The 288358-nt window shown below is 40.9% G+C and overlaps 1 protein-coding gene across 2 annotated transcripts; it reads right to left on the reverse strand.

Moving 5' to 3' along the window:
* Window positions 1-56630: 56630 nt before the first annotated feature.
* Window positions 56631-221638, reverse strand: CADM2 (cell adhesion molecule 2). Of its 2 annotated transcripts, XM_065415862.1 has the most exons (8): window positions 221599-221638; window positions 218896-219033; window positions 212086-212256; window positions 190424-190514; window positions 138625-138803; window positions 107351-107470; window positions 58332-58457; window positions 56631-56749 (listed from the first exon to the last, which is right to left on the reverse strand). In XM_065415862.1, exons 1-8 carry the CDS (start codon window positions 221636-221638, stop codon window positions 56631-56633), a joined length of 984 nt encoding a protein of 327 aa, XP_065271934.1. The 2 variants fall into 2 exon arrangements, with proteins under 2 accessions (XP_065271934.1, XP_065271942.1); XM_065415870.1 differs by lacking the exon at window positions 107351-107470.
* Window positions 221639-288358: the final 66720 nt, after the last annotated feature.

The raw sequence follows: 288358 nt of genomic DNA on the forward strand, positions 1-288358 counted from the left end.
CCAAAAATAAATCTAATCCTTTGAAGTTCATCCACAATTGAGAAAAGACATTTTTCTCCCCCCCAGTAGAGTTTAATGTTCCATATATAGCACAAGCCTCCTCATGTATAGAGAAGGGATGGGGACCCTCAACCTGAACCCCAGAGCTGAACAGCTCAGACACTAGGATAAATTCGTATCCAGAAATGAACTTCACGGGCTGCCCCTATCTCTACAGTGAACTGAAGCCCTCTATCCCCACCCCAAATCACAGGTCTACCACAGGCTGGAGAAGTCACATATGGTTTATTCCAGATGACTGTAGACAAGAGGGTCCAATGTAGTGCTTCCTTATTAGCAGACAGGAGCCATCTCTACTCTGCCCCAGGAACAATGCTGGGAACATTCCAAAAGTTGCGAGCAGGGACTGTTGATGATGGAAAGTATCCGACATGTCTCCCCTAAAGGTTGCAAAGTTCTTAATACCAGAGAGCCATACTGCGTTTTCCAATGTCAAGTGGCAAGGCTGAGCATAAATGATTTTTGTTAACCAACATTGTAAAAAGAAAAAGGAAAATCTCAGATTCCTTGCCTCATCCCTTGGCATTTTGTAGAAACAAAAGCAAATGCATTCAAAGTCTGATCTGGCTTTCACTGAAGTCCATGTAAAAACTCCCATTGATCAGGCCCTTGATGTTAAGTGTGTATTAGAGATTTGCTATCAAAGAATAACCTAGCGTTGTACCTTCAGCTGTGCACAAGATAATCTCCAAACCTGTTCACTGACATTTCTTGGGAAGTGATTTAAAGTGGTGTCTTGTATGTCCAGTTTCTTCATTCAGTATCAGTTCCACAAAGCTGAATTCATTTCTGTAATAAAAATCAGCTGCTGTTTTGCTAATATAACTGAATTCTTTCATACTCTTACCCCAGTCACAATGCCATCATGTTTTGAGGCCACTCTGCATCTCATCACAGCAGCAAGTGGTGTCTGATGAACTGACCCTGTAGGAAGTGCCACAGTGCATCTGTATACAACCAAGAGCAAAAACATGTATGCACATTCTTTTCGGCAGAGGATCAACTAGGCAAGATATCCAGCTTACCCAAGCAATATATACTAGTGCTACATGCTTGAAAGTATTTACATGATTATGAACGTCTTTGGCCCATTGACTGTGTTTTTGCAACTGAACAATTAGTTTCTCCTCTATAAATTTTAATAAGCATAGGGCAAACCATCTACTCTGTGGTTGTTAGCTTTCTCTTTATCTCATTGTTAGAGAAAAATCCATTTGGCATTTGTCAGCTTTCTCTGTATATCTTCAGAAGAAAGATGTTCACTCAGTATTCATTAGCGTTTTTATACATCTTCATAAACAAAACACCCATTCACTGCTCCTTAGCTTTCTCTGTATGGCCTGAGTAGAGAAAGTTTTGTTTGGCAATTATCTTGTTTTCTGGGTATTTTTCATAAGCAAATCACTTGCTTGGCATTCATCAGTTTTATGTTTGTTTCCTCAGAAGGAAGATGTCTGCTAAGTGTTCATTGAATACAGAACACAGTCTCATCACAAAGCAATTTAATATGCATAAGTCAAATATCAAATTAGCATTATGCGGGGGGCAGGTCTGCTGTAATGTGAATTATTTGTGCACATGGTTAGGAGAAACTTCCCCATGTCCAGTAATGTTTGTGGATAATTAACAGACATTTGTCCATTATTAACTCACCCACCTTGTCTCTCTCTGTGGATAATTAAGTCTATTAATCTTGTTGATCTTCAGCATTGATTCACAATGACCTATTTAAGAGAAGAGACCCATAATCTACTGGACCGGGGTTATACCCCTGTCTTAATCTAGAGGTGCCTTTTGGCAAGAACTGCTTGTGGGTGGAAAGATCATTCTGTGTAATCCATGCAGACCATTCATATACATGAAAAAGAAACAGTTTTAGAGCTTGATTCTGCGCCAACTGAAGTCAGTGGAGAGTGTCCCATTGATTTTAGTGGACTTTCGGTCAGACCCTTAAAGTAGGTAGTAAATCATGCTAGTGATTGCACAAGGTGCACTCTTAAACCCACTGATTATAAATGCTTGTCCTGTATGTATTGAATTTGATTATTTATCCACCAAAATCTCTCACTGGTTTGCTGTTCTTTTCATCTCATTGTCAGGCTGTCTGGAGTGGCTCATGTCCGTGGGTGCCAACCTCTGGGCAGACTGTTAAGAAGCAGAGCACAAACCCCAAATTGGTTGTGTGCTTTGCAATTAGATTTCACCAACCATGTATCAAGTGTGACCTCCTCAAGTACCACAACAGCCTTAACATGGAGTCACAGACAGTCACCAAAAGGTAGTAGAAGCTGCTGTAATGTGCAAGTTCTATGTCTTTTGCCGCTAACCCAAGCTAAGCATCTTGGGGATCCCTTGCTTATGCTTAGAAATATTTCTCTGTCCAAACTCCAAGCAGCACAATGATAAAGTTCCTTCTGGCCAGCGATTTTTATCTCCTTCTCTCAGAGCTCAAGCTGTGATGGGACGAGCCTTTGTGCAGTCCCCTCTTCATGGGTGTAGGGAAAACAATCTACCAAGTCTTTTGTCCGCTGATGTCTATAGACCTTCTTTTGTTGGGCAGGAGATGATACCTCTCCTCTGTTGCTGCTGTACTTGTTGGAAGGGTGAGAGAGAAAAGGCACATATACCTGTGTACATATATACACAGGGCATTTTAATATTTGTCATTATTTATACTTACTCTCCTGTAGATGTGCTGGTTGCTTTTCAGGCAAAAACAAGGTCCCTGTCCTGAAGCGCTTACCATCTAAATAACATGTTTTAAATATTCTGAAATCAAACCACAAAGACTGTCAGGCTATCCAATTTACCTTCTAAGATGTTATACATTTGTGCGTAGGCACCCTTTAAAAAGACCATATTTGATCCAGTGGCCCATAATGGCTTCTTCACAGCAGGTTTTAGTCTATCACCCAGGTCCTGTTTAGTTCACAGATCATTGACACAATAGATTTTAACAGCTGCTTAGGAGCCATTGCAGTCTTTCATGTGAATCCAGCTGTCAGGGAGGTACACAAAGTGCCAAAAATCTTCTAAGAATCATATTATTTTTATTAATACTTACTGACTATACAGCTTGTAAATCTCAATATCTTGGCTGTTTCTCCTAAGGGTGAAATTAAATACCCAGAGCAATTAGAATGTTCTGGGCAAATTGCTCACCACATTACACATCAGATCTCTTTTTAAACTATAGAAGCATAATAGCATTTTTACTCAATACACTCCTTTGTTGTTGTTTTACTCCTATGAACTGGCCAAAATTTCTTTAAAATAGTTGAGGATAAGGATATTAAATCAGGAAAATGTCTGCTTCCTCCGACAATTTGGTGGTTGTTCTAACTTTATTCCTACATACAAAAGATTCTCTTCTGTCCAAAAGTATCAGGGTGGAAAGTAGAGCATTTTCTGGAAGAGGGTGGCAATGGAAATGAATGAGTAACTTCAGTATTAATAACTCATAAGAAAAAAAAAATAAAAGTAATTGAAAATGGATAAATGCTAGTATGCATTTCCCATATGGAAGAGAGATTTCAGTGAGGGGATCAGGTGATAACAAGTCAGAAGAATCTAAAAAGGTTATGGGCCTCTACAAGGGGAAAACCCATGTAGAGATCGGAAAACTTCCATAACTCTCAACTCACCCTGATTATTCTTTTGGAGATGTGGTTTTGGACCCCATATTCTGCACAGAATGAACCGGGTGGATAATTCTCATTATTGCCTGATGCCCAGGATCTGTAAATCTAGTTTCATCTCAGGGAATCCGTGGAGGAGAGGGTGATTTGGGCCAGTACCTCCATGCTATTCCCTTATTGTCTGTGAGAAATTAAATGCAGCTAAACAAGGTGGCAGATGGGAATCTGCTTTTGTTAGATTATTTGTGATTCTTAGTTTTTGATTAGTGCCTAGACTCCAGAAAGACTGGGTGTTTTATAAATACAAGATAGCAGCAAATCTGCAATTTGAGCTGTGATGCTTTGGCCTCACTACTTGCTACAGGGGTAGGGTTACCATATGTTTGGGTTTTCCTGGAGGTTGCCTGTTTTTTGGGGCTCCGTCCTCTGTCCAGTAGGATTTTTCAAATAACAGAAAACATCCGGGATTTTTACAGAGCAGACATTGCAGCTCAGAAAGAGCCCTGAATGGTCCATTTCCCGATTGGTCCTTCCTCTGCATCTGCAGCTCATTAGTCTATTTTGCTGCAGCTACAGCTGCCAGATCCCGCCTGCCCTGGCTCCCAGCCCTGGGGAGGGGGTCCCACAGGGAGGCGCTGACTGACTGCTGTTGCCGCATCCTGGGCTTGCGCCTGCCATGTGACAGGGAGTGACCCCACTGCAGGTACCACCTCCAGCACCTCCAACTGTACCCCCCTTTCAGCTCCCCCTCCTCCCTCCCTCTAGTCCCCCCCCCCTTCTGGCATGTCCTCTTTTTGGGAAACTGAAATATGGGAACCCTCAACAGGGGTCCACCCACCCACACAGAGTTCATTGCAGGATTGGAGCGTAAGAGACTGAAAATGAGGAGCACCTAGTCTGCTCAGAACTGGTTCTTAAAAGGAGAGTAAGTGTTTGGAATAAGTTACCCATGGAAGCAAAGACCTAGATGGAAGCAAATTTGTTGTGACTATGTGTACATTTGTTTTTGGAGTAGTGGAGGGCATAATGAAAAATCAGGAAGGTATGATTATGATAAACCAGATGTATTGAGCTAGATGGTCTTTTAATGTATTTAAAATGCTGTGCAGTTTGTTGTTTTGTTGAAAGTTTGGCAACATACGGTACACACAAGTGAGAGGGAGTTTTTAGTGATTCTGCTCAATAGGATAATAAGGGAATCAGTTTTAAATTGATTCCTAATTCTGATTTAATAAGGTGAGCACATAATTTGCTGTATTAATTCTCATCATTTGCTAATGGATTTTAAGTTTTAAAAGGTCCATTAGATACTTTCCTACATTTGCTAGATGTCTATAATTAAAGCAAAGCACAGTATTATTACTGTCTGTACAACCCATGGTAAGTGTTAGAAAGTGCTCTACATATTTCAAGTGGGTTGAATTACGTTTCTCAGGTCAGCCAAAACGACTCAGATTCACTCTGCATCCTCTAGCTCGGTGATACTCAGACCTCAGTGGTTCAGGAGCCAAATTATATATATATTCTCACAGCAAAATGACTGACCAAGTATTCTACAATTAGCTGATATATAGTAAAAGCATCCTGATTTGTTAATAACTTAGATTGGTTAATAATTAAATCACACAGTGTTTTAATATCACATGCTGCAAAGAACCCCAGGAGACATATTAAAGAGCCACCTGCGGCTCCCGAGCCTCAGTCTGAGTATCACTCATCTAGCTCAGTACCAGCTGCTCAGGAGGAACCTTTTAAATCAAAAAGAGATACCTCTGTGTGCCCTATGCTTTAAGAATAAAATGAAGTTACGCTCTGAAAAGAGACGTCTTAAAAATCGTCTCACAGGATTCTGTGTTCCTCTTTCAAGGTTTCCCAAATCAAATATGCCAGACTTACAAATTCACTGTAGTTTGTTTCTAGTTATGCATCATTGCTGGTAGCTCAACTGTGGATTATCAGAGTTGTAGTTACGGTGTAAATGAGGAATACCTTTTGAGGTAAAGATTCTGGAAGTGGCATTAAATTAACAACAGTGTTGATTAAAAGAGCCAGAAGTGTCCAGTGTGATGCTGGGAGACCAGGTGCCAGCTCTTGCCAAGGCTTTAAGCGATAGCTGAGCACTGACAGTTTCATTGCTGGAAACTAGTCCAGCTCACCTGTGTGATACTATGATTAAGATGGGTATGGGACTTATAACAATGCATTTAGTGTTTAGACTTTGTGAAATGCTTGTAAATTGCTACATGTATTAATCCTACTTATAATGTCTGTATCCCATGATATAAGGTAGTACTTAAGTGTATACTATATAGCTATAAAATATTTGTTCTGAACTATGTAACTCAACAAACAGGAAAAAAAATACCTTTACCTAGTGCAAAATGCTAAATGAAAGGTGTTGTCTCAGGAAGGGCTGTCAAAACTAAATGGTCCATTGTGGGACATCACAATGCAAAAACTTTATTAATTGCCCCTTCATACCCATGAAGATGCTACATGCAAAGGGGCTCATCCCATCAGCTTGAATTCTGGAAGAAGGAAATAAAGAGAGGGAACAAGAAAATTTGTCATCTCTTTGCTATTTAGACTCTCAAAGGACACAGCTATGAAATGGAAGAAGAGATACCCAGGGTCAACCTGAGTTAGCCCTTCAAGACATTCAGACCTGACAGACTTCTATAACTGTCACCTTTTAAAACCATAGACTGTAACTCACTTGTGTATATAACAGGGGTGGCCACACTGTGGCTCATGAGCCACATTTGGCTCTTTTACTGTTAAAGTGTGGCTTGTGCAGCTTCTCTCCCCCATTCTCTGCCTGCCAGATTTGCGGGGGGGTGGAGCTCAGGACCTCTGTCTTGCAGCGGGTGGTGGAGTAGGGGTTTCTGACCAGTGGGGAGGGGAGTCTTGGGGCTTCAGCCCTACGGGGCTCACCTGCCAGGGCTCATGGCTTCTGCAGGAGCAGGGCTGAAACCGCAAGCCCCAGCAGACGCCGCCCACGGGGCTGAAGCCACGAGCCCCGGCAGACGCCGCCCATGGGTCTGAAGCCACGAGCCCCGGCAGACACCTCCCACCTGGGGCTGAAGCCCTGAGCTGCAGCAGGCACACCCTGGCTCTCGAACTTCTGAAGATTGTCATACGCGAGGGTCAGTAAGTTTGGCCACCTCTGCTATATAAATTTGCTTGCTTTAACCTTGTAATAATGCTTTCATTTCTTATCTTAGTTAATAAATCTTTAGTCAGTTTATTATAGGATTGGCTACAAGCATTGTCTTTGGTGTGAGATCTAAGATACAAATTGATCAGGGGTAAGAGACTGGCCTGTTGGGACTGAAAGCAACCTAAATCATTTGTGATCTTTGGTGTATAACAACCAACTATCACTAAGTCCAACTTACCTGGGTGACAAGACGCACTGGAATGACCAAGGGGACTGTCTGTGACTCCGTGGTAAGACTGTTACCGTGCTTCAGGAATTCATATTTGGGTTGGTAAAATTATAGAACATACAACTAGTTTGGGGTCTCTTCCCCACTTCTTGACATTCTGCTCTGAGGTTGGCACTCACGGTCATGAACCATTCCAGACAGATAGACATCCAGCTCCCTCTCTCATTACTTTGTTGGCTCTGCAGTGCTAACAAAAGTGAAAAAGAGTAAAAATTGTTATAGTCAATAAGTTCTCACTTTATGGCTCTGAGTCACAAAAGAACTTAAGTACATTTTTAGCTTTAAGCATGTGAATATTCTCGTTGGTAGCAATTATAAGAACATAACATAAGAATGGCCATACTAGGTCAGACCAAAGGTCCATCCAGCCCAGTATCCTGTCTACCGACAGTGATCAATGCCAGGTGTCCCAGAGGGAGTGAACCTAACAGGTAATGGTCAAGTGATCTCTCTCCTGCCATCCATCTCCACCCTCTGACAAACAGAAGCTAGGGACACCATTCCTTACCCAACCTGGCTAATAGCCAGTGGTGAGCTGGAGCTGGTTCCCACCGGTTCGCAGGAACCGGTTGTTAAATTTAGAAGCCCTTTTAGAACCGGTTGTCCTGCGTGGGGCAACTGGTTCTAAAAGGGCTTTTAAATTTAACATCTGGTAAAGCTCCGGCAGCTGTCTGCCCCGCCCCCGGCCCCAGCTCACCTTCCCCTCCTCCCCTGAACGCTCCGCCCCCACTTCTCCTCCCTCTCCCCTGCTTCCCGCGAATCAGATGTTCGCGCAGGAAGCCTGGAAACAAGCAGCGGCAGGTAAGCTGGGGCGGGGGGGGCGCGAGGAGGGCTCCAGGGAGGCGCGGCGCGGCCCAGTCCGTTCCTGGCCGAGCGGCTCCCTCCGGTCCGGCCCGCAGCTCCGGCTGCAGTTCTGGCCCAGCCCCGGCCAAGCGCCCTGGCCCGGTCAAGCGCCCCGGCCCCGGCCCGGTCCTGGCTGAGCGGCTCCGGCCTGGCCCCGGCCCCAACTCTGGACGGGCGGCGAAGCTCCGGCCCAGGCCTGGCCCCGATTCTGGCCGGGCGGCACGGCTCTGGCCCGGGCCCCGGCGGGGGTAAGCGGCATGGTAAGAGGCTGGGGCCGGGGGGGGGTTGGATAAGGCAGGGGCAGGGAGTCCCGGAGACAGGGAGTGGGTTGGATTGGGCAGAGATTCGGGGGGGGGGGCGGTCAGGGGATGGGGAGGGGGGTTGGGTAGGTGTGGGAGTTCCAGGGGTCTGTCGGGGTGGTGGATGGGGTTGGGGCAGTCAGGGGACAGGGAGCAGGGCAAGTTGGGTGGGGGTGGGGTCCTGGGGGGCAGTTAGGGTGGGGGGTCTTGGAAAGGAGTGGTCAGGGGACAAGGAGCAGGGGGGGTTGATGGGTTGCGGCTTCTGAGGGGGGAAGTTGGGGGAAGGACATGGATGGGGGGTGGATGTACTCATCGGGCGGTTCCCTACCGGGTCTTCGGCAGTGGATCCTTCCTCAGATTTTGGCAGCTCATCACTGCTAATAGCCATTAATGGACTTAACCTCCATGAATTTATCTAGTTCTCTTTTAAACCCTGTTATAGTCCTAGCCTTCACAACCTCCTCAGGCAAGGAGTTCCACAGGTTGACTGTGCGCTGTGTGAAGAAGAACTTCCTTATATTTGTTTTAAACCAGGTGCCCATTAATTTCAATTGGTGGCCCCCAGTTCTTATATTATGGGAACGAGACAATAACTTTTCCTTATTCACTTTCTCCACACCGCTCATGATTTTATATACCTCTATCATATCCCCCCTTAGCCTCCTCTTTTCCAAGCTGAAAAGTCCTAGCCTCTTTAATCTTTCCTCATATGGGACCCGTTCCAAACCCCTAATCATTTTAGTTGCCCTTCTCTGAACCTTTTCTAATGCCAGTATATCTTTTTTGAGATGAGGAGACCACATCTGTATGCAGTATTCAAGATGTGGGCGTAACCTGGATTTATACAAGGGCAATAAGATATTCTCCGTCTTATTCTCTATCCCTTTTTTAATGATTCCTAATATCCTGTTTGCTTTTTTGACTGCCACTGCACACTGCATGGACGTCTTCAGAGAACTATCCATGATGACTCCAAGAGTTCTTTCCTGATTAGTTGTAGCTAAATTAGCTCCATCATATTGTATGTGTAGTTGGGGTTATGTTTCCCAATGTGCGTTACTTTACATTTATGCACATTACATTTCATTTGCCATTTTGTTGCCCAATCACTTAGTTTTGTGAGATCTTTTTGAAGTTCTTCACGGTCTGCTTTGGTCTTATCTATCTTGAGCAGTTTAGTATCACCTGCAAACTTTGCCACCTCACTTTTTACCCTTTCTCCAGATCATTTATGAATAAGTTGAATAGGATTGGTCCTAGGACTGACCCTTGGGGAATACCACTAGTCACCCCTCTCCATTCTGAAAATTTACCATTTATTCCTACCCTTTGTTCCCTGTCTTTTAACCAATTCTCAATCCATGAAAGGATCTTCCCTCTTATCCCATGACAACATAATTTCTGTAAGAGCCTTTGGTGAGGGAACTTGTCAAAGGTTTTCTGGAAATCTAAGTACACTATGTCCACTGGATCCCCCTTGTCCACATGTTTGTTGACCCCTTCAAAGAACTCTAGTAGATTAGTAAGACATGATTTCCCTTTACAGAAGCCATGTTGACTTTTGCCCAACAATTTATGTTCTTCTATGTGTCTGACAATTTTATTCTTTACTATTGTTTCAACTAATTTCCCCGGTACCGACGTTAGTCTGTAATTGCTGGGATCACCTATAGAGCCCTTTTTAAATATTGGCGTTACATTAGCTGTCTTCCAGTCATTGGGTACAGAAGCTGATTTAAAGGACAGGTTACAAACCATAGTTAATAGTTCTGCAATTTCACATTTGAGTTCTTTCAGAAGGGTTGGGTGAATGCCATCTGGCCCCAGTGACTTGTTATTGTTAAGTTTATCAATTAATTCCAAAACCTCCTCTAGTGACACTTCAGTCTGTGACAATTCCTCAGATTTGTCACCTACAAAGGACAGTTCAGGTTTGGGAATCTCCCTAACATCCTCAGCTGTGAAGACTGAAGCAAAGAATTCATATAGTTTCTCCGCAATGACTTTATCTTCTTTAAGGGCTCCTTTTGTATCTCGATCATCCAGGGGCCCCACTGGTTGTTTAGCAGGCTTCCTGCTTCTGATGTATTTAAAAAAACATTTTGTTATTACCTTTTGAGGTTTTGGCTAGTTGTTCTTCAAACTCCTTTTTGGCTTTTCTTATTCTATTTTTACACTTAATTTGGCAGTGTTTATGCTCCTTTCTATTTACCTCACTAGGATTTGACTTCCACTTTTTAAAAGATGCCTTTTTATCTGTCACTGATTCTTTTACATGGTTGTTAAGCCACGGTGTCTCTTTTTTAGTTCTTTTACTGTGTTTTTAAATTTGGGATATACATTTAAGTTGGGCCTCTATTATGGTGTCTTTGAAAAGTGTCCATGCAGCTTGCAGGGATTTCACTCTAGTCACTGTACCTTTTAATTTCTGTTTAACTAACCTCCTCATTTTTGCATAGTTCCCCTTTCTGAAATTAAATGCCACAGTGTTGGGCTGTTGAGGAATGTTAAATGTTATTGTATTATGGTCACTATTTCCAAGCCGTCCTGTTATAGTTACCTCTTGGACTAGATCCTGCGCTCCACTCAGGACTAAATCGAGAATTGCCTCTCCCCTTGTGGGTTCCTGTACCAGCTGCTCCAAGAAGCAGTCATTTAAAGTATTGAGAAATTTTGTCTCTGCATTTCGTCCTGAGGTGATGTACCCAGTCAATATGGGGATAATTGAAATCCTGCACTATTATTGAGTTCTTTATTTTGATAGCCTCTCTAATCTCCCTTAGCATTTCATCGTCACTATCACTGTCCTGGCCAGATGGTTGATAATAGATCTCTACTGTTATATTCTTATCAGAGCATGGAATTACTATCCATAGGGATTCTGTGGAACATGTGCATTCATTTAAGATTTTTACTTCATTTGTTTCTACATTTTCTTTCATATATAGTACCACTCCCCCCATACAACCTGTTCTGTCCTTCCAATATATTTTGTACCCTGGAATGATTGTGTCCCATTGATTGTTCCCACTCCACCAGGTTTCCGTGATGCCTATTATATCAATATCCTCCTTTAACATGAGGCACTCTAGTTCAGTGGTTCTCAAAGCTGGTCCGCCGCTTGTTCAGGGAAAGCCCCTGGCGGGCCGGGCTGGTTTCTTTACCTGCCGCATCCTCAGGTTTGGCTGATCACGGCTCCCACTGGCCATGGTTTGCCACTCCAGGCCAATGGGGGCTGCAGGAAGCGGCGGCCAGCACATCCCTCAGCCCGCGCCGCTTCCCGCAGCCCCCATTGGCCTGGAGTGGCGAACCATGGCCAGTGGGAGCCGCGATCGGCCGAACCTGCAGACGCGGCAGGTAAAGAAACCAGCCCGGCCCGCCAGGGGCTTTCCCTGAACAAGCGGCGGACAGGCTTTGAGAACCACTACTCTAGTTCACCCATCTTATTATTTAGACTTCTAGCATTTGTGTACAAGCACTTTAAAAACTTGTCACTGTTTATTTGTCTGCCCTTTTCTGATGTGTCAGATTCTTTTTTATGTGAATGTTTCTCTTCTGATCTGGCCCTTACTTTATCCTCTTCCATCCTCTCCTCCTGACTAAAACCTAGAGACTCTCTATCAATAGACTCTCTTCTAAGAGAAGTCTCTGTCCGATCCTTGTGCTCCTCTGCAGCAGTCGGCTTTCCCCCATCTCTTAGTTTAAAAACTGCTCTGCAGCCTTTTTAATGTTTAGTGCCAGCAGTCTGGTTCCACTTTGGTTTAGGTGGAGCCCATCTCTCCTGTATAGGCTCCCCCATCCCAAAAGTTTCCCCAGTTCCTAATAAATCTAAACCCATCCACTCTACACCATCGTCTCATCCACGCATTGAGACTCTGAAGCTCTGCCTGCCTACCTGGCCCTGCGTGTGGAACTGGGAGCATTTCTGAGAATGTTACTATGGAGGTCCTGAAATTCAGTCTCTTTCCTAGCAGCCTAAATTTGGCCTCCAGGACGTCTCTCCTACCCTTCCCTATGTCATTGGTACCTACATGTACCACGATCACCGGCTCCTCCCCAGCACTACACATAAGACTATCTAGATGCCTCGAGAGATCCGCAACCTTCACACCAGGAAGGCAAGTCACCATACGGTTCTCCTGGTCATCACAAACCCAGCTATCTATGTTTCTAATGATCAAATCTCCCATTACTAATACCTGTCTCTTCCTAATAACTGGAGTTCCCTCCCCCGGAGAAGTATCCTCAGTGCGAGAGGATACCACAACATCATCTGGGAGGAGGGTCCCAACTATGGGAAGGTTTCCCTCTGCTTCCATTGACTGCTCTCCTTCCCTGAGCCTTTCATACTCCTTAACAGCGCAGGGGCTGTCTGACTAGAAGTGGGACAAACCTAGAGTGTCCCGGAAAGCCTCATCAACATACCCCTCTGTCTCCCTTAGCTCCTCCAGTTCCATCACTCTGGCCTCCAAAGCCCTCCGAGGGCCAGGAGCTCCTTTCACCGAATGCACACATACGCCACCCACCCACAGGGCAGGTAATCATACATGCTACACTGAGTGCAATAAACAGGATAGCTCCCACTCTGCTGCTGGGCTTCTGCCTGCATTCTCTCCTACAGCTACCTAGGTTGATAGGGTTTTTGTTTAAATCAAGAAGTTTTTATTATAGTTTAGTTTAAAGGTTTTAAAGAATGGCAAGTGTACCTCACCCCCTTCCAAACTCCTTCTCAAAACTCCCTGTTAGCGGCCCCTGTTTGCCTGCTACACCCCAACTTAAATTAGGCATTTGCTGAAGTACCTTGGCTGAATTCTGATCCAAAACCTGCTCTCAGTTGGTTCAAGAATTGGAATTTGAAATTACCACAAGATGCCTCTGTGTTTTTCTGTTGTTTTTATTTTAAAAGAAAGAAGAGTATTAGCAATTATTTAAACAAAACATATTTGAATGAGTTCAGAAGATAGATATTTCCGTATAAGTTACTCTGGGAGTAAATGTTCAAACCAGAGCACTGGGTTTTAGAAATTGATAACCATGGGAGAGAACTGTAGAGCCTCTATGCAACATTTTAAAAAAAGTTTCCTTGTGTGACGTATGTCATTAGGCTCATTATTTCATTGAAACAGCAAAGTAGGGACACCTTTCTGGTAGGAAAATGTACTAACATCAACATAAACCTTCCCTCCATTCTATTTCCTTTTTTCTTTTCTTACTTTCAGCTTTGTATCCTCTTGTTATGCTACAGTAAAACCTGTGATTTATGAACAACTCGGAAATTGAGGTTGTTTTTAACTCTGAACAAAACATTATGGTGGTCCTTTCAAAAGTTTACAACTGAGCGTTGACTTAATACAGCTTTAAAACTTTACTGTGCAGAAGAAAAATGCTGCTTTTAACCATCTCAATTAAAATGAAACAAGCACAGAAAGAGTTCTCTTACATTGTCAAATCTTTTTTTTAAACTTTCCCTTTATTTTTTAGTAGTTACATTTAACACGGTAATGTACTGTATTTGCATCTTTTCTTTTCTTTTCTTTTCTTTTCGTGTTTTGGTCTCTACTGTTGCCTGATTGCATACTTCCAGTTCCAAACGAGTTGTGTGGTTGACTGGTCAGTTCGTAACTCTGAGGTTCTACTGTACTTTCTTAGGCCTTGTCTACACTACAGAGTTTTGTCCATGCAAGTTAAGCTGACAACCAAAAACCAGTATAATTACATTGCTTGTAATGTAATAAAGAAGCCAGTATAATTACACCGCTCCTTCTGTCAACAAAGTACGTCCACAGTTGGTGCTCTAGCATTGACAGTGAGAACAGTGCACTGCGGGTAGCTATCCCACTGTGCTACTCGCCACTTTCTACAGCTAGGAGTTGTGGGAAGGCAGAGTGGATTACAGTGCACTATAGGTGTGGGCTCAATGTCCCATGATGCAGTTTTTTTCCGTCCCAGCATTCCATGGGCTTCTGACGGCATTTAGCGGCATTTTTCAACGACCCCTGTTTACTGTGCACCCACCATCTCTGTCTGAAAGGATGAATCCCACACTGCTATCTACTGTTGTGGTCACTGTTATGAACACATTGCAGATGGCCATGCAGTGTACCATGAGCTCTGAATCTGAACAGGAATCAGAGTTGCCTGACCTGCTGTGTGCCATGGAAAGAAACAACACTGATTATTTTTGGCATTCATGGAGCAGCTGAACACAGTGAACCATCGCTTTTGGCCTTGGGAAACAAGCGCTGAGTGGTGGGATTGCATCGTTATGCAGGCTCAGGATGATGAGCAGTGACTGCAGAACTTTGAGATGCAGAAAGCCGCATTCCAGGAACTGTGTGCGGAGCTCGCCCCAGCACTGTGGCGCAGGGACACCAAAATGAGAGCTGCCCTCTCTGTGAAGAAGCGCATGGCGATTGCTGTGTGGAAGCTGACAACTCCAGACTGCTACCAGTCGGTCGTGAAACAATTTGGAATCAGGAAGTCGACCACTGGGGCTGCGATGATGCAAGTGTGCAGGGCCATTAATCACATCCTTCTATGAAGGACTCCAATGTGCATGAAATTTTGGATGGCTTTGCAGCAATGGGATTCCCTAACTGCAGCGGGACGATAGATGGCATGCATATCCCAATTTTGGCCTGGGACCATCTTGCAACAGAATACATTAATAGAAAGGGGTACTGCTCTGTGGTATTGCTGGTGTTTATGGATCACTGTGGGTGTTTCACTGACATCAACGCGAGATGGTCCAGGAAGGTGCATGACACATGCATCTTGAGGAACACTGACTACAAATTGAAAGCTGCAAGCAGGGACTTTCTTTACAGACCAGAAGATTCCAGTAGGGGATGTTGAAATTCCCATAGTGATCCTTGGAGACCTAGCAATACCCCTTACTCCCATGGCTCATGAAGCCTTACACGAGAAACCTAGACATCAGCAAGAAGCACTTCAATAATAGGCTGAGCAGGTGCAAAATGACAGTAGAATGTGCCTTTGGCAGATTAAAAGAATGCTGGTGCTGCCTTCATGGCAGATCAGGTCTAAATGAAGAAAATATTTCTGTGGTCATAGCAGCCTGCTGCATGCTCCATAATATTTGTGAGGCCAAGGATGAAGATTTTCCCCCAGGGTGGAGTGCAGAGGCGGATCACCTGGCTGCTGAATTTTGGCAGCCAGATACCAGGGCTATTAGAGGAGCACAATGAAGGGCTATTCGAATCAGGGAGGCTTTGAGGCAACATTTTGACAATGAGCACCGGTAATGTGTCTTTCTCTACAGCACAATTTGTAGTCAGCAAATGATCAAACTGACACCATGTATTACTAACAGCAGCAATCACCACATGTAGGAGACAAATTAAGATTGGTTATCTTTCAGAGAGTTTGTTTTTATTAAATAGCAAATAACAACACACACGAAAGGCTTGGTGGGGTGGGAGATAAGAGTGCAGGTCAGTGCAGGTTCTCATAGCTGTGTGTAAGTCCAGTTATCATTTTGGAAGCTGTCTGAAGTGGGGGAGTGAATGGGGTACTGAGACGTTCTGGGAAGTTGCAAGGAATGTGTGGGAGGAGTTTGGGGAGGGATGGAAAAGAGTTCTGTATTGGCAAGGGGGGTGAGCACACATGTTCTGCCTGGAGCATAATTAGGGACCTCAACATCTCTGTTTGCTCCTCCATCACTTTTATCATCCGCTCCTGGACCTTTACAATGTGTTCCTCACTCTCCTTTCTGTCCTGGTTTATATATTAAATTTTTCCTTCGGGGTCTCTCTCCACTCCCTGTGTTCTCTTTTTTCGGCCTCTGAGGATTGGAGCACCTCTCATAACATGTCGTCCTTGCTCCTCCTTGGTCACCTCCTTATCTGGTGGAGGCACTCTGCTGGTTTGTAGAAGGTTCCCCTGAACGCCATATCTGCAGAAGCACCAGAAACAATACACAGAAGCATAATTGTTAGTTCACGCAGAACATTGAATGATTATAATAAAATACACCTCTCTTAACATATGAATCATTTTCTCACTGTCCCTTGGCAAGCACGCATCTCAATGAACACCCCAAACATGGTAAGTTCGGCTCGGGGGGGAAGGGGGTTGGGTATTCAAGATGGGGCAAAGGGTCTAGGAGGTTTTTTAAGGGGATCACTGCAGGCGACTAAGGACAATATTGTAAATTTTGCCATAATTTTCCACCGGTGGGGGGGTCATTGAAATCGATATCTCACTCCTGAGGGTAAGCAAAGTTGCAAGGGTGCATCTCTTGTATGCATGCGGTTTCCGACCTGGTCCCTATACTGCTCACCTGTGTGCCACTTTGGTCCCTGCACAAGTGATTTCCAAGTGGCGCAGGAAAGTTTCCTACAATGGGGAAAAGAACAAAGCAGCTCTGCTAAGGAACCTTCAACAGAGGATTAGCGAGTACTGCTAGGAGATCTCTAGTTCTGGAGATCTCTCTGGAGGATTCCCGTGAAATCTTGGTGTGCATTAACAGACTGTTCCGCCACACTGCTTAGATGCACAAGGGAATGTGGAGCACACTCAAACAGAGCTAGTTTTGTACATTTCTATCCCTTCACCCACTTCTACAGTATACAGAGCAAAGGACAGCTCTACCTCATATAATCAAGCAGCATCAACTCAAAAAGATCACTTAGCACTCTCCTCTCCTGCATCATGTGTGCCAGAGACGTACTGCTGGGATTGGCTAGGCCCCTCTGGAGTGGAAAAGGGGTCCTGACTCGCTGTGCCACCGGATGACATTGCTGTGTGCTCCACATTGTCTTCCAACTCTACCTCCTCGTCCAAAACTTTGTCCTTGGGGTTGAGTCCACTGCTTGCTGCCTCCAGCCCCGCCAAAGTATCAGTGGGGCTCTTGGCGGTGGAGGTGGTGTAGCCACCAAGGATGGCATCCAGCTCCTTATAGAAGTGGCAGGTCTTCGGCACAGCACCAGAGCGCCAGTTTGCTTCCCTTGCCTTCTGGTATGCCTGCCTCCACACCTTTATCTTCGCACGGCACTGATGTGTGTCCAGTTCGTAGCCCTTATCCAACACGTCATGAGAAACCTGACCATAGGTATCGAAGCTCCTTTGGCTGGAGCGGAGCTGGAACTAGTACATCCAACAACTCCTCAGTTCTGGGCTGACCAAATTATTCCCCAGCACAAGTTATAGTAGGCATGAGACTGCTCTAACTTATGGTGGCTAGGAAGGTAGCCCAGGGACATCTTCCACCAGCTGGAGATCAGTGGAACACAAGCACTCCAGCCCCACTGGACCATATCACCTCCCCCTAATTGGGGAGGAAGAAAGGGCTGGCATAAAGTTGGCTACACAGCATTACATCAGGTGAGGATGCCCCCTTGCTGGTGAATTCATTAATTGTTGTCTCTTTGGGGCAGTTTTGGTCCCTTTGTGCCACCTCAGTTGTACAAAGCAACCTTAGCAGGGCTGAGGGTCTGGCCCCATTTTAAAAAAGTTTTCTGTAAAGTGGCACTCTGAAAAAAAGAACAACAACAATGACTTACACTTGTACTTGTAAGTAACCCATTTACTATGTGTCTGTCAAGTTTAAGAAATATCTTGACAGTTACAATAAACAGAAAGTGAAAAGCCCAACAACCAAAGGATGCACATGTCTAGGTGAGTGAACTGTTCACTTTCTAAGATCAGGTTTTTCCATATATTGATATTTTTTCCTATCTTAACAGTAAAGAGATTCAAATTTCTATCTAAGGTACTTAGATTGCACCCATTACCATAGTATCTGAGCAACTCACATATTCTCATAAAACCCTTATGAGGTAGGGAAGTGCTATTATCCCCATTTTACCATTAGCGATCTGAGGCACAGAGATCAAAGTCCACCCAGATCCTCAAAGGCATTTAGGCACCTGACTGATTTCAGGGGGATTTAGGTGCCTAAATACCTTTGAGGATCTGGGCCTAAGTGACTTGTCTCAGGTCACACAGGAAGTCTGTTCCCAAACTCTTGTTCCCAAGGTCCCAGGCTAATTGTCTATCCACTAATCAATCTTTTGTCTTTGTACATGATTTGTACAAATTGCATTGTAATAAATAAAGGGTGCACTTGAACTTTATAACAAAGAGATGTGGGGAAGAATTAACATTTAACTCTCCAAACGTGACATATAGAAGAGTTCTTGAGACGTTGAACAAAAAAGACAGTCAAATCTTGGTGTTTAATGCAATAAAAAAAATTAAGCTTTTTACTAATTTTTTTTTCCTTTCTGCTAATTATAATTATAATGTTATTGCAACTTCTTCCTGTCAGATCTTAAGTCTAACTCTCCCCAGGAGTTCTGGCTAGCTCAAATATACATCATTCTATGCTGCTTTTGAAGTATCAGAATATTCTAATAATATCTTTTTAATTGCCAGTTTTTAAAAAAAAACTAAAACTTCTTTATAAACATATAAAATGCATCATGTTAAATCCTGAAGATTTTTCAGTGAAACGTTTATAAGCTATTCTGATAGGAAGTATACATTACATTTAGGAGACCTTGAATTAAAAAGTAGCTCTAAATCTAAGATAAACAATTTAAATCCTTTTTTATTAAAAAAAAAGAGAAATAGTTAATTGATTTCTTATTGGATTATGGTTTCAGTAATTTAGGGATCACATACATAATTAAGGGTTCAATCTGCACCTGCAGCTGATGTCTGCTTGGTGTAGCTGAGGAGAGGAGGAAGTAAAAGCGACTGTAAACCATGTTGCAGCTCCCTAATCTTCGTGTTTTCTGGGGGTTGGTTCAGCTCAGAGTGAAAAATAGAGCAGTCTTGGGGTTGTTCTAGGATGCAACAGCCGCATGGCCCCAAGTGGCATTAGCTTAGCCAAAGACTACAAAAAGTGGAGTGGTGTACCAGCTACTCCTCCTTTCCCTGGCCACACCACAGTGACTGTGGTGGGGAGCGGTGTAGGTGGCTGTGTCTCCCTTGGATATTCTTCCACACTAGGGGAATCTTGAGCTGACTGGTTAAGTGAGCTTTATGGCCTCTTACAATGCTGGAGTGGCACAGAAAGGACAGAATGGGGTACCAGAATCTGCCCATACAGTTTTCTCAAAATGGCATAATTTCAATACAGTCCTCGGATCATACCAAATTGGCCTTTTTGTTTTAGAATAATTCAATTTTTCTGTCTCCCTTTTGTGCCTTTTCCCTTTAACATTTGTTATAATAGGTTACTGTAACATCTTACATAAACTTTTACAAACTTTTTACAGTTGAGCTTATAATTTGGGTAAACGTGTGGACCCAGTTGTCATAACAGACTCCCCAGCTCTGGGGAAGAAGGCTAGAAAGGAGACCCCTTGGGGTGCTCTGGAGTCTTCACTGCTCCTGGACATCCAAGTTCATCAGCAGTCAGAAACAAATGCCATTTATCATATCCAGTTTGCCAAGAGGCTGCACCCCTTTCCAGATCTGGCTGCAGCGATCCATGTATTCAGAGTGATCTAGGTGCAAGTACTACAGTACACTATGTTTGGAATTGAGAGTAGCTGCCTCAGAGAAATTCAAGATGGTACAACATGCAGGAGCTCTTCTTGTGAGTAGCACTAGGAACACATACACCTCCTTGCCCACTGTTGCCCAGCTCATACCACTGGCTACATGTACAGTACCAGTACCAGATCATGTTTAAGGCCCTGATCCTTAAGGCTTGTAATGGTCTGAACCCCAGCTTTCTCTGTAACCATGATCTACCGTGGCAGCGGAGTTCATCTGGCATGCTGCAGCTGTTCATACCTAGGGTAAACCTCACAAGTGCAAGGGATTGGGATTTCCCTGGAACTGGTCCATGGCCACAAAACTTCTTTCCACCAAATACCTGGTCTCATCATCACCATCCCACAGCACCTGATACCCAGAGGGATGCTTTCTGAAGCTTCTAAATCAGGGGGTCTCAAAGGGTTATGAGGTTATTATGCCCTTGCTTCACCTCCAGCATTTATAATAGTGTTAAATATAAAAAAATATTTTTAGTTCGTAAGTGGGGTCGCACTCAGAGGCTTGCTGTGTGAAAAGGGTCACCAATACAAAAATTTGAGACCCACTGTTCTAAATAATAGATAATATTAGAAACAAACCATGGACTGATAACTGGCCTGCCTTCCTGTACTCGTCCACCTAGTGTCAGGTACTCTAGGGAAAACTCTGTTTCTACAATGGAAGCTTCATCTCTTCAGTTTATTTGAGAATTGCGATTTTGTAAAGCAATTTTAATAGAAATACTGTAGCATAGCACAGAGGTAAGAACAAGTTAATCATCACTCCATCTGAGATGAGAAGTTACTGATCCTAAAAGAGGGAGAGAATCAAGTAAGTTATGGCTTAAAATTCTCTTTGATTTGTGTATGACTTTACTATTTAATTTGCTTAAGGTTGAACAAGGTGGACAAGGTAGAGAAGGTTTCATGAGAGAAACAGTTTCATAGCAATTCAACTTCATTTGAGACTTCTGGCAAGCATTAGTGTGCATATTGTAAATCTGTTTCTTTATTAGATTTCTCTCTCTTATCAGATACAATTTTGTAGCCATCTATGGCACTGGCTCATGTTGGAGTAGAGAAGAAAATTGTTTATTAGACTGACCCCTTAACAGTTTAGGTTATCATATTATGCGGTGTGTGTTAAGCTTTAAATTACTGACAGAGAAAAAATATTCATTCTCTTTAAGTTGAGATTGTTAGTTAAACATTAAATTTGAAAATATTACAGTTAAATAACAAGTGTTTAAAAACTGCATGGAAGTGAACAATTAAGGGATGGGAGATAAATACTCTGATATCTTCATAGTTCATGCAAACTCTTAAATACATGTACTCATGTAAAACATTATTACCTATTCCAAAAACAATCTTAATTCTGTCCCAGTGTTAGTCACTTGTCACCCAACTGGAATATGTTTATATCATGACAATTGGATTTTAATGGTATTTAACTCTATACAAAGTTTGGAGTGTTACAGTCTAACAATTTTTTAGTTGAAGATACCCACAAAAGTTGGATACTGAACATATTTTTAAAGATGCAGTTTTTAAACCGCTGTGGACAAGATTTTCCAGTGTGAATCAACTTGCTCAGTAGAATTTTGAAGTGGGCTAATCCAAACATGGCTTTAAGCAACCTTTGCATTTCCCCCATCCTGGGGCCACGAAGTGTTGGCCCATGCGTGGGCAAACAGAGTAACATAAAGGCTGTGCTAGCTTGTGCCAATTGCCAACAATACTCAGGCTATTTCAGCAACTGAGTAATCAGCAGGTATCCTAGTTTTCCATGATAAAAAAGCCAAAGTTCTCTGATTTAAAAAAAATAAAAATTAAAATCCATGTTTTTCCACGATTAAAATTAAATGCTGAACTTTAGTTTCCTTAGTCACAATATACATAGGAATCAGTTGAAAACAATATTTTATTGATATATTTACAATTTTAAAGCAAGTTTGAAGCCTACCAGTGACAGCGGTGAGGGCTTGGGCCGTCAGCGCATTCAAAAATCAACCACACGAGGGGGAGGTTGCACACATTGAATAAGTGACACTAGTCCTTTCAGTTAAATTTAGTTAATGTATGTTTTTATTTGTTCACAAAATGTAAACACTAAAAATTCTCTGTAAAAACGCAAATTCCATGTTTTTCTGCATTTTTATGTGGCAAATAGAGTTCTAGGATCCCTGGTAATAAGCTACGTGCAGGGCCGGCTCCAGGCACCAGCGAACGAAGCAGGTGCTTGGGGTGGCCAATGGGAAGGGGCGGCACATCTGGGTCTTCAGCGGCAATTCGGCGTGGGTCCCTCAGTCCTTCTCAGAGCAAAGGATCCTCCTCCGAATTTCCGCCGAGGAATGAAGCGGCACGGTTGAGCTGCCGCTGAAGTGCTGCCGATCACAGGGCGTTTTTTGTTTTTTCCCCCTTCGCCGCTTGGGGCGGCAAAAAAGCCTGAGCCAGCCCTGGCTACGTGCACAATGTGACCCTGTTCAAAAGCTCACCTTACTCTCTGTTGTGTTTCCCCCTCTCCCACCCAACATCTGTAGAATGATTCTACTTCTACTCTCACTCAAGATCATGGGCTGTTGCCATCACAAATGCAGTTTGAGAATCATGGAGGTATAACTTGCTCCCTAAAGGTCCTCCCTTGACCCTGGGCTGAGCATATCTTGGATAGTAGCTGGGGCAGTAACTTTTTTAATGATCCGTAACAAAGGCTTGGCCAGTTTTCTTCAAACTTGACAGAAAAAAAAAATCTCCTTAGCCTTGAAAGTAAACCTGACAATTTTCAAGCTAAGCAAGTTTGATAGCCAAAGAACCAATGTAAAAATGGGACGGCAAATAGGTCTTTTAATGGAACCTGGTTAGTCTTAACTATGGAGCCATAACTTTTTTTGTTTGTTTGTTTGTTTTTTGTTTAGAGTTATTTTCCATTGATTAGTTATTTCTCTGTAATGCTGTTTTCTGGTTAGGGTTTGTCACAAGAGACAGCATTAAGGTTCACAAAAAAATCATAAACCCAGCTTGGATTACTCAGGAATCCCTGGAATGACAGGTTCAAATTCTGGCAGGGTTGATTCAGTCCTTCATCCTTCCAGGTAAATAGAATTTATTGTGTGAAGATTTTTTCAGATGAGGTCCCATGTACACTTTAATTTTCCCATGGCACTTAGTGTAAAATGAGACTACAGATTTGCTTTAGTCTATTGGACAAAATTTCTCTTCCTAATGCTGTGTGCTATTCACCTGCCAGCTGTTCTTCTCCTAGGAAAGGGAACTGCAATTTTTTGTTGTTGTTGCAGACTACTATCCCTAAGCTATTAATACAAGGACATATGGGTACCTCATTGATTAGAAACATGTGGATCTGCCAGACACAAATTGGTTATGAAAATGAATCTTCCAAGGATAAGGTTCCAGCATCCAGCAGCACAGCCGCTGAAATACTGCCCTGACATCTCCTCAGTACACTGATAATATTCTCATAGAAATCTTTGTAAGGGAGAACTCTTTGATGTCTGGCTGAAACATTTGTATTTTTAGAAGTCTTCACAACCATACTCTGACATCCCCTAAGGTAACTGACTAACAATTGAACATCCTGTACAGCTACATTCTACCTACTTTCCAAGGTACACAAATCCATAAACCCTCACTGACCTGTGGTGTCAATGTGTTCCTGCCTGCAGCCCTTATTTCTGCTTTGTTAGAAAGCTTGATGAGACTGCTTATTGAATTTCGTCCTTTCAACATCAAAGACACTAGCCATGGTCTCCAATTATTAAATTGATTCTGCTACAGTGGATATCACTGATTCATTTTCACATGAGACATCCAGTCATTGTAAAGAGCAGTTACCTATAATAAGAGCCTAGCAGTTGTCCACCACTCTTTTAACAAACACACAATCTAGTCATTATCCAGACAGGCAATGATCTGATATTGATGATAATTTTACCAAAATGTCAGTGTAGTTGCTGTATGGATCAGGATTTTCTGACCTCACCCGCATTGTTTTGCTTGTATTTTGCTTTAGCTCTGCATATTTTTTAATCTCACAGATTGACTTTTTAAGAGTCAATCTTTCTGAAAGGCAGCATAGTCTAGAGGAACGGGGTTGGTTTGACAAAATGTACCCATATAGCCACACCCTACACACAGTTGTAATAAACTTTGTACACCGTATATCTGTGAGATGTCATTTAAAAACTCATAATTTGCTGATCAATAACATCATGGCAAAATGCACATAGCAGCATTATATGTGAAGTTATAAATGTAAGCTGAGATCATGACTAAAAGTATGTTTTCCAGAGAAGTCTGGGGAGTGGCCAAACCAGTTCTCCAGAGACAAAGAGCAAGCTGATGCCTCAGCCAGGTGTAAACAAGGCTGATGGACCATTACCTGCTGAGTGGCCATTCTTTGGCCGGAAAGGGGGCAGGGACAAAAAATCTACTTCTTAGCAAAGAAACAGCACAGAGTTCCCTTCCACACAGACTGCCTATGCCTTGCTCCCAGCTGGCTTCTATAAGGGAGGATAGGACTATAAAAAGAAGGGGCATATGTCCCAAGTTACCCCTCCCCTCTCTCTCCATCGATTCACTGCATGAGAAGGGACTAAGGAAACAGTCATTGAACTGGAGAAGGGGTCCTGACCTAAGAAGTTTGGTCAGTAAGACTGCTGAAAGCATGTGGTGAGAAAACCTGGCTTTGAATTAGGGCTGTAAGCGATTAAAAACATGAATCGTGATTAATCGCAGTTTTAATCACACTGTTAAATAATAATAGAATACAAATTATTTAAATATTTTCGATGTTTTTTACATTTTCAAATATATTGATTACAGTTATAACACAGAATACCAAGTGTACAGTGCTCACTTTATATTATTTTTATTACAAATATTTGAACTGTAAAAAGGATAAAACAAAAGAAAGTATTCAATTCATCTCATATAAGTCCTGTAGTGCAATCTCTTTATCGTGAAAGTGCAATTTACAAATGTAGATTTTTTTTTTTTACATCACTGCACTCTAAAATAAAACGGTAAAACTTTTAGAGGGGTGTTTCTCAAACTTTTTGTGCAGGTGCTTCCATTAGGACTTAAAAAAAAAAGGTGACCTCCACCCTGGAAAACTTTGTTATCCCCTACCTTCAATCCTGTGGGGTTTGGGACTTCAGCCCCCCTCGGGCACAGAGCTCCAGCCCCTCCCGCTCCCCCCCCACTGCTTCTGGATTATGATTAACATGTTAAAATATTAATGTATTAATCATTTGTGAATTAATCCTTAATTGACAGCCCTAGTGCAAAGTGAAAGATCATGGGGACTTATCAGTTGGAAGTGACAGAGGAGGAGTAAGACCTGGTTTGATTTGGTTGATGACTACGAATTGCCAATCTGATGCAGCTGTGAAAAAGGCTATTCAATCCCTAGGATGCATCAGGTGAGGTATTTCCAGTAGAGCCAGGGGAGTGTTACCACCATTGTAAAAAAATTTAGTTGCAATTAATCTCAGTTTTGATCGCACTGAATAAAAAGACGGTTATATGTAGCTATTGCAAGGCTAAGTACCAATACCATTGAAGTGCCAAGTCTGCAGTACCACTTACACGCTAAACATGCTTTCGCCTCCAGTTCTTGTGCTACAGATAACCCACCAACAGCAAATGAATCCCGCCAACCGTGACAGAATACGCTTACAGAGTTTCAGGATTGCTACAAGCCCATGGATCAAAGTACAACAGCTTAACCAATGCTGTTGCAAAGTGGATATAGCTATGGACTACAGAACACTCAACATTGTAAACGACAGAGGCTAAGAGATGTTATTCAAATTGCATCTTCCAATCAGTCATATACCTTGACCTCCCGAGGAACCATTGCATCACAAATACATGACCTATATCACAACAAGAAGACTACAGAGTTGGAGCTTCTGAAAAATGCACTAGCTGTTGCTTTGACTGGTGATCACTGGGCATCCTGGAGCAATCACAGCTATCGTGGAGTCAGGGCGCACCTGATTTGATGCTGCTTGGACGCTGCAGCGGTTTGTTTTAACAGCAATGCATACTGAAGAGAGAGATTATACTGAAACAAGTATAGAGCATTTCTTGAATGTTGCGAAAGAATGGAATGTTCAAGAAAAGGTAACAACAATTAGTACTAACAGTGCGATCAAAACTGCGATTAATCCCAATTAATTTTTAATTGCTATTAATTTGGTTTGAGTTAATTGCTGAGTTAACTGCAATAATTGACAGCTCTACTTTGAATTTAACATAGTTTGTTAAGCACCAGTTGCATTTTACCTTTATTTTTCTTGTAACCATTTCTGACTTTTCTGCCCATTACTTGTACTCAAATAAAATCTCTCTCTTTGTAGTTAATAAACTTGTTTTATTGTTTTATCAAATACAGTATGTTTGAATCGAAGCGTCTGCAAAACTCCATTTGGGTAACAAGATGTGTGCACATAATTTCTTTTAATGTCATGATGGATTTTATATAAGCTTGTATTGTCCGGGAGAGGGCTGGGCAGTACAGGACATGCATTTCTGGGGGACAATCTAGGACTGGGGGCGTGTTGGGGTCACCCTGCAATATAGCCCAGGCTTATCATAGCCAAGGTGTGTCTGGCTGGCTACAGCACACATACAGACATAGCTGGGAGTGACTTGCTTGCTAGAAGCTGTTTGTGAGCAGTCCAGACTGAAGGTTACAGCAGCAAAGGAGGGTAAAGGGCACCCTGGGTTAGAGGGCAGGGGTGACACAACTAATCATTAGTCTGGATTGAACCCAGGCTATGTCACAGTTGGGAATTGGAACATCCTAATTTCTAATACCATCTCCGCCACTATGAGAGCTTGGGAAAGTCATTCTGCCTTTCTGCCTCAGTTTCCCCCTCTGTAAAATGCAGAGGATAATACTTAACCACCCATCTCACAAAGGGGGTTGAGGATTAATTAGTTAATGGGTATATAGTGCTTTAACCATGTAATGTTCTATAAAATGTTAAGTATTATTATCTTTATTATTAGTAGAAAGGCGCTCTCTCTTTTTTTTAGGCCTGCAAACCACAGATTCACTTCATAGATGTCCTAGAACTATGATGTCTCTGTGGGCCATTCCCTAGGGCTGTGTTCTTCAACCTTTTCAGGTAGGCCAGCCCATATTTGAAATTTTCATGATCTCCTTACACTTACTATAAAATAAGAATAAAAATATATTAATATAACCCTATATAATTTATTTGTGTGTATGATTCAAGAGGTAGACAGAGAATACTTGAACTTGGAGGATAAAGGTGTGCGGTGGGGAGGGAGAGAGATTTTTTTTTATTTTAGATTACAATAAAATGTTTAATGCCTAATGACCTCCTTGTCCCCAGCTGCCTTTCTTGACAAACCCCCTCCTTCCCCTCCGTCCCTCCCTCCCTCCTCCCCACCCCCCACTGGAGTTACAACAACCCACAAGTTGAAAAACACTTCACTAAAGTTTCACATCCTTGAGCAGGTCTTATGTTGCAGCCAGTAGAGAGCAGTGGTACACATATACATATAGTGTATACATGTAGTTTCATATATACATATAGTTTCTGTTCATTTTGTGTACATCTTATTTGCCAAATGCACACTGTGTTACCTACAATATAAACCTTCCTCTCACTGAGTTATACATGCCAGTTATTTTTTACATCCTTGCCCTCATCTCACCTGGCCATTCAAAATTCCAGTTGACTGGCTAGATTGTTTCTTAGGCCCATTGCCTTCCCTTTCTGCATAAGCAGCGGTGGAAGTTGAGGACTCACCAGGGAAGATCCATTGTATCCAGTGTCTTGACTGTAGCAGGGCTATGGCCTGTGCAGTGTTAGTAGAGGTTCGGTGGGATTACCAGCTGAAAAAATCCTCAACATTTCAGGTCATGTGGACCCTATGCCCCTAACTCTGCAGTCCTTTCAGCGCAGGCAGTGTAGCTGGCCTGCTTTCTACGTTGCCTTTGACTGCTCTACTGCTACCTGTGCACATGTGTCTCTTCTGGTTAGGTCCCCATGAGGCACAAGGTTAGATGCTGTCGCTCAGGGACGCAACAAATCAAACATCTTACCCAGTGTTATTGACACTGTTTTTCAGTTTGTGAGTATTATTCATGGAAGCATGTTTCCCATTCTTCCTTAGTCACATGCCCTTTTTCTCTATGGGTACTATGGAGTTCAAATGAAGCAGTTACTGGCAGCTGTAAAGTGAAGCTGGGGTGGGAATCATGGGCTCTCTAGCACCTGTTCTGTTCACTCACACCCTTTTCCTCCAGGCCATGTAGCAGTGGGGAGCATGGGGGACTTAATTAACACATCAGATGAAGTCTATTTTTTCCTAGGATTCAAAACATCTCTATAAACAGTTTCGTTGTTGTAATTTTAGATTAATTTCACTTTCGGTGCATCTGTTTCCTCCTCTTCGTTTTCCTGGCAATACATGATGTTTCTCTTCCCGCTAAGGTTAAAGATGTATGGACACTTGGTTGCCAATATTTCCACACAGACATTTAAAAACAGGTATTTTCTATCAGCATTTTGATTTGTAAAGGTTCTATGACAGATTTGGAAATTGAAGCTCTTCACTTATCGACAAACTGGAAACCAGAGAGAGGCAAGGATAATGTGAGCCTTAAAAGTGAAATTACAAACATGTCCATTACCTCATTTAATTTGCTCTTGGTTCTGTGAAGTTCCCTCAAACAACCCAAAAATCAATTATCTTTTTACAATCAAAAACTTTTTTTCAGCTATTTTTCACCAATATTATTTGAGGCTATTACTAACTGAGTTGGGGTGAACTGAGAGTAAACCATTAGACTAGATGCAGACAAAAAAGTTTCATTTCAAGACCAGTGTTTTACGCTTGTATGGCTCATGAGAGAAAACAGTTTGGTAGGTGACTCACTTTAATCTTTAGTTCAGATCACCAAACCTCTGTAAAATTTGGCACATTGAAACCATGCTTGACAGACTCTATTTAAGATGTTCAGGTTGGGAGCAGCTGGGGTTGTTGCAGAATTGGGGTGAGATGTATTTGAAGAGCTGTGGTGCAAATCCTGTGCTCCAGGCACTTCTGCTAGCTCTGATTTTCCATGTGCACTATATTCACACAGAGACATTAAAAGAATCGTGTTACTTTTTATTGCCATGAGAGAAGGCTATGTCATGTGATGAGAAAGGCTTGAAGCAGGGTATACATGTTTATATAATGTATACCCCTCCCATGAGCCAGTCCCTGGGCTGATGTTAGCATTAGTGGTAACCCAAATCTACTGATGCCAAATTCAAAATTGTAGCTATCTCAGCCGAGGGTGTAAAAACTCCATTTTTCAGAATACTGTTGCGCTTTCTTCAAGAGAAGAAATTATGGCTACCACTAAGCTTTTCACCAATAGGACCAACTGTTGCCAAGAAATAATGTTTTTTTTGGTCCAGGGCGGTACGGCACTGGACTGGGACTCAGGACTTCAGGGATCAGTTCCTAGTTCTGCCACGGGCTCATTTTGTGACCTTGGGCAAGTCACTTAATTTCTTTGTGCTTTGATTTCCCATCTGTGAAATGGCGATGATACTTCCCTGTATCATAGGGCTCTTGTGAATATGAATCCATTAATGTGTGAGGAGATCCGGATACTACACTGAGGAGAACCATATACATATCCAAGCATATTGCATCGCTGCACAGCCCCATCTGCATGTCTCTCAGGTAGGGAGTGCCAATATGCAGAGGGTTGGGGCTCAGACAAAGGCCCGTTTGTCAGGGAAGAAGTGTAATGGTAGCTAAAGATACTGTATAGAGATAGTCGGAAGGCAATGCGGATAGGGGACTGAGAGTGGGGCAAGGAGAGGGGAAACAATTCATGTGGTAGGATTCCAGCATAGTGTAGGATATGGGTGGAGCTTGGAGTGAACCACCATTCTTTTTTTCTCAATTAGTGAGGACTTATAAAGGGTCCATTGTCTACATTATCTGCGGTCAATAATAGAGGTCTAGAACATTAGCCAATGATTGTATAGGTAAATGAATGCATCTTCACTCACCGCTGCTGAATTGAGCAATCTGACATCTATATGTGTGTATGTATGTATATAAATATCCAAATCTATGACTCTTGATTGCATCATGAGAGGAAAATAATAGTGTTTTCTGGACCTGTAACTTACCTTTCCTCTTTAGAATGTTATTATTTGTTCTTAGAATGCTATTATTTGGGAGCTGTATGGCCACAGTGGAAAGATTTCCTGGTGTATTTGAGGAGAGTCTGTTAGTGGTCACAGATTGTCTGAAGTCACATTCCAATTAGCCAACTGGGCAATTTTAGTGATGTTTTTACATTAGATAATTAGGGTCGGAATGTTTCTTACACTTGAGATTCATCTTTCTGATAATTTATAGATTTGGTTCATAACTTGACACTAACAATTTAGACTAGTTGCCATAAGTTATTGTTATGTCTTTGAATTTATGACATATATACACTGCTCTGTACCACTCTTGCATGCTAACTATGTGTTGTAATTTCACTACAAACAATATATTTATACATTTTTTGGAACTGGAAATATATTGCATTGTAAAGCAGTTCTTTAGATTACTTGGGAATTGGTAGGTTCAAATATATTATTATGAAGCCTCCATTTTGGATAGAGATCTTGTCAGTTATTTACTTTGGAAATATATAAGAGTAACTATATAAATGTGCTTTCACTATCTGATCCTTACATGGAATCTTTATCCATTTAAATATATGGTGCGTGATTCTTCTCTAACTTACACTGGTTTAATTCAGAAGCGTGGTAGAATCACTCTGGTATAAGTGTAAGGAGAATCATGTGTACAATAAGGGAAGACTACTTAATATGGGGCTTGTGTACTGTAACTTCAAGCATTGCTGAAATTAGTTATTGTGATTGACAGGCTACCTTACTACTCATTTTTTAAGTTTAAGGGTATCTAATGAAATTAATCATAGCCTGAAGGAGATGGTTCAAAACCTGCTAAGAATTACATTTGTCGGTGCAGGTTTTACAGCTCACTTGGACTGATTTGCTACTGGCAAATATATCACTGTCAGGCAGTTCTGTAAACTTTGCATTTGCAATCTTTTGAACTATCAATACAAACCCCAGCATCAGCGTGAAAGGCTAAGTGACTAATGGAAATGTTGATGCTAGATTTTCATCTCAGCAGTACTTCTAATAAGGATGTATTGTTATGCCTCTGTTTTATCTAATAATAGTTGTTTAGTCCACCTCAAGAACTCAGGCAGAAAGAGAGAAAAAATATTTTACTCCTTCTGAATAAAACAAGAAGTCTCTAAGGCTAGAAATTGGGAGGAACTGAAACATGTACAGGATTTCATAGAGTCTGCACCCAGATTCCACGCGATCATTAGTGAACCAGTTATCAGAGCGTGTATTAGCTTAATCATAAATTTTGCTTGGTTGGACAATGAAGGTGCATCAGGGCCCATGCCACCCATTCAGTACCTTAAAAACATAAAAATAAGAAGTTCAGGGGAAAATCTGCAGCATTCCTTGACATTTTCACATTACATACAGTGCTATCAATAACACACTACAGCACTCCTTAAGACATTGACTTCCATCTGCAACAGATACCAAAAGGCAATACATACATCAATTTCTTGAAACTCATGCTGTAATAGAAAACCTTAATAGCAACCTCTTAAACAAGTGACCTTGTGTCAACATATTGACACATCTGACCATCACACATCCCATTTTATTTACAAAATTATTCTGCCTTAACATTGCTGAGGTAGCTGTTAATATTTTGTATTAGAGCATGAGATTCATGAAGTTTGGGTGTGTATTCTTTTTTAGTATTTGTATCCAATACCTGTGCATTTCCAAACTGGGAGTTGTAACTCCACATTTATAGTATAAATGTAGTTTTTGATGTTAACTTCCTGCTGAAGTCAGCTTCTTGGTATATCAGAAATTGCCACAGAACCCCCCACTCTGTCATACATAGTAGTAGAAGTAATACTAATAATAGTATTTACAGACTAGTTTTCATCAGAGGGTCTCAAAGTGTTTTACAAAAGTGCATAAATTGTTATCCTCCTTTTACGTATGGAAACCGAGACTGAGGCAGACCAGTGACTTATGCTAATTCAGAGAAGTCAATGGCAGTGCTAGGCATCTAACCCAGGAGTCTTGACTCCCAATCATCTGCTCTCACTCAAAGCACTTTTTAAAAATTGAGACATAGAATTGTGGCTCCAACTTCCTAAGCAGTCTTGGGGATTTGGACACATTTTTGAAGTTAATGGAAGATATGTGTCTATATCCCCTAGGCTACCTTGAAAATCTCAATCCGTGTGGCTAGTTTTTGGTTAACACTAGGCAATGTGGTTGTCTAGGCAAGTGTAATGAACCCTGGCCTTATTCAAAGGAGCTGAAGTTCCCTCTGGGAGGGTATTTCACAGTGGTAGTGTCTATGTGTATACATGGCTATGGTTCATTACCCAAGGATTTCGATAAGTACTAAGGAGCCCAAACACTTTCCAAAAATTACTTTCCTTAAAAAAAATAAAAATAAAAACATTTTCAAGGCCACTTTAAAACTTCCCTTCTCCCAAAGCTTGGCATACATATTGAAAATCAAAACAGTCCCAACAGAATACCGTTCCCAGTGCACATCATATTAAACAAAACAAAACAACCCCCCCCACAGGCTCTGAAATGATTTCAGTAATAAAGGCTTTAAAATTACTAACTGGTACGTTTTGGTTATAGGGCCTTTTCCACAGGAGTCATATAGAGAAATTTCTACCTTCAGTGTAAATACTGGTGATCCGGTGGGAAAGCATTGCTATAATTCTCCACCAAGCAGCTGGTCAGATCAATCTCATCACACCAGGGTTTTCTGCTTTCTGGCAGTACATTGATGCCATCTGAGATGGATTTAGTTCTTCACAACAAATCCAGCATTACAGCAGTCAGTTGAATGGGAAAATAGGGAGGAATGCAGTTCAGTCACAGGATGTCAGACTCCATGTTCTCTATGAAAGTATTATTTGCATTTCTTAACCTTCAGTACAGTTACTGAAGGCATATATACTCATGCAGTTTCCCCCTTCAGCTACTTAATTCTCAAACAATCATACAAAACTTTCCTGTTCTATGTACTCCTCACTCTAAGGGATTTATCCTAGCCTTCCTCCCTAATCCCCTTCCTTCATAAATGCCAACTCATGGTCTTCCCCTCCCACATCTGTCGAACTCTCCCGCAATCTGCCCCACAGAAGTGATTCACTCTTCCTTATTTGCTGGTGGAGGCATGGGCACAGTGAAAAGCTTGAAGTTTCTCACTGATTTTCCCACAGAAAGTGTCTATTCCCTGACCCTGCCCTTCGCTGTAAAATACATTCAATATTCCACTAACAGGAAATGATGACAACCGCCTTACCTTCCCAACACACCCATTTTCCAGTTGTCATGGAAATTAGGTAGCGCTGTAAATCAGAAAATGTCACTGCGTTGGGATGCTTATTAGACTTGATTCTTTGGAGTCCATATTAGATGAGGAGAAGTATCCATGACATTTGGGATCTTCAAACCTTCTTGGCAGTTTTCATGAGAACTTAGATTCCTCCAAGTTTGCATCACCCGATGCAAACTTTGACAGCAGTATTAATTCAAAATAGAAGATGCTCCTCTCCAAATCAAATGCTTCCTCCTTTCTTGTCCAAAAGGGACATAAAGTGTAGTTCATCAGTGAAATGATGAATGGGAATATAAGATCTACAAAGAGAAAATTCAAACTCAGAGCAGGGATTCTCCTATGACGTACACTAGTGAGAATGGAGTTACACTAGTTTAAAAACTGGTATATGTGATAGGAGAATCCGGGTCAGATTCTCTGATTCAGCATTGTCTTTGCACTTTTTATTCTGGATGAAAAAAACTTATTAGTGCTCTGTAAAAACTGAATAAAATAATAATTAGTCTCATGCAGTGGTAGGGAGGTGTATTTGAAAGGCATGTGGAGCCTTCCCTTTTTGAAAATATTATACGTAGTGATCCTGACTTCCAGTGACTGCTTTATTACCATCCATGAGGAATTTTCATGGCTTGTACAAAAACTGTGGGGTACATGAAATCCTTTCTGTGATCTCCACTCATTTCCGTTAGTTACTTATGTTGAGTTCAGGTGTCTAACTCTCATTACAGAGGAGGTGTTTCTGCACAGGGAATTCCTGCTTGAGTGCCTGAGTGTGAGATTTCCAAGCTTCATCTCTTGAGTCTGTCAAAGGACCAGCAAGATTTATCCTCTTTCTCTATGAAATTAAGAGAGGGCATTAAAAGTTCAGTTTAGTTAGTAAAGAAGTATGAATGTTTATGCCATTGTCAAAAAGCCACAGTCTTTTATTCACTGTAGCAAACTTGTCATTAACTGGGACTATCGAGTGACAAAAAGTGCAGAATCCCTTACTGAGTCTCTCTCACTTTCCATTAGTTGGAAGCAAGGGTTCTCTCTTCTTCCTGGGTATCATCTATATTCTTGTAGAACCCTCAGAATTGACATACATCTGTTCCCGCTTTACCATCTGCTGCAAGATTTATGTTGTAGAGCTGCTCTTATGGACTCCTTCCTTCAGAACCTATTGATGCTACTCTGTAATCAGTTGGAAGGCCTGTTTTTGAATGAGAATTTAACTCCCTTCCTCTCAGGATCTGGATGCACAGCATCTGCAGGATTCCCAGCCACTGTCAGTTTGAAGAATGAGAAATTGGTTTCAAATACTAAACCCAAGAACTGGCGCTTTCTTCTCTTCTGGACTCCTTTTCATCATTCTGCCTGTCCTTTGCATTTTTTATTTCATTTCCTCCCCACACCCACAATGCTTTTTCTTCCTTCCCTGATTTTTCAGCTACTTCCTACTGTCTGAATTTGTGAACAACACCAGGCATTGAGACCTGCGAGATTGATTTTTAACATTGTTCCCCTCGCTCCACTATTTTCTTTATTTTGTTGTTTCTTTCACTCCTTGCCTTCCCCCATGCCTCATAGTTTTCTATCTCCTATTTTTCCTTCTCTGCAGAAAAATGTATTTCTTTACTCTCTACATTAATGGTAACTATAGTGTCATTTTTATCTCTCTGCGATCAAGGCAATGTATTTGCCACTTCATGCAGCCCAGAGCTTGGCTGGCTTTTGCCTAACACCTTTTTTTCTCAACCTAGGGTGGGAGTAAGGGGTGGGTTGTGGGAGGGGAAGGATTAGCTGGCTCAGGGAACAAGCAATAAATTACATCTCCCTGTCTACCCTGGGTGAATTTGGCCCTTGGTTATGTAGTGTTCAGCGATATAAACAAAAAACAAAATCTCTCTTTTAGTAGGGGCTCCTATGCAGATCGTGAAAACATCTGTGACATACTCTAGCCAGTACCTTACTTTCTGGTGACAGCTTTCATCCCACATTACTAATCAGGGGACTAAACGTACAGTCTCATCACCTTAGATGGATAGTCGGTGTCAGGTAGATGAGTGTAAAATGAACATGAAAGAACAAAGAGAATGATTTACTCAAAGAGACTGTAAGAGAAATGAAATCATGGACACAAGAGTAGAAAGCCTTGGAAGGAAATCGGAGATATCTATTGTGGGGAGAGTGGGAAGTATGAGGCCTAATAAAGAATCTCTGTTTCTTTTGTCAATCCAGCTGATGATAAAATTGGTAGTGATTAAAAGATATTGGCACATTTCAAGCAGCAGTGACAACCTAAACAGAACCTTTAAAGCCCCCTGCTAATTTCATGGAGAATCAGGATAAGACGCCGTGATCTTTTGATACACTGAGATATGAAACGAGAACAGAAATCTTACACTCTTGGGCCTGGTCTACACTAACCCCCCCACTTCGGACTAAGGTACGCAAATTCAGCTACGTTAATAACGTAGCTGAATTCGAAGTACCTTAGTCCGAAGTTACCGCGGTCCAGACGCGGCAGGAAGGCTCCCCCGTCGATGCTGCGTACTCCGCTCGCCGAGCTGGAGTACCAGCGTCGAAGGCGAGCACTTCCGGGATCGATCCGGGGCACTTCCGGGATCGATCCGGGATCGATTTATCGCGTCTTAACCAGACGCGATAAATCGAACTCAGAAAGCCGATTGCTTACATCCGGACCCGGATGTAAGTGAAGACGTACCCTTGGGCACTATAAAAGGAGGAGTTTACCATGTATCAGTGAAACTCTTTATAACAACATGCTTAAGGTTAATGACATACATCCCTTCTACTCAAGAAAACACTTAGAGTTTGAGGATAGGATTTCATGTACCACTTAGGAATTGCCATACTAGGGTAACGCACTAAAATGGTTTGAGTCCTGCTTGGAGTGACACACTAATGAGCAGTGATGGGAAACTGCACTTCCACTACTAGACCCCTCAGTGGTGTAGTCTGACAAAAATCAGTTTTCTCTCCAGTCATATTCTACAACTATATGCATCCACTAGGTGAACTGGTCAGATACCATGTACTTAAGACCAGCAATGTGCAGAGGATTTCTAGATTCACAGATTTTAAGGCCAGAAGGTACCACTGTGATCATATAGTCTGCCCTCCATCCATGATATACAGCTCTAGCTATGCTTCACCACATACACCATACCACTACCGCCAAGGTGGCCCAGTGTTTGAAAGAGATCAGGTCACAGATAAAGAACAGCAGAATGAACCTGAGCAAAGCAGGTGATGCTGGTGGGTAGAAGAGAGCATTTTGAAAAGTTTACAGTGATAGTACAGTCTCCTTTGGTAGGAGATATTCCCCCACAACTGGTCAATTCAGTCTGTAGTTTAGGAGTACTCTTGTATTTCTCATTGACACTAAGTTCTCACATAGCAGCATCTGCAAGTAATGCTTTCTACCATTTTTGATTGACTAGAAGACTCTGTCCAAGCCTGGTGGATGATATCCTGGCCTCAGTTATTCACACCGTCATTGCCTCTTGACTGGATTAAGGTATTATGATATGTCTGGGCATAAAACCTCTAGCACTTGGGAAACTAAAATCTGCAGCACCTCTCCTCAGCAACAGAGACTACCATGAGCACTGCAAACTCCTCTGCTCTCTGCACTGGCTTTCTATAGAATTATTAATCAAATTCAAGTTCTGATATTTTCAAGGCACTTCAGGGCCTGGCCCCAAGATATCTAAAAGATCATATAAAGCTTGAGGATGAGGAAGCTTTGGGATGAAGACTGTGGTTGACAACTTCACTTCTATGGCACAATGGAACTTTCTACAATAAGGGTAAAGCTAATCTGTGTAAGAGACAAACCTTTCTAGGGGCTGGCTCAAGACTGTAGAATTAATTCCTACAAGAACTGAGGACCCTAACAGACCTCACCACTTTCTGATTGAGGTGCAAGGTCCATTTTTTGACCAGGCCTTCTCTATCATAAACATGTAGCTGTGTGTGATTTTAAAAAAAAACAACAACAAAAAACAGAAAAAACCCAGCACAATCCACTACACACTTCTCCCTGGTGAGAGAATGAGATAACAAAGATGAGGAGGTTACTTACTGTACCTGGAGGTTCTTCGAGATGTATGGTCCCTATTTGGATTCCAGCAGTGGGTGTTCATGCGCACCATGCACCGGGGCTGGAACTGTTTGTAGTAGTGTCCGTTGATACACACGTGTGTTGTGCGTCGTCCGCGTGTTGCAACCGAGGCTATAAGAGGCTGTGCGGGTCGATGCCATGCCAGTATCCCTCTTACTAGCAAGCAAGGTAGTCCTCAGCAGAGGGGATGGAGGGCGGGTATTGGAATCCAAATAGGGATCACAATCTCAAAGAACCTCCCATTAAAGTAAGTAATGTATCTTCTTCTTCAAGCGATGGTCCCTATATGGATTCCAGACATCACCCATGTCACCAGGGAGAAGTGTGTAGTGGATTGTGCGCTGCTTTGCTTGCTTCGGTCATGTTGTTGGATAGCAGTTGAATGTGCTGTGATGATATGAGGGGGGAGGAATGCCTGACAGGCAAGGTGGGCTGCTCGTAATTCCAGGATGTTGATGTGCATCCTCGCCTCTCTCTGTGTTTTGATGCCCTGGGCTGTATGACCATCCAAATGAGAGCCATACCCAGTGAGGGAGGCGTCCGTGGTGAGAATGGTGTGGGGAGTGAGAGGGGTGAACAGGGTGCTGACCAAGACTTTGGATGGATTGGTCCATTATTTGAGGGAAGCCAGGACAAAGGCAGATGTTGAAAGTTGGATTGGTAGGTGGCACGGTGACGGGGGCGAAAACATGACCTCTGCTGCCTGCGGGTCAGAGCCGGGGTCTAAATACCAAGTGACTGCAGAGTGGCACAGGAATCCTTGAGAGACTGGGAAGAATCATCTGTTGTGTTGCTAAGAAGTTTTTTATTGTCAAAGGGAAGGTCTTTGAGAGTGGTCTGGACCTCTTTAAGCAAGCCAGAGGATTGGAGCCAAGAGTCTCGACGGAGCACCACGCCAGTAGCTAGGGAGCAGCAGCATTGACCATTGCTTTGAGGATCACCTTGGCGATCAGTTTTCCCTTGTCCAGCAGTACCTGGAAATCCTGCTGTTTCTTCAGTGGGAGAAAGGCCTGAAACTGCAAGTTTTGAGTATGACAGGAAAGCCTCGTAACTGGCAATATGGAACTGAAGTCCCATGGATGAATAGACCTTTCTCCCCAAAAGATCCAGTTTCTTTGCCACCTGCTCTGGCGGGGTGGCCTTGAGGTGCTGCTGCTGAGCACGTTTGGTTCCTGCATGGACCAGGAGCAAGTTGGGAGGCAGGTGGGTAAACAGAAAGTCCAAACCCTTAGATGGGATGAAGCGTCATCGCTCAGTGCCCTTTGGAGTATGGGCACAGGAGGTTGGTGTGCGCCAGACCAACTGAGCTGGTTGAAGGATGTCCTTGTGAATATGGAGGGAAGTCCAAGAAGGCCTAGGGGGTTGCAGAATATTCAGGAGGTGGTTTTGCAGGTCCTGGACTTCTTCCACCATGAGGTTGAGAGCCGCAGCCATGCAAAGCAGGTCATGCTACTGGCTATGGTCGTACAGAGTGGGAAGAGAAGGTGGAATAATTGCTTTGTCCAGGGACGACGAGGGTCCAGTTAGGAGTGGTGGTACCTGTGGTATGGTGACTTCCTCCATTTCATCATAAACAGAGGGGGGACGCAGTGCAGGCAGGGGACGGCCGGTAAGGTGGCATCGGCAGTACCCCGTGGTCCTAGTTAGGGGTTCAGTGAGGCTAATAGGGCCAAGCAGATGAGTCTCCAGGCATTGGCAGGCCTGGGGGTAGTGGAACCACGGTTTGGCAGAAGGGTCATATGTGGGTGGATAGTGCAGTTGGTGCTGAGGATCAGGACTGTAAAAGCGTACAGGTGAGAATGAGGGGTCTGGCTTGGAAAACCACTCAGACCCCATCAGTGTGAGGCAGATCAGATCAGTGTTTCACTCCGGGAGCAGGAGAGGTTCACCCACTGGAGAGGGAAGCAGCGAGGTCTCTGAGGGACCAGAGCTACGAGGGGACCCAGCATATGGCAGAATCAGCTCAATTGTGGACCTCAGCGTTGTCCGGAACTTGGCGCAGCAGACTGGAGGGGTCCAGTGGCAGTGACGAAGACGGTGGAACGGTGACCGTGACTGAAGGCGGTGTTTGCAGCAGTGTTTCGTCTTATGCTCTGTCTGGGGCTTCTTGGGAGCTGGAGCAGCTGGGTCAACACATGACTTCTTACCCGACCTGGTTCGTCTCAGGGAGGCAGTGCTGTGTTTAGGGACGGACCCCATCGGGGAGCTGCCCTTATGCCTATGTTCATGGCGGGGCTTCTGCAGTTGCGGCAGTACCAGGGGCATTGGTGCACAGGAGGAAGATGGGGGCGCTCACCATTGAAGATGGGTGCCACTCTGGCAGATCCACTGGTCCCATGTCCACATGTGCTCATTGCCTCCTCCATAAGATACTTGCGGAAGTGAAGTTCTCTAGCTACCCGAGTCCAAGGTGGGAATGAGCAGCAGATGGAGCGGCAGGCGAGACAACATTAGTGCTCATCACTCACAGAAAAGAAGCCCGGGCACAAAATGCAGCTTTTGAAGCCAGCTTGCCGGGGCATAATCCCCAGGAGGGTTGGCAGGTGAAATCTCCCCACCAGGGGAAAAAGTCCGATGGAAGAGCCTAACTAACTAAAAACGTAGCAAAGCCAACTATATACAATTAAAGCATGAGAAAACTATCTACAATAAGTAGGAACGGACGAGTTCTCTTAGCAAGCTAAGAGCACCGAGGAAGAGGGGTTCTGACGCTGCCATGTGACAGTAAGAGGGAACTGGAGTGCGTCGAGCACACAGTCTCTTATAGCCTCGGACGCAACACATGGATGATGCACGTGTGGGTCAGTGGACATTAATACAAACAGTTGTGGCTCCAGCACATGGCATGCATGCGCACTCGTGTCTGGACTCCTTAGAGGGACCATCACTTGAAGAAGATGTGACAGATGTTAGTCACATTGCATAATGCACTACCAAAAGGTACTCAGATACCCCAGTTATGAGCATGGTATAAGAACCTATACAAGAACAGAATAGACAGTTCAGACTGATGGTCCATCTAGTCCAGTATCCTGTCTCTGACAGTGACCAAGTACCAGAAGTTTCAGCTGAATGTACGAGAAATCTCATAATGGACAATTGTGGAATAACCTGGTCATGTGGACAATTTTGTCTGATCCACAGGCACTGGGGTGGATTTATGCACTAAAGCAAGGGTTATAGCCCTTACAATGTTCTACAGTCCTTTTTAACTTAACTAGAGAGATTCAGAACCCAGCCCCAGGTGCCCATGTATTTTGGACTTTACAGAGTTAAGTTCAGTTGGAGTCCAGTGTGTGTATTGACCTCATAGGCATCTGTGTTAGGAGACAGGTTTCAGAGTGGTAGCCGAGTTAGTCTGTATTAGTTTCCACCCTCACCCGTTAATGTAATTTTTTCCCCTCATTCTTTTTGGACTCAGCTCCACTTCATTTCATACCAGCTCAGACCAGTAGTCTGTGTATACTAGAATCCCGTCTCTGACAGTGACCAACTACCCCATGCTTCAGAGGAACATACAGGAAATCCCATAATGGATATTTGTAGAATACCCTGCCCTTACTGGATGTTTTGCATATTGTTGTTTTCCCCTATCAGGGCAGCTTAGCACAGTGCTACTTAGAAAAGGGTTTATAAGTTATCTTTTCATTTATGTGCCTGAATGTGGCAACCATTAAAGAAGGCTAAATGCCACCCTCATTTATGTCAATGTATATCCAGAGTGACTCCAGATTAACACTGAGGGCAGGATTTGGCCCAAGTCCACATCCAGTACAAACACAGGCACTTTTAACAACTGTTAAAAAGCAGCCGTTTGTTGTGTTCTTCATATTTTTGCTTTCCTCCTAAGGCCCCAGCCAGTGCTTCCTAATGCACAGTCAGAGGCGAAATGAACTGGCTCTCCTTCCACATTTGTAGAAACTATCTGTTTCATATGTGCAAATATGGTAGAGACCTACTGCCTTTGTGGCTGTACATTACCTGGACCACTTACAGATGCACAATTCTTATTGGTTTTGATATTGGCCCACAGCAAATGGAGTGATGGACAGCTGTGGAAGAGATGGATCATTTAATGACCTCTAATTAGAGATGAGACATTACTTTTCCTAGGATCTCTTCTACACACTTGCCCTTGATTTCTATGCAGTAGCCTGGCCCCAGGGAGATGTGAGCTGGCTAGGAATTTATTTTGGAATTAGGAAGCATGACAGTCATGAGTATTGCTTTAGTCCTATCTTAACCAGTGAGCTGCCTGGAAGTGTTTTAGGCCTACGCTCCTGTGCAGTCACTTAATGGCCATGCTGGGTCAGACCAATGGCCCATCTAGCCCAGTAACCTGTCTTCTGACAGTGGCCGGTGCCAGATGCTTCAAAGGAAATGAACAAAGGGCAATTATCAAGTGATACATCTCCTTGTCCAATCCCAGCTTCTGGCAGTCAGAGGTTTAGGAACGCTCAGAGCATGGGGTTGCATCCCTGTCCAGCCTGTTGATGGACCTATCCTCCATGAACTTATCTAATTCTTTTTGACCCTGTTATACTTTTGTCCTTCACCACATCTCCTAGCAACAAGTTCAACAGGTGGACTGAGCATTGTGTGCAGAAGCGCTTCCTTATGATTATTTTAAACCTACTGTCTATTAATTTCATCAGGTGACCCCCCCCCAGCTCTTAAGTTATGTGAAGGGGTAAATAACATGTCCCTAGTCACTTTCTCCACACCACTCATGATTGTAAAGACCTCTATCACATCCCCTATTAGTCATCTCTTTTCTAAGCTGAACAGTCCCAATTTTTGTAATCTCTCCTCCTATAAAAGTTGTTCCATACCCCTAATCATTTTTGTTGTCCTTCTCTGCTACTTTTCCAATTCTAACATCCGATATTCTAATATTCCTATCCTGTGCTTTATTTCCTATCTTTTAATCAGTTATCGATCCATGAGAGGACCTTCCCTCCCTAAAGACGCAGATAGGTGCCTAGTGGAATTTTCAGACGCACCTAGGTGCATCTAAAGATCTCAATTGGCACCTATCTTCATCGTTAGATGCCTAACTACCTTTAAAAAATCTGGCTCAGGTCTCACAGGGCCATAGGCACCCAGTCTGCCTTTTCTCCATCTGCATTCTTTAGTATCCAGTTCCTTCCATCCTCCTGTCACAGATGATAGCACCAAAATTCCTAGCCTCCTCAGTTGTTCTCTCTGTGTTGTGGCTACTGCACTGGTCATTTGTATGATTAACTGGGGTGAGCATAAAGACTTTTAATACATAGAAGCTATCCAAAATGCCTTCAATTTAGGGGAAGATAAGGAAGGCAGATAGGAGCAAATTAGCTAGAACTAGTAGAAGCTATTCAGCTTTTTTTTTTAAAAACCAACTGCCTTTCTTCTCTCAAGGTGACATTTTCTTTCTGTTTATATAGGAGGTGAATATGCCCACTAATGGAATGGACTGACGGGGCAAATATTTTGTGCATTCTTTGAAAATTAGATCATTTATAATGTTCCTCCTGAGCAATCTCAGCAAATCCCTTAGTTATTTTCTTTTCTCACTATGTTTAAGAGAATAAGGTCAAAGCATGTAGTGTAACCATTATCCACCATTCAGCAGGAATTCAAATTTGGTTGCAAAGGTCTTTCTTATGGTGCTGATGGTAGGAACTTTTACCCTGAGAGACTGGTAGAAGAGAGATGAGAGACTGAGAAATAGCCCTTACTTCTAGTAAAAGAATATGCATGTGAGATTGTTCTTCGTTCCTTCTTTATGCCAATTCATCTGGGAGATGAGAGTGTAACTAGCCAGCTCCAAAGGAGATTCAGATCCAGGTTTCACTACAGTCTGAAACTCTTGTATCAAGCTACTTATCCTCTCTGCTTACTGGTCTTGGAGGCTGCCCTGGATAGGTAGCATTCAGGGCACTGCCAACATAGTGAAAGGCATACAGAAGGTCAAGAGACCTTGAAGGTTAAGGACTATCTTTCACTACCTGAGAGTATTTCTGGGTAATCCTTTTCCATCAACTGACTTTCTGAATCTCTGCATGCTGATGTGAAAATAGTCTAATTTCTCATGGTGAGTAATGATAGAATTGTTAAGAATCACTATGAAAATTATTCCAGCACTAAAAGTTAATGGTAATAAAAACTCTTTACTTTCTAATACTCTGCTATACGTTCCTCTAGATTAAGCAGCCAATGTTTTGGCTCAAGGCTTTGGATTTCCTGAAAATTTGTACTTGTGGGACCATTTGCAAAGTATCAGGAGAGACTAAGGGAGGAGGATTTTTAATAAAATTAAAGCAATAGCCCTTTTTAATAATTTTCTGTCAAAATTGATCCAATGGTACAGAGAGCTAGCCTGGAAGATAATTAAAGACAACTTCAGTAGGGATTGTTGAGGAGGGGGAGATATGGGTTCTGCCACCTTTGATTGACCTACAGCTAAAAATGTACATTTTAGAGAAGTTACGGGAATGAGCGTGCTTGGCTGTGTTACCATGAAAACAACTCCCAGCTGTTACTCTCACTGGAAGCCTTTGAATTGTTGTTTCTGGCAATGTTTACCATTGGTAGGTCCTCCAAGCATCTTAGGAGTAAACAGAGGGGGAAAAAATCTAGAATCTTATACTACATGTCTGAGTCCAAACTGGACACATCTAGTCCTGAGTCCTACAAAGTTCTGTCTATGCTGGCATCATTTGTCCCTTTGAGGCCATACAGATGTAATTTCAGCTCATTTTGAACAAGAGCCAGGACACTTTGTTTTGGCAGTACAGGAAAATTATTGATACTTGTTACAAACAGAAAATATGGAATCTGTAAAGCCTTGCAGTCTTTTATAAAAAAGGCTAGTCTGTGCACTAAGAAAAGATAACTGGTGCCATCTTTCAAAAAATCCTCTGGAAGAAGAACCATTTCTCAGTAGAGGAAAGGCCTATTGCAACAAAAGCAAAAGGCGCATTATCTTTTGTAAAGTTTAAGTATTTGTGCAGTAAAAATAAAAGGTACTGTAAAGTAACCATCACTGAAAAGTTCAGAGCCCATTCTTGAAGGTCCTCCAAGATAGAAATTAAGGCCCTAATCCTGCAAAGACTTCCACTCTTGCATAACTTTACTCCTGGGGGACTTCTGCACCACTGAGCACGCTCAGATTTTTTCCCCCTCCTCCCTGCAGAAAATAGATTTTGCCAAAGAGGCTCTTCAGGTACATTTTTTGCCCACCAGGGGCTGCTGTGGCACCAGAAGAGAGGGCAGCAGACTCAGGCCCAGAGCAACCAGCCACAGAGAGGCAGGAGGAGAGGCTGTTTTTTTCACAGCACCTTGCCCGCAGGGCCAGGTGATGAAGCATGGGATATGGGGGGGATGGACAGCATGGGGCATACGGGGCTTCTAGGGGGTCACATAGACTGGGGTTTAGAAGGGCTAGTGGGGGGGGAGAGACTGGGTGGGGGGTACAGGAGCAATTGGGGTGACAGCATTGAGCCAGGGGCTGAATGGGTGTGGGCAGGGACACATGAGGACGGGGGAGGGGGACGCAGAGTCACACTGGGACAGGGACAGATGTGCCTGACTGAATGGGAGAGGCTAGGGGTCAGCCCGGGTGTGAATGGGGGAGGTACCCCAACTCCCTAACAATCCTTCCCCCCCCAAAGAAAACCTGTTCCATACTTTTCCCACCCATACCCAACAACCCTCCAGGTTCCTGCCCAGCAATTACTTCCCTTGCCCTCAGCTCCTCTGTTACCCTTGACTCCCCTAAGCCTTTGCCCTGTTTCTGAGGGGTGCGGGGAATACATTTCTGCATTGTAGTTTAAATGAATTACTCCTCAAAGGTCTGTATTAACATACCTAGTAAGGAATCTATTTGTCAAAAAAACATTTCCTGAATCTTTTTTTGTTGTCTGTATTGTTACAGACATTCTTGCTGACAGGTATTTTGAAATAAGTTAACAAAATAATTGTAACTGGCGTGATTGTATTGTGTTATTTTGACAAATAAGATTTGCAGAATTTTAAAATATTGTGCACAGAATTTTTTAGGTGCAGAATTCCCCCAGGAATATAACTTCAAGCACCTGTGTAAGACTTTTTGAATTGTGACTGATTTTCTTGGGACACATTCTTGAGGTACATGCAGATATGGATGGCAGAGCAGTGTAGCATGACATATAAATGTTGTGACACACTGAAATCTTACTTAATTTCACTGGCTTCTGGGTCCCCACATTTCTCAAGACCTCCAACATAATAAATCCCATGAAGAAGACTATACATGAGTCAAGAAAAAAATAGTTGTATAAAGTAAATGAAAAATAAGAACTTTAACAGCAAATACGTTTTCACAAAATGTAATTTAAGTTCTACTTAATTACATATGTTGTACTGCTTCCTAACCATGCAGAGGTTTTTTTGTTTGTTTTCTAACATATGTATACAAAATTTGAGGAGTTAGAATTAAGGGCTCTTTGTTTGACAGCAAACATTGATGGCAAATTTCCAGGTTTAGTTGCTCAGTGTACAGGTTATATTTTATATTTTAAGAAAAGACTGTCTGCAGTTATGCTATGGGCAACTTTGGGTTCATAAATCATGAATGGAAAAATACAGAGCGATATAAGAATTATTGTCTGGAAGACGGAAGTAGAAAAACAATGCAATTTGTGAAATATTGTTGTATTGCATAATATTCCAATATCCAATCTACACTATAGATTTTCAGCTCATATTTTGGTCATTACTTTTGGGCATATATGGCCAGAATGTCACTTGGAATACCATGCAATGATTGGTTTATTCTAGTTTTATATCGTATTTGCATATTTCCCATGACTTAAGGTAAATTAGTTTTGTTTTATAAACAGAAATAGTAAAATAAGCCAGAATTCTGTTTGCCAGAAGCTGGGAATGAGCGACAAGGAATGGATCACTTGATGATTGCCTGTTCTGTTCATTCCCTCTGGGGCACCTGGCATTGGCCACTGTCAGAAGACAGGATACTGGGCTAGATGGACCTTTGGTCTGACCTAGTATGGCTGGTCTTCTGTTCTTAAATTCTTAAAAAATGAACTACAGTAGATGATGGTGTAAACACCCAATTTACTCCAAAATACAACTTTGGGCAGAAAAAAAAAGACCCAACATTCCTATAAGTACCAATTTGTCAATGCAGCAATTATATATACTGCACCACAATGTTATGAGTTTCATCTTACTCAGATGAAATGACCATTGACTTCAGTGGAATTTGAGGCTGCAATCTGTGCTGGGGTTTGGCCAGCAGAGTCATGGATGGATTCTGTCATCAGGGGATGTTTAATGGCACAGAGATTTCCTGAGTGAAGAGGGCACAATGTTATCTGTGTCCCCTCTCTGGAGCTGTGACTTGTGCCTTCCATAAATATGGATCCTGTGGTCTCTCCTCTGGCCTGGTTGCATTGCTGACCAATATGCTGGGGCACCATGGAGACTCCTATATGGCTTCCCTGCCGTGTTCTCTTCCAGTTTTGGGTATATGTGGTGTGGAGGGCTTTGCATGAGTCCTATCACTTTTTTGCAGAGGGCCAGCACAAGGCCTATACACCACTTAAACCCTACAAAAGGCTATTTTTGAAGGCTCATATGCTTCTTAAATGCTGCATGCACTTTCTGCTGGACCTCTAACCAGGGATGAATATCACCTAGTGGGAGGATAATATCCAAAAGTTATTCTCCTTCTGTGGTTAGTGAAAAGGATCTGGATAATGTGTATTAATACATAAGAACGGCCATACCGGGTCAGACCAAAGGTCCATCTAGCCCAGTATCCTGTCTACCAACAGTGGCCAATGCCAGGTGCCCCAGAGGGAGTGAACCTAACAGGTAATGATCAAGTGATCTCTCTCCTGCCATCCATCTCCACCCTCTGACAGAGGCTAGGGACACCATTCCTTACCCATCCTGGCTAATAGCCATTAATGGACTTAACCTCCATGAATTTATCCAGTTCTCTTTTAAACCCTGTTATAGTCCTGGCCTTCACAACCTCCTCAGGTAAAGAGTTCCACAAGTTGACTGTGTGCTGTGTGAAGAAGAACTTCCTTTTATTTGTTTTAAACCTTCTGTCTATTAATTTCATTTGGTGACCCCTAGTTCTTGTATTATGGGAATAAGTAAATAACTTTTCCTTATCTACTTTCTCCACATCACTCATGATTTTATATACCTCTATCATATCCCCCCTTAGTCTCCTCTTTTCCAAGCTGAAAAGTCCTAGCCTCCTTAATCTCTCCTCATATGGGACCCGTTCCAACCCCCCAATCATTTTAGTTGCCCTTCTCTGAACCTTTTCTAGTGCCAGTATATCTTTTTTGACATGAGGAGACCACATCTGTACGCAGTATTCAAGATGTGGGCGTACCATTGATTTACATAAGGGCAATAATATATTCTCCCTCTTATTCTCTATCCCCCTTTTAATGATTCCTACCATCCTGTTTGCTTTTTTGACTGCCTCTGCACACTGCGTGGATGTCTTCAGAAAACTATCCACGATGACTCCAAGAATCCACGATGACTCTATTCATGGTATATAGACTATAAAAGGTTATACACAATTATGGGATTTTTTTGTCCTGATTGATAATGTGTACAATACTAGTGTGTCACTGAGTTTTTCTTAAAATAATTGTTCTGTGATATCAGCAATGGTATTTTGATGTATAGTATAGTAAATTCAGTAGTTCTCTGCTTAAAAAAGGGAAAAAAACCAAACAGGTCTGTGAACAGTCTGTCTGAACAGCTACCTAAGTCAATTTCACTGCCAAATTGGCAAGCATCAGAAAATGTATTAAAAGAATAGACAATTCAGTAATGTCCAACAGATAACTAAAATTGAAATTTTATTTTTTTCAATAATATTCATCAGACATTTTTCTGACAAGACTTTACTGAAAGATGAAGTGCAAATGGGAACCCTGTAAGAATGTTTATAAGAATTGTACATGACATTTCTTAAGCGCCACTAAGTACACATTGAATACTCTGTAAGTATATAGGCATAGCAACATGCAAGTGTCATGTACCTAACATTACAATATGCATTTTGTTCACTTACAATTGTTGAGAAAATTAAATGCAGTAACTGAATTTCCATCATCAGTGCAATATGCTTAATTCCATTGGATTTTACTTACAGCATGATGTTTATATTTATTCTTAAAAAAATTATCCTTCCAAATGCAGCAAATTGCAAGTCTAATAGCATAACACATTGTAGTTCCTATGAGATTACTGTTATATAGTATATCAATGGAAATAGTTGATATCTTTTCCCAAATTTTTCCTTTTGTACTCTAGCAAACTTCCTGCAATACTGAATGTGGTTTGTTGTTATAAAATATCTATGCTAAAAGTAAAGGATGTGCAGGGAATGGAGTTGGAGCCCTTAAAAAAGAAGTTAAGATCAGCTCAAACATTTAGATTAAGGACTTGAGCCAAATCCTGTTGAACTCAATAGAAATGGTGCATTAAGAATTTTGAGAGTGAGTTATGTATGAAACCAGTAGTCTGTGAGGCCAAATCTCAAACACTTTCATAGATTCATAGATTCTAGGACTGGAAGGGACCTCGAGAGGTCATCGAGTCCAGTCCCCTGCCCGCATGGCAGGACCAAATACTGTCTAGACCATCCCTGATAGACATTTATCTAACCTACTCTTAAATATCTCCAGAGATGGAGGTTCCACAACCTCCCTAGGCAATTTATTCCAGTGTTTACCCACCCTGACAGTTAGGAACTTTTTCCTAATGTCCAACCTAGACCTCCCTTGCTGCAGTTTAAGCCCATGTTAAAGTTTAAGCCCTTTGTTCACTGTTTAGCTGTAATCAGTACTTAAAAGCAGATGCTTTTATGGCTGCCTGTGTGTGTGTGTGTGTGTGTGTGTATTATATATATAAACTACATAGGGATATGGGAAAATCTAGTTACACTTAAATGAGGAATTAATATTCTCACTTGCTTTAATATTATCCAATATACTGCAGAAAGGAAGGGGGAAAGGAACAATAGTTCATTCCAAATACCATACATTTTTCTCCTCTTTTGAGCCACATAAATATTTATAAAGCAGAACTTACCTTAAAAATGGGGGGATGCATTTAGTATGAAAACCCTCTAATAATTTTCATGTAAAACAAGAAGAAAAAGAAAAGAAAAGCTAGTAATGTAGAAGAAAACAAAATCAGCAATTTTCAGCACCGTGCATAAGGACAGGATAAGACTGTAAGTAGTTTATGCTGAGATGAGAGGCCAGTGCTTATATAGGAAACACAGCTGGCTTGACCCTGGATACAGGGAAAGTGCTTAAGTGCTGACCCTTGGCAGGCTTAGCTTTTGCACCTGAAATCTTTAAAAAATTCTTTCACTTTTCTTTGTAATAACATAAAGCATTCATTGGAAAGGAGAGTCTTTCTTCCACCTCAGCAATTGCTCCTTTTAACACAGCAGAGCCTTAAGTCACTTACACACAAAAGATGGGGGGAAGGACAGATCCTTGGCAACACACAGAAGCGATAAAGCTGGTTTAACCAGCTACTTGAGGGCTTTTCATTGTGTTAGGGAATCCCCAGGTGCTCTAGAGCCATATCAGCTCCTACGCCGTTTCCCTTTTTGACCCCGGTGCAAAGGGCTTTGCTCAGAAACATGGGCATGGCTGGCCGCTCGCAATTCCTAACTAATGGGAACAGCCCCCTTGGAGGCCCAATGGCAGTAGGGGTAGGTTAGAAGGGCCATGGATTGGAATGGCATAAAACCAGGTTTGCGCACACCTCTTCCCCCTGCCCCCCCACCCCCGGCCCCATCATCCTTCTGAGTTGCTCCAAATGCAGTATGTTGGTGTGATACTTGAATAGCATTGTGGGTCTGAGCTAACTTCCCTTATAGTCTGTCAGATGATTCCCTTTGACTTTATTGGTAGTTAGATCAGGCCCTCCTAGAACAATCATGTAGGAAATCCTGGTGTTGAAAAGTTTCAGAAATAATCTCTGCCATATTGATACATTTCTTTGATTTTTTTTTAAGCACTAGATGCTACTGTAATCCCTGGATTGAATATTTGTATTGTAAATGTACACTGGAGATATTAAGTTTAAATAAATGACAAATTAGAATATCTTGATAGCATGCATATTACTGATGTAATGCGAAAACTTGCATATATGGTTTTAGAATTGACATTACAAACCTACGTTCTTTGTTAGTGAAAGTAATTGTGTTACAGTTGAATTGTATAATGTTCTTCTCCATATTTAATAGATATTGGTATGGTATAACAGTGTGTTTTTAAACATTATGGGATGCATCTTCAGCCAATGTAAATCAGCCTATACTAAAAGAAATAGCGCTAAGCTGAGATATAGCAGCTGAGGATGTGGCCCAGTATCTACAGCAGGGGTCTCAAAGTCCCTGCCTGAGAACCTTCCCACTGCGGCCCGTGGAGGAGAGACGCATGCAGCCATGCTGCCAGCAATGTCTGCTGCAGGCGCCGCCCCCCGCAGCTCCCATTGGCTGGGGGAGAGGGACAGAGATACCATCACTAGTCGCCGGGCAGAGTCAGCCATGGAGGCAGCATCGTTAGTTGCCGGGCAGAGTCAGCCATGGAGGCAGCATCATTAGTTGCCGGGCAGAGTCAGCCATGGAGGCAGCATCACTTTTTTCCACAATGAATATAAACAAGTCAAAATACCGAACACAACTATCTGATGCACACCTTGCTGCAATCCTGAAGGTTTCAACTGCTCAGTTACTGAGGCCAAACATCAACAAACTGACAGAACTGAAGCGTTGCCAAGTGTCTGGCAAACACTAAAAACTCTCTGGCAGGCGAAGAATTGTATACAGTTGTATGACAGTTTTATTATTTCTAAGAAATTCGAAATAAAAAATACAATATAAACATTTTCTTTTCTGAACACCATCTTCAGTGATGTTATTGGCCCGCTGGGAGGATTTGAGAACTGGCACTGGCCATAAGGTAAATTGAGTTTGAGACCCCTGATCTACAGTATTACCCAGTGGGACTACCTACAACAGAAGATAGTAAAAATTGGGGTTGTGGGATAGAGGAAATTAGATAAAGAGCCATGAATGCAGCCAAGTTGTTTTCAGTGTCAACAGAAAAACTTACAGTTATCCCTTTTAGAGGCTAAATCTAAGACTTTGTAATATTTATAAAATGTATATAGACACTTCATAGTCAATATTTAACATGAGAGATAGCTTAACAGTTTAACCCCATGTTTTCAATTTCTACATTTCATCTAACTGGAGTTTTTAAATGTCTATAATCATATTATAATATGCAAGCATGGCGTGATATAGGAAATGGCACTCACTTAAGTTTTACAATATTACATGTAACGTTCATTTTCTTCTTTTTCTATTTCATGTTCTCTCACTACTTTCAGTGAATTACTTTTTGGAAGGGTGTGACAGAAAACAACAAGAAGAAAAAGGTCAGTGATATAAAATTTCATGTTTAGAAAAAGTTAACTTTATCACTAAAGGCTTCCTCTGTACTTTGACAGAAGCAGTTTGTACTCACAATGTAAGATTACCTGACAGTACTGTATTGTGAAAGAAATTGTGAAAATTCCAGGTGAGGTGGTTCAACAAAATAGAGGTCAGGATAATGCAGTTCTCCATTTCTTCCTCTCTGCTGTTCAAGCTTAAAAAAAAGCAGGGCATATGGCAATACATTTCAGTATCTTAGTTTGCTAGACTCCCCCAAGAAGGAAAAAAAGAACAACGTTGTTCTGTTGAGTCAAAAAGAGATTACTGAGCAGGGTTGCCAAACTTGCAGTATGCTGGTAATGAAGCCATTAGCAGAGTTGAATTCTTACTTTGTCCTAAAAGTGTTTCAATGGAGTCTAATGGGACCTAAATAGTACTAGAGGGGAGACAGAGCTAGTGGGGTGGGAGGACAGCGATGCATTATTATAAATTAAATATCATTGCAAGTAGAGGAATTAAGCATATTGCATTAAGCATGACTATTGCATGTGTGTACTTTAAAGTTAATTATTTTCACTGCTTCCCCTCTTTTAAAATAATCAAAATGCATATTATAATTACATGGGTTTCCAATATCCATACACAGAAAGTACAAGATACTTACATGTAAGTACACTGTAGTTACCTATATTTTTGCATAGTTTTTAGTGTGTACTTTGTGCCACTTAATAAAAAGCATTACTCAGTTGTTTCTATTAGCAGCTGATTCAATTGAAGTAGCTGAATTTTTTTTGGTATGTTCATCACAGATTACCATTTCCTAAGAGTGAGAAAATTGGACACTTGTAGTAATCTAGTTAGGTGGTGGGAAAAGCTGTGGGGTGAACATGAAGTTTTACATCACCTCCTTATTAAAGAAATGGAATGTCAGATTCATGGTGTTAATTTAATATATTTACCATTAGTTTGAACAGATTAGTAAAGGTAAGAGTTCCATTTTCCTTTTGGTAACACTTTACAGTAAGTGGCACTAAATTACACTATAACTGCTGTGTTACATGGAAGTACATGTAACTACACTGTAACTGTCAAAATAGCTACTGTACATGTGCGTACATGGTAACTTCAGTGCTGTTTACAATCAGTTGAATTACATAATTACAGATGATCCTGTCCTTTCTCTTCATTGAGATAGTTATATATATATTATGCTATAATGAAACTACACATTAACTTCCATGTATTATTTAGAAAAGTTGGTTTTCTTCATGTATTCTTTATAGAGGAAGTCTCAGTGCAAGAAATGTGAAGACATTTTTAAGTGTTCCAGATTAAATTCTTAGCCTCAACTTAAATATCAGGTTCCTTAAACTGCTTCTTGGATTCTCTGATGACACTAAACAGAATGGAAAGATGCACCCTTTTGCCTGTGATGCCACATGCCTGTTTAATGATTATGTTCTCAAAGCATAAAAAAATTAACATTGTTCTACATTTGAAAGTTAAAAATAATCAATGGACATTGTAAACTGGCAGTAATTAGCTACCTTGTCTTGAGTAAATTACATTGCATGTATTTGTAGGTGTGGATGTTATACTAACATTCTAACTAACATGGTTCCCATTCGGAGCTTTCATTTTACACATTTATCAGATTTCTTGAGACTGTAATGGACTCAATATTTCTGAATGGGATCTTTTTGTATAAAGGAGACAATGTGTTTTTACCTGTTGAATACTATACTTAGTTCTGCGTGAGCCATGATGTTGCTTACAAAGGGCCTGGCACTGTATTTATTACCTTACACCCAGTGAAGTCATTTGAACATGTGGATGTAGATGGATGTAAAGAACTACCCAATCAGAATTCTCAATTCATTTATACTGGTTGTAGTGTTTTTACAGCCACTTCGCACAAATGTAAATGAAATCACAAGATGCAAGACAGTGGAAAATCAGAAATCTATTGAAAATGAGCACACATTAAGAGTTTTAACTAAAAACCAACCAATGTAATTTAACAGTCCAATTTATTTCTGGTTTTGCAGTGTTTCAATGCTGGTTTTACACTACACGGACAAGTTGGCTTTGAGTGGTTACGTCTAAAGATGCTCTAACATTTGAAGGTCTCACTTGACATCATGGTAAGTAATGATTTAAGCAACAATTCTACAATTCAAGCAAAGTGCAGTTTAGATAGAATGTATAAAGATGTAAAAGCAGCATTGATGAACAGTTCCACTTCAGTAAATAAGGCCCTGATCCAGCAAAAAAAACCAAAACTTACTTTTTAAGCATATGAGTAGTTCCATTGAATTAGGTGGAACGTCTCACATGCTTAAGTGATTTGTTGGCTCAAGCCCTAAATCCTTAATCAGACTGAGATATACAGTATTGTAATGCTGTTAATGCAACTTACTGTTGTGACAAGAACCTTTCTGTTCTGGTACTAAACTAAATGATTTCCTTTGCCAACCTTTTAAAAGTGTATGCTTTGAAAGACATGAATATCTTGAAAACCTATACTAGCTTCAATGTGTCTAGTAGCACCTACCTGGTTCTCTCAAACTACCATACTATATTAACATATTATTGCATTTTTCCACAGATGGTATGGAGTGAACTGTAAAAAACAAGCATGCAATCACATCAATGCAGACTTATTTCTTTAAAATGTCATACTGTATATGATTTATTATGTTAACACTCAACCACATCATATTATTTATGTTCTATATATTTTGAAAAAGTGCTGCTTGATCAACATCGCCCTCTTTTTCTTAGAAATTAACAAGATAAATGTTTCAACAAAAAGAAAGAAAGAAAACAAAACAAAAAATAATACTATAATATTCTCCTTAGGCTTATACTCTTCTGATAAATAATCTGACACAGCACCTTTGTCTTCCATTTTATCTTAATACATGATGATGTATTCAGATTCTCCCTCCCCCGCCCCCGCAAAAAATAAATCCCAAGAGATAATCCTTTACAATAAGCCATCATGCTTTTAGACTTCACAAGTATAGCAACCGTATAGAAATATTATTTTTCAAAGGTGCAACACTTGGGAGAGGGAGATGAACTCCAAATGATACAGATTTTCATTCTCCAGCATGGAATCACTACCAAGAGTTGATCTGGCACCATTTTTATTTCAGTGGAAGAGGAAATAAGCCATTGGGCTTATAGTGTTTTGTTGTCATATTTAAGAACATGAGACTTTAAGAGAGACTTTCACCATAGAGCTAAAAGCATTGGCAAAAATTCTCTATCATTCACTGTGACATAAGTTTGTACCCCACAAAATGCATAGACAGGAATTTAATATAAAGAATTAGTCCATTTACCGTATACACAAAACATATATCATTTAACTCTTTTTTTTCTTTTTTTTTCTTGTGGTTTTTTTTTTGTTTTTTTGTTTTTTGGCAACCCAACATAGATAAGCAGCTGTGGAACTGCCGAATTAAAAATTGAGAATTTAGCAACATAACAGTATTTTTTAAGGATATTAATCAAATGTGGTTGTAATTCAAAACCTGAGGCTGTGCACTGGTTGTTAGCTTAAAACTACCTTTCCATATAACATTGTGCTTCCATTGTATAACAAAGAAAAATTAACAAGAACTAGAAAAGTTTGCTGCTGAACAGTGCTAGGACATACAGACAAAAAATACTAATACATGTTATCTATTCAGAATATTGATTTAAGTCATATCTAAAGGGATATAATGGACATTAGAAAATGCTTACTTGTGACTGACTTAGCTATAGCCAAAAAAGTTAAATATGTATCAAATAATGTTTAATTGGATTTATTATATGCACTATATACAGATAGGAAAATGCTTTGTAATTGTGCCCCATGAACACTACAAATCTGAATAGGCAGGTGAGTCCATATGAAGCAAATAAATTATTAAAACCGAAATTACAGAAACATATCTAATCTTGTGATCCCAAAAAGCAGTAAAAGGGCTGAATAAATTTGTTTTAGAATGAAGCTACCATTATCTAACTCTGCATAATCTGTATAGATAATACAGTGTGATGTAATTACCACCCAAGCATGGAATTAGTATCAAGGTACCATTTTTAACAATGTATTGATACTCCTTTTCCACCAAATCCAAGCATACAAGAAACTATACTATAATGTTTTCAGTTTGTGGTTCCTAGGGCATATGTTTCAAAAACAGGTTGCCTTTGAATTATAGACATGTATAAAACATTCTTTGTAAACCTCTAATCTTAGATTTAATGTTTTATGTAAGTACATTATGTCCTTATCGAATAGTATTTGTTATGAAAATCATCCAATGACATACTGATAGGGACCATGGTAAAAGAAAACTGGAAAAGAAGAAAGCTATATAACATTTAAAAATGTAGAAAACTCAATAGCATGATTTAAGATGAAGATTAACATTGTTAAGGCTGTATATTCAAGCACTGTATGTTAAGAGAGCAATGGATATGAATGTTAGGCAATAAGAAATGTCCTGCATTGTGGATGGTACTGTAAAGAAAGAATGATGCTGTCAACAACTGATTGTTGGCATAAACTGGCTATTTATAGCAGTATGTAAGTTAATAAAGTTTGCAGAAGATGACAGAAATGAATTCTGAAAGATGATAGCCAGTTTTCTCCAGCAGTCAGCCTGATAAGTAAAACTCAGAGAATCTAGGTCTGCATCTAAATGAAATACTCCTTTTTCTCCTCTGCATTGACTTGGCTGCCTTCTGCATTGATAATGGCTGTGTCAGCATCAGGTGCATCTTCAGCTCCTTTAGCTTCATTTGTTAAATATGTTCCTATGGGAATCAGTACAATAAAAAAAAATAGTTATTTTACTTTAGATCGTTGTATGTACTGTAGATCTGTAACAAAGATCTAACTGGTTTAATGAATGGAGTGATGCAGAACAGAACTTGATGCACTGTTTTAGCACTAACTATACTGGTACACATAATATTCTAATTTGGGCAAGAAGTAATTATGATTCATAACACTTGTCCCATATGCACATATATTAGCACATATCTGTGGCAAAAAAAAAAGGTACAGCACGTTCAAAACCATATTTTTTCTATCTCCAGTGGCATGAAGCATACAAATATTTTAACATACAATAGTTTAAATTATATCACTGTGTATTATATGGTATATCTAGATGGGTAAGAAAATTAACTTTGAATGGCTTAGATTTCATTAAACACATGTTTTTGAAAAATGGCTTCTAATTAGTTTTGTACTCTCACATTGATGTAGGCCATTTTTTATCTGCTCTTTAATTCCACAGACTAGGATAATTAAGATTCTCTAGAAGTGCAAAACTGAAATAGCTGCATAAGTTAACCCAGTCACTTCACATTGCCACTGACATTGCTTTGCTAAAGTATAAGAGCAGGATATTAATAGAGCTGTATGCAACAGGCAATTTTCACTTTGTGAAAAGTCATATTTACATTGGCTTGGGACTCATTTGTTTTCAGCCAGGAAGTAGAGCAAAGGTGCCACATTTTCACCAGAGTAATTAGAAATTTGTCATCTTTCACACAGTTCTACTGAAATTTAAAAAAAATATATTTCTCAATTTGTATTTACTAACTGCATGACTACCCTATGTAGAATTAGATTTAATAATAGTAATACTTTTTGGGGAGGAAGGTAAACTAAGGTTAACAACTACACTGCAAGCCATTCAGACATTAAGCCTTCAAAAATGTTTTTCTTTTTTTAACAATCACCTGGGTCAAATTCTAAAATTTGTCCTCTGTTTTACTCAGACCCTTCTCTCCATTGACTTTAATGGGAGTTTTTCCCTCAGTAAGCGTAATGTAAAAATTGAGTCAGGACTTCAGAATTTTGCTCCTGGAGTGAAATCCTGGCTACATTGGAGGCAATAGCAAAACTTATGCTGATTTCAGTGGGACAAGGATTTTACCCCTTGTTTTTAACGCAACTTATTGAATGTGTATTTAAAGTTTTATCATGATTTCTGATAGTTAAAGCCTCATTCAATAACCATATATATTCTGCTGATTTAATATAACAGTTAAAATTATGAGGACATGTAACAGAGTGCTTACAGCAAAGGGCTAGAATCTAGGAGCATTCGTCCTTCTAAATCTCCCTTAGCCACTGACTCACTACATGACCTTGGGCAGGTTGCTCAACATCCTTTTGCTTCAGTTAATCCAACTGTAAAATTGGGTAAAAAATCAGGACCTCACTGAAAACCAGATGCTTCTTCTGAGCCTGAGCTTTCCCAGGCAGCTAAATTCCAAAGGGGAGGGTGGGGGCAGAGAGGGCACGAGAGTGTTTGAGGGTGAAAGTAATCATGAGAAAGTATTGCTGCAAAAGGTGATTGCAGTTTGATTAAATCTGTCCTACCTTTATGTCTTGCCAGATATCGTCCAAGCAGAATTATAGAACATAATGTGACAAAGACAACTACAGCCACTATTCCTCCTATGAGAGCATGGTCAGGTCCAGTCTGTCCAGCCAAAGCATTTGGGTCTAGGGGGGGGAAAAAACAAAAGTTGTCCTGATCAGATAAGAACTGATATGAAAATGCACAGCAGCAAGTTTATACTGATCATTCTGAAAATAGGGCATTTCCCTCTTAAATATTCAGGGTGGTTATTCCCCCTCTTTTACTACCAGTATCTTATCAACAGCATAGCATTGCATGTATTCCCAGACTGTTAAAGCCCTGAGGACATCACAGTTATGAAAAATGTTACCTTATTCTTCCTTGGCAGAGGTTATTAAATGGGAAAGGTTTCTGGTTTTGTCCTAGTTGTATTACAACTGAAAATCTGCAATAGCTATTTATAGAAGCAAAAACAAGGAATTGAGAATTGGGGATCAGATAGCATCAGCAGAATACTGTCTGCATAATACATAATTTATATGACTGAGTCTCAGTGGGGATCCCTTATATAGTCTCTGCTTGTCGTTCTTTTCCAATTGCACGAGAAATAAAAAAGGAGATAAAGTGCAGACTTTCCAAGTTCTGCAGATGGCTGAGTCTGCAGGAATTTGGTCAGATAAATGTATCATGTATCCTTAAAGATCCTTGTTCACTCTCAAATGTTGATTTGTGAATTTACTACAGTTATCCGATTAACACTAACGTTAGTAAACTCTAATAGATTTTAACAATACATTAGCAGTTTCATTTCATTCACTGTGCACAAAACATTAGGATTATTGTCAGATTTAAGCTTTTTATGCTGGTCATTTATCTATTAGTGAGCCTGGTGCATTACAGAAGGCTCCAAAGAAGCAATCATGGAAAATGACACTGTTTAGGGGTCAGTAATTCCCCAGAGCTTTTGAAGAATGAACTGGTAACCTTCAAGTCTTGCTTCATATGCTGGGGGGGAGGGGGGGAAGAGTCAATCCTACAGTAGCATTGTAAGATTTCTCTTCTTTTTTTAAATGAAAAATGCCTCAGTCTCAAACGAATAGTAATTCTCCCAAGATTGAGGGTTGTGTATTAGCTTGCTCACTCTATAGTAATCAGTCTGCACACACTGCTTCAAGGACATTTCCCTTTTAGGCGTTGTTTATATTCTACAAACAGTTTGCAAATAGCTGTCTTGCAATGGCGGAAGATGGAAATACCATTAACACAGAAAAGAGGACAAATCAGTAAAATCTGACTGGGAAAAGCTGCTGACAATGTATGGGAAGTGTAACACTCTTGTTTGGCTTTTTTGTGATTTTTTAATTAATTTTCATAAGGACACAATCACAAATACAGAAAGATAAAAGATGTACAACTTGTATATGTTACCAAATTCTGCATATTTCACAGGTAGCCAATAAAATTATGCAATTACACAGTTACAGCTTGTCAAAGCTGCAAGACCAGATCATACAAATCAGACAAATTATACAGACATAAAATGTTAGGGTGAGGGTAAAAATAATAGTAATGATAATAATAATAATGCCATATACAAATAGGCAAAAAAAGGGGAAGGGAGCAGGAAGCTGGAGGGAAAAAGCAAAGAGGTGAGGTGGAATGGAAGTCTGGCATCCATTTGAGCTATCTCAGCATTCTTTATCCAAATGTATCAAGAACCAGGATCCAAATTTCTTCAAATTCATATAATTGCTCTCTGCAGCAATAAGATATTCTTCTTCAAGTGCTTGCTCATGTCGATTCCAGTCTAGGTGTGTGCATGCCCAGTGCGCAGTTGTCAGAGATTTTTGCCTTATCAGAATCTGTAGGATTGGCAGTGGCGCTCCCTTGAGTGCCATGCTCATGCATTGGTATATCAGGCACCACCGGCCCTACACCCTCTCAGTTCCTTCTTACCGCCTGTGGTGGTTAGTCTAGCGGTTTCGTCTCTTCTGCCTTCGAGCCTTAGGGCCTTGTAAATAGTTTGTTTATAGTAGTTAGTGTTAAGTTAAGTTAAAAGGAGTTGTAGTTAGAAGTTAGAGTCCCAGCGGGGACTTCACCCTAGGTAGGGCATGCCCTGGTCTCCTGGGTTTAAGCCCTGCGTGGACTGTAACAGGTCTATGCCTTTAAGTGACCCCTATAGCAGCTCCCTCAAGTGCTTGGGGGAATCACTGCTCAGTGCTCCTTCCAAATAGCATGGGACACAGCTGACTCGGTGGCTAGGCTGGTGACATCAGAGGCGGTTATGAGTGGCACTCCTGGCTTCAGACCGCTGGCCTCTCCCAAAAGATGCAGACCTTGATCCAAGACCTCCCATTTGATGGGATTGGTCTTTTTTCAGAGCAGACGGATGTGAGGCTGCATGGGTTAAAAAACACTCGGGCTACCCTTCGCTCGTTGGGCATGCATTCTCCACAGTCTGCAAGAAAGCAGTTACGGGCGCCTGTGCTGCCAAGGCCTTGGCAGTCTCTTCCGGGGTCTGCAAGGAGAAGGAACAGGGATGTTAGTTTCAGCTGCCATCGCCCTTCCTCCTCCTGCTCACCTGCGTGGCCTAGCAAAGCACCCTGGGGGCCAGAAGCGCTGGTTTTGAGGGTGCAGTCGAGAGCAATGTCCCCTCCCAGGATCCACCCCACTCTTTCCTCAACCGTCTTCATCCCTACTGTTTGGCCTGGTCACAGGTGGAGGAGGTCCCTTGAGACATGACAGGAAAGGGATTCTACTCCCATTATTTCCTAATCCCGAAAGCAAAGCGGGCCTCAAACCCATTCTGGACCTGCAATGCCTCAACAAGTCTCTCAAGGTCTCCCTGGCCTCCATCATCCCCTTCCTGGATCAGGGAGACTGGTATGCTTCCCTTGACTTGAAGGAAGCTTATTTCCATATTTCAAGGTCACAGACATTTCCTCCGTTTCATAGTGGGTGGCCGTCATTTCCAATTCATGGTGCAGCCCTTTGGCTTCTCATTGGCCCCAAGGGTCTTCACAAAAGGTATGGTGCCAGTAGCCACTTACCTGAGATGTTGAGGGGTCCAGGTCTTCCCGTATCTCAACGACTGGCTCATCAAGGGCAGGTCTTGGGAACAAGTACAGAGGAGCCTGGATCTGGTGCTTTCCACCTGCTGCAACCTGGGTCTGTTGATAAACGAGCAAAAATCCATCTTAAGGCAGTCCAAATAATAGAGTTCATCGGGGTGGTTCTCGACTCCACATGAGTCGGAGCCTTCCTTTCGGAGGCTTGTTTTCAGGCCATGCCGGACCTGATCTCCCATGTGAAGAACCACCCACTCACCATGGCTCACACCTGCCTGTGATTGTTGGGCCACATGGCCACTTGGGCCACATTCATGGTCAGTCATGTCCAGCTCCGGCCTCTGCAAGCTTAGCTAGCGTCTGTTTACATCCCTAACAGACATGACCTACACTGGGAAGTCAGGGTGCCGGATCACATTCTGTCATCCCTGGAGTGGTGATTGAACCCTGGGTCAGTGTTGGAGGGAGTTCCCTTCCTGGCTCTGGCCCCAGCCCCGTTGCTGACCCGAGTCTCAGATGCTTCGGACCTGGGCTGGGGAGCCCATCTGGGTGAGTTCAGCACACAAGGCTGCTGGCTGCAGGGCAAGCTGGCCCTTCATACCAATGTCAGGGAGCTAAAACCAGTTTAGCCTGCCAGGCTTTTTTGCCCCACCTGAAGCGCACAATGGTACAGGTCCTCACAAACAATACTGCCACGATACCACCACACAACAGGCAGGGTGGAGCCAGGTCGTCGGCCCTTTGCCAAGAAGCTCTCAGCCTTTGGGACTTCTGTGTGTGGCATGCCATCCATCTGATGGCCAGGCATCTGCTTGGGACCCTAATGTGTTAGCAAATTGCCTCAGCAGGACCTTCTCATCTCGCTACAAGTGGTCGCTCCACTCAGAGGTGATCAGTATGATCTTCCGAAAGTGGGGAACTCCCCAGGCGCCCCGTCAGAACAGGAAATGCCATATGTTCTGTTCACTCTAAGGGATGGACAGGGGTTCCTTGTCAGATGCTTTTCTGCTCCCATGGTCGGGGTCCTGATGTACGCCTTCCTGCCAGTACCGTTGATCCACAGAGTCCTCATGAAGATCAAACAGGACAAGGACATGATTATCCTGATAGCCCCCGAGGGGCCTCGCCAGCATTGGTTCGGCACACTGCTAAACCTTTCAGTAGCCTCCCCGGTGTGGCTACTTCTCTGGACGGACCTGATGTCCCAGGACCACGGCAGTCTTCTGCACCCGAACCTGGAGGCATTGCACTTGTCAGCATGGCTACTGCATGTATGAATGCGGAAGAGCGGGACTGCTTGGCCTGGATTTAACCGGTCTTGCTGGGTAGTAGAAAGCCCTCCACCAGAGCAACTTATCTGGCCAAGTAGAAAAGGTTTACATCTTAGGCTTTGGAACGATGTGTCTGGGCGGAGCAGGCCTCGCTGCAGGTGACCCTGGATTACTTTCTGCACCTCAAACTTCAGGGCTTGGTCCTGTCATTGATCAGGGTCCACCTGGCCGCTATTTTGGCTTTCCACCCTCCCTTCCAAGGCAGGTCAGTCTTCACTCACGACATGATGGCCCAGTTCTTGAAAGGTCTGGAGAATCTTTACCCTCACATTCAGGACCCCGTCCCTCCCTGGGATTTGAATCTCATGCTGTCGAGGCTCATGGGGCCTCCCTTCAAACCTCTGGCTTCCTGCTCCCTTCTCCTTCTCTCCTGGAAGGTTTCGTTCCTGGTTGCAGTTATATCTGCCTGCAGGGTATCTGAGATCAGGATGCTTACTTCAGAACCTCCCTGTATGGTAGTCTACAAAGATAAGGTCCAGTTGCGGCCGCACCTGGTGTTCCTGCCCAAGGTAGTTTCCCAGTTTCATATCATCCATACTTACCAGTCTTCTTCCCGAAACCCCATAAATCCGAAGAGGAACGCAGGTTGCACACCTTGGATATCAGGAGGGTGCTGGCCTTCTATATTGACAGGACAAAGCCATTTCACAAGTCAACGCAGCTGTTCGTTGCGGTGGCAGATAGGATGAAAGGTTGCCCAGTGTCTGCTCAAAGGATTTCGTCCTGGATCACAGCCTGCATTCCATACTGCTATGATCTGGCAAACGTGCCTCCACCGGCGATAGTCAAGGCGTACTCAACTAGAGCGCAAACGTCATCAGCGGCCTTCTTGGCTCAGGTGCCGTCCAAGAGGTTTGTAGAGCTGCTACCTGGTCAACTGTCCACATGTTTACGTCCCATTATGTACTTACCCAGCAGGCCTGGGATGATGCTGGCTTCAGCAAAGCACTGCTGCAAGCTGCAAGACTGTGAACTCCGAGTTCATCTCCATGGGCACTGCTTGTGAATCACCTAGAATGGAATCGAAATAAGCAAGCACTTGAAGAAAAAACTGTTACCTACCTTTTCATAATTGTTGTTCTTCAAGATGTGTTGCTCATGTCCATTCCATTACCTACCCTTCTGCCCCTCTGTTGGAGTTGCCATCAAGATGGAAATGAGAGGGCGTAGGGCCAGTGGCGCCTGATATACTGACGCATGAGCGCGGAACTCAAGGGGGCACAACTGCCGACCCTACGGATACCGCTAAGGCAAAAATCTCCAATGACCGCACACGTAGGAATGGACATGAGCAACACATCTCAAAGAATAACAGTTTCGAAAAGGTAGGTAACCGTTTTTTCTTTCTTTTGCTACTAACAAGGACAGGTCCAAATACCAGTGCTCTATTATGGGCATAAGCCTACTCCTCCATTATTTATAAATTCATGGTAATCATTGCTACCTTCAGCAATCAAAGTCGTTGTGGTGGAGTTAGCATAGCAGATACTAGAATAAAATTTTCTGCTGAGGTTTGGTTGCAGAAACCAAGCTTTGTTTTTCACTCATATCCACCTCTTTTCACAGCTACTTGAATGTGAGGTAGTCCCATTTCAGATGCATCAGGAGTTCCTTTTTCTTTGTTACAGCACCAACAAAATCAGAAGACAACATCCCCATCTTGTACAACTTCTGTGGTGTCCTCTACGTTTTGAATAGAATCTTTTGCTGGATGAGGCATGACCTGAGATCCACAGAAGCATTTTTAACATTCTATAATATGCTCTGCCACTGGGGTTCTTTTGAGTACTGTGATTACGTCCCTTCTCATGCTTTCACAAAGAACTCCAGACGGACTCTATTATATGATAATGGAATAAACGTGAGACTTACATGCAGACCAGGATTGATTCTCTGCTCTTGAATAGAGTTATTCGCCTAAAAGATGGGTTGTTTTAGAGTAGAACCCTGTTTTCCTGTGTTTCTGTAAATAGCTAAGGGGTATAGTTTCTTGTAGTTTCACGAGGAGTTAGGAAGATGCTTCCTCTAAAAGCAGGTAATTCTTTCATTGCCACGTCTGTAGTTTCTTGCACCTTCCTCGGAAGTTTCTGGTAGTAGCCACATTAAAGACAGGGTATTTGGCTAGATGGTCCACTGACCAGCTTGGAAGTTCCTAGATTCCTTTGGATTACTGTGGATTAATGAGGTTCTACTGTTTCTCTATGCTGACTCTTCTGAGTTTTGAGAGTCATTTTAACCATTTATTTTACCTTTCTCTGGGTGTTTAATTTTTAACATGCTGAATGATAATTATTGACACATCAAAGCAAGACTACATCTCAGAACCTGTGAGTACTGTTCTTCGTAAACTGTACCCAATAACCAATACATTACATTAACCATTTAGACTGTATCGCCAATATTATAACAAAACTTCTGATAACACAAGAAAGTTGCCCACAAACATGTCTTTTGGGGGGAGCATAGTTTCCCTGATCCCAGATAACAATCCATAAAATAATGCTGCAAATTGATAAGCCCTCTATAAATTAGGAAAGAATGCTGTTTAACATTTTTAAAAGTTATATATTATACTTACAGGGTAATGCACTGTCCTTTTGCAGTTCATGACATGAGCAGATTCCCTTGAGTGAATTACAGCCTTGCATTCACGTTGGGGCTATCCATTATCTTATATGTAATTACTACTGTAGCCAAAATGCTTCAGGAACTGCTTCTACTGCACAGAAACACTGGGGCATATTCACATCTCCATGTATTGTGAAGATTTATATTTTTAACTTCCATTAAAATTAGTGGATGTGATGTGTGTAAATCTGGGTAGTGAGCTAAGGATATACTCCAAAATCTGCCTTTGTCGCCCCCCCCCCCCAAAAAAAAACCTAACTAAAAATTAACAGTGTTCAGGGGATCTTCAGATTTTCCATTAAAATTATTAATGATATTGTCCTGTTGAAATATATATGCCAAAGGAGATGAAGATGGAATTAGAATTATCCAGTAATTTCTTGTGGATACTGCAAATAGATAATTACATTCAAAATTATGCTCACAAACGTTCCAGAGTAGTTTGTCCCCTATTAAAATATCTAGAGGATTTTGATGAGTTAACACAAAACAGCTGAACATGAGTCATATGCTGTGATATTCAAATTCAGGACTTCTGAATCAGAGCCGATCTTGTTCCTTTAAGGACCAGCTTCTCATCTTTTTTCTTTACACTTTGATGGGATTAAACAATAATCTTAACACCAAATTGCTTAAAACAATAAATTCTGAATTCACTGGATTCCTTTGATTCCTCCTCCTTATGAGGCCTGTTCAACATAATCATTCTTGATGCTACAAAATCACATCTGTCCAGCTTTTGAGGATGCTCCCCTTATTGGCATCATGCATCCCATGTCATTGGTCCCAACCTCCACACATAAGATGCCTACATGAGAGAAAAACTGGATCACTCATAAAGAAGCAAGATGAGGGTGAGACATGACAATATCACAGATCTGTGTACAAATAAAGGTGTACTTTATGTTCTGAGGCCAATCTTATAGGAGTGCAATTTATTAAAACATACCGTAGGTCCCTAGTATTGGTATTCACACAAATTGCTAAGTAGTTTTTCATGAGTTGGTGTAAATTATATGTTAGTTATTCAGCTAATTTCATTTTCTCCTTGCACAACCTTATTCATGCATAGTTAATTTCTCTGAGCTAGATGAGGGAGAGGGTCAGATAACCCAAACGATTAGTAATGTGAGAAGCAATTGCTAAAAAGGGGCACATGTTTATGGGTGATAGTCATGTATTCCCCTTTTCACTCAGGATGAGCTTGAAAAGCTTCAGAGCTTGTCTGAAGAACCTACTGTGGAGCCCACCACTGGAAAAGGCATTCCCTCTTCCCACCAGCCCAGACTTCTCAACTACTATTGTATGCTTCCTGTGAAACTTATGGGGGTTGGGTAGCAGGGTTTTCACATGGCCGGCAGGTCCATTCCTCATCATTTGACTTCAGAGACAGCCTAGTGGGTCTTCTGCCTCCTTAATACAGTAACCTCTGCTGATATCTGTGGCAGCTCTTCTGTTTTGGAGCACTAACACCCAGTAATTCAATACCCTGGGCAGTCCAGAAGGCAACACTATTATTGGCTTTTTAGGAGGCACATCTCCTAAGGAGGTTGCTAAGAGGGTAGAAAAACTAAGGGCTGGGAGCAGGTCTCAAGAGTTTGTGTCACAGTTCTTAGCTGTCTGGAGCCATCCTCTGGCCACGTGGAGAGGTGTGTGCCTAGATCTGGCATAGTAGCTGCAGCTCAGGGCTACAACACTTGGTCCAGTGGCAGGTGAAAGTGAGGGAAAGAGGACTGCTCCTCTCCATAAACCAATCAGGATGCTTCTTGGTACTGGCTCTAGTGGAGAAGCTGAGATGCACTCAATGGGTGCATTTGTTCAGGGTTCCTATAGTTAAACAGGCAGAAGCTGAAGTAGGGAAGTGGTGCAGTTGGAATGGGGAAGATACTTGTGGTCAGTTGACAAGGGATAAAGTATGTATGTTGGTGGGGCAATGAGGGATCTGCAGGACAACCAGATATCAGGCCAAGTTCTATTCTTGGGGCCAATAAGTGTCTATCTCTTCACTCAATGACACAGAATGGCAGCAGTACAGACTTGTTCCAGATTTCTGTTGAATAGCTCTGATTCATTTGGAGTCCATCTGGTTTACTTGGGGTTCTATCCATCTGGGACCATGAAGGAGAGAATCCATACCTCCACCACCCATAGTGCCAAGACCACCTGAGGTTCCCAAGGAACAAAAGTCTCCCACAAACAGCTCTTCACCTTTTGGATTTTTGGAAGCATTCATAGTGGTTTTGAAATAGGAAATGTTTTCTTCAAAGCACACGTGATGGAAATCAAAAGCCCATTATGAAGATAAATTAGCTCAGGGCAGCACATGGCCAAACTTGTCTTCAGAACATGAAGAAGAACTAGCTATGAATGCCCTTTTATCCCATGATTCAGTAGTCTACAGCCAGTGGTCTCCTGGTCCCCTCATAACCAGAATCAGGGAACACTAGGAAAAAGCACGTTAGGGAATCCAGCAGGAGACCTGCGATTTTGACAACTGCACATTGATGCACAAATGCAACAACTGCAGGTGCCCATTTTTACCTTGTTGGTGGGCATCCCTGACCCGGATGTACACACTATGGTATGCTGACATTCCAGGTGTACAGTATAGCAGGTGTACAGGAAAGCAGTATAGCGGTTGTAAATTAGTCTTAAAATATTTCTGTTTCCACTCAGTGGGGTTTAGTTCCAGGTCTTTCCCGTCATGCCCCAAAGTGTGGATACTGCATTGTGTACTGTGCCATTAGACTGGAAGATTTGAGTAGTAAGCAAAGGATTCAGCCAGAACTGGAATTAAGTACCCTTTTGGTTACACAAGAATGCGTAAATGGAACCAACTGATGCATTCACAACAGAAAGTCAGTGGCCCCAAACAGCACCAATCCTGAACCAGCTGTGATAGGTTGTCATGCTCAGGGTGCAGTCTGGGAGCTGTGGGAATCACTGTGCGTGGGAATCACAAATTTTCACACTGCTTGGTTGGAGACATAGCCAGCCTTGCCAGGCCCCGTTATCACCCAACATGACAGCAGGTGATGCCATTGACTCAAACTGAGCTACCTGAGTGCAAACAGCACACACCAGCCAATTGCCCAGCTCCCCAGGTATGCATGCACTGCTGGAGTATAAACTCAAAATTATACCGTCTTGTACTGCACAGGGATCTGTACAATGTAAGCTCATAAATAGTTTGCCCTCCCCTCGATGTGGGAAAGCTATGCAACAAGCCTGTGTTTACCAAGCTGAGATTTTTCCCCAGACACTTCACTCAAAGACACACTGGTATAGATAAAGCAAAAAACAAGTTTATAACTACAAAAGATAGATTTTAAATTCTTATAAGTGATAGCAAACAGATCAAAGCAGATTACCTAGCAAATAAATAAAACCGCAAACTAAGCCTAACATGCTACAAAGATTGGATATGAGTTAGCAATTTCTCACCCTGACTGATGATACAAGCACTCTGCCAGGTTTCCATACACAGGCTGGGACCAGCTCTTTCCCCAGTCCAGTCTTTGTTTCTCAGGTGTTTCCAGGAATGTCCTTGTGTGGGGAGTGAGGCCCTAGATGATGTCACACGCCACCTTATATAGCTTTACCATATGGCAGGAACCCTTTGTTCAAAACTCAATTTCCAGCCTAGTTTGTGGAAAAATACAGGTACCCGAAATGGAGTTCAGTACCATGTGGTGTGGTTATATGCTCATGAGTCATAGCAGCCATTTCTTTCAGGCTGGCTGAAACATTTACAGGAAGGCTAAGCTTTTCCACAGCCCATTGTCTTTGTTGATGAGTCATTAGCACTGTCCAGCTTCATCATTGTTGTACCTGAAAGACTAGTAGTGGGTGTTTTCCAGAGTAAACACATTTGAAATACAGATCCATTGTCAATATTCATAACTTCAGATACAAAAATGATACATGCATACAAATAGGATAATCATATTCAGCAAATCATACCTTCTCCAGTGACTCCTTACATGACTCATTTGGTACAAATTGCATCATAATTATGTCATAATCATAACATAATCATACAACTATGAAGAATATAGGGTGCAGTGTCATACCAGTTAGGAGGAAAATTTGATGACAGAAACTTGGTGCAGTTACTGACCAAGGTTAGGAGGAATTTGACTGATCTGAGACACATTGCCTGGCATATGCCTTGTATGTCTGACTTCTTATGGTAGCTGTGGTGGGGAGCCATCTAGGGTGACCAGATGAGGGAAAGAAAAAATCGGGACACATGCTGGCGGAGCAAAAAAAAAAAAGAGCGCTGCCGGTGGATATCGGGACCAAAGATCGGTTGGGACACAGGACACACCCCGAAATATTGGGACGATCCCGATTTTATCAGGACGTCTGGTCACCCTAGAGCCATCAGACTAATTACAATCAATCAGGCAAAGAAGTGTATTAAGAGAAAATTAACCTGGGATTATTGTGATGATTACTGAGAGACATTTGAGTTGTTATATCTATACTGCCCTCATTTGTTCCAGCCAGAAGCGGTACAGATTTCTGACATGAAAGTTGACTGACTTATTAGGTATGTGGAAGATGCCAACTAAAGTTGTGTCTAGCAGCATCTACCAACAGTCCTTGCAAGACGATAGCTAGTTTGTATGGTTATAAGGCATCAGAATGGGTGAGGATTTATCTCCCAATCTAAATGTGATGAATAAGCAGGGATATCAAATAATCCCTGATGCAGGAACCAGGGTTGCTCATAAATATGTACTGGAGTCAAGGTTGGACTGGTGACTTAAAAGGGATCCAGTTTAGTGGAACCAGGTACTAGCACGTGGTGCAGATGCTATTGAGGGGAAAGGGAAAGCTTCTCCATCATTTAACTTGCAAGGGCAATCTCAAAGGGGCCCAGTTTTGGAATTCAATAAAGCTGCGCTCTGTTATCATCTGACTTTGAACTTAAAATGTTCAAAGACAAACAAAAAAGTGTAGTATACAGCCTATATCCACTCTATTGTAACAGTTCATCATCAAATATAGATAAGTCAGGTAGAAAAGAGCTTACTTTTAAATCTCAAAAAAAAACCCACCAACCCTAAATAATCTAAAGCCTTTTTTTTCTTATTACTGTAGCAGCATATTTAGCCTCTAAATATTTTTTTCATATCACTTTACACACACACACACACACACACACACACACACACACTGATAAAAAGAATCCATACTGTAGCAGAATAAAGGACAAATGTTAAGGGTACAATGTGACTCCTTTTGCAAGTTCTTTGTGTTGCATTGGTAAATAATATGACTGAAGAAAAAATAGTTTTCTTCGGATGTGTAACCATTAATATATGGTTTTTGCCAGAGGTAAATAAAAAATATCCAAGTCTATCTTTCTGAAGTTTTATTACTTTCATTTTATTTTTTGTTCTGTGATTCTATGAGAAGGGCCTGCTCTCCTAAAAGCCATCTCTTTGTGAAGGAGATGGCAGAATTTAGAGTCTAATACAAATTCCAAAGACCCTTACATGCTGACTCCAGATTCTATGCCCACTGACTCATTTTATTCAAATGACACAAAGATTCCTATATAGAGATCGATACAGATATTTTTGATATGGTTCTCTAAAATATCCAGTTTCCTGAAGGGAACAGTTTTCACTAATTAGGGCACATGACATAGCTTTCCTATTAATAATACTGGATTTGAACCCTTCAACAGAGCCACTTACTGTTTGAGACTTTGGTTGGAAGAAAAATGACTGAAATCTGCAGAGTGAAATTATTAATTTTTGCCTCCATCCTGTTTTCAATAGAGGTTGCAGTCAATTGCAGTCAATTTAGACTGTAAAGATATATTTGTAGCTTGTCCAGATATAACTGCTGGCTACCTAGAAGACTGTACAAGGATGGGGAAAGGGTGCATAGCTGACTCAAGAACTCCACTATTAACAGCTGGTTCTCCCAATGAGATACCATGGTCTGCAGAAAAATAGGCAAATGACCCCTTATCACTGCTTCCAGAATTTTAATAGACTTTAATTTTTCTTCTCTTTCTGGAGAGCCAAGGTATCATGCACTGGATTCTGTTATGTACGAAAAAGTAAGGCTGATGAATTAAACTTTCTTTTAGCAAATGGTATTTTCTCCTGAGTGCCTGTTCCCTTCCATCCCCAGTGATGAGTTTAGTGGGAGGAATCCTGCTCTTCATTTTCCCTTCCCAGCAGGAAATGATGGGAAGGATAGAAGCAGTAGCTGGAGTTGGTATAGTCAACCTAATAACAACTGGCTCTTTCTTCCATCCATTTGTGTGTGTGTAACTCTTTTCACTGTCCATGGCAGTTAAATGTCTATGCACCTGATGAACTGAGCTCTAAGTTACATAGGTGTAGAAAGAACAGTGCCATGCAAGAAGCAACAAATTAAACCCTGACTTATATATCATGAACAGCAATAAGGTTGCTGTGAAAGTAAAACTGTAAAGAGGTCATTTAAAACATTTCAGAAAGTTGCACTGGTAACCTTGAGCAAATCCCAATAAGTGTACTGGAAAAGCTGTGTAAATGCTTCAATAAAACTTCTTTTTATAGTCTCTTTCACACACACTGCATCCCAGAATGCTTCCCAGAGTTAATTAGTACAACTGCAGGGCTAAAATAATAAATACTAGCTGAGGTAGAAAAAGTTCAGAAAGTGTAGGCAAGGAGACAGATGTTTTCAGCTGAGCAATGAAGTGGGAGAGTTCCATGAAGTGGAGATATACAGACTGGCTGTTACCAGTGGCAGGAGCTGCAGAGGAAAATGCTTTAACCTAAACAGTGCAGAGACAAGGCCAGGGAAGCATGAAGGGAGTAGAAAAGCAAGTTCCATGATGTACGATGCTGCTACTGTTACCTCATTGGTCTCATATAGTGCTTTTCATCAGTGAATCTCAAAATGCTTTACAAAGTAGGTCAGTAACATTTTACAGATGGGGAAACTGGGACACTGGGAGGTGAAGTTACTTGCCCCAGAAGGCTAGTGGCAATAGGTTGAACGTGTTCATGAAGGGTTTTAAAAAACAGAACTACTGTGCAAATTAATTGTGTGACTTCCATATAATTTTTCACTAAAATAACTATGAGTCAATAAAAATGTTAAAACACCCTTGATGAAGTCAGCCACTTAGCATCAGAATATGATACCCCTAACTCATGCTTAACTGCAATTTTATCTGTTATTTGCTTCAATGGACCTACTCTTGGAGTAAGGTACTACTCAGAATGAGTTAGGGCAAAAAAGTATGACCTTTAACCTTTTGGCAGCTAATGGTGTTTTTCATCTGCCAATCTGTGTGCATCTAAGAGATTGACAAAACACTGTTGTTGGTGCTGGTGACCACTCCAGTGGAGGTCCACCATTACCTCACTAACTGAGATGAGAGATATTAAAAGTAGAATTAGTGGAGGTCATTTTGGTGTAATGCAAAAATGAACAGGAAAAAAAGAGTGATATTATTGTTAGGAGGAGAAGTATCCCAATTAACATTTTAAGTTCTTTTTATAGCCATTTTAATTAGGGCATAAAATCCTATGTAAATTTGTTGGGACACAGCAATATCCATTAATAGAGTTTCTGTCCATGCAATAAAACTACCTTGAATTAATTTAACATCGTGTTTGTGGTTTAATTTAATACAACCCATTCTTTATGCCATATCTGTGCTAATGAAAACAATAATATTTTCCTCACTTAATAATGATATGCTTGATGGAATTCTCCTCTGGGAACTTTAAGGTTTTGTTGTTTTCAGTTGCCTTAAAGTTAAATACCATCCAGTTATTAGAAGAGGGCTGTGTTTGCTTTTAATACCGTTGATTGGTCATGGGTTGCTAGGAATGAGATTGATCTTTGGTTTTCTAAAAGCTTTCTGTGTATTCATAAAATAATAAAAGCTGTATATAGTCCAGGCTTTATTTATTTATTTATTTTTAACCTGTCAGAGTGCATTCACTTTCAGCAGTACTGATGATCTCTGTGTCAACACTCATAGTTGTAATATATCCAAATTCTACCAAGAGGGCCACATCTAAACAAGTTTGCAACTGACAGATTCATTTCCTACCTTCTCTGGAGACAGCAATAAGGGCTCCAATCAAAGGTCCAGTGTAATTACTATGTATATTTCAGATTAAATAAATGTGATAAAAGCTTCCATCTGGCTGTTGATCAAACGTGCAAAGGGAAGCTGATTTCCAGTGACATATTACAATATGTCTCTTGTAACAGTCCCTAACGCCATCCTGTAAATTACTTACATCTGGGATTACTTGACTAAGACAGATAGAAATATTACTCACTTTTTAAGTGCTGCCCATTGGGAGAATCTGAGATGTGGTCTAATCTTAAAGTTGTTAAGCAAGGCATTAAGAAATAATGGAGTCATGTTTATTTTACTAAATGACAGTTGTGCTCAAACTATTTGAAGAAGGCAGACTCAATTTCATAGCAGCCTGAGCTGTATTCCTGGTGACAAAGCTGTACCAAGTCTACAGGGAAGGGGAATTAAGACACAACAACATTAAGGCATATTGTACTGTACGAAAACTTTTAAAACTTAGTGAGAAAATGTCTGTTCAAATACTTAAATATTTTCAATAAAAGTCTATCCTCATACACAGTTGGGGCCCAGTCCTCTGGAAGTGCAGGTGCCAGAGCATTTCTCACAATCAGGGCCTAGCCTTTCTTTTAAAAAAACGTTCAGAGGGAAAACTGCTGACATTTCTAATTATCCTCCAAATAGTATATACCTAATTCTTGCAATAGTGGACTGGACCACAAGGGGATCTCTGCCTCATTATTTCAGTGATCTTTCAACCAACTCATTTTCAAAAGAAAGATGAAGGGGATGTTCAAAGAGTGGCTATATGGGACTGAAAGGGCTTTTCTTTCCTATGATTTATAACTGATATGGGGTTATTCTAGAATGGCTCTGAGATGAACATGGATCTTAAAATAGCCAAATCTGTCTTAAAGAAGAAAAATTCTCCCCCTCTATCTGCACCGTGAATTTCTCTTGCATATAAGGTGATGTCTATTGCATATTCAGCACTCATTCCACACACAGAGAAAATGAAGAATATATTATTCAGATCTGCAGTGCAGGTCAGGGAGTTTCAGAAGTTTGACCCTTAGACTTCTTGTTGTCAAGCCTGATAGAATTTTTTGGACCCTACTGCCCTTAATGGGGCTGCACATTCGTGATCCAGTTGTTAAAACTAGTTTCTCTCTAACTATTGGTACAGGACAAATGGATAGGGAGAGTTTACAGGTCTAGTAAGCATGTGTAGTGGTGTTTCTGGCTCTGACAATATTCTGCTTTTGTCTCTTTTTTGCTCACGGCACCTTCATTTCCACTCCCACTCATTGTTTGTATTGTGCCTTCTCTTCTATTGTTCCCATACCTAGAATCGTCTCTTTATCCTAAAACACCATGTATTCATCCTCTCCTCCCTAAAGTGCTTCCTTAAAACACAATTCTTTCAAAAAGGCCTGTAAAATAATTTAGTCCTGTCTACAGGGAAGAATTAACAAAATAGATCCCCCCCCCCCCAAAGCAAACTCCAGACAAAAAATGGAATTAACAAGTTCTTTTTTTATTTCAATGCTCAGTAACTTGCCTTCTATTCCATTCCCCCTACCCTTTCTTCATCTGTTTGTTGTCTGTTTATATTGCACTCTCTTAAGGGCAGCATATTTGTCTGTAAAGTAACTTGTACATTTTTAATTGCTATACAATAATTTTTTAAAAAAAAGATACTAGCTGTGGAAAACCAGATTGTTTTACATGACATTATGTTTGATTTGTGACATTTCAGTGTCAATAAAATTTTGGCTACAGACATCTCACAAAAAATATCTATAACACTCTAATCAACAATTTGTATAACCTCAGTTAGAGGTTAATGTTTAAAGGTTTATGCCATTTAAAACTAGAAAGCGGATATTTCAAGCTTGCAAATAATATAGCCCCCAATTCAGCAAAACACTTAAGCAAATAGTTTAAGCAACTTAAACACGTGTTTTTGTTGAATCAGAGCCATAGTGTGGGATTCTAGTTTCAGCTGTTTACAAGATACTAGTTGCCAAAATCTATGTTCGAATTGAAATGGTGGAAAAATAAGATAGTAATCAGAATGACATGATAAGATATTTTGAATACATTATAAACATTACATATACATTTAAAAGGTGGGAACCCTGTTTTTCCCAGCATTTGTTTATAGTATAGGCAGGACATGAAATGTCACACTCATATTGCCAAGGTTTGTTTGTCTATCATTCCTTTTGTTTGTTTACATCAAGATCTAGGCCTTGAACCTGTGCAATTTTCAATCCAATGCTCCAATAAAAATGGTGTCACTGTGATTGGATGATCATATCATAGAGAAGAAGTATGATCCAGAGCAGGGGTCGGCAATGTTTGGCACGCGGCTCGCCAGGGTAAGCACCCTGGCGGGCCGGGCCAGTTTTATTTACCTGCTGACACGGCAGGTTCGGCCGATCGCGGCCCCCACTGGCCGCGGTTCGCCGTCCCGGGCCAATGGGGGCGGCGAGAAGCGGCGCGGGCAAGCGATGTGCTGGTTCAATAAAAATAAATAAGTAACAACTGCTGTATTTAATTGGAAAAAAGTTGAAAAGTAGGTTTATTTTGTTATTAGAACTGCTGATAAGATGAGATCGGTAAATCAATACAAGGAGGGGATTAATCTTTTAAAGAATGATTGAGTATATTCTGCTTGCTTCAGTTTTTTCTCCCCTTTTTCCAAAAATAGCCTTCTTTCTCACGTGTACAGAGCTAATGATTTATGTTTTACAGTTAAAACATAAAATGGTAATTAAGACATCTTGAAATTTAGTTACACCAATTTCCTAAAATCTCACAGGAGCATTTAAATGATTCCTTCTTTAACCACTAAATTAATGAAAAGCAAAAATACAACTTAGAAATGTAAAATTCAATAGACCAGGTAATCCAGAATCCAGTTGCTGAGGATTCAATGAATAATCCTACCAGCCAATTCCATTTTTATATTCCACACAATCTAGCAAGAAAAATAGTCACAACTAATATAAACAAACCACAAAGGGCCACATTTTCAAAATTGCCCATGTACATAATTACCTAGGCAGTTGTGGTAATTTTTTATGCAAATTTCAGTAATTGTGTATGCAAACAGTCTGTTAGATATCTAAAGGGTCATTTGCATCTTCAATACTGCAGTTTCACACATGGTGTAAATTTTCAACTGGCATAAATTTGTATATTACCAATGAAGTCACCAACTTACACCAACCAAAAATCTGAACCATAACTCTGAAAATATGGACCACAGTGTGTAATATAATTAACTTATGTAAAACAAATTCCACATGAAAAATAAAAGAGCACCAAATTCAACCCTGGTAACTTCAGTGGAGTTACACTGGAGATGAATTTGGTGCTCTTTCATCCAGAATCATGAACTGAAGTTGCCAAAGTCTCAAATGTGGGACACAATGTGTAAGAAAGACCAAAAATGAGGTGACTAAAAAAATTATTCTTGCAGGGAAGCTAGCATGCTGCGAGATTAATTCCTTTAGTGTAAATCACTGTTTCTGCAACCTCAGTTCTGGAATTTTTTTTATTTCTAATATCAACACTTTTCAACATATAAAGCATGGAACTTAGTTAATTTGGGGTGTAAAATGAGTGATATGCCTCAAAAATGAGACATAGTTGAGAAGAACGGAGTTAAGATCTGGGCTGAATTTAGTCCATTAACTTCTGTTACCTGGAGACACTATTTCAGGGCTTGTATACCTGGTCTTATTTTTAGTGGGACTCAGAAATAAAACTCCAGTTTTTTGGTACTTCTGTTTCCCCTCTCAATAAATAATCAGTCAATCTCATTGCACATACTCCAGATCTTTATTATTGTGCCACACACATTGCTGAGTTTTATGGAATAAACAAAATGAAAAATCACTGATGGGGTTACTATTTTCAACACAAATTCCTGAATATGTGGTATTTGGTCTTTTGAATTTAGTATTTGAAAGTTTATTTGCCTATATAACCCAAGTGGTAACTAAACTGAGATGCAAATATATGAATCGTCCAGCACTAAGGGCTACATTCTGCTGTGTGAGAAAGCAGTGGGTAGGCTTTCTCCCTTGTTTATGGATTTCTGTGAATAAGTAGGATGGTGGAAACCATCTGATTATCCCTCCCCCGCCCAGGTGGATTTGTGTGTTGAAAATATGATTGCGGTGGGGTTTCAAGATCTTCACAGCTCAAAACTGGGTTGATATTAAATCAACTGCCTGTCTCATGTCTGGAACAAGACTCAGCATTTAATTGAGAAAAGATCACCAGATGATCTAGTGTTACTTCCTGTACATCACAGGCCACTAAACATCACCCATCCACGCCTTAGCCAAGCCCAACAACCACCATTATTACAGTAAGCAGGAGACTAAACTATTGTGTGCTATAGGCAGAGAAAGGAGGGACCAATGTACACCAGTGTCTGAGGCCCCTGAAATGGATTTAAGCACACGTTATTCAAATGTCAGAGGGGTAGCCGTGTTAGTCTGGATCTGTAAAAAGCAACAGAGAGTCCTGCAGCACCTTTAAGACTAACCGATGTATTGGAGCATAAGCTTTCGTGGGTGAATACCCACTTCGTCAGACGCATGTGACGTCAGACATGCGTCTGATGAAGTGGGTATTCACCCACGAAAACTTACGCTCCAATACCTCTGTTAGTCTTAAAGGTGCCGCAGAACTCTCTGTTGTTATTCAAATGATGCATCTGAAGAAGTGAGGTTTTTTACCCACGAAAGCTTATGCCCAAATAAATCTGTTAGTTTTTCCGGTGCTACCGGACTCCTTGTTATTTGTGGATACAGACTAACACGGCTACCCCCTGATACTTGATGTTATTCATAGTGCCCTGTATTGTCTGTTTTCTTACAATCGTATCATTACTGTAGGGTTCAGGCTGCCAAGTATACAACAATCCTCAGTTATTCTCCAACTTGAATTAATACCAAACACTAGCCTAAGAGGGACTCATCTGAAAGCACTAGAAATGATATTGCAGGCAATGATTGTACCTTGGTAGCATTTTGTGGCATGTACAGTACGTTCATCTTTTAAGATTTCAGTTTGATAGCTGGCTTGGCCAATCTGGAAAATTCCTATTTCCTCAAATGTAGCTGAGTTTACCCCACAGCGTAGGTCAACTAATTTCAAATCAGTTTCTGTACTCATTAGAGAAAATTGTATACAGGTAAAATTTCTGACCAGAGCTGTTTCTATGCAATGCCAAGGGGTAAGAATCACTAACCAAAGAAATTGCTTTTCTGCTTGTCATACTTGGTAGTCAATCCACAAAACATTGCATAGATAAAAAAACACTGTAGTTTATCTCCATGTAATAACAGCTGAACATGAATCTTTGAAAGTATAATGCAGGTTCCAAACATTGCAGAGATTCTGATAGGGAGGAGATACTCCAGGGAATGGATTTTTTTAGGCTAGGCTTTATGGAGCATATTTTTTTGGATGCTTTGGACTTGTTGGGCTAAATATTGTTGGAGCTGGGAGCACACCAAATTTTATGCTAGTTGGTTTTTGGTTTTAATTATGGTTTTAATTAGTTTTTGCAAGGTATTTTGCGTGTGGAGGGCCAATTCAAAGCACAGTTTAAACATATATTACATTGCCTACTAGATGTTTAAAGTCTGTCCCAGCCATAATACAGCTGTCCTCTGAAACAACATGTGCTTTTCAAACCTTATTTACCTGCCTGGTAATAGTTAGATAAATACTGTAAGCCTCATTCATCAGAAAAGGTCTTGTCCTTTCATGTTATAGAAACAGAAAAAATGGCTAATCTGCCCACACCCATTTGGAACTATGCTGCAGAAAACTCAACCAAGCAACGGAAACATTTTGGCCAGCTCCATTATGTCCATGAAGAGCCACATCAGTCAAGACCAAGATAACTGTTCTCTTGAGCATGTGAATTATTAATTACATGTTTGACCCCATCTGGGAGAACTATTCAAAATGTGTGCGTGTTTGATATGTTTCAGTATGTGGGGCTGTGCTCCTCTTCTCCCTCTGACCATGTGCCTATTTCAAATATGTAAAACAGCTTTAAAAAAAGATCCTATTAAGAGTCTCTGTATTTTGGGAAGATATTCTTTCCCCATTTTACCATCTGCGACCTTTCACTTAGTCAGTGGAGTCCACCTAACATGACTGAAGATGCATGCAGCTCTTCCATATATAGACCCAGTTTGGAAAGCACTTAAGCAAGTGCTTAACTTTAACGAAATATATATGTTCCTTTTTAACTTTAGTGTGCTTAAAGTTAGAATGTACATACTAAGGAGGCTTTCCTGAATCAAGGTCATAAACCTTTAATGGAACTCATCCATGCTAGTGCAGTGTAGAGCTGAATGCTAGAGGCAGTGTTCTCTAGCCCAGCCATGAAGATCTACCTTCATTCCTAACACCTATGGAACTGCAATGCCCAAGTATAGGAATCCTTAGGTAGAATCATTTCCATTTATAACTTATTTTACATAATGAATTTTAATGGACTAATGACCCTTTAGCGATCAGACAAGTTTTATAATGAGCTGTTATTAAAGTCCCCGTTTAAACTGCCTGTGGATAAAATATGTAAAAACAAAACATGAAGAAATAAACTCTATTCTACATTCACCCACCCACCCCGTCCTTTTGGACATAAATTCTTAGCAATCATTTTGGGCCACATTCTAACATCCTTATCCACACAGAGTAATACCATACTCCTCAAATAGTTCAATGGGATTACACTGCTTTACAGCCAAAATGCTTCTGAAATAAATGTAGTCAAACGTTACTAATTCTGGGTCACTGAGAACGAAAATGATGCTTAAAATTGTTGATTGGCTCTAGTTTTCAAGATATGCTATAGGGTCAGTATATACGACCCTTGACTTGGGAATGGCGGAGGATAAGTGAGTTATAAAGGGAAGGGATCTCAATTTAAACCAGAAATGACTAAAATACATCTTTGACTGGATCTATGAATAAATCTATGACTGGGTTTGGACAGTACTTGCTTTTTAGGCAAAACAATGAATGATGCAATCTGAAGCTGGTATTGCGTCATACATGATATGAATTGCATCATGTTATTCCTAGAAGTCATGGATGATGCAATCCTAACGAAGCTTACATCACTCTGCTGAACAAATTGCCCTGTATCAGCTCTAGAAATCATACAGTGTCGTGCTCTCTTATTTGTCAGTGTTTGATTTTGCAAAGGGACACATTTCTGTTTAGCCAAAGTGAGCAGAGATGCCTCATACTTGTGTGAACAGTGCAGATAACTTCTGCTATGTTTGTGGTGAAGTGACTTTTGCATCACAAAAGCGCAGTATAACCACTCTGGTTAAGAAAGCCTGTCACCTTTATTTTGGCTGCAAAATTGGAGATCAGGACAAGAGGTGGGCCCCACACATATGCTGCAACACTTGTGCAACAAATCTTCGCCAGTGGTTGAACAGGAAAAGGAAATCTATGCCTTTTGCAGTGCCAATGATTTGGAGAGAGCCAACAGATCATACCAGCAATTGTTACTTCTGCATGGTGCCTCCAGTTGGGAAAGGTGTGTCAAAGAAGAAAAAGTGGACTGTGCATTATCCAAACATTCCATCAGCTATACGCCCAGTACCCCACGGAGAAGGACTGCCGGTTCCTGATGCACCAGAATCATTCTCACTTGAGTCAGACGAGGAAGAGGAAGAGGATGAAACTTCTGGTCCTGAACCATCAATGTCACAGGACCCACATTTTCTCCCATCCTCCTCCTCTGAACCACACCTCATAACACAAGGTGAACTGAATGACCTTGTCAGGGATTTGGAACTACCCAAGAGTAAGGCAGAGCTGTTGGGCTCCAGACTACAGCAGTGGAATCTCCTGGCAGGTGATGTTAGGGTTTCCATGTTCTCTGACCGTCAAAAGGATCTTGTCCCATTCTTCTTCATGGAAGGTGATCTTGTAGCCTGCAACAACATGGATGGTGTGATGGCAGCCCTCAACATCGTTCATGATCCAGATGAGTGGAGAGTGTTCATTGATTCATCGAAGACGAGTCTTAAAGCTGTCTTACTGCATAATGGCAATGTTTTGCCATCAATTCCAGTTGGTCATGCAGTCCATATGAAGGAAACCTATGACAACATGAAACAACTTTTGAGGTGCATAAACTATGACCAACATCAGTGGCAGCTTTGTGGCGATTTGAAGGTTGTTGCTCTCTTGCTTGGTCTGCAGACTGGATACACAAAGTACTGCTGTTTTCTCTGCGAATGGGATAGTCGTGCAAGAGATTCCCACTACATCAAGCAAGATTGGCCACTCCGACAGTCATTGGAGCCTGGGAGGAAAAGTGTTCAGCATCCACCACTTGTTGAATCAAGGAAGATTTTGTTACCACACTTACACATCAAGCTGGGTCTGATGAAGAACTTTGTCAAGGCTATTGACAAAACATAAGCAACTTTCAAGTACCTCCGTGGAAAATTTCCAAGGTTAAGTGAAGCTAAGATAAAGGAAGGTGTCTTTGTTGGTCCTCAGATTTGTGAACTTCTTCGAGATGATGCATTTGACCATGCACTGCGTGGCAAGGAAAGGACGGCATGGAAAGACTTCCAGTTAGTGGCAATAAATTTTCTCGGAAACAACAAGGCAGACAACTACAGGTTGTTGGTGGAAAACCTCCTCAAGGCATACAAAAGCCTGGGTTGCAACATGTCACTAAAGATACATTTTTTGCACTCTCATCTAGATTTTTTTCCACCGAACTGCGGAGCAGTGAGCGACGAGCATGGCGAGCGATTTCACCAGGACATTGCAACAATGGAGAAACGCTATCAGGGCAAATGGAGCCCATCAATGCTTGCAGACGATTGCTGGACAGTGACAAGAGATGCTCCATTTAATGAATACAAGAGACAAGCCAAGAAGCGCCGAGTAGACACTGAATAGGACTAAACTATGTACAGAATAGTTTTTTGCCTTTTGTTTCATAATAAATTTTATTTATATAACCCTTTTGCTGATTTTTAAAGTGTTACATAAACAGGACAGGTGAAATATTATCATGTAAAGCAACCATAAACACATGAAAAGACCTAGGTTTACAATTTATGATTAAAACTCTACTCTCTACACAATATACATAGACATAAAATGTAAAAACTTAAATATCTTAGAAACAGTAGCCAATCAGTTGTTTTAATTGTCATATTTGAATTCAGCACATCAAAATACATAATAAATAGCACATTTTATCTCTGAAGCAGACGACTTCTCAAAAATTGTAGACCAGTGTTATCTAAGGAGTAAGTTACTACTCAGTGTGAGTAAGGATATCAGAATCTGACTCCCTTTAAAGTTTCAGCAACATACAAAGGAGCCGTGGCATATACAGAGAGACATTTTTCTTAGTGCTGCTTAAAGAAGAAATATTTAAATGCATATTATGCACAGCGTTGTGAAGCACTTCTGTAAAATCATTTGAGATGTCTAGCATGCTCTTTCTAAAGGCTTTGTGAAAATATAAAAAATGGCGGCTGTAGTTTCTTTTCATAGCCAGCAACAACACTGAAATCACAAATTCCTTTACGAGTTACAGGAGCAGCATCAGCGTGAAATAAGCAGCTGTGCTTCAAAAACAAAATATCCTTCCAAAGAGCTTCAAGAAAGACCTAAGACATAAAAGGGCTGATAATTACTGCAGCGCTAATATAATGAGCTCTGAGTGAATTTGATGATCAGTAGAACTGTTCTTTTAAATCAAAAAATCAAACTCCATTTTCAACATGTTTAGGGATAGTTATTTTAGTGCTAATATTTTAATAGCAGTTTTTATACCTAAATTGTACAGGAACCTGTTATCCCCAGGACACTCCTGAAAACAAGATGACTCATTTCAATAGGTTACGCCTCGTGAAACATTTTAAATAAACTTGAAAATCAATTATAATGAAATAGATGTGCTGGTGGTGGAAGTACTAGTAAAAGCAAAGCCACATTACCCATTATAGCATCCTCATCTCATTAACAACTTTGATACATAGATAATATAAATAAAATTATCTAAAAACATTTTGAAAGAATTGCACAGATTAGAGAGAGGGAAGAGGGGAAAAAGCAATAAAAGCAAGCCTCATTCTTTCCATTTTTCTTTTCCTGCATTTTTGTGCATAAACATTAAACCATGGAATCACTTCCATGTTCTCTGATTTATGGCATTCACTGCATGAGAGAACCCTCTAAATGCAGCAGAGAGATTCATTGTGCATAGATGTCTGTGGAACAAACCAACTAAATCGAGAAAAGGCGCTGCGTATGTTTATTCTTTCTATGTAAAGATGAGGAGAAGAGAAGAACATTTGCAGATGTTTCTTAAATAACTAATCAATTAAAATGAATGATGCTTATTTTTATTAGGAAAGTTTGTATTTCTTCCCATCTTCGGGTAAATCAGTGAGAATGCATGTTGGAGTTTTAATCTGATTGGGGACTTATTTCCCCCCCGAATGCTGCTGCTTTCCCCTAACAGGCGGTTAAAAAGAAGCTATCAGAGATGCTTTCAGCAGGATCATAGAATCATAGAAATATAGGCCTCTAAGGGACCTTGAGAGTCATCTAGTCCAGTCTCCGGCACTTATGGCAGGACTAAGTATTATCTAGACTATCCCTGACAGGTGTTCGTCTAACCTACGTTTAAAAATCTCCAATGATGGAGATTCCACAACCTCCTGGGCAATTTATTCTAGTGCTTAACCACCCTGACAGTTAGAAAGTTTTTCCTAATGTCCAATTTAAACTGCCCTTGCTGCAGTTTAATCCCATTGCTTCTTGTCCTATCCTCAGATGTTAAGGAGAACCATCACTAAATTAACACAATTTTTTCAATCTTCCCTCATAGATCATGTTTTCTAGACCTTTAATCATTTTTGTTGCTCTTCTCTGGACTTTCTCCAATTTGTCCACATCTTTCCTGAAATGTGGAGGAAGGATGAAGGTGCCAGAGCTAAAATTCCCCACCAGTGCATACCCTGCATATTGTGATACTCAGAATTCTATTTCAGAACCCAAATGTTAGGCATAGTAAGGTTCCACATTATATGGGTTTTGCCAACTGATGGCCCAAACGCTCCCAATTGTTCCTGTTTAGGACAATTACCAGTCCCTTGTGCTTGCTGGAATCCTCACATTCTCCCCGAGGATTCTCCACCTACCTGTGTATCCCCCCTGATCTCCCACAACTCCCAACCTAATTTCCAGGTGCAATAACCCTCATGATCCTGACACTCAAGACATGCATTCTTTTGACTACAAGCCTTGACCAAGCCACCCATATAACAGCTTCCAGTATAACTCCTGGTAGATAAAACTCACCCAGTCTCGCATCAAAAACCACATTAGAAGCTGACCTGTCCTCCAATTTCTAGAGCCTTCTTGTTCTCATCAAGCCCTGGATACAATGTCTGGATACAAGACCGGACCAAGGACAGTCCTTGCTCAAACTTATTCAGAAATATTTTATAAGAATCTCAAGTTAAAATCCCTGCTTGTATTATGCCTGACAGCTTCCCTTTAAAGAGCAACAAAGTAATTTGGAGGAATATTACCTCATAAGCCTCCACACAAAGGATTTTGTGACATGCTTGCTTGTGCTGCCTTCAAAATCTTTTGGGAAGTGTGAGCAGGATCACTATAATGCCTTCTGCTTTCATTGGAAACACTGGTTTGCTCCACTTCATGCTCATTTTCAGATTGGATACTTGCTGTCAGTTGGACGGTGCCTTTAAGGTTTATACTTGCTTTTGGGGTGATGTGGAGCTACATTATCCTAGTGAGAACTCTAGGCCCTGGTCTACACTACGAGTTTAGGTCGAATTTAGCAGCGTTAGATCGATTTAACCCTGCACCCGTCCACACGACGAAGCCATTGTCGACTTAAAGGGCTCTTAAAATCGATTTCTGTACTCCTTCCCGATGAGGGGATTAGCGCTGAAATCTACCCTGCTGGGTCGAATTTGGGGTAATGTGGACGCAATTCGACAATATTGGCCTCCGGGAGCTATCCCAGAGTGCTCCATTGTGACCGCTCTGGACAGCACTCTCAACTCAGATGCACTGGCCAGGTAGACAGGAAAAGCCCCACGAACTTTTGAATTTCATTTCCTGTTTGGCCACCATGGTGAGCTGATCAGCACAGGTGACCATGCAGAGCTCATCAGCACAGGTGACCATGGAGTCCCAGAATCGCAAAAGAGCTCCAGCATGGATCGAATGGGAAGTACTGGATCTGATCGCTGTATGGGGAGACGCATCCGTGCTATCAGAACTCTGTTCTAAAAGACTAAATGATTAAGCACAGCCAGACACCAGGGCAGTTAGAAGAGAGCAGCAGGGCGCGCTGCGCATCAGAGAAGCTTTGAAAACTAGTTTCATGACTGGCCAGGCTACAGTGTGAAAGTTCTGTTTGTTTCTCCTTGATGAAAACCCACCCCCTTGGTTCATTCTACTTCCCTGTAAGCCAACTGCCCTCCCCTCCCCATTTTGATCTCTGCTTGCAGAGGCAATAAAGTCATTGTTGTTTCAAATTCATGCATTCTTTATTAATTCGTCACAGAAATGGGGGGATAACTGCCAAGGTAGCCCAGGAGGGGTGGGGGGAGGAGGGAAGCACAGGGGTGGGGTAGTTGTAGGGGCACCCCCTAGAATGGCATGCAGCTCATCATAGAAGCAAGATGTCTGGGGCTCTGACCCGGAGTGGCCATTTGCCTCTCTGGTTCTTTGGTAGGCTTACCTGATATTCCAGGCAGGACTGAATCTCCATTAGACGAAACTTAAAGAAGGGAATGACCTGGAGTCACTCCCATTTATGTCCAGGCGCCCCTGACCGATCTCACCAAGGCCGGCCAGGAGCACCCATGTCTGCCCAAAAGCCCCCGACCGACCTCACCAAGGCCGGCCAGGAGGAACCAGGAGACAGCAGCAGATGGTACAATACGGCTGCTAACCATCTTTGCTAACTTGCAAAGGCAAGGAGCTCTGCTATGTAGCACTGCAGTACCGCATCTGCCAGCAGCACCCAGGAGACATACGGTGACAGTGAGATGAGCAGGCTCCATGCTTGCCGTGATATGTTGTCTGCACGGGTAACCCAGGAAAAAAGGCGAGAAACAATTTTTTGCCGTTGCTTTCATGGAGGGAGGGGGGGGCGGGCTGACGACATGTACCCAGAACCACCCGCGACAATGTTTTTGCCCCATCAGGCATTGGGAGCTCAACCCAGAATTCCAATGGGCGACGGAGACTGCGGGAACTGTGGGATAGCTACCCACAGTGCAACGCTCCGAAAGTCGATGCTAGCCTCGGTACTGTGGATGCTTTCCGCTGACTTAATGGTCTTAAGTGGGGACACACACAATTGACTGTATCAAATTGATTTCTAAAAAATCGACATATTAAATCAACCTAATTTCGTAGTGTAGACATACCCTAGGAGATACTGTGTCTTAGGAAGCAAAACCCATTTCCCTATTGGGCATAAGGCACACAGAGGCTTCACTATTTCTGTAGGACGGTGCAGCCTACTCCCCTCTCTAGGTCCAGCTAACTCCAGAAGTTCCCTCCTCAAGGGGCACACCGAGGCAACAGCTTCCAAACTCGCACAAGTGCAGTGACTGCTATCATTCTTGTACCTGACCCTTGCCAGTAGAGGCTACTTGCTCCTTCCCCTAGACCCAAAGAAAGGCCAGGGACAGGCTGTCCCATAGAAAGTGACAGCAGGACTCCAATTTACCATCCAGAGTATTTCTTTCACGGTAGATCACAATAATTTGCTTTATACCATGTTACAGTGTGTTGTATCAAGAGACAGATCCAAACTAAAACGCAGGATCTGAACACCCCCAATTTTGATATCAACTTTTATCTTCAGTCCATCTGTAACAAATAAAAATAATAATTCCACCATGCTCTTCTACAGCACTTTTCAAAGCATTCCCTCAATTTTATAGAAAGAGAAATGGAGACCCCGAGAGGTGAAATTACTTGCCCAAGTTCAGCTGTCAGGCCAATGACAGAGCCAGGAACAGATCCTGTGATGAATTCCTGACCCCATTCAAATCAATGGGAAAACTGCAATTGACATCAGTAGGGCCAGAATTTCATGTCAGGTCTTCTGAATTCCAGTCCAGTGCCCTAGCCACTGGGACACAGCTATATTTATAACTCTGGAAGGTATAATATCCAGTTCTTAATAAGTTATTCATAGATTAGCTAGCAAAAATCTGAAGAGCCTAAACAACATGTGCTTTACTTAAAGCAAAACAGATCGTTTTCTATCCACTGAAGCAAAACTGAGGAAAAAGAAGTGAGAAAATGATGGGGCAAGTGGGCAGGTAAAATCCTTATAAATCCCACTCTGAACTGCTTAATATTCTGAATCCCTACTTCAGGGAGATGAAAACCCTCTTGGCATAGTTGAGTGGCGCTGATGTCTGAGGGGGAGAGCCTACTGTATATTTGGATGCTTGAATCATTGGTGCAAAAAAGAAAAGAGAAAAGGAATTAAATTTCCTGTTATGTTGTGTGATTTCATACAACATGATGTCTCACTGCTAAACAAAGCACAAACAAATGAAACATAGAAGCATTTGAAGTGGTCACAAACTGGCAAAAGTCTCCAGGTTAATCAGTATTCAAGTTACCAGTGAACCATCCAGTTCATTTCAACTCATTATAAATCATTACATGAGAAACGGAAAAATATCAAAACTGCTAATGATTAAGACTGCCATTATGCAGATTTGTATAGGCATCAGCCCCTTTTAAGTTGTTGGAACAAAGCCAGTATTCCAATTTCTGCCTAAAGCAGGCTGGAGCTGTTGCTGAAAGGACAGAAAGTTTAACCTCTCTATTGCAAACAAAAATGTGCCTTGTGACAATATCTACAATCCAATTGGCTCAATATACAATTAGGGGCAGATCCTCTCCTGCATTATCTAATGGGAGTTGGCACATATGCTCTTGGATTTATCATATTATAAGAAGAGGTGTTATATATTCCTTGATCAAGTTAGAACTTCAGAATCTTTTATGTTATTGCATGCATGGAATTATATGAAGGGGGAGGCATCATGTAACCTACAGACAGGGACATAGTTAAGTCATTTTTAATAGATGGGCCTGGTGTTGGTTTGATGATGCCAAAATAAATAATTTCCCCCCATGAAATACATACAATATTTTAAACAGAGACATTATTTTATGTATCTAGGAACAGATCCTCAGCTAGTGTAATCTGGCATAATTCCATTGACTTCAGTGATTTACACTAACTCAGGATCTGGCCAATAGTATGCAAAAACAAAGAATTCCAATTAAAATTCCGAAGTGGGTAACTAAATTCCGCCTGACTGTATTCCCTGTGAAGTTTCAAATGTTTCTCCACTCCCTGTTATAAACTGCAGAATATAGACATGGGCCAAACAATCCACCCCCTTTAAATTTTGGGGGAAGGAAGTTAGTTACCATCCCTGGGTATGAATCTTCTCCTAAAATCATTATTCCAAGTTGGACAAATAACTAAAAGGGGCCTGTTTTCAACTTTGGCAGTAAAAGTCAGGTGTTTGCCATTCAAGAAGGCAGAAATTCTACATGAGTAGCTGATCTCATGAGATTTCCATCTTAATGGTCAAACACATCTCAAGAGATCTTGGCAGCATTAAATCCAAACTATCATTCAGGTTCACACACAGAGATGGGTGAGAAATGGTTTTCCTATGTTGTGAAAACTTTTGAGATTTCAATTTTTTCCCCTTTCTGCATTAGGATAAACCTGAGACCTTTCAACGTCCCCCCCCCCCCCCCGTCAAAAACCAGAGTGATCGAGAGGAGCAACCTCCCCCCCCCCCCAAAAAGAGCCTGTAGTCCTGTGGTTAGGGTGCTCATCTGGGATGTACGAGACCAGGTTGAACTCCCTGGGCAGAATCAAGCTGAATCAACTCCCAGCTGTGTTTGATTCAGTCCAGGGAGATTAACCTGGGTCTTCCACATCCCAGGTGGGTGCCTTGCTTATTCAGGGATAGGGTCTTTCTCCCTCAATTCTGTCCTGGAGCTAAGAAAGCTTTCCTGACAAAAGTTTCACTGAAACTGTTAAGTTCCCATGAAAAGTTTCACTGATGAGAAAAAACATTTTGTCAGAAAATTCCCAACCAGCTCTACTTACACGTGTGTCTGAAACTAATGCTATATAGCTCTGAACAAAGCCATCTCTGCCCATCTCTAATTGCATAATGTTACTGTGAGCTGTATTTTACCTAGAGGTAGCCGAATTTCAGCCATATACTATTAAAGTGCAATTTTACTCTGAAAATGGTTTTGTGAAAGTGTCATAGTGGAGTGTAATATTTATAGTCTATTCTACGTCAAATTTGCCCATGTTACAGGTAAAGAGAGGTTTTTTCTCATTGCCATGGGTGTGAATAACTTGGAATCTGCAAGTCAAACTGGGTGCTTTTTCTAGCTCATGTATCATCACCAGTTATAATGCATTGGTAAAGTAAGTGACAAATCTGTGTGAACCAGAACAGAATACAGCTCAATTTCCCAAAGCAATTAGTTCTTGGAGACTAAGAGGAGTGAAAAATTGTAGGAACTCATTTCTGTCACTGAAGCAAGACGATAGGACTGAATACCCAGAGAGAATGGGAAGATCTACTGAGCAAGTTGTTATCGTTTTTACAGGCTCACTTTTCTTGATGTAACTGAACTTTAAATTTGTAGAATGGTTTGGGACTTTTGGGGATAAAGGTGCTATACAAATCTAAGATTATTTGCTTGCTGAATATTCATGGAATCAGTTACAACTTTGTTGTTTTTTGAAAACTAGAATCTCATTGTTTAGACACTGTATATAAAAATCACAGAAAACTTAACCCTTCAAGGTAACTTTTTGTCCATTTATACTCATGCACACACTATATATGTAATGGTGCACCATGTGTGTAAAGAAACAAAACATTACTTTGAAGTATATTGTATTTATTTTTCAGAATTTGGCAGTCAGAATTTTGAGGGGCAAATTTATTTTCACTGACACCCTCCTCTAGACCTCAAAATTCTCACAGCCAAATTCAAACCTGATATAAGTGAATACTAGTCCATCAACTTCACGCTATACAATGAAAATAAACCTTGCATTCTAACGCCCCTCCAAGCCATACAGCCTTGCTCTGTGGGAGCTTCCTGTGCGCTACTGGACAATGGTTCTTTGGTGTTGCATCAGGGAAGGAGTGAGGTGCTATGCTGTGGAACTGCTTTAGCACAGGAGGTTCAGGAACACTGGGAGTTTCTGCCACCTCATGGCCTGCAGTAGGGGCCATAACACAAGTCATTAGCTGTTCTGTGGCCTGTGGAGGAAGGAGAACCCCAACGCATAGCTTGGCTGCTTGAGCTGTATGCTGATTTCCAGTATTTACTCTTCAGTGAGGACAAAATATCAAAGCTCTGTCAATGCATCTCAGGTTTGAACTGCATCACCTCTGCTGTCTGAGTCTTTCATTGAATAGAAACTGTGATATACAATAGTTTTGTTATATGATCTTCCTAGGGATGTTCCTGAACTTGAAATCAAAGCTTGAATTTTACCCAATTCTCCAAAGATAAAAGACTAGTGAATAAACAATAACTATGTCCACCTCCCAAAAAAGTATCATTTAATTATTGCCTTTTCCCTTTGTATAAGTTTCCTTAATAAAATAAAATATATTTTTTTAAAAGTTAAGATTCATAAGGCACTTGCTGTTCATATAAATCAGTTAATGTTTGTACTGCACTTTGAAAATGTAAATCACCATAGATGCAGTAAATACTGTACTATTATTATAATATGTGATCTTTAGGCTTTCATTACTGTCTGTCAAATTATAACCTGTCATCGCTGCTAGTGTAATCTTGTATCATCGACACCGTACTTCCAATAGTTAGCATTCTCTCTCAGTCATATATTAAGATGCAACCTTATATAATACACAATACATTTGCATTACTTCAGTGCTAATTTCACCATTAAACTTAAACAGTATAAGGCCACAGAGAAGCCTAGATTTTCCTTTATACTATCAAGGGTCAAATGTGTGGCCATTTAGCGTGGTACAGTATCTTTTTATGAATTTATGTAAAATAGCAAGTGGGGTGATTAAATGCCTCTTTCATTTTACATCTTACTGGAGAACCTCCAATATATTGTGTATCTACTGACAAAGGGGGTTGAAGAGAAGCAAGAATCTAACTTGCCTTTTATGTCTTTATAATTATTAAAACTTTGGGAGTTAGCAGTGCAAAGTTAGCCTAATTTTGTATTTCATTTTGTTAGAATCTGTCACTTTCATTGTTATTTACAACAATTAGGAAACTACTCCTTGCTCTCAAGTGCCCCTTTCTTTTTCCTCTGATGGCTGTTAGGCCACTATTTGGCTTACTTACAAATAAAATCCTCCATCTAGGGAAAAACACAGAAATAGAAGATTATTTAACAGCAGAAGAAAATCTACTCCATTGCAAGCTATCTTTCAAACAAGTTTAAAGTAATTTTATCATTGTGTGGCTGCTAATATGAGTAAAGTTATACCAATGCATAACTGTTTACAGGATTGGGCCCAAATTCAAAGAGTGCAACACATTGGCCCTTTGAAAAACTGAGGATTTACAAAAATCTTTCCTAGGGTAAATAACTTCAGAATCTTTGTTTTCCAGGCCAGTAGACTAAACTAGTTTAGATACATTTTCATCTTTAGTTTTCAATTCTATATCTGTGGATAAATTTAATCCCTAAATAAACTTTTAAAAATATTTCCGGATTATTTACACATTTCTAGCATTACTACTGTACTTCTCCCTGATTCTAACCCTCTGTCTCAAACTCAATCATTGAGTCTTCTTTAGGTTATAAGAGATTAAGGTCAGTGGTTTAGAGATCCAAATAAAAGATTCATTACTATCATAAATATATATTTCCAGTTATAACTAGACCTACTTGGGCTAGAATGAAAAAATATTTTATATTGCATGAAGAAGGTTCTATGGTAGGCTTTGCTGTTTCACTTCTCCTTCCTATTATATTTCACCTTGTCAAGGATGTTAAGAAATATCATTTCTAAGATTATGACAACGGCAGGGAAAACTCTGAATAGTCAATTTAGGGGAAAATGAGGGTTAAATTAGCATGTTGATGAAATGTTGGGTGATTCAGAAAATCAGTCACTTATTTTTTATTTCACCAGAATTTGAATGAAATAATTTTTACTAAAACTTAGTTTTTTTTAGTTTGAAACTCTGTGATATAGAAACTAGTATATTTGCATTTGCCTACCAACACATATTTTTTATAAATGTTGTTGTTGAATAATCTGGTTTAATAGGAATAGGATTAGGATTGAAGTAGAAGACAATTTTGATTTAGTCTTCTAGTGATCTTTTGTATTTAAATTTTGTGATCTCAGAATTAATATGTTTCTGTTTATTTATTATCACACTGCAACAACAAGAGGCTAGTTGTTCTGGGATTTCCTACTGAATAATCTAACAATATAGAAAACAGTTTTGATATAACTTCTAATTTTTAACAATTTAAACTGTGATCCAAAGGGTAACATGTTTGTATTCACTCACCATCTTAAAATGAGACCAATTTTAATCATATAATATTTTCCATATTGAATAACTAGGTGTAAATTAACTGTAATTTGATAGGCCCTGATTCAATACCGTATTTAAGGACATACTTAACACCATCCCTTTTCAGGATAGCTCTTAAATATGTGCTTAATGTTAAGTTATTTGCCAATGCAGCTATAGTTATTGATTAATCAATGTGTTTTGAGAACTCAGTGATACTTATATGTATTCTGCATGATATCATTGCCTCAACAATGTCTGCAATGTGCTTGCCAGTTTTTTCCAATAGTTCATTTATTGATCTAAAAAACTGAAATTATGATTTAAAAAAATATTCATTTTGGTTCTGACAGTCCAATACACAGGTGTTTCTTTTGGTTTTGCTCTGCCCCCTCCCCTCCTGTGTGAGTGGAAGGCGGGGCCTCAGGGGGAAGCACCTGAGCAGGGTCAAAGGACGGAATGGTGGGTGGGGTCTCAGGGGGTGGGGACCCACAAAAGATTAATCTGGCCCTGCGGGTGCTGAAGGTTCCTGAGCCCTGGATCACCCATGGAACTGGCGCTTATGGTCCAACACATACAAAATACTATATATATTTTGTGGAATGAATTCATCCAGCCTAGCTGTCAGTACAAGATAGGAAACATGGGGGATGGCCAAGATGCCTTTCCAGCCACAGGATTTTGATCTTCACTGGCACTGGTCCCAGGCAAAAAGTTATAGCAGCCAAAAAACTGTTTTTATTGTATGTTGGCTACCCATGGCTCCTAAGGAACTTCTCTGCAATCCACCAGGGATGCCCTAGACACATCCCCTTTGCTTCAGCTCCAGCCGATACACTAGGGCTTGAAGGCAGATGGCACAGGAGGCTGTTTTGGCAACTCTGTGCTAGCAGAGGATTTCCCTCTGCAGGGGGAATCCTCAGTGGTCAATTAAACTAGCTTTAAAACTATTTTGTGCTATGAGAGTGGGACCAAGGATCTGGCCCTGTAATATTTGTAACAGTTGCAGATAACAGGTGAACGACCTTCAGAACAGGTAAATTCTCCCAATTTTACAGGGTGTCTTACATGTGGCTCAGTAAAACTGGCACTATCTTCTTAATATGTGGAGGACGTACATTCATAACCTCTGCTAGTGGCGGAGGAAGTTACATGCATAAATGACCATGTGCTGAAAGAATAGAGCCTTCAGTTTGGAAAGCTAGATGTGTGCCCACAAGATGTATAGCGTAGCCCTCTCCCCCAGTTTTCTGTTTAGCCCACCTCAGCCCCCCACTGGGAAGAGGTTAGCACCACCCCTGGTATCAGTAATATTCTAACATGATGCATTTTGGATAATCGAGAAGTGCTGCAGGCTTAAAGGCAAGTAAAAATGAATACATGCATTTGAAGTCCCCTCCCTCTTTCCTCCTATCCACAAGCTAGTTCAGGGGGCATTTAATACAGATATTTTATCTTATCTCAAAATTTACATTTAAGCAAAGCTGCTTGCTCTATGAAGTATTTTACTAAGCAATAGAATGCCTTGCAAGTGTAATAGTCACACCATTAATAATTATTCTTATTTAGTTAACAGTAGTACTCACTGTGTACTAAGTGCTTTCTAAACACTGACTTGGCCCCTTCTCCGAGATGCTCATGGTCTAAAGAATAACCTACAATACATTCCCAGGGTTTAACCAGATGATAGCTAAATAATAAAGTAAAAAAGAGTCAGTTGAAAGTATATTTGGCCCTAGTAACTCAGCAAAAATTCACACTGTGGTATCTGGTCTGGTCAGTGTCTGGATAGTTTAATATATACTAAGAATCTGATTTTGATAAATGAAGTTCAGAGAGCAGGATTTAGACCTCACTTACCCACATACTTAATTTTACTCACTATTAACAGCAACATTGCTGTCGGGGGACCATTCATAGTGCATAAAGTTAAGCATGCATGTGCAAGTCTTTGCAGGATCAGGATCATATCTGCACACCTGGGCACTACCATTTCCTCAGCAGAAAAGAAATCTGCAAGGTTGGGCTCTAGGGAGACACCTGCCATGGTGCAACCATTACTGACATACTGTGTGATTATGTAGCCAGATTAATACAATTAATGTGAAGCTGTAATGTAAATGAACTGTAATGTAAAATTAATGCAACTGAAAAGCTGAAATTTTCTCACAAGTAAGATGATGTGACTGACACAGGGAGATTTATAAAATTTAGTTTTAATAAAAGGTTCACTACCTTTGGAAAAAGAAGTGTTTTAATTCTAATTCTTGCTACTTCAAACATTAGAGTAAATTGATGGTCAGGCTACCATGAGAAACAAGTGCTTTTGCCCTACTCATGTATGTAGGTGATGCTTCCAATGCAGCACAGCTCTATTGCTGAACCATCATTTTCTTTCTGATTGCTGCAAGAATGGATAGAATACAGTACTAGTCTGCATTTGTGAATCTAGTAGGGATCAGCCCCACACTTCTTTATACTGCACACACTGCCAAACAATCTCAGAACAGCTGTGACAGCTGCACATACGTAGGCAATTTTGTAAAGATTAGTAGGCAATATAGTGTAGTATAGTAGTATTTCAGAGGGCAGGACTGAGACTTTTTAAATAACAACAAATTGATGAACTGAGGCAATGTTTGCTAATCTACAGGCATTATGTGTAACTGCAAACTGAAAAACTCAGTCACAAGCAAATTTAAAAGGGGTCAACTTTTAGTTGAGCTGGGACCCGTGAGCTTCTCAGGGCTTTTAACTATCAAATGATGTGGACTTAATTTGATCAAATTCAAAACAAAGAAAAAACTGGAGAATTTCAAAGGGAAAGGAAAAGCAATAGTTCTCTAGATGTTCTATTTCAGAAATCATCAAATACATCAGACAGCTCTTTACATTCACTATAAGAAAGCATCACTGACAATTATCATTCTTGACCAAGATTCCAAATTAGAGATTAGTTCTTTGCTGACTTTCCAGGTGACTCTACCAATGCTAGACTATCTTGTACTCCTCAGTTGACCATGTTTAAGCATTTGAAGTTATTATTTGCCTGCCATTTTATTCTCTCTCTCTCTCTGGAAGACATTGATTTACTATACTGAAAATACTGCAAAATGACTGAAATAATTAATGATTTTCTAAAGATAATCTTTTGCATATGACACAGACGATCACATTACAACACTTTCAGATAGAAGATCTTTGCATGCTACAAAATTAAAAAGAATATCAAAGTACATAAAATAGACTTCTTATTGTCATGTTTTCCTAAAAGCATTAGATAATCTCAAACTGAAGAAATGATATAGCAGGTGGGGAAACCCAAGATAGTCACAGTTCAAAAAAGTAATTTCTTATCTGACTATATCCTTTACCCCCAAACTTTCACCACTAGTAATCTTAGATTGTAATTTCTTTGAGGCAGGGCTATATCTTCATATGCAATTTTATAGACTCGCTATTTCAAACTAGGAGGCCACTCCCTTCCATTTCTCCAGAATGTGTCACCTGTTGCCTAATAATCATCTAGTTGACCAATAAGGGTAAAGATGGTGAATTTTAGATACAATGAATTGATTCAAATATTCGAAGTTCTTTTTGGGTTCTTTGTGTGGGTTCACACAAACTGAAGTTCCTAGGAGTGGGAAGGATTAGCATTACCACACTGCAGTCATCAAGTTAAAAGCTACAGAGAGATTAGCATATTGCAGCTAAATGCAGGCACTAGAGACTCTAATTATATGAGAGTCAATGGAATGAAGATGGGATTTTATATAAAACCAAGGCATCAATTCAGAAAAGCATCCCTTGTCACAGTTTCAGGGTCAACTGCACCTTTGACCCATCCCCAGTCTTCCTCCAGGGCACCCGCTTAAGCTTTCAGGCTCCCAGCTATTACCTCTTTCAGGCAGAGCCCTGCATCTCTCTGCAGACCAGGGGTTCAGGCTTGCAGTCCCTCTGCACCTCACTGTGATTTCCCCAGGACTAACCTGTGGTTAATCCTCTCCAGAGGCTACTACAGTACATAACAGGTACCAACCAGCCTTCACAAAGCAAAATACATTTATTCTTAGGGGAAAAGAAAATATCTAAAAAACAATAGAAGTTCCTATACACATGCTAAAAGCTTACCAGAGGTAAGCCAAAGTCCTTCCAACCCTTCAACAAGGATCAGGACCCTGCCTTGGACAGAGGGGCCTGTCCATTTGCTGAATCAAAAGAAGGACCTATTATCAGTTCAAGCTCAGCTTTTTATACCCAAAGACATGTCTTTGTCTGTTGGTGTCTGAAAACCCACTTTGAACCACTATATGCAAGTCTCTCGGGGCATTTACAAGCTGAGTGGTTCATCTTAATCACAGTCCCCTACTGTTTTTGGTTCCCAGAGGAGCTGTGGTAACCCTCCCACTTGGAGCTGCATTCAGTCCCTGGCTCACAGTGATACATAAACCGCTCATAAACTTATTATAACATGGGCCCCAACGATATTGCACAGAGTTGTAATATTTGTCTTATCCCTATTCATGGCAGCACTTAAACAGGTGCTTAAAGTTAAACACATCCGTTAGTGCTTTCCTGAATCAGGGCCCAAATTAAGAGGTTGTCTTTATTATTCAATATTTATTCTGCTTGCACCCATAAATGCAAGGCACTGTTCACACAAACAGAAAGACAGAGTCCCTGCTCTGAACTGTCAAGAGATTCTTAATTTGTACATACAAGAAGAAGTTCCCCACCTTGTGCAGTAACTGGAGTTCTCTGAGATGTATGTTCCTATGGATCTAATGGGAAGTGGAGCACCCATAGGGACACTATTTGAAGAAGAACTGAATAGTACACCAACAGCAGAAGGTACAACCCCAGTTGATTGGGGTGCTTACAACCAATCAATTTTATTATAGTAATGAGGGAAACTAGACAGCTTCTGTTGTGAGTTAAGAAGGTGCTACTAATATACTTTAAGTTGTTGTAAATTCAGTGAATGGTCTAGAATTACACGTGAATGCAACTGTTCTCTTACTAAAAGTCCTACTATTTCATAATAAATCTGGAAAAGTTCATTCTGTGTCCAAAGTCAAGGCTAGAATCCCTGATTTTCACAGTGGAGTCAGAGAATTTAGCATAGAAAGCATTTGGTCAGAATGAGGGGGCATTGCCCTAATGTGCCAGGAAGTAAGGATGTGTGTGTCACAGTCACACAAAGACAATTAGCAAATTGGTTTCCTATGGCCTTGTTGCCAGCATTCCCAATAGCCACACTAAGCTACAAGGGACTTATTATAGAAAAGAGAGTCCCAAAGGGACTGGAAGCCTATAATAGCTCTCAGAAAGTACTTGGCACGATATCGTGTGGTGGAGGAGAGCCAACCTGATGGTAATAAAGGACTCATTTCTTCTTAGCTTTATTAACTCTGGAAATATTGGAAACAGATGCTTCAAAGAATGACATGGGGCTACAGGGCACCAAAATTCAGCAGCCTTTGGAAACTCAGGGTCGTTTTAAAGCATAAACAACTTAGAGTTGCTTATCACCCTGAAAGGACACAAACAATTTCAAAATTACAGGAGGGTCCTAAGTGCAGGTCTTGACACACAACAGCACCATAAAACTTTACCTGAGTTGTGTGGAATTGGTTGTGCAAGGTCAAAATGGAGGACAACGCTAATGTTAAATAATCTAAAGCTGTGTCTATGATAACCACGTGCATTCCAACAACAGGGACAATATTTAAATCACACTCTCGATCCCCAAACATTAAAAACTGTCTTTGTTCAGTACTGAAAACTGCATCAATAGAAGAGCCTGTAAATGTTATATTTTTAACTCTTTCCTGGTGTTCACTTCCTATATCAGTGTTAATATTGTCACAAACAGCTGATTCTCTATCTATTGTGTCTATGCATGTGGTTAAAAAAAAATCAGTGTTGACTGACAGAGAGTTTTAATTTCATGAACACAAGTTGCCTCATTTCTAGACAGTTCAGAACATAATATTTCACCTGATCTGTCCTGTGGAGACCTATTAGCAAAAGAAGTTTTTATTGTCTTAAAATAAATAGAATGGTTTCTTAAAATCTTGTCTATCTGTCATTTCTAACTGTCCATAACATATTCCCATAGTGATTTATATGCTGGCCTTTGTTGTCCAGAATCCTCATCTCTTACCCTTTATCAGCTGGAAAGGGAAATTGCATATTAAGGTAAATTGCCACTCCTGATACTTTTTTCCCTCAGCTGGTAGTTTTCTGTTACAGACTGGCAAGAATTCAGACCTAGAAAGAAACCCAAGCATCCTTGATTTAAGGGATTTGATTCACTCTTTCTGAATTCATGCTATCTAAATCACAGCAGGATGACTTGTAATCAAAGTTTTTCAAAAAGAACATAAATTTGGGGAAAAGGAAAAGGCCATTCAGCCCATTGCAAGTCATCTTGGTTAACACAGTTCCTCCAGAATAGCATCTCGCTTCTTCTTTAATGACCTCAGTACCTTCAATTCCAAACTTGGCTCAATAGGCTATTGAAAAATTGTATTTCTCTTTGAGTGAAAAGTACTTCCTTGTGTCGGTTCTGAATTTCATTTTTTTCCACTCTCTTCCATTTATACTTTTCCATTCAGTCTTTTATTCTCAGACAGTGAGTCAAGTGTTATTGAATAAGGTTTTTCCACTCTGTATTCCTGAGAGTAGATGAGTTTGTAATTTTTTTTAAGATGAAAAAAATAACTGGGCCAAGATTAGATATAACCATTTAGGATATTGTACACTTCAAACCAGATTCCCCTCATGCATCTATGTCTTTCACCTACACTGTGTTGAGGGATGTGTTTTAAGATTCCTGTAACAATGAATCGCTGGGATTAAGTTTCTTGCTTTTTTTCCCCTTTAATATTGTTGGCTCTGTTTCCCCTCCACCCTGATATGATAGACATATTGCAGCATAACATTAGCCGTGAAAGATTTTTGTGTTTTAAACTAGTGAACCTGTTGCAATATTCTCATTGCTTTTTCTAACTGTTTCTTATTTAAGAAGGAGATACATTTTTAATCCACTTTGTTAGAAGCCCAGGCATCTTTTGTGTTAATCTGTTTGAATAGCACAATGATGTTTTATTTTCTGGACGAAGCCAAATTATAATCAGTATAGAAGTGTATCTGGTGATAATTTAAAAATCAGGTAAATCATCAAATACAGTAGGTCTATATATACAGCTATATTTTGAAATTAAGACAGCCTAAGTATATTACTTTAATGTTATATGAATGTGAACATTAATAGGTCAGTTTAGATCCATCTCCAAGGTCATGCTTTGCAGATTTGGTATTATTTTATTGTTATTGGGGATACTGTAAGCTTCAGGTTTTCCCAAGGTCATCTTTATTCCAAAACATTAGTATAATTAGTATCAATTCAGTGTTTCATGAAGTTCATGCTGGAAGTTATTAACTGTGTTTCAAGTATCAGAGAAGGCAAGGACAGATTCAGTAATCTTTTCAACTTCAGAGGCACAGCTGATTACTCTAGTTTTCTGGTTAGTGAGACAGACATGTACATTTCTTGTTAAAGGTGTTGCTAATAAATTTGAAACGTATAAAGCATTTTTTTCTCTCCTACTGTTCCTTTCCTCATTTTTAGACCCTGTTTTGGATATTAACACTTCACATCGTAATGCGAACATACAGTTAACTTATTTGTCACATGTTTTTAACGATAGTGATACTAAATTATATACTTTGTCTTTTTTGAATAGTAGAGAAAACGTGTCAAAATTCTGCAATATAGAGTACATTTAGAAAAATTCTTCTCCGTTTTTACAGGGCACTATTAAAGTCCACAAAAATCTCCCCAAAAGAAAAAAAATAGAAATGTATATATATACCATTGGATCTCATTTAAATTAAGCACAGCAACAAAGCATCAAGCTCAACAGACACTACTGGCATATTTTCCCTGACTGTTAAATAGAAGCTTGCTGTATTTCCTTTAAAAAGCCTGCACCCTTGATACTGTATCTCCCCCCACAAAATGCATACCAAAACCATAGCAAGATCTTAATAAGAGTCAGACACTTGTGGATTCAGCCCACCCAAGTGAAATACAATTGATAATTCTAGGTCAGATTCTGATGTTTTTTGCCATCTAAGTATGATGTAAATATGAAATTAATCATTTTTTGGCAATGAAGAGTGGGGAAGAATCTGTAGACAATCATTTAGGGTATGTCTACACTGCAATAAAACACCTACAGCTGGCCTGTGTCAGCTGACATGGGCTGTGGGGCTATCAGATTGCAGCCTAAACCTGGGCATTTATACTTCAGTTTGATAGCCGGAGAGCCCGAGCCCGTTGAGCCTGCATAAGCTGCCACGGGCCACCTGCGGGTGTTTTATTGCAGTGTAGGCATACCCTTCACACACAAAAATTAACAGGTAAAAAGGAAATTTTTCTGTCTTGTTTCTTATATATTCCATTTATTCTTCATTATCAAAAATCTCTAGTCATGAATAAAATGTAGGAACTATTATGACCCATGTCAGCACTCTAGAGATTAGATAAAAATGGCCATTACGATGATATCCTTTCCCTTTTAGGCTCGTTGATGGCTGGCTTTATACAGAGATTGATAACTTCAGTATTAAAGGTTATAAGACACTGAAGGCATCAAGGTCTTTTTATATATATCTTAGAAGGCCTGTGTAGGTGTAAACATATGCCACGCTTTTTTGCCTGTTGTACATGGAATCTGAGCAGAAGGAAGGTAACATTTTATCCTTTTACAATCTTTGAGATGAATTCTCTGTGGGTGATTTTCAGAGAATCCCATTTTCTTTGTGGAAAATGTAAGGGTTTCTCTCAACACATAGGACCCTCAAATCGGAAATTCTCCTAAGTGTAGGGCTGTAGCATCTTGGAGCTTTTGTGCAGTCAGGAAAAGCATGCAGCATGCTGAGAAAGAGGCAGAGCTGGTAACATTCCTATGTCTTTGCTTAAGTGAAGACAAAACTGTTTTGGAACCTCTGTATAAACAGCTGGTGCCTCCTGAAGCTGCTGTGTAGGTGGATTAGATTTTTTTTTAAACAGTCCTAAATTCCCCAAGATTCCATAAAAGTCCATTTGGACTTTTTCTGGACTGAGCCTCCGTGCTAGTATTATGTTTTAGAACTAGGAAAGAAGTTCTGTAGTTTGATCTTGGAGTCAGGGTTAACCTTGTTCTTGAAGTTCAGATGTCTTGCTCTCTGTTTCTTTCTGTTTCCAGGGATATGCTGAGACCTCCAATTTTAAGACTCTATCTCAGAAGTCTGGATGCAGCTTGGAGACTCAGTGCATTCTTGAAACAGAGCAAAGGAGATTGGGAAAGAAAAGAGCATAAAATAATCATCAAGTCATTACAGGGTGGGAATCAATTCTCATAGTGTAGATGCTAATGCATTTGACAGGATCTCTGGAGAAAAAAAAATCATAGCGTACAGAGTAGTCCATATTCTGGACTTAGGCTGCATATGTTTAGGTCTGTAGGAAAATCCTGAGGTTGGTAAACTGGTGGGAGCTGATTAAAACTGGGGAAGAGAGAGAGGAAAAGAGTTGTAATTTCCTTATCTGGTTTGAGTGAAAGCAGACACAAATTTGTTTGTAAGTTACAGCCACACAGTTATAAAGTAGTCTATAAAACAACTAGCTGTTTAAAATGCTGTCAGACAAAACTGCTTTTAAGATTACACACTGATAGCTCTATTTATTATTATGGTGAATGTGAGTAAACATACAGTAGCTATCTTTGAGATATAACTCTTTCCTTATCTCAGTCACTGTTTAACAGTGCTGGGCCTCTTTGCCCCTGCATATTCTATGACTTCTCTGTTGCTTTGTGGTTTATCTCTCTGTCAATATCTCAAAGTACTGAGGTACGTTAATGAGATCATGTGGAAGAAAAATGAAGGCACAAGCAAAGAACAGATAATGCTGAATATTCTTTTGATATCAAAGGAGCCGGGGAATGGAAGCACTGCCCAGGTAATTCTTACAGTTTAACTTGCTTTACTAAAACAGACGCTCTAGTCAATTTTTTATTCCCATACCGACACCAAGATAAAAAGGAAAGGGGAGAGAAAAAATGAGAGTAATCTAACAGTTCAGACTGTTGAAATTCTGTGTGATTAAATAAAAATAGTCATATTTAATTTAAACTAAACTATAATGATCAAACACTTAGTACCTCCCTTAATTTACTGTAAACCCATTTTTATATTTAGTTCCACAGATGTCATTTATACCTCTTTATACCAGAGCCGTAATGAAAAAAGAAGTTAAGTGGGCATGGATGCGCAGTGAAATGTTTTACACAAATGCTTGAAGTTCCCAGTGCAGCTGCCAGGAAGCAGCACTGTATCCTGTATTATGCGCAATGACTTTTGGAGAGGTTTTGAGGCATTGCTCTAGAAAGCTTTGAACATTTTGGCACAATCATTTCACAAGTGAGTCAGTCACCCACATATGAGCAATATAATTGAATGTATTAAATAATGCATTTGTTTTCTTTTGCTATCTGACTGTTCACACATTATTATACTCATACCTGTATAATATTTTTTATAGTTCTTTAACAGTTTAAGCCACGGCTATCAAGGCTTACAAGATCTGTGTCTGTTTTCCTGACAGTCAGGAAAGGGATTTAACTACAGAAAGAACAGTGAAGGGAAAAAAGACTGGTGAAATAATGTCTGGGAGGGAGAAGGGGCTTCCAATTTGGAGGGCTGTGAGTGTGGCACAGAGCCAGGCATACTAGCTCGGGGGATTCCTTAGCTGTCCACTTGGGTCCCTTTGTGCTGTTCTGGCAGGGCAAAGGGACATAAAACCTGGTAAAAAGGAAACTCTTCATATACAATGTACTTGTCCTTTCTTCCGTTCTCTAGATTTCTTTCTTCTGCACAGTTTGGTCTCATTTTGTTATGCTTTCCTCAACGTGGCAGTTAAGGCTTAAGACCTGCCAGACAAATTTATAAAGGAGTCCCCTCTTTCCCAGCATCAAATTGCACTCCGATTTTCCAAGTTGAAGTGTAATACACAAGCAAAGGGATGTCACTTAATATTTACAGGATTCAGCATAAGTTCAAGTATGAATGTGGGTGTGCATGTGAGCGAGTGAAAAGTTTGACTACGGAGGCCTTTTGTAAAATATAATGTTAGTTATTGAAGGAGACACAGGAACTTCTCCTTATTGCTTGCTGATCTTTAGGCAAACAAAGACAACACCTGGCTCACAAAACTTTAGAATTAACTGTCAGTTTTACTTCATTTGTGGAATAAGTAGAATATATCATAGGCACAGTGAGATATGGAATTACTGTAACATAAAATGATTTGATGTTCCAGGCACACTCTTAAGTATAGGAGCTACATGTCCTATGTTATAACCATAGGCATAGTTTTACTTCTAGATTTGGGGAGGCAGCTCCTGTCAGGCCAACAGGGCTCGCACGGGGGTGGGAGGGAAGGAATTCTGCGCCTGCCCGAGGTTTGCAGTTTGTGGGGTCGGGGCAATGCCTCCTTGGCCCATCCAAACTACACCCATGTTATAACTCTTCAAAAGGCATCTCATAGGAGTGATATAACCTAAGGGGTGACATTTTAAAACACCTCCTGAAAGGTATTATTTACTGTAAGTAATAATAAAACAGATTGAGGGATCATACGTGCATCTTGAAGCATAAATATAGAGTTATAATGTTAGTAAAATATCAGAAATACACCAAACAAAACACAAAGGAGATTGTCTAGCTGTTAAGACACCATTAGAAACCAATTCAAACACACTTTATCGACAGACACAAAATCTGGAGCAAACTTCCACTAATTTAGATTAAGGGATGGATGAACAAGTTGAGATAAAATAAGAACCAACAGAACCTTCAACCCACACTCAAACAGGAGCCAAAACTAACAATGTTGTAGGTTTGAAACTATTTGAATAACTTCTCAATTTTATGAGCCCCTTCACGTCCTAATTCCTGCTGGGATAATAAACAGCAATGCCTCAGAAAGGTTTGTTCCTGTGGTAATTCCTTCATGGCCTGAAACTAGCAATACTGGAAATCACCTGAATAACATCAGAAAATTTGGATCAGGTTCAGTCAAGCATTCGGACTTTTGACTGCTTGTCTGAACCCATCCTAATGGTCATTCCAATGTCAGATTAAACATATTCTAATATACAGGAGGACTGAAGCTTACAAGTGAAACACTTCTTTACCAGCCTCCATTCCATAATGCAGAACACCCAAATGATCAAAATTAGCACTTAAGAAGCCAGGGAGTGAGATCCTATGCAAAGAAGCAACACTGCATGATGCAGAAAGATACAGTTTTGACATCAGCAGTTTAGTGTATCTCAGTGATTATAGCAACATACAGCAACCAAAAAAATGTCTATTTCAGAACACTGGACTCCAGCCTGAAAAACCTAGAAATGTCTTTCATCCACATCTCTGGCCCTCAACAATGTGGGAATTCAGCCAGTACCTCCAAATACTTTCCTGTGTAAAGGCATAGTCCTAAAGAAACTCCACAGGGTAGAATCATCCTTTTATAGGAAACGTCCCCCTTTTCTAATAGCCAGCGTTTTAATTTAAGAAAGACAAGCCACTATAGCCCTAAAGTGGCCATTTGCTGCCTAGCTGCTATTTACAACATCTCCCTTCCTTCCTTACAGTTGGTAGATATTTCTGTAATGTTTTCCGCTTTCTCTTATCATTAAGAAGGTCACGCATTTTCACACTGTGGACATTGTATGAGGATTAATAAAATAAAAAATGTATTTTGAGATTGTAGGTCAGTTTAATTTCATGCAGAGGTCACAGTACTAAAATATTAATGCACTATTAGTGAAATAACTGTGGATATCATTGCCAGGATTGCCTAATCTTTTTACACTGGTTTTAGACAGGTTCAGGAAAAATCCTACCATTCCAAATAATAATAATACCAAGTTCTTATATAGCACTTTTTCATCCATAGGTCTCCAGGATCTTTACAAAGGCAAAGTCATTATCTCAATTTTACAAATGGGGAAACTGAGGCAAAGGGAGGGGAAAGTGACTTGCCCAAGGTCACCCAGCAGGCCAATGGCAGAGCCAGGAATAAAATCCAGGTCTCCTGTTTCCCAGTCCAGTGCTTCAGCTGCTAGGTCATAAACTTAAAAACAGTTTTAATGTGTTTATCATGAAAATGCTTCTAGAGAGAAAGGTTTTCAGAACATAAGTAGTCCTAGCTTTCCCAAGAGATTTACACCTCATTATAGAAATATGTCTTGACAGTATTTAAATGAATTTCTCTCTCTCTCTTTAATTCATTGGTGCCTTCAATGGATGACGGAAGATCCTCCTCCCACTTTTTACTTCAAGCCTAATTCAGAGGTTACACTACCTTTTTTTTTTTTTTTTTTTAAGACTACATGAAAACTGCTCCTTAATCAGAGAGGGGAGATGTTAGTTTATGAAGCAAGGCACACAATCCTTTAATGCCAAGCACCCTTCGCAACACTCCCAGTATGTGCAGGGCCTGTGAATAAGCGAGTAAGCCTAGGAACTGAATCTAGATTCTGTCCCAAGGCAGGGCAGGACACTACCAGAAACATCATCTTAAAATAGAGATCTAGGGAAAAGAAAATTCATTTGATATACTGTAGCTCAGGTAAGATAAAGACATTCCCTTAAATTAAAAGCTTCTTAAAATTTAAGACTAACAAGCATGAGAAAGATCTCCATTGTATTACAAGCAGGATTAAGTCTATAGAAATTCCAAATCCAAGATATTTATCTTGTATTTCACATTAGCACCAGGAAGCAAAATAATTAATTACTAGTAATTAATAATTAATAAAAATACTAACACTATGAATGCTACTAATAATAACCAGTTTAAAAAGTAATGATTATTTTAAAATATCATATTTTCATTTTACATAAGAGTTAAATTTGCTAACCTTAAAAAATGAAGTGCAAACGTAAATAAATAATTAAGTCACCCTATAAAAGTTTACACATTCATTGCTGGAGTGGTAAGAATGTTTTATTAAACCTTCTTAACTACTGTCATATGTATTTATTACTTTATATAAACACATATTTAGGCAAAATGTTTAAATTCCCTCCTGAGCATTTTCTATCCCCTTTAAAATTCCCTGTAATTTCCTATTTATAATGGGTTTTTCAGGCCATAACAAAGAAGAATACTGTACCTCTGGTGCTGATGGCTGTTGCCGATGTGGCTGTGCTGGTTGTTAAGGCTACAGTGGTTGTGACTGTTGCAGTGGTAAGTGAGGGGATGACAGTGGTGGGAAGCAAAGTGTTGGAAACATCTGGTGAGTGGAAAAAAAATATAAAATAAAATCATATCATGCAAACAAAGGAGAAGCATAATAATGGTTCAATTTGTAAATACAAGTATGTAGTAAAATGTACAAATTAAAACATGCTTAACACAGATTATTACAGGTACAGTAGGGTACCTTGAAATTCTTGACATATCACTCTCTAGTTTTATATTCAAACATCAAGGGGAAAGAATTTAAAACACTGTTAAAACGATCAAGTTTCCACAGATCTGGAGAGTGAATATTTAAGTGACAAGAATCCATTTCTTCACTGAGCCATTTTAAAGGTCTCATACAGTAGAAACCAAATATAGATGAAACATGCTGTGTCAGAGTGGGAGATGAAAAAAACAACACCATCATGCTAAATAAACACACACATGTTAACGAGAAATGGCAGTATGTTAAAACACCTACTTTCAGACAGACTCAATGGAAAGAAAAAGGGGAAATTGCTACTAACTATAAAAGCTGCTTTTTTTCGGTTTGCTTGTCTTCTTCCCACAAATTTGTTTAAGACACAGTTGTCTGCTGAGATCCAGAGCAGAGTACATTTCAAACTCCTTACCCTTACTAACAGGCAAAATAGTTTTACAATCATCCTGAACATGGGATACTTAACATATAGCAGTATTTTAATAACCCCTAAGAAATTTCATTTGAAACCCAACATCCAGAAAGATTCATGGTAATTTTATTACTATGGGTGTGTGTAGAAGTGGGAAAAGGTGCAAGTCTTCAACAACTGCATCCTACAAAATCCTCTCCATCTCTTGGTCATACTCTGAATTGAGTAAATGCAGATCTGCTAAGCTAAAGGCATTGCTTTTGGTCAGATCACAATCAAAATTCCTTATAGTAAAACATGATTTAAATATATAGGAAACAATCATACATACAGAAACACAATACTTAGATCTGCACTGCCAAGAGCAATAAAGATCAATGTTCCCTTTGCCTAGGAAGGGACTGTAAATAAGAAAAGATGAAAGGAAATAGAGGAAAACACTTCAATAAGGAAGATAAAAGCATCTGCACAGATTTCCCAGGCCTCAGTTTTAAAGGCAAAGGGCCAGATTCTGAACTCCTTATGGTGAATACCATTCTTACTCCATACATAGCCCCATTGGCTTGAGTGGGGAGTAAGTAAGTAACTTCAGAAGCAAGGTGCTACCCACATGCCCCGGGATCACAATCTGGCCCATAATTTCAGTCTTGCCTTGCTACAGAAAGATGTCATTTACTAAGGGCCCGATAATGTAGCTCCTTGAGCACCATCAGCTCCCAGTGAATTCAGTGGTAGTCAAGGATGCTCAGCACTTCACAGGATTGGGCCCTGAGGGAGACAGTTCAGGAATGGGGTCCTTGAGTTCAGCATGGACTAATTACTTCCCTTGGCTTTTGATTTCACATATTTGCATTATTTTCAGGCTGGATGACAGATTATTTTGCCATTTTAAAAAAGTTTCCCTGTCATTCCCTCAGTTATTTTGCCTTTGATAAATAACATCATTATTTGTTCTAGACTCTATACCTGCACAATTTTCCACTTTGGAAAATATATTTTTTTATATATATTTTTTTAAAAAATATTTTTTTTTCTGATATATATCAGAGAGCTGCATTAGATCACTCTTTCACCTTTAGTATGCTGACGTTTACACCTGTTCTTCAGTAGGAAATATTCCCAGGCCAGCAAAATTAAGAAAACAAGCTTTTTAAATAATGAATGTAGACACATTAATCACTAGGACAAACTGTAATATTGTCTGGAGTGTGACTGCCATTATAATTAAATAGAACTGACTTTAACGAGCATTATAAATTAATTAACATTTTATAAAAATATGTTATATGCACTGATGTATACAATTATTTCCCATAATGTGAAACTCCTTCTTAGATGGATATCTGATAAAATTTGCACTACATAGAAGGAAAAAAATGTGTACCTGATGTTCAATGCAAAACCTGATATATTTTAAAAAAAGGCAGCTATATATCAGTTTTATACACAGAACATAGTGAACAAGCCTTACATTTGTTTTAGGTGACTTCCCTAAATGTGCAATTGAACCATTGTAAACTTCCTACTTCTGTCATTTGCATTTATGCTTAATAACAATCTTTTTCATCATTCTACTGAGTTTGTCACATACTGACTTGAACGGGTTGCCAGTGGACTTCGGAATTATTTATTTGCTGATTCTTTGGAAGTTTTCCTCACAAGGTTTCAGATTTAAAATTACATCCCTCACCTCTTACACCTTTACAGAGTGAGGGGGACTTGTTAATGGGCACTAGGAGATGATAGTAATATTGGCTGAACAGGAATAATCTTTTCTTATCTCAGAGAAAAAATGAAACTAACTATCCAGAAATTAGCATCCAGATCAAGGCGTGACACCAAATGCCCAATGGACAGCTTGCCCTCTGCCTCAAGAATTAAACTAATTTACATATAATTTGCTCTGTGTTAAAATCAAAATAAATGCACACATAATAGTGGCATGTTCATGTAACTTTTTTAATAGAAGGAATATAAATTTATTGTAAAATGCCTGTGGTTCGGCAGCTTTGTTTATACTCTAAAGTTACTAGAAGAGGGCAACTGTCGAGCTGAGTTAGCAAGCAGGAGTCAGCTTGGTTGGAGAGAAGATCCATCTGCACTCCGAGTTAAGTCTGAGTCTGCTCAGGGCCATAGAAACATCTCGCTCACATTGGTTATGTTCAGTAGAGTCACTCCTATAGTAACATCACATCTCATTTGGCACACTCACTCATATTAGTAACTACATACCTATCCTTACAGCAACTACAAACCACAAATTTTAGAACTCCGTGGACTGCATTTCATCCTTAAATCACACTTTGGCCAACCTAACTGTAGATGTTGGGTGATAGTTTTCAAAAGCACCTGAGTGACCAGGGCCGGCTCCAGGGTTTTGGCCGCCCCAAGCAGCCAAACAAACAAACAAACAAAAAAGCCACAATCGCGATCTGCGGCAGCAATTCGGCGGGAGGTCCGCCAAGCAGGAGTGAGGGACTGTCCGCCGAATTGCCGCCGAACAGCTGGACGTGCCGCCCCCCTCGGGAGTGGCCGCCCCAAGCACCTGCTTGGTAAGTTGGTGCCTGGAGCCGGCCCTGTGAGTGACTTAGGAGCCAAAGTCCCATATTTATGAGATTTAGCCACTTGGGACCCTAATTCCCATTGATTGTTTCTGAGATGGAATCACAGAAATGTAGAGCTGGAAGTGACCTCAAGAAGTTATCAAGTTCAACCTCTGCACTGAGGGAGAACCAAGTAAACCTAGAGCCGTGAATGGTGTTTTTTCAACCCGTTCTTAAAAACCTCCAATGATGGGGATTCCACAACCTCCCTTGGAAGCCTATTCCAGAATTTAACTACCCTTATATTTTATGTTAACGTAACCTCCCCTTGCTGCAAATTAAGCCCATTACTTCTTCCCCGTGGCCACCAAGATTAGGACAATTGACCACAGTCCTCTTTGTAACAGCCCTTAACATATCTGAAACTGTTATCAGGTCTCCCCCCCCCCCCACACCCTCAGTCTCCTTTTCTCAAAACTAAACAGGCTCCGTTTTTTTAATCTTTCCTCATAAATCAGGTAGGCTCCTAAATCATTTTGGTACTTTTGAACAATTTACTGGTTGTCTCCTCGAAAGTGATTTTGCATAACAGCAAGCAAAACATTTTTGATTGTCTTACAATGAGAAAAACATTTGCAGCACACTCTATGCTTTCATTGTTTGCTGACATGGAGTGAGATATGGGTGATATATAGTGGGTCTTGAAACCTAGAAGGATGTTTCCTGCAAATCAGCCAGGTGGCAACATGTTCTAATATTCAACAAAGTACAGTAGAAGCTGCTGTTTAGGGCACAGAAATCACTATTGGTGTATTTTTAAAGCTGTGTTCTTGTTCAACTGGTGATATATCAAATTTGTATTAATCTCATGCCTCTAAACACTCAGGACCATTATGGTCAGAACAGCTTGAAGATTTCTGGAACTTTTGCATTTAAATGCCTATGTCCCATTGATATAACATCTCATTGCCTCACCCATATTAAAGTATTCATCCTAATCTTCCTTGTAAAGCAGGAAATATTATTCCCATTTTGTAGATGTGGAACTGAGGCAGATAGTAAATGATTTGTCTAGAGTTCTACAAACTCAGTGGCAAAAATAGGAGTTGAACCCAGAACTTTTAAGACCTAATCAAAAGCATTAGCTACAAGACCATTCCTTCTGCTCTGTACTACTGGACATTAAATATAAACTTCATACAAAAAAATCCAGTAATTCTCTTTGTTCCCAACCTTCTGTTTTCCTCCCCACATGCACTTTGAAAATATTCTATCTGTTCATTTGTTGAATTTATGACACGTATACATTTGGTTCTCTTGTATTTGCTGGATTAATGTGGATGGATATAGCCATGTACTGTACTTGTTTTTTTCTTTTATAAAAATGAATACATTCAGCTTTAATGGTATAGCAACTTTACCTACTTTAACTGCCTTTTTCACAGATACAGTGCAACAAAGGAGAGTAAAAAAAACCCTAGCTTTTAATTCAGAAGTGCTGTTTTTCTCCCTACTAGAGGCTTAAAATATGCATAAACCATAAAATGGGGCCATATTCAGGTAAAATGCTGTATTCTTTTCTGAGACATAGTTTCAGTTCCTAAAAACTGTTATAGATGATACAAGACACTAAATAAATCACTAAAATAAAAATACAGCTACCCTAATAAAAGATTTTAGTTACATATATCTAAGAACAGAGGTCTTTAAACTTTACAGAAAAGGCAAGTAATCAAATAAGATTATTCATAGTCAGCATTAATTTCAACTCTAGCTACTAAAACAGATGATTACTTGTTGACAAGTAATTAGGTTAATATTAATTGAAACAATGTACTGACCGTAATATCTCCTTTATTACCTATCATGATACCCATGCTACCACTGGAATTCAGCCTATTTAAAGACACCATTCAAAAGCACTGTGATAATACAGTTTTATGGAAAACAAATGTGTTAGGTGTCAGATACTGCGGCTAATTCTAGTTGTTGGACATCTAGTTGTGCCCATACTTTATAATGCCCAAAAATAAACATAGTGGGCCAAATTTTAAAGGGAACTTCTTTGTATCTCTCTGATGACGCAGAGGGCCATAACCTAAGTGCAAATGCTTAGCAGAGAATTCCCCTGTCAGCGGGGAACTCCTTATTGGTGCTTTTGTGCCATAACCAGGTGGAGAGAAGGGTGGGGCAGCTGCACTCCATCAAGTCAGCCCTCCATTGGTTTAAAGATTGTCCACTAAGGACCCAATACCAGTTGCAGAATGTAGAGATGTGCAGGAGCAGTTCTAAGCACCCTCAGGGCTAGCATGGTCCTGAGGATGAGGAAGCCCGAACCAGCTCCCTGATACTCTCCCCTCTTTCCTGCACCAAATACAGCAGCGCCCCAGAAGGCAGAAGTCATTCATCCTTTAAGTTAATGGAGCTATATCAATTTACATCCACTGAGATCTAGCCCTACACCAGGGGCTCTCAAACTTTATTACTGGTGACCACTTTCACATAGCAAGTCTCTGAATGCGCCCCCCCCCTTATAAATAAAAAACACTTTTTTATATATTTAACGCTATTATAAATGCTGGAGGCAAAGCGGGGTTTGGGGTGGAAGTTGACAGTTCGCGACCCCCCATGTAATAACCTCGTGACCCCCTGAGGGGTCCCGACCCCCAGTTTGAGAACCCCTGCCCTACGCATTCTGTTCTTATGTTCCCATGAAATAAGAGATGGCACTGCTGTAAAATAATTGAGTGCAATTTCAAATAACAATGGCTGCAATGCCAAAAAATATATATAAAAGCTTTTGTTTCAAGCTTGACAAAGGCTGACAGAAAAATTAAAAGACAAAGTGATAATGATAGATGGACTCTGTGGTATTCTGGCTGAGAATGAAAGAGATTGTAAGTGTTAACTGAACTGAGTGATGACCTACCTGGAAAACAATCCCACTACTCTGTGCAAAATTTAATCAGAGACTGTAATATGTATTACTGAATTATTTAGCAAGATTTTAAATCCAAAGGGAGCGGTATTGGCTGTTGTTCCCAGAAACTGAGACTGAACAAAGAGACTGTGGCTTGAATGTCATGTGACGATAGCTCCTTAGCTGTGAAACTGAAAGATCATAAAGCTTTGTGGACATGAGATCACTATTTATACTTTTACTAATTGATTCAGATTTATGAAGCTCTGAAATGGCAATTTATGTTTAATTTGTTTTTTGATTTTTTTGCTAGCAGACTGTAGTTTTTTTTTTTTTTTTTTAAAAAGCATTTCAATAAACAGATTATGTAGATCTGAGTCTTAGTTAAAACAATAAAAGTCAGGACTAACTTCCGATTAGTTCATAATGCAAGGCATATGGCTAAAATAACTAGTCAGTTTGGAAGGAGAATAAAATAGATTCACATAGTTTCATGATTCTAAGACGTTTAATGAATCTCTAGACAATACTAAAAATAGGAAGACACTTTAATGGTAAGATGTGGGAGCACATTAAGGTTTTATTAAACACTGTTTGGTAGGGTGGGAAACAGAAAAAAAGTCAAGGCATTGAGACACAAGGATCTTGGTTTCTACTGCTTCCTCCTTATAAGCTTGGAATTAAAAGAATTGTATCTCTCTCCCCTCTTGTTAAAAGTTTACAGATCTTTTTCTCATCTTGAAAGCAGCAGATTTCAGTAACAGATGGAAGATAAAGCAACACAAAATTTAAAAACCAAAAAACCTGTTTTTCTCTTCTTTTTTAGTTAAGCTAAAAGTTGGTGTCAACACAGTATATATACACACACAAGGCCCAGATTCTGCCCTCACGTTACATTTATGCAATTACTACTGGGAGTTGGTACACAACACTGCAGAATTTGTCTCAGTGAATTTAAATAATAATATTTCTTGCTTACACTGGTATAGCACCCAAAAGCCCCATTCATGATCAGGGCCCCATTGTACTAGGTGTTCTACAAACACAGATGTAGATACCATTTCTGTCCAGAAGAGTTTACAATCTAATCTGAAACAAAAGTAACAAGAGTTTGTAAGCATGACAAACAAAGGAGGGAGGAGTGGGGAAGGAGGGAGAAAAATAAGTCCACATGCTTACACAGGTAGCTATTGCACAACTTGGGGATTTTTGATGGTTCCACACCTTTTGACAATTTAAAATAAAAAAAAACGTAGTCAGCTGACTCTGATTGCCTTACAACTCTGCCATTATCAGATGGCTGATTTCTTTTAAGCATCCCTGCAGAAGAGGGTATTGTGAAGACTTTACTAGGAGGAGGAGGTAGTGTCCCTATTGATAAGGTCAGCAAAGGCATGAAGACAGAACTGCACAGAAGTTTGTAGTAGAAATGGACACATGGTATCGCTGATGGAGCAAAGGGGTTAGGGGTGAGTTGAGGAGAATAGAGTGAAGACAGCAGACAAGTAGGGTGAAGTAGAATTGTGAAGAACCTAGAAGGGGATGACAAGTTTTTTTTTAAATTAGCTATGGAAAAGGAAAACCAGGGGAGAGTTTCAATTTTGTCACTCCACCTGCTCAACTTCTTAGAAAAGTTAATAAGGAAGTATGGGCTGAAGAGTACTTAGCATGCTCATGGTATTCAGATATACATTTCCTTATATCACAAATAGCTGGTAGCAGGAACAAATAACCCAATGTCTTTATAAAAAATAGAGACTGAAAAAGGGTGAACTGGCTGAAGATTAATTCAGAACAAACTGAAATAATAGAGGTGAGATAGAAGAAGCAGCCACAAGATCTGGCTGAAATTCAGAGAAAGCAGCCACCACATGTGAGCAGATTGGCAATCTTGGAATTTTATTATAACCAGGGCTGACTGTGGCAGATCACATAGTAGTGGTAGTCAAAAAGGCATTTTCAATTTATATCTGGCTAAAAGAGTGCAGCCTTTTCTTTCCAGTGCTACCACTGTCACTAATATGCCTTTGTCACCTTGAGACTGGGCTGCTGTGATGCACTCTACACAAGGCTATGTGACGTTGCACACAGAGCATTTGAAAATTGAATCAAGTGCAGAATATGGCCACCTGCTTGCTGAGCAGGGTGGTTCACAGGGAGCATATAACATCAGTGTTCCAATACCTGCACTAGCTGCTGATAAGTTTCTAGGCAGAGTTCCAAGATGCTGGTTTTGACCTCTAAAGCCCTCAATGCTTACTTGAGGGACTACCTCTTTCTCCATGCCATTCTGCCACATTTGACATTAACAGAGAAACTGCAGCAGGAGCTTCCTAGATGCAAACAAGAGAGCTGTTGGCAGCAAGGATTCCTTGGTTCTGGAGCACACTTCTCTCTTTATCCAAAAGAGCTCACATCTGTTAACATTACAGGCACACTGCAAAGTCTGTCATTTTTTGCAAGCATTTTGCCAGGAACTCAGAGTCCATATGTGGAGGGGCCAGAGATTAAAGGAAGATTTAGGTGGGATTTTATATGATTGGGTATGGGTCTTTAGTTTTTCTGTAGGATACATTATTAATTGGGAAATATTATTACTGGAGAAGCTGATGAACTAAAATGCTGTATGGAAATATTTTATTTTTTAAAATTGTGTTTTACATTTTAGGAGATGCCAGAGACACACAATTAAGAATTTGATATTTTCTTAAAATTATCCCTAAACATACTAATTATTGCAAACTATTATGCATTTCGAGGAAATCAGTCTAATTTTGTATTTAGAATATTTTTAATAATCTAAATTGAAGATTTTTGTTTAAGTTTGACATTATCAGTGATTAATATCGGCATAAAATGCAACTGCCAGCGCCAAACCAAAACTTGTATTCAACGGATGGATTAACCTTTGATGAATTGTTTCCTTGTGCCAAGAGTCTTACAGTACTTAATTTAGATTTCTACAAATGTGTGCTCTGAGGTTGAATTTTTTTCAAAGCCACCTTAAATATTTCCAACATCGTTTTTTTTTTAAACTGTTTTCCACTGTCAATACGTTACATCTCTAAATCAGTTCACTATCTTGAATAAAACTGAAGTGCCCTTTTCTTCATTTTCTAATTGAAGTACTTATTAAAAAAATACACTGCACTTTGTCATTGAAGCTTATTAGAGCACATCAAATTTTGTATAAACGTGTCAGGATGAAATTAGGTAAAACTTACACAATAAGCCATTGACTGCAGTCTTCCTATATGAAGGGTTAAAAATCCATGTGCATTTTATATAACAACCTGGTATATGGATTGTGCCAGCTTTTTTCCAGACCCAAAGTCCAGAGTTTGGTTAAGAGACCAGAGGCCTAGCAAATAGTGATCAGCTAAGAGAAAGCTGGGGTAAACAAGATAACATTGCCTTTGCTAAGATATGCTTGGTCAATAGAAATGCCAGATGTTGAAGCAATAACTGAATAATTATGTTTCAGATTGAACAAAGGATCGCTGTTCCTATTGTGTCAGTCTCTTCTGTAGGGAACGTTCTTCCCACAGTTTATGAAAATTGGCACATGTCAGTATAAAGATATGGCATCCTTCCACCTCCCTTCCAAGGGACCAATGCCCTGCCTTAAGACATAAAGAAGACAATCTGTATTGTCATGTACTTTCACTGTTTCTTTGCTTTAACCCCTAGGAATGTACCTGTTGGACAATCAAAGGAGTTGCTCCATTCCTATGGACCCCAAATCAGAATTCAATATATATATTTTATACTAATAACATTTTATCAAAGTCTTAATTAAATGTTAACTTGCTAACTTAAGACCATGGGCGGAGACATTATGTAACCTGTTAACCATTGGCTAATGTGCTATCTTGTCTTGCTGCCTATCCCGGGGTGTGGAACTGCCTACCCCGTCACTTTCCCCCGCCCATGGAAAATCTATATATTCTATTGTAATCAATTGATTGACAGTGTCTCTGAGCCTAATAAGCCAGGTGACACTCCGCCAGCGCTGTGTGTAATAAACCCCTATGCACTGACCTCTACACGGTGTGGATTTATGTCCTTCACTATATTTATTTATTTATTGCAAACCAAAGCTTCAGTTTTAAGGTGTTACGTGAGTCTCAGTATGGCATTATATAGTAATTTCAAACATGTTCTATTGATTCATATGTTGAGGTAGCTTTATTCATAAACATGTGGTATTTATTTGAATTACATACAGTAATGCCTAAAGCCTGCAATTGTGAACTCTATTGTGGTAGGCAGTGGACAAACACATGGTAAGGGACAATCCCTGCCCTGAAAAACTGACCATTTAAGTAGACAAGACAAAGGTTGGGAGAAAGGAAATAGGATCATCCCCATTTACACATGGGGAACTGAAGCACAGGATTAAGTGACCTGCCTAACATCACACAAGAACTCTGTGGTTGAGCTGTGGCTGGAGCCCAAATCTCCTGAGTCCCAGTCTGGTGCCCCACCCACAAAAGCACCCTCTCTGATGAACATAATCGAAATTCACACAATATCTTCAAAAATTCAAATGTGTTTATACCTCAAGTGCCCATTTAACTAAAAGAAAATTGGTACCATGAAAGTGGCTAAACTAATTGCCCGAGTATGGTCACCAGGACTTATCCCCAAGCCTAGTATACTGTGCCTAGTATTCTGTGCCATTTGTTGTTGGCTGATCATATCAAATTTGTGATTTTCATTATTTTTTTCTTAACGTACAGGACAAGTGACACTGTCTTTTAAGTGTCCCCAAACTAATTAAAGTTAAAATGTCAAAAAGAGTCTGTAGCAGCAGAAGACCTTTAGAGATCTTCATGTAAGAAAAACTGGCATCTGATACAAATTAGACACCAAACCAGCCGTGAACCAACTTGGCACGCTTTTTCAGAACAACTGCACATGGCTCTTTCTGTGAAGAAAATTCCAAAACGCTCAGTCAGTTTCATAGCTGGAGGATGAAAGAGGCAAGGAAGGGAAGAGATGGGAGTAGGGTTGCCAGCTCTGACTGAAGCTATTCCGGGTTTTTTTTCCCCAACATTAAGTAATGTCATTTTCTTAAAATAGCCTATTAAAATCTTCTGGATTGCTTTCAATAGTCACCAGCAGATTGATGCCGATTCCAGGAGAGTCCAGGCCACTCCTAGAGGCTTGGCAACCCTAGATGGGAGTGATTCTTTCATATTATTTTCTCTCTTACTGAGATACAAGTTAAAACTAAAGTGGAGTGCTGATCTCTTTTCTCCATGATGTTGCTTTCATTCTCTCCAAGACACTCAGGACAAGACATGGGAGTAGTTTACACAACTTGAGATTTACTACAATAATTATAAAGTTAATAAAAAAAAGATGGTAAAGAATTTTTAAAGTAAAACTGGATAGGGCTGAGCCTAACCCAAAGTGCTTCAACAGAGTGTGATACACAGTGTGTTTTGCTGAAATGTTGGCAATTTTTTTTTGGCAGTTTTGCAAGCTGAAGTATAGTGCATTTGGTTGCTTAATAGTTGACACTGTATTCGATGAACATACTTAATTCTCACAAAAATACCATTGCATAATCCAACATGCCACCAGATAAAAAAAACAATGTCCATCTTTTTAATAGTCAAATTTTCAAGATGTGTTTTTTTTCTGTTCTAAATAATTTCAGTTGTGCAAATTAAAATGCATTAGAAATTGCAGTTTACATGAAAACCTCATGTTCCTTTTACCATGCGGGTCACATACAACATGCTCTTGTATATTGCAAGCTCAAACATGGTACAGATGATTTGGAACTGAAAACAGAGGCCACAACTTTATTAAATGGAAATGGCACACTACTAGGAAGATAATCCTTAGATATTTTTAGCCAGTAAAGCATTGCAATACCATGGTTTGACCACAGAATACTGCAACACATGCTGGAAGAGAAATTCGGTCCTAACTGCTAATTTCTTTTATACAAAATAGCATATCAGGCAACCCTCCACAAAGGTTGCGGTTCCTGCTGATCAGAAGTGAAAGCAGTACAGAACTGGCAGTCAGGCAGCAGACCAACTCGCAAATGCCTATCCCTTACAATGGCTCCCCAGAATAATACAATGAAAGCTCCAGAAAGCCTAACTAGAAAGAAAGAAACAGAAGCCACAAAAGGGGGCAGGGAGGCCCACCAGAGCAATAATCCACAGCAGTGATAGACTGAGGCCTTGTCTACACTACGAGAGTACTTCGATTTTAGTTAATTCGACTATGTGGAATCGATATTACTAAGTCGAACGTGTGTGTCCACACTAAGGACAGTAATTCGACTTTGTGAGACTTTGTGAGTCCACACTAACGGGGCAAGCGTCGACATTGGAAGCGGTGCACTGTGGGCAGCTATCCCACAGTTCCCGCAGTCCCCGCTGCCCATTGGAATTCTGGGTCGAGCCCCAAATGCCTTCTGGGTAAAAAAATGTGTCGAGGGTGCTTTTGGGCGCCTGTCGTCATCCGTCCGTCACTCACGCCCTCCCTCCCTCCCTCCCTGAAAGCGCCGGTGGGAAATCAGTTCGCGCGCTTTTCTGATTACTGACAGCGCGGACGCCACAGCAGTGCGAGCATGGATCCCGCTGCGACCATCGCTGCAGTTGTGGCAGTTCTCAACGCCTCGCAGCTTCTCCTCCACCTGTACCAGAGGCAGCTGCAGATCAATCATGAGAGGAGGCTACGGCACCACCGTGACGGCATGAAGTCGGACACTAGCTCCGACCTCTCTGAGAACATGAGACCCAGCGCCCAGGACATCTCGCTGTCACTGGGTCTTGTTGATACTGTTGAACGGCGATTCTGGGCCCGTGAAACAAGCACAGAATGGTGGGACCACATAGTGCTGCAGGTCTGGGATGAATCCCAGTGGCTGCGCAACTTTCGCATGCGGAAGGGGACTTTCCTCGAACTGTGTGAGTTGCTGTCCCCTGCCCTGAAGCGAAAGGACACCCGGATGCGGGCAGCCCTGACTGTCCAGAAGCGAGTGGCCATAGCCCTCTGGAAGCTCGCAACGCCAGACAGCTACCGGTCCGTCGCTAACCACTTTGGTGTGGGCAAGTCTACCGTGGGGGTTGCTGTTATGCAAGTAGCCAGGGCAATCGTCAAGCTACTGCTATCTAAGGTAGTGACCCTGGGAAACGTGGAGCTCATCAGAGATGGCTTTGCCGAGATGGGATTCCCAAACTGCGGTGGGGCTATAGATGGGACTCACATCCCTATCCTGGCACCGGACCAACAGGCCAGCCAGTACATCAACAGAAAGGGGTACTTTTCCATGGTGCTGCAAGCACTGGTGGACCATCGGGGACGTTTTACCAATATCTACGTTGGATGGCCTGGCAAGGTTCATGACGCTAGGGTGTTCAGGAACTCTGGTCTGTATAGACGGCTGCAGGAAGGTCTTTACTTCCCGGACCACAAAGTAACTGTTGGGGATGTGGAGATGCCTACAGTCATCCTCGGGGACCCTGCATACCCGCTAATGCCCTGGCTCATGAAGCCCTACACTGGCGCACTGGACTCAGGGAAAGAACTATTCAACTACCGGCTCAGCAAGTGCAGAATGGTGGTGGAGTGTGCTTTTGGCCGTCTCAAGGGGAGATGGAGAAGCCTACTCACTCGCTGTGATCTCAGCGAGACCAATATCCCCATTGTGATAGCTGCTTGCTGTGTGCTCCACAATTTGTGTGAGAGCAAGGGGGAGACCTTTATGGCGGGGTGGGAGCTTGAGGCAAATAGCCTGGCTTCTGATTACGTCCAGCCAGACAGCCGGGCGATTAGAAGATCCCAGCGGGACGCGCTGTGCATCAGGGAGGCTTTGAAAGCCAGGTTCCTGACTGAGCAGGGTCTCCAGTGACTGTTCACTTTGTGGACACAGATACTGAACCTGCCCCCGTTTCTTTACCCAGTTACTGTTGACTATCCTTCCAAGTTACATACCCCCTTCCCCACCTTCCCAACAAATAAAATCTGTTCCGTTTTGTTACTGAACAAGGTTCTCTTTCTTACTGTTTTCGCGGGAATGTTTTAAACCGGGGACGCAGACTGTGGCGGGGGGCTGGTTTATTGTTTTGATGCAAATGATGCTTCTAAACTCCGGGAATGACAGGCTCCGCAGTGCTGGATTGGTTGTTTCAACGCAGCCTGCCAGCAGTCCTGGGCGGGACTGCATGTATGTGTCGGCCAAGTGACTTTCTGGCAGGGGGCGGAGGGTAACAGATCCCCTGCTGCGTGGCTCTGTGATCCAGGATAAGGACCGCGGCAGAAGATCTGTAACTGCCCTCCCCCGCCACAAAGTCACAGATCAACCCCCTCGCACCCCAGAACATGAAAACCGCCTCCCAGACTGACCAGGGTAACTGGTGACTGTACTGTGTATGTGTCCTGATGCTGGACCTGCCCCCGCCTCTGTAGCCTGCTACAGGTGACTGTCCTGTCCAAGTAACAAACCCCTTCCCCCCCTTCAGACAGAATCCCCTCTAAAAGACACTCTCGGAAACAGTACTTAACAGAAACAGATGTTTTATTATGAACCGCACATGAAAAGGGGGGGAGGAAACTTGGACGTGGGCTATTGTGAGATGGGTAGGAAAGGGCTTTTCAAACTTTGGAACGAGAGCCTTCCATTGCTGCAGCAGTGTGCAGGGGCCGACTGAAAGTTTTAACGGCCCTTGCCGCCCCTCCTTCTTTGGACTTTTGGTGAGGGGGGTGTGGGACTTGGTGGCGGGGGAGGGCGGTTAGAGATAGACAGCAGCAGGGCTCTGTCCTCCTGCCTCCGGTCTTGCAGAACATCCACTAGGCGCCGGAGCGTCTCCGTTTGCTCCCTCATTAGTCCAAGCAGGGTTCGAGTAGCCTGCTGGTCCTCCTGGCGCCACCTCTCCTCCCGTTCCATGACTGCTCTGTGCATTTGTGACAAGTTCTCCCTCCACTGTGTCGTCTGGGCTGCCTGCTCTCGTGAGCACTCCATAAGTTCATAAAACATGTCTTCACGCGTCTTTCTCTTCCTTCTCCTAATCTGCGCTAGCCTCTGGGAGTGTGATGCCAGGCTGGGTTGGGAGACAGTCGCAGATGTGTCTGTGGGAATGGGAAAAAGGGAGTAAATTCCTGAGACAGATAAATGAAGTTGCTAACAAAGAACATAGTCTTTCTCTGTGAACAACACCATGCACTGGACCTTTCACATGCGCACACAGGACAAGGTCGAATTTTCGGCCCTCGCCTTCAGTGCCTGGGGTCTTGCAGTTGCGATCAGAGAAGCGTGGCAGGACACCTCTACTTTTGTTGCAGGAAAACATGGTAAGCCGTAGACTTGTGGCAGCTTAAAAATGTAATAGTAGCACTGGGCTCCTTTCGCACTGAATGCAAGGCCACTCTCTGCTGGCAGCAATCAGGGAAGCATGAGCTCTGCCCCTGTCCCACCACCTCGCGGCTGTCCCCGGGAAAGATCACTGTATGCTGCCCCTCTGCCGCCTCCACCGCGTGGCTGTAAAGCAGTCCCAATACTAACATTCCCCTCCCTAATTTAAAGCAGGGCGTCATGTGCGATATAACTCTAATGAGGATCTCGGAGAGCGAGAGGGGAAGAATGCTTCGGGAGACCATGCAGAGGCCAGGGCCGTATGCCGCCATGCTGTGCCGTGCCATGATCCCAGACTACTTACTGGACTCATGGCGTGGGAACGTGTGTTACCACGGTGGACCAGTTATGTTAAAATTACATGTTTAGATGTTTAAAGCACTCACTGCTTGATCCTTCCCCTGATTCGGTGTCCGGGGTAACGGCTGTGGATGGTTGGTAGGGGATCTCGGTAAGGGTGATGAAGAGCTCCTGGCTGTCGGGGAAATCAGTGGTGCAAGCGCTGTCGACTGCCTCGTCCTCCTCATCTCCTTCCTCATCTTCCCCGTCCGCTAACATTTCCGACGAGGAACCGGCCGTGGACAGTATCCCATCCTCTGAGTCCACGGTCACTGGTGGGGTAGTGGTGGCGGCCGCACCTAGGATGGAATGCAGTGCCTCGTAGAAACGTGATGTGTGGGGCTGGGATCCGGAGCGTCGGTTTGCCTCTTTGGTTTTTTGGTAGCCTTGTCTCAGCTCCTTGATTTTCACGCGGCACTGCGTTGCATCCCGGCTGTATCCTCTCTCTGCCATGGCTTTAGAGATCTTCTCGTAGATCTTTGCATTCCTTCTTTTGGAGCGCAGCTCTGAAAGCACGGACTCATCGCCCCACACAGCGATGAGATCCAAGACTTCCCGATCAGTCCATGCTGGGGCCCTCTTTCTATTAGATTGCACGGCCATCTCTGCTGGAGAGCTCTGCATCGTTGCCAGTGCTGCTGAGCTCTCCACGCTGTCCAAACAGAAAATGAGATTCAAACTGCCCAGACAGGAAAAGGAATTCAAATTTTCCCGGGGCTTTTCCTGTGTGGCTGGTCAGAGCATCCGAGCTCGAAGTGCTGTCCAGAGCGTCAACAGAGTGGTGCACTGTGGGATAGCTCCCGGAGCTATTACCGTCGATTTCCATCCACACCTAGCCTAATTCGATATTGCCATTTCGAATTTAGCGCTACTCCTCTCGTTTTCGAGGAGTACAGAAGTCGAATTTAAGACAGCTCTATGTCGAATTAAATAGCTTCGTGGTGTGGACGGGTGCGGGGTTAATTCGATGTAACGGCGCTAAATTCGATATAAACTCCTAGTGTAGACCAGGCCTGAGACTTGCAAGCCACAAGCAGCTCCTTAATGCATCTCCTGCGGTTCTTTGCGGCCCATGATATGAAAACACTGAGATTTAATTATTAACCAGTCTAAGTTATTAACCAATCAGGATGCTTTTGTTATGTATTAATCAATTGTATTTGATAAAATAATAATACTTGGTCAGTCATTTTGCTGTTAGAATATATATATTATACACACACATACAGTAAATGAAACAATGAATTCACACTCTGAATAAAAACTATAAAGGGATTATGATAATTACGCCGTAATCTTGGCTCTTTTGGGTAATGTTGATCATTAATTTGGCTCCTGAACCACTGAGGTCTGAGTATCACTGGTCCGCAGCAAAGAGCTGAAGAAACTAGTCTATTTCCTACTAGGATTTTCCTTGCAGACCCTTTCTTTCCCCTCTCCACGCCCTTCCTATTTCTTCCTCGCTCCACCCAAAATGAGAAAAAGTGGATGGGGTTGTCAGATGTAATGTCTTGTAGAAAAGAAAATAGTATGTAAAACCAATTTCTCTTTGAATATATTTGGCAAGTAAACAGCAGCGAAGATTGTCAGCACAGGGAAAGTAAAGAAAAAATAGATATGAATATGAATCCTCCACTGAAGCCTTTTAAGAGAAGACAAATCACTACTGGCCTACAACAGCTTTGAGCATCCTTCTCAGAACTGATGCATCTCCCAAGACCACCAGATTTATCTTGTCATGCTTGGTAAAGGTATGAAGACTAGTCTATATACCTGCCTTGCAGATTTTCTCAGGAGTGACTGAAGCTTCTTTGTGCCCAGGAGGTAGGCATAGATCTTTTGTAATGGGCTTGGGAGCTAGACTTTTGGACCTGTATGCCTTCAAAAAGCACTGTTTTACACACCAATGTTATCTTTAGCTGCTTCATGCTCTCAACCATATGGGCAATACATTTCCTCTTTGCAACCTAATTTTCTGCTATGAGCTGTTCATCTGATATATACCTTCACTGTACTACTCACACTGTGCTTATGCCATCTCTTCTCCTTTCCATATGAAAGATTTGAAAGGAGGAGGAGAAGGCACTCCTGCAACCTGTGAAAGTTGGCATGCCTCTCTGGGACAGAGTCAGGGCAGTTGGAAGTACCACTGTGTCTTTGTGTAACACACAACATTGTAGAAGAGGCACTGGTTCAGAAACTCTGTGGCAATTAAGAAAGTGACTTTAATAGAAAGGAAGTTGAAACACGTTTTGCTGATTAGTCCAAGGGTTCATCTTTGAAAATCTGGAGAAAGATATTACAATTCCAAGTTAGAATTCTTTCCGGGGTAGGAGGTCATGTTCTCTTCATAGCTGTGAGGAACCTGGTTATGGGTTCAATCATGAACACCTCTGCGAGCCTGCGTAGGGGAGTAAGGCAATGTAAAAAGTTCTCTTGTTCCCATGCAAGGGCTACCCACATAATCAAAGCCTGAGTGAGGGGAGAACAGAGGCAGCAGGCTGCTATTCCCCTTCCTGCACTGGTGGGCAGGGAGTGGGTAGAGCCTTCCCCATCCTGGAGCAAAGAGGAAGCAAGAACCAGAGTGTGACTCTGGCTAGGGCTTCACTGTGAGCTAAGTGTGTGATTTCTGCATACTCACGGTAGCTCTCAGCTGAGCTAGCACACCAGTATATCTGTGGTAGCACAGGCAGCAGCTGCATAGGCTAGCCGTGCTGAGTACAAACCCACCGGGAACCCCGTGGGTACATATTCAGCATGGTGAGCCCCTGCTGCCGCTGCCCATGCTATTGCAGCTACACAATTATTTTTAGCATCCTAGCTCAGAAGAGAGCTAGTGTGAGTATGTATATGTGAGCTAGGAGTCATACGCCAGTTCATAGTGTAATCGAATCCTCTGAGTCACAGTCTGTTTACTTCCGTGTTCCTAGAGCAGCATGGCTACACATTGCACCTTACTTGGGTGGGATTATAATTTTACAATCCAGCTCTTTGCAAGAATGATCTGCCAACCTGCAATTGGATTTAAAATACATTAAATTGTTTAAAAACAATACCTACACTCAGTGCCCAGAAACAGGGTTCTGTTTCCTGTACTGCTTGAAGATACCTTGTGCAACATCTTAGTTACCCCATCTGTAACGTGGAGGTAAAATGTCCTGCTCAATACTAAGGGCTGTGAAGTGTGCAGAATTATCAATACCATCAAGCTCTAGAGCTGAGACTCATGATGTTCTCCAGGCTGTTATACTGTTTCTGTGTCCCATTTGGAGAAGCCTGGAGCATGCGTAGTGCACATGAAAACTCAGTGGGACTGAGAGCATGCTTAGTTCAGATGGAATATTCATAGATTTTAGCAGGACATCTCTAATAAATTATACTAAGTGTGTGTAAATGGAAATTTTCAGAGGTTAAAACTTCACCAAATCTGAGTCAATTTTCAAATGGAGAACAAAAGATACCTCTCGGACACCAGCATTATCTTCCTGCCAAATTTCAAGTTCCTGTCCCAAATGATGGAGCTGCTACTGCTCTTCAAAAATTGGTTGGATATTTTTTTAAACATAGACATAACTACATATTTTTTCCCAAACTTGTTCTTGGAAATGGCTAAGCCATTTTTGCTGAAACTTAAGAACCAAAACAATAGCTTGAAACACAGACCAAGTATGAAAAATCCAGCCCAAATTAAAGTTTGCAAAATTCTAAGCAACTGAAAATACGGGATTAGAACAGAAAGAGTTAAACAACCGTAGTCATAGACATCAGTATCAGCTTCACTTATAATATATGGTAGGTTTTAAATCACATTGGTCCAAAAAGTTAATAATACTGCATAAATGTAGTACTCTGTTATTTTCAAAAATAAATTGTTTTTTGCTAAGTTACAAATTATGGTTTTGGATGCCTTCTGCCATGTTCTATACTAAAACTGTCCTACATTTTAAGATTTCAAATTCTATCTGAAGAGTAAAAATGAATTATTAATTATGAAGAGTTATAATCAACTTTATGAAGAATTAATGGGAATTACCACTAGTAAACTAGGATCCACCATGTCCCCCCTGAAAAAAAGCCAGCAACACACACACACAAAGTAAAATAAAAGTATACAATATAAATACATGTAAATAAAAGATATGTCAAATGAACTTAAAATATTCAAAGCAGGCTGTGACAAAATTCTGGCTTTTTTTTTTTTAAGAAGTATCATATGAAACATTACCGTCTACATTTTTGATCAGTTCTCCTTATATTTATTACATCCAGAGAAAACCAAATGAAGACATTTTAGATGATATTTTTGGCTTTACATCATATACAAAATTATAGCTGTATATCTGACTAAGCTAGACATGACAAAAACTAACAGTTAGTAATACTAGCACTAAAAAGCCTAATAACTACAACTAACCTTCATTACCACCACATTACCAATACAAGAAATAGTAATGGATGGCCACAAGCCAATCCCAAATGTGTGTATTTCACTCTTGTTGCCCTTTTCCCTTCTGTTGTCATCTTGACTCCTAGGAGAGGGACCCTAGATCACATATCTGTTGTTTTTTTATAGCTGTCAGTCAGAGATGCATTACAAGTTTTGCAGAAGTTATGCTCACTCCCCTTTACTCAAATTATAATACCTTACCTCTATAGAGTTATGATATTAGCTCAGTGATTCAGACACTGGGTTTGCGTCTGGAGCCAGACGGGAGTGTCTGGTTCAGCAAGACAGGGTGCTGGAGTCCTGAGCTGGCAGGGAAAACAGAAGCAGGGGTAGTCTTTGCACATCGGGTGGCAGCTCCCAAGGGGGTTTCTGTGATCCAACCCGTCACAGTGCCACCCGATGTGCAAAGACTACCCCTGCTTCTGTTTTCCCTGCCAGCTCAGGACTCCAGCACCCTGTCTTGCTGAACCAGACACTCCCGTCTGGCTCCAGACACAAACCCAGGGTCTGAATCACTTGCCCCAAAGCTGCAAGTTTACCTGAAAACAGCTCATAGAAGTTTGCTTGTCTTTAGCACTCAGATGCCCAACTCCCAATGGGGTCTAAACCCAGATAAATCCGTTTTACCCTGCATAAAGCTTATGCAGGGCAAACTCATAAATTGTTCGCCCTCTATAACACTGATAGAGAGATATGCACAGTTGTTTGCTCCCCCAGGTATTAATACATACTCTGAGTAAATTACTAAATAAAAAGTGATTTTATTAAATACAGACAGTAGGATTTAAGTGGTTCAAAGTAGTAACAGACAGAACAAAGTAAGTCACCAAGTAAAATAAAATAAAATGCGCAAATCTATGTCTAATCAAACTAAGTACAGATAATCTCACCCTCAGAGCTGCTTCAGTAAGTTTTTCGCAGACTGGACACCTTCCAGGCCTGGGCACAATTCTTTCCCCTGGTACAGCTCTTGTTCCAGCTCAGGTGATAGCTAGGGGATTCTTCATGATGGCTCCTCTCCCCCTCTGTTCTCTTCCACCCCTTTATATATCTTTTGCATAAGGCGGGAACCCTTTGTCCCTCTGGGTTTCCACCCCCCCTCACTGGAAAAGCACCAGGTTAAAGATGGATTCCAGTTCAGGTGACATGATCACATGTCACTGCAAGCCTTCATTACTCACTTGCCAGCACACACACATATACAGGAAGACTCACAGGTAAACACAGTCATCTGCAGACAATGGTCCTTGTTAATGGGAGTCATCAAGATTCCAAACCATCATTAATGGCCCACACTTTACATAATTACAATAGGCCCTCAGAGTTATGTTTTATATTTCTAGTTTTAGATACAAGCGTGGTACATTTCTACAAATAGCATGATCACACTCAGTAGATTATGAGCTTTGTAATGATACCTTACAAGAGACCTTTTGCACAAAGCATACCCCAGTTGCATTATATTCACTTATTGTCAAATTTTTATAAAATATCCCAGTTACATTATATTCACTTATTATCATGTTTTTATAAAACCATATAGACTGCACAACGTCACAGGCATGTCATATTATTAACACTATTTTTCAAAACTCCAGATCTGCATAAATAAATGCATGACTATCTCATACACACCTCTACCCCACTATAACGTGACCTGATATAACACAAATTCGGTTATAACGTGGTAAAGCAGTGCTCCGGGGGGGGGGGGGGGACTGTGCACTCTGGCGGATCAAAGCAAGCTCGATATAATGCGGTTTCACCTATAACGTGGTAAGATTTTTTGGCTCCCGAGGACAGCGTTATATTGAGGTAGAGGTGTATTAAGATAGAAATGGGTTGTAATGTCATTCCTTTGTATGTAACATGTCAGAATTTGCAAATGTCCATAGTTGAAGACTGGCAACTGACCGTTCACCAACTGCTGGACAGTTCACACACAAAATTAAATCAACAGTTTCATCATAACTGTCTTAAAAATGGCCAGCCAAACACGGATTTCCTTAGCCAAAGTGCTGAAACAACATTATGCAATGCAAACGTGACACAAAGGCTGTTGTGGAAGTGCAACCTCAGCCCTGGATTTCCTGGGTTTATTGCTTTTTTGAATATTGATGTTCTTGAAAAGTAATAAACATTTAAAACATTATGATGCACCTGCGACATTTACTATGATTTACAAGAAAGTGTATGTAACTTTGCTTCATTTTTATAAGTCCTAATGGGGCTAGGAAAATGTTCCCCACACCTAGGGTTGCCAACTGTCTAATCGCACAAACCCAAACACCCTTGTCCCACCCCTTTCCCAAGGCCATGCCCCTGCCCTGCCCCTTCTCAGATGCTCTGACCCCCGCTCACTCCATCCCCCCTCCCTCCGTTGCTCGTTCTCCCCCACCCTCACCAGGCTGGAGCAGGGGGTTGGGGTGCAGGAGGGTGTGCAACATGCAGGCTTTGGGAGGGAGCTCACAGCTGGGACAGGGGGTGGGGTGGGAGGAGTGAGGGGTGCAGGCTCCAGGAGGGAGTTTGGGTATGGGGGGGGGGGTGTTCTGGGAGAGAGTTTGGGTGCAGGCTCTGGGCTGGGGCAGGGTTGGTGTGCAGGAGGAGGTTTGGGATGCAGGCTCTGGGAGGGAGTTTGGGTGCAGGATGGGGTGAGTGGTGCAAGCTCCGGGAGTGAGTTTGGGTGCAAGAGGGGGGGTGGGTTCTGGGAGGGAGTTTGGGTGCTGGCTCCGGGCTGGGGAAGGGGGTTGGGGTGCGGGAGAAGGTTTGGGATGTGGGCTTTGGCCGGGTGGCACTTACCTCAGGCAGCTCCTGGACAGCGGCACAGCGGGGCGGGAGCAGGGCTCTCCGTGCACTGCCCATACCCGCAGGCACCACCCCCATAGCTCCCATTGGCCGCAGTTCCTGGCCAATGGGAGCTGCAGAGTCTGCGCTTGGGGCGGCGCACAGAGGCCCCCCTCCTCCCCAGGGGTTGCAGGGATGTGCCTGCCACTTCTGTGAGCAGCACGGGGCCAGGGCACACAGGGAGTCTGCCTTAACCCCGCTGCACCGCCAGACTTTTAGCAGCCTAAAATCTCCTGGTTTGGCTTCAGTAGCCTCCGGGAGATAGAGCCCGATTCCAGAAGACTCCCGGTGAAACCGTGAGGGTTAGCAACCCTACCCACACCTTCCTTGTGGCTGCATTTCTTGATATCTTCAGGAGTAGACCCCCCACTCTTGTATACCTCTTAGAATCTGCAGGAAGGTAAACCCACTCCTGAAGATGTTGGAGTTTGTGCAGAAGAAGAAACCCCTTCCTGTAGATTTTATGAAGTCTGTGTCTATGTTTGGGGGAGGGAGGGAATGAAAGACATTGTAATGGAGCAATACATAATAGGGCAGAATCTTTTCTTCCATTATTTTTCTGGTTCTCCTAAGGACAACAAGCCAGGATCCCCTTTAGTCTGCGAGAACAAATCTTAATTTTTTTTCATATGAAAGCATGAGTGCCCAGCCTATTTAAACCTTATCAGGGTTGATGAACCATTATATTTAAAATCGTAATAATTGAGAGTATAATCAACACTTTTTTGGGGGGGTGGCAGGTACCAAGTAGCAACAAAACAGACTTTTTGAACATTGGTGAATTCCTCTGTTTTTAGGGAGACAAAATTGAGGAACACCTTGTCGACTTCAATTCAAATTTGGATGGAGATATATATATACATACACACCTCAGCCCCAGACATACGCTATCTTTTGAGGTGGATATCTATTTATGTGTGATTTATAAGTGCAGGGGGCCCAGTTAGGTTTATAATAAAAAACTCAGTTTCAAACTTTTAATTATGGAGAGGTTACTACCACTCCATAATACCAATGCCCAATTCTACTTCTCTTTTCAGAAGCCCAAGCATGTGTTCAATGAAAGGGGAAGGCAGTGCAGCTCCCTCCAGCTGGTCATGTCTGTAAATTAAATGATTTATTCCCATAACTAGTAGGCCGTTTTAGAGTTTGACCAACTAGCTCAACGTCTGGAAGCGCACAGAGAGATGTGAACACCAATTGTAGGGATACTTCATTATAATGAGACCTGCTGCTCCATATTGCTGTCTCTCTTTCTCTTCTTTTTCTCTTGCAGTGGATATTTTGTCTGTTTATCTTTGAGAGACGTTTGCAAAGAAAAGATGCTCAAAAGCAGTGCACGAGATTAATTAGAGTGCTGGAGTGAAAATACTTGCAGAGCAGTAGGTCTACTTCCCATTTGATAAGACCAATTATAGTATGCAATTTTACCTCTTCTTAAAGCATTCTCCCGCTTTTTAACCTTATTTTAAATTGTTCCAATAATCATTGGAGCACTGTAGGTGTGCTTAGTGCTTTTACAAAAGTGTGAAAAGGCAGAGGTCCTTCTAAAAGGATTTTAGAATGGAGATTAAATATGATACAATGAGGGATGACAACAGGGGATGACAGACAAAAAAGGAGGTTACAACAAATAAAGATAATGCAGCTTGGTTGTGTATGTCTCTGGTTAGTTCAGAATTTTAAATTATTTAAAGATAAAGTTGAGCATGTGAGAAAGAATGGATGGCACTGGAATGGAGCTTGGCAGCAGAAGGTGAACCAGCGTGAGTTTTGAGGACAAATTTGAAGAGTGAAGATGCTTGGTGCACTTCAATAATGTGAGTGCTCTGGCTGAATAAAATGACCAGAGCTCCAGGCATGAAAGAGAGAGAATGGGTGCGTGCAAGGGCTGAGATACAGGCAAAGGCAGAATTGTGCACTCTCACAGGTGAGGGTGAACAGTTTAAATAGGATATGAAATGAGACAAAGAACTGATGAAAGGCTTTGAGGAAATGGATGATGCGGTCAGAGCAATATCGGAATTGGCGTATGGCTACACAGCATTCTGAAGCCTGTGGGCAGGGAGCCTCCCAGTCCTGGTTGACATGCTCATCTTAGCACTCTAAAAATAGCTCTGTGGACAGGGCTTTCAAGTTGCAGTTTGGACTAGAGCAACTTCAAAGTGCTATCTACAGAGTTATTTTTAGAGAGTTAGAGTGAGTCCCGCTAACCCAAATCTCTCGACCTGGACTGGAAGGCTTACTCCCATGGGCTCCAAAATGCTATGTGGACATACCCTAAATATCTAACTGCAGTGTGCTGGATGGACTGGAGATAGGAGAAACAAAGTAGAGAGGCTGGAGAGGAAGAGGTTACAGTAGTACTAAAGCAAGAAATAATTGTGTGTGAACTACAGCACGTTGAAAATTTTCTGAAGGTACTTTACACTTTTCTGTTTGAAAATGCTCATCTAAGAGGATGGAAATGTTCTGTGGGGATGTGTTAATTCTAAGAAAACTTTCGATAGAAAGCAGGCAGGCAGGCATGCCAGCCACCCTAGTTTTCTGCCAACCTGGGCACCAGGGCAACTACATTCTGGGGCACTCAGCTCCCGTATAGCAGCTGCCCAGGAAGTCAGGGAACTGACTTCCTGAACAGCTGCCTCCCTGTGCTACCTGACTCCATAAGGTGGGTTAGGCAGCTGGGAGGAAGCTGACAAATCATTTCAGTTCTCCCCAAATGGAATTTTACCTCCTGTGAAATATTTTGAAGTTTTGACTTTTTCCTCCCAATTCAGATTTGCTTTTTAATAAATCTAAATTTGTTGCAGGAGAGAAATAACATTTCCCAGACAGTTCTAGTGTGAACCAAATTTTTAGCAATGGGGACAGAGAAATGGGCCACATTTGCAAGAGGTGTGACGGGTTGGCAAAAGCCCAGATGAGAAGGAAGCATGGATGACAGTCAAATTGTCAACAGTGATGGCAAAAGGAGGGAGGGGAGATGATGGAGGTTGGAAAATTGAGGTGTTAAATTTGAAATGTTAATGAGAGGATGTGGCTCACATTGATTTGATTGCTCTTTCTAGCATCAAGTGTTGTCTACTCCAGAAGAAGCGTAGAAAAAATGGGATGCTCAAGTTAATCCAAGCTAACTGCCCAGGAGAAAGCCTTCATATCACCAGGATAGCTCTTTCCACTACTTATATTGTATTTGCTGATGAAAGGAACTGTCCATGACCAGTAGTGACTCAAGGTAACTTCCACATTACCTTGCAACATCATAAGATATGTGATGTACAGTAACTCCACTTGTCTCAGTGAATCTAATGTATAGATACAGTGAATCTAATGTATCACATGGTATCTTGTGATATTAAGCAAAAACCAATGATAATTTGTAAGTTACTTCAACGCATTGCTCTACAAGGGACCTCTGTTGAAATATAATGGAATTGTTTACCGATGATGATTTTTCATTACTAACTGACCTAGTGGAGCTTCTATTTCAGCTTTCCAGAGAGAAAAGATGTGTTTGGAGATTATGATCTTGAGTGTGGTATACAGTAAATCCTCCAAAAAGTGTAGAGATGCCATACTTTCTGGACATTCAGTCTTTGGTTACTGGTGACACACATCCTACTGGGGTAGAAACAAGAAACCCAGGACAGGGCAGTCCCAGGCTGCAACTACACAGAGTAGTGGAAAGTTTTTACCTTATTCTGTTCATAATTCCTGTTCCTAATAAAGAGTTTATCTTGACATTTGTCTGTTTGTCAGTAAGATACTACATTAAACTCAGGCCTCATATCTCATTTTCATTTTATTGTTCATATTGGTGGATACTCCATCACTAATTTGAATTTCTGTCGTCCCTGATATTATGTTCTGAACCAAGTCTTTAGTGATTGATTTGTCCATATGTAACAACCGTGTCTTTAGCTTGATTATGACAGACTTGTTCAGTTCTCATCTCCAGCTAAATTAATGGAGCTTTTTACTTTAGCTTGCCAAGTAGAAAATATGTTTTTGAGTTGAATGTCATGATTTCGGTAGTTTGTTCTGTATACTGGTGATTAATAGCAAGTATTTGATCATAGGTAACCAAAAATTCTCAATAAAGTCAAGGAGAGAGAAAGCACAGATTCTGCTGTCTATAGTCCGTCACTATAGATGGGGTATAATATATCTTACCAGAATGTGAACTTCTACTACACCAAAATAATATATTAGAATACAGAAATGACAACAGCTACAGGTATTAGGATTTGGCTTTCATTACTGCAGGAGACAAATGTTTGAGTGAAAAACGTATCTTCCCTTTGCACTGCTGTCTATAAACTCTCATTTTGTGTACACCTTCCAGTTTGAGTGTTTTCCTGACAAAAGAAAAATGAAAGTAGCAGCTGTATTTCTTCAGCAAAGCAGCACAGACCCATTTCATAGTTAAATATGTTCACTATTTCTAAAACAAGATTCCTTTACTTATAGTGAAAAAATGAAACAAAAAGACTTGTTAGTAGATACTAACTGTAACAAACTGCCATTAACCTGCGTATAGCTATATTTATTTAAACTACCATCAGCCAACATCATAATACTATTACCTCATGTTCATCTGCAATGGGAAGAAGTGATCACTCTTCTATATAATTTTATGTCTAAGTTGGCCCAATTAAAGGCATCATATGCTCCTTGCTTTGTTTGTATAATTAATATGTATATACACTTTGATTATCCTTAATCTCTAATTATGATAAACTACACATTTTCATTTTTAGGCAAGCTTCTGCTCTAAGCTTTCTAAATCTCTTCTGAGTTATGAAGATAACTTTGGAAAATTGAGGGAATTAGTGGATAGGGTCCCACTGAGAGACGTGTTAATAATAAAAAAGAAAACAGGGAGGGTGAGCAAGTCTGAGAAATTTGATAAAAAAGCAGAAAGACAAATTCTGTTAAAAGAGAAAAAAGAAGACAAACAAGGAGGAAAAAATCGTATATGGGTAAAAATTAAATACAAAAACTATTGTGAGCGAGATCGTGCTTCCCTTTCCACTGCTCTGTGCATGAAGGAGAACTTCCACACACAGAAGAGGGCCTCAACTGCCTTAGTGGCATCATTTCTCCATTTTGATCTGGTGGCATAGACTGAGAGAGTCAGGGGAGAAGTGGGAAGGTTGAGAGTTGGGATGCCCACTGTTCTCTATCCAGCCCCACAGCGCTTACCTGGAAAAGTTAATACAGCCCTCATAGTTGTATTATCTTTTACACATAACCAACAATCTCACCCTGCGGTCCTAGACGCTTCTATGACAAAGTCACTTGTAGCTTGGCTTCAATGAAGTTGCATTGCCAATGGGGTGCTGCTGGTGGCTAGCAGGGTATCTGCATGATTGCTTGTGGGTTTGCTAGATTCCCCTTTTCTGGAATGTTGCCTCCCTGACCAGACAATATAGGGGAATTTCTGTGAGGGCTTCCTTGTGGAAACTCCCTTCCCATGTGGCTTTAGTCCATGCCATATTAAATTTGGCACTGTATGTATAAGAAATCAAAGATGGGTACGTCAGAATGCATGACTATATAATAGTATGTAAGCCATAATAAAGGGAAGGGGTACATATTTTGATGTCACCACCTTAGCTACAGGAGAAGGTGTGAAGAGAAGTCAGAGAGTGCTACAAATCTATTTAGTAAAATAAAGTTACGAGGAAAATATGTCCTCTATTCAATAAGACACCTGGCTGCAGGATACCAAAACTGCTTTTCATCAGTTTTCAAACAGAAAAGAAAGGAAGTTCCTGTTTCATTAAATCTGGATGAGCTGATCAGTCTGAGGCAATGATAAAAAGAGGGGACAAGTGGTTGCCCAAATTGATCTGTATAAACTAATTACACTATCCCTATAATTAAATAATTAATCCCAACCTCTCATTCACAGCAGAGGCTTTATAACTCCAGTATGGAACAGGTTATTAATAGCAAGCATCATTGCATCCTCGGTCATACAACTTCCAATGTTACTGAGTTCTAGGAAGCCAAATTACCTTCTGTAGTTCTAATGCTAGATTTGCTTGAATGCAATTAGGGAAAGCTCCAGTATCCATAACAGACATTGTCAGCAATGTTAAAGTTAAATGAGATAAAATGCATAATGTGCTGTCACACACAGCAGAATGGCATCTTGATAATGAATGATTTTAGAGACTGCCATCAAGTTGTAATCAGATCAATAGGGTGCATGCAACTGATTGGAAGTGAAAGACACAAGGCAGCCGATCATCAAATATTCTTCCTTATACACCTCTACCCCGATATAACACTGTCCCCGGGAGCCAAAAAATCTTACCGCATTATAGGTGAAACCGCGTTATATTGAACTTGCTTTGATCCGCTGGAGCGCGCAGCCCCCCCCCGGAGCACTGCTTTACCGCGTTATATCCAAATTCGTGTTATATCGGGTCGCGTTATATCGGGGTAGAGGTGTAGGTATATTAAATGGCCATAGCTAATGTAAAAGTAACCATGATGTAAGAGATAAAAAGGGTCAATTTCTCCCAAATTATCACTTTAATACCTCTCACAAAATACAGAGACCACTCAGATTTCAACAGTTGGTGGGTTTTGGAAAACTGTCAGTCCACCAAAGAGAGACATTAACACTTTGTGTATGCAGCCAACAACTAATAAACCATTACCTACAGGATTTAAAAGGGGAAATATTTTGTGGTAATCAACATAAGTGGAGGTTTGAGGGTGGTTGTTTTTGTTTGTTTTGTTGTTTTTTAAACATAGTAATCCTCAGCAGTGGAGCCTCAGTGGTCTAAAGAGCCCATCATTACTAGGTAAACTAATGATGAACTTCAGCAGCATGAACAGTATTAATCCAGGGGGTGTTTTGATAAGTTATAGTTCAATAATGGAGACAGAAAATGACTAATTACAAAATGCTTAGAGAAATATTTATTATAAATATGTTAACTGCCAAACTTACCTAAAGGTAATTTGGCACTTCAAGTGAATCATGCTGTTGGCTAGCTTGCAAACACCAGAGTAACATCTATATTTGTTCCATTTGAATGACTTATAAGGAGGAAATAGACTTCATATTTCTCATGTCAATGACTCTTTTACAGTCTGAGACTCACCTTAAAAAGTGTTTCCTTTTATTTTGCGGTGGTTCTTAAAAAGTTGCCCATGTATAAAAGCTAGGGGGGAAAAAGGATTGCAACAGGTGTTGCAATGGAGTTAATGAACTCATCTCACCTCTGAGATCTGGGTTCACATCCAGACTGTAGGAGTCACCATTTTCCAGCAGTTACCACACAGGATTGTCTGAAGTAACAGATTTAAATGGTGGAGATCTGTGGTAATGGTGTGGTAACAGCTGCCAAATGCTGACTCTTGTAATGGCTTCTACTGTACTTTTGTTGCATCAAGCTATTTCACACTTAATATTAAGGCCTTTATTCTTTTGACATGAAGCATCAAGACAAATCAGGCAAAACAAAACAACCATAACTAAGTGAGAACCAGGCCATTTTATTAAATAAGTATTATGCACTTGTGATACTAGACAATTTGGGGGGTGATTTTTAACATAGGGCCTGACTCTCTGGGGTGATGCAAGACCTTCAGCTTACATTGGGAGTTGAGAGTGCTCTGCACTAGGCTATAATTTATTTTTTGTATTCTGTCTTGAATGGTTTATAAAATAAATAGCAATTGCCTTGTACTTCTTGGTTTTTGTTTATATGTGACCTAGCCACTCATAGACAGTTATATCTAAACACCATGTTTTATGGATGCAATTATGTATAAAACAGTTCCCAGTATACTCTCAAAGACATTTTTGCCTGTTGCTTAATTAGCAAGGGGTTCGCCACACATATTTGAAAGATATACGGTGTACAAAATTTATTAGACTCCTACTAATAAAAGGAAGTCAGCCTGTTGCTTACTAGTAGATGGCGCTCCGAAAAGAATAATTGCACTTTTAATTTTTTCTTGTCATTCTTTCATGTGTTCTTAATCACTTGCTTATAGTTGGTTGAAACAAAAATTTCTAATATTAATCAAGGTACTCTCCCTTACTGAATTTAAAGAGATGTACTCACCATGTACAATCAGGACATACTCTGTGCTGTTTTGGCCAATAGGGTTTGTTGCTTCACATCGATATGTACCATTGTCCGTTTTGTTTAGGAAACTAATTCTTAGGTCCCTACCATTGACAACCATTCTCTCTGGATCTGGTAGTTCGCCGCCATCCTTTGTCCACAATACTGGTTCCGGCCTATTGGATCCAAATCAACAAACTGTATCAGTTATATGTAACATATAGTGTAGCATATAAAACACTCAGACAACAGCATTAGAGATAGATGAGCAGTGGGATGCACCATTTATCAGCTACCAAGGAATATCCCTCAATTACTTGAATTTTTGGTACTACATGTATATTGGACACCAAACACTGTGTTCTATATTACTTTGGAAGTGACACCGTCATGTCAGCCAATCCATGTGTTCAAACGAGATGCCACACTTGTAATATTACTATGCAAAGGGTAGTCTGTGTAGTTAAGTGTACCCCTCATAAGCTGGTACTACACCCACATGTTCAAAAATATAACCATAGGTGGTTATGATACACTAATCATAAAAAGACCAATATGTTTGTCTTTCCCTATGGCTAAGTGGCCCAGCAGCTCTTCCTAAAGGGTACCATTGGAAAAGAAGGTAAGCCCCTGTGAGAATATGAAGGGTTGTCAGGACATTATGAGGCGTCATCAGATGAAGGAATGAGAAACCACAAATAATGTGAGGAGGGCATTTGGACATTCAAGAGAGTTTTGACAAAATGATTCTGCAAGAAAACCTTAAGTTTTGGGAAGTGGCTGGATGTTCAAATTGCTTGGACAACACACATTAATCCCAAGTGGACTTTACTGAACCAGGCATAACCAACTCTAATTGGCCTGTTTTAATCTAAATTTGGTTTTGTAGATAAGTTTTGCCAGAAGCCAAAATAACCTCCACCCCCACTCATCTGTTAAAAGCATGACACTTCCATCATCACAAGACATTGGTAGTGTAGGAACAATGGTCCTGCTTCTTGGAAACAAGGGGTCATCATTAGCAAAGTTAGCAGAAATAAATGTTTCCTTAATGTTTTATTAGCAAGGTTAGGAAATTATCTTCACAAAGAGGCTGAGAAATCCAAATAGAGCAAAAGAGATTAAGATAATGTGGTCCTGTTAATGTTTTTTCTTTAATTGCCACCATAGTACATCATGAGAGTTGTAGTCCAGCTAGGGACCTCATCACACAGAGAAAGGGGACATGAGGTGCCTGAAATACAGCTGACATAAGGCACTGTGGTGGCATTTCCTAATTAACAATTTCAGTTTTCAGCTGAAAACTTTCTGTTTTTGATTCCATCCTAAGAAGCTGAAATTTCCCACAGGGGGAAAAGAAAAATGACCGATTTTCAGCCTAAAATCACCTGCGTGGAATTGCAAACGAGGAGTCATAAATATCTCTGTGATGGGCAAGGAATGAGAAGTTTGCTTGCTGAATACTGAACAGCTAGAGACCAGATTTACCTGAGGATCTGAGATGCTAATCAATAAAGCAAGATGTACCTCAGAGACCATCCAACATGTTGAACATGCATCTGATTATATGAACCAAGTCTAAGGAAACAGACAAACCTGAGCAATGATTACCATCCCAGCCAAGATGAGAACAAAGTGGAAAGGAGAAACTGCAGCCTTGCATTCATTCCTAGCGACTTTCATGTTGCCATTTGATACCTGACTCTCCACTAGAGAGTATCCAGGCTGCCTACAGTCAGTGAGACATCCCTAATGGTGAAGGTGTTTACATATGCAGAGTCAGTTTCCACTTCTTCATGAATATCTCTCTGTGCAACATCATAGCGGTTTCCAAATCAATGAATTACGGCTGTGCTGATGATATCCAGTAGGTTTGTATGTTATAGGCCAGTGGTTCTCAAACTTTTGTACTGGTGACCCCTTTCACATAGCAAGCCTCTGAGTGTGACCCCTCTTATAAATTAAAAACACTTTTTTATATATTTAACACCATTATAAATGCTGGAGGCAAAGCAGGGTTTAGGGTGGAGGCTGACAGCTTGTGACCCCCCATATAATAACCTCGCGACCCCCTGAGGGGTCCCGACTCCCAGTTTGAGAACCCCTGTTATAGGCCAAAGTAGACACTCATTCACTCAGGTGAATACCTAGAGTGAACCCAATTAATCAAGAATCATTCCAAACTCATTATACTCCCTGTATAATGGCCTTTATATGTAAGTGACCAGCCTATCCCAATATGTAAAGGGAAAGTATGGAAATCTGATTTGTTATAATTTGCTAACAAAGGCTGATCAGTACAATTTTTTATCACACTCCTCATTGTATTTCATTTACAAATTTACGGAGAGGTTACATTCCCAAGAGCAGCAACTCTGAAGTGTTTCTGCCAGAATGTACATCATAAAATGCATTTTTAAGCAGCTTCTTTACAACAATAATTTACAGAAGTAAAAATCTTCATTTAAATTAGATGGAAAACCCCTAGGACCACAAATAGCCATCAAGTGAATGCTTGGCTATATTTACGTCCAGGGGCCTTGTTATGTCTTAATCAATAGTGTTTATACAATTCATTAGAGAGCCAAGAGTGAATTATTATAATCTTGTATTGACGAGGTGGCTATATTTTTTTTATGTTGGATGATGTTCCAAGCGGAGGGACTCTCTTTCCCACTAAACATTTTGTGAGGGGGAAATATCCCCAATTTGAGGACACATCTTTAATATTCCATAGTATCAGACAAACGTATGCACCCAATACTGTGCATATATATAAGAAAATATATAGGGTACACTACATAATTTTAGCATGTTTGAACACGTTTGGGAATATATGAATTAGCTGACGTGATGCTGACTATGGCAACGTGGTTATTGTAGACTAGGACAAATGGTGTTCATCACTATGCCAGCTACTTGTGATTACTTGCACTTAATGGTTTAATCACAATTAACTGATATGATGCTGAGAACAATTTGTCCTAGTGAACAATAGTCAAATACGTGGGGGTAAATATCACGTCAGCTAACCCAGTGCTTCAGGCCACATTCTAACACAGTGGTCCCCAAACTTTTCAGGGTAATGTCCCACCTTACCCTTCCTGAGGCTGGGAGTGGGGCTGCGGTTCCGGGGGTGGGGGACGCAGACAGAGGTAACAGGGCCACAGCTGGGACTGCAGCTGTGGGCAGGCCAGGGCCAGGTGCAGAGCTGCGGTCAGGAGCCAAGGCCCTGGGTGTGGGGGCTCGGGGCAGAGCCGGAGCAGAGCGGGGCTGGGTGGCACTCCCTAGGAGGGCAGGCCCCACAGTTTGGAGACCTCTGTTCTAACATTTTGTCATGTAGACAAACCGGTAGGTGGTCCAAGGAATACTACACTTCTGCCATCTTTCAGCTCAAGCTGCTCTTTCAAGGTTTACAACATCTGCAGAGACTGAAAGCTTTGCATTCAACAGTTACCTCATAAATGAATTCAACAGAAGACACCTCATTTGTTATACATAGAGTAGATTCAATTAATATGACTGTATAAAAAAGGATTTGGTATAAAGCAAAACCAGGTGTATTTGCAACAAAATAACTAAGATATGATAAAGTATTAGAAAATAGATAAAGGAATATCATGGTCTAGGCTAAGTGCTGCTTTTACTAATTGTGCTTTGCATACAGACTTCCAAAGTAGACTATTAGCACTACAGTTCACAGCAAGAAACTAAGGTTACTAATCACGAATAAATTAAAATAGTCTACACATTACCAATCAATACAAAAAAGCCCAAGCTCTGTGATATCACTAAACAACTGCTAAATGGGCTTAGATTTTTATATAATTTGAATTTAGAACTAATAAAAAAAAGTCCATAGGCTTTCATTAATTGACATCCAGACAGAATCTGATTTCTTGGTGTAAATGAAGAATAGTCTTCTCTAAGTCAGGCTCAAAAGTTGATTTAAATAGCAAGAGATACTGCAGTTCCTTTCTGCAAACTTAAATGGAACAGCAGTGAGTACATCAAGTCTGATATGAGGTTCCACAGAGAACATGAGTATTGTCGTGTGAAATAACAGTGAGTAACTTAACATAGAATGGTATAAGAAGGAGAAATCCTTTTCTGACTATGAAGCTCACAAACCAAAAAGAAGAGATAACTTTAAGGATGAAGTGAAATACATTCAAAATAATAATTAAAAAGTATTTTGACTGTACTGGTAATACATGGGTAGACTAAGGCCGTGATTCAGAAAAGAAATTAAGCATGTTTAAGTTCTATTGAAATCAATGGGATGTAAGCAATCATTTTAATCCTCTCTCATTTGGAAAGCTTCTATGCTTTTAATCATTTTTGTTGCCTTTTTTGTATCTTCTGCATAAAACAAGGTCTTATTTGAACTGCATTTCTGTTATCTTAGTCCTTTGCTGAACTGGGGCCTTAAAAATTACAAAACATCTTAAAATCAAGATATTTGATTTCTTGGTTCCTTACCCACTTGAACCTGAGGTCAAAGCACTGGGTTTTTAATGCTTGGTTTGGGGGTAATTACAACATCTCTAATTTAACTTAAACCCTAAATTACTGATGTATACTCTCAACCTTACCTCCACTGAACATAGTCGTTGGGCGTGTTTACACAGCAAAAAAACCAAAACAAACAAAAAAACCCCACAGCAGTGCATCTCAGAGCCTGGGTCAATTGACTTGGGCGCGTGCTGCAGGGCTAAAAACAGCAGTGTAGATATGCAGGGCCAGGGATGGAGCCCAGGCTCTGAGATCCTCCCTCTCACCGGATCTCAGAGCCCAAGCTCCAGCTAAAGCCCAAACTCCAACAGCTACACACTGCAGTGCGAGCCCCACTAGCCCGAGTCAGTTGGACTGTATCGGAGACTTGCTGCCGTGGTGGGCGCAGGGGGCGGTGGGGAGGGGAAGGGGGGGAGAGCAGGAGGGCAGAGCGTGCTGTGTAAATGTACCCAGTATTTAGGAATAGTACATAGGTTTATCCTGTCGCCTCTAATTTATCTTCCCTCTGAACTGAGTAGACACAATCATTTTAATCCTCTCTCATATAGAAGGCCTTCTTTGCTTTTCATCACTTTCGTTACCTTTTTCTGGACTTCTGTGTAAAGGGAGGTCACTCTGTGACTGTATTTCTATCACCTTAGAGCACAATCCAGCAATCATTGTAATCTTGACTACCATGAGTAGTGCTTTTCATTTCAATGAGACAATTTATTGCAGCACGTGTGTAGTAATAAATGTTTGCTGGAACAGTCCCTTAGGATGTTACCACTCATCCCAATCTGGATATCCTAAAATCCTGTCAAGATTGCTTAGTCAGTGTGGATAAGAATAAGGAGGATATAAAAAGGATTTGCACAATGTTAACAAACCAAGTAAATTAGTTCCCAAATATTTTGTCTATTCTTCCCTGGGATTATGACTAAATCCTTCAAATAGCAGTGCACTTGTATTCTATGAAGTCCTTAATATAGATCTCCAGTCAGAATTCTTTGATGAACAAGGTAAAGAGCTCTACTATGCTTACCATATCACTTTCGGTTGAAGTTCCAGTATAACCTTTGCAATCATTTTAGCAGAATGATTGCTTCCACTCGTCATTAATTTTACCTCTATCAACCATATCCTGAGTCTGGCTTTTCTGGTTCTTCAATTCACCACCACCAAAACTTACTGCCTGAGGGAATTTCCTGTGTTGTAGATATTTTGACCAGTCTGGTGAGCTGTGTTGCCAGTTTGGGGGCATTTAATCTGGCAGAAAACGTCAACAGCCACATGCTCCATACTTTTGTGAAAAGCTGGGGAATATTGCACATTTTGGAAAGAGACGGATAATATTTCAGACCTGGAGAGACCATTGTAGGATTTATATTCCCCCCAAACTTAGTCAAGAACAAACTAAATTCTCTGCTTTTTGGAACGTTCTCTGCATATTACCACTCAGGGGTTGCACTGGCCGGTGCAGCCTGGACCTTGGAATCTTCTCCCAAGGGTGACTGTTACACTGCTCACACGCCTTCTGCTTCTCCCCTCAGTTTTGTTGAACATTATGAGGGTGAGCATATAAAAGGGAGCATGGGACCTCAGTCCCTGCCAACTGCACCATCACCTGGAAGTGCACTTCTCTTGGATCCAGAGCCTTACTACTTTTAAGTGCCAGTAGATAATTATTAGTTATTAAAGTTGGGTGTTTGTTAGTTAGTGATAGTTAGTTAATTAGAGTTAGCATGATAATCTCTGTGCCATCAAAATTCTGATGGTGAATGTGAAGAAGAGAAGATCAGACTTAAAAAGATGTGCTTGCTGTCCAGTGGTATTTCCAGTGACAGATGCCCATGTAAGGGGCATGTCTAGGTGAGGGACCCTCTACATCCACAGATTCATAGATTCCAAGGCCAGAAGGGACCATTATGATAATCTAGTCTGACCCCCTGTATAACACAAGCCATAGAACTTCCCCAAATTAATTCCCAGACCATCCAATTTTGATTTAAACATTTTAATCGATGGAGAATCCACCATGACCCTGGTAAATTGTTCCAGATGCTCTGTCTGCTGTAAGTTCACTTCAAGAGCGCAGTAGCCCACAGAGCTAGCTTTAGCATTTTATTTTACTCAGCAAAAACACAAAGGAATCTACAGGCCTGTATCCTGTAAGACATTAGCTAAGCAGTTAGCATAAAGCACACAAAACTTTGGCACACAAAAATGGCCCAACAGTCACTCTGAGTTTTGGAGAACTAGGAAAGGTGTTTAAGGCAGAAATTTATGCCAGGTAACCACATGAACATTGAACTGATACTAGCAGGGGTACTGGAACAATTTATATAGAGGGGGTGCAGAGAGCCATTGAACCAAACTATAAACCCTGTATTAATGGGCAGCAAGTTTAAAACAAATAAAAGGAAGTTCTTCTTCACACAGCGCACAGTCAACTTGTGGAACTCCTTGCCTGAGGAGGTTGTGAAGGCTAGGACTATAACAGCCTTTAAAAGAGAACTGGATACATTCATGGAGGTTAAGTTCATTAATGGCTATTAGCCAGGATGGGTAAGGAATGGTGTCCCTAGCCTCTGTTTGTCAGACGGTGGTGATGGACAACAGGAGAGAGATCACTTGATCATTACCTGTTAGGTTCACTCCCTCTGGGGCACCTTGGCATTGGCCACTGTCAGTAGACAGGATACTGGGCTGGATGGACCTTTGGTCTGACCCAGTACGGCCATTCTTATGTTCTGTATGAGTTGGAATGTCAGACACTTCAAGCCAGGGTGTGCGGCAGAATCCCCAGCACCCATAGTTCCAGCACCTATGGATACTAGGCTTGAATATTTTAGGATAAAATGTTGGGAAATGTTTAAGCATGAACTTGTCTTGGCAATTAATTGATGTATTTGATAATTAGTTGAAATCATTAATATAATAACCCAAACATCATTAGGGTGAGGAGGTTAGATATGGACAAGGGAGGCTAAGCATTTGAATTAATATTCATGACAGCCCCTAGGCCATATAATAGGACAGACCATCATTGGGCATGCCAGAAACAGGGCTCCACCATAGTCTCTTACCCCCAGATCCCCAAGGAAGGGTGTGAGTATATGAGCACATGTATGAGGAATGTTACAAAATATCACCTTAACTCTGTATCTGTGCTGTCTTTTTATGTGGTTTGGTGCTTTCCTGTCTTTACTAATTGTGCTAATAAAAGTGGTTAAATCTTTGCTTTGCCCTCAGTGAGTGTCACCATTGTGCATACTAAGGTTCCCAACCAGATATTAAACTTAATAACCTTGATTCTGTTGTGCTGGACTAAAATCCTACTATCCCCCAGCTCTTTAAATTAGAATTAATTGGAAATCAATAATAATCAATAACAACTAAATAATCAGGCAACCGTGTACATGGACAAACAGAGATTACAGGTATTCTTACTTCAGGAGGCATTCGCAGTAAAGCCTGTTGGATCCAACATGTGCAGACAACAAAGCCCAGGGCTTTGTGATCTGAGGTCGGCATCTGCTATAACCAAGGTGCCAATGAAGACCCTGAAATTGGCATCAGATCTAACTCCAGTGCCTGTGTATAATCAGGACACAGGGCATCAGATCTGTTGAAACAAAAAGCCTATTAGGTTCTGTCAGCACTGGCACCAGATTCAAGGGCACAGCCACATGAGAGGCCATCTGATTTGTCTGTTGCAGCAATGAAGATGATGGCTAAGGAAAGGATGGCCACTGTTGTTAGGTCCAGAATCCAGAGGGATCCCAGACTAAAAGTAAAAGCAATCTACTGGGAGAAATCTAAACAAAATACTATACCACCAGTTTCAAAGACAATGACAAGAATGCTTCCTGGTTCTGGTAGTATCTCTAACCACATTAATTACAGATCCGAGGTTGGATCCTCATTCAGAGGCAAAGCAAAATAGACCTAAACAACCCAGAGGCACTGACTCCAAAGATGAGATATATTCCTGGATATGGAGTCCTTATCCTGGTTATGAAATGGCACCAGAGAGTGTACACTGGCAAGAGTTCCTTCTTGGGCTGCATGACCCTACTGGGAATTTACGGAGTCTCCTATGTGTAGTATTGAACCTCCCCCCCACCTTAGTTAGGATCAATGTTGCTTTCAAACAACAGATCTGAGCTTCCCAGACCAGTCTCCCTCTCCTGCCTTCAGGGATTATTCTCCCACAGTGGTCCCGATACTCAATCCGAAGAGGAAAAAAGAGTTAGCGGTACAGAGGGTTACCAGCAACTAGAGACAGACTCATCTCCTAATGAAAATGTCAGAATAACTTCTGCTTCCTCTCCCTCAGAGTATGCTCTGCAATTTCATGAAATGGTAGTGACTTCACAACTGCCCTCTGTGGCAATGAAAGAATCCTCCTATCCAGTTTTTTGACATTTTTGGGGCCCCTTCCAGGAATAAAGTTTCTTTGCCCATATTGAATGGATTGTTGCAACCTGCCAAATCTTTTTAGTATACCCCAGCTTCTTGTTAGTCCATTTCCAAAAAGGCTGATATATACCTCTTCCCTTATGAGGCTTTTTCTTATTTTTATATGCATCCAAGCCCTAACTCTTTAATTGTAGCAGCTGCTATCAAGAAGACATAGAAATGAACAAGCACATTCCACTCCACATGACACGGAGGATAAAAAAGGGGATGCAATAGGAAGAAAAGTGTTTTCTCTGTCTTCCCTTGGTATTAGGGTAGCAAACTACCAGGTGGTTCACCTATAGGAAAAGATGGCCTAGTACTAGCTGAAGATCAACATAAAGGATAACGCCATTTTAACAGAGGTCCAGAACATAGCAAAACATTGTCTTAGGGCTTCATTTGATGCTTCAGTTCTTTGGCCAGAGCAGTAGTATATGCTATTACTTTAAGAAGACATGCCTGAGGTTGAGTTCATCTTCCTTTCTAAAGAAACTAAATTTAAAGTAGAGGACCTCTCCATTGAAGGGAATGATTTGTTTAGTAATAAAACAGACAAGCTTTGGAGAAGCTAAAAAATATGAGGTCTAATGCAAAATCCCTTGCTTAATTCCTTCTGGTAGGAGAAGAAATTCTGCCTTTGCATTCAGTTACCATAGGTAATTTTACTCTCCATTGTCTTCCTCGGACTATTTTCCTCAGAAGCAACAGTTAAGCCAGCGGGAAGTCTTTTTTGTCCACACACAAAAGGAAACAAACTTTATCTTCCTCATCTTCTGGGAACCTTAGGCTTCAATTCTGAAGTGAGTGTTGGGAGCTGCAAACCAATTTATATGAATCCCCCCCACCCTTTAATGGGGAACAAGCTGCCTCACTTTATCAACAAATGTAAAGTGGAAGTTTTAGAAAAAGGGTATACATTCAATTCAACCCTGTCTTCATCCAACCTTCCCTATTCAGGGATCCCTCTCAGGAGAGCATGACAGAGGTGCAGTCCTTCTACTCCCAGGAACTATAGAGATAGTTTTGAGAGAATTCTGGGATTGGGGTTTTTTATTCAAGACACTTCCTCATACTAAAGAGCAACAGTGGACTTTGTCCAATTCTAGATTTAAGAAAGCTCAACACCTTTATCAGAAGATTCTAATGCCACTTGTTGAAACTAGTGTCCATTATTGTCTTCCTCTCTTCCCTAGATTGATTAGCAGCTCTTGATCACAAGAATGATTATTTTCATATTGCTATAAGACCAAGCCATCGGAAATACCTCCATTTTATGGTGGGTCAGAGACATTTACAATACAGTGAGCCCAGAGTCTTTACAAAGTACCTCTCAGCTGTAGCAGGGCTTGTTCGTCTACTTATATTGAGGTGGCCAGCTGCTAAAACTGACAAGGGACATTCAATATATAACACCCCTCTTCAAAGACCTGGGTCTTAATAAATGTAAAGTAGTCATGTTTATGTCCCACTCAGAGGGTCCTATTCATAGGAGCAATCTAAGACTCATATCTGCCAGAAAAGCTCTGCCCTGCAGACAGATTTCCAAGACTTCACACAACAATAGGAATACTGCATCAACAGTATAATGAGTAGGCAGTGATTTTTTTTTCTAGAGCTTATGGAGCTACTGGCATCAGCAGTGTATATTACACCTTACACTCAGAATGAGAATTCTATAGCACTGGTTGGCAGTAAACAACAGATCCAATATAGCGAGAGTGCAGAAAACTATACTAGAAAATGTACTGAATTCCTTGTCATGGTGGACTCAGAGAGCAAATATTCTTTCTAAGGGGGAAATTATTCAATTCTCCAGCTACATCCATGACAATCACTTTGGAAGCATCCAACAGTGGCTGGGGAGGTCATTTAAACTCTCTGTAAGTTTGAGGACATTGGAACTCTCAGGAGAAGATATTTCCTATAAATTTACTAGAGCTGAGGGAGGTTTATCTGGCTCTCAGATCTTTTCTTCTTCGTATCAAAGGAAAGGTAGTTCACATGGCAATGGACAATACAATTGACATGTACTATGTCAACAAGTCGGGAGGGGCTCACTTGTCCCAGTTATATAGTGAAGCAATCAAGTTATGGAATTGGTGCATCATGCATAACATTTATGCCATCCTTTCTTGACAGGTACAGGACTACAATGACTTAGCGGATCAACTGAACAGAGATATGACACAGGTGCACGAATGATCAATAAAGAAGTGATATGCAAGATCTTCAACATCTGACATCTTGCAGATATAGACCTACACGTTGTGACTGCTTGCAAGAAGTGTTGCCTATCATGTTTAAAGGCAGGAAAAGACATGAATTCCATATTGGCTATCTTTCTGCTGAATTGGGGAAGGGTCTGCTGTACACTTTTCCCCTCATTGAAACACAAGGTAGTAAGGAAAATCAGACAGGACAGATTGAGAATTCCTGTAATTGCTTCAGCTTGGCTGAAGCCACAGTGGTACATGGACCCACTTCATTTGTTGAAGGACATTTACAGGGTGCTCCCAATATTACTGTACTTATTGTTGAGCAACACGGCAAGATTTTACATCCAGATCCTCTGTCTCTGTATTTAATAGTGTGGACTACAGGATATTAGTGAACCCTGAAAAATCTTTTTCTGTGGATGTTCAGCAAGTGCTAGCTAATGCTAGAAAACAATCAATCAGCAAATGTTACCTTCCTAAGTGGTTGAGGTTTGTGAACTGGATTGCACAACAAAACAGATCATCCAGAACAGACTTCAATTCAATGTATTCTGTAATACTTACTCTGCCTTAAAGACTGAGGATCATATTCTTTACTAAAGGTCCACTTAGTGGCTAAATTGGCTTATCATGATTTGATAGATAATGTATCCGTGTTTACACATCATATAGTTAAAAAGTTCATGAAGGGACTTTCAAATCTGTACCCATTGGTATAAGACTCTGTATCAGCATGGGATCTCAGTTTAGCTTTAGCACAACTCAAAGCTGCCTTAGCAGAGAGTTGGTTATTTCATCTGTCTATTATAGTTGCCTTTATAATTGCTATAATGTCAGCCAGGAGAGATAGTGAATTACACGCCCTCTTGGTGTGCCCACCTTTCACTACTTTTCATAGAAACAAGATATTTCTAAAACCTGACCTTGGGTCTCTACCTAAAATAGTGTCAGAATTCCATGTGACTCAAAACATAAATCTACCAGTTTTCTACCCTAGACCATACGGTAACAGGAGGGACTCCACCTTACATAATTTAGATGCTAAAAGAGCCCTAGCCAATTATCTTACTAGAACTAAGAGATTTTGTAAAAAATCCACTAATTTGATTCTCTCATGCCAAAAATAATAAGGACCAGCAGTATCATCTCAAACCATTTCCAAATAGGTTGAACAGTGTATTCTGGAAAGTTATAAGATTCTACTAGGGCAATGGCTATGTCCCTAGCTTAATTCAGATATGTTCCAGTTCAGGAAATATATAGGACTGCCACATGGAATTCTGAATCATTATGCTTTAGACCCAGCGGCTAGAGCTGATGCTTAGTTTGGTAGGGTTGGTTGTACTTCTAGCACTATTTAATTAGGACACTGAGTACCTCCCCCAGGATTGGATTACTGTTTGCCAAACCATCCCTTGAGAGTACGCATGAAGAAATTGAGGTTACGTACTTGTAACTGAGTTTTTTAAGATGGACTCTGCATACTCACACTCCCCACCTAACTTCCCCTCTTCCTCAGAGTCCTAATAAGCAGGGATCCTAGAAATCTGGTTACTACGGAAAAATGCAAAATTGGTATTTTTACAGAGAATCTTTAGTTTTCACGTTTTGTGAAAAAATAAAAACATATATTAACTACATTTTACTGAAAGTATGAGTGTCACTCAATGTGCGCAACTTCCCCCTCTCGTGTTGATTTTTGAATGCACTTTAAATTTACATAGTTAAACATACTCCAATAGACTGCTTTTGGTGTATAGGGGTTTATGTTTTAATGCATGTGAAATTTCACTTCAGCCTCTAGGACTAACTCAGAAAGTGAGCAATGTTAATATAAAAGCAACTTTCACTTTATTTTTTATGCATTTAAAAAAAAACAATTTTCTAAAAATATAGACTACAGACATAGAAGTATTTGGTATATGTAAGAAATAGAAATCACAATTCTATTAATTTTATTTTATTATAATGATTGATGTCACTGGAAGGCTTTGAACTTGCTTAAAAAATTGTAAATATTTCAATAAAACGTTGTGTTCAACTAATACCTATATATGTCATGGCTAGGGAAACTAAGTTCAGTGCTTCATTTTAATTGCTGAAAAATGCAGATTTTAATCTTTTTTAGTAGAGAATTTTGTTTTAATCACAGAAAACTAGGATCCCTGCTAATAAGTAAAATCTCTGAGGCAGCGGTGGAAGGTGCTGTGGCAGCAGAGGGAGTCATACCCCTTTTACAGCTTTATCCTCAGAATGTTTCGGATTGCTGTGGGGCGGGTCAGATAAGGCACATGAGTGCTGTAATGGGCATCATTGGAGAAGGTTCCACGGTCTAGGCTGCACCGGCCAGCCCAACTCATGAATGGGAATATGCAGAGTCCAACTCCAAAAACTACAGTTACAAGTAAAAAAACCCTTCATTTTCTGATTTTTATTCAAACCTTGCTAGCCCCTCAAAAGACCTAAAACATTCAGAAAAGATTTATCACCACATACAGAAAAGTGTTCAGAACATATAAGAATTAAATTGCCTACATATATTAAAGTCTAGGTAGCAACAAAATACTTTTTTCATATCATAAAAACTTGACAAGCTCCTGCAGCCAAATAGACAATATGTGCAGAAATAAATCCTTCAGGTAAAGTAAGTTGCAATGATGCAGTCTTTAAAAAAAAAAAAAGAGCGAGAGAGAGACAGAGACTTAAAATAGGGAACTTAAAATTAGTGTGACAGTCATTGGTTTTCTTAGAAACAGTGAATAATACACTGATGGAAGCATTTTTACAGCGACAAAAAAGGAAATGAAACAAAACATACTCTATAATGAAGAAAACAGGAAGCAAAACAAATGAACAACTTATCCTTGTCACGGTTACAGGGCAAGCTGCACCTGAGACCCCTTTTGTCCCTCTCGAATGTGCCTCACAGGTGTCATGCCTGTCTCCCTGCACCTGTTTCTAGGTGGGAGCATGTGGTCCAACCACACAGACTGGATCTTTGTGCCGCAGCCTTCCCCCAAACCCTGTTAATTTGATAGATCCAACTGAGTTCTGTTTGCCTACACCTTAATCTTTCCTTGCAATTATTTTGTAAAATCTCTTCAATCCAGCTAATCCCTGTCTCTGGCTGGGAGAAGCAGACTCTCTTGCTCACAGCATGTTCTCTGTCTCTATGTCTCTCTGTCAGCAGGCTGACAACCCACTCCCCGCCCTACTTTTTGAGGCCAGCATCTTTAAGGTCTAGGATCCCCTTTGATCCCGGGCTTTCAGCCTCATGAAAACAGCTCTATAATTTTGCTGACTCCAGGTAGGTAGCTTCTTCCCAACGGATGGCCCAGCCATTGTTAACTGTATTCCTTTGAAGCTGTTGACCCTAGGTGGCTTTCTTTGCCATTGTTTCATTTCTTGTGGGCTTCCTCCTAACCATTTCCTTTGATTTAGCTCCTCGCAGTCAGGCAGGTCAATATGAAACAGATAACCTAAGGGACATATGATATTTATAAAAATACTACACATAGCTCCCTCCTTTTCCACAGTCCTACATAAAATATATAGAAACATCAAACATAATTGCCATGGATAATATTTTGCAGATTAGTTTTCTAATAGTCATGAGAGAAGTAATAGAACAGAAGTCATGAGATATCTGAAATCAGCTTGTCATTAAAAAACTTTATTGAATTTTATATTTTCTTGGTATTTCTAACATTGAATGTATTTCTCATTTCCAAAGGTGCTAGCCATTATTGACAACCACTCTGCATAAGATGAACCAACCAATAATTTTTCATTGTCTTTTGGCTATGATGGACTTCTGCTTTGAAGCAAATGAGTGAATATTACCAGTGGGATCCAGAATGCCAAGGTGGCAACTGAGAGGTGTCATGTCATGCTATCATTACATAGGTCGAACTCCAGCTGTAGTCAGTGCAAGTTCTAAGTGCATATTTATTTATATGTAACCCTTCTGCCCTTCAGATTTGGCAGCAACAAGGACCGGGTTCAATTTCTAGGGGTTCTGTTTCAATAACAAAATGCAAAACCATCTCGAGCCCCCACCCAGTGACCTGGGACAATTACATACCACCCCCCTGGGCGCCTCTAAGAGCCAATACTTCCCCTCTTGCAAGCACAGAGTCTGAGTGTAGCAAAAGCCTTTTTAATAAAGGAGAAAAACAATGTGGCACTATGTTGGGGAAGCACCACAAACAGGATTCATAACACAAACCATGAGCAGAAGACCCAACCCCAAGTAAGTTTGGCAGTATTCTTTTCATAGAATATCAGGGTTGGAAGGGACCTCCAACCCCCTGCTCAAAGCAAGACCAATTCCCAACTAAATCATCCCAGCCAAGGCTTTGTCAAGCCTGACCTTAAAAACCTCTAAGGAAGGAGATTCCACCACCTCCCTAGGTAACCCATTCCAGTGCTTCACCACCCTCCCAGTGAAAACGTTTTTTCCTAATATACAACCTAAACCTCCCCCACTGCAACTTGAGACCATTACTCCTTGTTCTGTCATCTGGTACCACTGAGAACAGTCTAGATCCATCCTCTTTGGAACCCCCTTTCAGGTAGTTGAAAGCAGCTATGAAATCCCCCCTCATTCTTCTCTTCTGCAGACTAAACAATCCCAGTTCCCTCAGCCTCTACTCATAAGTCATTTGCTCCAGCCCTCTAAAATATAAATATATATATGGAGATATACCTATCGCATAGAACTGGAAGGGACCCTGAAAGGTCATTGATTCCAGCCCCCTGCCTTCACTAGCAGGACCAAGTACTGATTTTGCCCCAGATCCCTAAATGGCCCCCTCAAGGATTGAGCTCACAACCCTGGGTTTAGCAAGCCAATGCTCAAACCACTGAGCTATCCCTCACCCGCTTGTCTCCTCAGGGTCTTAAGTCTAGCAACCCAACAGTCACCCCACCCATAGTTTCTGTCGTTGGTCAGTGCAGCTCCCAGAGTTCAGAAGTTCATCTGCAGAGTTTACCTCCCAGCCTGGGTAGAAGTGGGGGGAGGTATGAGGGCATCTTACATGCTCTGCTGCTCAGGTCGACGGCTGATTGCCACACCTCTCCATGGGGTTCTGCTGCAGTCTTCACCACTAGCCGCGCCTCTCCACCAGCCGCCCTGCTGGACACTCCTCTCCACTAGCCGCGCCTCTCCGCTATCTGCACCTCTCCACCAGCCATCCTGCTAGCCACTCCTCTCTGCCAGCTGTCCTGCTAGCCACTCCTCTCCGCCAACCGTCTTGCTAGTCACTCACCAATATGTCTTCAGCCCTCCCCCATACTTAACATAGCTCTCAGTGACTTCAGCTCTCAGTGATTTCAGCTGTTAGTAGGGGGCCCCAGTGCTGGCACACTCAGAACCACTAGCCCAAAGAAAGTCTGATGCTTAGATCTAAGTATCAGTGATTTCAGCTCTGCAGCATGTAACAAGACTCCTAATGGAGTCAAAATTAGCTCTGTTATTACACCGTGGAGAGAGGAGGGGTCATAGTGGTGTTTAGGGCCCTCAGAAGGGGCCCACACTACCTAGTATACACACCTGTCCCCAACTTCTCTCCGTTCACTGGGCTTTGGAACCCATGTCCCTTGCCTAGCGAGTGCTACTTAGTTGAGGTTGAGTCCCTCCGTCATAAAATGCCAAGTACAGTTCTACTGTCCTTGCTTCGCATAACCAGGATAACAACCCTTTATTACTCCTGCCCCAATAACAAAGAGACTGGGGATCCCACAGCAGCCAAAGTGATCCTTTGGGCAAGCAGTCCCATCATGCTAGGCGGGGTGAGTGTGCCCATGCAAACAAGATCAGCTCCTGAAGTCATTTTCCACAACTCACCACTAGATGTCAGGGTAGAGCTCATTCTGACTCTGCTTACATATATATAATAATTAACAGACACCCATCACTGTAGTATCTGAATAATACATTAATTTAGTTAATTGATTTGTTATGCACCCATTACCATAGCATGTAAAAGCACAATGCAGATTAAAAGCAATGAGACATGAAGTCAAATGGTGCACAGTTGGTTGTTCATTTCTTTTTATCACCCCAAGCACCTATAAGTAACCTGCTAATGGTCTATAGTCAAGCAAACGTGTGAACAAAATATGCATCTTTCTCAGCATTATTCCCTTACTAGTTTTCCAATTAAAATCATTTCATCATTCGAGTTGCATGTTTTATTTTTAATTTCCAATAGTTCTCCCTCTAACCTTGTTCATTTCTTTCAGTAATCTTACCTAATTCCTTATATATAATACTTTATATTTTAATCTCCAAATTCAGAATTAATTTCCTTTTTTCATATATTTTCTCCTCAGAGATATTAAATTTACCTCATAGTGAAATTATACCTGTGTGCCATAAAAACAACACATTAGTCCATGGAAGATCATTTACCTTCAAGAAATCCAAACAAGTTACTTCTCTGCCCCACTCCCGAACCTCCTTCCCTTTTTGCTAATGGATCCTGATGGAGCCTTCTATTGGCAGTCCATGTGAATGGTCATTTCAGATTAGAATACAATTTTATCCTAAGCAAGACACCCATCTGAACTGGGGAGAAATACAATCTATCCTATATTTCTGAATTTGATCCATCATATTTCCCCCTATTAAAAACCACTCCGTATGAGACTAGGCTGGATCACCAAGTGAGAAAAAAAGAAAAATCTTTCCTCTATAGATTGCCCTCTCTCCATGCATCTACTACTCCTTAGTCTGACATCAGTTTGATAATCAAACTAACAGCTGATGGAAGATATGTAGGTTTGAGATGATTAGATTATTACTGGTAAATATGGATAAATGTTGATTTCACAGTACACATAAAAAACAACACAAAAATATTTCCATTGATAATAACAGAAACACACATAGGCAAACTAAGAAAAAAAATGCTGCTTGAGAACTTATTAGAATTTGATTTAATGCTATATATCAGGGGTCGGCAACGTTTGGCACGCGGCTCGCCAGGGTAAGCACCCTGGCGGGCCGGGCCAGTTTTATTTACCTGCTGACGCGGCAGGTTCGGCCGATCGCGGCCCCCACTGGCTGCGGTTCGCCGTCCCGGGCCAATGGGGGCGGCGGGAAGCGGCGCGGGCGAGCAATGTGCTGGCCACGGCTTCCCGCCGCCCCCATTGGCCCGGGACGGCGAACCGCGGCCAGTGGGGGCCGCGATCGGCCGAACCTGCCGCGTCAGCAGGTAAATAAAACTGGCCCGGCCCGCCAGGGTGCTTACCCTGGCGAGCCGCGTGCCGAAAGTTGCCGACCCCTGCTATATATTTTATATATTTTGACATACAATGTTGACAATTTGTTTTAATGGTTATAAAGTTTTAACTTTTTTAATCTCCAAATTTACTGTCACTAAATTATTATTGCCTTTCCCTCCCATAATTCCCCACAGCTGTAAAAAAATTAAAATTGATAAAAATAAAAAAATGCTTAAAAATAAACATTGATTTTACCAGTTGAAATTGTTAAAAAAAAAAGAAAATCAAATTCTGCCAAGCCTTCAGATATGCCAGTGGATCCTGATTTATTTCTATACATTGACACACAATTAAACCCTTCTTCAGTAATCAGGGAGTTTATGCTCAGGAACTCTGAAAATAATTTTAAAGTCAGTTTCTGAATTTAATATTCGTGACATAAAATCCAACTATACTCAATTTTAACTCCTACCATGTAACATTAAGTATCTTTTTTCCCCCTAATTAAACATTTGAAAGGCATGTTCTGATAGACCAATATGGCAACCCTTATGTTTAATTTACATGAAGAATGGAAGCCTTAAATTTATAATACTTACCAACAAGGTGTATCTGTTGTAAATCTGCCAATTTTTTTTCATGAAGTCTAATTATGCTTAACTAGACAATTAATACCCCTTAATGTTTATAGTTCTCTCTCATATCAGTAATTTTAAATTATTCATCCTGTGTGGCTTTTACTATAAAATATAAACAGCTATCTAATCAGGTGATTTTTATATTCTTTTCCCACTGACTAATATAATTTAAACCACATTAATTTATATACTTGGGATACCCATTTTCTCTACAGTTTTTTTCTGTGGAGATCTTTAAGTGCAATTCTACTTTGAAAAGTGATTTCACAGAATTGACATCATGGTCTTCCATAGTCTGCTCAAAAAAATCTAGCCATGCAAACCTACTCTGAAATTCAAGCTGGGCCCTCTCCAGATCACATATAGGAAAATTCTTCCGTCAGAATTTAACAGTTATGTTGATGTGTGAGCTAGAATTAAATCCAGCATACCCTCTGCAATGGTTCTACATTACTAATGGGAGTAAAACATAGTAAAAATGTACTCAGTAAAGTCATCAGATATGACTAACTACACAAAAGCAGCAGTTCTTGAGTAAGAAGGTGCATTTTTATTTACATATTTTTCAAAGAACTGCATTTTGATAACCACTTGATGGGATTTTTTAAACTTAATTCCGTACTTCATAAAATAACTTTTAAAATATTGACTTCTTTATTTTTGTTAATATTTAACATCAAGAAATCTCCTGTATATCTCATAGATGGAATTATATATAATATAATATTCCCTGGAGCAATAGCAGCAAGAACATAAAACCTTTAATTTACACCATAATTCCTCTCTACAACTACTACATACCTATTAGTGGTAACATCATAGTAATACATAATACACCAAACGAACTCATACATAGTGTAAGCCTTATTTAAGAAACAATTAATTAAATATTCAAAGGCCAGATTCCTTTCATTTTTCTCCCCTTAGTGAAGGTTCAGTTGCACAGACATTTGTTTCAGAGTTACGTCTTACAAAATTTGTTTGACCATCATGGAGCTGAAGAAAAGTTATAAAGAATTAAGTATGTCTACCTGCATGCTGAATTCCAGGTGTTCTTCACTTTGCAACAAGGATATTGCAGCACTGATTCTAGTCTTCATTTAAGTGTCTCCAGACTGAACTAAAAATCAATCTGAATTGGGGTTTGTTTGTTTTTCGAATTGTAGTTTTAATACGTCATTATTCCTTCTTCCTCTTCACCCCTTCATTTCTTACAGGATTTTTATCAATAATTCTTAAAAAAATTAACAGTGATCACAGGGCTTGGGTGCTATCATAGGACCCCAGAGATTACTTATATCATGATTTCATTCTCTGTTTTCTGCTCTTTGTCTCTAGTGCTACTGAATACTTCCCATTCCTTCTGCTCCTTCCAGCATTCCTGTAATCCTAATATATGAGATCTGTAACTGCAATTCTTCAGTTTCCTCCAAAACAAATTTTGCTTCTTTTTTAAGATCATCAATCTTCTGATCTTCCAGGTCACTTGCACAATATACCACAGTCTTTACGTGATTTTTTTTTTTTAAATCCAACTAATTATTAATCTCTTCAGTGGAAACTCTTGAATCTCTTATCTGACTAAGTACTAGATCTTGAATCTCTAATTTCCCTCAGAGAAAGATGTCTCCAGTAGCAGATGTCTCCAGTAAGAGATATTTCTTCCTTTTTTTCACATAACCATGATTGGCTCTATTCTGCCAGTGTGTCAGTACCTTCCTATCCTTATCTTGAGCCCAACAATAATTTGATATGAATCTATTTGTAGGTGGGTGTGACGGGGTTGGGATTCACCCTCTGGCGCCTCCTACTGGTTGTCTCTGGAGTTTGCTCTGTCCAGTGGAGCGCCCCCTCTTGGTGGTGTCCCGTCCGTTGTCTCGCCCTCCGTTGGTGTGTGGACCCGCATCGCTCTCCGGCTTCTGGCATCCTCTTCCAGACCACTGCCCTCTGGCAGTGTCCCTTAGTCCATCCACACCCCCTTCCGGGGGGTGGGGGGTTAACAGGAGTCTTTGCACTGGCCTCAGCGGCCTGCCACAACCCCCAAGTCTAGCCCCTCTTACGTCAGGGGGCAGGTTGCAGCCTGACTCGGCCACTGCTCCACAGCCCAGTGCAGCACAAGGAGGAAAGGGGGGGGGGACCCAGGCCCACCCGCTACTCTGGGTCCCGACCCAGGGACCCTCTAACGGCAGCCTCTCGGCCCGCCTTCTCTCCCCTTGCCTTCAGCCTTCCCTGGGTCACTTCCCCTCTGACCCCATTGCACCCTCTAGGCCCTTCTACTCAGGGCCGGCAGTCTTGCAGGTATTAGGCTTAAGCTCCACTCTGCTTCCCTGAGCCTGCCCAGCACTGCGCTGTCCTGGGTGCTGGTCTCCTGCTCAGGAGACAGACCTTCCTCCCTGAAAGTCTGGGACAGACTGACTGCTCGCTCCCTGAGCAGCCTTTTTATAGGGCTGAGCCTGGCCCTGATTGGCTCCCAATAAGTCCCTCTCTCTTATTGGCTGCCGGGCTGCACAGGCACAATGGCCTGCTGCAGCCCCCTCTAGCATGCGGGTGGGGCAGACACCCCACCACAGTGGGATTGAAGAATTATCTCAATTTCTTAAGTTTCAGACAGAAAATGACTTGGCTTACATTTTTTAACCACTTAACATGACATTTGGGAAAGGTGTGCATATTAAACGGGACAAGTATACAAGTTTCATGCCCTGTCATATGTGCATAGGGATAATGTGGAAAATGCTCATCCCCATCTACATTAGCACCATTCACAGATCCACCAGGCACTCTTTTGACAATAGCCATCTGGCTCTTCACTCCAAAGAAATGGACTGCTGTGGATCTGGGCTTAGTGCCTCGGTGGCATGCAGGGGACTGCTGAGTCCCCCTTGCACAGCATTTCTGTATGCTACCTCCTTTGCACACAAACAAGCATAGCAAAAGTACAGGAGTTCTAACTTCATTTAAGACTATGGCCTCCAGATGCTGGAAACATGCAGGGATTAAAATAAATTGTTCGTTATTGAAAGAGTTGAGCCTCCACCCTTCTCTTCAACCTCTGGCCTTGGCTGCTCCTGCTGTCAGAGGGAGGGGAATTCAGAGGGAGGAACTTAGGAGAAAGGTTACAGGAGGGACCAATAGCAGCATACAGAGGTTGGGAGCTCCTCTGGCACACTGAGCCAGTAAATGTTAAAAAGGTTTCCATGGAAGAGGGAACAGAAAGAGTCAGTACATGTGCAGATCACATAATATCCAATGACAACTGTTTGATTATCTAGTCTTCAACTCTGCTGCGTCCTCCAACCTTCCCAGTTTACCATTCAGCCCTGCCTCCTTTCAAACTTTTGACTCCATGTTCCAGCCCCACTCCAAGTCTTATCACCCCTTAATCTTTTGGTGTCCTCTGACAAAGGAGCCTAGCCATTCCCCTTTCCTTATACGCCTCCAGTCACAGGGCTCTTCCCCTCCTGCAAACATACTCAGCATGGAAACTGAAGTTGGCTGAGCTCTGATTCTACTTTTTATAGTGAGTGAGTGAGTGAGTGAGTGAGTGAGTGAGTGAGTGAGTGAGTGAGTGAGTGAGTGAGTGAGGAAACACAAGACCAAGGTGAGCAAGAGCTTGCAGAGTTCCAAAGATTTAGTGTCAGAAGCTAATTTAGGGAACACAGACAATCAACAACCCAACACTCAGTGAAACTCCTGTTACTTTAAGCATTTCTTAACCATTTAAAATAAACAAAGAAATTCCCAAACCAAAAACACTGAAAATTTGGAGTTAAGGTTGAAAGTGCATATCACAGACTTAATTGTTTAAAATAAATAATTAAAAAATCCTCTTACAAGAAGATAAAAATTATTAAAATAACTATTAAAAATCAGGAAATTCAGAGTTTAGGTTAAACTTAAAAGAAATTCAAAACTTTTGGAAGGATGGAAATTCAGTTAAGACAAGGCAAACAACTGACTTTCCATCTTCCCTTCTATATTTCCTTCATATTTGCATTGTAAAAAGAGTTGTTGTTGTTTTAAATAAAGGAATTTTTTGAACATTTATGACCACCTCCATCATCTTTTTTATAAGGGCTTAAAGAAATTGGCAGCCTAAGGCTTAAGACACATTAAATGTGGAGACGTCACTATTGTGCAGCTTGTGAATGGAGTTTCTAAAATGTACTCTATAGATACTTCTGTATATATTAAATAATTTTGATGGTATGTGCACTTACTTCGTTTTATTCGTGTTGCCAGTTTATACATAATTTATTTTTCTTTTCAAATTTAAACTAGGAAAAATCTCCCATAGAGGTGTAACAACTCTTTCCAAACGCTTCCTGAGGCTAAAAAGGCAGCAGTAAAAGCCTAAGCCATTACAACAACAGGAAAAATAAAAGAAGGAAAAAAATCCACTGCAGTCAAAATCATATGTAGTTATAAATACTTTAAACAAAGTTTTAAATCCAGTCTCACCCTCTAGGGGATGAAGGCCTTGAAAGAGTAGGTAGGAATTACTGCCACTGTCAGTTAATTAACATTAGCTCAAGGACAAAAAGCACTAGAAAATATTCTGCAGGGAACAATCCTACGCTGGCCAAGAGGCTGAGCATAGATTAGATAAGATGTTTTCCAATTTCTATGAAGTGATAAAGATGCTGTTTTTGTATCAAAAACCTTACATTCAAGTCCTAACATGTGCAGATTACTCACAACTGAACAACTTGTTATGCACAGTGTATCATCTGCTACGCAGCTATATAACAGCCCATACAGGTGATAGGCTAGATATCCATAATGGGGAAAGAGGTAACCAGGGAAGACTCTCTGAATCACTATTCCTTCCCAGAGCTGCTCATGGATGGTGCAGCTAGAAACACCCTTCGTTAGTAGTAGTAATCTCGTCTATGAGAGCAGAGCCCTCCAGTCCCAAATGGGACTGGCAGCACATTGTGCTAAGTTCTTTATAAGCATAGAAAAGAGACAATCCGTACCCTTGAGGTCTTTCAGGATACATCTACACTGCAATAAAAGACCCATGCCTGGCCTTGGTTTCATGGGGCTTGGGCTGCAAGGCTATAAAATCGCAGTGTAGGTGTTCAGGCTTGTGCTGGAACCCAGGCTTTGAGATGCTACAAGGGGGAGGGTCCCAGAAACCAGGTCCCAGTCAAGCCCAAATGTCTACACTGCAATTTTATAGTCCCTCAGCCCGAGCCCCATGAACCCAAGTCAGCTGACCCAGGCCAGCTGTGGCAGTGCCACGGGTCTTTTAGTGCAGTGTAAACATACTCATAGTCTAAACCCCTCAAAACAAATAAAGGAAAAGGAGTGGAGAAATAACATACAAGCAAATGAATATGGCGACAAAATATCACAGCCTCGTTAGTTGCATGTTTTGTTGTTGTTCCGGGTTTTAGATTTTATTTTCTAATGTGGGGGGTAAAGATAGAGTGAGAAATGGCAGGTTAGTATTTAAGTCACATGCAAAGCATTTTATTAAATGAATAAATCTTAATGCCACATTATCATTGTAATTTCTATTCACTATGTTTCATTCTAATTATGTTGTGTGTATTCACATAATCTATAGGCTTGTTATACTATTGCTTACAATTTGCTGATTTCAAATTAGTTGATGAGGATAAAAAATCTAAAGTAAGTAAAGAAAGATGATAAATCAAAGGATGATAGAAACTGCCGTGGAATAAATGGAAATAAATAAAAAATGTATTTCCAAAGCCATGCAAATGTCAGCACTATCAGTATGGTGCTAAAGTGGATGCATCAGAATGGCTGTTGAAAATTACTTGGATTAATCGAGGGCTATGTTCCTAATGCTAATGAAGTACTGCTGAAGATAGGGAAGCAGTGGTAAAACATAGTAATAGCATGTGCACACCTTAGTTACACAAAATAAATGTGGAACTAATACTTTCATTGAGGAAGCGTCATAATATAATTCAAAATAACATTCCCTTGTCTAATATGTCTTCAGATTAGTTCATGCGATTGTGTTCTTCAAAAATCTACATGAACATCATTAATCACCAACCTGTGCAGTGGAGGCTGGGGAAAATTTAAAGTGGTCAGGCAAGAGGAAGGGAGGATGCCCCCAGAAAACAGAAATTATGGGTTTATTGATTTAAAATCTCACAACCACAACTCCCCCCAAAGGGTGCCACATCATTCATTTTAACCATGTTTTACATCCAAGTACTTCTTGACCATGTTGTATGGGTACAAAATATCTATGTATAAGGCCAGCCTGGTCAAGGGCTAACCAGGGCAACAGTCTGATACTGCAGAGCCATGTTTCATTCTCTTCCATAGGCAGAGGGAGAGATGGAGCGAGTAAGATGATGAAGAAGCAGGAAATAGAAGAAAAACAAAAAACACATGAAGGAGAAGCTGGAAACAACAGTGAATGTTCAAAATACTTTCTTCCATTTAAGCGCCATTAAAAACACGCACATACAGGCTTGCAGCACCATATAATACATCTCAGCTGTTTTTTTTCTGAAACATGTTTTTCTTTTATAGATTTCATGTTCCAGTCTCAAGCTCTTTCCTTTCCCCTCATTTGTCCAGTCACCTTCCTTCTCTCATTTTTCTTGTTATCCACCCTCTCTTTTTTCCTCTCTATTCTATATAGGTTCTTATACCACACTCATCACTGCATTAACTGTGCGCCTTCCGGTATGCATCTGTCACTTGTTTGTTCTTTCACCCTTTCCCGAGGGGAAGAAGTGCGTGCAGTATTTTGTTTTGGAATTATATATAATGATCGATCTCTCTCACTCTCTCACACACACCCAAACACACGCTGCTGTATGCTTATGTTACAGAAAGTAAGTTTAAAGAAATCAGCCTTGCCTCTGGAGCAGAAGGTGGTGAGTTTTGTCACGGTCCCTCCTTCCTGTGGAGGTTCATTCCAGTCTTGGGCTGGCCTTTGTCTCCTATGCTGATACTTCTCTAGTTCCTCTCTCTGTTCTAGCTCTCCTTTCTGCATACACCCTCTTACACTTTCCCTTCCTCATCTGAACTGACTCTCTTCTCCTGCTCTCCATTCCAAGTGAACTCCCCTCTGGTTTTGCATTGCTGACAGATTCTGTCAGGTGGGCAAACTACGGACCGCGGGCCGGATCCAGCCTATCAGGGCTTTGGATCCGGCCCACGGAATTGCCACCCCCATGGTGCTGCAGGCCCCGTGCCACTCCCGGAAGTGGCCAGCACCACATCTCTACGACCCCTGGGGGACGGGGGGCAGAGAGCTCCGTGCGCTGCCCTCACCTGTAGGTTCCACACCAGAAGCTCCCATTGGCCGGGAATGGGGAACTGCGGTCAATGGGAGCTTCGGGTGAGGTACCCGCAGGCGAGGGCAGTGCACGGAGCCCTCTGCCCCCACCTCCCCCAGGGGTCACAGGGACGTGGTGCTGGCCGCTTCTGGGAGCGGCGCGGCACAGGGCCAGGGCAGGCAGGGAGCCAGTCTTAGCCCCGCTGTGCACCACTGCCATCCTGGAGCCACTCCAAGTAAGCGGCAGCGCCGGGCCGGTGCCTGCACCCCAAACCCCTCCTGCACCCCAACCCCCTGCCCTGAGCCCCTTGCCACACCCCGCACCCCTCCTGCAGCCCACACTCCTTCCCGCACCCCAACCCCCTGCTCCAGCCCTACATTCATGGCCCTGCGTGCAATTTCCCCACCCAGATGTGGCCCTCGGGCCAAAAAGTTTGCCCACCCCGTTCTAAACCCATTGTAGCATCAGAGACAGGAGGAAGCAGTCTGTTAACTAGGGAAGAGGAACTCTGAATAGGCATTCTCTTTTTATTATTGTTAGAAGCCCAAATGCATAAGGTTAAACTGCATACATAATAAGTGCTATACACGTAATTATTTTTTTAAATGAAGTTACTATTCTGAACCCAAATTCTGTGGTGAAAGTGGGATTCAGTCATGAGTTGTGTAGCCATGGAGATGTGTTTCTTCGCAAAAGTCTGGAATCAATTTGAATAGCTGAAATGCATGATTTTTTTTTAGATGTGTCTATTTATGGAATATTCGCTCACACAGTGAGAATCACTAAGCAATGTTCACTTGTCTTGCTCATGCTTATGGGATGCTAAGGATTTAGAGTTTACTTATTGGTTTAGCACTTACAAGTTGCTTTGCCCTGCATGGTACACCAAAATGAAGAAAATTCCTGTCTTTTAGAACTCACAGTCAGAGATCCCCAATTCAGGAAGGCACTGAAGCGTATGCCTCACTTTAAGCAAAGGATAGTAGTATTAAGTGAATAGTACAACTCACATGTTTTAAGTTAGACAGGTGATTAATTACCTTGCTGAACTAGGGCATAAAAGATACTAATTAAAACTTAGTTATTTTGTGATCCTCCTCTCTCTTTTTTACAATGGCCTTTTTCTCCCATTTCACCACATGGCACTTTCATTTCGGCTTACTGTTCATAATACACATGTCTGTCTTTCATCAACTTTAAAATATGGTGTATACGCCAGTGTGGTTTGAGTTTGAAAAAAGCTTAGCTATGCCATGGGTTCCCTCTCTTCTTTTATATACCTTAAGAGGCTTTCCACGCCCTTAAGGAAAAATCCAGTCTTTGCATCTACCTGGGGCATTCTGCAACACATTAAGATGATGAGAGCATCCAGTCTTATTAATTTCTTCTCGTACCACTATGGGATAACCCATGACTCAGGATCAAGGCCAACTCCATGCTTAAGACAATTTGGATAGAAAAAGGATTAACAAAAATTAAAGATGTAACACAAGATGATAGACTGTCTTCCTTCGATTACACTGGTCTACAATTTTTGAGAAGTCGTCTGCTTCAGAGATAAAATGTGCTATTTATTCTGTGTTTTGATGTGCTGAATTCAAATATGACAATTAAAACAACTGATTGGCTACTGTTTCTAAGATATTTAAGTTTTTACATTTTATGTCTATGTATATTGTGTAGATAGTAGAGTTTTAATCATAAATTGTAAACCTAGGTCTTTTCATGTGTTTATGGTTGCTTTACATGATAATATCTCACCTGTCCTGTTTATGTAACACTTTAAAAATCAGCAAAAGGGTTATATCAATAAAATTTATTATGAAACAAAAGGCAAAAAACTATTCTGTACATAGTTTAGTCCTATTCAGTGTCTACTCGGCGCTTCTTGGCTTGTCTCTTGTATTCATTAAATGGAGCATCTCTTGTCACTGTCCAGCAATAGTCTGCAAGCATTGATGGTCTCCATTTGCCCTGATAGCGTTTCTCCATTGTTGCAATGTCCTAGTGAAATCGCTCGCCGTGCTCGTCGCTCACTGCTCCGCAGTTCGGTGGAAAAAAATCTAGATGAGAGTGCAAAAAATGTATCTTTAGTGACATGTTGCAACCAAGGCTTTTGTATGCCTTGAGGAGGTTTTCCACCAACAACCTGTAGTTGTCTGCCTTGTTGTTTCCGAGAAAATTTATTGCCACTAACTGGAAGGCTTTCCATGCCGTCCTTTCCTTGCCACGCAGTGCATGGTCAAATGCATCATCTCGAAGAAGTTCACGAATCTGAGGACCAACAAAGACACCTTCCTTTATCTTAGCTTCACTTAACCTTGGAAATTTTCCACGGAGGTACTTGAAAGCTGCTTGTGTTTTGTCAATGGCCTTGACAAAGTTCTTCATCAGACCCAGCTTGATGTGTAAGGGTGGTAACAAAATCTTCCTTGATTCAACAAGTGGTGGATGCTGAACACTTTTCCTCCCAGGCTCCAATGACTGTTGGAGTGGCCACTCTTTCTTGATGTAGTGGGAATCTCTTGCACGACTATCCCATTTGCAGAGAAAACAGCAGTACTTTGTGTATCCAGTCTGCAGACCAAGCAAGAGAGCAACAACCTTCAAATCGCCACAAAGCTGCCACTGATGTTGGTCATAGTTTATGCATCTCAAAAGTTGTTTCATGTTGTCATAGGTTTCCTTCATATGGACTGCATGACCAACTGGAATTGATGGCAAAACATTGCCATTATGCAGTAAAACAGCTTTAAGACTCGTCTTGGATGAATCAATGAACAGTCTCCACTCATCTGGATCGTGAACGATGTTGAGGGCTGCCATCACACCATCGATGTTGTTGCAGGCTACAAGATCACCTTCCATGAAGAAGAATGGGACAAGATCCTTTTGACGGTCACGGAACATGGAAACCCTAACATCACCTGCCAGGAGATTCCACTGCTGTAGTCTGGAGCCCAACAGCTCTGCCTTACTCTTGGGTAGTTCCAAATCCCTGACAAGGTCATTCAGTTCACCTTGTGTTATGAGGTGTGGTTCAGAGGAGGAGGATGGGAGAAAATGTGGGTCCTGTGACATTGATGGTTCAGGACCAGAAGTTTCATCCTCTTCCTCTTCCTCGTCTGACTCAAGTGAGAATGATTCTGGTGCATCAGGAACCGGCAGTCCTTCTCTGTGGGGTACTGGGCGTATAGCTGATGGAATGTTTGGATAATACACAGTCCACTTTTTCTTCTTTGACACACCTTTCCCAACTGGAGGCACCATGCAGAAGTAACAATTGCTGGTATGATCTGTTGGCTCTCTCCAAATCATTGGCACTGCAAAAGGCATAGATTTCCTTTTCCTGTTCAACCACTGGCGAAGATTTGTTGCACAAGTGTTGCAGCATGTGTGGGGCCCACCTCTTGTCCTGATCTCCAGTTTTGCAGCCAAAATAAAGGTGATAGGCTTTCTTAACCATAGTGGTTATACTGCGCTTTTCTGATGCAAAAGTCACTTCACCACAAACATAGCAGAAGTTATCTGCACTGTTCACACAAGTACGAGGCATCTCTGCTCACTTTGGCTAAACAGAAATGTGTCCCTTTGCAAAATCAAACACTGACAAATAAGAGAGCACGACACTGTATGATTTCTAGAGCTGATAGAGGGCAATTTGTTCAGCAGAGTGATGTAAGCTTCGTTAGGATTGCATCATCCATGACTTCTAGGAATAACATGATGCAATTCATATCATGTATGACGCAATACCAGCTTCAGATTGCATCATTCATTGTTTTGCCTAAAAAGCAAGTACTGTCCAAACCCAGTCATAGATTTATTCATAGATCCAGTCAAAGATGTATTTTAGTCATTTCTGGTTTAAATTGAGATCCCTTCCCTTTATAACTCACTTATCCTCCGCCATTCCCAAGTCAAGGGTCGTATATACTGACCCAATAGCATATCTAGAAAACTAGAGCCAATCAACAATTTTAAACATCATTTTCGTTCTCAGTGACCCAGAATTAGTAAAGTTTGACTACATTTATTTCAGAAGCATTTTGGCTGTGGAGCAGGGTTACATGTATAACAAAAATCAGCTACCACTATCTCACAGTTCCTTCTTTCAGTGGCTACGCTCAAGGATTCAAGCAGGGATAGAGGACAATTGGTCTGTTTCAACTCTATCATCTCTAGACGAACATGTTAAGAAATATGGAAACAAAAGTCACTTTATAGGAATTACTTATTGGTGGCTTAATGCTTTGCATTACCCTCTCAATCTCAGTTGCAAAGAAAAATGGTGGGGGTGGGGGGGCGGGGACTTAACCTTGCTATCGCAATGGAAATCAGGAGGGTATCTGGCTTAATGTGAAAAATACTTCACGTTTTTTATCCTTTTGATTCTTCTAGAACAGTGGTGGGCAATCTATGGCCCGTCAAGGTAATCCGCTGGCGGGCCACGAGATAGTTTGTTTACACTGACCATCCACAGGCACAGCTGCCTGCAGCTCCCAGTGGCCGCGGTTTGCCGTTCCTGGCCAATGGGAGCTGCGGGAAGCGGCGCGGGCCACAGGCTGCACCCTGCCCACTCTCCATCCCTAAGCCCCTTCCTGCAGTTCCTTCCAGGTTCCCGGCACATTCTTCCATAGTCCTGGCTGGCTGGGGCAGGGGTGGCCGGTGCTGGGGCTGGGACCTCCTTTTAAAGTCTTTTTCCAAGCCATTTATGTAGTCAGTGGATGCCTTCCCTATGGAGTACCTGCACTGGACATCCGCCCCACACTTACATAATGAGTTGCGACCTATAGCCTACCGTCCTTCATGCCATGCATGAACAAAGCCTTTCCTGAATCCACTGTGGGGAAGGCAAAAAATCCCAACTCCACCTAGATCAATCTGGTAGTAAGGGAAAAATTCCTTCCCAGCCCCCATAAAAAAGGGACAGCTAGCGCAATGCCCACAGCAGGTTTTGACCAAACCTTGTATTTCACCACCTAAAGGGGAAGGAGGGTGGGTGCTGCCTCAGCCTGCTCTGCGTAAAAGGGGCTTCACGCACATGGCTGCCCCATATAAGCACTTCTGCCCATCCGGTTCCCAGGGGAGGGGCCACACTGGCCCCTTATCCTCTTTTGCTGAGGTTTTCCTCTCTCCCCCACCTCCCGCATCCATAAAGCACTGTTCCCTTCATTTGGCCAGCCAGACAAATCATCCCCCCCCCCCCGCTTGAAGGTGTGGTACAGTCAATGTTTAAGGCTAGAATGGCAAGAATCTAGTGAAACATCAAGTGAAAAAATGTGGAAATGCCAAGAGCCCCATGCCAACCTCTCTCACACCTTCTGCATCTGTCAAAAAAAGCATGTGTTTTGGAACATCATACTCAGTGCCCTCAGAAAAATGTTAAGTGTCATTATCTTTCCTTCTCCACCCGTCTAGATTTCAGGAGTGCTGGATAATGTGGTATTACCAGTTGAAATTAAGAAATGGACTGCAGTAACTATTTTACTGGCCAAAAGAGTTATATTGAGAAAATAAAAATCTGCAATTCCTCTCTCATACACAAACTAGCTTATTGAGCTCTCTACTACTGCAATAATGGGGGGAGTGGGAAAAGACACTGTGTAATAGAAACGCTTGGAAAAAACATGAGGATGTCTGGTCACACATAAAGCTGTTTCATACTTTTGCAGCTTAGTATATATTAATCCCCAGTAATCATAAAATTATGTTCTCACATTTATCTTTTTAGTCATTTTAATAATTGATGTCCTGCATGACCTCTATAAGTTCAGGGTTTTCTTTGTTTGCTTTTGTTTTTCCAAGTTTTATAAATAATGAACATTAATTATTTAAATGCTATTTTCATCTTGTGCATGTATTTACATATGTTTAGTTTCTTTGTGTGTTTGTATTTTACATACAAACAAAAATAAAGTTTAGGAAAAACATGGTGCGGTATTAGGACACTGATAAGAAAAGAGTGTGGTGTTCTTTTTCTAGTTTGAATAGCTATGCTTTTAAACGCAGTTACTGAAGTAATTCAGTTACTATCGTAAGCTGAGAAATCTTTGTCAAGCATCACAGACTGTACCTGTGTGATAGGGTCAAAAGCTTTGTGGCATAGTAATCAATGAAGAACATGTAGACTGGTTGATTAAATCCTACTTTTTCCATTAAGTAACAAATTTGAAAATCTGAATCAGATTTTATCGACTCATTCAAATTCTGTTTAAAATAATTTGGTTATTGATGTAATAAACTGTCAACGGGAAGGAACTTCATTAAACTAAAGGCCTTATTCATTCTAGATGTAATGATGGCACCGGGAGAAGTGATAAAAGTACTACAACTGCAATTCAAATGGCAAGTAGGCCTATACAAGTCTTCAGTAATAACTGATTAACCTGGGTATGCACTACTTGACTCTGATTTTATTGAAGAACGTCTTTTATCACAAAATTTGGGAGTTGTAGCAGATAGGAGAAAGACCCTCTTTCATCAGATAGCTCCTTAATGACAAGAAAGACAAGGCCACTGAGGAGAAGCTAAATGGATTATTGCATTGGTCTTCACTGCAGATGATGTGAGGGAGACTCCCACACCTGAACCATGATTTGCAGGTGACAAATCTGAGGAACTGTCCCAGATTGAGGTGTCAGTTGAGGAGGTTTTGTAACAAATTGGTCAATTAAACAGTAATAAGTCACCAGGACCAGATGGTATTCATCCAAAGAGTTCTGAAGGAACTCAAATATGAAATTGCAGAACTACTAACTGTGGTATGGAACCTATTGCTTAAATCAGCCTCTGTACCAGATGAGTGGAGGATAGTTAATGGAATGCTGACTTTTAAAAAAGGCTCCAGAGGAAATCCTGGCAATTACAGACCACTAAGCCTAACTTCGGTTTCAGGCAAATTGGTTAAAACTATAGTAAAGAACAGAATTATCAGACACAGATGAACACAATATGTTTGGGAAGTGTCAACATGGCTTTGGTAAATGGAACGCATGCTGCATCAATGTTGTAGAATTCTCTGAAGGGGTCAACAAGCATGTGGACATGGGTGAGCCAGTGACTCAGATCTCAAAGACTTTAGGGTCAGAAGGGAGCATTGTGATCACCAAATCTGACCTGCACATTGCAGGCCACAGAACCTCACCCACTCACTCCTGTAATAGCTCTGGCTGAGCTACTGAAGTACTCAAATCATGATTTAAAGACTTCAAGTTATAGAGAATTCACCATTTACGCTAGTTTAAACCTGCAAGTGGCATGCCCCATGCTGCAGAGGAAGGTGAAACTCACCAGAGTCTCTGCCAATCTGACCCAGGAGAAAATTGCTTCCTGATCCCAAATATGGCGATCAGGTAGACCCTGAGCATGTGGGCAAGTCCCACCAGGCAGATACCTGGGAAAGAATTCTCTGTAGTAACTCAGAGCCCTCCCCATCTAGTGTCCCATCTCTGGCCATTGGGGATTTTTGCTACTGGCAGTCGCTGATGGGCCACATGCCATTGTAGGCAGTCCCATCATACCATCCTCTCCATAAACTTATCAAGCTCAGTCTTGAAGACAATTAGATTATTTGCCCCCACTTCTCCCCTTGGAAGGTAGTTCTAAAACTTCACTCCTCTGATGGTTAGAAACCTGCATCTAATTTCAAACCTAATCTTGTTGATGGTCAGTTTATATCCATTTATTCTTGTGCCCACATTGGTGCTTAACTTAAATAACTCCTCTCCCTCCCTGTATTTATCCCTCTGATTCCTCCCTGGTATTTATAGAGAGTAATCATATCTCCCCTCAGCCTTCTTTTGGTTAGGTTAAAACAGCCAAGCTCTTTGAGTCTCCTCTCATAAGATAGGTTTTCCATTCCTCTGATCATCCTGGTAGCCCTTCTCTGCATCTGTGCCAATTTGAATCCATCTTTCTTAAACACAGGAGAACAGAACTGCACACAGTATTCCAGATGAGGTCTCATCAGTGCCTTGTATAATGATACTAACACTTCCCTGTCTCTGCTGCAAATACCTCGCCTGATGCATCCTAGGACTGCATTAGTCTTTTTTCAGGGTTGCATCACACTGGGGGCTCATAGTCATCCTGTGATCAACCAATACACTCAAGTCTTTCTCCTCCACTGTCACTTCCAACTAATAAGTCCCCAGTTTATAGCAAAAATTCTTGTTGTTAGTCCCTAAATGCTTGATCTTAGACTTTCCACTATTAAATTTCATCCCATTTCTATTATTCCAGTTTACAAGGTCATCCAGATCTTCTTGTACAATATCCTAGTCCTCTTCTGTATTAGCAATACCTCCCAACTTTGTATCATCCAGAAATTTTATAAGCACATTCTCACTTTTTGTGCCAAGGTCAGTAGTAAAAATATTAAATAAGATTGGTCCCAGGATTGATCTCTGAGGATCTTCACTAGTAACCTCCCTCCAGCCTGACAGTTCATCTTTCAGTATGACCCGGTGTAGTCTCCTCTTTAACCAGTTCCTTATTCACTTTTCAATTCTCATATTAATACCCATGTTCTCCAATTTAACTAATAATTTCCCATGTGGAACTGTATCAAATGCCTTAATGAAATCCAGGTAGATTAGATCTACTGCATTTTCTTTCTCTAAAAAATCAGTTATGTTCTCAAAGGAGGAGATCCAGTTGATCTGGCAGTAGCTATAATGTACTAGGACTTTCAGAAAGCTTTTGACAAAGTGCCTCACCAAAGGCTCTTAAGCAAAGTAAGCAGTCATTGGTAAGAAGGATGGTCCTCTCATGGATCAGTAATGGGTTAAAAGATAGGAAACAAAGGATAGGAATAAATGATCTCTTTCTAGAGTGGTAACAGCTAATTCAGTTTTCACATTTGGGAGAGTTAAATAGCAGGGTCCCCCAGCGATCCGTACAGGGACCAGTGCAGCTTAACATATTCATAAATGATTTGTAAAACAAAGTAAACAATGAGGTGGCAAAGTTTATAAAAGTAAAGTAATAGAAAATTACTCAAAATAGTTAAGTCCAAAGCTTTGACTGAACAGACTTACAAAGGGATCTCACAAAATTGGGTGACTGGGCAACAAAATGGCAGATACAATTCAGTGTTGATAAATGCAAAATAATGCATATTGGAAAACATAATCCCAAAAATACATGCAAAAAAAGATGGGGTCTAAATTCACAATTATCACTCAAGAAAGAGATCTTGGAGTCATTGTGGATAGCTCTCTGAAAACATCTACTCAGTGTGCACCAGCAGTCAAAAAAGCTAACAGAAGGTTAGATAATAAGACAGAAAATATTATAATGCCAATATATAAATCATGGTACGCCCACATCTTAAATATTGCATACACTTCTGGTTGCCCTATTTTAAAAAAAAGATATATTAGAATTGGAAAGGGTACAGAGAAGAGCAACAAAAATGATTAGGGGTATGGAACAGCTTCCATATAAAGAGAGATTGAAAAGATTGGGACTGTTCAGTTTAGAAAAAAGATGACTAAGTAGGGATACTATAGCAAACATAAGAACAGCCACACTGGGTGAGAGCAAACGTCCATCTAGCCCAATATCCTGTCTTCCAACAGTGGCCAATGCCAGCTGCCCCAGAGGGAATGAACAGAACAGGTAATCATCAAGTGATCCATCCCCTGATACCCATTCCCAGCTTCTGACAAACAGAGGGACACCATCCCTTCCTATCCTGGCTAATAGCCATTGATGGACGTATCCTCCATGAATTTATCTAGTTCTTTTTTTGAACCCTGTTATAGTCTTGGCCTTCACAACATCCTCTGGCAAGGAGTTCCACAGGTTGACTGTGCGTTGTATGAAAAAATACTTTCTTTTGTTTGTTTTAAATCTGCTGCCTATTAATTTCATTTGTTGACCCCTAGCTCTTGTGTTATGAGAAGAAGTAAATAACACTTCCTTATTTGCTTTCTCCATACTAGTCATGATTTTATAGCCCTCTATCATATCTCCCCTTAATCATCTCTTTTCCAAGCTGAAAAGTCCCAGTCTTATTAATCTCTCCTCATATGGAAGCCGTTCCATACCCATAATCATTTTTGTTGCCCTTTTGTGAATCTCTCCCAATTCCAATATATATTTTTTTGAGATGAGGCAACCACATCTGAACGTAGTATTCATTATGTGGGCATACCATGGATTTATAAAGAGGCAATATGTTATTTTCTGTCTTATTATCTATCCCTCCCTTAATGGTGTCCAACATTCTGTTTGCTTTTTTGACTGCTGCTGCATATTGGATGAATGTTTTCAGAGAACTATCCACAATGACTCCAAGATCTCTTTCTTGAGTGGTAACAGCTAATTCAGACCCTATCATTTTATATGTATAGTTGGGATTATGTTTTCCAATGTGCATTACTTTGCATTTATCAACATTGAATTTCATCTGCCATTTTATTGCCCAGTCACCCAGTTTTATGAGATCCCTTTGTAGCTCTTCACAGTCTGCTTTGGACTTAACTATCTTGAGTAGTTTTGTATCATCTGCAAATTTTGCCACCTCACTGTTTATCCCTTTTTCCAGACCATTTATGAGTACGTTGAATAGGACTGGTCCCATTCCGGCCCCCGGGGGGACACCACTATTTACTTCTATCCATTCTGAAAACTGATAATTTATTCCTGCCCTTTGTTTCCTATCTTTTAACCAGTTACCAATCCATGAGAGGACCTTCCCTCTTATCCCATGACAGCTTACTTTGCTTAAGAGCCTTTGGTAAGGGACCTTGTCAAAGGCTTTCTGAAAATCTAAGTACACTATATCCACTGGATCCTCCCTTGTCCATATGCTTGTTGACCCCCTCAAAGAATTCTAGTGGATTCGTGAGGCATGATTTCCCTTTACAAAAACCATGTTAACTCTTCTCCAACAAATTATGTTAATCTATGTGTCTGACAATTCTGTTCTTTACTATAGTTTCAACCAGTTGGTTCAGACTAAGTTCACTGTACATACTTTATCCCCCTATACTGCATAAGGAGGCTAAAACTCTGCAATGTTTGCCCAGTACTGAAGTACAGCTTACCAGCCTATAATTGCCAGGATCACCTCTGGAGACCTTTTTAAAAAAAAATTGTGTCACATTAGCTATCCTCCAGTCATTTGGTACAGAAGCTGATTTAAATGATAGGTTACAAACCACAGTTAGTAGTTCTACAATTTCACATTTGAGTTCCTTCAGAACTCTTGGGTGAATACCATCTAGTCCTGGTGACTTATTACTATTTAATCAATCATTTTTTTCTAAAACCTCCTCTAATGACACCTCAATCTGAGACAGTTCCTCAGATTTGTTACCTAAAAAGAATGGCTCAGGGTTGGGAATCTCCCTCACATCCTCAGCTGTTAAGACCGATGCAAAGATTAAGGTCCATAAAAGCATGAATAATATAGAGACAGTGAATAAGGAAATGTTGTTTACCCCTTTCACACAACACAAAAACCAGGAGTTATGTAATGAAATGAATAGGCCGAAGATTTAAAACAAAGTAAGGAAGTACTTCTTCACACAATGCACGGTCAACCTGTGGAACTTATTTCCAGAGAGGTCATGAAGGTGAAAAGTATAACAGAGTTCAAAAAAGAATTAGACAAGTTCATGGATGTTAGGTCCCTCAATTGCTATTAGCCAAGATGGTCAGGAACACAACCCTATGCTCTGGGTGTTCCTAAACCTCTGTCTGTCAGAAGCTGGGACTGGATGACAGGGGATGGCTCACTTGATAAATTGCCCTTTTCTGTTCGTTCCCTCTGAAGCATCTGCAAATGGCCACTGTCAGAAGACAGGATACTGGGCCAGATGGACCACTGGTCTGACCCAGTATGGCTGTTCTTATGTTTTTATGAAGTGTAATGGCATTTTTAAGTGATCTGGTTAAATTGCTGTGTCCAGAGGTGTCTCTGGCAGTATCTGCAGGGACAGGAGAACTGCAGAAGGGCAGTGAGCAGCTACAGATACCTTTGGGTTTGTGAGTGGGCCTTCATTGCCTCTTAAATCCCCTTCCTTAGGTTTTCCTGTAAGAAGGAGCAATATTGCCTATGGTAACTAAGGGTAGGTCTATACTTACACCAGCGTACAGAGTACAGACACTGCATGCCCAGCTAGCATGAATATAAATAGCATTATAGACAGTGAGGCACTGATTAGGCAAGAAGAGTACAGTGCCCTACATGCCAGAACCCTAGGACATATACCCTCCAGGCCTCTCTACATGCCCTAGCAGTATCTCACATGTTTATGCTGCTATTTTTAGCCATGTAATGCCCCGCTGCGTCCCTACTGATGGAGCCTTTCCTCACTGCAGTGAAGGACTCCAGCAGCAGAGAAAGGCTCCAGCAGGGGGGAGGCAGCAGGGAAAGGGTCTGGCAGCAGGGAGGCCTTTTGTTGGAGTCTTTCACTGTCACTCATAGCTACACACCACAGTGAGTGCGCACACAGTCTACCTTTCATTGCCACAAAGTAGCTACACATACACCACATGCCACTGCCAGCATAGACTAGGTCAAAGGCTCCTGGTTTCACAGGGAAAGGGATAAGAATATTGCCAATAACATTGTAAAGAATTCTTTAAAGCAGAGTGTCTTGCACTCTGAAACAGTGTTTCTGTAACATTTGAAGATACATTTTAAAAAATGCAGGCACATGAATGGGACTTTTCTTGCATTGAAGAGGAGTACAGAAGTGCTCTAAACATACTAAACATGTTAAAGAATCCTAATCTTTTTGCTCTATCCTTCCATCTTTGTATTTTCCTTTTGATGCATGTTTTCATCCACATAGAAAGACTGCATCCATCACTGCTACTCTGTAGCATTTGCAGTTTCCGGGGAAACTGTGCTGCCATGAAGGCTGGAGGAGAGATGGGGAATACAATCTTTAATGGTCTGTCCAAATTCACAGTGCTCCAAATCTGCGAGTTAGGTGGGTCAGACTAAGTTCACTGTACAGAGGATATACTTTATCCCCCTATACTGCATAAGGAGGCTAAAATTCTGCAATGTCAAGGATGCAGGTGTTTCTGCAGAATGGTATGATATACACCAACAGATTTCTATGAACAGATATGTTTGCTTAGATTATGTTTTTAGGTTATGCTATTAACTACTGATTTAAGACAGTAATTGTAACTGTAATGATAATGGATTTGAAATATTCTTAATAAAAATTACATCTAAAAGATTGCCTGCCCCCCTAAATACTGACTATATTTTGTTTCACATACTCCAACTTGAATGCAGCCTAAAGTTAGAATGTGTCTCAATATTTTACATTTTTCTATATTATTTTTTTCTATTGATTTGTTTTTAAGTCTGTTTAACACTGCAGACAATCTCTGTCAGCTTCTTTTTTGCCAGGCATACCAGCCAGGAGCAAAGAGGAGAATTATTTTAAAAGGCATACACAATAAAAGGGGATTTAATGAGCACTAAAAATGCTGCATTTAGTTGTTTTTCACACTGTAATTTCTGCACCATTGTATGAGTAAACACCGCAGAACATGAGAGGGGAAGTTCTCAAGAACTGCAGTAGATTTTATTGTAAAGCGTAATATTTAAATGGGCACTAATGCTCCCATCTGTTTCATCTTGCATGCCATACTTTTATTGCATCAATTTCCCTACGCTGTTAATAATTACACAAATAAAAAATTCCCAATTGTAAAATGAAGATGCAGACTCACAGATAGCAAAAATAACCACAATTTGAAATGTAATATGTTAAAATACAGGTTTATACCTCAGTAGAAATGTTACCTTTGTTTTAATATATTGATCTATGTATATACTAATATATTCCCATACTGGAATCTTAAAGTCACTGTAATATTGGTGCGTAAGGTTACAAACTGAACACTTACATGATCCTTCAACATAATTGGCATTTTATTACAAAGATCAATTGTCTATCAGGAAAGGTTCACCAAGCCTATTTCCTCATAAGAGTCATAATCTTGGTTCTGCATGTTCAGGTGAGACTTCCATAAGTTCCATAAGAACATTTAGTTGAAAATGATGGAGCATACACTATAAATAAAGGTAGTACAGGTCATTAAAATGCGGCTCCTTGAAAATAATAGTTAAAAAAGCACTTAGAACATGTCTGTTTTACATAGACTCTAATACTGCCCTCATACTTGTAGTATTAGGGTGCCTTCCAGTAGTTCATTCTCTCTTCCAACCTCTCCCAGGGGGAAAATTATAGTGCAGTGGGAAGTTATGGAAGGGTTTTCTTTTTTATTTACATGGACATGGTGCTGTGTGTGTGGTTGAAAAGGCTAAATATGTGATTGAACTGTGAAGTTGTGTGGTTAGAGAATCAGAAACATAGGGCTGGAGGGGACCTTGAGAAGTGTTCAAGTCCAGCCCCCTGCACTGAGGCAGGACAAAGGAAACTTAGACCATCCCTGATAGGTGTTTGTCCAACCTGCTCTTGAAAACCTCTAGTGATGGGTTTCCACAACTTCCCTTGGAAGCCTATTCAAGCGCTTAATTACACTTGCCATTGGACAGTTTTTTCCTAATATCTAACCTCAACCTCCCTTGCTGCAGATTAAACCCATTATCTTCTTGTCCTACCTTAAGTGGACTTGGAGAACAATTGATCACCATCCTCTTTCAATGCTTAACATATCTGAAGAATGTTATCAGGTCCTCCCTTAGTCTCCTTTTCTCAGGACTGTTTTTTTTTTTTTAAACCTTTCCTTGCAGGTCTGGTTTTCTAAACCTTTTATGATTTGTGTTGTTTTCCTCTGGACTCAATTTGTCCACATCTCTCCTAAAGTGTGGTGTCGAGGATTGAACTCAGTACTCCAGCCAAGGCCGCACTAGTGCTGAGTAGAGAGGGACAATTACCGCCTGTATTTTACATATGACATTCCTGTTAATACACCCGAGAAGGATATTAGCCCTTTTCACTCATAGTCAATATGTGATCCACTATAACCTCCAGAGACTTTTCAGCAATACTACCACCTAGCCAGTTATTACCCATTTTGTAGCTGTGCATTAGATTTTTCCTGAGTGAAGTATTTTGCACTTGTCTTTATTGGATTTCATGAATTTTATTAATCTGTCCATAAGGTTGAAATGTATAAAGGGAACTTATTGTGGGACAACATATGGGGAAGTGAGCAAAAAATCCCATGTTTGCAAAACAAGTTATTTGATTATTATATACCTGCTTAGACCTCTCCACATTTTATGTCATAACAGATGTCCAAATGTGTCTTCTGGGCATATATTTTGTTCTGTTTCAATCCACGGCTGATTTCAAAGTTTAAATGCATCCACCTCAGCTCTTAATTGAAGGTAGACAAAAAGTTAAAAAAAATCCAAGACTCACCCCTCTTTTCTTTCAATTAGGATTTTTCTTCCAATTTAAGGTGGCTTCTTTCCAGGCAAACTTGGAAATATTGGCAAATTTAGGATTATTATTTAGATTCTCTTATGAGACAGCTACAAGTAAGGCTGTGGAGGAAAAAAATCTTGGTACCACATTTGTTTTTATTGGAGCAATATTTCAGCCAGGATATGGATAAAAACCCATCCAATTTTCCATATAATGCATTTATATTGCAGTAGCGGCCAAAGGGCCCAATCTGTATTGTGGCTCCTTCTACATGCATTACAAACACACATGAAGACACAGAAACTACCCTAAATGTATGATTAACTATATAATAAGATTCCAGGATTGTCACACGGTGTGTCACACTGAAGCCTAGTGTAATGCCAACAGATTCCTGTCATTGGCAGCTGTGATCAAACCTGTGACCTCTGAAGCTCAATGTATGAGCCTCTACTGTCTACTACATGAACTAAAATAGAGGTTCCCAAACTTTTCTTACCCCCTTCCTGATCTAGCAGCTGCCTGCATCCCCCTACCCTTCTCATCACTGATACTTTGTGTATATTGTTACGTGCAGATATAGTTATAGTGCAACATATACAACCAAAAATAAAAACACAAACCTGGACTAAATTCTGAGCTCAGTTAGACTGGACAGTTGCTGGGCAACTGAACCTGTGAAGCCCGAACTGAACCTCCCTCCCCCCCGAGATGTCTCGCATACCCTCACGGTACACAAACCAGTTTGGTAACTCCTGAGCTAAAAGACCTTCTTTTAGCCAAGGCTGTGGCAGGTTCATCAACCTCTGGCTGGTCTATTAGGTGCTACTAGAGGGGAACAGAGTGCCATACCAAGCTGGCATGGGTTACACTAGCATGTCTGTGGAGTCAGTGTGAAATGATGGAAACGGCTATAAGCATGGCTGAGAACTTTTTTTGTTCAGAATAGCACAAAGTTTAATCATCACTGGGATTCATGGCCTGTTACTACCCAATTTTTAAGTTCTCAGGCATTTTTGGCCTTTCTACACATATGACTTTACAAATTACACCCTTATAACAGTATGGGCTTTCAGCTACTGGTACCACCTAATCTCTGATATGTTGGGAAGATAAATTCATTAATGTATGATGGATGGACACTATGATGAGAGCACCATTGACCCACCCAGGAGGAAATCAGTCATATTTGCTGGTGTAAAGGAATCCTTTCTACAGTCTTGTCACTTCTAGCATATGCACTTCCTTGCTGAATTTTATATCCACTCCAAGCTGGGTTGTTTGCAGGCTAATGAGCCCCGGGTGACTCTTAGCTATGTTCATGTACGTTTCCTTCCTGAGCTTGCAGCCCTGTGGTGTCCTTCCCAGGTGCCACACACAACCATATTGGGCCACTGGGGGATACAGTCAGTGCAGGGTTTGGATGGTGCCCAGTAAATAAGGCCTGGGGCCATACATTGATTGTGCAGGATAAAGAGAAATACTGAATAACTACTCATTCACTGAATGAGGCAGGGATCCTTTTTGAAAGTTTGATTCTAGCTTTTGTGCACAAACAGTCTTCAATCCTTCCTGGAATAGCAGGCAAATCTCTCCCAGACATGTATCGCTTTACAAAGGAAAGGGGGGGAAATGGGAAAAATTCAACTGCTACCCCAGAACACCTAATCTGAGGCTCTGAGTTTCTTCAGTTTGAAAAAAGTTGTTTCTGAAGGAATAACAATGCTGAGGGGAAAAGGTTGCTCCTGCCTATTCTATGCCCGTGAATTCCACTCTGGGGACCAAGACAAAAGACAGTTTGTGAAACAAGCATTACTACAATCTCCTTACTGTCTAACTTACAAAATTATTTCCTTCCTCACCTGGATTTCTGACCCTTTAAGAAGTCCAGCTAAACCTTTCTTCAGGGTCAGGATTAAATCTTCAGGAGCCCTGCCAAATTAAACTCAGTCTTCAATGCCTTCATTTCTACAAAAGAGAGGGATCAGGCTGGCAACGCATCAGAACAAACTAAGTCTGTTTCTTCCTCAAGACACTGAAAACAGAATTCTATCACTCCTTTCTTCACAAAGGGATAAACAGAAAACCCAGAGTCCGGTCTTCAAAAGCAACTAACTTCTCCTAGCTTGACTGCTTGGCTACAATCATATCTGCCGGTGCAAAGGAATCCAGTCACTTCCAGCAAGTCCCTTGCTGAATCTTATATCCACTCCAGGCTGGGTTGTTTGCAGCAGGGCTGGCTCCAGGCACCAGCTTGGCAAGCAGGTGCTGGGGGCGGCCACTCTGGAGAGGGGCGGCAGGTCCAGCTATTGGGCGGCAATTTGGCAGACGGTCCCTCACTCCCGCTCAGAGCGAAGGACCTTCCGCCGAATTGCCGCCGCAGATCGCGATCGTGGCTTTTTTTTTTTTCTTTTTGGCTGCTTGGGTCGGCCAAACCCCTGGAGCCGGCCCTGGTTTGCAGGCTAATGAGCCCCACGTGACTCTTAGCTATGTTCATGTACTTTTCCTTCCTGAGCTGGCAACCCTGTGGTGTCCTTCCCAGGTCACACACCCAACCACACTGGGCCCACTAGGGGATATAGTATATCCACTCACATTATTATTGCAATAAATCTTAAAGTTTCTTTGCATCAGCCATTCCAAAGGAATCAGAGTGTATGTCTCATTTCAGCATGCCTTCCAGAAATAAGTATTAAAATAGAAAGGCCTGTCTTCGTCTTCAACTTTCTATTAATCTAATACATTTTGCTAATACCATAAAACATAGCTTATACATGTTCCCCCCCCCCCCCCGATACAAAGCAAGTTCATTTGGTTATGTGGTCTCCCCTGTTTATTAAGATTCGACAAACTTTTATTACCCTGTTGCTGACATGGCTGCTATCAGTTTCAGGGAAACTGCCCCTGTATTTCCCGCCTCTGTGGTCCCCCGAGTGCATCCACTTAAGGGTTCCTCAGCCATCACCTCTCCAGGGTAGAGATCCACATCTCTCTTCCTCATGACTGGGGATATTAAGGCTGTCCAGCAGTGGTTCAAGTAGAATTTATTTCTTACCGGTACGCAGCGCACAGGGAACTCATGGGAGGGACACAAAGGGGAAGCACCAGCTAAAGGTGGGGGGCACACGACCTCTTCACGTGACCCCCACACATGACTCCACTCCACTCCACCCCACCCCCAGCCCAGGACCCCTGCGCTCTGCCCGTCCCCTCCCTATCCCACGTTACGGGGTGGGGGGGGGGACCTCTATCTTCTCACTGTGCCAGATACAGATTTCTGAACCGCAGAGCTCTCCGGAACCACAGCGGTGAAAGGAGCAGAATGTGGGGCTACCAGGAGTCCCCACGCCACCAGCTCGTCCGACGCCCTACCTTCCCCAGCCCTATCTTATAGCAGGGCTGTACAGACCTCAAACAGAAGACACAGCTGTGTGGAAGGGCTGGCGGCGGGGCTGAGGACAGTACAGCCGCACCGGAGGAGCTGCCAGCATGGGGCCACCCGGCAGCCCACGTTCTGCTCCTATGACTTTATAGCATGGCATACTGGCAATAAATATCTTAATGGTACAGCATACTTGACCATGCTGTCCTACTTGCACCACTGCTGTCCAACTCCCTGCCTTACACTGAAAAATCCCCAGCAAGCCAGACTGCCTAAAAGGCCAGCGCCTGCTCTTTGCTTTCTCTCCAAGAGGTATGATCAGTGTATAGCCTAAAGTTATAAGCTACCACATAACTCTTTCTAAGCAAGCACATTTATTTTTAAGATAAAGGCAAACATATTAAACCAATAAAAGAACCTAAACACATGCTAAAAAGCTTACCAGAGGTCACCCCCAACTCCAACCTAGGGTTCTGGTACATTTTAGTTCTTCAAAACCCACAACTGGGTTTTCCCCGTGGTTACAAATTCGTATCAGTTTTAGAACCAGAACAAAGACTGGGCAGAAGAGCCATTTTTTCATACAATTCAGACCTTTGATTTTGGCCTCTGTAACAGGTAATCAGCAGACAATGACCCACTGCTCAGGACATAGCTTCAAAAGACTGGATTTTTGCATAACCCACTTCAGGAATGTGCATTAACCTCTCCCTAGGAACGCCACTAAACACTTATTGCCCCCAAAGTCCAAAATGTATATGGCACATTTCCCATGTATACTTTTGAACCCCCAGATCTCACATCTGTCTCATCTCCCCACCTAGACAGGTTACATGCAATCCCAGTCCACAATAGTACATAAAAACTTAATATAATAAGGTCTTTCAAGGATCTTTCAGGAAATTGCCATATCTGTCACAGCTGTATTTTGTATTATTGGGCATTTACAACAATAGTGTGCCTCACTGATTCTGCTCTCTCCCCACCATTTCAGATAGTTTGATGAATGATGCTATAGTGTTACGTAAGGGAGTGTATATAGGGCTTCTTCTGAAACAAAGATTCTATGGCTTTTCAGTCTTGAATTCTATATCAAAAGCATTATTGCTCAGATAGATTTTTAAACTTCAGTCCACATCAGCTTGATAAGGAGTATAGAGATTTATCTATTCTTGTCAGAAAAAAAACATTCCCCAATTTCCTTTCAATTTGCATTTCCATAAAGGTTAAGAGCTAAACTCTACTCTGGCTAGGGCAGAGACAGTGCCTAGTATGTCCTCTGCTACAGACATCTGTTAGCCATTGCAGGAGTCCTCACAACAGGTCAGGGAGCACACTTTCCTGTTCCTCTTGGCCTGAACAGTGTTCGCCTGCTGCCAGCTAATCCTGCTGATCACCACCGCCCATATGCTGGCTGGCAGAGGGTGGTTAAATATGCCCTGAAACAGCCTTTTGGGGACCTAGGTGTATGGCTCCCCTGAAGTCAATGGGAGCGATATCATTACTATATTAGTGCTCTCTTAAGCTCTGTGGAAAGATTCTTCCCTGCTGCTTCCATGGTGTTAAGACTTTCAACACCCTCTTTGTCCTTTGCACACCTGTTAGCAAGATACAGCCCTAAATAATAACCATTACTAAATAATTATTAATGTATTAATTTTTGAGATTTATTTCAAATCTATGCTGAGACTTTGCCCTCACCTAATTAGAAAACACATTTCATGCACTCCTTGGTGAAAGTGCTGGCTAAGAATACTAAATATTTATCTTTTTGCATTATAATGCACTTTATTCTCAAACGCTTGATATACAGTCGGGTGCAATTTTGAATTCAGCTTTATGTCAGTCTTTAGCCATCAGAACCTATTGTTCTGAAAGACAAAATGGTGACTAGAAGGTATAACTTGGGGTAACAAGCAAAATGTTGCTTCTTCAATCTTCTGACAATACAGACAATAGAACTCATCAGTATTCTGATTTAAATTCTTTTACTTTTTCCCCCAACCTTAAAAAATACCAAACTATGAATATTTGTTTAATATATGGGAATACTGGTGGGCCCTACTGTTGATATATAGGCCTGGATGTAATAGGAAGGAAATCTACATTGGACATTACAGAAGAGTTCTGCTGGAAGACTGTTTGAGTGCAATATTTCTGTAGGGTAGTCAGATAGCCTTCTCTGAACAATTGTCTAACACAGATTTAGATAAAATTACACTAACCTGCAAGAGAGACATTTGAAACAAATGTATTTAAATATTATGATTCTTTAGATATATTAGGCGGGTGTAGTCTGAAAAGTGGAAAATTGCTATAGCCTGTTAGCTGCCTGGGAATCCACCCAGGGTCAAGAAGAAGAGAAAAGGAACTCTGAGGACTGAAAAGGAAAGTGATAAGTTTCAGTATGGATGGAAAAGTACAATGGTCTCTCCAGAAACAGGGAAGCATATTCTTTAATAGTTGTATCAAGTGCACTAACTTGGTCTTGGTCCAAGTTACACAGCCATTCGACAGACAAAAAAACTAGCAAAATGTTTTAGTCCAGAACTGCAAAATACAGCAATATTTTTCAAAAATAGCCATGAAGTCCTCACACTCAAAGCAAATCAACAGTAGGATCCACAATGACAAGACAGACACTGTAACCAACTGCAACCTGAGACAAGACATCACCCCAGCATTTGCTTAAAATGGTCCTGCCATGCGGGCAGGGGACTGGACTCAATGACCTCTCGAGGTCCCTTCCAGTCCTAGAATCTATGAATCTATGAAAAAAGAAACCCTGTCTGCCACATCACCATCAGTCAAACGAGATGCTACTACTGAAAAAGACCTGTGTAACAAGCAAACTAATTCTATTCTGACTCCTGTCAAACAAAAGCTACTGCTGACCATAACTTTTGTTTCTACTGATGATGGTGGGGAGAGAAAACCACACACAGCAATGTCAGAGGATGAGGAGAAAGTAGCACAGGGCTGTACATATCTGGTATATTATTTCCCCACCCCCATCAGAATGAATACAAAGAACTCTTCTATACAAAGAACTCTTGTACTTGTTGTATGAAGAGCACATTATTATTTTCCAGGGATTGATTGTCATAGGTGAATGGGTTTGTAATATCATCTGATTATCATGCAGCATGCCTCATTTAGAGTTGAAAGAGCTGCATTTTGTGGGACAAACTTGATATTGCACATTTCTAATTATAGCATCTCTCTCCATTTTCCTACAGACCAGCCTGGGTCTAGAGGCAAAGAAGACTGAAGAAAAATGTTGAAAATATGTATATGCTTGGAGGGGAAAATCTGCTATATCTTGATAGTTATACTGTTCTATTCTTTAAAATAAAGAGATATTTCTGATGTGGTCATTTTTATGAGAACATAAGAACATAAGAATGGCCCTACTGGGTCAGACCAAAGATGCATCTAGCCCAGTATCCTGTCTTCTAACAGTGGCCAGTGTCAGGTGCCCCAGAGGGAATGAACAGAACAGGTAATCACCAAATGATCCATCCCCTGTTGCTCATTCCCAGCTTCTGGCAAACAGAGGATAGGGACACTCTTCCTGCCCATCCTGGCTAATAGGTAGACCGATCTTCCATGAATTTATCCTCCATGAGGGCAGAATTTTGCCCATTGGAGTAATACCAAAGTGCTTAAGAAGTTAGTGGAAACATCTATTTTACTCCCGAATACAGCATACAATGATATTCTGTAATTCCCATGCCTTAGTTCAAATGAAATGCAAATTAAAATTGAGGCATCTTGCTCCCCCTATATTTTGAACTACACATTACATAGAGAAGCGTAGTGTCATTTGTCTTTTCAAAGTTGTCCATTTTAGCAGAAAATGAGGTACATTTTCCTAGAGAATTAAATGTACAACATGATCTGTTTTAGAACAGCCTCTGAGGTACACAGATTGGACACTTTTTCTTTACTTTGATGTAACCTTTTTACCAGTGGAGAGAGAAATTTGAAAACTTCATATTATCCATATGTATAGCATTTAGGACAGCATTTTCCAACCTTTTCTTTTAAATTGGAGCCCCAGGACCTTGTTGCACATTGGCAATAAAATGAACAAAGACACATGCTTCTCCCACAGTACCAAAATGCTCCACTCACCATGCCCAGAACCATGGTACAAAACACGTCTAAATCCAAAGCTTTCCTTTGCTTTATTTACTTGTTTAAAACAAAAGGTTCCTATTGTGGGTTTAAGCCCCCATGGCTCACATTGCAGGATGTGAAGACAGGTCACAATGCAGTGGAAGCAGCCCCTGGAAGAATTCTGGCTGACTTTGGCAGAATTCCTCTGGGGAAGAATACGCTCAAGTGGCAGCTCTACCAAGTTTGGAAAGGTGCAGCGTGAACCCTCTCAGTTTGACTCAGAATTGCTTGTCAATGAGAGGGGCGAACAGACAGGGCCATGATCCCATTTTCGCCCTTATTCTCCCTGCCCCCTTTGGGATGGCGCTAGTTTGCAGCAGTTCTCAAGGTTATGCATGTAATCACATCTACACTGCTCCTTGACCCCTTCCCCCACAATGATCTCCAACCACACGTTAGCATCCCTGTGTGCAGCCCTAGCCCTACCCCGGCTCTAGTCTCAATAGATTTACATGACTGACTGTACAATAGATACCACAGAGAAAGTAGAGTGGAGTATTTTAACTACCACACAAAGTTGTGGCATATTGAGGAAGCTAAGCTATGGCCTGTAAATCCCATTGGGGGATATGGTTGGGCTCTGTACTGTGCACAGGGCTCATGGACTTCATTCTCTTCCTCCCCTTACCTTTACTAATTCATTAGCTACAAACCCTGTGACACAGATGGGCTCTATGGACCTCTCCTCTTTCCTTTCCCATTCTGAGTATAAAGGTAGCCACAATGATGCTGCTATTATCATGCCAAGTAGTTACAGGTGTTTTTTCCCAGATGGCTACCTGTTTAGCACTGGCTGCTGCGTATAAAATGGCTGATCTAATGAGGCAACACAGCAGAAGCTGGTGTTGGTAGTTTCCATGGCATGGACAATTAGAGATGCAATTAATAGCACAAATCATTTGTAACCCAAAGCCCACTTGCATACAGGCTCCCTCCTTTGATAATTCCATGGTGTGGACTTTTCCTTGGCTACCCTCCTAATTCATCCCTACCACCACATACAAAAATTTACAATTGAATCCACTGGGGTCCCACTCATGCCTTCCTTGAAAATGCACCATAAGTACAAAGTCCACTCATGCAAACACTCCATTTGGTTTCAAAGATTTTGAACATATAGCCCTGCATATTTAAATAAAAATGAGTTATTTATAACAATATTTTTTCTAAAATTGGATTTACCTGAAGTCTGCTAAAGGTCCTTGATAACATACAAAGAATTTGAAATGTATAATAGTTTATGCATCAAGATAAAATATGTCATTCTTTATGGCCATCATAAAATGCCATCCATAATGGCACTGTAATTGCAAAGTCATAGTCTGGAAGAAAATCTCCCGATAAAGTGAGGAGATTATTTGCTTCCTTCAATAAAAGAGCCTTATCCTTCTGGCATGTGAAACAAGTGACTCCTTTTATCAATAAAGATTTCTGATATATAGTTATCTGCTGCACACCAAAGCCGCTAAAGACTGAAGGGCAAAATATTTTCTTTTTCTTCTATAATTCAAGGACAGGTAAGATCACTGAAAGATCACCTGAACATATATCTTGTACAAATGAGATATACCCCAAAACAATTATTAAAAAAATCTCTCTTAAATGACCCCAGACACCAAAGGCCAAGTTCCTATTTTAAGTAAACCCACAAAGTTAATTGAGTTATACCAAGGAAGAATTCGCCTTGAGAATTAAAGGACTTTTTGCATGTATCTTGCACGTAAGTATTATCAAAGTGTGATTCCAGAAATACCCCAATATATTCAAAGCATATTATTTTCATGTTACACGAAAGATATATTTTTAATACCTACATGTATATCCAGGCATCTCATTTCAGTTCTACTCATTCATGCCTAAACTCAAAACACATTTCAACTGGGAATTTACTTTTCTAAATCAGGGGTTAAGCCTTAGAGATTTATTGTAATCGCAAAGAAAGCATTTTAGGATTTTTTTTTAAAAAATAGCAGATTCTGTGCAATTTCAATACTGACAGAGTTGGCTGTTAAAAAGAATGTTGAAAGGGATATAGTTACCAATTTTCAAGTACAATTGAGATGTCTACAATTCGTTTTCTTAATGCACACTTTATTTTTTTAAATTGGGATAGAACTGGATAGCCAATTTGCATATATCATTAAATTTCCAATTTTCATGTAAATGACAAAGTAGCCAGAAAGTTCAGTACATTTTTTCACAGGCATGTTGATTTGAAAATTTTTCATGTGATGTTTTATCTCAACTATTATCAGTTCGATGATCTAAACAGTGTCCGATTAATCCTGCACACCTTTCACTGAAAAAAATCTCACTGCTGGAATCCTTCCCCAAAACTGAAATAGATGACAAAGCAAAAGACCAATCTTTCACAGGCACTTAATGAAGACAGGCTTCAAGGAGTTTTCTGTACCAGAGATCACTTTACACTCAGGAAAAGACAAAAACAGCAGATTTTTGCAGTCAGTCTGCAATCAAAGCACAATAAGGAATATAACAAAAAACCTATTGCTTGGTAAATACTTACAGTGGTTTTCCTTTGGATTCACAAGTCAAAACTATAGATTGTCCTTCTTCTGGCCATGAACTGGAAGATATGATTTTAACTGAAGGTGTATCTAGAAAAAAGAAAAGAAAATCAATTTGTTGAAGGACACTAAAATGCTTTATTATGTAAGTGTATGTTCTGTTATGTTCATAAAACATCATGCCAACTCTAGATTTCAGTTGAAGTTGCATTTATTTGAAGCCTTGAGCTGTTTTCACTATTCTGAAAATGGCACTAAAATGACCTCTGCAACTGGAAAAGTAAATTTTAATAAACCTAGAAACCACAGATATTCCCAGACTAAATCAATTTTGCTGTATTGAACACAATTCCACTGTATTAGTGCTCCAAGGTCTGGAAATTAAAAGTGAAATACAAAAAGAAAGTATTGAGGATGAATAACAAGTACTCGATATAATTGTTTGTCTATTTATAGATGGATATGAATGCTGCTATTAGAGGACTGAATGCATTAATGTACATTTGAATAACACTTTTATTGTTGCAGTAGCCTGGAACCCATAATAAGAAACCTACAATAGGCTCTTAGATAAAATACCTTGTTACAGACATTATGCAGAATATTATTTCTGAAATGCAATAATGCAGGCCCTTAAACAGAATCTCATTTTTAGTACAGTTAGCAAATCATTTTGATTGAAACATCTGCTACAATTACTATATAAAAGACTGTAATCTGTCCTAAAAAACTTTAAAATACTATTTCTGCATAGTGTAATAACCTCTCCTTCTATTTTTGCAATGAGGTATGCAACATAAAAATGTGTTTTCAGACCTTTGAAAGTAGGCCTTTTATTTTAAAACCTTTTAACAGCTGACTTGTAAACATATTTTCATGTAATTAAAAGTTTATCATGTAATTTAAAAGTAATACACACAAACACACAGGAAATTTCTTTGAAGGATATATTTTTCTCTAGGCGATAAATGTCACACTGAGGAAAATTTTCAAACTTAATAAGCAAATATAACTCCTGTTATCTTTCACTTGTTTTTCAGGTGACTTTTTAATGCATTTGATGCAGGGTATATTTGCTAATCGTGAAATATTTTTAGTTTCAAACCAGAGTTTGCGCTGTCCGAGCCAATTTGCAATTCCTATTTGAGCTGGCAGTGCGGTGACAATGTCAAAAGAGCTACATCACAGTCATTCTGATGGCAACAAATTGTGAAACACAGAATTGAATTTAAATGAGGGAGGGAGGAAACAAGTGCAGTGGGATTGAGAGGTCATTCCAGGTATAAGGATGGCACTGAAGCAGGCATGAACACTAGAGTTAGAGAACGAAACAGGAACATCAAGGCTGGCATCACTGGCTGAAATCCTCTTAAATTATTAAAAGTAATTAAAAAAAAAAAAAAAAAAAGATGTTAAATGAGTGTTTGTAAATGATCCAAATAAAGGGGGTAAAGGGGTTTTCAGAAAATTAAATTTACATTGTTCTGTTCTTGCACAGATCAATGAAGTGCTGTTTCCAACATCCTGCTGCAGTTCCCAGTTCCTACTTAATTTGATGCATGCTGCTCCTAATCCTGCTCCCTGGATTATATATCCTAATCCTGCTCCCTATATTAGTCTGAACATATCTGACTAATATAGACTTGTGCTAGAGGTAAGTTAAGCCACTTTTCCCTTCCAATAGTGCCCCGTAATATTTTAAATGTTATTTTATATTCTATTGGATATAGAATAAGTACATGTAAACTAAATTCAATATTGAGAAGATTAAACAACAGGACTCAGCCCCAAGAGGTTGGCTGAATCCTCCAGCTACATTCAGCAGTGTATGCAGTGTCACTAGCTGAATTCATACCACTGTGTGTGGAAACTGGCACTAGGACCTGGTGAAGCAACAGCATTTCATGGGCACTTAAAATAATTGGGAAAACATAAGTCTTAATTGCCAATACCCCCTTTAACCTGTTTACTTGGGGACATTCAGTGCCTGTTCAGAAGACTGCAAGGAAATTTATGACATATAATCCTCATCATAAACCCAAAGCCTCCTTCGTGTTGAAAAGTAGCTGAGCATTTTGGAGATCAAGCACTGTAAAGATATCCTCATAAAACAAGTTGGAATGATTATGTTCCTCCTGTAAATGCCAGCCTGATGCTTAATTTCCAAAAAAAAAAAAAAAGCAAAGCAGAAATGCAGAAAGCTTCATTTTGTAAAACAGTTAATTTCCATGTAGAACTGTACTAACTGATCTCAGTCACAATACTAAATCTCACAGATTAATGTGGAAACAGTCAGCCTAATCATTCTTTTTGGCGCGGGGTAAAAATCTGTGAAAGAAGCTGAGAGATATCGTGAAGTACTTCATTTGAATTTCTTTGCTATTGTACTAGTATGACAGATGAGACATCCTTGTGTTGGCTGCACCCTCCCTTTTCATCTATTTCAAAACAAAGGCTGATTTTCAATCCAACATTCTGGAAGCTAGAAATATGGGCCTATTCAGTACCGTCAATCTAAGTACAGGATGCCTATTAGTAAGCAAGAGAAACTAGCAAGGAGATAGGAAATTCAGCGCACACACAAAAAAAGGGATTTCTCAACACTTCAGAAGGCACACATCTTTTTAAATTCAGCTCTTCACCTTCTAACAGATAAGACTGAAAATCAGGATTCATCTTGTTTCTTAATATCTCTAAAATGTTTTTCCTCTTGATATTTGTGGAAGGTTTACTGAATGCAGCGTCTACTAGGTCTGCCATGGCAATACAATAAACCAGTGGTGATTCATTAAATGAAGCTGCAATGGTAAAGAATGGCCAAAGCCTTAAATTGACATTCTTCTTCCTGTCAAGTAATGCAAGATACTGTAGAAAATACACTGTGTTATGTTTTTATCTTCTAACCAATTTATATAATGTATATTGGACTTGTATAATGTCCCAAGTTCCTTTAAGACAACAAACATACCAGTTAATTAGAAGGTACTGATGTTTAATGAAGCTTAGAGAAGAGTTTATGATTTTAATTTATTATAGACAGTCCCTCAGGTAAACCTCTAGAGATGCTCATCTATTCTGTGTGTTTTATTCTGAGTGTTACTCCTTCCCTTCATTTCTATGCTGTCCTGAATTTTGCTTCAGAATTAAAAAGCTATTATAAAAGGAGATGTTTTAAGACCAGCTGTTCACTTATCTTACATTTTCATCAATATTTAAACTGAGAAACTATGTATAGGAACAACCTTGTAAAGACTAGCCCAAGAATGTTATATTTTAAAAAAAACCAACTAATTAATGTTTTTTCCAGGAAATAAAATGCTACTAGCTATACAATATCACCTCCTGTTGGAGCTGCTCATTGTAAGCACTTGGTGAGAGTAAAGGTGGACTTTGATCTGGAATACTCACAAAAGTGAATCACCACTATTGGAACTTCACTCAGTCTCAAGTATTTAAAAAAAATAAAACAAAATACACATTTATTTTCCCTTCACCACTTATAAGGTAGGTAAGTATAAAAAAAATCCCTCCTCCTTTCTATAGCTATATTAAAAAAACAGGAGTCTAAAATATTTTAACAGAGAGTCAGATCCACAGTTGATCCTCCTTTGCTATGCCAATTCACATCAGTTGAGAAACTGGCCCAGTAAATTTAGTGGTAAATTTATTTTTATATTATACTGGCCCCAACTGAGATTGGAACCCCATTGTGCTTGGCACTGTACAAATTTAGTGGTGAAAGAATATCCTAGACTGAGAGACCAAAGTCTTCTATCAGCAGAATACTTATAATGGAGGCAGTGGAGGTACGAGCTCCCCCATGCCACACCAGCGATACATGTTAACCCTAACCTGTAGGGACCCTTTTATGGGGTAAAAAAGTAATTCAAAAAATTAGTATTTGGAGTATACCTGTATTTTGCAGTAAACAGCAGCTTTACAGCAGTTTCAGATGATAAATTTGGTCTTATTTTTCATCTTCCCCTTTCCAGTTGAGCACAACAAAGGGAAAACTTTCATTAAAAAAATCCTATTTCATCAGTCATTCTAGGAGTTGGATGCATCCCATTGCACAAAAGGAGAGAAGCCATTTCAAACCATGTGGAGATTTATATAATTTTAATCAGGCTAATCTTTTTTTATAATTCCACCTATATTAGAACAGTAAATAATATTATATTGGATCATCCACATGTAAAATCAGTGAACATAAATGAAAAAATATTTTCAATTAATATTGGTAATGAATGGTATCTGATATATGAAGAAGCTGAGCATCTTAGCACAACATTTGTTGCTCTCTTGGCAATAAACTTCTGACAACTTTTATTTCTCAAGGAGCCACTCACCAGGCTTTTGTGGACACAGCTGCACCAATTATCTGCTTTTCTTTTTTGCTTTGTAAAGGGAGCATTTATTATTTATTTTTATATTATACTGGCCCCAACTGAGATTGGAACCCCATTGTGCTTGGCACTGTACAAATACCTAATAAGAGGGAGTCTCCGGCCTGAAGAGCTTGCAGTCTAAGGATCTGATCCTGCAAAAAAACAGCATTCATGCTTAACTTTGTACACAGTAAGTAGTCCTATTGAAGTCAGAGGAACTACTCACAATCTATAAGTCAAGTTAAGCATGTGTGTAAATCATTGTGGCATAAAGGCTAAATACACAACAGACATAGGGTCAGAAGAAGAGGAGCAGAGAGAGCTGTAGTGATTTGCTTAAATTCACACAGCAACTTATTGGCAGAATTAGCAACTGAACTGACATCTCCTGACTGCTAGTCCAGGGATTTAGCCTACTCCTGACACCCCACTGGTCCCCAAGCAGGATAGAGTCTTACTCACTCCTCCTTCTTAAGTCTTCTTGTGGCCCACGTGAGGATCAATGAGAACTGAGTTCATTGTGCTCCTTGGACTGATGGCAGGTCCTAGTCCTTTGCTTGCTGGATGCTGGAGCTAAACTGCATTCTTTGTGTACAATGTCTGCACCTACTAGTTAACTGAATAAATGAATGCACAACCCCTCTGACTCCTAGAACATGAACCATTAAAAGGAGACAAGGACTGACCAGTTTTTAGAAGAAACTACCACTTTAGAAAGGGAAAGGATATGACTGAATTAAAAGAAGTAGTACAGATAGGAATAGAGATAAAAGAAATGACACTGGAATCAAGATAACATATATACCAATACATAAACTATCTCTCTATAATATCAGATACTCCCACCCTCAAATAAACATTTCCCCTCTAAGGTAATCACAGCCTCATAAACAGACTGTAATGGGAAAGGGAGTTCATTGCTACCCCAGCCACAGATGCCAGGTGGCTGGTGTGCATACACTGTGTCGGAGCTCTTTTCAAATGACCAACTGAAGGTAACCATGAAGTATAAATACTGTAGGCCTGACATAGTTACACTGATACACCTCTTCATCTTTTTGTCTCAACATCCTTCCCTAACTAACTAACTTCAATAGCCTCAGAACTCATTGATAGTGTCTCATTGCAAGGCAGGCAGATCACTCTCTGGAGAAGAGCAGGTCCCTGGGTTGCTTAAACATTGGTTTCCCCTGGGCTTCCAGTGCAAGGGAGGCTTGATAGAGAAAGCTTCAGTGACTTTCCCAAAACTCACACATGAATACTGTGCAAGAAGCTGGGAATCAAACCTATGGCATTCTGATTTCCTTGCTAAAGAATAATCTAGAGATAAATTAAATTTAACCCAATACCCCCAAAAATGTCCAAGTGGGGTTCCATTCCCCATAAGGCTTTATAAATGTGGTTTGAAAGTTAGAACAAAGCTAACAGGTCAGTTACATGTGCCATGGTAACATGGTAAGAATTTTCATTAGAAAAACCTTGGCTACCTCTCAGAAATGAGCTGAATTGCAGAATTAGATCAGATACAGTCATAGAATTGATATTCTTAATATTTTATGCGCAATTCTGAAAGTTCTGAAGATATTTAGATATACTTCTGCTGTCTCCCTTCTCAGGCCTTAAGTAACAAACCTTGATTTTACTGAAATGTTTGTATACCCCTTTCTAATAGCTGAAATATTTGGAATATGACATGTCCTCTTCACTTACCAAAAATAGTCAGATTTTCAGTGTTTAACAGCTAGAAACAACTTTTAAAATTGCTAAAGGCAACTAGCATACTGGCATTCAGATATTATACATTTTATCAGTTTACCTAAGTTTTATAACCTCTTTCCAAACTGGTGATGAGTATCTACTCCTGAAGAACAGACAAGGGATTTGTGTTTGCACTTTATCATTTACCATAGAATATAATCTAATCCAGTCCACCATGCTTCATCCCTCCTCTGTTCAAGTCTTTCTTTAAAATGTACTTCTTTCAAAAAGACCATAAACCCTACTTCTCCCAATAGAATAGAATGATGGAACTAACGAGAGTTGTGTAAAAAGTCAATTGCTTTTCTTTTGCTTATACTTAATCCCCATTATGAATTTGCATGTTATCTATTTAGGTTGCAAGATGTTCAGGGCAAGGAACTTCTTTTCATATCTGTACGCAAAGTGCCTATCACACTCCTCCTGGTACACAAATCATTAATAAAATATATTATGTGCTGGCTTGGATAGAAATTGGCTTTGCTTTCATTAAATATGAATATGGACTTATGTTAAGATATTTTCTACCTGCATCCCTAGGCTTGTCACCTAAAACATCATATAAGTTTTAATATATGCCCCATAGCATAATTAAAATCATATTTAACCCTTTTCATCTGTAGATCTCAATGCACATTACAAAGGTAGGTGAGTATTGCCAGCCACATTTTACAGATGGAAAAACAAAGGTCAAATGACTTGCTAGAGGTCACTAAGCAAGAGAGTGAGAGTCAAGAAGAGATCTCAGGTCTCCTAACTCCCAGTGCAGTGCCCAGCCCACAGGACCAGGCTGCCTCTTTGAGCTACTAAATGAGTTGGGTAGGAAGACATCATATCTGCTGGCGCTATCTAAATATCAATAATTTATGGCGCTTAATGAAGAAATTGGTGAGGATTATAGAGATGGAGAAATCTCTTTAGCGTGTTTTTTTTTTTTTTAAATGATCCCTTAGGTGGTTAAGAAAGGAAAATCCATTAGTGATCTTTCTTTTTATGAAGGATGCATATCAATATGCTTCCACTGCCTAAGTCCAGTGATCTTCTCTCTCTCTCCGAATATACAGGCTTGGAAAATTAGACAGTACTAAAAGAGTTACTTTTGGTGAATATATAAGAACTAAAGTAGGGAACCACAACTCTGACAAAATAAGAACCAACCTGAACATTCAACCAAAACAACCTACCAGGAAACACAAAACAACCTTTGCAGATTTGTCTCTTGCTATTAAAAACTTGGTCCACTTATAAACAATGTAAGAAGAAATCAGACATAAAAACCATGAGATTGGTCTCCTTGCAGCCATATACAGAGAAGACCTAAACATTTCAAAAGCAGGGGTAAATGCATTCCTTTTCCTCTTGATCTCTTACATCCTTTAAAACAATCTAGTAACATAATTTGATCCCAGACCCATGTTGACATACTTTGATTCTGAGGTTAGTTTGCTGTGTCTGTGATTGTATGTCAGCAGTTTGTGCTATACTGAAGATATCTCCATCTGTAGTAAGGTTTTGAGTTGGACAAAATCAGGGCTATCGTGTCTATCAAACTCGGTGTGTGCATGTAAACTAATGGGAATTACATAAGTACAAAGTGGGAAGAATAAATCGACCATTGAGAGATGAGGGTGCTAATCACTTCAGGACTGGGCTGTATTTTATGAAATCTTCCCATTATATTTTTTACCTCCCTCTCAATTTTTTTTTCTTTTCTTTTTTTCCCAAGGCCATGTCTCATACTGTATATTTGGAGTGTTGTATTTATTTGCTCTCATTGACTTGTACCTCATTTCTTCTCTATGTAATGGTTAATAATACTTAATAGTACTTCTGATTAATTTAACTCGATGATCTACGCAACCAAATAAATTTGCAATTGGATCCATGTAGGCAGACACCTCTGCTTGTACGAAATCCCAATGGCCTCATGGATGCAAGGATCTACTTGCACAGATCTAATGGCAGGATTAGGAGTCAACTCGTCCATTTTAAGAAAGCATTGACCTCAACTCTAGAGTCAGAATAAGGCAACCCAGTACTCTAAGCACAGCATGACATCAGTGCCTCCTGTGATCCCTCCCTTTGCCATGGCCCTTTGCTCCATTTGCAGTGGGAATGGTAGCCGTTCCCTCCTCTCCCATAGAGGCAGGGACAGTGGCCTTGGGTTCCTTTCTCTCTTCCATGAGTTGCAGCAGGAATCCCCTTCCCAGTACCAATCCCAAAATATGGAGCATATCTGCTTTGGTGGATTTTCTGGGCCCACTTCTTGTTTCTCCTCTCGCCACACCCTATTGAGGTAATGTTGGTGAGGGCCACCAGAGCAGCGCATCTTTGAGTTAATTCCCCAGAGAAATGAATGGGGGACTCCCCATCCCAGGGCTCTTGCTCAGGCTGTCTGCAGACTCAGCCTTGCATCAGTTACACTTTTAAGCTTTTCTTAGAAACCATGAGGGCTGGAAACATAGTTTTAAAAAAAATTAAGCTGAAATTGCAACATAATCATGATTCCAGGAGCTGGGGCCCTAGGCACAGGTTTATAGCACATATGCCTTAATCAAGCCCTGCTCAACTCATTTTCTAATCTGTTAATATCCCTGTTTAATTTTTGTGTAGTCTATCAACAGTTATCTTCTGTGTATCAGAGTTTATATTAGTGCGATTCAATTCACTGCATACCCATTTTTCTTTTAACAGGTTTATTTGAATTATAAACTACAAACAATATGTATTTACTTGATGGTTTTACTTTATGATTTAAAATCTCCTGAATATCGAAAAGCTTTAATAAAATGCTCAGTTTTTTTTATTATTTATTGTCTCAGTGAATAACAAAAACACAGATGCCATCATTTTAAAAAAGGTTATAAAAAGATAACAGTTCAGCAATAAACATTTATCGCCACCTGGTAATAAATAACTGCCAGAGTTTTTCCTGAGAGACTAATTCATTTATTTTTCTACCTGATTTTGTCTGTTAAAAAAAGAGTCTGTAATATTTATTTTCATCACAGTCATTTTTTTTTTTTTTATGGTGTCCCTATTCTATTCTTCTGTTGGGTTCCTTTCCTGGAACATAATTTCCAAGCAGGAAGAAGAAATAAGTAACTACCTTTGAAGACGATGATTCATCTGTTTTATTGATCAATTAGCATAGCAGTAGGCCTGGGATAAATTTAAAAGATCTTTTTGGGAGATCAAACATATATTATTAACGTCAGATCTTGATGCTCTCTCCTGCTAGAGGCAATCACAAAAACTTTATGAAACGTTGTACTTCTATACAAACTTATCCATATTTCTAATTAGTCCAGGTAATTATATTCTGAAGAACAGACTTCTTAAATAAATTTCAGGGACAAACCACTCTAGTATGTACAAAATCAACAGCAAAATGGATCTCCCAATTGAGATCTAAAGAATGAGTGGGGAGTGTTCCAATCACCTTTGTGGAAGTACTCATCACTTTTTAATCGATTAAATTTACCAGCTGCTGGTATCCTACAGCTGTGAGTCAGCGCTCCCTAAAACTGGGCTTCCTTTATAAATGACAAGTAGCACTGCTTCTGACAGTGTCAGTTCAGTGCAATAGAGTACATGCAAAGCAATTTTACAATTGGCAAACTTCATCAAATTATCCTGGGAGATACAGTATGTCTGATGCTCTGCTTCAGAATATACTGAATGACTCATTGCTTTAGTAGACAAGATGAAAATTCAATATGTTGTGCCTGAAAATGTATGTTATTAATTTTTGTGGGGGAGGCAATCTAGATCAAATAGCTGTATCATGGCAATAGCATTTCATTTTAGCATATCTGTTCACATTCTGAGGAGAGAGAAGACTGTTATAAAGTTTAATTTTAAAGCAGTTTTATGAAATATTTAGTTTTAATGAAAGTGAATACTTAGTGGCATTATCATGCCTCCTCTATCTTCCTTCTATATCGCTTTTAAAATTATTTGACATAGCTATGTGGGACCAGATGAGCAGCATCTAGGCCCTCCTTGTCAGGAACTGTTTAATGACAATTCTGCCATCTCAAACGTACATTTTCCAAACTTTAAAAAAAAATGTAAACTAAAAAAGCAAAACCACCAAAAATAACCAACCCCCCCCCCCTTTTTATGCCATAAAAGCATTAAAGCAGCCCCGTGCATGCAAAACAACAACAAGCCTTCAACCAATCTAGAGGAAAAACAAACCATGATCAATGAAAACTTCCCTCCTGACACACAAAATGCATGATTGCCTACGCTAGAGCACAACATTGAAAGATACTCTTTTAACTTACTAAATTCTATGCACAGTAGTCATCCAGTATTTGATTAAAACTATTAAAAGCACTTAACATCTCAGCTGTCCATTCTGCCACGCCTATTCCCCACTGTCGCCAAAAAAGAAAACCTCTTAAAATTTTAGTTCCATACCAATATCTCTATTTCCAACCACCTCTTTACTACCCTCTTCTTCAGATTCTAACATAATATTTTAAAATAACTAACATAAACTAAAATAAACACTGCAGAAACTATGTGGTGCATGCTACACAATCAAAGCAGCCTCATCATCTGATTTTGTAAAAATTTTATTCTGCCCTCATTCACCTCTGCTGCAGTCCATTGCTGTCTCTTTCTATGCCAGTCTTTAATCCTGCAAACACTTCAACACGAGTGTAACTTTGATTACATGACTTAAATGTGGGCATGGCAAGGGCTGTCTCCAAACACCTATGCACGAGTTACTTTATGTACATGAGTAGTCCCAATTGGAGTGAGTAAAGTCATTCACATGTATAAACATTTGCATGATTGCAGGCCTTGTTTTATAATTATCTCTGAAGGACCACACACAGTAATGGTACTATATAAATAATAATTTCTTCAAACCTATGGTTCCTAGTTCTGGTCTGCTCTGTGAACTAAAATATACCATGAGTCATAATTTCATAACCTTAACTTGCTTAAATACTTAAGTCATGCCACCTCTTAAATCTATACAACACTAATTTTGCCAATCTCTCTTTATATGTAAAACCTCTCCACTCCATTTATCATCTTTGTTGCCCCAAACTGTGCTCTCTCCAATTTAATTATATTTTTCTTTTATCTCACTTGAACTAACTTTTCATAGGTGATATGGCAAAACAATAATTAAAGAAAAGAACTCCTAATTTCACAGAACCATGAAGATATGCACATACTTTAATGAGTCAGCACAGGACATTTTAGTATAATCCTTTCCCCTCTTCTTTTCTCCCCCATCATTTTTTTGGTTGTGTTTGTTTATGGCACACTCCTGTTCTGTCATGTCTGACATTAGGTCTTTGGGGCAGGATTCCTGGGCCTGATTTTCTGAAGTGCAGAGCACCCAAAATTCTGGTGGACGTTCGTATTAACTGATAATGCTCAGCACTTGAAAATCAGATCCCATGGTTTTACTTGACTCTCTGAAGTCCATAGCAAACATCTGAGCACTAAAAAATAAAATAAAAAAATCAGCAATAATTATACTATTTCTTCAGGTGACTAAATAAGATGGCCTGATTCTCATAAGTACAGTATGTCTTCTACACAGGGCCGGCTCCAGGCACCAGCGGAGGAAGCACATGCCTGGGGCGGCACATGCTAAGGGCATGTGTCTGAGCAGTTGGTTTTTTTTTTTTTTCCTTGGGGCGGCAAAAATGGTAGAGCCGGCCCTGCTTCTACACTATGAGTTAGTGGTGTGATTCCTCTGCTTGTGTGGACACACACTCTAGCTCTACTTGATTTGGCATGAGCATAAATAGCGGCATAGCCACAGTAGCATGGATAGCAGCAGCAGAGGCACAGGTTAGTTGTGCCACGTATGTATCCAGTGGTTTCAGATTTACCTGAGAGCTGGCATGAGTATGTGTACATGAGCAGGGGAATCATCCCCCTAGCTTGTAATGTAGACATTATCCCTCTCTAAGGCCTGGTCTACATTATGGGGTTAGGTCAAATTTAGCCACGTTAGGTCAATTTAAAAGTAAATGCGTCCACACAACCAACCCCATTCCGTCGACCTAAAGGGCTCTTAAAATCGACTTCTGTACTCCTCCCCGGCGAGGGGAGTAGTGCTAAAATCTACTTTGCTGGGTCGAATTTGGGGTAGTGCGGACGCAAATCGACGGTATTGGCCTCCGGGAGCTATCCCAGAGTGTTCCATTGTGACCGCTCTGGACAGCACTTTGAACTCTGATGCACTAGCCCGGTACACAGGAAAAGCCCCGGGAACTTTTGAATTTCATTTCCTGTTTGGTCAGCGTGGTGAACTCAGCAGCACAGGTGACCATGCAGTCTCCCCAGAATCATAGAGCGTAGAATGTTTCTACGCTCCCCCCATCATCTCCGTCCCTGAGGTTATCACAGATTAGAAGGTGAAAAAACCGCACTTGCGATGACATGTTTTCTGAGCTCATGCAGTCCTCCCGCACTGATAGGGCACAGCTTAATTCAGTGGCAGAGGCCAGGAAAGAATTAAGTGAGCACGAAGAGCAGAGGCAGGATGCGATGCTGAGGCTAATGGGGGAGCAAACGGACATGATGAAGCTTCTGTTGGAGCTGCAGGAAAGCCAACAAGAGCACAGATCCCCGCTGCATCCACTATATAACCGCCTACCCTCCTCCCCATGTTCCATAGCCTCCTCAACCAGACGCCCAAGAACGTGGGGCGGCGGGAGGCTCCGGGCACCCAGACACTCTACTCCAGAGGATGGCCCAAGCAACAGAAGGCTGTCATTCAAACAGTTTGATTTTTAGTGTGGCTACAATAAGCAATGTGGCCTTGTCCTTCCCTCCTCCCCCACCCCGCCCGGGCTACCTTGTCCGTTATCTCTTTTTTTTTTTAATTAATAAAGAAAGAATGAATGGTTTCAAAACAATAGTTACTTTATTTTGAAGGGGGGAGAGTGGTTGGTTTACAGGGAATTAAAATCAACAAAGGGGGTGGGTTTGCATCAAGGAGAAACACACACAACTGTCACACCAAAGCCTGGCCAGTCATGAAACTGGTTTTCAAAGCCTCTCTGATGCAACAGCAGCGGTGACGGTGAACTGAGCGGGCTCCATGCTTGCCGTGGTATGGTGTCTGCACGGGTAACCCACGAAAAAAGGCGCGAAACGATTGTCTGCCATTGCTTTCACGGAGGGAGGGGCAACTGATGACATGTACCCAAAACCACCTGTGACAATGTTTTTGCCCCATCAGGCATTGGGAGCTTAACCCAGAATTCCAATGGGTGGCGGAGACTGCGGGAACTGTAGGATAGCTACCCACAGTGCACCGCTCCATAAGTCGATGCTAGCCACGGTAGTGAGAACGCACTCCACCAACTTAATGCGCTTAGTGTGAACATATGCAATTGACTGTATAAAATCAATTTCTAAAAATTGGCTTCTATAAAATCGACCTAATCTCATAGTGTAGACATACCCCAAGGTACTGATTCCTCACCACTGGGATGACCATTTACCTATTATATGGATGCTTAACCCTACCTTCTCTATCTTGGCTACATGCTTGTCATGACTTTCAGAGATGACATCACAGAAGACAGGTTTAAAATTGCTCCTTCAGAGCAGGCATGGATCCCTCTGCCATTCCTCTATAACGGACCCAATTGTCTTTACAATTAATCATCTTGGGGTGCCCTGGGGTGCATTTCAAAAAAAGATACATTAGAATGCAGAGAAGGGCAACAAAATGCAGAGAAGGGCAACAAAAATGATTAGGGGTATGGAACAGCTTCCTATGAAGAGAGATTGAAAAGACTGGGGCTCTTCAGCTTAGAAAAGAGATGACTGGGGGAGGGAGGAGATATGATAGAGGTCTATACAGTCATGACTGGTTTGAAGAAAGTGAATAAGAAAGCGTTATTTACCCCTTCACATAAAACATAAGAAGCAGGGAGTCACCTGATGGAATTAATAGGTGGCAGATTTAAAACAAACATAAGGAAGTACTTCTTCACACAACACGCAGTCAATTGTGTTCATGGAGGATAGGTTCATCCATGGCTATTAGTCAAGACGGTCAGGGATGCAACCCCATTCTCTGGGTTTCCCTAAACCTCTGACTGCCAGAAGCTGGGACTGGAAGGCAGGGAATGGCTGACTCAATAATTGCCCTGTTCTGTTCATTTCTTCTGAGGCATCTGGCACCAGCCACTACCAGAAGACACGATACTGGGCTAGGTGGACCATTGGTCTGACCCAATATGGCTGTTCTTACATTCTCCTGTGGACACAGGTTTCACTGCAGATGGGCTAAATGTTCTGTTCTGGTTTGAGGGAAAGGCCTGTGCCAGCCTACCACATATTGGGACCATTTTGCTCATCTAGGAGAACATACATTACAGTGGGTGAGAATATTTGATTTTCAGGGCATCCCTTATTCTAACCTTCTGGGTATTCCAGTAAGTGAGCTGAGCCCAGGATCAGACAGACTTTTGACAATATACAGTAGGTGATTGATGGTTTAGTCCTCAAAAATGAGACTTCTTTCTTTCTATTTCCCCTCCTCCCCCACATCATTCCACAGTTGATCCTTCTCCTGCTCATGTAGATAGAACATCTGTCAATTGCCTGATTGACTCACTCTTTTCAAATCCCATCCCAAGACCAACAGTGTCTCTGTGGCCTATGTCAATTAACTCATTCTTCTAAAAACAATTAGTATTTCTCCCTGAGCCTGCCAGTTTCAATATTTTCAGTCACTCTTCCCCAAACTTGCCTTTTTGTCTTATCTGACCCTGTCATAAGTACAGATGACATATTCTAGGATATTCTATGATATCTGCATGGAAAACTCTGCCCACAACCATTATTTGTATTTCTATGCAGAATGTAATAATCTATGAACTATTTTGTGACATCTTTGCATAAAAGTTGTTAGAAAAAAATAAATTATATTGTATTATATTACACTTGTAAACCATATTTGAGTATAAGCCTCCAGATGGTAAAGGTTAGGGTTATACATTAACCCTTTGATCTAGATAGCCCCTTTGAAAGATTAAAGTTTGGCATCTAATGAACCCACAAGTTTTTGAATTATTTTACATTTAAATCATGGATTTCTTACTTTCATCCATCATTAACCTAATTGATCTCATTTAAACATGCAAATTAGGGCACTGAACTTTCACGTTCACAGATATTATTCTTTACTGCTTACTCTAAGTATCTTCCATGTTTCATTTGTTTCAATAGTTCATTAATCTGAAAAGCTTAAACAAGATAATTTTGCTTATTAACAGTGTTTACATAATAACTGAGGTAAATATAACAAATTCTCATTCAAAATTCAATATGAATAGTTGATTAATATATATAAAAGCAGGATCTTGGCATTCACATTCTTATTTTTACAGCTTTTTAGACATACTTGGCACAAATAAACAAATGTGAAAATACCATAGAATATCAGGGTTGGAAGAGACCTCAGGAGGTCATCTACTCCAATCCCCTGCTCAAAGCAGGACCAATCCCCAGACAGATTTTTGCCCCAGAGAAATGGCCCCCTCAAGGATTGAATTCACAACCCTAGGTTTAGCAGGCCAATACTCAAACCACTGAGCTATCCCTCCCCCCTTTTTGTGAGGTAGAATCCAGTTTCTTAGTCTCTGAACTACAAAAACAATAAACCCATGCTGGAGGTGGTATCACTGACTGATCATCTAAAATGCTTAAAATCTACTCCTAATTAGTTCACATTTTTCCATTGACATTAGTCTCATTTGGTTTGGTGTATGTAACTTTGTTATTTTCTCAGAGGTAAAATGCTCTAACCTTCAGCTATGCATAATTATTTTCTTTACTTTTGTTTTCCATAAGATGCCTTCTCTTAAGCAGGTAATTTATTTCTGGTGGAAATTAACTATTAACCAAGACATTGTGTTCCACCAAAATCAGACAAATAAAAATAATGGGCAAGATCTTCAGCTGGTGTAAACTAGTGCAGCTCTGTGGATTTCAGTGGCGCTACTCTGATTTATGCCACCTGAGGATCTGGCCTCATATTATTTCCAGAGAGGTGTAAACTAGTTAGAACAGTATTGCTAACAAATGTAGTATATGTTTTCCTTTGTGGCATAGCTACCCCCTGTGTGTGTAGATAGACAGACACACACTGCACTACACTGGTTTTTACATAGTTGTTCAAGTGCATTGTTTGTAATTTGCTTATCTGTTGTCTCTACAGTTCATTTTTTTATTATTCAAAATCAATACAGGCATTTCCTAAAGAATAGCCCTCAACCGTTTTAGAATAATTGTCTAACCCTAAAGAAGGGTCCTGATACTCAATATAAGCTCATTTAGTAATAACTAGAAATGAAGAAATTGTTAGCCTATCACAAACGTTTTGTAGTAAAAGCCCTTACAAGAAGATTAGCTGATGGCTGCAAGCTTGTCAAACTGATACTTCATTGCAGATCTGTGAGACCGCCGATTAAGAATTTACTAAAAATTGCATCAGCAGATATCAGCACAATATCTTTTTTACATAATACATATTTAACACATCAGTGCTGTCATATGGGAAGTATGGTCAGCTTATGAGATATGCTGCAGAATCTTTCAGTGTGTCTTGTGGTATTGGTCTCATTACAGCTGCCATTTTAGAATCACTATGATTATGTCTGAAGTTTGAACAGGTTTGATTTCATTTTAAAGCTTCAAATAAAGCCTCCTGGGACTTGTGCCTTGGAGGAGAGAGTCGAAATGTGCTGCCGCTGGGAGTGCAAGCAAAGGCTTCCAGGTACATGGTACAATACAAGTGAATCACTGCAGCACCAAACTTTTATAGTGGCAGTACTGTATCTGTGACAGAACAGAAGAAGGTTTTAGAGAGTGAGCACAGGAGTAAGTAATAAAAATAAATGTTTCTCTGAGATTTATTTTGGTTTATTTTTATAGCTTATAAAAAAAAACTACCTAATAGTCAGTGGCAGCTAGTCTAACAACAAACTTCCACACAATGCCATAGAGAATATTATTCTATTCTAGGTTTATTGTTGACTGTAAGAGTCAGTGGAAAAATAGACTTGGCAAGAATGTCATGCCACCACTAATCCCCATCGGGCAAGCATGAACTAGATTACAGCCAAACCCTTTAGCAAGACAATGGCAGTAAGACTGCCCTGCAGGAAACAGAGCATGACATATGGATGGAGTGAGAGAGGATATAAATTAGTGATGAGTAAATATCAAAAGATTGGAGGGGTTGGTTCAGATAATCATCCAAAATTCTGGATGTTTACCCAAACTTTATCTAAATTTTCTTAATATTTGTATCTATTTCTTAATATCTGCAAAATAGGCCTGGGAACCTCATGAAAACAGACACACTCTCTCTATCCCCAGATTTCAAGCGCTGATCATGTTCTGTCTCTCAAGATATCCTGCTTTTGGTCAGGCTATAAACAACACAAGAACAGGCAATCCTGTAGTTCTTCACTTCTGCACCCGGCCATAACAAAGAGAGCAGAAGTGCTCAAAAAAGTACTTTTAAAAGAGCTAACTGAATTTTTTGAACCTTAAGTGTCATGTTCATTTCAAGTACTGAGTCATGATTCTGGTTGTTTGAACTGATCTGGTTTGTCCCATCCCATTTGGGAGGAAAAAATGTAAGCACTGATATCAATATATAGTTATTAAAGGTTAATATTGGTTTTAGTTTTGGCAAGTTGTTGTCTAACAAAGTTGCTGAATAAAGCTGGTGTGTGGGTTTGTAGAGGCTTCTTTACAAAATCTGTGTGTGTGCTCATTTAGAGTATCTATTTTACATAGCCCCATCTTCTAGAGCAGATTTCATTTCATTCCATCGTTCCACAAGTTACCAATAAATCTCTGTCATTCATTTAGTGAGACATCTTCTCTTTCTCCTGCTCTTTAACTGGATGAAGTTACATCTACTTAGCCACTCTGAGGAGTTACATGTTTGCAACAAGCAGAGTGTTAATTTCAAGCATAATTATAGAGTGGAAAAACTCAGAAAAGAGGAAAGTAATGGCCAAAAATATTTATCATCATTATTTATTTCTAAGTACTGATGGTGCTATGTGAGGCACAAAAAGTCAATCCTTTCACCGACAATTTATAATGGAAGGAGTTTACAATGCAAGGGAATGTCTACATGAGGATGTTGAAGCAGATTAGTTTGTTCACTTTAAGTACTCTGAATTAACTATGCTGTACTAAGGTACGTTCACACCACTTTGTTATGGCAGTTTAAGGTATTGTTCTTGTTAATTGTTGTGTCCACACAGCTATGTACTTCTTCAAATTAACTATGTAGCATTCTGGACAATGGTGTGCTGCACAGCTCTATGCATTCTGAATTTTTTCTTGCAGTGCATCGTGAGGTGCCTATGGAACCTACCAGAATTCTGGGACTTGGAGCCAAACTAACACACTCCCATGATTCTTCCCCTGGAAGCCTATGATTCATCTGTATTTTGTCAGGGATGATGGACACACTGATGAGTTCTGTGATCATGAAAGTTATTCATATGAACAGGATGATGCACATGAATTAGCAATTGAGCAGCTGGGTAGGCTTAGACGGGCCGCCTTGGAGGCCTGTGGGTGCTGTGATGATACAGCTACAGGTGGAGGAGGAGCAGGACAATGAAATCGAGCAGTTATTTCTGCGGGGCATTTATCTGGAGCACCTTTACCTAGTGGAGTGCCACTTCTAGGCTCAGCAAGCTAGCAGTGTCTGGTGGGACAGGATAGCAATGCAGAATTGGGATGACCAGGAGAAAGCTACCTTCCTAGAGATCTATGCAGAGTTCACCCTAAAGCTACAATGATAGAACACCAACATGAGGGCTCCTCTCTGCATGGAGAAGAGTGTGACCATCACTACCTGTAAGCTGTCTATCTCTGATTGCTCCCAGTCAGTAGCTAGTGTGACAAAGTTCTGTCCTTGACTCCGTGGGCCCTGTGTTTCCTGACGGATTTTGCTAGCCTCAGAGGCTCACTGTGACCCTCCACATAGCCCTTCTCTCTCTAGAGGCAAGGGTCACAGTCTACTGAGCCATTTTCATCATAAGCCAGCAAGGGAGGTGAGGAGAAGCAACCCTCCCTCGCACAGTCTCTGTTGTCTCCCAGTATCAGTGATTAATCAGGGAGGGGAGGGGAGCCCAGGCCCACCCTCTAATCCAGGCTCCAGCCCAGGGACCCTAAAATTAGCAGCTATGGAAGCTGACTTTTTGGAAATAGGACATGAACAATTCCCTGGTCCACTTCCCCACAGCAGCCCCCACTCAATATCTTCTTCACAATTACCTCAGGGCCTCCTTCCTTGCACCTGGTATAGATTTGTACTGCTTCGTTCCTCCAACAGCACAGCTCCCTCCTATAGCTCCTGACACCCACACCTCACTGACTAACTGGGAGGCTTTTAACTAGTTCCAGCCAGTCCTTGATTGGCTTCAGGTGTCCCAATCAATCTAGCTGTCTCCACTGCCTTCTAGAAGGATCTTAATTGGCCCCAGGTGTCTTGATTAACCTGGAGCAACTGCCATTTGGTTACCATGGTACCAGAGATTTGTTTAGGCTGGGGCTAACATACCTGTTCCTCACTACTTTACTGTAGCCATCTGGCCTTGCCCCATCACACTAGTTACCTCAGAAAAATGCCTCAAGTGGCATGGGAAATAGGGTCAGGGATTCACCGTATTCCTACTTCGCGGTCAGGAGGTAGTTTTGGATAATGAACATACTGTAAACCAAGGAAATGACTGATATATGCTTGTGTATTGATTTTATTGGGGTTGATACTAGGGGTTGAGGTTGATGTTATAGGGAGAGCTACTTCTCAGTGAATTTTTTCAGCCAAGTTGTACCAAATCTTTTGTAATGCGTTAACAAATAGCATAGGTAACAAATAACAATATTTGAATTACAAAGAGTTAAAGAATGTAATGCAAACTTAAGACCAATAGAACTTTTGCATGTCCAGACTGTTGCACACAAATGCCTGCTGGTGGGGTGCTTGAAACTGTTCTTCTTTTCCATCCCGAAGAGGCTGCTTGGTGTGGGAAGTGCCTGCAATTTGGTTGATTGAAAGGTAGGTCCTAGTCTGGTGTGTTCTCCAGAGTTTACAGGACAGGGCTAGGTAGGGATGCTGTGCATGAGCTTCGTAACAAAACATGCTCCAGACCTAGAAGGGTCTTGTTTAAAAAGGCAATTGGCAAACCAGGAACACATGCAGAGCTGCTATCTGCCAGGATGACATACTCCCAGCTGGTGCAGGAGTGGAATGGAAACTACCTGCATAAGCAACCCTGAGAAGGTTGCCAGTACACAGAAAAGAGTTGTTTAAATCCTCCTACAGAGTTGTATTGTAATACAGCATATTCGACTTATTGGGAGAGCTTCTGTCTGCAGCATTTTCGGGCTGGTTTCTGAAAAAGCTCTCGTGAACAGCAAATGCATGTGACATCACCTGCAAATATGCAGTCCAGGTGCTCATGGTGTGGGTTCCTTTGCTTTGATCTGGCACTGGGACCAGCTCTGGGAGTGCCTCCTCACCTTCATTTGCTCTGACACTATCTTGCAGATGTCTACATTCCAGAGACTATTCTCCAGATGGAACTGGAGGTCTGCAGGCATCTACATGCAAGCACAGTGTTATAATAGCTGTGTGAACTCATCACTACCTGATATCAAAAAGGGACACACCTGGCTGCGTGCCAGCATTTAATTAGAGAGAGACTATTTGGTCGAGATGACTCTAGAGCAGTGGAGGGCACACAGGTACGGTACACAGACAGGCTGAGCTAGGTGTGTGGGATAGCATGGGGAGGACTGCCAGAAGCAGAGTGGTTAGAAATGCATTCACATAAACCTTAAAGCACACAAACTCATTGCAAAGAAGAGTTACTTCTACTCCAAACAGGATTCATTACTGCTACCTAAGGTGCCAAATAATTCATTTTTTTTTAATCGTATGTGTACACAAGGCACTTTAATGAGAACAAACTAAAGTTATTCCGATGTAACATCCCCATGATAGACAAGCCCTAACAATAATGACTACGGCTCTTCTCTCTTAGGCTCTGACATGAAGAACATCACACAAAGCTGTGTTAGTAGGGCACAAAGTTGATGATTTAATCTCTGCTGCTAACATCACCTTGCATTTCTATGGTACTATCAAGCAAAATACTACATAAACCTATGGTCTTGGTGTTGAAAACCTATCTGAGAAAACCAGTGAGACTTAACACCCCACACACACTTGTCCTCTCCCCTCCTCTGCCAAACAGACTAAGGACTCAATCTCACAGTCCTTACTCTGGGAAAGCTCTCATTGACTTGCTAAGAGAATTGAGGGATTGGACTAGAAGAGAGGTATTTGTATGTATTTGAACTCATTAAGGACTTAAGTTTTATTTTATGTCTAGTGACAGTACACCTTCACTCAAAACCAGAGAATGTAAAAGTGTGTGGATAGGGATAGATAGATTATAGATATTACTTACAGTGTATTTCTAGAACCTGCCTTGCTATCTGAGGTGTGGAGTTTAAGGACTCATGGTCTACTCTGCAACTTACAACGACACCATCATCACTCCGATCCGCTCGGAAATCCAATGTGCTGCTAACTGTGAATGTCCTGCGATTTGCATCCTCTTCTTTTAAATATTTGACATCTGCAAGAACAACAAACAAATGTAGCTTAATGATTTTCAGGGAGCACAATGCAATAGGAGGCGGCTCTGGTATATATCAAATCCATTTCTAAAACTTTTCCCCTAGTTGCTTAAAAAATAAAACCACACACTATATAGCCACACATTCCATTATTTGTCTGATAAAAGAACCAATACTGCCATTGCTATTCCTACATGTGTATTTGGCAATTTCAAAATCAACTGCTGAGAGCCTGGACAAGAATTTTAACTGTTGGCATGGATAGGAAAAGCTGTATTGCAAGGATGCTATGCAGAAAGAAATTACACGATATATCATAGAATCATATATCGAGAGGTCATCTAGTCCAGTCCCCTGCACTCATGGCAGGATTAAGTAATATGCAGACCATCCCTGACAGGTGTTTGTCTAACCTGCTCTTAAAAATCTCCAATGACAGAGATTCCCCCAACCTCCCTAGGCAATTTATTCCAGTGCTTAACCACCCTGACAGGAAATTTTTCCTAATGTCCAACCTAAACCTCCCTTGCTGCAATTTAAGCCTATTGCTCCTTGTCCTATCCTCAGAGGTTAAGTAGAACAATTTTTCTCCCTCCTCCTTATAACACCTTTTATGTACTTGAAAACTATTATCATGTCCCCTCTCAGTCTTCTCTTTTTCACACTAAACAAACCCAGTTTTTACAATCTTCCCTCATAGGTCATGTTTTCTAGACCTTTAATCATTTTTATTGTTCTCCTCTGGACTTTCACCCATTTTGTCCCCATCTTTCCTGAAATGTGGCGCCCAGAACTGGAAACAACACTCTGGTTGAGGCCTAATCAGCGCAGAGTAGAGCGGAAGAATTACTTCTTGTGTCTTGTTTACAACACTCCTGCAAATGCATCCCAGAATGATGTTTACTTTCTTTGCAAGAGTGTTACACTGTTGACGCTCATTTAGCTTGTGGTCCACCATGACCCCCAGATTCCTTTCTGTTGTACTCCTTCCTAGGCAGTCATTTCCCATTTTGTATGTGTGCAACTGATTGTTCCTTCCTAAGTGGAGTACTTTCCATTTGTCCTTATGGAATTTTATCTTATTTACTTTAGACCATTTCTCCAGTTTGTCCAGATCATTTTGAATTTTAATCCTATCCTCCAAAGCACTTGCAAACCCTCCCAGCTTGGTATCATCTGCAAACTTTATAAGTGTACTCCTATGCCACTATCTAATTCACTGAGGAAGATATTGAACAGAACTGGACACAGACTGATCCCTGTGGGACCCCACTCATTATGCCCTTCCAGCTTGACTGAGAACATAGTCTGAGGACATAGAGAGAGGTCTGTGTTGAAAATGATCCTCATCTTATGGGCGAGTTACAGACAGGATGGTGATGGCCTGCAGTGATCAAGAAAGGAGAGAGGGAGAGAGAGTGTAGGGGAATTAAGAGCTGTTTTAGCCAGTTTAGCTTTTGAACTTGAACTGATGGCCAGACATCCACAATCAGTTAAATCTGCAATAAACAAAACCAAAATCAACTAAAAGGCAGGAATGCCTTGCCTCTCTTCATTATCTCTACTATATCTACATCCCAATTAGAAATAAGCTTCCCCTGAAGTCCACTAGAGAAACACAGTTTTTTTCTTATGTTTTTTTAAATCCCCTTCATAGTGCTACTGAAGGTAAATATTTCAAAGTCTACGTATCTAATCTTATAGATATGTGATACAAGGATATTAGGAAACCAATGTGACTTTTGATTTAAATATATATGGATAGAGTAAGACTGCAAGTGCTTTATTCATTTTTTTATGAACTGGTTCATCTGTGGGTTAACCAGGATTAACCTCAGCCATGAATTAAATCTAAACCCAAAGTTGAGACATCAACACCACTGTTCAGATTTAAATGAAACATCTCATTCTAATTATTACAATTTGCAGACAAGCCACACCCACTTTTGAAATAAAATTCCTTCAGACCCATCCTTTCTCTTGCTGTATTCAATTTGCCTCTTGTTCTTGAGGAGCTCTACTTTAAGGGTCTCTTTTGTTCAGTTTGGGCTCTGAGGGTATGTCTCCACTGTACCTTGGAGTGTGCCTCCCAGCTGGGGTAGACAGACTCGCACTAGCGGAGCCTGAGCTAATGTGCTAAAAATTAGCAGTGTGGATGCTGCAGCTTAGCCTGGAGCTTGGGCTCTCAAGCCCACCCGACCCCCTATGCCTGAGAGCCCAAGCTCCAGCCTGAGCCCCAACACCCACCCAGCCATTTTTAGTGTGCTAACTCAAGCCCAGTTAGAACAAATCTGTCTACTCCAGCTGGGATGTTCGCTTCCAGCTGTCGTGTAGACATACTCTAAAGGTGCTGGGCACCTTCAACTTCAATTGACTTCATAGAGTTGCGAACTCTTAGCTTCTCTCTATATTGGGCACGGCTGGGACTTTTATTGAAAGAGCCTCCTTGTATGATGCATAAATGAGAGCAGAACAGAAGTACCAACAGATGAGGTTAATGTGCACAGAAGTTAATGTGAGAGCCACTTATTGACTTTTTGGATTAGTTTTATTTTGTACACAACTATTTACACTGCTCATTGATTTTTGTTTATTTTAGCAAAACGACAACCTGGTCATATTGATTTGTGCTAACGAAGGCCTTAAAATGAATTTTTGTAAAGGAATATACTACTGAGATTGCATGTGTCCTGTGTTTCCTAATCAAAGGAAAGGAAAATGCAAGAGGTTTCAATTTTACAAATCATAGTAAAATCCCATTAGGGAGAGGAAAATGACCTAAATAAAATTTCCATGAAAAGTCAATTTTAGAAAGCATATCTAAAATGTAATAAACTACATCTTTTTAGATTAAAAATATCTATGGAATCAGAAAGATGGGCTTTTTCACTCACTCCAGATAATGTAAGAATCCAGGTAGTTGAGTAAATCTGATTTTTGCTTCAGAAATAATTGTCTTCCCCACCCGGGCATTTTTCTTCCTGTTGGCAGGGCCGGCTCTAGGCACCAGCGTCCCAAGCATGTGCTTGGGGCAGCACTTTTCAAGGGGCGCATTCTGGCCCTTTGGGGCAGCACTCTGGCCCTTTTTTTGTTTTGTTTTGTTTTGTTTTGGCGGCGGCAGCACTCCGCTTTTTTTTTTTTTTTTTTTTTTGCTTGGGGCAGCAAAAAACCTGGAGGCAGCCCTGCCTGTTGATTGTTAAGCATTAAGCAGATTTCAATTTTTGCTGAGGTGACTATCAAGATTTATGGATCAGAAAGCTGAGGGAAATATTGACCATGGATAAACCAAGGTTATTATATTCGTAAAGGAGGAAAATATTTTAGCCTAGATTTAAAAAGTGCCTAAAGTTTGGATCCTAAATGTAACATTAAGCACCTGAATAAATAGACTTATTTTCGAAAGTGCTGAGCACCCAGCAGCTCCAATTAACTGGAGATTAGACAGCTCCTAGGCATTGGGAGCCTTCACTTCAATGGGAGCTGCTGGATGCACAGCACTTTAGAAAAATGGAGACCACTTCTTTAGGAGCCTTTTAGATGCCTGTTTCTTTAAAATCTTGACCCTTAATTGTCAGTGAAAAAATAAGTCAATGTATGTACTTTTATATAAACCCTGAATATCTGGATCATCAAAAATATCTATACATTTATCTATAATGGCCAAATATTTTTAAAGTAACAGAATTTTTTCTTCTGAGAATCACATTCATTAGAGGAAGTGAAGCTTAAAGTCAAGGAACCCCCCACACCCCCATGGAAACAAACAGTTTTCTTGGAACTCACTGTTTACATATGCACTCTGACTGTTTAAAACTTTGTGTTAGCTCCATATTATTGGTCTCTGAGGAAGAAAACAATATAAACTTGCTGATTTATCACTCGTTGGTTATTTTAAACCAATTATAACCTTATATTGCTCCCATATATGTAACAATTATCCATTGAAAATATATTTTTCCATATTTTAACTGGGCAAATCTGGTATTTTGGGCTTCTGTATATTTTTCATCTGGTTTTGCTTTAACCTTGCATTATAATCGGAGAAGGTTAAATTCTACTTTCAGCTGGAGTTTTGTCAAGCCAAAAAGAGTACCACATTTCTGATCTCACTGCACATATTAAAATTAGCAACCTCATTTTAAATTTGCCATTTTGTTGCAAAAATATTAATTAAATTAATTAATTACTTTTTACTACACAGGAAAAAAAAACAGGAAAATAATTTGAAAATATTTCTGAAAAGTGAAAACTAAAACCACATTCAAGGTTACATTTTCAAATCAGTGAGTAATAAATTATGTGACAAATAAGTATTGTGTATTTACTTTCTGATCATTTGAATCCCTTAAGCTCAATTTAGGGATGCCACAGTCAGTTGTATTATTGAGCAGGTAGAAATAAAGGATTAGAAAGCCAAACTTCACATCCCTATGCTAATATGGGTGCATATATAAGAGACAGAATGTTAAAATATAAGGAATGTAATGCCATGATTCACACTCAGCCTCTCCCATTCTTAACATCGAGCCTGCTAAACAGGTCTCTCTTACTAGATGATGATTCCTTTTTTCTGCTAATAGAAATGCAAGCAACATTTTAGGTTGGCTTTTTCCCCCCCGGTTCCGTCTCTGAACTGAATGTATTCGGTTTTCATATTCTTTTGTACCATGTATAATATACTGTAACACAATTGGATTTACTGGTGCTAGACAGCAGAAGTCCTAACCTTTAATGTCAGGTGCATTAGCATACAATTTCATATCTATTTTCTCAGATTTATCATTTCACCTTTTCCAGTGCACAAAAGCTAATGTACCTTCTGCTGATGCCATTGCAAGCTAGTCAGGTTATTTTATTTGTAACCTTCATGACAATGGCAATGTGCTCTTCAGAAGACCTAGAAAACTAAAGCGTTCAAGGCTTTTCCCTCATTTTTATCTTCTTCACTTTCTATTCCTCCTCAGTTTCAATACCTATTTCATCCATTCTATTGAGTTTTCTTTCTTATGTCCATCCCTTAGATACCTGCCCAGAAAGCCATGTGTTAATTTAAGATTAAAATCCCTAAATTGTCTGCTTTGCTGCTATTACATTTCAGCTGAACAGGAAATGCATAATTACTGTGCAAGCCTGAAAGATCTGATTTTAAAAAAAATCTGGTGCCATGAGTTGCCCTTGCTTATGTCTGCTTACACCTGTAGTTCATTTAGGATACTGGCACTACCTATGTTTATTTTCCATCTTTTGATGGCACTTCTTGCATACATTCAGTTTGACATCTCTTTTGAATGACAGCTTTGCTGGCATAGTACAGCATGTATGTGATGTCCTCTGTTACATTTTGCCTTTTAATTATATTGCACAAGGTGCTACTTTTCTCTTGGTAGTTCTCAAATTGTGGGTCGGTACCCCAAAGTGGTCTTTGGACTGGCATTAGACTTGCTGGTGCCCAGAGCCGAAGCCCGAGCCCGGGGCCAAACTCAAAGCCTGAGCCCACTGCCCAGGGATGAAGCATGAAGGTTTCAGCCCTGGGTGACAGGTCTCAGGTCTGGCTTTGGCCCCGCCTCCCGGGGTGGTGAGGCTGGGGACGGCTCACACTTCGGTCCGCCCCTCCTGGGGTCGTGTAGTAATTTTTGTTGTCAAAAGTGGGTAGCGGTGCAATGAAGTTTGAGAACCCCTGATTTACCATCCTGCAGGCTGAAAGACTCCACTTTCTGATTTCCTGCTTCCCATCTTCACTCGACCACAGGAACTCAGGCATATTTTAACCTACTTGAGCCCAAAGTCCACGCCTCTTTCCAATCCAATTTTCTGATTTTGAATTGGAAACTTCTCAAGACAGGTACATTTAAAAGAAATCATATTTCTGTGAATATCAACCATGGTATCTTTAACTTATAAATTTTGCATATTAGTCTTTTTTTTATTATTATTATTATGTATTGCTCTGTGTTGGTGGATACCAAAGAAAGTTGAACTGTTTCTCTTATTACCACCACAGCTTTGCTTGAAGCAGCTTTTTGATTCACTAACAAAAACCATAATGCCAGACAAGTGTGTGAGATACATGGATACTAAAGGAATGATTTTAAAATAATAGCTACATGGAAACAGTCACAATTCTGACAACTCATTCACCAGATCTTTTAGCAAATTAGATGAAAATGACAGCAATAAAAACCAATACCAATTTTCTGGGAATATGCAAGAGTGGATCAAATGTCAAAATAGCTGGGGTACTGATAGAGACATGAACCTGGTACTCAAGATGATTGTAAAGCATTTTATGATCCATCTCAATTAAGGTGATATTATGGCCTTAAGATAATTGCTATTATTTTTAATTATAGTTAATTAAAAATAATAGCAATATGACTGATTTTTTTTGCAAAATGTTACAAACTATAATTAAAAATTATAGGTTGTAACATTTTGCAAAAAAAATCAGTAATATTGCTATTATGATAAATATTGATCAGTTCTTCCACATTTACATAATAGAATTGATTCTTGCATGTTTAGATAATGTCCGTCCTTTTATAAAAATGAAAGTGATACAATTCCAAGCAATCCTCTATCCCATTAAATGCTTTAGTTTTGATGTTGACACATATTTACATAGAAATGTTTTTCAATACCTTTAATCTCTTTGTCATTCTTGAACCATCTGATATCAGCTGCTGGTTTGCTACCAGAGGTCTTGCAAGTTAGCTGCATCCTCTCTCCCTCCATAACTGGTGAAGTAAATCCACTAATTTGTGGCTTCTCAGGAACACCTAAGAAACAATCAAGCAAATAAAAGATACAGTATGTTGCCAATCAGCTACTTTAAGCCTTTGACCAGAGGGTTGTCAGTTGATAAGGTTAACCTATTAGAGGTCAATTTCCAAAAGAAATAACAGATAGGTTTATTCACTTTATGATTGACAAGCCTAACAACAAGTGTCACTGAATTCCGTTTTCTATTTTAAACTGACCAGTGAATCTGAACCATACTAGAGTTTAATTGAAGAAAATGAACATGTTTTGTATGTTAATTTTAAACCAATCCAGCTTGTCTCATACTTTATGTTCAAGTTCAGAATGACTTCCTATTGCTCGATATATAGTGGATATCTGCATTTTAAGCAGATTATTTTGGGTGGGAGGCATGGAATATATTAACTACTCTTGTTAAAATGAAACATAACCAGGAACAAAATCCAAACTGATCCAGCTGCATTTTAACAGACAGTTCCAGCATGAATTCAGGGAATCCTACCACAAAAGGAGAGCAAAAAGAAGGGGGGAAAAAATCCTCTCTTTTCAGATTTAAATAATATATAGTAATAATGGGCCCAATCCAAAGCACACAGAATTCATAGGAATCCTTCCATTGATTCAGTGAGGTCTGTATCAGGTCCTATGCCCATTAAATATCATACTCCAAACATTAGAGATGGCAAGGATTATGTTTTGAGGAATGGAGGGAGATTTAAAATAAAGAACTGTGAATAAAATTGAGAATATTTAGTTATATTCAATGACTGGTTTAGTAACACACAGAAATGACTTATTTTGAGGGGATATATCTTTCCACAGTTTCTAAAAGCTCTTATAATACGATTAGGTTTACCCTTTACATCTGGAATGTTTCAGTTAATTCACAGATTTTCATTCCTGGATAAAGGGATCAGTCACTGAAATTCCGCTCTGTGCTTTGCATCTTGCAATGTGGTTTGTTCGTGTCTCTCCTTTTCCAAAGGAAACCGATAAACACTGCACGCAATCAAACATTACTCCAAACACAAACAACAGCACCTATCACAGTGTAGTTTCTGTAGTAAAACTACTCCTACTTTTCAGGGGCATGAAATAGCATCTTTAATAATCCCTGTACATTAAAATCTTCTAATCCAAATCAGACCAGTGAATAGAAAGAATATTTCTGCATATAAATCATCTTTCTGATTAAAATGATGGCATGGAATAAATTACAAAGGAAAAAAAAAAGAACATTACTCTCATATGGGGCATCTTTAGAAGAATTTTAAATGTGAGTTTCTAATAGACAAATAAAATTATAGTGAGACAGATGCTTCTGAAACCTTGCTGCTGTCTTTTTGCTGGAAAGAAAACGGAAGATGTTGGAAAGCAGTCATGTAAAAAAAAAAAACCCACGCAAATAAAAAGTAGAACTAAATAGACCATAAAAAAAATCAAGCCACCCTGATTAGAAGCTACTGATTAGATGTCTGGCTTTTTACCTTTGTAACACCCTTTTATCTGGGTCCCAATGCCATTTAATAGGTTGAATTTGACTAATCATCTATTCTTTGGATCTTGAGATGGCTCTCTACAGAAAAAAAATTAACCCTTAGGCAGTTGTTATCCCAAAATACTCTGCTTTGAGTGGATATTTTTTGTCCTTAATGGCAAACTTGTGAAGATTTTTGTAAAATAGACTCAGTGGGACTCACAGAGGCATATTTCATATCCTATGCACAAAACCAATTCCCTGGCTGGATTAACTTTAATATTACTAGCACAGAGAACATCTTGCATTAGTCCTATTAAATTCAACTGCCTGCTTTTCTATATATAAAAAGCTAAACAAAACAAAATGTGGAAAAAAATCAATCTTTAAAATCGTATCACTTGTTAGGTGCACAGGTGTGTTTCAATGAACTATAGCAATTTCAGCTGATTGGGCTACTGACATTGATAGAATCACATAAAGCTCGGAGTTGAAACATTATTTTTTGGGCATCGCTATGAATCTATTGCTTTTTGTGTGTGTGTGTGTGTGTGTGTGTGTGTGTGTGTCTCTCTCTATAACCTTTGGGGAAAACAGCAGAGCATTTAGAGGATGAAGCATAAAAGAAGCAAGCCCAGTGAAAATATGCACTTTGTAGAGGAAAAAAGAAAATAGAATGAGCCAAGAAAATGCATAGCTAAGGAAAAACTATGAGTCCCTAAAGCCCTTTTTGATTTCATGCTCTCTGGTTTTGTCTCCTTTGCCCTATACAGTACATTGTTAGGAGATGAACACATGCACCCTGTTAACCCCTTTGGTGCTTGGGATATAGAGGTTATGTCCATTTTAAGGAGCACTCATGTGGTACTATTGATGTGCACTGTAATTCATGGTCCTGCCACATCGCACATAATAAGGGGCTTGCTATTCCTAGGCATGGTTCTAGTCAAGCAATCTTTAGAGAAAGCAAGAGTGGGTGTTTTACATGCGTCTGCTGCGAAGTTTTCTGAAAATTCACACTAGAAAAATTTACCAAGATTTGAGAAGTCTTAAAACTCATCTCTTAACTCATTTCACTTTGGTATTCTCAGCCGGCTATACTTACCCAGAACAGTGAGAAAAGCCTTGGAAGTTTTGACAGGCATAGTAAATAAAGAACAGGTGTATTGCCCTTCATCTGACAGAGACACATCACTGACGCTGATGCTCAGTTCATGCCATGAAGCTCGAACCAGCTCAATTCTGTTGTCCCTCAGGGCTGGAAAACAAAATGTATATGTTAAAGATACATTAATACAGTACAGTATGTTATTCAATAGGTTTAAATGCAGCAGTCTAATGAACATTTTAAATTACAAATTGATTATATGGAGACATAGACCAGGTTAAAGATAGATTTTGGTGTTATTTTTTCCTTTCAGGGAATTCCAACATTTCAACAGTTTTTGGATCGTCTCAAAATCAGCTGAAAAACAAAATATGACCATATAAATTATTACATATTTAATATTGGGATTCAGTGATGTAACCAGTCTCAGCTACATTTTGGTCCCTTGCATTATATCAAATGATATTAAATCATCTGAACCACTACACAAGTATGCAACAGAACAATGAATCCAAAATACCACCCCATGATTTCCATTTGTTTCCCAGAAACAGGACAGGACAGTGACACAACGAGCAGGGGTGAATATGACCAGCATCAGATGGAGGTTTTGGGGTCAAGGTCTGAAAGTGAGTCCCTTCTGTCCAATGCTGCAATGGATGTCTGTAGGAATGAACTTGGTGGGTTTCAGGGAACTTCCCCTATTTTTCCTCTGGGGGATCTAAATGTGGGAGGGGAGGGTGGTCACTTATCCCTCCTCCTCTCCCCTTCCCCCCAAGACAGCAAGAGACACCAAACCTAGTGGATTAGGAGAACTTCATAAGGAAGGGGTATGATGATCAGATAAACTGCATTGCTAAAGGATTAAAAGGAGGTACTCTTTAAAGAAGTGGAATCGGGGGCAGGAGGTTGCGATTCCTATGACTGGTATGGCAGGGAGCCAACCCACACCTCCTTTATAGCCCCCCCTTCACCTTCATTCAAGGGGGGATGATAGGGTCCCAACAGTGGGTTGGCTGGGGACCAGGATGGGTAAGGGGGTAGGGCTGAGAGAAGCTTCCCTTGGGTATATGTACATGATTATGGAATTACCTGCACCATACACTTTTATATTCTGAACAATGCCCCACATGAAGCAGTGAGGCCCGTATCAGCCTCACATTAAGCAGTGGGGGCCATTTTCTGGCTTGTAGGAAAAGGTGTGTGGCTCCTTTAATGACTAGAGAACCAGAGGGACTTGCTGCAGCTGCCTCAAACCAGGTCAGCAGACCCATCACCCTCTCCTCCCCAGTCACCAGAAGAGAGGGAAGACTATTTCGGTCTATACTGGTGCAAGAAAAACCCTCTTATACCTGGACCAGTTGAGCATCACCTACACTTCCACCCATGGAAGTCATTAAATACCAGGTTTTCTCATGATCTGCAGTGTGTATTACTGTAGTTGGCTCTTTACATAAGAACTTAAGAATGGCCCAACTAGGTCAGACCAATATCCCAGTATCCTGTGTTCTGACACTGGCCAGTGCCAGCAGCTTCAGAGGGAATGAACAGAACAGGGCAATTATCAAATGATACATCCCATTATCCAGTCCCAGCTTCTGGCAGTTAGAGGTTTATGGACACCCAGAGCATGGGGTTGCATCCCTGACCATCTTGACTAATAGCCATTGATGGACTTATCCTCGATGAAATTACCTAATTCTTTTTTGAACCCAGTTGTACTTTTGGCCTTCACAACATCCCCCAGCAATGAGTTCAATAGATTGACTGTGTATTTTTCGAAGAAGTACTTCTGTCGTGGTCAAAGACCCCCACGCAGTCATTTTAGTTCAAAGACTCATGCCTGAGGCCAGTTTATTGACATACAAACCAGTGCACTGGGGTGTAGTCCGGAGACCAACACACCTAGCAACAGCTCACAGGCTGCTTTTATTCCATTAAACCACAAGCAGGGTACAAACAATACGTCATGAGTTAAGAAATTGGGGACCAATTATAAGCTGGGCATGGGGTGAACACGAGCTCGGGGGCAAATCACAGGCTGGGTTTGGGGTGATCACGAGCTGATCACGAGCTAGGGTGTTGGGGTTGGGGTCAGTCCTCCCTCCTCCCCTTTGCCTACTTTATCAATTTCCGAGAGGTGGATGTAGAGGGATGCTCAGTGGTTTCCGCAGAGGTGGTGCTCGGCCCTAGCTTGGGTACATTTCTTAAGACTTGGTACATGTCATTTTCCGGGTGATTTTGACAAGGGCTAAGGGGGGCTTTTCAGGAGATGCTTAAAGGGGAACTATTATAGGTTATTTGTAGATAGTTGGAATTGGAGAATTTGCAGATAGCTACAACTGCAAGAGTGATTAGCTCTTTGCAAAAGCAATTTCTTAATGTATTTCATAAACTTGCGGTTATTATATTTTGTGTTTCTTTCCTTCCTTCCTTTCCCCTCCTCTGCCACTACTTTTGTCTGGGTTTTGGCAGAGAATTGATTTGAGCAGTATTGTTCAGGCTTTTAGGCCTTCTCTACTCTGCACAAAGGTCACCATCATGACAGCCTTCTGTTGGAGGTGTTTTGGGGCCTGTAGGCCCAGAACTTTGGCTATCGGAAAGAAGGCCCCCCTGTCCTGTTCCTCCACACTTCCTTATGTTTGTTTGAAACCTGCTGCCTATTAATTTCATTGGGTGATCCCCTGGTTCTTGTGTTATGTGAAGGAATAAATAACACTTCCCCTATTCATTTTCTCCACACCATTCATGATTTTATGGACTTCTATCATATCGCCCCTTAGTCGTCTCTTTTCCAACCTGAACAACCCCAGTTTTTTTAATCTCTCCTCATATGGAAGCTGTTCCATACCCCTAATCATTTTTGTTGCCATCCTCTGTACCTTTTCCAATTCTAATATATCTTTTCTGAGATGGGGCAACCAGAACTGCATACAGTATTCAAGGTGTGGTCATACCATGGATTTATAAAGTGGCAATATGATATTTTCTGTCCTATTATCCCTCCCTTTCCTAATAGTTCCTAATATTCTGTTAGCTTTTTTGACTGTTAAGTGGATATTTTCAGAGAATTATTCACAATGACTCCAAGATCTCTTTCTTGAATGGTATCAGCTAATTTAGATCATAATTTTGTGTGTACAGTTGCGATTATGTTTTCCAATATGCATTACTTCGCATTTATCTTCATTAATTTCATCTGCCATTTTGTTGCCCAGACACCCAGTTTAGTGAAATCTCTTTTTAATTCTTTAGTTTGCTTTGGACTTAACTATTTTGAGTAATTTTATATCATCTGAAAACAATGACACCTCACTGTTTACTCCTTTTTGTAGATCTTTCACTAGGGGCTGGGAAGGATGTTTTCCCTCACCACCAGATTGGCCAAGGTGAGAGGGGTGTGTGTGGGGAGGAAGATTCTGCCTTACCCACAGTGGGTGAATATGAAATGGGAGTTAAGCTATGATGTTGCAACTAATTTTGTAAGCATGGGGCAGATGATGGAGGTATACAGTGATTGGAGAAAATGGACTGGTAAAGGATTTAAAGGAGGTATTATTTAAAGGAGTGGAAATGTGTGTGTGGGGGGGGGTCTGGGCTGCTATGACTGGTATGGCAGGGAGCCGCCCCTCCCCTTTAACCCAGCAGCATGTTGACTGGGGACCAGGACGGGTAAAGGGGGAAGGCTGACAGCAGCCCCCACCCCATGGGTATACACAATAGATAATGAATTGCCTACAATGAACTGTTTTATCTGCCAGGTACTCTCAGACATTTAGAAATAAAGTTGCAGCCTAATTAAACCATATCCACTGTGTCCTGTCCTCCTTCCAGCACAGCCAGACAAACTCTATTTCCTACCAGCTTAGTAATACACAGTTCCCCGCAAATGGTGGGTTTTTTTTTTAAATATCCATTAGCACACACAGTGGTTTGGAATATCGGGTTTCCCAAAGCATTTTAAGGAATTATTTGCTATTAAAATGATTATATAAACTCTACTTCTTCATTCTTCAGATACAATGGGTATCAACATCGTAAGTGTAACAATTTGTAGGGATGACTGAAAAGGAAGAATTCTGTTTTGTGAAAAAATTTGAGGTTTCAGAATTTGTTTTGTATCAGAGGAAAAAAAAAAGAGAGTCATCCACCTCAGAATAGCCAAAAACCTTATGGCCTGGTTGTGTTTTGGGGCTACCAGCTCTCTGACAGCCAAAGTGCAAATAGGACAACTATAATAACCAGAGCATTTAGGTTTATTTACTCGGGAGAACCAAGATGTACAGTCATTGATATGGACTAATATGCAACTTCCTCTTTGGGAGAGGCTCCACTCTGACTCCTATGTTAGAATTCAGATCCACAATCTATTTCTATCTAAACCCTGATGAAAATTAATCTCTATCATGACTCTTTGGTTGCTAAATTTGGATGTTCACAAATCATTGCAAAGCTATTAAATTGCTGCTCTGGGCGCCTACTAAGGCAGATCTGCACCAAACTTAGCAGTTCTGACAGAGCCTCATCTACCAGCAAAAAATGATTTTTGAATCTGCTGCCTTGAAGGCAGCTCTTTTGCACTGACTTCAAGTTGGATTTATTGGTTGCTTCAGGGTAGGTCAGCCAAAGCCTGACGTATTCTCCTTGGGGCCTGATGACTTAAAGGTGACAACTTTGAGCAGATCTCACATCCGAGTGTGTCATGAACTGCTCCAAGGCACTGCAAATAGTGCTTGTAGTTGTCCATGATGGACATATTCCTGTCACATGAGAGATTCCATCCAGAAAATAGGAGGAGAAATATACATAACATAAGAAGAAACATGATTAAAACCACAGAAGATAAAACAATAAAGCCAAGTACCGGAGGTATACTGGACATACCAACCGGTGAAAACAAGTTCATGAAAAGCTACTGCAGCCACACATAAATAGGCATCTTCCAAGGCAGAACATGTGAGCTCCTCCCATATCAGCAGATAAATAGAAAGATGATGACTGAGGCTTTTCTGGCCAATACTCCTCACAACAGTTCAACTTATGCCATCCTTTTAGGGGCCAGCTCAGAACTGATCTCAGAACATTCCAATTCTAACCACATGCAAGTAGTTCAGACACAAGAGTAGAACTCTGTTATACAAAGGTTACTGACCTTTTGGGGGGATGGGGGAAATTATTTTCCATACGAACCACTGGCTCTAAGTAGTTTAACTATCACACAGTTACATAATTTGGATGAATGTCATATGTGCTAAAAACAAATTATCTGAAACTATGATTGAATTTTGCCCTCTTTTTACCAGATATTATTTGAATCATAGGATATTAGGGTTGGAAGAGACCTCAGGAGGTCATCTAGTCCATCCCCCTGCTCAAAGCAGGACCAAAACCAACTAAATCATCTAAACCAGCCAGGACTTTGTCAAGATGGAGATTCCACCACCTCCTTAGGTAACCCATTTTAGTGCTTCACCATCCCCGTAGTCAAATAGTGTTTCCTAATATCCAACCTAGACCTCCCCCACTGCAACTTGAGACCATTGCTCCTTGTTCTGTCATCTGCCACCACTGAGAACAGCTGAGAATATTTAATACACTATATTTAATGTTGTAAATTAATATAATTTTCCCTCAATTCCCTCAATACTGCCTAATGTATCAATAGCAAAATGTGCCTTTAGGTCAACTTTATGCACCTATTATGATATTTCCCTAAACAAGTGCCAACATTCAATCAGAATTTCATACACTTAAAAGAACAGTTATGTATTCCACTGAAGCACAAAGGGGCTATGAAAGAGGCCAATAGCAAAGCAGTTTTATTATACAGGCTGAAAAAAAGCAGCACTTGAAATAGTAAACATCACCAGAACCATCATTTCTTTCTCTGTCATATAACATAAAAACAGCTCAATCCATTTTCTTGAAAACTGGTAGAAACAACCACTGCTTAAGAGCTGAGATCTGACATACCAAGTTTCAGCCTGGAGTGCATTTTTACTAAAACCATGGAAAAAAGATTTATAATGGAAATGCTTAGCAACAATGCTGCAAATGGCACCAGTATAATAATGTTCTTTTGCAGGAAGTTGGTTTGTTGTCTGTTGATGACAGTATTCAAAGATCTAACACTAAACTAAAATCATATCCGTTTTTCCTCTCCTCTTCAAATAAGAATACATAAACTTGATTTATCTTTCCTGTATAGTAAGAGTTGACTACAGCCCAGTTAGAGAAGAGCACTACGGTTTCTACCTAAATAAAGTTTATGTGGAATCTTGCCAAGATAATACCACGCTTTGGAATTTTATTCCTTTCATGCCTTTGCACAGAACTAAAGACTGACATATGTATTCTTTGAAAAAAATACATTTTATAGTTGCCTTTTCATGGAAAAATGTACTAGTATATCTAAAATACAAGAAACTGTTCTCACTATTAATGAAGAAGTAAAACACAGTAGAGTAAGTATGAGCAGCAGGATGACCTGGAGTACTTTCCTCATCTCTGGCCAGAGGTAAGTCATCCACCAGAGCAACAATATTGTCTCTGTGCCATGCTCTAGCCTGAAGTGGGGCTAAGAGGGATGCAGGATATTCGGAGCTTGACAAATCATGCTGGACTGTTTTTAATTAGCTTGCTTAGAAAAGAGAGATTAGACATTTGGAAGCATTTAATGGATTTTTTTTTAATAGTGAACTATTGCATGTTTCAGGGTATATAGTCGATGAGCATGTAGTAGAAAAGGAGTTGATAGTCTTCATTAGCAAGGGCCCCAGAATTTCTCTACTCTTATTTACCATCCCAGAGAGAGCAAAGGGTAATGTCACAGATGGTGGTCCTGACTTCTGTCAGTGCATCCATGACTACTACTTGTGTGAGTTCAGGTTTCAAGGTAATTTCCTCTGTAAAATAAGAAAATAATTCCTAACAGTAAAATATGTTCTGGTACAGTGGAGCAATCTAGGTTTACAACATGATTTACACTCCAGAAAACTTCTTCGGGATGTGACTTTTCTGATTCTCTATGGCACAGAGAAAGTAAGCTCAGTTTAGCTACTTTATGACTGTGGAACAAGTTGGTAAACATTCCTTGCATCTGAGACTCTGTACTGATGCACATTTTTCACCAACCCCACTTGGATTTTCTTCCTTCTCTCTCTGTTGCAAATCATTCAGGAACCATGGTGATTAGTGCAGGTGATGAAGCACGTCAGTACTAGAATATCTATAGCCTCAGTCAGTAATGGTCAACCTCTCAGCCCTACAAAACAGCTCAATAAATCTGGACTTGCTGACTTCTGGTATTGAAGAGATGTGATCCCAAACTCCTGGATACTTTTGTTTTTGATGATGACACACATGGCCTTATGGGATTTGTTTATACACTCCCACACTTTAAAAAATGAACAATAGGCTCAATATCTGACCCTGAATACATATAGCCCTTTGAGAGTGAAGATTTTTTTTTGAATTGGAATATGTTTAACTGTTCAGAGGAAAATTGGAATATGTTTAATTGTGCACATAAAAAAATCATATTCCTTAGAATGAAGCAATGTGTTGCAAATTCTGATCATCTGGTTCCTTCTGCAGTGTGAAATTACAGTGGAATCTATTACACTAATGCAACTGGACATGTGCCATAGCACAACAGCCCAGGAATCATGCTTTTCTAATATGCAGCTGCAAAAATTAAAATTACAGAATGATCTGGCAAGCTTAGAGATGGTCAGAATTAAAACAGATGAGATCCAATAGATAATGTAATGGCAAAAAAGGATAATCCTCAGATACAAAATGGCAGACTGCTATTTAGAAAGCAGTAATGCTGGAAAAAGCCTGGGGGATTACAGAGGAAATAAGTTAGACAGAGAGTCATTCGCAACACTACTGTAAAAAAGATGAATCCTATCCTGGATTGTATTTATAGAAGTTGCTGTGGTAGGATAAAGGAAGTAATAATACTGAATTATAAAACTTTGGTAAACTACATATGTTATACCAGGGGTCGGCAACATTTGGCATGCGGCTCACCAGGGTAAGCACCCTGGCGGGCCGGGCCAGTTTTATTTACCCGCTGACGCGGTAGGTTCGGCCAATCGCGGCCCCCACTGGCCGCGGTTCGCCGTCCCCGGGCCAATGGGGGTGGCGAGAAGCCGCAGCCAGCACATCGCTCGCCCGCGCCGCTTCCCGCCGCCCCCATTAGCCCGGGACGGCGAACCGCGGCCAGTGGGGGCCACGATCGGCCGAACCTGCCGCGTCAGCGGGTAAATAAAACTGGCCCGGCCCGCCAGGGTGCTTACCCTGGCGAGCCGCGTGCCAAACGTTGCCGACCCCTGTGTTATACTATGTGTGACATTTGAGGCCTCTTTAACTTAAAAAATTCTAATAAACAATTCAACCTAAACCAACCAAACAAACAAACCAAAATAGAGGCTTGCCAAATTCCCACCTAAAATGACAGAGTCAGATGTCATATTGTATGAAGAATTACTTGATGGGAAGGCCCTCAGCTGGGGTATACTGTTGAGGGTCTGTCTATGGAATACAAGTGGATAAGAGTATTTACAATGACTCTGAGATACTGTAACAATATATACACACCCTCTCCCACCCACCCACACCCCCTCAAAGCTGTATTAATATTAAGATGAGTTAGGAAAAAAAGTATTTTTCCTGTAACTGAGGAGTAAAACGAAGAGTACTGGTAGAAAACGAAAGATAATAAATTTCAGGTTAGAAAATAATTCTTTTTAAATGAGGAGCATTAGTGGCATAAACAGCCTGGTGAACTATGCTGGGGTCTTACTAATCCACACTGCTAAATTGCAAACTGAGAGGGGGAGGGATAGCTCGGTAGTTTGAGCATCGGCCTGCTAAACCCAGGGTTGTGAGTTCAATCATTGAGGAGGCCATTTAGGGCTCTGGAGCAAAAATCTGTCTGGGGATTGGTCCTGCTTTGAGCAGGGGGTTAGACTAGATGACCTCCTGAGGTCCCTTCCAAACCTGATATTCTATAATATCTATGATGACACCAACGTAAATAGATTTCCAGGTTTGTCCATTGACAGGCAGAGCAAGGAGGTTCTGCTGGTGGTGGGGTGAGCGTCTATCACGTCACATTTCCCATGAGCTAATAGGAGAGCTGCACATCAAACATTGGTGCTGCTGCACATAATTCAGTACCACTCTCACACATTTCTAAGCCACTTGCTGCTGCTTCTCCTCATCATTATAAGAAAATGGGGTATAGGGGAAGCAGCTTCACTCAAGCTTCTCTATGAGTGAAGAGAAACCCAGTGGCAAGGATTACAATGGGGCAGGGTCACCCCACTTCCAGGGCCGGCCCACAATATTTTGGCACCTGAGGTGGGGAGCTCAAATGACGCCCCCATGCCCCCTCACTTGGGCCAAAACTTTGAATGGTCTCAATTCTGCCTTCTTCCTGTTCTACTCCTCTCATGGCACTGCTCTGCTACCTATCCCAATAAAGGAGAACTAACAACTTAAAATGCCTTGTTCAAAAATTTTAAGTAATGCCTGAACAGCAAATGTAACTTTTGTTGTCTGCATAGTAAACACTGGCATTTTTATCTGTTTGAATAATGAAAGTGGTGCTTTCTGTGCCTTCTTGGTTGCAAAGATTTGAACTGCTTCCTGAAGGTCCACAGTCTGGGCCAGCTCATGCTCTATTGAGATGGTTGCAAGGTCAACCAGCCTCTCCTGTGTCATTGTGGAGCGTAGATGTGTTTTTATTAACTTCAGCTTGGAGAAGCTGCGTTCTCCACTGGCAACTGTTACAGGAAGGTTAGAAGTATGCACAGAGCAACACAAGCATTTGGAAAGAAGGTGGTCATCTTATTTGTGCACATATATTCCAGAACAGCCTTTGGAGTTGATCCTGCTGAAATGTATCTTGAAAGGGCTTTCAGTTCATCACCTAAATCACTCGCATCAATATCGCACATGTCGTCGTGTGTCAACAATGTCTCTAGTGCCCTGCATTGCTGGTGAAGGTCTTCTTCAGGTATAGTGAGGAGTTTTGGAATATCATACATCATCCCAAATATACTGCTGTGTTCCTTGAGCTGCATGAAACGTTCTTCAATTGACTGTATTGCACAATCTAGCACCTGGTTAAAGAATTCAACTTTGAATTGTTGTTTGGGATCTCTTATGGAATTATCCCGTGCCTCGTAATCAAAATATCTTCTTCTTCAGTGACTCTTGTATTCTTGAATGGGTGGGAAAATAGCTTCAGTGTGAAGTTCCTCTGCCAACTTCTGTGCACTCTTCAGAACGTTTTGAAATCCCTCATCTGATCGGTAAGGCTACAGGTATGACTTTGCTTTGTCCAGTTGTTCCATTGCTCCAGATATATCAAGGTCAACACCTTGGAGTCTCTTGCTTACAACATTTATTTCAAACAGTATATCATGACACAACACTAAGCCACACAGAAATTTGAAGTTATGTATATTTCTGGTGATTCCATTTCCCTCTGCCACCTTTCTCCCACGAACAGTTCCTGTCATAGCATTATCCTCCATAATGGCAACTATGGCATCACCTACCTTCCCAATTTGGTGTTTGATAGGCTTTATCGCCTCCACTCGACTTTCCCATCGTGTGGCACTCAGTGGTTTCAATGTCAGAGAGGATGTTCCCAGATGTTGCTTCAAAATTTGCCATCAATAAGTTGATGCAGAGAAAAATACATAGGTGTTTTGAATTACATTAAAACATTCAGCAGCCTCACTAGAACCTGATGCTGCATCACTGACCACCAAGTTCAATGAATGAGAACTGCATGGGACAAAAAAAGCTCGAGGGTTTAACTCTCGGATCTGTGTCTGCATTCCTCTGTTCTTTCCTCTCATATTGGCACCATTATCGTAGCCCTGACCTCTCACATCAGCTATCGCAATTCCCGTATCTTCCAGCTTTTTAAGAAGCACATTTGTCATACCAGCTCCTGTAGTATCATCAATGTCAATAAATTCTAGAAAATTCTCTCTGACAGTCACCATTGCAGGGACATTTTCACTAGGTTCTGTGGTTGTTACAAAACGCACCATTAAAGTCATTTGTTTCGTATGGCTGATGTCAGGTGTGCAGTCCAGAATAACAGAGTAATATCTTGCTGACTTCAGATCTGCCACAATCTTCTGTTTGACTTTTGTTGCCAGTAACTGTATGATCTCATTTTGAATAGTTTTTCCAAGGTAGTGGTGTGTGTACATTTCTTGGGTGGTGACTCTTCTTAGATGCTCCTGGAGTACAGCATCAAACTCAGCCATCAGCTCCACAATTTTAAGGAAGTTTCCATTGTTTGGCACATACAGCTGATCTGAAGTGCCACACAGTGCTAGGTTTTGGGTAGCAAGCATTCGCACAATAGCAATGAGCCTTTTCAGAACATTTTGCCAGTAAAGAGACTCTGATGCAATCTTCTTGTGATGCTGATCATCTATGGTGGCCTTTAACCTTAGTCTCATCTCAAGCTCTTTCCACCTATGGAATGCTCTCTAGGATTTGCTGCCTTCTCATGGCATGTCAGATTTCTAGCCAGATTTTTCCAGTCCTTTGTTCCTGTAGAACCCAGTGTGGCTGGAACATTAGAGTGGAAGAGTGTGAACAAAAACAGTATGCAGCATTCTGGGGTTTTGAGTACATAAGCCACGGCCCCTCCACTTTGTCACCATTGGGGATTTCATGCCAGTAATGTGTTGGATGGAAACTTCTATTTTCATTGTCTTTGGGGAACATGAAGTTTTTCCACTTGCTGTGGCCCGTGCAGTACAAGGAATTCCCTCAGGCTACTGCTCAAGTGGGTCCACAGTCCTGGATCATCTAGACTTAAGGAACTAAACTCAGCAGCAGCTGTTTCTTGCACCTACACCACACTCTTCTCTGATCTACACTTTTCTTCGGGAATGTGCATGGTTACATTCATTTGAGATAGAGATAAGGATGCTGCAGTAGCTGCCAGGTCACCTGCACTCTGACTAACTGGAAGATCAGGCATCTCCTCACCATTCACATCATCACTGGGGCCAGAAGACTCACTGTGAACATTTGTGTCTATGTATCTCAGGAGAGATCCTTCCTGCTTAGATAGAAAAGCTTCCTTTCTTTCTTTCTTTTTCTGAATGCTGTCCCAGAGGGGCCTTTTCTTCTTTCACTCATGACTGCTGTTCAGTGCTAGCTATAGTGGCTCTCAACACTCAATTGAAGGGGATAAATAAGCAGGCTGGTAGCAGGGCCTGAGTGAGGGAGGATATGAGCGTCTTAAGGGCCTAACTGGCTCCTACTACTTCCGTTGACTGCTTGTTCTCCTCAAGTGGGTTCAGGGAAGCAGCAGGAAACAGGAAGCTCCCTGAGAAGCTGGTGTTAATCAGTCCAGGCTCCTGGAGGTGCTAGAGAGATATATAAAAGGCTCCTCCTCTCTCTCTCTCCCTGCAGCTCCTGCTGCTTTCTGTTATTCCCTCTCACCTTTTCTCCTGCCTGCTTGTTATGTTTCTTGTGCCCTCCTTCCTCCAGCACAGCACTCCACCATCTCTGTACATCTAGAGCAGAGACAATACATATGCACCAGCAGCAGACACGATTTTCTACACTCTGGGTCCTAGTGGCGCCCCTCCCCCACAGTCTGGCACCTGAGGCGGCCGCCTCAGTTGGCCTCATGGTAAGGCCAGCCCTGACCCCATCTTCAGCCACAACTCATGGAAGCACTGCTTCTTCTTCCTGTATGATTCCCACAGCACTGACCAGCCCTCAACTCCCTTCTTTCACTGGAAGAACAAGGGGAGGGATTAAAAGTGGGCATTGTCATTTCCCCTTAGGGAGCCAGTGTTCATCCTTATTCTTGTAAGTGGGTTCAAAACTGGGAAACATACAGTCAGAGGCAGTAGTTTTAAGAAATGCCACTGAAAAAGAGAAAAGTAGATTTAAAGACATTTTGAAAAGCTTCCAACCCCGCATCTCACTGTATTCCTCGTGCAGTGACGCAAGCAAATCTGATACCAGAGCAATGAGAGCCTACTTATTCCCCTGCTTGCACAATAGAGCAGCAGCAAGGGGAAGGGCAAGCAGGAGCAATGTCATAGCCCTGTTCCAAAGCAGCACTGAGTGCTGGGATTAAGCCTGGAGATGAAATGGCACTTTCTGCATTGGTTCCCCAGAACCACGAGGTACTACATGTGCCCATACCTTAACAACCAATAATCTGCAAATGTAACTGTTCTGCTCCCAATTCCTCCCCATCCCCATTAACAGAGAACAGTGATGTGCTGATTTAGCTGAGTTACAGTCTGTAGAAATTTTCAAAAAGCAAATCAGGGCAAATCCTTAAAGGATTAGTGTAGAAGGAGAGCCAGCCTAAAAGAGGGGACTGGATGGAGTAATTTGAACAGACTTTGCCATGTCTTAACATCTGATTCCATGAGAAAGAATTTAAATTTATTCTATGCTTTTCAACTTTTTAAAATGTTAATCAATTCAGGCAACTGTTTGGAGGGGGTTACGTTTTTAAAAAAAATATATTGAATTTTTGCAGAATTCAAATACAAAGTACTAGTAAGCAGAAGAATAAAGAGATCCTTGGGGAGGGGGGAAGATATATAAGATATATACAGGTTTAAGCTACGTAACTTCAGACTATGTTTATTTACTCTATATATTACAACACACACTTATACTAGTAAAGAAATAGCTGTTGTTCTTACCCACTGTAGCTCTGAATCACTAAGAGAACATCATATATTCATGAAAGTCTCCAGTCTATTACTTTTGAAGGATATATCCTTTAAGTGTGAATACCATAAGCATGGAAAAGATCCAGTATTCATCACTGAGGTAGAGGAATTCTTCCAGTGCTGAATGTTTTTGTGTTACTTTTAAATGGATTCTAAACCACTTTACAACATGTTAGGTGGAAGAGACATTATAAGAGCAATTTACTTATATATTGTGTTGTATTGTATTACATATAATGGATAAGGAGTGACTTTCAATTTCTGCCTCATAGGCTGATTGAGATAAGGGTCAAGCAGAGGAGGCATTTGTCCGGCAGGGGAGTGGGTGCTGACTATTCCTTCAAAATCTCTGCAGAGAGGTCTGTGAAATGACATTAATTGCAGATTCAGAAGATAATATATGCAGTGGCATCACGGCTGATAAATAGTCTGCAATGACAATCTACAGTCCTGAATTTGAGAAAGATTTTGATCTCACAGATATAAAATTCAATCTCTAATTCTCCACTGCCTTTTACTCACACCTCCCCATAAATGATTCACATAGCCCCTTTCTATCCTCCACCCCCAATTCCTTTGTCCTTTTATCCAACCACACAGTCTCATTCTCTGCATCCTGGCTGACTCCTCTCATTCTCTTCCTCCACTTCTATTTCTGGGTTGCTCAATACCTCTGAAGAAATTCCAGGGACTATACCAAGTTCCTCTACTATAAATTCTCTCATCTTTCGGTACTGCCATCTGCCTCTCAAAACAGCAGTAATCCTCCTCCATTAGGGAATTCAATGCTTACAACACTTATTTCCTATTTCTGAATCCCTACATGGTCCCTACCACTCCCCTTCTCCAATCAGGATCTTGCCAACTTTTTCAAGGAGAAGACTAACAAAAATCCAACATTACATATCACCACTCTTGCCAGTAACTAGCTTTGAGATCTCCAACGTTCCTCTTCCAACACTTATTATGTGCCTTGACTCTCTGAGCCCATCCCCTCCCTATTGTTTACCTCTGTTACTCCCAACCTAACCACCACCTTTTCATTTGAATTTTTTCTCACTCCCATAGAAACATTCTTTAAAAAGCTGCCTTTGACCCCACCTTTCCCTTCAATTATTATTCTCGCCCCCTCCTTTCCTTCACTTTTAAACTTCTAAGTATGCTTTCTGAAATCCCCATAGTAACAGCTTTCTTATTCTCTATAGCAAAGAATTCTGCCTGCCCTGAGCAACAGAGGATTTTGATGCAGAAGTGAGTCAGCTAAAAGACGAGAGACCCAAAATAGACTTACCTAATTGACTATAAAGAGAATGGCATGAACATTGCTACACTTTATTTTCTGAATACCCTTTAGAAGGAAAGGAAGACAAGACAAAACAAAAACTATTCTTCCCTCGATGCTGAAGGTAAACGCCAGAGTGCATTTTAGCTGTTCTGGAACAGAATTGCAAATATGCAATAATGACATAAGTGGCAAATTATTATTCTTATTATACAATCACCCACTGCTCTCATTGCCATAGTGCCTTACAGATAAAAAGATACTTCAACTCTTCTCTCTCCTCTCTTCCTCTTTTTAAACTGCTTTCTTATAATGGTCAGATGCTAGTAGCTGATAGTTGAGTCAGGTGTACATGGCACAACTGTCTGGGTCATATCAACCTATAAAGATAAATACATCTTACAGCCTATTCTAAAGGTGTTGAGACTAGGGCGCAGCCGGATCTCCTGTGGAAATTAGTTCCATAACTGTTGATCGTTTGACAAATATGCCTTGTCCCAGGACCATCACTTACTAAAACTTCTTTGGTTGCATCAATTGAAGTGTTCCCACTTAGTATAACAGAAGGAGCGGAGGTGGAGAGAAGGTTGCTAAGAAAACTGGGCTCTAGCCCATTAAATACATATGTAAGAACAAAGATCTTGAAACAGACCATAGATTTGATTAGAGCACTCATTTGATTAATACAGAGCACTGGTGTACTCTGATATGTTCCCATCTGGCCTTCCCTATGGGTGGTCCAGTGAATGCTGTACCAACCTGTAGTTTTCCAAGAGACTTTTAGGATCAACCCTTAAGTAGAGCATACTGCAGAAGTCTACTTCCTAAAAAGCAATGTCAGTAGGTTGGTATCAGAAAGACAAGAGCATAGCGATCTGTTTAGCTAAACACAAAAAGAAAAAATTTGGACACTCTCGCTAAGTCTAGGTCTGTAGGAGTATTGATGAATCACATTTCATTGAGGGCATCTGCCCTAAAATGAGTGATGTCAGTGTGACACTCTGTACCTGAAAATAGCACCCTGAAACTCCCATATTCACCTCTGTGATATGATTATATGTTTTGTACAAAGTATGCCTTGTGAGGTATCATTTAAGAAATTATGATTTATTAAACATGACTATCTTGTTGAATTGTATGTGTTACCATTGCATGTGGCGTTATGAAGTTTTCCTGTGTGCGTTACTGAAATATGTTGCGAGTCTGGGAGAGACCCCCAGCTGGCCTTTTGGTGGCAACAAAGGAGCAACTAACACCCTAAAACAGATTTACATTAGGACTAGCCAGCCATGTGTTGACGGCCCATTAAGGAGAATCCATTCTCCCAGTGGGCCCCTCAAAGCACGTAGACTACAGAGACCCACTGTCTCAGCAGGATATGTAGATCATGTGACTTCATGTTTGAGACAGTATCTTTCCATGCATATGGATGGAGGAGGGTATAAATTGGAGTCTGTGACATCAGCCCAGGGCCTCTCTCCTCCCACACCTATTCTGAAGGCAACAACGTTTGGAAGAGAAGACTTTGAACTGGGGAGATTGGTCCCAGGCTGAGCAGGGAATTCAGACTGTGGATTAAGAATTTTGAATTGATTACAGTGCCTCGTGGGGTTAGAAAAACTGCTTGATTCAAATCTTGCTTAGTCTGATAAAATTTAGAATTTAGACTACGACTTTATTTATTTCTCATGTAACCATCTCTGTCCTTTATTCCTACCTCTTATAATCACTTAAAATATATATTTCCGTAGTTAATAAACTTATTTTAATGTTTTATCCTTACCTGTGAGTTTGTCTAAAGTGCTTGGGGAATCTTCTCAAATTACAAAGGCCGGTGCATGTTCACTATCCTTTGACAAAGTGGTAAACTAATTAATGAGCTTGTATTGTTCAAGAAAAGGTCTTGAGCAGTGTAAGATGGTCTATTTCAGGGGTGCAAGGCTTCAGGGATAAGGGGGAATTTGCTGGTGTCTCCCTTTCATAGAATCATAGAATATCAGGGTTGGAAGGGACCTCAGGAGGTCATCTAGTCCAACCCCCTGCTCAAAGCAGGACCAATTCCCAACTAAATCATCCCAGCCAGGGCTTTGTCAAGCTGGGCCTTAAAAACCTCCAAGGAAGGAGATTCCACTACCTCCCTAGGTAAAGCATTCCAGTGCTTCACCACCCTCCTAGTGAAATAGTGTTTCCTAATATCCAACCTAGACCTCCCCCACTGCAACTTGAGACCATTGCTCCTTGTTCTGTCATCTGCCACCACTGAGAACAGCCGAGCTCCATCCTCTTTGGAACCCCCCCTCAGGTAGTTGAAAGCAGCTATCAAATCCCCCCTCGTTCTTCTCTTCTGGAGACTAAACAATCCCAGTTCCCTCAGCCTCTCCTCATAAGTCATGTGCTCCAGACCCCTAATCATTTTTGTTGCCCTCCGTTGGACTCTTTCCAATATTTCCACATCCTTCTTGTAGTGTGGGGCCCAAAACTGGACACAGTACTCCAGATGAGGCCTCACCAATGTCGCATAAAGGGGAACGATCACGTCCCTCGATCTAATGGCAATGCCCCTACTTATACAGCCCCAAATGCCATTAGCCTTCTTGGCAACAAGAGCACACTGTTGACTCATATCCAGCTTCTCGTCCACTGTGACCCCTAGGTCCTTTTCTGCAAAACTGCTACCTAGCCATTCGGTCCCTAGTCTGTAGTAGTGCATAGGATTCTTCCGTCCTAAGTGCAGGACTCTGCACTTGTCCTTGTTGAACCTCATCAGGTTTCTTTTGGCCCAATCCTCCAATTTGTCTAGGTCCCTCTGTATCTGATCCCTACCCTCCAGCGTATCTACCACGCCTCCCAGTTTAGTGTCATCTGCAAACTTGCTGAGAGTGCAGTCCACATCATCCTCCAGATCATTAATAAAGATATTAAACAAAAGCGGCCCCAGGACCGACCCTTGGGGCACTCCGCTTGAAACCGGCTGCCAACTAGACATGGAGCCATTGATCACTACCCGTTGAGCCCGACGATCTAGTCAGCTTTCTATTCACCTTACAGTCCATTCATCCAGCCCATACTTCTTTAACTTGGCAGCAAGAATACTGTGGGAGACCGTATCAAAACCTTTGCTAAAGTCAAGGAATAGCACATCCACTGCTTTCCCCTCATCCACAGAGCCAGTTATCTCATCATAGAAGGCAATCAGGTTAGTCAGGCACGACTTCCCCTTGGTGAATCCATGCTGACTGTTCCTGATCACTTTCCTCTCCTCTAAGTGTTTCATAATTGATTCCTTGAGGACCTGCTCCATGATTTTTCCAGGGACTGAGGTGAGGCTGACTGGCCTGTAGTTCCCCGGATCCTCCTTCTTCCCTTTTTTAAAGATGGGCACTACATTAGCCTTTTTCCAGTCATCCGGGACCTCCCCCGATCGCCATGAGTTTTCAAAGATGATGGCCAATGGCTCCGCAATCACATCCGCCAACTCCTTTAGCACCCTCGGATGCAGCGCATCCGGCCCCATGGATTTGTGCTCATCCAGTTTTTCTAAATAGTCCCGAACCACTTCTTTCTCCACGGAGGGCTGGTCACCTCCTCCCCATACTGTGCTGCCCAGTCCAGCAGTCTGGGAGCTGACCTTGTTTGTGAAGACAGAGGCAAAAAAAGCATTGAGTACATTAGCTTTTTCCACATCCTCTGTCACTAGGTTGCCTCCCTCATTCAGTAAGGGGCCCACACTTTCCTTGACTTTCTTCTTGTTGCTAACATAGTGATCACATCACCTAGAGAGGGGTTTGCTCCTTGTCACTACCATAGCATTGTAAGAGACAGGGAGGAGAGTTAAGGGGGCACAGCAGTCCCACAGTTCCAGGTTGTACCCAGGGGGTATGTCACTATCAGTATTAGTTAGATCTTCAAAATGCTTCCCCCTTCACCCCAGGCAGGGCCACACAGAAGATTTTATGAAGCCAGGTCAGAATCTGAAACTGAGCCCCTCCACCCCCACCCTTCCAAAAAAGATTACCATGGAGACAAAAGAATTTAAGAAGAGGAGTCAGAGACACATTTGTGGTTGCTACCCTCCATGAGGGGATGGAGGGGCTCTGCTATGTAGGCAGCCAGGGGGCTACTTCTGATCCCTCTTCTCCCTGAGCTCTGATCCTGCTGCTGGTGGGAGCAATATACCTAACCCCTGACCTTGCTCTTACCTCCATGCTCTTGGCCTGGTGGATTGCACTGGGCCTGGTGTGATGCCAGTAGTAACGACAGTAGTATCTGGGCCCAGCTGGGATGAGTGAGTCGCTCCACAGACTGTTGATGGCAGTCACCAAACTTGAGTGGCACTGAGACCTCATGAGCTCATCGCAACGCCTCTCACTCAAATTTGGTCTGACCAACCCTCTGTCATTTAGGGGGTCCTTAGCAAATTGCCCCCACCTCTGGCAGCCCTGTCCCCAGGATGTTATCTAGACTGAGCTAGAGGCAAAGAAATCATTTGAGGAGATCCTTACGGAGCCAAAAATGAGCTTCATAATCCAGTTATTAAAGGTGCATTTGTGAAGTGCTGACTCACTGATTACACTTGTGAATTCTCTATGTTTGACAGATGAGCATCAGAGAGGATTATTTTCTTTCCAAGAGGCAATTTCCAGAGGGGGGGGAAATCATATATCACTAATTAACTCTCAATAGAAAATATGAATAAAATGAAAACAAAACTCTGTAGACAAAACTCTGATCTACTATTTTCAGTGTTCAGTAAGCATAAACGTTTCTCTATACACTTAATCTTCTTTAGCTGAATCCAGAGAAGGATCACTGTATAAAGATAGATTGAACAACCCACATGGCACAGAATATTGTGATCATATTGTTGACAAGAATCTGGATACTTTTCCTTTATACCCAGGGAGGAATTCATCAGAACCAGCTGAATTAACAGTATAGTTTGAAAGTACTGTGAATTCCTAATTCTTGGGAAGTCCTTAGAGATGCTGTTACAGAAAAGACCAGATCATGAGCTTTACACCAGTAACTAGCAAAGTGTGCAACCATAGTGATCTCAAGAAGAAGAAGAAACAACAAACTGTTTAAATAAGTGTGTCTTCCTGACTCTGCCAACAAAGGCAAAATACAAAATGGAATGAAATCAGGAAGGAGCAACTAGAGTGTTTCCCCACACATAAGATCTTAGAGTTCCTTGGAGGCTGCTTATATTAAATGAGGGGGAAAAGAAAGTCAATGGGACGATATTGATTTACACCAGCTGAGAATCTGGCCCAAATTAATCTAGCTAGATCCGGGAAAGGCATCTATATATAAGACTAGATGAAACATTACTGCTGAGACAGACAAAGTAGGAAGGGATGGTGATTACAGCACTCACTCTGAAGGGAGAATTGCTGTAGCCAAAGTGACATCCTGAATTATTCTATGAATGTAGTCTCTGATCATCCATTTTAAAATTAAATAGATATTGTTCCCAGTGCAAATGAAATCAAAGGCTGTACCCTGATCTCTCCCTATTGTGGAACAAATCAGATTCTTTAAGCCAAGTGTCAGTTTTTAAGGTGATCCCTAGAGGAATAAATCTGGCAGCTGTAACAGACTTGTCAAAAAGCCACTAAAAACACCCAGACAACTCCCTCGCACCCTGTACAAGCTCTACAAGACTTCTGTCAATTCATCAAGGAAAAGTAGCAACTCTTGTCATTGATGGACTTGTAATATGTTTCTTAAAACTGGAGCACACCCCAGAAGCATGAATCCTTGACATACACCCCACTAATTTCACTGCCTGTGCCCACAAGCATTGTGTCTCTAGCAGCGAGAAACTATAGTTTTCTCCTCACAAAATTAAACAAAACCATTGTATTGTGAAATTTCATTAAACAAAAGCAAAGATTTGTCTCTTCAATCCCCATTCCCAGCCCATTTGTAAAAAAAAAAAAAAAAAAAAAAAAACTTACAAGACTAGATTATTGTTGTTTGAAGCAAATCTCTAAGGAAAAGTGGCTTTGTGCTCCCCTGGAATGAGATTTGATGGCTCATCTAGTGAGGGAGAAGGTCTTAGTGATCTAGTCATCTGTCTGTGAGAAAGCAGTGCAAACTCTCTACAACTCCAACAAGATCTATGTCTGTGTCAGATTTAACAAAGCAGTACTGAAGTGTTTCAATGATTTTCTTCAACTTTAATATTAATGCAACGGAAGAGTAAATGATGGTCATAAAAGATGCCAAATAAAAAAGTTTGAGAAATGCCAATTACTGGTTTAGAAAAAGAGATAAATTTTTACTTCTACAATTTCAGATTAGGCATATGGGTAGGAAAGAGGTGAAATTACCAATGTCCCAGTGAAAGATATCTGAAAGTCTGACAAACAGATTTCAGTAACACCTACAATATATAATCTATACTGGGTACGTGTATCAATTTAGAGGAGGGAAATGAGGAAAACGATCTTTAAGACAAACATCAGACTAAACCAAACCTGACAGGCTTGAGTGATGACATAATACCCTCTTACTCAGTGGTGGTGACACAAAAATGCCAAAGGACACAAAGCTGTCAGTCTTGTTGTTCATCTTCTAAGACTAATAAAAGGAGGTGGGTGATTGACAGAACACAGACATGGGCATAGTCCTACGCATGCAGTTTGCACTTCAGTTTGAAAAATGTATTGATGGTTTTAGGTTTGACTTATTTATTATTTCCTTTTTATGCACTACTTTTGTTTCCTCTTTTCTAAAACTTTTGAAATGACAACTTTTAAAACCATAATTGCTTTATACTTTATATTATTAATCATAATTGCTTGCACTTCAATTAACTGCTAACATTTTCAAGAGTATCAGCAACTGGACGGCTGCTTGGTTCAGTAAAAACAAGGGTAAGTTTTGCATTAGCCCCTTTAGGATTATCTTGATGGATAATGGAATATTATTTTAACGTTTTTATTTTTAGACAACTCTCCAAAAAACAAAGACCAAATGCAATTTTGCTAGATCAGCTCCTAACTACGAAAACTAGATGATGACACAAATCTCTGTACAGAGTAAATAAAACAGCACTATTTAGGTCTAACACACAAATCTAACAAGGCAGTTAAAACTGACAAAGAAGGAGAACAAGGGACAGTTTATACAGTGAAGCGTTGCTAAAAATAAGTGATTGCATTCATTTATTGTGTGAAATACTCTGTAGCAAAGTAGCTTTCTCAGTGGAGAGTACTACAAAATTTCTCAGAGTAAAAAACAAAATACATTTGCAGAGAATAATTCAACAGAGATGGCCTGTGTAACATAGAACATGACAAGTTCCTTAAATCTTCTCCAAACAAGAGACAAAAAAGTATGCATAATGCGGGCATATACCTTAAATTATTCCAGTTCATTATTTAGGAACATTATATAGTTAGAAAGCATCAACCTGTTTTCTAAATCTATAGAGCCAGATTGCGGCTTTTAAACCATTGTTTTCACTGGAGGGATTGTGTAGGGCCCTATGCTGCAGAGGTATATCTGCTATACTGTAAAGGGATGCAAAATGTGTTCCCTTTGGTGCCCTGTAAACTCTTCTGCTGGATGCTCAAGGAGAAAGTAGAGAGTCCTGGCTCTAGTTAAGCCATCCTTACACAGGGAACCCAACATCCACAGGGACAAAATGAGGAACAATGTGTGTGCTCTCCATTGAGGCTGTGCCCAACTCAGCTGCAGTGGTTATTGAATTAGGCATGAGTTTAGTGCTCAGGAAACCCAGACTCTAATTCTGGTTGGACCCTGATTTATTGTATGACTTTGGACAAGTCACATAACCTCACTGAACCTTGGTTTTCCAATCTATAGAAAAAGGACAATGACATACACTTAGTTCATAGGGGTTTTGTAAGCCCTTATATTTGTAAAGTGCTACGTAAATGTAGAGGACAAGTAGGAATATAACTCAAGAGTTCTCATTCCTATGGCTGGTCGAAAAACGTTCCTTTTATTGCCACAGAACATTTTGACTTTTCATTGAAAAATCTGATTTTTAATTAAAGAAAAAAATTAAAATGGTTCAATGGAAAACATTTTACCAGCCCTCCTCATTCCTCTACGTTACATGGCCTGTGGGGCAGCAGCAAAAGAAGGAAAGTCTTTAAATCAGCTGAGCTGACTAGACATTTCACTGTACAGTTAAAACCTATAGCTCCATCTGCATGATCACCACCTTTCTGGTAGAGATAGTAGCTTAACTTAACAATTTCCAACCGCCCATGCACAAGGGCATATTTTAAAGTGTTCATGACTTATCAACTATATTTTCAAACATCCCATTGCATGTGCTATACTAATATTACACACTAAGGATAGGCAACCTTTTAAGGTCCAGAGCCCCAGCTGGTGTAAGTGCAGCTCCTTTGGAAACAAGTTAAAGTTTCTTCATCTTCAATACTAATACTAATCGTTTTTGACTTTTAAATCCTAAATTGAAGTCAGTGGAGCTTTGCTGATTTACACCAGCTGAAGATTTGTTCTTAAGTTTCCAAGTTCAGCTACGTTTTGAGTTGTTCTCCTTTGCCGAAGGTGAAGGAGCAGAGCAATTATTTTGCAGTGGGGGGGGGAAAATGAACTTCTTCCCATTCTTCCATAATTGGAAAAGGATTAAAGGGATTTTGAGATATTTTTACCTTCAGACAGAGACTTGGCATTACAAAGTTCAAGTCCACATCCTCAATCTTTTGGAAAGATATGGGTATGTGTAAAAGGGGTTTATGATGGAAAACCTTAAAGTAATTGCTGTGGACAACCATTATAACTATTGTAATTACACCAACTTTCTTATTTTCTACTTATTTTCATCCAAAACCTTTTGACACTATGTCATACTTATGTAACACTTCCCAGTTGAAACATGAGTACAATATCACCAACTTAAAAAAATGACTCACTTCTTTTTACCAAGTTGTAACTGCGTTAAGACACGCTGTCATATGCACTACAATGCTTACTACATCATTTCAATACTTAAAGTTATTTACTCCTTTAGATCATGTCTCAGAAACTGAATCCACCTAAGGTTCAGTACTGCACAGGCTACCATCTCTTATAGCTTAAGTAATATAAAAACCTGGCTAGCCAGAGAACACAGCAGCAGGTTAAAAAAAGCATCCAACTCATATTTCAGGTAACAACAGTATTTTATTATCATTTCAGATGCAGAAGTCTGCCAGTGTTTCAGCCATCTGGCCTCAGGGCAGTATACATGTAAAATATGTGAATGAATGAAATATATGAGCTGAATACATTTATTTTTTTAATTGCTGTAGTGTGCATTTGCTGAACTGCTTTCTCTGTATTGCATTACAGCTGTTAGTTTTCTTAAAGAGAGCACTACCTTTTATTTGTGTGTACATGCTACATTTTGTAGAGAAAACCACACACACACACACACACCCCACCATGAAAATGGACCCTTATCTTTTTTTAAACTTTTGATGAGCAAATGGAGATTTTTGAAAACATTTTATATTTTAGTAATAATTCAATCATAAATATCCTGTCATCTGAGATTCTGTTGTATATTCAGAGCAACGTCCTGATACATAGACACTACTGACTTTTATTTAACCATATAACTACAATACTGCATCATTACTCCTCACACTAGTAACACCATATTTTGAGATCCAGCCAGCCACAACTAAATGGAAGTCTTTATACATAGTTATGGTTTGAAAAGCAAATCTAAAAACATTACATTGGAGATTATTTAGAGTCAGGTTTCTAAGTAAGGTGCCTTTATGTTAATAAATCAAACTCCAAGAAGAGTGACTTTATTTTGACTATGTAGCTTTGGTTGGATTGCAATGTATGCACGCTAGCTGTAATTTAGGTCTCATTTAAACAAAGCACATTAGTACATTTCTAACTTTAATCACATTCTCAAATTCCAGTCAAGCCAAATGGACTTAAGCATTTCTTAAGTGCTTTGCTGAAACGGATGCTTGCAATCTAACTTCAGTGAATACAATCTATAATCGCAATCATGTGCAATAAATAATTTTTTTAAAAGATACAACAAATAAGATACAAGGAAGAAAATAACAGAGACAGAGTGGGTAAGGTAATATATTTTATTGGATCAAGTTGTCTTGGAGAAAGAACAAAGCTTTTGGGCTCCACAGAGTTCTGGGAAAGATAATCAGAGTGTCCCAGCAAAATACTAGGTCAAACAGATTGTTAAGCATAAGCAGTTAACATATATTGCAAGAAACCACTCAAAATGAAGTGGGCAATTAACACTTCTGCAATCACGGGACAAAGGAAAATTCCTGGGTTACAGACTGTTGTAATGAGACAAAAACCAGTATCTCTATTGAGTCCATGATATTTGGTGTCTAACAGAGTTATGAATTTAAGCACCCAGGTTCATCTTTTGCAGGCGTTGAGCAGGTTTCCTTTGAGGACAAGACTGGAGAGGTCAGTGATCCTTGTGTGAAAAGTGTTTGTGCATGGCTGATAGAGTGTTTTTGTATGTCTCAATACAACAATCTGTAACCCACTAGCTCTCCTTTGTCCTATCACTGCAGAGGTGGTAATTGGCCACTTTATTTTGAATGATTTCTTGTAATATGTGCTAACTCCTTATGCCAGTGGTTTTCAACCCATGGTCCACAGATGCCCAGGGGCCACAGACTATGTCCAAACCAAAGGGGTCTGCACCTCTATTTGACATTTTTAGGGGTCCACAAATGAAACAAGGTTGAAAACCACTGCCTTATGCTTAACAATCTGTTCCACCTTTTATTTAGCTATGACACTCTGATTACCTTTCCCAGACCTGAAGAAGAACTCTGTGGAGCTCGAATGCTCACCTCTCTCATATAGGGTTGCCAATTCTGGTTGGACGTATTCCTGGAGGTTTCATCACATGACATAATCTTGCATTTAAAAATATTATTTAATTCCTGGAGACACCAGGACAATCCTGGAGGATTGGCAACCTTACTCTCATATCTTAGGACCAACATGGCTACAACATCACCACTACAAACAAGGAAGAAAATAGACATCTACTAGCACAGTATATGAGTGAGAAATGTGACCTGTGCACAGATAAGGGAGACAGGAACTCCTGAGATCTAATCTCAACATTAAAACCAAACGCTCTATGGTCTTGGATAAATCAGTTAAACTCTCTGTTTTAGTTTTTCTACTTCCTATATGGGGATAATATTAACTTATATCACAGGCATGCAGAAAATTCAGTGATGTTTGTAAATCACTCTGAAGATGGAAAGATAAATGTTAAAGATAATTATAATTTATCTTTATTCTTATAGCTCAAGGAATTACTTTTAACTATTTTAAAGCACTTAGCTAAGTGCTGTCCCTCCAATTAAAAAAAAAATCACACAATTCTAATCAAATCCAACATGTTAAAATTACACAATTCATAAATTAATAATATTCACCAAGAATATCATAATCACCTCAATCCCATTCTTCCGAAGTACCACCCCTCCCTCACCTCTCCCCCCCCAAAAAATTAGCATGCCTTGAGGATTAATAAACCTGATTTCTTTCTATAGATGCATGGGAGCAAACTCCAGAGTCCAGAACTCCTTGTGGAAAATGGTCAGCCAGGCAAACCTTCAATTCTAAACTGATATGGGTGAGTATGCCTGAGAGCCTCTACTGATTGAACATGCCATGGTATCACATGGAGGTGAGAGGTGATCTCTCATCCAGTCAGGACTAAGTGATTTAGCATTTAAAGATCAAAAACAGTACGTTAAACTCCACCCCAAAAGTTAATGGAAAGCAAGTACATAATACTGACCATGGTCAGAATGTGGTCTCCATATGAACCCCTGCCTACTGGCAGCCGCTCCCTGTACTAATTTCACATTCTGAATGGTCTCAAGGTGTGGCTCCATGAGGTGTGCTTTGTAATAAGGGGAGAGTGACCTGGTTATAGTGGCAAGGTCTGCATCCGAAAGAAAAGGTCAAAGTCTTCTTGCCAGGTTTAAATGAAATAAAGCTACATCAGGTGTTTTACAGTTACCTAAAACCAACAAAAATGCGATTCCTTGCAAAGTACCAGGGGAAAAAAATCTTAAATTTAAACTTTTGGTGTGATTCTTATTTATCATCTGGTGAATCCAAAATTTTTCTGCTGCTGAAATTGACCTGGGTCAATTATTGGAATTATTTATGTCAAAATTAAACTCAGGATCATGACCTTCACATAATGTACAGTATTTTTCTAAGAGAGCATTACTGAAAATAACTGAAGGAAATTGCAAATATTTTTCTATCCATTTGAGTTGTGTCTGATTTTAATGGCATACTGACATTTGGGAAAAAGAAAGCGCATTATTATATTTTATTCCAATGAATAAGGTGTAACATACATTTTAAAGCCATCTTTCAGCCTGCTGATATTGTATTATGCCATTAGCAGCTTTGATAATAACTAGGAAATTGCCTAAATATTTGCTCTTTTTCTTTATCAGACATCAGTTACAATATTTACTCCATATCTAAGCCGTTACCTGTGCTCTAAAGAGTTCATTGTCTCTGCAGGTCATTTTGGGAGTTCTGGTTCTCAGAACAAATTGTTTTTATTATATGGAGTAAAAACTAGTTATTAACACTATTAGTGGAAATAGAAAATAGGAATGATTTTTATTAGTACTACAAGATAAAGTTTGTACCATTCCCACTAATAGAACCAATACACCATAAAAGGTTAATGGCTTGGCACTGGGAATGTATACCACAGATAAACTTAATTGCATTTCAGGAGAAAAAAATCAGTTATATGAAATAGCAGGATGATATGTGGGTTTCATATTGACTTAGTTGCACAGATCTGATTGCTGTGCTGTAGTGCTGGCATCAACTCAGACATGGTTGTTTGTGGTACAACCTTGCCCATGTCTGTGCATGCCAATACTGTGATACTGTATTAGCGTCAATGCTATTGTCACAAGTGTCTTCCTGTCCCTCCCCCCCCCCCAGGGGTGGGGGGTAGCATTAGCAAGAGCCCTATAAACTTGATATTAGAGATTAAAGATATAATGCTTTTTCAGCCACTTGACGATTGCCCTGTTCTGTTTATTCCCTCTGAAGCATCTGGCATTGGCCACAGTCGGTAGACAGGATACTGGGCTAGATGGACCATTGGTCTGACCCAGTAAGGGAGTTCTTATATTCTTAATAGGGACAGTATCTGCCACCATTAGTTATGGAAAGAAGAGTCTTACACTGCAAGGAGCCTCACTGAAATAAATTAGTTAAAGCTAGATTAAGATATTCTTCAATTTAAGGGGCAGAATCTGGCTCATCAGGATGCCTTGAGTTCAATCATCACTTTGGGCATACTTAAAATAATGTAAAGATTTCTGAACATAATCTTTACATGGCAAGTTTTTGTAAAAATATGGCATAAAAAGTACACAGCATATATTTAAAAGTGTATCTCAAACTCGTGACCTCAGTGTGGGGAAAAAGAATACTAATAGCAACTTTGGCATACAGGCCTCCTAATCCTGCACTCCTCCTGCAGATTTAATGTAGAGGGACAAGACAACACCCATGATTCTAGTTTCATAACTGGCTTGTGTGTGGTGGGATATACTGCACACATACAAGCTCCATGGCAGGTTGGTTTATACATGCATGATCCCTCCCATGAGTCCATTGGTGTGCACTCTCACAGTGACAGCCATAAAAAGAAGTGCTTAGAGACCATGATAATGCCTCTTACAAGTCTCTACACTTAGTTACTTCCCAATTAACAGAGTAAAAATAAACATGAAAACTTCCTAAATTAGAGTGGTCTGATAGTCTAGTGCAGGGGTTGGCAACGTTCGGCACGCAGCTCGCCAGGGTAAGCACCCTGGCGGGCAGGGCCAGTTTATTTACCTGCTGACGCGGCAGGTTTGGCCGATCGCGGCCCCCACTCGCCGCGGTTCGCCGTCCCGGGCCAATGGGGGCAGCGAGAAGCGGCGCGGGCGAGCGATGTGCTGGCCGCGGCTTCTCGCCGCCCCCATTGGCCCGGGACGGCGAACCGCGGCCCATGGGGGCCGCGATCGGCCGAACCTGCCGCGTCAGCATTTAAAAATACTGGCCCGGCCCGCCAGGGTGCTTACCCTGGCGAGCCGCGTGCTGAACATTGCCGACCCCTGGTCTAGTGAGAGCACTTTAACTGCCATACCTGAGCTCAGTTCCCAAAGTTGGGTTCTCAATACCTGAGTCAAGAGAAAGTGGAAAATATGCTGACAAGCCAACATACTCATTATTAATGTGGATTCAGGAGAGGACAACTGCATTGCTATAATGAGACTCGCTGATTAAAAAGTGGTATTTGCAAGGCCTGTCTAGTTCATAGCTACAATGTGGACATATGTGATACAAGATCTCAACGGTGTGTGGGAGAGTGGGCAGGAGATGAAGTTGGAAGAAAAATGGGATTTTCTTCAAATTCACATTAAATTACGGTGATGCTGATTCCTTAAAGATGTCCTCAGAAGTATATCTCAGAGGTACATTAAACTACATATTAGCACAATACTTTTATTGACTAGGAAGTTAGTGACATGAAATCCCCCATCACTGGTTTTAGAGCAGGACTGTTCCATTTCAAGTGTGACTTATGGATTCTGAGGCCATAGCTACACTACAAAATTATGTCAACCTAACTTATACCGGCTTACAGCCACCACAATTATTAAATTGCTTATGTGTGCACACACTTGGCTCCTTGTGTCAGTGGTGTGCGTCCTCACCAGGAGCGCTTTTATCAATTGTATTGTCGGTGTGGGGCTCCTGGAGGCCAGTAACAATTGACATAAGAAATGCAGTGTCTATACTGGCACTGTGTCGGCCTAATTACATCGACCATGACTCTACACTGCTCAGAGAGGTGGTATTACTAAATCAGTGTAGAGAGGCACTTGAGTTGGCGGGAGCCAAATTTAAGTGAAGACACTTCCACAGCAAAGCAGCTTACATTGACCTAATCATGTACTGTGGACCAGGCCTCAAAAGCTTTCTAGCTACTATCCCCTTAAATAATTATGACACTTTCCCTTTTACTCTGCACTTTATTTGATTTACATACCTGTTTTATGTGATTTATCAAGCCCTGACAGTTTTTGTTTTTTTTATTTTTTTTATTTGTTCACTTATGGTTCCTTTTCACATTCTATTTTCCTAGTCTTCAATTTTCATCCTTTCTTACATCACTCTACCATATAAACTAATTTTTTCTTTTATAGAGTTTTGTTAGTTTTCTTCTGTCTCCTTTTATATTCTGGTCATTTTTTGTTTGTTTTTCTTTTATGTTCTTTCATGTCTTTGTGTTGTCATTATCTTTGGAAGTATACAGTGTTGTCATTATCTTTGGAAGTATACAGTAAGAGATAACCTACCATGCATTTCAAGATTATCTGAGGGTAAAAAAAATGGATGCTCTTGTGGTTAAAGCACTACTTTGGAACCCAGGAGACCTGGATTCAATTCTCAAATGTACCACAGACTTATTTACTGAACTTCAGCAAGTAACTTAATATCTCTGCACATCAAATCTCCAACTATAAAATGGAGATAGTAATACTGTGTCTTTTCTGGTTAGATTGTAGGCTTACTACGTTTATGCCTAAACACAATGAGGGTCCTTGATCATGGATGCACTAATAAATAAGGAATAAAATTTGCATGAAAAGATACCATGTTTGTGGGCAAGTTAGGGCATTAAAATTATATAAAGGAAAATACATGGTTAATTATATATTATGCTTTTCAAGATACCTACATTTGGTATTAAAAATTCAGAGAATACCCTCATATCCTGTCATCTCCTTATTCCCTCCTCATTTCCCTCACACTTCCACCTGTTCTTTCTCCAGCTATCCAATTGCCTGCACTGAAATATAAATACATATACATGCCCAGCCAACCAGAATTTCAACTTCAGGTTTTCATTGATATTAATATTCTAATGAAAATGTTGGCCAAAGAGTCACTTTTAAAAAATAGAAAACAAAAACAGTGTTTGAAAATACAATTATTAGCCCAGCTGTGGCTTTTGACTGTGCTTACAATGGCAAGATGACTTTCCACTCCCACTCCCAAATGTAGGCAGTGCTAGTTAAAAGCCATTAATAATTTCACATTAGTATTGTCAGAAACTGCTGCCACTGCTGAGTTTGATTTAAATATTTTTAGAAACCTGTATTTTAAAAACTTGTTTCCTAAACCAGCATTTACTTTCAACATTAGCAAAAGCCAACAATTATATTTCTAATCAGTTTGGCAGCTAACAGAGGAGTTAAAAGCCACTGACTGAAAGGCATTTTATTGAACCTTTTCTAAACAGCACCCTCCACCCCAAAATCTATTTCTGCTTTGAGCTGCCAATTAAACAATTGGTGCACATGAATCTAACCTAACACTGATATAACAAAGAGGTTTGACTGACAAGTTCAGTTATGTCTAGCTGTGATTTCACATCTATACATAAAACAAGGTTTTTAAATAATAAACAGCTCAAAGTACAACTCTGCTATCCATATTTCACATAATTAAAGATAAAAACCTTGTTTTAGCTTATTTTCTCTACTAACCTGTTTTATAACTCCATTTGTTCTTATGCCTTGACTAGGACAGCTTGTCAACCATTGCTTTTTTCTTATTGTTCTAATATAGATTAGTTTGATAATACTATTATTAACTGTGTAGCTTCTTCCATTTGCAAGGATGTGTGGTATGAGGAGGGGAGAATCTCATTTCTTTTCAATGTTTTACACTTGCTCTTCTTAACCTTTACTTGTATTGGTCTTTCTTAGTTACTCTCAATACAGTATCTGTTGGTCCCTTTTTAAAAAAAAATCCTGGTCCATCTCAGCATTTCCTGTTGTGATGATCCAGTATCAGATCTTCCTTTGTTATGCTATTATTTTATTGTTATTTTAAAGAGTATATTCATGCTCTTATCAGTCCATCACTGATGAGTCTATTCATTCTGCTCTCCCTTTAACTGTCACTCAAAAAACAAAAACAAAACCCAAAAGCAAAAAAACAACCCCCCCCTCCAAAAACAAACAAACAAACAAACCAAAAAAACCCACTACACACTTTCAATGAACTAGTGATTGTTCACTGCAACCTGGAACAAGATCATATGAATCCTGATCTTTCTTTTCAGAAAGTTTATCAAACTAGACCTTCAGCCTGCTGGAGAATATGGAGGAAATACTCTACATTATAGGAAAATAGAACCTCACATCACAACACACTAGCTTTGCAATGAGCTGGGCCAATCATATCAGGATGAGTAAATCAGTCAGAACAATCAGAATCAATCAGGCATAATTTAATCAGAAACAAATCAGACTTCCTGTATAAAAGTAAAAAAAAAAAAAAGTGTTTCATATTCATTCACCTAAAATATTTGCTTGCATTAATGATTCTACAGGAATTGGTTGGCTCAGTGGACCTCTTAGTAAGTACTGCACTTTAAGCTATCGTGCTAGTATTTATCCTGTGAATTTCAGTATAAATACTAGCAGGATAGCTTAAGTATGTATTGTATGGTCAGTATGTGACATCTTATTGGGATGCTTTAAAATTGAGATTGCATGTGATAACCACCCTATAATGCATTTCACGATACCACCACTATGCTGCTGAAAGCATTCCATTAAAGTCTTTTTTGGCCAACAATGAGAGACTTTCTTGAAGAAACCATCTATTGAACCCAAACATCAAGAAAAATCTTTTTAACAGTGAAGTTTACTTGAGAATGAAATAGTCTCCACAAGGAATTTAAATTTAGACTTAAGAAAGTACTAGGAAAGAATATTGTAGGAAACAAACCTGTACTGGCAGAAAGATGAACTGATTGACTTAATATAGTGTCTTAAACTATGGTCTATAAATCATCAGTTGTCCAATGTCCTTCCCTAATGCTCCACATGTAAAGCTCTAAGTACCAAGGAGGTGGGGGAATAGAAGTGTGAGTGGTATGTGATAGGATCTCTCTCCCTCTCTTTTTTATGAAGTGGTCCACAGAATGAAAAATTTGGACAGCACTGAACTAATAGATATTCTCTGATTTCTGTGGGTGAAATCCTCTGCCCTGTACATAGCCAAAGCAAGTGGGCTGTTTGCTGAGGAAGAATATTGGGGATGGGATGTACATGCAGTCAAACAGATGATGCACATACCCTCTGCAGAGGGATTTGGATGTTTAATCTGTATAATCATAAATACATCATCCCTGCCCTGCCTACCAGACCCCCAGCTGCGGCACATAAATTCACCATTGGTGCAGAACTCCTGTGAAGGCTTCTCCAATCCTACCTCTCCCAACTCCCATGCAGCATAATTGCACTGGCCTCACTACATCTGTCACAAGATCTGTCCCTATGATTCCTATATCTCCCTATTAGTACCTAATTTTCTACATCTGGTTAAGATTATTGACATGACTGAGGCAAGGAAACTCTCAGAGTATGTTCCTGCTTCAGGCCTCCTTGACCCTTGTAAATCTGGGTACAGATATGGGCCTGGCCTGAGTAGAACTGACAGAAAATCACCTCCTAACAATGGATAAAATTCAGTTGTTCGTGTTAGATTTGTCAGATACTTTCAATACATGGTTTAGGAGAGGTAATGGGCTCACCTGCAAACCCTAGCAGGATTACAAAGTGACACCATTTGATGATTTCACTTTTATTTTTCCAAGACAGCTAGAAGGTCCTTTGGGGGCAATTACTCTTCTGCCTTAAGTGTTCTCTGATGTGGGGATCTGCATGGCTCCATCTCATCTCTGCTCTCATTCAACATGTATATGGGTCCATTAGGAGAGTTAGTGAGGAAGCATTGGCTGTGGTTTTATAATGACGATACTGTGTTCTATTTTTCTGCCTCATCTGATTCAGCTCCTGCTGCCCAATGCCTTCCCTAGTGTTTGGCAGATATTAGGGCATGAATGAGGATTCTATATGGAAGCTAAAGCGAGATAAAGTTGAGGTAATCCTGGTATATTGAGAGAAGCAAATGGAAAATGTGGCAAGGATTACAGCTGCTTCTTTAAAACAGATTATCTGCCAACCTTGTTTCTGGGACTCACAAACTGGGGGCATTTTTTTTTCTGGCAGATCATACAGCTCCACTGTTGAAGAAGACTTATTCTCATCTTCATGAGGCCCAGAGTTTGCAACTGTTTCTTTCTGATGCTTGCTACTTATAATTCTGTGGTTCTGTCCCCTCAAGATTAGAGTGGTGATTTTCAAAGGAGTTTAAGGGAGATAGGCACCCAAATCCCATTGAAATAGAATGGAATGTGGGCACCTAACTGTCTTGGGCTCCTTTGAAAATTACAACCTAGATTACTGCAACACACTCTACATCGGGTTACACCTTAAAGCAATCTGGAAATGTATGCTGGTGGAGAACAACAATATTTTTTTTTCTGAATACACATAACCAATGCCCTGGGATCTGCACTGGCTGCTTATTGATTTCCAGATGTACTTAAAGGTGTTAAGGCTGTATAGATCAAAACTAAATGGCCTGGGATGTGTCTAGTTAAGAGAACACATCTTTTCCTGTGCCATCCTACTGCAGTTGGGGTCAGCAGAGGTGCCTGAGCTAGAGTCTGCTCATTAGAATAGAGAATGGGGTGCAAGAAGGATGTTCTCCATGAAGGCCTTCAGATTTGGAATTCACTCCCTCTTGGTCAAGTCTGCTGATTTTCAGGGCATTTACAAGGCCTATCTATTTGCACAGGCTTTTGATGTGTGAGAGGTGTAGTGAGGGTTGGTGCTTATCCATGTGTATTTTCAGGATGTTGCTTGATTTGATTATTATTTCTGGTTTTCATATTTTCAGGCTTTGGGGAGGCTGCTTTTTTCTATGTTGAGATTTAAAATATTGTCAAAGATCCCTACAGACTATGAAGGCATATTGTTTTTATTAGAAATCAGAATAAATGAGTTTTGGAATTTGTACTGAAAGAAGCTACAATGTCTCAATCAATGTATATCCCAATGTATATCCCAAATGCTTCTCACAAATATATATGAATGCAACTGGTTTACCATTTTTTTAAAGATATATATATATATATATATATATATATATATATATATATATATATATATATATATATATATATATATATAGTCCTGCAAGCGTCATGTGACTTAGCTAAGTTAGCTAACTGACACTAGCAGACACTAAAATATACATCCTGGATCAGATCTCAGCTGGTGTAAATTGGCATAGCTCCACTGAAGTCAATAGAGTTATGCTGATTTACACCAACTGAGAATGTAGCTCTTTATCTTTGTATTTTCCAACAAAACAGCTATGACAAAGTAACAAGGAAAAAAAGCAATTCTATACACATTTAGAAATGGAGGCCTCCTTTAACATCGGGTCTTGAATATCCTTTCAGAATTTTAAAATCAATATTAGTCATATCACAGGACAGCACTTTCTCTAAATGTCGATTATTACATGATGGAAAGGATTGGGAGTTTCGAAAAGCCCAAACCATAGCCTCCATGTTTGATCAAGGCCAAATACAAAGTGCCTGATCTTGAGAGGTACTTAACACCAAAAGATGAGGCCCACTACACTAGCCTTTTTACACCTAGTCTTGCACATACTGGTGTTACTCACATGAGCAGTCCCAGCAATATGAATATTTGTGGATAAACTCAAGTTATTAAAGTTAAAACAAACAAACAAAAAAACCTACCCTCAGGTGATAACTGAGTCACTAAACTCCCTCCTTAACTCTAAGGACATAGGTGTGTCCTTATTAAAACATATATTTCTTCCTTTAGTGCATATTAATTTGAAAGTGACAACAGTGATCAAATCAATAACGAGATGTAACACAAATGGAAGGATCTATAGGAAGAACTCAGCAAGGATAAGCAAGAACAGAACTGTAGTAAATAATTCAAATGTCTAGGAGTAAACTTTTCAAAACCCTTTTTGAATTATATTCTTCATTGTACCAACTTTAGTAATATATACTGATAAATCAAAAATATACGAACATTTATAAAAATTAATTTAATTTTGAAGGTTTTATTCAATTTAATTCCCCCCCCCCAAGTTATTGGTATAAAAAGGCACATTCTACTTCTGTGAAATTTACAAGCATTTTAACAGTCAGCCTTGACAGAATGCTAGGTGTTAGGAGCTACAAAGGGGTGCAGATTTATTTTTGTTGAACTCAGACAAGATGAGCTCTATTAACTCTAACCTAGGGGTATAAAATAGGATCGACTGTTCCTCTCTGAGGCAGAAGGTACTAGGAGTAGGGACAAAAGGTCGCTGCTAGGAGAAACCTGAACAGAACAAGTTCAGGAAAAAATGTAGGTTTAGTTATATGTTTTGTTGTTATTTAAGATAACAAGATTAATTTGGAAGCTAAATATGAGTGATTGCAAGAGGATGAGGATTTTGAAACCTGAGCCCTCCGTCAAAACAATGAAACTTCTTCTGCCCCCAACTCCTTCAGCCCTATCATGTATACTTAAAGACCTACCCAAAATGAGTTGTCACACTTAACAAATTGTGTAGATGGTCACTATGATACTTAGTTTCCTTTACTATGTTTTGATGAGCAGAAATTTTTAACATTGTTGCCATTTAAAGTATCATCTAGGGCATCTCCACTAGAACCTATTGAAATAAATGGGGCAATTCACACCTTAAAGATCTATTGCTTCAGGTTTTTGCAAACTGGGACAGGCACTGCTGCATCAGCTACATTCACATCATGTTTCCTAGGTCTTTGCCACAACCTTAACAGCTAGAGACTTACTAACTTACTTTTAATTTTAAATAAAAGTGACACTCTGGAGAACAATTTTCTATACCTCCCAATCTTTTTGCCCAGGAGAGCATGCCCCACACTTTGGAAAATGCTGCCTTAAATTAGCCCTGGAATTAAGTGCTTTTGTCAATTACTTAGCACCCTCCAGCTGGGTTTTGTTAGTGTATTTCGCTCTATTCAATTTTATTCTCCTCTTTTCTCTTAAAGGGACAATGGTATCTGTTTTCATTTTCTTCACCTGCCAATGATAATTTTTTCTCCCTTTATTCTTTAAATCCAACTCAGATAATCATGAGTCACATTAAAGCAAATAAAAGTTATACTGTCTGCAGGAATTGAGAAATGATAATGAAATCCAGATATTGGATATTTATATAGTTTTATATAAATATATATTCATTCACATCTTCGGAGAATGTTGCTGTGTAGGGGAACTATGTACTTATGCTGGAAGAAAAGCCACATGTTTAAAACCAATCTTAGATTTTAGGAAGAGTGTGGTTAACTAAATATGAATTGTAACTGGGAGCTAAAAATCAGTTTCTGTTTTTTAGTCTATGGAAAATCTGAGTAAGTTTGACAGTTAAATAATTTTAAAATGTGGGCTAGTCAACAAGTGAGGCAACAATTAACATTTTATGACAGAGATATGCAACGACTGGAATGTCCTCATTATCCTGAGCATTTATAATTTAAACACGAGACCCAACTGCAAGATGTCACAATTGTCCTGTGTTAAACATGGAGTCAAACCTCTTGATTAAGAGAAAACTGAGCCTTCTCCAGACTGATTAAAAAATGGGGTAGCAAGACAAGCTAACTGATGTGAGCAAGACTTAAGCTTTAAGAAAGAAACAAACAAAAAAGTGGTGTCTGTTTTTTTTCTTTTCATGAGAAAAGTGAGAGATGAAGGATCAGTTCCTCAGGTCATTTACATCAATGTAGCTCTAGTTCTATACTTCAGTAGAGCTACATTGTTTAACAACAGCTGAGGATCTGACCCTAAATATTTTTAAGCTGTAAATTTAACTGTAGAATTCTGCTGTAGTTTATGTATAATCTGTGTTTCCCCCTCATAAAAACTTTTCTTATTGTCAAGATGTGTAAATATTTGACTTTGTAAATGTCTGTATTTATTAAAACTTATTTAAAGACATTATCTAGTTTGGCTTGTATAATTCAATTAATACCTAGCATTATCTGTTCTGCAGAGAGAGAGAGAGAGAGAGAGTGAGTGTGTGTGTGTGTGTACACTCTCTCTCTCTCTCTCTGCAGAACATGGGTGTGTGTTTAAGTAAACACATGTAGATACACATGGGTGTGTGTTTAAGTAAACACATGTAGATCACTAGGACTTTTTGTCTTGAGACACCTGTCTTCCACTGATAAAAAAGGAGGAGGAGGAGAGATCAAGGAATTTGTGCATTCATTCAGTGGAGAATATAAGGGTCCAATCCTGCAATATATTGGGAGATTTATGTGATACACTGAATAGGGGAAAGATCACCAGTGCTGTGTGACATACTTATAGTCTAAAATAATGGATATCTAAAATACAAAGAAAACAAATATGTTTATACTGATGCTGGGTAATAGAACAGATTGTAGGTATAGTAATATATCAGATATTTAAAACATACCCTGAAGCATAAACCTACACAGAGTTTCATCACAACATATTTTAAAGGTAATCAAAAGTTACTGTCAAGCAGCTTAGGAATATTGTAAAGCGGAGTTTGAAAAGACAGATGAATCTCTTTAAAACAGTGGTCCCCAACCTTTTTTGTCTGGCGGGTGCCAGACGACGAGCCACAGGGGACCATGGTGGTGGACGAGCATCCGCTGAAATGCCGCCGACAAGCGGCAACGTCAATAGGTGTCGCCGCTGAAATGCCGCCGATTTTCTGCTTCTCGGCGACATTTCGGTTGATGCTCGTCCGCCGGCCAGTACGCGGGTGCACTTAGACGCCCCGGCAGGCACCATGGCACCTGCGGGCACCACATTGGGGACCCCTGCTTTAAAACGTTTAGAAAAAATGTTCAATTCTTTTAGGGTGACCAGACAGCAAGTGTGAAAAATCGGGATGGGGATGGGGGGGTAATAGGAGCCTATATAAGAAAAAGACCCAAAAATCAGGACTGTCCCTATAAAATTGGGACATCTAGTCACCCTAAATTCTTTACTCTTTTGAAGACAGGGCAAATTCACCAGAAGCTTAGATGACTACAGTTTTCATTCAAGAAGACTAACAAAAGTTACGGTTGCATGGCTGCAATGGGAAAAGGTTTTTCTTTTAACCATTTCTATGTCTCAGCATAATTGCTGTCATCAGAACTAACTGATTGATTGTGGTAACATTTCCTGCCCTTTAAAATCTATATCACAAGAATAAAATACAGCAGATGCTCAGTAATCCCTATTAATAAAGAATGAAGTGAAAGGTAGGGGTGGAGATAGTAGTGATAATGTTACACTTACTGCACTTCAGTGAAGGAGCACATACCACACCTGGCCTTGTCACTGTCCAGGGTAAAACCCAAGACAGGGCTATTTATCCTATCTTCTCCTCCAAGGTTGGCTTCTTTTGAGACAGTTAAGTAGGGCTAAGTTCACTGGTAACAGGTCCCCCTACTGGGACCACCAAGAGAGTGAACAGGATCCCAGAATCCAAAACTTCCACAAGGAAATCTTTAGAAAACCCTATATAGTCTATCTCTTCCTCAATACCAAATTTTAAGGGATAGGCTACCATCATCTAAACACCCTGGGGGTATTGAACCAAGTCACAAAGAGCCATGGGAGCCCAACCTCTGGCTCACTGAATATAGAAGAGTTATATCCAGCCTCCACCTCTGCTCTCCCCTGCTCCTGCCCCCTTCTCCCTTTACAATTGGCTGTGGGCAAATCCTGTTGCCTTTTTCCCCTCACAACATTTAAAAGTCTGCTCATCCCTCTGTTCTGCTGGCCACATCATTCATATATGCCTTAAGCATCTCCCCTCTTGACCCACTGTAGTCTCTACTTTTCATCTCCCTCTATTCAAAACCATTCCTCTTTCCTCCAGCTTCAACCACACCACTTCCCACTGTGACTCAGTTCCCTGGTTCCCCACTATGTTATGCGTCAAGTCAGAATGTCCTTTTATTACCTTTAATGCCCTCCCATGCAGATGTCCTGACCACGTCTGAGCTCAACTCCTTTTGTATTCCTTCCTGCTTTTTCCACTCCCCCAATGACACCTCCCTCAATACCCTGCTCATCTCCTCTCACAGATATCTCTGCACATTTGTTTATGCTTGTAATGTCTTCCCAAGACCTGTTCATCACAGCACCTCCCTCATCTCCTTCTAACCCCTCCTAAAACTCACCTCTGCAGTCTTACCTATGAGAAGAGCAAGGGGAGTTACAGTCAATGTAGTAAAACACACATCAAGATGTATATGTGCCTTTCTGAATAACCATGTGATTTTTATTATTGTCATTTATTATTTACCTTTGTCCTGCCTTTCCTATTCCCCATTTACTCCTTGATCCTGCAAGGAACTTCAACTATGTGGACCTGTGTGCTCACACAGAACCTCAGTGAATTGATTAGGTCACTGTGTGGGTGCACGGTCTGCCCACTCAGCGCTCACTGCAGCCTTAGTCTGGGGTCATAATCTGGTTCTAATCTGGCTTTGGTGTGCTATGTTATATTTGGATTGTGAGCTCTTTGGAGTATGAATAATGTTACTTGTTTCTCTGAGGTGCCTAGCACATTTTAGTGCTTTGAAAGCTAATTAATAACAATCACCTAATGACATATTGCATTCTTAATCAAGAAATGGAACCATTGATTTAGTGAAGGGTTGCCACAGAAGCTTTTCAGTTGGTGTTGTCTCTTTTCTTCTGTGATAAGATACAGTGCTGCAGCAATAAATGTTTGGTGAAAGTGTAAGAACCCTAAGTAATCACAGATTGCAGCCCTGAAAATCTAAACGGCAAGAACTGGCCTTAGGCTGGCAATTGTTGTTACCACAGCTCTGGTTGAATGAGCTATAATTTGACCCTAAAGCACCTGCCCACCCAAAGCATATCAAAGAATAGATGAGGATAGTTATTTCAACAGTATTTGCAGAGACAACACACATCAAGTGTCAATCGTGAAAGGAATAAAAAGTGTCAAAACTTTCCATTACAAATAAAAACCTAGAAAACCTTTCTGATCCTTTTTGAAAGAGGAAACTGTATAACGCCAAGCTTTAGAAGCGCGGAGGAAGGGGGGGGAAACAAAACAAACGACATATATTATGACTGATCAAAGTAAAAAAACTGCCACTATAACCTTAGAAATGGCCTTCAGAAAATACATACAACACAACAGCTTTGTTTTTGTAAAATCTGTTGTCACTGTATTCATGTGTTTCCTTACAGTACTTCATAAGGCATGTTATCACCATCACAAAAACACAATGGAAAGAATTTGAAGCACAAAGATTTAAAAGATTCTTGCCAAGCTCATTTGGAATGAGGATAATTCATCAATTCTAAATCCTCTGGTGATTTGTATTGTTAGTTACAGTATGTCTACAAAGCCTAGGGCAGCAAGCCTCCCATCCTGGGTTGACAGACCAGTTAGCAGGGCTCCTGCTAGCAGGCGAAAAGTAGCTGCATAGACAGCATTTTAAAGTTTCACCTCCAGTTGGGCTCTGAAGCTTAGGGAGAGGGATGCTCCAGACAGGGCTGCAATTTCCAAGCACAGCCATTTTTAGAGCATTAGCACAAGCCCTGTTATGCCAAGTCTGTCAACCCCAGGCTGGGAAGCTCACTGCCACAGTCTGTGTAGACATGTCCTTAAGACCAATTACTAGAATTAAGGCCTCAAGACAAAGCCAAGTATACTTAAGTACAGCCTGTTATTTTCTGTTGGCCAAAGGATATAACAATCCTGTTATGAACGTATTGGTATATTGTATATGTAGGGATTTGTATTTTTATTCCTGTAGTTGTTTAAAAAAGGCCAGTGTTTGCGAAGAAAATAATATCATTTTACTCTGGTAACATCCAAAGACCCCTATCATGACTGCTTTTCAATAATATTTGGTGCTGTACAAACAACAGGAGAAACAGTCCCTTCTGCAAAACTTTTACAGCAAGTAAATAATTTTTTTTACATGATTTTTAGGTTAACTGTGTCTGGCAGAGGGAGGGAGAGAAAGGTAGTCAGAAACTGCTGCCTTGCCTGGTGCATGGAAAAAGGGCTTCCAATGCCCAGTGTTTGAACCTTTATAGCCTTCCGATCTCACATTCCAGGGCGGGGGTTGGAGGGGGTTGAGTCAACACCACACAGCTGACCACCGCTCACCTTTTGCAGCAGTTTCTGACCTCCTTCCCCCCCGCCGCCATAAAGCACTGCTGCCTTCCTTCAGAAAGCCCAGACAATGTCCCACCCCCACCCGCTTCACATGTGGTGCGGTCAATCTCTAATGTGCCCATTGTTCCATGTTTATTTCTTGTCTGAGAAAAGAGAATAGACTTGAGTTCCTCGTCGATCTAGCCCTGTGCTTTTCTGCTGCTTGATTATATACACTAACTATCCATTTTTATTAATATACTCTTTAGAGTTTTGGGGGACCTATTCTTTTCCTTGAACTCTGAGTCTAGTATTAGAAACGTGAAGATATCTGCCCAAAATAGCACACACATTTGATGCTTGTGAATGTGTAGCCGCCAGATAAAAATAAAGAAAAACAACAACACTGGATCTCTTTTTTAATCTTGTTTGCTTTTTTTGGGTGGGTGGAACCAATAATATAATTGTGCCCTCAGCATTCCACTGCAGTTTCATTTATTTCCATCCAATAATATCAATTAATTCCATAGCATGACTGCTTGAAGATGATGATGATGATTTTTTTCCCCCTTGGCAAAATATTTTCCTATAGTTAATTCCACAGTGAATTTTGGAAAGGGAACATAAGTTCAACATGTGCAGTACCTACAGAAAGAAATTTATGGTATAATACTAACTAGAAGCTTCAAAATGTCATATTACCGTGCAAAGCACAGTGAGCATCTCAAATGGGAAATTTATCAAACTGGCCATCTTAGAAAATGCTACCAACTTCTTTCTTCATTTCCCTAGCAAAGAAGAATTTATGTAATGTGCAGCAAAAATGCCTCTGACTAAAAACGACAAAAAGCTGTGTCTGTCTGAAGAGGACATGAGCAGTTCAAGAATAATCTGTAAATTTCAGTGGTGGGGACTTGAAATTTTACAGATGGAAATTATCAGCTTTCAAGAGATTGTTATGAAGATACTTCTGTTAAACAACCTATTTGTGACACTAGAAGAGTTTGAGTGTTAATAACCAGGAGTTAAAGTGACTGCAAGTACTGAAAATGAACTATAAAAGTAGAGTTCATAGTGTTGAGGTTTTTTCCCTGCTTGTTCTGTGGGGCTAATTGTTAGCTAGCACTGGAAGAATCTCTACACTGCAATTCACTCCCATTCATCTGATTTCTTCAGCACTTGAGTATTGGTGGACACAGATGAAGCGATTTCATGATTAATGTGTTGTCATTCCTAGGAAAGAAGTCTAACAGGAAATATCCTTGGACTTTGGAAATTAAAAGATACTAATTAAATTATAATGTAAGATGTGAGATCTCCAGAGTGACAGTTTTATACTTTAAAGAATGTATCCTTTGGGTAAGGATACAATTTTGTTACTGAGGTCACAGATTCTGTGACTTTAACAGACCTCCGTGACTTTTTTGGCTTCACCCCTTGCCAGAGCAGCAGGGCTGGAGCAGTATCTGCCCCTGCTGCAGGAGCAGCGGCAGAGCTGGAGCAGTGGCCAGACACCAGGCCTGGAGCAGCAGCCGGAGCTGGGGCTGGGGCTGGAGCAGAAGCAGTGGTGGGGTGGGAACAATGGCTGGCGGTGAGCCCCTGACTGTTCCCTCCCCCAGCCTGCAGGTATTTTTAGTAAAAGTCAGGAACAGGTCATAGGCTTCTGTGAATTTTTGTTTATTGCCCAGGACCTGTCTGCAGGGCCGGTGCAACCACTAGGCGAACTAGGTGGTCGCCTAGGGCGCCAAGTGGTTGGGGGCGCCAAAAAGCTGTGCCCTGGCTCGGCAGGGAGGAGGCGCCTTCCGGAGGCACCGGAGAGTCAGAACGTCGGCTTGTGGGGGCGGCGAGCCCCGGCCATGGAGGAGCCGGCGCGGCGCAGGGGGGCAGCAGTCCTGCAAAGGTGGAGGCACTGCAAGCGGGGAGTAGGCGGAACCCCAGCTCCTCCTGCCCAGGCTGCAGCCTAGCGCCCCCCGGACCTCTGGGGGCTCCTGCAGGCTGCAGCAGATACATGCGGGCGCCAGCCCCTGTGCGACCCCTGGCTCCCCCCCTCGCCGCACTCGGGCTCTGCAACTCCCGGGCATGTGAGTCGCCGCCAGGGCGCGGGGCCCTGAGCCTGCTCCAGGAAGGGCACCGGCAGCGGCAGCTCACACTCCTGGGAGCCACAGAGCCCGAGCGCGGCGAGAGGGAGCCGGGGGTCAAACAGGGGCCGGCACCCACAGCCCGGGCAGGTGCGTCCCCCGGCTTCCCCCTCACCACGCTCGGGTTCTGTGGCTCCTGGGCATGTGAGCCGCCGCCGCCGCCCCTCCCGGAGCTCTCCGCTCCCGCTGCCTCAGCACTCAGCAGGGGAGGGGCTGTGCGCACAGCAGTGTGTTTTGCCTCCTCGTGGAGCCAGCGTCTGACCAGCATGGGCATGGTAAGGGGAGTCCCGGGGGGGGGGCAGTCAGGGAGCAGGGGGAGGGTTGGATGGGCCAGGAGTTCTGCGGGGGGGAGGGGGAAGGCTGTCAGGGGGTGGTGGCGTGGAGAGGGATCGGAGCAGTCAGGGGACAGGGAGGAGGGGGTTAGGTCAGGAGTTCTGGGGGTCCTGTCAGGGGGTGGGGCGAGGTTGGATGGGGCATGGGAGTCCCGGGGGTCTGTCTGGGGGTGGGGGAGTGAATAAGGTTTGGGGTACTCAGGGGACAGGTAGGGGGTAGAGTCCTAGGGGGGCAGTTAGGGTGGGGGGGGTCTCAGGAGGAGGCATTCAGGGAACAAGGAAAGGGGAGGCTTAGGTAGGGGGTGGGGTTCTGGGGGGCAGTGAGGGGCAGGGGTCCCAGGAGGGGGCAGTCAGGGGACAAGGTGCGGGGGGGGGCATTGGGAGTTCTGAGGGGGGCATCCAAGGGGTGGGAAGTGGGAGGGAGTGGATGGGGGCAGGGCTCTCCCCCCGTCCTCTTTTTTGATTGTTGAAATATGGTAACCCTAGGTGAGGGGGCAGCCGGGGGTCGCATGGGGGCCAGCGCCCACATGCATCCGCTGCAGCCTGCAGGTGCCCCCGGGGGGGGAGGGCGGGGGAGGGTGCCGGGCCGCAACCTGGGCAGGAGGGGCGGGGGGCGCAGCTGCTCCCCACTAGCAGCGCCGCCGCCTTTGCAGGGCTGCTGCCCCCCTGCTCCGTGCCGACTCCTCCATGGCTGGGGCTCGCCGCCGCCGCAAGCAGGATGCTATGGCACTCCGTTGCGTTTGGAAGGCGGCTCCTCCCTGCTGAGCTGCTGCAGTGGCCCAAGCCCAGCAAAGCCAGTGAGTGGACTCGGGGCGGAGGCCGCCGGGGTGGGGTGGGGAGGGCTCGCGGGGGTGCTATGCACCCTCCAGGGGAGTTCAGGAGGTGGGGAGAGGGGAACCTGGTCTGGGGAACAGCCCCTGGGCACGGCTAGCCCCTGGGGTCTGTAAAGGCTCATTGGGATTTGCCCCTCAATGAACTGATGTCTGGGGGGGAAGGGGCAAGGTGGAAGTTTTGCCTAGGGTGCAAAATATCCTTGCACTGGCCCTGCCTGTCTGTGACTTTTACCAAAAATATCCATGACAAGATCTTAATCTTACCTCTAGGGTTTGGAAATAGGTTGTGACCCTGGGAGCTCCTCAATGCCAGGGGCAGAGAGCCCACCATACTGTAACTTGTATCAGGGATGACCCATTCATTACCACAACACACTGTTGTCATAATACGTATCTAAAATGAGTCATGTAAATCATCATAACTGGCGATGTGCTGGCTCTGAAAATACATCAAATTGATGTATGTATGGATTGTATGCAAAGAGCTGTGTGTGTGTGCTGGAAATATGTTTTTAAAATGTGTTTTGGAGATAATGCATAAAACCAGGAATATGTATTTGCCTGTTTGAATGGCTTCATTACTGGCAGAGGACAATGAAAGTACATTTAACTATACAATAAACAAGGCTATCAAGCCAACAAGCAACAGCTTAGTGAGCACACTGGCGGACAGAGTCTGCACCCCAGGAATCCTTCCTGGCTCTTGAGGCAGATACAGTGATTTTGGGTAATAAGGCGAGTAAGAAGACGTCTTAGTTATCCATCGCTTTGATTCTGTGAACATAAGGCCCCTTGCCTGGAGGACTGAAGATGCTGGTAACTTGATGTGAAAAAGAAAACTGCTTTTTAGCTTGCTAAGTTTTAGTCAGTAGCAAGTGTGTTTCATTTTGTTTTGTCTCTCTTGCTTAGTATCACTGAAATCTCTGCTCTTTGTTAATAAACATTCTTGTTTTATTAAACTCTCTCACTGCTGTGTATAAAAGTGAAGTGTGAGTCCTCAAATAACCGAACAGCCTAAAAAACAACAAGGAGTCTGGTGGCACCTTAAAGACTAACAGATTTATTTGGGCATAAGCTTTCATGGGTAAAAACCTCACTTCTTCGGATGCATCGAGTGGAAGTTACAGATGCAGGCAAGCTGTGACCTGTCTGTGACTTTTGCTGCTGCGACTCTGTGGTTTCCCCCACCACCTTGGTGGCTGGGAGCTGTGGGGTTCCCCCTCTGCCCATGGCAGCTGGGAGCTGCAGGGTGACCATATTTCCCAAAGAGAAAACAGGACACGCCAGGTGCTCACCTGTGGTGTGCCCCGCCCTTTCCCACGAGGCTGTCACCCGTCGCTGGAACCCTGAGGAGGACACCCTCAGGAGTCTGTCACCTGTTGCTGGAACTTTGCAGGGGGCCCCCTGATGCTTGTCGCTGCTGTCGCCTGTTGCTGGAATCCTGCCGGGCCCCACTGGCTGTCAGCTCCAGAGTCCTGCAGCCCCTGAGGCTGAGGCAGAGAATGTCACAGAGCTCTCTGAAAGTCACGGATTCCGGGACTTCAATGACCTCCGTGACATAAACATAGCCTTAATAATAACCAATATGAAATCTTTACTCTCTTGGTAGAGGAACCTTTGAGATAGTCTTGAAATAGATCCAGTTTATTTAAAATGGAGGATCAACAGAAGCATTCTGAAAACAAATTATTGAAGATGACCATAAAAGTAAGAAGATATAACATGTTCTTAATAAATCAACAATTAAATAGTCTCCAGTAGAGATAGTTGAAATATTTTCACTGAACAGTTTGTCCATTGAAAAATGCCTTTTTTAAATTAACCAAATATTTTCTTTGAAATGTTTAATTTTGTTAAAAAAAAATCAACTTTTTTCAATTAAATATTTTGATTAATTGAAAAACCAGACAAATCTGTAAGAAATTTTGAATGAAAAAATAATTTGAAAATTTTCATAGAAAATATCTTTTAATTAGCCCTAGTCTCTAGATGCCCTCCTGAGTGGCAATGTAAAAGGTCTGCTAGATATTGAAGTTCAGAAGGGGGACTACTCAGAAGGGAGACTATTCAAAAGTGAAATGTGATCCTCTGAATGAAAGCAGATAAAGACCTTCTACTTTACCCAACAGGAATGTACTCTTAACGATGGACCTGAAAGCACTCTTACTACATTCTTAGTTTAGAAGACCATGAAACTGATGTCAAGATGTTTTAAACTAAGGCTTATAGAGGAGGGATGTGAGTGTCAGGAAACTTTAACGTATTTTAAATAGAAGTGGCCAGATGAAGATGTCACTTCCTCTCTCAGTCTTTGAGAAAGAGGTGCATTGGCCTAGAATGGCAACTGTCAATGAAGTTGGTTAGAAATAATCAGATATACATAACTTGAATTCAAACATAATGTTTTATTTTACCCATCATGCTGGCATCTCACTCACATATTGTTCTTCTATATTCTTCTTCTTGTATACCGATAATTTACAAACTCACAAGGGACATATTCTAATCAATCTTCTTGTGTTGGACCCTGGAGAGGATAGCTACATGGGACACCCTACAACAAGTTTTCCTTCAAATTTCTGGAGTAATACATGACGGACATTAATCATAATGGTTCCTGGTAATGATGCATCCATTTCCTGGTGATTTTTTTTGGACTTCCAGATTAGTAGCAATATTGTAAAATCTAGTTATAATTTTGATTGTATCCTTCCCCACTATCCTCCATATTCTTATTCATGTCCTCTGATTCTACAAACCCTGCAGAACAGGAAAGTGTCTTCCTGTGTGTATCTACAGTGGAGCCGCAACCCTGATTGGGGCCTTTTGGAATGCAATATATTAAGATTATTGAAAAATCTCCATACACAATGCATTACCCCCCGCCCCCTGATGGCTTACTACTTACAAGCATTTTGTCTATATAAAGAGAGATACTTTAGCAGTGATACAACTGTACAACAGAAACTACATTACAAATGGCCTTGAACAATTGTTATATTAGAACTGTTTCATTATATGTGTTTTCCACTTCCATAAGCTAAAGTAGTTTTAAAGACAGTTGTCAGGAGAATAAGAATTATAATTTAATATTTACGATATTAGCTTAGTCGATCCCATGCTTTGCTGCACATTGGGCTACCCATATTTGCCATCCTTGCCTGTCAACTGTCCTCTCAAAATCTTCCGATTTCATGTTGAGGTGCTTGATGTTGTTCAGAACTGTTCGTTTCCATGTTATTTGCGGTCTTCCTCTCTTTCTTCTTGCATTTTCTGGCTTCCATTCAAGGGCGGTATTTGGTAAGTTTTCTTTTTCCATTTTCAGCACATGTCCCAGCCACTGATGTCTTCTTTTGTAGGTTTGTGACAGGGTGTCTTGTCCAGTAATTTTTTTTAACAACATCATATCTCTATATGTTATTCCCAATATTCTTCTCAGACATTTGTGATGAAATACATCCAGCTTTTGCATATCTTTCTTAGTAAGTCGCCAAGTCTCACTGCTATATGTTGTGATGGCGATAAAAATTGCTTTATACACATTCAGTTTTGTCTTGAGGGAGATGTTTTTGAGTCTTCCAAATGCAGCGTTTGCCTTCCCGATTCTTCTTATTTCCTTGGAACTAGTATCATCCTGGCTGATGGTACTTCCAAGATACGTAAAATTGTCCACCTTCTCCAGTTTCTCTTCAATTTTGATTTCTGTCCCTGTAGTCCCCATTAACATGACTTTACATTTCTTTGTATCTCAAACCTATCTTTTCCATTACTTCTTTTACTTGGATTGTCCATTTTTGTAGTCCGTTGGCATCTTCACTGATGAGAGTGATGTCATCAGCAAAGTCTAGATCAAATAGCCTTGAATGATATAGCAGCACCTAAAATCTCCATCCAAGCTCAGGGCCCCACTGTGACAGGCATTGTATGCACACATAGTAAGAGACAGTTCCTGCCCCAAAGAGCTTACAAGCTCAATAGATAAGACAGAGAAAGGGTGAGAGAAGGGAACAGAATCAGAGAGATTAAAGGCATTTTCAAAAGTGCTTATGTGACTGGGCTCCTAAGTTCTGATTTCAAAAGAAACGTAGGTGTCTAAGGGTGAAATTTTCAAAGATATTTAGGTGGCTAAAGATGCAGCCAGGCACCTAGTGGGATTTTCAAAAGAACCTGGGCAGGTGAGAGTCTACTTCCCCAGATGTCAATGGGAGTTCAGTGCTTAACTGCTTTGGTGCTTTTGAAAATTCAACTAGCTGCATCTTTAGCTGCCTAACTACCTTTGAAAATCTGGCCCTCAGTCTCATTGGATGTCAATGGAACTCAGGCTCCTAAGTCACATAGGCACTTTTCTAAATTTTACCTTAAGTGACTTGCTTCTCTAGCACAACTGGGAAGTGAATCCAGATCTCCTAAGTCCTAGTCCAGTGCCTTAAGTACAAATTCAGCTTTCTCCTCTGCATAATATGTTGCATGATAAAACCTCCTATTTCCTCCTTAATGTATAGTACTGAGAGTTGTTATTCTGCCTGGAACATTGTTTCAGAAACCTAATATTCTCCATTTCCCCCGTCCTGGCTTCTGACTCCCCACCTCCATAAACACCCCATTAATGGAAATTCTTACTAGGGAAGGAAGGACTACTGACAACTCATCTCTTGCAATTCTGTGACTCTATTCAAGTCCTGAGTCCCATAGAAATCCTACGATTGTGGAAGTTGTTTTAGTAAGGTGACCCACTGTGACGTTATCTGATTAAAATAGGGCCATATAGATAATTGTTGCAACCACTGTTATATATTTGCAACAAATTTTGTACAAAATGTGGCATGTAAGAGGTCTATGGAAAGGTTATGATTTGCTGAATATGATTATGCTATTTGTATGCATGTATCATTTTTGTATTTGAAGTTATGAGTATTGGCTCTATACCTGTATTTCAAATATTTGCTCCTGGGGTAATGCCCAGAAAGCATTTAGCCTGCACACCTTGAAGGAACTATTCAAGTAGAATGGCCCATTAAAGGACACTAAACTCACAATGGACAATGGGAGACTCCCATCTAAACTGAATGGACTTTCCTGTGGAAGTTCCATCTGAAGTATAGGTAATGGCTTCCTGCTATGACTAAGCAAAATCGGGGATAGACAGGTGACTTGCCCATGTGACTCCATACTCCCATCTTTTACCTGTAATTTTCCACTAGCTATGCTGAGGGCTTTGTTTAAAACAATGGGTTTCCCTCCACATGGCAGAAGCTATAAAAGGCCCTGGAAACATCTCCATTCTGCTCCAGCCTCTTTCCTGCTCAAACCTCTGGACTATGGACTTATACTAACGGGACCATTCTAACCAAGGGCCTGAGGACCTTCCAGTGATTTGGAAGCAACCAGAGACTTATCAAGCCAGCAGTTTATTCCATCACTGCTACAAGCCTGAACCAAGAACTTTGCAATTATTGTATGTATTTGAGTCCTTTAACCGATTTTAACGCTCGCCTTTCTTTCTTTCTTTTTATGAATTAAGCTTTAGATTTTAGATACTAAAGGATTGGCATCAGTGTGATTTTTGGGTAAGATCTAAGTTATATATTGACCTGGATGTGTGGCTGGTCCTTTGGGATCAGAAGAACCCTTTATTTGAAGAGATCGGTTTTAAAGAACCACTCATTTCTAAGTCTGGTGTTTTCAGACTGGAATGTCTAAGGAAACTGCTTTTATGACTTGTGTGGTGAAACAGAAGTTTACTTTTGTTGCTGGTTTTGTATATCCTATGGGGGATTAGCCTTCAGTTTGGGGTGTGTCCGCCTTATTTCTCAGCAGTTTGTCCTGAATTTGGTATTCTCAGTTGTGACCCACAAAGGCACGGTTACACCCACCAACTGCAGTATGCCTTTTTCTGAGACTCACTAAGAACATAAGAATGACCATACTGGGTCAGACCAAAGGTCCATCCAGCCCAGTATCCTGTCTACTGACAGTGACCAATGCCAGGTGTCCCAGAGGGACTGAACCTAACAAGTAATGATCAAGTGATCTCTCGCCTGCCATCCATCTCCACCCTCTGACAAACAGAGGCTAGGGACACCATTCCTTACCCATCCTGGCTAATAGCCATTAATGGACTTCTATTATGCTAAGCCCATTGCTGAGGTGTTGAGACCCACATTTGGATTATGTAGTCTGAACACACAGATGTGTTCTCCCATGAGCACTTGTGACAAGTGTTCAATATTCAGAACTTCTATACGCTCTTTTAATCATCAGCATCAGAATCTAGGAGTCATGGGTATCTTCAGAGTATGAAGTTGTGGGGTAATTTCTTGAAAAAAGAGCAAGTAAAACCGAATAAGCAAAGTACAAAACTAATTAAACTTGCTTCAACAAAAACTAAACCATTTTGATGCAATTTATTAAAGAGAAAAAGCTGTGAAATTAACAGCAATCAAAAACTAATTAAAGTTGATGCAATAGGAGCAGCCAAAGAATGCCTGATAACATTTATTGAACCAAAGACACATGGCTGTCAAGTTAAAAGAAATCAACCAAACTCTGTTTTTGAATAGTAACACGAAGATAATTACTCTCTGGGTGACACTTCCAGAATAAGATTCAAGTCATTACCTCAGAAGACAAAAGGACTGACATGCTGTGCTAAACTTCTTGTTATAAAAATGGATCTTAATGTAGAAACTTTATGAGAGATTCCTGGGTCTTGTATACAAACACACACGGCTCATCATTCAAAGACAATATACCATTGTTAAGTTGTTATAATTATAACTTTTACTACTATTAATTACTAACTGACATTTTGGAGAAAACTTTGTCCATAGGGCCATCATAAGCCAGGAACTCCTGATTTCTTAACTTGGCTCTGACATTCAGTGCCTCTGTGCCTTAGGCAAGCATTTAACATCTCAGAGATTACTGACTTTCCGATCGTGATACAAGACATGGACCTCGTGGTCAAGCATTATTTAATCACTGATTGCCAGAAACATTTTTCTAACAACATTTTCAGGTTGTAAATGGTCAGGTGAGGGGCCTGTTTGTGCTGAGCTTAGTGGGCAGTAAAATTCAATATGTAGCTATACATCATTTTTATGCGATGGTCTCAGATACAATTATATTGGTTTTTACAAAAATTGTTAAAAATAAAAATAATAAAGTTTACTAGGGGTATAATGAAAACTATTATATAACACCTTTCATCAAAAGATTCCAAAGTACTCAGCTAACTTCGCAAACTGACTAAAAAAAACTATACAAAAAAGGGATCACTTCACCCTTCACTGAAATGTAACCACCTCTTGAGTGAAACCCATAATCTTTACACAGCACACAGCTACACTACACAACAGCTCAGACCAAAAAGAAACACCTGTATAGTGTGACAAAGTTCTGTCCTTGACTCTGTGGGCCCTGCGTTTCCTGACGGATTTTTGCTAGCCTCAGAGGCTCACTGTGACCCTCCACATAGCCCTTCTCTATCTCTAGAGACAAGGGTCACAGTCTACTGAGCCATTTTCATCATAAGCCAGCAAGGGAGGTGAGGAGAAACAACCCTCCCTCGCACAGTCTCTGTTGTCTCCCAGTATCAGTGATTAATTAGGGAGGGGAGGGGGAGCCCGGGCCCGCCCTCTACTCCGGGCTCCAGCCCAGGGACCCTAAACTTAGCAGCTATGAAAGCTGACTTTTTGGAAATAGGGCGTGTACAATTCCCTGGGCTACTTCCCCACAGCAGCCCCCACTCAATATCTTCTTCACAATTACCTCAGGGCCTCCTTCCTTGCACCTGATATGGATTCGTACTACTTCGTTCCTCCAACAGCACAGCTCCCTCCTATAGCTCCTGACACCCACACCACACTGACTAACTGGGAGGCTTTTAACTAGTTCCAGCCAGTCCTTGATTGGCTTCAGGTGTCCCAATCAATCTAGCTGTCTCTCCTGCATTCTAGAAGGATCTTAATTGGCCCCAGGTGTCTTGATTAACCTGGAGCAACTGCCATTTGGTTACCATGGTACCAGGGATTTGTTTAGCCTGGGGCTAACATACCTGTTCCTCACTACTTTACTGTAGCCATCTGGCCTTGCCCCATCACAATAGTAACTGTGATTCTTGAGGATGTGTTGTGCACATATATATTCCCCTGTTGGTATGTACATGCCCAGTACACTGGAGACAAAGACTTTTGGTCAGCAATGACTGTCGGGGTGGCACATGTGCCATGAGTATCCCCATGCCTCTGGCCAAGGCAGGGTGGAGCTGCCCTGATCCCTAATCAATTCCTTCACCACCAAAATCCTGATGTTAGTAGACTCTGCAGTAGCAGGAAGAGAGAGTGGAATATATGGAAAGTAGCCATGGGATATATATGTGCACAACACATCTTGAATAACCACAGTTGTTGTACAGCTAAGTAACCATTTCTTCTTCTTCGAGTGGTTGTGCACATATGTATTCCATTGCTGGGGACTCCCAAACAGTATTTCTTTGGTGGCAGGAACTTGGAACCTTCTTAAACAGTGAGTAGAGCACCAACTTTCCAAAGTTTTCATTGTGTCTGTATGCTTCAATGATGGTACAATGTTGAGTGAACGTGCATACCAAAGACCAAGCTGGTGCTTTGAAAGTGTCTATAATTGTAACATTACAAAGAAAGGCCACTGAGGTAGCTTGAAGCCTAGCAGAATGTGCAACTTGCTGATGGTGTCATCTTTGCCAAGTCACCACATGTCCTGATGCAGGCAGATATTCAACTGGAAATGTGTTGTGCTGATACCACCTGGCCTCTCATTCTCTCTGTGTAACCTGCAAAGCATCTTGGTAAGGATCTAAGTTGTTTTGTCCTGCCTGTAAAAAATGAGAGTGCCCTGAGAACATCCACCAAGTCTCACCTCTCCATAATGGTGTAGTGGTTTGAAAAGAAAAAAAAAAAAAAAAAGTAAAATCCTAACTTCCATACTTCCCAAATAAGACGTGGGTAAATTCAGTTTGCCCTCAATTACATTACTGCCTCTCCTCATCTGAGCATGCAATTTCAGAAAGAATATCAGTAAATAGATTACCTCATTTTAGGTGAAATTCTGAGACCACTTTCAATAAAAACTTCCGGGACAAGGCTTAAGGCCTCACTTGTAAAATATTGTATATGGCGTCCCTGTCATTAAAGATTGAAGCTCTCCCACTTTCCTTGCTGATGTTATTTCAATTAGAAAGGCTGTCTTAACTGACAAATGGAAGGAAGAACACAAAGGCAATGGTTCAAGTGGAAGTCCTGACAATGCTAAATTAAGGTCCCCGGGAGAGACAGGTTCTCTTACTGGATTGCAAACCCCTATGAAGCTTTTAAGAAATCTCCCCATTATGGAACAGGAGGAAACAGAATGGCCATGAAACACAGGGGGAATGGCAGAATTAGTCATAAGGTGGGTTTTTATGGAATTTATAGAAAGACCTGTTTACTTTAATAGGTACTTGAAAATATTTAGAATCTGGCCTTGGATGGGGACAGCAGCTGAAAGCTATTGTGCCAAGCTTGTTGAAGCCAGAATGGAAGGCTTTCCTCACAGAAACTTGTTCCACTTTCTGGAGAGGTCAGACTTGGTGGATATTCTCAGGGCTGAAAGGAGGACTGATGGTACTGTTGAGGCCTATATGCCTTGTCTTGGGACTGGAGTATAAACTTCTAGAGATCTTAACGATGATCTTGAGTCTTTAAGGAAGTGTAAAGCCTCAAAGGTTTTCCACTAAAGAGACTGCATCACTCCAAGGGAAAGTCTCCAATGGTATTCTGAACTTCCCTAGGTATGCCTGAGATGTGGACAGGGCCAGCTCTGGCTTTTTGGCCGGCCCAAGCAAAAAAAAAAAAAAAAAAAAAAAAAAAACCACCCTGTGGCGCGGCTGGACCGCGGGTGCAGGGGGACCGGCTAGCTGGGGGGAGGGGGAGGGAGCAGGCAGGAGAGAGAGAGAAGGGGGGTGTCCAGGGCTACAGTGGGGGTGCTGCCACGCGGCCCCTCCCGCCGCGCCGCCTCCTGCCACGAGGGCTCCACTCCGGTCTGGTCGGTGGGGAGGGAAGGACGAGGACTGCCCTGCCGGGCTTGCTGTAGGGCGCTCCAGTCCTCCGTGCCGCCGCCCCCTACAGGGTGGCCGGAGCGGAACAAAACAAAAAAAAGCTGCCGTGCTGCCCTAGGATTGGGCGGAATGCCGCCTCGAACAATCTGCCACCCCAAGCACCAGCTTGCTCAGCTGGTGCCTGGAGCCGGCCCTGGGTGTGGAGCCAGGAAGATTTCTGCATGGTCAGAGCAGTCTGCAGTGTCAAGAGCTGCCTGCAGCTATGTCTTGTCTAAAAGTTGGTCTTCAACGATGATGGGTTTAAATTCCTCTTTTATATCCTGAGGGAATTTCTCTGCCAACTTGTTCAGCGAATCCCAGTTAATAATGTCATATTTTGACAACAGGGCCTGACAGCACACAATTCTCATTTGAAAGCTAGATGTAGAGTAAGCTGTCTTTCCAAACAAACAAAACATCTTTGGCTTCTTGTCCTTAGGGGTAAATTTGAAATTCCCCTGTCTGGTCATCTTATTTGCTGATGCCACTACTAGTGAACCTGTAGCCTGGTAGCAGCAGTCCACTGTCTGAGTTTGGTGCTAGAGAAATTGGTTTTTGCCAGATGAGCTTGCAAGGGTCCACAAGTCTGTCACTGATATGTAAAGCTACCTATCCAGGCTCATGTGTGTGTGATATATTTAGTAGTTTGTGAGATTCTGGAAATATTTGTAGTCATCCAGAACTGATGAAGAGGTTTCAGGTATTATGACCCTCATCCAATGAGGAAGAGGAGAGATGTGCAGGCAGTGGCTGTTCCTCCTCTTGTACATCATCTGACGGAGGCAAGTTGATAACAGACTGAGCCACTTGAGAAGGAACAGAATTTTTTCTGGGAGGTTGTGGTGACAGACTTTGGTCTAAACAGAGTAGCTGAGACAAATCTTGTGGTTCACAGGATGCCCCCTGGTACCCAGTAGGGCCATGGGGGTGGGAGGTAAGCTAAAGAGCTGGTGGATGGACAACAACAAGGAGATCTTTTAGGTATTTAATCCTTAGCCAAAGACCTATGGGTATGATAGTAAGTGCCCTCTCTAGAATGTCACCCCAGTGTGGATGATGGGAAAGAGATGGGCTCCTAGAATTGAACTGGGGAAGCCTCTCTACTTCCTTTAGCATCTGCAGGTGAAAAAGGATATTCCCTGGGTAGATATGGTGCAAGGCCATTAGGTGTATCTGAAGCTCTTGTACTGGAGGGATTCAGTGGTACAATTAGCTTCTTCAATGCCAATGCTGGTATCATGGCCACTGTCTGATGTGCCTGTACAGGAGAGTCTGATGCTTATGTGCAGAATAAGTCTCTGGCTACCAGAAATGCTTGGCAGAGTCAATGATACAGAGAACAGCAGTGCCCTAGTTATCAGCACCAATTGTGAAGACGTGGATGCCATGGTGCTGGGGTCATCATGCCAAAGGAGTGGTGATGGGTTTCACCTGTACCAAAGTGGTCGGTACTGGAGTTATCAGTATTGATTCTGTGTGCATCAATGTAGATGGTATTGGTGAGTGGTGGTGAAATGCTCTCAGATCTGGACATGGGGTACTCGCTCAGACGGGCCTCTCTAGATTTGTGCATTCTCTTAGAAAGAGACTTGCAAATACTAAATTTGTCCATAGCATGCTCTTCATTTAAATGGCTAGAGGCATTAACCATGCCTGTCATTAGCCATCATGACTGCATCAAAAGACAAGCAGTTTTTAAAACGTCACGATTTATGCACAACTATGATGATTCCAGAGTACCACCCCAGGAACAAAACAGAAGGATCCTCTAAAGAGGTGAACAAAGGAAACACTATAACGCTATCACTAGCTAACTATACACTAATGACTATGCTAACTACTAACTAGTTAAACAAGGGGAAAAAACTACTGATAAGCAAGAATAAACAGTGAGCACTAGGTTTCACTGCCCCTTCAACTCCTAGCCATGAGCTGAGAGAAGGAACTCAGAGGGGTTCAGGGAGGCTCTGCCCTTTATGCCCTCAGCTGGAGGCATGAGAATACTCAGGGCATATGCACTGCCCTGGCAGGTACTGCTGACCAAAGTCTCCTGCTCGAGTACACTGGGTGCTGTGGAATATATATGTGCACAAACACTTGAAGAAGAAACTAACTTCTGTAGCCAACAGAAATTAGAGGTAGGAAGAGCAAGTTATTTTTTTTAAGGAAAATGTAAATTTCCCAATTATAATTTGTCCAGGGCATCTTACGGAAAGGACCACAATGTCAATTATCTTTAATGATCAGTCAGGACCTCAGTTTTAAACATCTCATTCAAAAAAACCTGAATTTCCAGCGTCTCCATGCTGGGACTTTGGATCAAAATTAATTCAAAAGGAAGAGGGCCACCTACTAAATCATCAACACAACGTATGCAGCAACTTCGGTTTTCCTCAGAAGTCTCCCACCCACGTACCAAACAAGCACAATGCTGCTCAATTTATGAGATATAATGAGACTACAGCCAGAGACAGCATGGCTGCCGAATAATCTGATTGACATGTTATTCTGTATCCTAGCAAAAATGTTTTCCTTAGATGAAAAATAAAAGCTTTCCATAATTCATTTCAATGCTTTTACATTCAACTTCCTGTTCTAATAAAAGATCTACCTGTCTCTAGTTCACAGTATGTCAAAACCGACTGCCAAAGCACATCACTGCATTCCAAAGAGCAGCAATCAGATGTTACTGACATGCCTAAGGAAGCTTTCTGTATGTGATTACTTCACGTTTTCATAAACCCAGGCATTGTTTTTAAGCATAAAGTAACAAGTTAGTCTATTCTAATGATGTTGACTTTCTCCTTTACCACATTTTTCCCCCAAGGAATTTTTAGCAGTAGAAGAGTGTCTCATTACTTGTAGAGTATTTCAGCTCTACTTCTTTTCATAAAAATGCTTGCCCTTACATGGCCCAAAATGCCCATTTTGCTTCCAGAGACAGTTTACATCATTAAAATGAACATTTAATCCATAATATTTTCCTCTAGTCTGTTATGAAATTTAAACCTGCTGAATAAAGTAGTATCACTTTTCCCCCTTTTCTTTTAGTGAGCATAGAATCCTAAAATCTGATTAACCCTTTCAAAACTTAGCCGGTTATTTATCTTGCAGTATAGGCTATACTCCTTTTAATGGTGATTCCCATCAATAAAGCATACTCCCTCTTGGGTTGCACAGCAGCTTTATATTTTTCCACATTATCTGATGCAGAGCTTTATTAACACCTAGAGACACTGGTCAAACTCAGTCCCCATGTAAGCAGATGCAGCTCTAGTGAAGTCAACAGAATACACTTGCTTATGCGAGGTGTGTGTTTGTCCCGTTATAGGTAAACACGGTTTTTATCAGGCAACTACAGTTATATATTTACCTTAACAACTGATTCTGAGGCAAACCTCATAGTGATTTTTGTTCTTGATCATACAGAAAATCTTTCTTGGACAATTTAGCTGTTCTAGAATGTATATTAAAATTGGGTTGCTTCTAATGCAAACTTTAAGGTTTAAAAAAACAACAACAACCCTACCCTCTGAAATCAACACATTGACACTATGTGGCTTGCAGGAAAATGATTTGAAAATGTCTATTCACTTTGAACCATGCAGCAGTGAGGATAATCTTTGAAGCTTTACCAGACCATCTTCTTCACCACACAACATAAATGACTCCAATTCTATGTCTATTACCCTCTATTCCAGGCCCATTAAACCTTTCCAAATAGATCTCCTTTATGTCATGAACGTACAGTGAGATTCAAGGCCCTTTTTATCATATAGTTTGGGAGGGCACATACAGCTCTCAAAACACTGTAATTTCAACATTTTAAAACAACAAATTAATCCTGACTTCCTCTATCACCTCTTGAAGGAAGATTCTGATCTGCTGGGCCTTGATCAGTTTGACATTAAACATTTCCAATTATTGCTAGCCATTAACAGAAAGTAGAAGCAATCAGAACCAGCAGCAATATGTGAACGTGTGAATTTATTTTCTCCTATTGGAATGAATTACCAGCCACATAAATGGCACATGTACATTTTCACACTTCCTTTTACTCTTTCCCTTTGCTTTTCTCCATCCTGATTGAGAGCACAGAGTGTGGTTGCAGGATATTTATATCTGCTAGCAGAGAGAAAAAGAGGAATTGAATTTTTCAATGAAATGGGTTTATTTGTGACTGATGAGAAAACATTTTGTCAATAAGCTGTGCTATACTGATGGATTTGATGTGCAATGCTTAACTTCCTTCATTACAAGTTAGCAATGTTGTTGTCAACATGTTTTGTGTATCAGAGATGAACGGTTTCCTGAATTGTTCAGACAAAAAGACCGACATTTTATGGACAATAAATCCCCTAATTTTTGAAAAAGAAATAATATATGTGGTAAGGCACATTGATCTGGAGGATGAGCCTAAACTCACTGAGGCTTAAAAAACTGGAAAACATCATGAACTAACTTGAGCTGTATTAGCTTTTCTGACTTCTTACGTAGCATCTTGGGAACAAATGGCTACAGTATAATGAGATAGCAGAGGGAGCCCAAGGCTGTCATCATTGGTCTCAACACCATGTATTGATGTGGCATTGCATCATCTTGTGGAGACAGGCTGCAGTCCGGGGAAGAAAATGGGGACAAGAGAAAGAAATGTATCTGAACAGGGTTTCCATTATGTCCCTTTAACAGGGCCAGAGCCAGACAAACAAAAGTATGTAGGGTTACCATCCATCCGTATTTCCCCAGACATGTCCGTCTTTTGCGTCTCTAAATAGCCATCCAGGAGGAATTGGTAACAAGGTTAAAATGTTCGGGTTTTTTTTTCTCCCTCGCCTCCTCCCTCCCTTCCATGCAGAGTGCGGCTGCTGATTGGGCGGCTGGGCCGATTGACCCGCTCCCATTGGCCTCCAGCAGCCAGAGCCCTCCCCTGCTTCCCCCTCCCTCTGTCTGCAGCCCTGTGTAACACACAAACTGACCCACTGGGCAGCGTGTTTTGCAAACATGTGGAGCCAGAATGGTAAGGGGAGTCCATGGGGGGGGGGGCAGTCGGGGAGCGGGGGAGTGTTGGATGGGTCCCCAGCCTCCACCTGCCACACCCCCTCCGAGCGTCCCCCCCCCCCCCCGTGACTCCCCCCTGCCTGCCTCTCCCTTGTCTGCTTATACTGCCAGAGCCAGCAGCAACTGCTGTCTGCTGCCCCCGGGTCCTAGTGCCACCATCCACTAATAGGAAGACAGGCTGCCCTTACCCTGCCCTTCCACCCTAGCCCAGAGCCTCTCCAACGCCCCAAACCCCTCAGCCCCAGCCCTCATCCCCCCGCACCCTAATCCTCTGCTCCATCCCTGAGCCCCCTCCTGCATCATGAACCCCTCATCCTCAGACCCACAGCCCTCACCCCTGCATTCCCTTCTATCCCCAAACTCCCTCCCAAACCCCCTCCCCCCACCCCCCTCCTGCCCTCAAACTCCCTCCCAAAGCCTGCACCCCCTCCCTTTGCACCGCCTCCCACCCCCAAACTCCATCCCAGAGCCTGCACCCCTCACCCGCTCCTGCACACCCACCCCCTGCCCCAGCCCGGAGCCTGCACCCAGCACCCCTCCTGCACCCTAAGCCCCAGCCCAGGACCTGCACCCCAGACCTCCTCCCCCCACCCAACCCCCCTCCCAGAGCCTTAGGCAGGTGGGAGGGGGGTTCTGGGCACCACCAAAATTTCTACAACCCTGCCACCCATGCGAGTGGATAAGGGTCGGGGCAGTCAGGGGACAGGTAGGGTCCGGGGGGGGGGCAGTTAGGGTGGGGGGTTCTCAGCAGGGGGCAGTCAGGGGACAAAAAGCAGGGGGGGTTGGGGTGCTGAGAGGGGGCAGTCAGGGGGTGGGAAGTGGGAGGGAGTTGATGGGGCGGGGCGTGGGCGGGGCGTGGGTGGGGCTTCCCCCCCCCAGTGTCCTCTTTTTTGATTGTGGAAATATGGTAACCCTAAAAGTATGGGCAGGGTTGGGAGAACAGATGGTGTGCAGAGCTCAGTAGGGTCATGTCTTTGTGCCTCCGCCCCTCCCGCCCCCAATTTCTACTCATAAATAGAATAAATATTGTTATAAAAACAAGATGAGTATTTTTAAACAAATAAAACACTAGGCAAAACAGAGGAATTTGTGGATGAAGGGGGGAGGGCATTTCCCTTGAAAGTTTGAAATACTTAGTCCAATCTCCTGCATTTTAGAAGATTAAGACAATTCAAAAGTAATTATATATATATATATATATATATATATATACACATATACATATACATATATATATACACATATACATATACATATACACACACACACACACACACATACGCAAAATCATTATGCATTTTATATACTGTGTGTGTCTTTTGCACTGGAGGGTTGGGGAAAGGGAATGAACTGGCTGCGTGGACCATCTCTCTCTCTCTTCTTTTTGAAGATCTCACTTTTACTCTCTCCCTCTAGAGGGAAGGGGCAACTCTCTTTAGCTACACAGACACTCCTCTTTCGAGCAGGTACTGTTTCTGCTCCATTCACTGGCAGAAATGGCTCAGAATCCCTAATACTCAACAGCATCTCCTATTTGCTGCTCCTACTCCAGATTCACCTGACTGGAGAAATCTCAATTCACAGGCCAGGGAGTAGGGGGGATTCTCCATCTGCTTTTAGCACAGGAGGGAAATAGCTGTTCTCACACCACAGACTGCCTTGAAGATAAAACCAAAACCTTGACTTTAACATGGTATTCAAAAGGAGAATCCAAGCAGAGAATTGAGCATTATCTAGTCTGTGCACATGAACAGACATGTTCTGAATAGAGCTGGTCAGAAAATTTCCAATGGAATGGTTTTCCATTGGAAACTACTGATTTGTCAATACTAACATGTTCCACAAAATTTCGTTCTGAAAAAAAAGTGAATCAAAACTTTTTGATGAGGTCAAAATGAAGTGTTTCAATTTTTTGTTTTGAAATTTACTGTGGATTATAAATTATAATTTTGATTGAAAGGGGCATTTTTCATGGTCTGCTGTTACAGTATCCAGAAGCAAAGAGGAGTCCAAGTGAAGGTTGAGACTGCAGACCATTTTGATGACATGTGGGCAGATGCAACAATGGAAGTTTATAGAAGTGGTGAGACAGCAAAATACTCAAATGTGAATGAAGAACTGTGAATGAAGAACAATAATTTGACCTACAACTGATACACCCACAGTTCCACCTCGGAACCCTCTGAGCTGTGAAGAAGCCAATCACAGGTAGGTTTCTTTTGTTCTTTAATAAAATACTACTGAATGGGAGCAGATCATGATATCCCAAATAGAAATTCAAAGCTTTCTTGGTTTATGAGTCATGGGAGCAGCAAACCAAGTGTAAATCAGATTGAGCGAATTCAAAGCTTCCACTCCCCTCAGCTATGATGATGCACTCAAGTGACTGAAGATCAATTTCAGCACCGCAAAACAGCATTAAATTGGACATTTCTATAGAAGAAGCAATGTAAGAAGGGGGTAGATGAACAAAGGAAAGTTTGTTTGAGATGCAACTCAGCTGAAAGATAGGAGGAAAATTAAATACAAGGAATAGACCAGGAGGCATCAGACCAGCATAAATAATTGTGGGGAGATGAGGTGGAAGTGATGAGTCAATGGAAGCCCAAGCCCTCAGCATCTCTGCAAATCAGTCCATGCTATTTGTGGTATAGATTAGGATTAGGAGATCATGAGGAAGGATTATCTTGTGGTTCTCTAAAGCTGCACTAGTGGCTCCCTTAATACATTACTTTCATTTCACTACTATATAAGTGTATACTCTTCCTCTAGAAACCAAAAGTGATCTAAAACATGTTGCCAGCTCTGTCAGCTGTAAGTAAGGGACACATATAGAGCACCCAAAAAGGGGTTAAAACTGTTTTGCCAGCTACTCAGAGAAAAGACTTTAAATATATAGCTTGGTGTAGACTAATAGTCTTTTTCATTAGGAGAAAAGAACACACACAGAGAACATCTTTCTGCCGTCTGATTAAGCAATGAGCCAATATAGCTGTAAATCTTCCAGAAATTCCCCATGGTTCAACTCAAAAGAGCAATTCTTTACTCTTCTCAGCCCCTATCTTTCATTTTCATACCATCATTGTTTTAACTGTATAAGAAAACTTTTCATCATACTGTTAAAAGAAATAGATTGTGACTGTTTCAGGTTTTTCCTTAGCAACCTTTGTCTATTAAGAGATTGCAGTATTTGCACCCATTTCTAACATGATTAAATTGTTAAGGATAAACATTCAATTATTCAAAACAGCAAACAAAACCTAAAATCAGTGCAAACTATTCTTTTCTCTATTATTTCTTCAGTGACTGAAATTTGAACATGTGATTTTTTTTTTTAACTAAAGTAAAAAGGTCTCTGAATGAAGGACTGAACACTTAAACATGCACTATGCAACTCTCCTTGTTATCAACAGGAGATGCGCCTCATTTCCATGGGGCAGATTGGGGCGGAAATGCCCCATTATAGACAGCACCATGGTAAGTGCAACTAAGTTCTGACATGCTCATCTGACACAGTACAACTCAGACAGGATTTTTCCTGGAAAAAATATCTGTCAACAATGCTGCACAACCATGTTTTAACCAAGACAGGAGTGTTTGAATTTGGCCTAAGACTACACAGTTTCATTTACGCTCTGAAGAATCCAGACAAACACGCTCTAAATTTTAGGTCCCAAAACACACTGAAAAATCTGAAAAGAAAATCAGAGGGGAAAGAATGTTTTTGTGCACAGTAGAGTCCAGAAATATAAGATTTTAACATGATAATGCAGATTTTACACACCCAGCTTTCATTCCATGAATGAACACAAAAGTCTGTACAGGAAGAACACATTAATAGACTGACTACGTAATAGCTTTTGTTTTAGAAGATATGAAAGAGTTTTTGAAAGGATGTTTAAGATGTTTTTGGTTGTATGAAATACAAATACTTGTTTACTATGTAATTAGGTGGTACTCGCTCTTTGAAGTTGACTGGAAGCTGTTACTAAAACCTAGTTTTGGTGTTTGGAATACAATAGCCCAGGGATTGATTCTGTGGGTACGACTACACAGCAATTAAACACCTGCAGCGGGTCCATTCAGCTGACTTGGGCTTGAGGGGCTGGAAAATTGCTGTGTAGTCATTTAGTCTCGGGCTAGAGCTGAAGCTCTGGAGCCCGCGAAGAGGGAGGATCCCAGAGCCCAGGATCCAGCTTGATCCCAAACATCTACACATCAATTTTTAGCCCCATAGCCTGAGCCTCGCGAGACCGAGTTAGTTGGCTTGGGCCAGCTGTAGCCATGTTGTGGGTTTTTCATTCCAGTGTAGATATACAGAAATGATTACACAGGGTAAGTCTTAAAAAAAAAAAAAAAAAAAAAAAATTCTGGCCCATGGTTCAGCCAGTTAAACAAAGGTGCAGGAAAGGGGTGTAACAGTAGTTGTACACAATTTAATCCAACATGAGATTCTTCTTAAATCTGAAATTGCTTCATTACAATTTTTTTTGTACAGTTCCCCTTTTTAAAAAAATACCAAACGTTTTTCTCGTCAGTCATCCCAGTGCCATTCTGCATCCCCCCCACCTCCCCTCCAAACAACATTCTGAATGGAGCACTTACCAAGTAATAGTGGGAGATTATGGACTATGGGTGAATTTTCTTAGATATGTTAACATGCCCACAAATCACTAACACCTCCTTGTTTTGTGTGTGTGTGTGTGTGTGTGTGTGTGTGTGGAGGGGGGCGGGGTTCTAATTGCATACTTGCCTCCAAGTTTCTTGGGTCTGTTTAAACTTTTCTCCTCAGTAATGTATCCTATCTAATTCAGCCTGATTTGGCACTTGTTTCTGTTCAATTTTAGGTTATTTCTTTGGCTCACAGAACATTGCACAGTCTCTCATGGTGTTAATCTGCTGATATGGGGAAAATACTTATCAACAATTACTTAAATCCCACACAGATCCTTAAAGTTCCAAGACACAATGATTTGTTACACTTCAGGTGCAGAGGCAATCATGAACGGAAGTCCCTTAAGCATGTTTCTACCATAAAGGGGAACTAGGAGGGAGTTTAGCACTTCCTTTATTGAGTTGGACCTGGAAAAATCCTTGGCTTCCATTCAAAATGGAAAATAATCATATTTTGAAGCCTAGATATAACCACTCAACTGTTCTCATAGTGTACTGTTCATGTTCATCACCTTATTCAAATCTTTTTGATCTATACAAGTCTTTAACTTGTTTGATTTTAATATGATCACCTTGAATTTGAATTGGATCAATAACATGTAATTTTACAATCCAGTAAAGTTCAGTGTTTACATTATTTCTCAGTGCTAATGGGAATTTACACAATGCATGTATTTTGGTGACATTCTGGGATCTGTATCCATTTGAAGTATAAAACGGTTACACATCTGTTTTGTAACTCCTGTTCTTCGACATGTGTGGCACGTGTCCATTCCACTTTAGGCATCTGTGTGCCAGTGCACCAGAGCCAGAGAACTTTTTCCTATAGCAGTACCTGTCAGGACAGCATATGCTGGTGTTACTAGCCATAAGTATAAGGGGCAGAGCTGCTTCAACACCCCTCAGTTCCTTTGCATCAATAGCCAGTGTTTGTGGAAACTCCGATACAGAAGGGAAGAAGGGTGGGTCATTGAATGGACATGTGCAATACATCTCAAAGAACAGAAGTTATGAAATAGGTATGTAACTGGTTTTTCTTAGAGTGCTTGCACATGTCCATTCCATTTTAGGTGACTCAGTAAGCCATTACAGATGGAGGAGGGTATTGGAGTCTATATTAACAAGGACTGTGGTACTACTCTCCCAAACATAGCATAATGAGCAGTGAATATATTAACTGAAGACCAAGTGACAGTCCTGAAGTTGTCACTGATGGGACATGAACCAGGGACATGCTGCTTGAGCACTTGTAGAGTGTGCTAAAACTTTAAAGTAAAGTAGAGGAACATCATCAATGTTGTAACAGACAAATGGAGGAGGACATCCAGGAAGAAAACATCTGGGAGGTAACAGGTTTCCCTTTCATCCTTTCTGCAAAGGAGATAATCA

Source organism: Emys orbicularis, chromosome 1 (assembly GCF_028017835.1).
Source record: "Emys orbicularis isolate rEmyOrb1 chromosome 1, rEmyOrb1.hap1, whole genome shotgun sequence".
Classification (NCBI taxonomy): domain Eukaryota; kingdom Metazoa; phylum Chordata; order Testudines; family Emydidae; genus Emys; species Emys orbicularis.

Bases quoted from the DNA above. Each gene is read 5' to 3' on its own strand.
- CADM2 (XM_065415862.1), bottom strand. From the start codon at position 221,638: ATGCCTGTCAAAACTTCCAAGGCTTTTCTCACTGTTCTGG. The intron at 219,034-221,598 runs GTAAGTATAGCC...ATTGTTTCTTAG, and splicing joins GGCTTTTCTCACTGTTCTGG to GTGTTCCTGAGAAGCCACAA. The intron at 212,257-218,895 runs GTATTGAAAAAC...TTGTTCTTGCAG, and splicing joins GAATGACAAAGAGATTAAAG to ATGTCAAATATTTAAAAGAA.